We start from the raw sequence: 288,358 nt of genomic DNA on the forward strand, positions 1-288,358 counted from the left end.
TGTCTTGACCCAGGGGAGGGGTAGGTGAGACTGCAACAGGGTGACCTGCATCTGGAGCATAGGGGGTAGAAGTAGCCCCCTGGGTGTGAAGAGGCCTGGGCTGCTGCCATAAAAGAATGGATCCACATCTTGCTGAGTGTCTGAGGAGCCAGAGCCCCATTATCAAAGGAAGAAGGTGCACCTGGCAGGAAGACACCCATAACTGGTTTGGACAGTGCTCCTTGAACACAAAGACTTCAAAGACCTTTAGGGGTTAACTATGACAGCTGACAGCCCTGAACTTGGGACTGATCAAGACTGAAAAGGATTGAAACTACTTAGTGGTCAAGAGGAACCTCTGCCAAGGAGGAACAGCTGAAGAGACTGAAGAAAAGGTTGATGTGTGTTCTGGGGCTGGCCTGCAATTTGCTGATTTAACTAAGGAGATGCCAAGGGACTTTGCTGTGACCCCCTGCTTGAAAGGACTTTGCTGTGGGCTGTGTCCCGAAGTAACTTGTCTCCAAGGGCCAGAGGAGATCTGGCTCCCTGTTGTGGAAACTCAGGAACATCAAAGTTTCCAAGTGTGTCTCAGCGGCGCTGTGCGCGTGTGCTTTTTGCAGCCTAAGACCTTCGTAAGCATTCCCGGGATTGTGTGGCCCAAAGCCCAACTGAGTCTCAGCGATGCTTGGTGCGTGTGCGTGTGCGTGTGCAGCCTGAGACTGCAGTGGGGTCCATGGTGCTGCTTGGAAAGTGCCCCGTGACTGCAGTGCCCCCGCAGCGTGAATCATCGTCCAGGCTGCTGTGTAGCTGTTTGTGGCCTGAGCCGTCATCGGAACTGAGGCTGCAGATCAAGATCACCGCCGCCGGACTGAGCCGCAATGTGCTAAAGGATTTTGTAAAGCTAAGGAAGTTGTGAGGTAATCGTGATCATTGTTCGCAAGAGGAATCTGCCCAAGATCGTCAGCAATGGAGAAGGCAGTGCCGTAACCTGTCCGGCTACAGCGTCACCTTGTATCAGAGCTGCGTCGTCATCTGGAGCGCCCAGCAGGATGTCCGATGAGCGGGGAGAGAGAGAGGTAGGCAGCGCATCCCCCAGGTAAGGCTTCGACTCTGGTCGGGAGCCGCAAGCGTGTGGCCTGGGGAGCTGTGCAGGAGGAGTACAGGAGTGCTCCTGTCTCTCTCCGCTCCTCGAGCAGCTTGGACCTGCCCGGCAGCACCGGGGCTGCCTTCGGAGGTTTAGGACTGTTGTCTGTGGTTGGGGCCTAGTGGTGCCCGCGTTAATTGCGTCCATTGGCCTGGTATTATTCCTGCATTACAAACTGCCTTATTTCTAGCATTAAGGAGTGTATTATACTTGCATTATGAACTGCCTGATTACGTGCATTGAGGGTTGCATTATTCTTGCATTACGAACTGCATTAGTCTGACAATACGAATTGCATTATGCACTGCATAGCATTGCATTACGACTGCATTTTTCTTGAATTATTCTCGCATGACGGCTGCCATATTACTTGCATTAAGGAGTGAATTATACTTGCATTACGAACTGCCAGATTACGTGCATTGAGGATTGTATTATACTTGCATTCCGAACTGCCTGATTACATGTATTGAGGATTGAATGATTCTCGCATTACGAACTGCCTTATTACTTGCATTGAGGATTGCATTATTCTTGCATTACGAACTGCATTAGTCTGACAATACGAATTGCATTATGAACTGCATAGTATTGCATTAGGACTGCATTTGAACATCGTGAACTGCTCATTATTACTGCCAGAACCTACAAGTGTTTGTTGGCCTAATAACCGTCAAAGTGAAATATTATGAATACGCATATGTTGGATTATTATCCTTTGGTCTTACAGTATTTTTCTTCTTGATAAAGATATCGCTACTTTCGTACATCAGTGTGGTGTCCATATGTGGTGTTATCACTTTGTCACTGGGAGTGTGGTTGCAAATACTTTACACATTGCCTTGAAGATAAACCTGGCTGCTCGTGCCAAGCTTCCAGGGGGTGAGCAGGGGTTATCAAAAAGGGTGTCCCTTCTTTCCATGACTCGAAGCAAGGGTCCCTATTTGGACTAAAGCCACTGCCTCAGCCAATTAGAGAGTCCCAGTCTAACAGTTCCTTTTAACCCCTTGGGCGCGGCAACGATTCTGCGCCTGTGCGGCGCTTTTAATGAGTGGGCGGGTTCATGACGGCCCCCAGCCGTCATCAGCACACGCCCACTGCAGTGCATCACGGACGGGGGCCGTCATCAGCATAGAAGGGGTTAAAGGAAGCAATTCATACTTTCTCTTCCTTCTCTGTGCAATTAATTCACTGTCTGCACTGTCTTAAGCCCAGGCAGAAAGATAATTAATCGTGACACTTTCTGGATAGGAAATGCACTTCAGGTTTGATTAAATATGTTGAATGCTTTATGGAAAGGAAGCCCACTGTGATTAGAGAAGAACAAGCTGACGGCATCCATCTCCCAGCATGCTCTTCGCCCGTCCTCTTCTGTCCCAATTGGCTCTTTTGTGACAACGTCCTCCACAACAATAGCTCCTCATCACTCCGGGCTATTCATTTCTTTCTGAGACACACGGCCTGCTCGAGCTTGAAGTCTGTGCTTCTGTTCTTAATCTAGCCTCATTCAAAATACATTACAGAACAGACACCTGCTTGAGGTAATGGAAAAAATAAATTACAAAAGCTCTTATTTCAGCGATCGCTGTACTGCTAAACAGAATACCAATAGCTGTGTGTTCTGTGTTACTAGCAGAATCTAGAAATACATTTTAGAAAACCCTGCAAATAATGTTTAAATCACATTTGACACATAGATAGGCAATTGCCCTATTAATTCAGTAACTTGCATGTACATCGTGATACACATGATTTAATGCATAGTTTAAGAGTGTATCGTGCTCACTGAGGTTGCTGCACTTCTGAATATTTGCCAAGATGCAGCACCACATTCTACTGATGCACTGTAGATATCCATGATAACCCTCCGCCTTCCCCTGATCTCTTTGCCCTGTCTTCTTGCATTCTGACTTAGCAATGCTTAGACTGCAGCATTCTTTAAGTCACTGGTTCTTTCTGGAGACTGTTCCAGTTATCTCCTTTCTAATATCTTGATACCTGCCCCCCCACAAGTGCAGTCTCTTTCTTCTGTCTGCCGACCTTTCTGTGTGTCCTTCTTTAACTCTTGTCTCTTCTGAGGCAGATGTTGTCCAGTGTGCCCATTGCTAACAACGTTTCCAACAATGCTCTTTAAGGTCTTGGCTGGTGGTGTCCCCTGAATCCCAGTGCACGTGGTTTGGACCCACTGCAAGGAAAGTCTCTTGTGAGATTATCTGAAAACTGAGAGGACGAGGCTGCCCATTGGGTGGTTGGGAAATACGCATTTATTTGATTGGAAACAGGATGTCCCTTTTTCCCTTTCTTTCATTGCGGTGGGGATATTTAATCTGACAAATCAGTCGTACAATAATGAACAATAATAGATATGAACAGTGAATGAAATTATGGAAAGTATTTAATCTATACATGTGTGTGTTTTTATATATTTAAGTTGATTTTTTCAATTGTCTGAATCACTGCAAAATGAGCAGTTAAGGATATGAGCAAATGATAATTTGAAGAAGGGCGCGAGAAACCAAAAAAAATCAAATATGAAGCATCCTGGAGTATGAACTGAAGGACATTTTAGTGACTGTGCATTAACAAAAAGTGGTGAACACACACACAGGAAAGTGCAAGGGAAATTCAGAAAATAGAAGAAAAGGAACACATTTAAGGCAGATGCTGGGTGGGCTGTTTTTAAACACTCGTTTATTGAGTTAAAAAGTACATAAACCCAAGGCATCAGTATAAAATCGTAGACATTCGAACATGTGGGTGGATTAGTATACCAAGACACAATAGGAACACACAACAGTAGCCTCCATGAGTATGTTGTTATATCCTGTGAATAACATGCAAATGATAATGATCGGCTACCCACTGCTCGTTCAAGGCCGGACTGGGAACCCAAAGCAGCCCTGGCAATATTCTCAGACTAGCCCCTGAAGAAGAACTGCCTGGTCCCCTGCTTTTGTTACACGGGTCTGATTTTGCAGCCTCACTGCAAAACCGGACCGCAATAACAAAACCGTCCCCCACTGCTACAAAACCAGCCCCCCCCCCCTTCCAGCCTCCCGGGGAAACGCCTGATGCCCGGTAAGGCCAGTCCGGCCCTGCCAGTCATTAATCATGGCCATCATAGACTCCATACATCAGTTTGTGTAGAGCTATTCTTGGGGTGAGGTTCATCCCACAGCAGGGTACCCAACTCAGCTTCTAGTGTTTTTTAGGAACTTTTGAGGGGACCCTGAAGGATGTGTTCTGCAGATCATAGAGGAATTGGGGCAGTGCCATCATATTAAACCTGCCCGCTCTGGCCAGAAGTGAGAGTGTCAATGCACACCAATGGCGACGTCCTGCCTAAATCTGTCCAGAAGTGAGTATAGATTCCAGTCCTGAAACAACTCTGGTAGGTCACTTACTAATATGCCAGGATACTTGAATCCCTCTCATCATATAGGCATTGCACATTCAGGCAGTAATTTCAGATGTCTCCCGTCAAAGAGTATAATAGGGATTTTCTCCAATATATACTGCAGCCTGTATATTTGCCGAAGTTGCGCACTATCTGCATCAGTTTAGCTCTAGTTCGGTCGTGGCCAGTAACATAGAGCAGCACATCATCTAAGTAGATGTATGAAATATTTGGCAGTTACAAATCCAGCAATTAACTACATTTTGGGGATTGCTGCTGCTAAAATGTTTTGTATTATGTACTTAACCCATGTAATGAATAGTTAAAGTTTTACAGACTCTAAAAATGAGTTAGTTGTCAGAAGGCATTTGAAGACCTGAAGAAGGCCTTGTGCTCTGCTCACATTCTGCAAAGAAGTGATTACTCCAAAACCTTCATTGTCCAGACAGATGCTTCTGAGATGCTTCTGAGATAGGGGTAGGAGCTGTTCTATCACAACTTAATGCAGAGGGCCAGAAGGTCATCTCCTCAGGAGATGGATTCTCACTGGGAGTTTGGGAGGAGGATTATGCCTTAACCTTAACCTTCCTGCTCCTTCACTTAGGAGCCAGCAGGTCCATCTTTCCAGAATCCAGTGCTCAGTCAGTACTAAGCTGTTTGGCCTGAGCCCTGGTAACAGCAAATGCACTGGCAGAGATTCCCATCATCTCTGCATGTGTCCTCACGTCCTCTTCAGACCAAGCTGAAGTCTCCAAATCATTGCCTAACAGACAGTCTACAGGTAGGCCTGGGGAAACCACAACTCTTTTAGGGCCATTTACCCCTCCTCAACTGAGATTCACAACTGCGAAGGAGTGATCAGTCCTGACATTACTGGCGTTGGTCACTTGGTACAGTTGACCAAGTATGATTTGTTTAGGGGACCCACGTTTCTCTGTTACCATTGAGGCACTGGCCCTGTGCCCCTGTAAGCCACAGCTTCTTGACTATTGACCATAGGCTGATGTCTGTTTTTAACGTGAGACTTACAAGTAAGGTGGCAAGGTCCATGCCACTGTCACAGAAAAGGACAGCCTGAGTGGGTGTTCTGACTAGGCCAGAACCCACTTCAGAACCAAAGGCTATGGCTTAGGGGCTCTACTACCACGTGTACTGGTGATAGGGAGGCTAGTTGCCTTAGGGGCAGTGATAGTAGCTTCCTTGGTGTTGGCCTTAGGACAAGTGGCATCACTAGGTCTATGGCCTTTTTCCTTACACAGAGGAAGTGGAGGATTGGCACCCACCCCAGAGGCTGGTTTTTGGAGACCTTGTGAAGACTTTTTGTCTTTACCCTTCTCCCCACCCTTCTCTTCGGCTTTAGAAGAATCTTGCTTCTTCTGGTCACCACCACAATGAACTTTTTGTTTACCCTGGTGCAGACCCATTTGTCTGCCTTCTTTCCCAATTTTTGGGGAGAGGTCAGATCAGAGTCCACCAGGTACTGGCGCAGTTGCTGATTTTGACAATTATTAAGAATGTGCTCCCTCGTCAACAAATTGTACGATCCCTCATAGTCATACACCTTGCTTCCATGAAGCCAACCTCCCAGAGCCTTAATAGCACTGTGAATGAAATCTGCCCAGTCCTGGGTGTGTGCCTTCTGGGTGTCTCTGGACTTAACCCTGTATTGTTCAGTGGTTAAACCAACCCCATCTAGGAGGACACTCTTCAAGACTGAGTAATTATTCACACCTTCCTACCTAAAGGTGAGGAGTTTGTCTCTGCCTTTGTTAGCAAAGGAGAGCCACAGGATAGCTGCCCACTCCCCTTGGTGGGCCTTCTGAACTTTACAGGCCCTCTCCAAAGCAGTGATCTATTTATGGATATCATCCTTCTCCTTGCAAGGAAGGACTACCCTGCTTAGGTTGCTAGTATCAAAGGATGTTCTCCTGGCTCTATGTACACTAGTAAATGTAAATGCTGTAGTACTTGTATAGCGCCCAAATCACCCCACATGGGGTCTCTCCGGCGCTTGTACGAATACCGCTGTGGAACCCTTCCTGGCTTTTCCCTGTGAGGCGCCCACTCCTGGGCACCCCCAAAGTGCAGCCAGGCATCCTAGCGCTTTTGGGGCTGTTGTGGAGATTAAGCAAGCTATTGCCCAGAGTTGCAGAGTGGGACCCATGATTAGAATAGGCACCGAGGCGAGAATTATCAGGTCCTAGGGAATTGAACCCTGGTCCCGGGCCTGACCTCTGCATCAGGGTCTGCCGCTCTAACCATTGAGTCACACTTCTCCACTAGTGCTACCATCATGGGACTATAGTCCCAAATTCTTCTTAGCCCTCTGGACTTCCAGGGTCTCCTTATCAAGGGCCAACTGCTCTTGCTTGAGCTTGGCTCTCTCAAGTTTGAGTAGATGGTACTCCCTCTCCAAGGAGTCGTCCTTCTTGCTAGAAATGGAGGTCCCCGTGGAAGTGTCTGAGCTATTGTTATGGTCAGAGGAGAATCTTGACCTCCCCTGTACTCTTTGCACCCTGTTAACAACAAGATTGTACAGAGTTCCCCAAGGGCAAGGAAGGGATGGAAGGATAGTAATAATAATAATAATTATAACAACTCTCTCACTGGGAATGGTGTAGCTGGTATAGAACCATGACAGGGAGAAACGTAATCCCTTATCGGAACTTAGGATGCCTCACACAACTAAAAAGTTTGGACGACCGTTGTCATCCTACCTGATGGTTGTCTCGTGTCATCATTGGCCTCCTGCTCCAACGACAGGCTGGCGGTGCAATGCCTGACGGGTAGCACAAATGTGCTACTCTTTTGGTGGAGTTCTTTTGTTCCTGGCCAATGGGTGCATGTGTGTGAGGGACCTGCGAGATAAAGAAGTGAGCGTGAAAAAAGAGTTAAAAAAGGTCAGTGAAGTCCACTTTAATTGCTTTATTCATGTGGCTTACTGCCTTATTAAAATAGTGGAGCGAGGGGTACCGAGGCTGACAAAATTAGGTGGTTCGGCTCCGTTCAACCCTCACTTGTGATGTGGTCAACATGTTTCATGCCTCACGGCAATTCATCAGGACCTAAAGTGCTCATCGACTTGTGAAAGAAGTATTCAAATACAACCTGCGTGGTAGAAGTACCAGTGCAGTGAGATGTCTGTGTCCTGCGGGGGTTCACGCCCTGTGTGAGAGGGAGAGAAAGGAAGGACTCAGTATCACCTTGCAACCTAAAGGGATTCTAGGTCAAAACGCATGGCAGCAATTGGAGCAGTATGTATCCAATGATTCATGTAGACAGCCCATATTAAGGCACAGTGAGAGAGAATATATATTAATTCAATATGTTAAAAATCCGTGAATAATCACCGCGAAGGTCACGGGGGGGCATATAAAAATTAATGAAAAAAAGATTAAGGCTTGTCACATAATGTGTGTCACAGCTCGCCGGAAAAGGGAGCCATCAGCACTACACAAGGGGGGTGGAGGGGGGGGAAACAATCAGAGGGTATCAAAATACATAAGGTTGATTTCTTACCCCTTGGTCTGGGTGGTTGGTCCCCACGGACTGTCCTCGTGGGGCCTGAGCTGTGAGGTAAATACCTGTAAGACGAAAGTGGGGTAGAGGAATAGGGAGAGAGAGGGAAATGGGCAATATACCCATGGTTAATGCGTCCTCTAATTGTGAGGACCACAGGTGGTATCACCGTGGTGGGTCAGATTTCAACAACCGAGCTCATGGGGTCCGGCCGAGGGACCCCGGCGTCTCAAGGGACGTAATCTGGGCCGGACATGCCGCGGGTACAGTTGCCCCACCAGTCCAAATCAGGGGGCGGGCAGCCCGACCCTCGGGGCCGATCACAGTCAGTCTGCCCAGGGGGGTAAAACAAGGTGCCCCCGAGGAGATCACCGTCAGTGGCCCAGCGGAGGGGGCGGGCCCCACCCAAGTCCCAAAGGAGACTGCGAATGCGGCACCCCCGCAACAGCCAGGACCAGACCAGTCCGTGTGGGTAATTGCCGGGGCACCGGGGCCGGCCGACAAAGAGCGGCGCTGGAAATCTCGCCATCGCCGGCGGCTAGGGGATCCCCGTGAAAGAGAGCCCCGCCACTTACCTGGGAATGCTCAAGGCAACTGCCGGTAGCACCTACCCTCCCACGACGGCGAGTTCAAGTCGCAGGACAGCCGCTCGTCAGGTGGGGGTCTCTGTGGTGTCTAAGTACACGGCATCGAGGGCGCCATGTATGGGCGTGGCCAAGAGACGTCACTGGAGGTCCAGCCCGGTGCGTAGTGAAGGGCGAGGAAGGAATACGGCAAGGCGTCCATCAGGAGCGCCATAGTGGAGTGGGAAGGGGAGTACGCCCACTGGGGGGAGAGAGTATCTCCCTCGTCGCACGCCCATGTTACACATGTGGCCCCTTGTTATTTTTAGCGCCCACATCCCTCCTTGATCCCATTAGACGAGCAGTGGCAACACTAGCCCACATCACTACGTATGCCCCCCCCGGGGGCTGACATCTCCGCCCCCCCCCCACCCTTCTCCTTGAGTAATTTTCTTCTCCACCATGGCGCTCCCGCTGGACGCTATGTCTCAGTCCCCTTTCGCCCTGTACTACTCTCCTGACTAGAGTCAGGCACTCTACCGGCAGTTGCCTTGAGCATTCCCAGGTAAGTGGCGGGGCTCTCTTTCACGGGGATCCCCTAGCCGCCGGCGATGGCGAGATTTCCAGCGCCGCTCTTTGTCGGCCGGCCCCGGTGCCCCGGCAATTACCCACACGGACTGGTCTGGTCCTGGCTGTTGCGGGGGTGCCGCATTCGCAGTCTCCTTTGGGACTTGGGTGGGGCCCGCCCCCTCCGCTGGGCCACTGACGGTGATCTCCTCGGGGGCACCTTGTTTTACCCCCCTGGGCAGACTGACTGTGATCGGCCCCGAGGGTCGGGCTGCCCGCCCCCTGATTTGGACTGGTGGGGCAACTGTACCCGCGGCATGTCCGGCCCAGATTACGTCCCTTGAGACGCCGGGGTCCCTCGGCCGGACCCCATGAGCTCGGTTGTTGAAATCTGACCCACCACGGTGATACCACCTGTGGTCCTCACAATTAGAGGACGCATTAACCATGGGTATATTGCCCATTTCCCTCTCTCTCCCTATTCCTCTACCCCACTTTCCTCTTACAGGTATTTACCTCACAGCTCAGGCCCCACGAGGACAGTCCGTGGGGACCAACCACCCAGACCAAGGGGTAAGAAATCAACCTTATGTATTTTGATACCCTCTGATTGTTTCCCCCCCCTCCACCCCCCTTGTGTAGTGCTGATGGCTCCCTTTTCCGGCGAGCTGTGACACACATTGTGTGACAAGCCTTAATCTTTTTTTCATTAATTTTTATATGCCCCCCCGTGACCTTCGCGGTGATTTTTCACGGATTTTTAACCTATTGTCTTAATATATATTCTCTCTCACTGTGCCTTAATATGGGCTGTCTACATGAATCATTGGATACATACTGCTCCAATTGCTGCCATGCGTTTTGACCTAGAATCCCTTTAGGTTGCAAGGTGATACTGAGTCCTTCCTTTCTCTCCCTCTCACACAGGGCGTGAACCCCCGCAGGACACAGACATCTCACTGCACTGGTACTTCTACCACGCAGGTTGTATTTGAATACTTCTTTCACAAGTCGATGAGCACTTTAGGTCCTGATGAATTGCCGTGAGGCATGAAACATGTTGACCACATCACAAGTGAGGGTTGAACGGAGCCGAACCACCTAATTTTGTCAGCCTCGGTACCCCTCGCTCCACTATTTTAATAAGGCAGTAAGCCACATGAATAAAGCAATTAAAGTGGACTTCACTGACCTTTTTTAACTCTTTTTTCACGCTCACTTCTTTATCTCGCAGGTCCCTCACACACATGCACCCATTGGCCAGGAACAAAAGAACTCCACCAAAAGAGTAGCACATTTGTGCTACCCGTCAGGCATTGCACCGCCAGCCTGTCGTTGGAGCAGGAGGCCAATGATGACACGAGACAACCATCAGGTAGGATGACAACGGTCGTCCAAACTTTTTAGTTGTGTGAGGCATCCTAAGTTCCGATAAGGGATTACGTTTCTCCCTGTCATGGTTCTATACCAGCTACACCATTCCCAGTGAGAGAGTTGTTATAATTATTATTATTATTACTATCCTTCCATCCCTTCCTTGCCCTTGGGGAACTCTGTACAATCTTGTTGTTTACAGCCTCGTAGGACACGTACATTGGACCCCGGTAAATATTGTCCTCCCCTTGTCCCCCCTTGTTGTTAATACTCTTTGCACCCTCCCAAGAGGAATAAAGGGGGACCTATCTCTAGGGAATCCCTCTATACCATTTGTATTATTCCCTGTGGGATCAGAGTTCACAAGTGTGGAGTCATCAAACTCCTCCTGGTTATGCTCAGAATTAAGGTCACTAGGGGGAAACCCTCCTGGCCCCTCCCCACCCTCTTTGTCCTGCCCTTCTGACCTATCAGGATTCAGGAGGTCATCCTGCAGAAGCAGCTCTAAGAGTAAAAAACACAGTTGATGGACAGAATGTAGAACAATGTCATACATTCACCCCAGTACAAGGATCTGGGCCTAAATCCATCGTTAATTTGCACTCCACACCACCCTGGGTTAGACACTGGCTATATGCAAATCAGCTCTGACCCTGTGCCTCATGGGAACAGTCCAGTCCGAACTACCAAGCCATGTCTTTCCCAGACCGGAATCAAGCATCCAAGGACCAGTTTCTGGCTATCAGCCTTCATTCAGCCTGGATAGCTTGACTCCAGTGGTGTGGAGAGCCTGGGACTCACGTCTGAGCATACCCAGCCCACTCGGGGTGAAAATTGCAAAAAACACAGTTGATGGACAGAATGTAGAACAATGTCATACATTCACCCCAGTACAAGGATCTGGGCCTAAATCCATCGTTTTTTTGCACTCCACACCACCCTGGGTTAGACACTGGCTATATGCAAATCAGCTCTGACCCTGTGCCTCATGGGAACAGTCCAGTCCGAACTACCAAGCCATGTCTTTCCCAGACCGGAATCAAGCATCCAAGGACCAGTTTCTGGCTATCAGCCTTCATTCAGCCTGGATAGCTTGACTCCAGTGGTGTGGAGAGCCTGGGACTCACGTCTGAGCATACCCAGCCCACTCGGGATGAAAATTGCAAAAAACACAGTTGATGGACAGAATGTAGAACAATGTCATACATTCACCCCAGTACAAGGATCTGGGCCTAAATCCATCATTTTTTTGCACTCCACACCACCCTGGGTTAGACACTGGCTATATGCAAATCAGCTCTGACCCTGTGCCTCATGGGAACAGTCCAGTCCGAACTACCAAGCCATGTATTTCCCAGACCGGAATCAAGCATCCAAGGACCGGTTTCTGGCTATCAGCCTTCATTCAGCCTGGATAGCTTGACTCCAGTGGTGTGGAGAGCCTGGGACTCACGTCTGAGCATACCCAGCCCACTCGGGGTGATAATTGCAAAAAACACAGTTGATGGACAGAATGTAGAACAATGTCATACATTCACCCCAGTACAAGGATCTGGGTCTAAATCCATAGTTTTTTTGCACTCCACACCACCCTGGGTTAGACACTGGCTATATGCAAATTGACTCGGTGTGAGTGTTTGATTGGCTCAGATGCTCCGTCCATCACCACCCCCTTTTGTACCGCTTTGGCCGCCATAAGTGTGGCAGGGTATGCTCAGACGTGAGTCCCTTGCTCACTTTGCCACTGGATTCAAGCAAGCCGGGCTGAACACGGCTGGAATGCCAGAAACCGGTCCTCGGAAGCTTGTTTCCGGTCCAGGGAAGACATGGCTTGGCAGTTCGGGCTGGACCGTTCCCATGAGGCACAGGGTCAGACTGATTTGCATATAGCCATGTCTGAACTGGGGTGGCAGAGTGGGCTAAAGAACGGTGATGGATCAAACCCAGATCTTTTGACTCGGTGTGAGTGTTTGATTGGCTCAGATGCTCCGTCCATCACCACCCCCTTTTGTACAGCTCTAAGAGTAGCTTAGTGTTGGGGTTACTACCTGTCTTTTGACTTCTTAGAGGCACACAGGGTCCTCAGTTCCTGGAACTGAAGACCACTGTATCTAGAGGGTTGGGACCCACCGGGATCTACAATTAAAGACATAGTGACTAGGTGTAGTATGATGTTGCACCTACCTACCCCAATGAGAACTAAACTTCCAAAGATCGGAGAAAGTTATTTTATATGTGCCTAATGCTAGTGATGATTTTTCATCAAACCTCACCTAGATTAGCTGGTAAAACAGTGCAGGCTTAAATCCACCACTGCCACCAATGGCGGAGGCTGGCTTACTATATGCTCCCCACTTATTTAAGTGAAGCACCTTGCATTAATCCAGGCAATCCTTATGGTGATTTTAGTGATCTTAGACAACCATAGAAAGCTCTCTAGGTGGTATCTGTGAAGAGCAACCTTCAGACTTAGTCCAGAAGGAGTGTTAAGCAGCTTGTTTTACCAGAACTAATCATATAGTGTAGGTTAAACTAAAAAGAACCACACAGTGTAGTTATAAAAATAGGTATATTTATTATACACACTCTCCAACACATTGTATATCTCCTAACCAGAGATTTGCAACACAATACACACAATACTTCAATTGTAAACAGGTAAGTAAGCACAAATTCACAGTGGTCTCCAGGGGGAGGCCAAACCATATAGTAAAGAAGTGGAATGTGAACTGCGACCAAAGTCGGTACTTGGACCAAAAGACTAAGAAGAGCTGTGGACACAAGGAACCACCTGAGGTAAGTACCCAGGAACCCAACGGAGGCTGTGTGCAGAATGGAAACAAAGCTGTGTACTCAATGCATGTCAATGGGGAAGTCCTGGTTGTAGTTTTCAAGAAAGAGGACCCTTCCCAGTGGACCCTGAAGAAACCCAGTGGAAGACAGAAGGTTGGAGAGTCATGCCACCCATGGATACCCCAGGAATGATGCTATCTACACGAGGGAAGCTGGGTGCATAGGTGTGAAGTGACATCGGAAACCGCCGTAGACCACAATGGAGGACTTCAGGAAAGATGGCGCTGGCGGGGAAGGTGGAAGAGTCTGGTGGAATCCAAGGATGGATTCTTGAAGAAAAATATCTACAAGCAGAGGGGACAGAGTCTATGCCACTCGGAGGTGACCAGTAGGTACAGAAGAGCAATGACAACCAATGACTGAAGATGCAGGAGTGATGACGGTGACCTAGTCGTGGCAGTTGGCAGACCAGGTGATTCGGGGAAGACCAGGAGCTGTTCACGAACTGTCCCACGTTGGAAGTCGAGAACTAAAGGGTCAGTGTCTGGCGGGAGCACACTGAAGGCAAAGAAGACCCTCAAGAGGACCCACAGGCCAAAGGCACAGGAGTCGCAGAAGGACCTCGAGCTGCTCACTAAAGATGCAGGCCCACGGTGCAGAGGATGCAGCGAGGATGAAGATCTTGGTAGGAGGAGATGCTGGAGGCTGGAGCTGCTCAATACCTCTGAAGTACAGAGCCAACAAGCCTTGACAACAGCAAGTCGAGCAGTGCACAGGGGTTCTGTTCCAGCGGTTTCGACAACAGATAGTGGCCTCAAACCTGCTGAGAGGCTATGTCAGGCCTCGAGGGAGTTGCAGAACCACCACATGTGTTGCTGAGCCTTTCGGAGTCCATCTGGTGTCAGGAGCAGCAGACCGGTCAGCTTCATCGGGGTGTTTGCAGATGCAGGGGAGTAACTCCTTCACTCCAAGGGAGATTACTTCGGGTGTCCTTGATGCCCACAGGCCTAGAGAGGAACCTGGATGAAGCACAGACACAAACTTCAAAGTAGAATGGCATAACAGCAAGACCAGGAGCAGCAGGAGTCTTCCTTGGTGCAGTTTCGGTTCCAGGCAAAGTCCAAGGTGCCCAGACGGTCGAAGTTGAAGTGGTTTCGGGTCTGAATCTTGTCCCCCAACGAATCTGAAGAGCCACTCACAGGTAAGCCCTTAAGTACCATAAGGAAAGGGTTGGGATGATTCAAGTGTCCCTCCCAGAGGAGGGGCTGAACAGAGGGGAGGATACTCCCATGTCCTTTGTCCAGTTTCATGTCAGAGCGGGAGCCAGGGGGTCCCTGAACTGGCTCAAACTGAAGTATGCAAGGAGGGCACCAAATGTGCCCTACAAAGCAGTCTGTTGGGGCTGGCAAGCACCCCTACCCCAGCCTGAGACTGAGTCCTGTCTGAAAGGTGGTCACACCTCCCTGTGACAGGAAACCTATTGTTCTGCCTTACCCTGCTTGAGCTCAACTCAGCAGCAGGAGGGCAGAATCGTGTCTGTGGTCGGCAGCAGCACTAGCTTGCTGGCACACCCTGGAAGGCTGGTACCAGAAATACAGAGGGGCACCCTAGGGGAGATCCCAGTACATGGGATCCTACATCCAACACTGGAAATGGTGTTGTGGTAGGATTCCAACACGTTTGATACCAAAAATGACTGGCCGCACTTCCTAAGCCTGGAGAATCGACTCTGGGGTAGGTAGGGGTGCCCTCCTCATGCAGAGGCACCCTCATGCTTATAACCAAACACCCTGCTCTCAGGACTGAAGGGCCTGCCAATAGGGATGACTAATAGGTTTTAAGTGTAGTGACATCAGATATAAGGAAACTTTTATCTGTCGTACATGGTGCCAGCACCAACGTACACAGGCTGCAATGGCCGGTCTGTAGTCACAGTTTGAGTGGTCAGTCATGAGTAGCATAATACATGCTGCAACCCATGGGAGACCCCTGGTGTACCTATGCCCTAGGTACCTTAGTACCATATATTAGGGACTTACAATTGTACATCAGTAGTCAATTGTGAAGGTACCAAAGTACTCACCATTGTTAAATTTAGGGAGAGAACACAATGACTGGGGTCCTGTTATGCAGGATCCCAGTCAGACTAGTCATTAAACAGAATAACACCAGCAGAAAGTGGGGGTAACCATGAAAGCAGATCCTACTTTCCTACACTTACTCATTACATTCTACGTTTCATGCTCTGATATGGATGTATGACATTTCTATGTCTTATACTGGTAACGAGTAAAATGTCAGGGGCTACATAATACCCACAGTAATGTTGTCTTTCATGATGTATTATACCATAACAGTCGTTTCTTTATTGCACTCATTGTGATGTTTTGACAATTGCCTAATTGGCAAAGTAATTACTGGTTTATGTTGTTTTGGTCTGTGGCTTATGCATAACATACTTAATATTTGTATAACTTGGTGTGGAGTCTCTTTTGTGGTGTATTTATTGTGTTACTGGTGTAAATGTGTTGTGCAAATGCTCTACACATTGGCTCTGGGATAAACTGGACCGCTCGTGCCAAGCTACCAAGGGGGTGAGCGGGGGTTATCTTGGATGTGTAACTCCCTTATCCTGACTAGAGTGGTGGGATCTGCCTGGCCTAGGTGCATACCCTGATGAAAACAGAACAATTGATGGACAGAATGCAGAACAATTTCATACATTCACCCCAGAACAAAGATCTGGGCCTAAATCCATAGTTTTTTTGCTCCCCATGCCATTCCAGTTTGACCCCAGCCATATGCAAATCAGTCATGACCCTACGCCCATTGGGAACAGTCCATCCCAAACTGCCTGGCCAGTTCCTCCCTGGACTGGAAACAAGCATCCTAGGACCGGTTTCGAGGTTTCACCCCTCATCAGCCAGGATTGCATGACTCCAGTGGCATGGGAAGCACGAGAGCCACGTCTGGGCATACCTGTCCCACTCGAGGTGACAAATGTTAAAAGGAATAATTGATGAACTGAATGCAGAAAAATGTCATACATTCATACCAGTAAAGAGATCTGGGCCTAAGTCCATCGTTAGGTGCATACCCTAACCAACCCGAATCCCAAATTCTAAGAAGAAGCAATATGATAACTATAATGGCAAATCAATTAATACCAAAGCTTGTATCTGTTTAATGCAATACCTGCTGTGCATATATATTAACGGGGGCAGCATTTCCTCTGGTCTCCAGGGTGGACTGCGTCAAGAGTGTGGATAGGAAAATGATGTAAGGGTTTCACTAGATGATAAGGAAAGGGGGGTTTAAGAGAAAGGGGTGTTTGTAGAGGAAGATCAAGAGGAAATTATAGGTATGCAAGTTACCTTTTATAAGGTGCATGCTCAGGTTTTTATGATTATGGTGATGCCTTTACCAGTCTCATTATGCCACGCATATGATGATGTAAAAGTTTTTATTGAGAAATGATGAAAAATCTCCTAGCTAATTCTCTGATACTTGGTATGGCCTTATAGAGAACTCAAGGCAAGAGTATGTTTGCATTCTGCTCTCGATCTGACGTTACATAATTTGTGCTATTGAAAAGTCCTAGAAATGGTCTTGAGCATTCACTGAAGATATGCAATATATTACTCACAACATCCATCCACTAGCATGCTTGCAAGATATATTATATACAACATGAGGCTTGCAGCCAGCCCTTTGCTTAACATTCAGTGGCTCCATTGTCACTCTTATTTGCTGCCTTCTAATTGGCCAGCACATGCTGGCTTCATTTCCTCTTCTTTTAACTTGAGCACAGACCAAATACTGATTATTTCAGCTGGATTGCTGTCACTTCGCTGATGGTGCTGTGATGAATGTTCTACTTTTATCTATTCTTCTTCCCTATCATCCTTGTTGAACCTTTTATCGTTTGTAGCTATGCTTACTCTGCCACACACACTACAAAGAGGCCCTTTTCTCCTTTGAAAATTATGTTTATTGTGACAACAGATGTTATCGCCTTCCTAATTTATGTTTACTAAGGCATGTACATGGGCGCAATTACTTCCTTTATGTGTTAGGATTTTTTGCCATAGGTCATTGTTTTTCTTTTTTACACATGGGGAGATTAACTGATTTGCTCAGAATCAGAGGGGTTGTGCCGTGATCTAACAAGCACTGGCAATATCAATAGGTCTCACCTTTGAAACTATTGGCTCTGCAATTGCCTTTTGTTCAGGCTGTACAGCATGAGCATTGTCGACTTTGGCAATCATTTGTAGCCATGCTGTACAATAGTGTGGCTGATGTGCAGAATGACTAAAAGGAATAATAAAAAAGCATCTGCAATGCAATCTGTCTACTGATGAAGGGCTAAACCTAGAAACATGTGTCTAGAGATAACAGCACTACCTGTACCAACTTTGGTGAAGAACTATAGCAACTTTGAAAGAAAGAGTACTGCATTTACCAGGATGCAAGAAGGAGAACTGTGCTGGAATGAGAAGCAGTGTGCTCCCACCCCCTTGTGTTTGGAAGGCTCGCTTGAGCCAATGAGCTGACGAGCTCTCCTGGGATGCACCAGAATGCCTGTAGAGTAGTACTGTGACCTGTGAAGACTTGAGCACCATTTCAGCAACCCCTGAATACTTTTCACTGTTCTACATTACTTCTGCTCTCTACTGATGAAGGGCTAAACCCAGGAACACGTGGCTAGAGATAACAGCACTACCTGTACCAACTTTGTTGAAGAACTACATCAACTTTGAAAGTGATGCATACTGCATTTACCAGGTGTAACGGGGAGGACCCGTATCCGCCAGGCTTACCGGTTTCACCTCTTTCCAACCAGCACACAGGGGCCTGGAGAAACACGGACATCCTCGGAGACAAGGAGCCCGCAGAGAGTGGTGAGCCCTGTTTCTTTAACTGGGCGGAGTTGGATGAGGACTACGTCACAGGGTACGCCCCCGTATCCCAGGTAAAGGCAGCCCCAGAAAACACACAGGTGTGTGTTACACCCGGAGGCGACGGAGATGAGAGCGACGGAGAAGAGGACGAGTGCGGAAGTGAGGGAGAGGAGATCGGCGAAGAAGGAGGAGGAGAGGTGGGAGCAGAGCGGAGGAGGCGAAAGCGGACCAGAACAGAGGAAGGAGGCGGAGAGGAGACCGGAGCGGGAGAGAGACCATCGGAGGGAGGAGGCGGCGGCCGGAGAAGGAGAGCGGAGAGGCGGAATCGGAGGATCCAGAGGAGACGAACCCAACAAGCCAGGAGGCCAACAGGAAGGCGCATTGCCCCGCCACACTTCAAGGGAAGTGTGGCTACCAGAGGTACGATCAAGGTTTTCAAGTTGGGCGGTATTTAAGTGGGCCAAACCACCGTAAAAGCACCTCACACCTCCCGTGCACTACCATTCCTTCACCACCCAAACACAGCGGACCCTAGTTGATTCTTCGTGCACGTGTGTTCCCTCACTCCCTTCCCTGTGCCTTTTTGGCAGCACAACAAACTAAAACGGTGCTATCTTTTCTTTCTTTCGGAGCGACACAAAGGCTCGACATCGTGGAGGAAAAGGTCCCGACTACAAGTCCCAGAAGACACCGGGACAACCGCCGGACAGCTGTAGAGAAGCGACAGCTCAGACACACGGCGGAATCTGAAGGCCCCCTGCCCTACTACAGGAAAACGATACACAGGAAAAGGACCTTCAAATTAATAAAGCCTGCGTTACCCAAAGTCCCTGTGTCAGTAAGTCTGTTTGAAGGGAACGTGGTAGCGCCTACACCGACCCCAGCGAGTAGGGGCGAACCCGAGGTGTTACACCAGGATTTATTTTATTTATAAAGTTTTATATAGCGCAACTTGACCCACGAAGGTATCAGAGCACTTTACATTTAGGATTGTTGCGTTAAAAGTTACATCCGTTACAAGAGCATAGTAAGGTACAGTACACATAAACAATGTTGCAAGAGATCGTAGGAGGGTGTGGAGGAAGGAGTAATGCGGGGAGACGAGGTGGAACTGTGCCCAATGTCCGTCTGGGTCTCATTAGCTGACTAGCAGCTCCACCGGGCATCAGCCATGTTGCTCAGGTCTCAGCGTTCAGGAAAACTAGTTTTGAGTTTATTTGATTTGAGAAGTTTATACAGCGCTGGCTAGACCCGGATGTATCAGCGTGCTTAACCAGAGGATGGTTGCATTACAAGGTCATCTAAAAAGGTTTATATAGCGCTGGCTAGACCCGAAGGTATCAGAGCGCTATACCAGAGGAGCATTGCATTACAAGTTACATCAGTTACAATAGCGTAGTAAGGTACTGTAAATAAACAACGAGGTTAAGAGAATTTGTAGGAAAGGAGGGGAGGAAGGAGCCATAGCAGGGAGACGAGGAAGAACTGTGAATAATGGCTGGGTAGGTGACGGTCGAGAGGTAAACCAGGGCCAATCTCCTCATTAGCTGTCTAGCAACGCCAAGTTGCTCAGGTCTCAACCGTTTTGAATAGATACATAGGCTACAGTAACAGAGTCAAGTAATGGAAGAGCATGTCCCCACTAGTGGATAGAGGTAAAAGAAGGGGGTGGGGTGGAGGGAGTAATAACAAACCAGAGAAGGAGCTGGGGCTGCTGTTTAGGCCGATGGGGGATGTGTTCAAGGTCTGGTCGGAGTCCAGTGGTAGGGAAAACTGTGGCAGCCATCTTGGGTTTAGGCAAGGGATTCTAACCATGGAATTAGAAACAGCCGGTACCCATTTTAGACTTTTGCTCAAAATTTCTTGAGATATTTACCAGGATTGCAAGTCTCGATAGAGAAAGAGTTTGGAAAACTACTCACGATGCCATTGAAATGCCGTCATAGAAGATCAGAGTATAGTGGTCACAAGAGGCAGGCTTTGGCCAGGAAGGGGCAGTGAAGTGAAAGCTGCAGATTCAGGGAACTCTGGGTAAACAGAGGGGGAGAACCCCAGACTCAAGAGGTCTGTGTTATCGAACATCCATTCTGCCATTTAGAGGTACTCACTCCAATTGGGTGGCAATCACTGCTGGGCCGTCGAGATCGGGCCGGATAGCAGCTAGCACAGCATCAAGCAGGCTGCAGATCTGGGTCACATGTAAAGCGGTCCCCGCCGGGCAGCCGATCTCCGGGTCGTAAAATGGCGCCATAATTTAAATGGTGCACTTTACTCTCCAAGAGTTGGTTCAGGGTACGTTGGTTCCAGCGCAAAGTTTTTTACAGGGACAGGTTTCGGCCAGAAAGGGGGCAGCGAAATGAAAGCTGCAGAAGGCTCTCCGGACAACGGAGCAGCAAGCAGACTGGTAAGTGGTTCCGGATACCAGATGTCGAAGCGTCAGCGAACCGCAGCTCCTCTGCGGGAGAGAGGTGGGTACGGCAATGCTTGGAAACATAAAGAAATTGATTTACAGACCAGGTGCTGGTCGCAGGGCCCCGGCCATGTCCTCCAGGATGATGGATGAAGGCAGCATGGGATCCTCCACTAAGCACTTGAGGCTAGCAGGAGAGTTCCAACCGATGGCATCTGCACACCGGGCAAACCCCCAGCGCCATAGATCACAATTAATCGGAGCAGGCATGGGCCCAGAGAGCCGTCACCTTCAGTCAAGGGTTCGCCGCCGTGGCTTCTGTCCTTTTGCAGCCGATCATTCAGGGAGCAGGGCACGAGCCGAGCAGCGCTGGGGCGGTATCCATCCTCTAAGGCTGGTCAGCCAGAGAGCTCCGGGCAGCGTAGGAGCCGAGCACAGCTGCCGAGGTCGTCGATCAGGCTAAGTTGGCAGCCAAAATCCATTTTTGTGGGATCGTTCGAAAGAATCCACAGTCCAGTCCAAGGTGCAGGCGGATGGAAGACCGGTGAGGTGTTTTTTTACGGGGATAACTACAAGTTGGTAATCCCCAAGCCGGGAGCTCCTAGGGAGGCTCCTACCCAGGCGGCCATCTTGCAGCCATCCTGATGATGCAATGGGGGAACTGTGCTGGGATGAGGAGCAGTGTGCTCCAACCCCCTCCCCCCCACCCCACCCCCCCTTGTTTTTGAAAGACTCCCTTGAGCCAATGAGCTGATGAGCTCTCCTGGGATGCACCTGTGTGCCTGTGGAGTGGTACTGTGACCTATGAAGACTTGGGACTATGAAGACTTGGGAACCAATTCAGCAACCCCTGATGACTTTTCTCTGCTCTACATTACTTTTGCTCTCCACTGAAGAAGGGCTAAGCCCAGAAACACGTGTCTAGGGATAACAGCACTACCTGTACCAACTTTGGTGAAGAACTACAGCAAATTTTAAAGTGAGCGTACTGCATTTACCAGGATGCAATGGGGAGAACTGTGCTGGGATGAGAAGCTGTGTGCTCCCACCCCCTTGACTTTTTTAAATTAGGTTTAGCCACATTGCAAAGCATCCACACTGCTGTGAAGCATGGCTACAAAACACTAACAAAGCCAATTTATCTCATAGGCGAGACTTGTTGGCTTTGCTAGTGCTTGTTTGATATGGCTGAAAGGGTGACTACCATTTTTTTTGTAACACAATTTTTATTGTTTTGCTTGCATAAGGGGAAAAAGCCAAGGCATAACAATAGGACTAAAGTCCCCCTCACAGTCGCCAACCCATTGCCTGAAAGGGTGACTACCATGATGTTCAATTGGATATTTGACTATGATCTGGTAGTCTTTTTGTTTACCTGGCATCCCTGTGCTGCATTGTCTGTAGAGAGAAACGGACTCTTTTCCGTAAGAAAAATCCTGAATGGTTTACGAGTCAGTGAAGGAACTTGGCCACTAGTTAAAGGCCAATTGTTTGGAGAACAGTATTGTACACGAGGTCATCACTTTCACCTCATCGGGTAAAGTGCAATGTTAAATACAACGTGGGTTTTGGAATGTTGTTTTCAGTAGGGCAGAAAATGGGGTGTTTTCCGGAACAAAGAGAATGTTAAAGGCCGTAATTTCAATATAGCTGCTGTTCCTGCTTACCTGTGGGATATTGAGCAGCCACAGGTTTATTGCCTCAGAAAGGGAGAAGAGGCAGGCGAAGAATTGCAAAAATAGGGGAGACCCCGTCAAATGGTGTTGGATATCTTGTCCGCCTTATTGCAATTAGCGGAGGCTATAATGCACTTGTAATATTGTGAACATACCTGGTTTTAACAGAACTGTCTAAGTTTTATTGAAAAATGTAAGATGATTTGGCTTCGATAAAACGTGCATGCTGCATCGATGAAAAAAACAGTTTTGGATGTGTGTGGGGTGTATGCCTGTGCAATTAGAAAGGCAACAACAAACACCGGAAAAAGTTCCAAGCTTTGAACCTTAGTTGTGCAATCAGCCTTTCGGCAGGATTTGTTATGGTTAGTGACCAACTTCTTTTTTAAGCATTGATATTGTTAGAATTGTAAAGGCTCGGGAAATGATTTTAGCAGTTTCAGAATGAGAGTGGCAGCCCCAACCATTGATCCTGGCCATCGTGGAAGAGGTGGGATGGAAAGGTTTCTGTCCGCCTTTGAGACTGGGAAGTGGGTAGGTTCCGGCACACTGAGGGTACAGAGCAGATTTGGGACGTTGCAGACTTACCAATGATGAAGCAAGAACGTTTCTTAGCAGCTCCATGGACCATATTGCACATTGCCTATGGTCTCCAAAATGACTGGACTGCACATGTCGGGCTCTCTGTGCCATCTCAGTTCCTCGAAGCATCATCCATGTGGAGTTATTAGCTATCTGGGCCTTGTGCAGATCTTCTGACTTGACAAGGGTGCCATGCCCGCTCTCAGCATGGCAAGATATGTTGAGGCCCTATAACGCTTCAGAAGCGAAAGAGTCTTTGCACTCTTTGTGGAGGGCGAGTGATCCTGCCTATCTCTAAGAGCCCACACAGGGCTGGTGGGTCCGGCCACTTCCCCCCATCACGTGCAATGTGCATGCATTACTATCTTTTGGTACCTGGGCCAGAACATGTAGTCGGAGGACCGTGGGGGAGAGGCTGTAACACACGTCACCAACCTAATGGGATGGAGAAAGAGCACTGGCTGCAGGCCATGCCGCAAAGATCTGGTCTTGCACAGCAGAATGGAAAACCATGGAATGGTATGTCTCATGCCAACACTGGACTCACATCCACCATGTTTGTGGTGTGAGTTGGGCCATAGATTGCCCTACGACAAACGCACATACAAAGAGCTCAGGGGCATCCGATCGTCAAGCATGTAAATGGGTCTATGGAGAAACCCAATGTTCTCTGCATGAGTACTCTGAGAAGAAGAGACAGCTGGAGACCCCAGTGGTACCTCTACATGGAGAACATGCGAAGGAAAGCTAACAGGTGCCTGTACATCCAAGAAGCTGCAGGTGCATATGCTGTAAAGGGGAGACTATGGGAGGGTAGAGGGGAAGACAAGCAACTGGCATCCTATGACCCAATTCAAGGGCAATGCAGTGGGCTAAACATGTGCACAAGGCTTGGACCATCCTTGCTGCTACCCTAAGTGACATTAAAATGCACAATGCTTGACTGGAGTAGCCAATAGCTGCCATGTTTTTCTGATCCTGCTAAGTCTGATCCCCAGACGTGTTTGAATCTGAGGCATTTTGGTTATTTTTTTTTATGTAGCTTTTGTGGCGAAACTGTGAACATTGTCATTGGTTATAAAGTTCGTCAATGCTAAACTTTATAAATAAATAAATAAATAAATAAGGGTTCTCCAAAGTCGGCCCTGGAGCGCCAGATCCATGCCATATTTTTAACATAGCTACATTTATCTAAATGTGGATATGCTAAAAATCTGGCATGGATCCGGCTCTCCGGGACCGACCTTGGAAATCCCTGGCCTGTGCGCTCTCTCGTGAGCTCACCTATGCGCATGCTTGTATTTTTGGTGGGAGGGCACATGTGTGCATCCTGCCTTGACTCTCAGAGCCTGTTTCCACAGCCAGTGTAGTGCGATCTTTGCACTAAACCTAAACCTGGAGCACAATTTTCCTCTGACACTTGATGTTGTTGGCACCTGCTGCACCAGTGAAGAGCCCTGCACCATCGCCTCCCCCTGGTGCCTGGGAGCAGCCAGGGCTTTGTCACAGTGACTGGAATCAGCAGGGACTGAGGAGGGCTCTGAGAATTGGCTTGTAGGAGTATGAGGCAGTGAAATGGCCAGGTACAGGAACATGAAGCCCTTGGCACAGATCAACTGAACCAGGAGAAGAGGTGCCAGGGCCTGAAATCAGCTGAATATACTGCTGCCAGGGTGGTCTAAATTCCACTGCATTTTGAGTGCAGTGGCAACGCTGGTTCGGTATCAGCCTGCTGCCTCCAGCACGCAAGGGGCCACATTGTCAGTAGTCTTATGTCTCATTTTCCTCAAAGTCTGGGGATGGTTTCCAATATTAGAGGCAGCATGTTGTACTTATGATGAGTTTCTGCTATAATTTTCATGGTGGTCCCTAGCATGGCTCACTCTTCCAGACATGTATATATTACTATTTGAAGATGGTGAACCTACCTCTAGAGCAATGGAGTGCAGAATAAAGTACACAAGTCCTCAGGAACAATGGGGTATAATAATAGTCGTGGAGGCTTTGTTAGCTTCTATCATATTGAGAGAAGTGTTTTCTGAAAGTTGTTCCAGCAGTTTTTCTTTCCAGATTGCAGAGAGGGTGGGAGCAGTTCCACTGTTGATGAAGATGATGTTCCTGGTCTGGGTTGCATGGATGGAGAACACCTGCCTTCTGATTGTATCTCGCCTGGTGATGTTCTGACGCCTGGTGTGGCACACCTGCTATTCTAGATTAGGCGGTTGCCCCACCAGCATTTCAGGTTGTGTAGCTATCACACCTCAGTGGATCTGATCTCAGAGATAGCGTGGTTTCTACTGACATGAGGTCACTTCAAATAGAGGGGATTTCACGGCCTTAGGCTCAGAAGGAGATGGCTGTGTTTTTTTTGAGAATCATTGTTATAATCATCCTTTAACTAAAGGCCCCATTGCACATATAGATTAACTGCTTAGAGGGGCGGATGGAGGATGCGTCCATAAAGGGCATGGACAGGGTAGTGCTGTACCTAGGTAACAGGGTTGACCCGCATAATTAGTAGGGAGGATGTATTTTGTGTGTGTGTGTGTGTGCTCCTTTTGGTTGCCTTTGGTGGAACTGCTAAAATGGCTTTAGGGAGAGGAAAAATGCAGACTCCCCCTAGTGGTGGGAGGCCAGGATGACAAACTGGGAGGGGAGGGTGTGGCTTCTAGATTGCAGAGTAGATGTGTGCGGGTGGATGGATAGGTATCTGTCAACAACACAATGTTCTGGAAGTTGCGGAGAGAATCAGCTGAGGAGGACAGAAGTGCATGCATAAGAGAATGGAGCTCTGAAACCTGCTAGCCTGTTACCTGGACAAGGCAAATCCTAGTAATGGTACCCAAGGGTGGGGCAGGCTGCATTATCCAAAAGATGGTTCAGCGTGCACTAGGCCCAATCGATGCCAATGTCAGGTGCAGTCCCGGGGAGTCTAGTCCATCCCCATGCAGTGCCCCAGAATGACCCTTGCCAACACAGTGCGAGAGATTCCAGGAGGAGTGTAATGCGTGGCAGCCATGCAGAGTCACTGCGGTTGAGCACAACCTCGTGGGTGGGTGTCAGCAGGTCTGGAAGTTTTCACGAAAGGAGAAACTTAGGGAACAAGGTTATCCTTCTGATCCCATATCTCTTGGTTCTGACTAAGCCCTTCATTACAGTAGCAGAATTTCGTTTAGAGAAATACCTCAGGGTGATATTCCAGCATGTACAATGACAAGTGTCTTTTGGCCCAGAATTATTGGGTAAGCAAATTCTGTACCTGATAATTCCAGGTCCAGAGCCACAGGTATGAATTTACTGCTGCAGTGGCTTCGGGCTTGTTGGACTTGGCCCTTTTTGCAGGGTCATCCCTGAACTTTTTGCCTTCCTCTTGTATTTTTTATGACCTGTTGTTGGATGCTTTATAATTCTGGGCACTTTACCACTGCTGATCAGTGCTAAAGTGCATATGCTCTCCCTATTGTAAATTGATGTATGGGTTAGTGAATCCATGATTGACTAGTTTGGTTTACTTGTCAGACCCTAGTACAGTGCACTGCGCGTGCGCCGGGTTTGTAAATCAAATGCTGCTGGTGGGCTTGCAGCACTGGTTATGCCACCCACAGAAGCAGCCTGTAAAGTGTGTCTCAGGTCTGCCATTGCAGAGCCTATGTGCAGTCTGGTACTGCCATGTTGACTGGGTAAGTGCACCCTCTTGCCAGTCCCTAAACCTTCCCTTTTCTTCATATCAGACATCCCTATGGTAGGCCCAAGGGCAGGGTGCATTGTACGTATTAGGTAGGACATGCCCTGGTGTGTGTGGCATGCCCTAATACTGAATTACAGCAATTTTCGTTTTTCACTATTGCAAGGCTATCTGCTCCCCATAGGCCAGAATGGGCAGTTTGATTATTACATCTTATAATCCTAACTGACTCAGGGAACTAGGTAGAAATTCGAGTTTAGTATGCCTGAACTCAGAATGATAAAATACATCTTTCAGTGAAGTTGGTTTTAACATTCTGTGTTTGAAAATACCACTTTTAGAAAGTAGGTATTTTCTTGTCTAATCATCCAAGCCTGCTTCTGCTAGGTTGTGTATTCCTTGTCTGGAGTTTGAGTGACATGGGCTCCGGGATTCCAGAGACAGGTTGAGTCAGCACAGGGCTGAATAAAGAGATCTGCATGTATATGGGTGGGAGGAGTTGCAGCTGGGACCTGAGTAGGGCTGTACCTTCCCTCCACAATGCCGGCTCCACCTCCTGTGGTGCGTCTGATGTCCCTGCCCTGCACTGTGAAAGGAAAGAAGGAGTCATGAAAACAGAGTGCTCCAGGACTGACCAGAACTGGTTTGGAGTAGGCAAAGGCCTCTCTGCCTTCAGAGAATAAAGAGAAACTGTGTATAAATTGGGGGACCCAGACCCCAGAACTTTAGATCACTTTGGGAAAGAAGAAGAAACCTTTGCTGAGGAGCGGAACCAGAGAGACTGAGGAGAGACTATCTCTAAGCTGAAGTGCTGCTTGGGGGATTGGCCTGCAGCGGTTGCCTAACTGCCAAAGAGAGGAGAGATTAACTGTGTGTGTACTTTCATCAACTTGTGAAGGATCTCCAAGGGCTTGAGAAAGAGCTTGCCTCCTGCTGAAGTCTCAGGGACAACAGACTTCAACCACCAGCTCCCCAAGAGTTCTTTGGAAGTGCCTGCAGTTGTGTTGGGCTTTCTGAAGGACTGCGAGTCGCAAGGAGCTGGAAGCGCGACTCACGAGGAAGAAGCGCGTTGCCGCCACAGCCGTTGCATCACTGAACAAGGATGACGCAGCTTTAGCTGTCGCATTGCATCGCAGAAGCGTCTCGCATCACCGGAGAAGAATGTCGTAGCCGCTGCCGTAGCATCACTGAACAAGTATGACGCTGCTGTAGCTGTCGCATTGCATCGCAGAAGTGTCTTGCATTACTGGAGAAGAGTTCCGCAGCAGCTGTCATCGCATCACTGAACAAGGGTGCAGTTGTCGCATCGCCTCGTCGGAGCGTCCCGCATCACCGGAGGAGCGTGTTGCAGGGCCTGACGCGGCTCTGAAGAATCATTGAGTCACTGCACGGCTGTTGGGCATGCACGCATCGTATCGCATCCAGAAGAAGACGCCATCTTTGTTTTCATCGCACCGGCTCTTCATTGCATCACGGCATTGCGAGCCGCATCGCCACGGAAGAGCAGTAAGAACCGACGCATCACCGTCCCTGTGAGTAAGGGACCAACGCATCACCTTCCCTGCAACACTTTCATTGTATAGAGTTACGCATCCTAAGGTACATTGACTCAAAGTGTCGCATTCTAACATCTAAAGAGAACTAAGCTTATTCTACCCTTTTAAGTACAGTATTATGGATTTTTGTCGTTTGTGGTCTTGTGGTAGGTCTATATAAAGAATACTTATTTTGATACAAAACTTGTGTGGTGTCCATCTGTAGTGTTGTCACTTGATTACTGTATGTGTTCACAAATGCTTTACACAGTGCCTCTGAGATAAGCCTGTCTGCTCGTGCAAAGCTACCAAGGGGGTGAGCAGGGGTTATTTTGGGGTACCCCCTTACCCTGACTAGACACAAGGGTCCCTTTTTGTCACAGGTACCTACCTATGCCAACTAGAGACCCCCCAAATCTAACAGGGCCCATTCTGAAGAAACACCCCTTCAAGAGGAGTAGGGAAAGGGTCCTTGACACATGGGAGGTTAGATCAAAATCACTGTATAAACACAAGACAAAAGATCTTGCATGAAGATTATTAGCTCTTTTGTAGACAAGTCTGAGCAAAGGAACACTCACTCGGTTGATGAGTATAACCATTTATAAGTATGTTCTCTAGTCATTTCAGATATATTTCACGTAAATACCTTATTGTGTACATACTCAGAAAACTATGAAATTCAGGTCATTGCCTTTCATGCACGTGACCCATCGTCTGTGAAATCTACAAAATATCTAGATTCACATTATTATAGGCCAGTTTCATAATTGTCCATGAGAAAAAGGGGGGAGGAGAGGAAAGGGAGAGAGCTTTCCAGGGAATGTCTCAAAAGAAATAGTCTTTTGTTCTTCGAGAAACCGTCCCAACTGCTGATACACTCCCCAAAGAGGGCTAATGTACATACAATTCAGGAAGAGCAACACAAATTCATTTCTTATGTTAGGATAGGCATGATTTCCTGATCCAAAGTAGGAAAACTCATTATTTGCCTTTGGGGTAAATGTCGACGCATTTAAACCCTAAATCAATGGAGGGTTTCCTCAGGACTTGGAACCAGACATCTTCAATTTGGTGAATGGAATGCACAGCCTGAAAAAAACTGAATTCATGTGCAGTCTTGGAGACTTCAGATATAACTCGGTGGGACAAAGGAGATTCTTTGACAGTGCTTTGTTCGCACACGGGAGATGTTCTCTTTGAGGTGGAGGGAAATCATTTCTTTTTTAAGGTGCAGGCCACACGTTTCTTACCTTTCTAGATCTCGCTAAGGCAGTGCTTGTGCTGTCTCCTCGTGACATTCTGTATTCCGAATATGGGCTTGAAGCCATGCCCATTTTCTGGCTATGTACTTCATTGGCTCCTTTGAGTGTCTTTTTGAATTGCTTTTTTTCATTGGTTAATTTGTTTCTAAGTCCCTCCTTAGTACCTCCTCTACTCCTCTTGTAACCTCATTCTTACTCCTCTGAGTGTTGTATTTACTGTGACGGAGCACTACGTAATTGCGTTGTTGCTCTTGCAACTGGGCACGACACGTTCTCCCGCGGTGTACTTGGTGTTTCCTCACTGTAGTGCTGTTACGTTCTAGCTTATTCACGTACACGCACCCCTACATCCGCAGGCCAGGCGTGGCCTGCGGGGCTAAATAAAAGGGGGATGTGCGCTCGTGCACGTCACTTCCGACTGCAACGGAGTGTGTGCCTGGTTTGCTGCTCGTGCGCGTCCAGCCCCTGCGCACGTTGCTGGGGGATCTTCAGGCCCTCCCACGGCCACACACACCCCAACACTACATTGGCGACGAGCGGAGGGGGCCCAACCCTCGCCCGTACACCGGAGCTGTGTCGGAGCTGCCTGCTCCTGTCCGCGGTGCCTACCGCGTGGTCACTGGCTGGTGCACCTGCCTCTTCGGGGCCGGCGTGCTCCTTTTTCCCCCCCCTTCACTGGGGCCTGGATCTCCGTCCACCCTGCTGCCCCACGGGAGGAGAAGACGTCGCTGCTGCCTGCCGCCGCCTCGGCCGCTCTGCCGAGTGCGACAGATTGCCGGTTCTCACGCATCTCGCGTGGTCCGCGGTTCGCACCCTGCCGTGTCTCACGCATCTCGCGTGAGTCGCGGGAACCTCCCTGCCATATCTCACGCATCTCGCGTGCAATGTGTTTTCCAGCTTGCATTGCCCTGGAGGAGCCCATTTTGCGCCTGGTCTGGATGATTTCGATGGACAGGCGGGGTTTTGCCGTTGACCAGGAGGGAACACGGCCTTCACACCGCTGACTGCCCGCTGGATCTATGGTACCACTGAAGTAAGCCGCGCTGCTACCATGTGGGTGCCACAAAAAGGCGGGAAAGAGGGGTGGAACCCAGGAGAGACACGCAAGCTGCCGCGGCCCGTGAGGGGACAGAACAAGCTCCGAACATACTCTCTCCACCCATAGAGACTCATTCGTCATGGGGGACGGCGAACCACCAGCGCCCGTCATCAACATCCCGTTTCAGCACGCCGCAACCGGGGTGCTGCCACCCTTCAGTGAGGCGATAGACCCGTCCACGGCCTCGCCACAGGGGAAGATCTGGCTTGAGAGACTGGAAAACTACTTTGTGGTCACGAGGGAGACAGACAACGCCGTGAAAAGGTCGCTACTGCTTCACTACGCGGGGGATGAGATCTTTAGACTATTCAAACACCTCCCCAACACGGGTGCAGCTGACAGCTATGACACCGCTGTTGCCGCCCTCAACGGCCATTTCGACCCCCAGTTGAACGTGGACTTCGAGGTGTTCAAATTGGGGCAAGCACGCCAACGGGACGGGGAGTCAATGGACCAATTCCACACCCGCGTCAGGGAGCTAGCCAGCTCCACTGATGAGAACCAACCGAGGGCCATAAGAAGACAGATTATTCAAGGGTGCCGGGACAAGACACTGAGAGGACTAATCCTACGCAAGCCAGGGATCTCACTAGAAGACATCCTCATCCTGGCAAGATCCCATGAGCTCTCACACGTCAGAGCGACGGCCATGGAACAGGCCCTACACAAAGCCCCTATCAAGACTGAAACAATCAAGGTGGAACGCGCAGACGCCGTGCGACCCCGACCACGTGGCCCGATGCAAAAGGGATCCCGGAGAAACTCACCCCAAGCCCGATGTGGGTACTGCGGCCATGAACCACACGCAGCCAAGGACTGCCCGGCCCAGGGACAAACATGCGCGAGCTGTGGAATCCCAAACCACTTCGCGTCGGTCTGCCGCAGGAAAAACCAGCCCAAGAATCCCAAGAGGTAATGGACGCCCACCAAGGCCGTCCGCCAGCTGTCACTAGCCTATCCGCCCCTGGCGCAGGCAGAAAAACACTTACCCACTATATACGATGACTGAGACTCGGAGGATGAAGAGGCCTACGTCATCTCCTTCGCGCGGGAACTCAAGCGAAGACGACGGCCACAACCCACATGCGTGGTGCAAATGGGGCAAAACGAGGTGAAGGCGGTCATCGACACGGGCACCACCGTCAATGTCATGGGACTGCAACAATTCAACAAACTACGCCCTCGGCCTGAGGTACTACTATCCAAGACGAGAATTTTCGCCTATGGAGCGGACACACCGCTACCTCTCAAGGTAGCGATGCCTGTGCATCGACATGCGGCTGCCAAATGCAGCAATCCGGAGGGAGAGACATCTAACTCCCACAATGGACGACATAGTGGCCGACGTAAATGGATCAAAGTGGTTTTCCAAAATTGACCTCAATGCCGGATACCATCAGTTACCACTTGCAGAGGAGAGCCGATTCATCACCACCTTCAGTACTCATCTTGGCCTCCGACACTACAAACGCCTCAACTTCGGCATCTCCTCAGCGGCGGAGGTGTTCCAAAACACAATCAGGGAACTCCTATCTGGCTTGCCTGGGGTAATCAATGTCAGCGACGACATTTTGATCCACTCTGCCACCGCATCAGAGCACTACAAACACCTTAGGGATGTCCTGAAAAGACTGAGCACGCATGGAGCGACGCTCCACAGAGACAAATGTCAGTTTTTTCAACCCTCCATTGAGTTCTTTGGTTATGTGTTCAACCAGGAGGGAATTCAGATTGACCCCCAGGAAGTCCAAATCCATCAAGGACGCCCCAGCGCCACGGTCCCCGATGGAGGTGAGGAGCTTCCTCGGGATGGCCACCTACTGTGGCCGGTTCATACCGGGCTTAGCCACCCGAAGCGAACCTCTGCGAGCACTAACCAAAACGGATGTCACGTGGCAGTGGGGCCCGAAAGAAAATGAAGCATTCCAGGGGATCAAGGATGCCCTCCTGGAAAATGCAACACTATCGTATTTCGACCCTGCGAAACGCACCGAAGTGATCGTTGATGCCAGCCCGGTAGGTCTAGGAGCGGTCCTGACCCAAGAACACGAGCCTGGACAATGGACAGCGCTAGCATTCGCCAGCAAGGCCCTGACCCCAACCGAGACCAGGTACGCCCAAATAGAGCGAGAGGCCCTCGCCATCAAGTGGGCCTGTGGCCATTTTCACTTATACCTACAAGGTCACCCATTCGTCATGGTCACAGATCACCAGCCCCTAGTGCCCCTCTTCAAGGGAACTGCGCCGCACCCACCACCACGCATTGAAAGATGGGTGATTCAACTTCAATCGTATGGAATGGAGGTTGTATATCGCCCAGGGGCCAAAAATCCTGCTGATTACCTGTCGCGCCACCCCTTGCCACAGGAGCCGGCACCAACAGATGATGACTGCGAGGAGTACGCTCAATGGGTAGCTCTCACATCGTGTCCACAATGCCTGACGATTGCGGAAATCAAGGAAGCTGCCGCCGATGACAACATCTACACGAGGTCACTTCAAGCCGTTCAGGAAGGTTTCTGGGCCAACTTCCTACACCCACCCAGCTCCTGGACCGCCGCAGATAAAGAGGCTCTCACGAAGATCTGGCATGTCCGCCACGAGCTCAGCGCCACAAACGAAGGAGTCCTATTAAGAGGATCACGCCTGGTGATACCACAGAGCCTCAGGTACCGGGCCACGTAACTTGCCCATGGTGGCCACCAAGGCACAACAAAAATGAAGGCGCGCATGAGGGAGAAGGTGTGGTTTCCCGAACTAGAAACCATGGTGGAGGACTACGTGAAGAGCTGCATGTCCTGCCAACTGACAAGTGATCCTGAGAGGCCGGCTCCGATAATCACGGAAGACGCATGTACGACTCCATGGGCCAAGGTCAGCATAGATTTTGGGAGTTTCCCGGGGGAAGGACATACGTTGGTGGCCATCGATTCGTACTCCAAGTACCCGCTAGTTGAGAGAGTAATCTCCACGGCCTTCACACATGTAGGACCGGCACTAGAAAAGATATTCTCAATGTTCGGATACCCTGAGGAAATACGGAGCGACAACGGGCCGCCGTTCCAGGGAGCGGAATTTGCTACATTCCTTAAAGCCAGAGGCATCACACACTGACGCATCACACCCCAGTGGCCCCAGGCCAATGGGGAAGTAGAACGATTTATGCGGACCCTCAATAAGATGTTCCGGATAGCGGTGGTAGAGCAAGCCGACCCTGAACAGAGACTGCATGACTTCTTACGAGAATATCGGGGAACCCCTCACTGCACCACGCAGAGAAGCCCCTGGACCCTCATGTTCCAAGGACAACGCAGAGACCTCCTCCCCACTGCCCCGGAGAAGCTGCCGGGCCTGGACAACACAGACGATACTCAGGTACGGAGACGACAAAATAACCAGCGAGCGAGCCGACGCCGGAGAGCCACACCAAGGCAGCTGTGCCAGGGAGCTCAAGTAGTCATACGAAACAGACGCCCCGGAGGAAAGTTCCAGACTCCTTACGAACCAGGCCCCTGGACTGTCACGGCCACGAAAGGCACCATGGTCACTGCGAGGAAGGGAGAAGAGGAAGTATCGAGGAACACTTCCTGGTTTAAAGTGATATCCCCTGGGCCGAGACCAAGTCTAGAACCCGCAGACGAAGACAGTGAATCACCCGGAGCTATGACCCATGAGGTTGAAGGCAATCTATCAGCAGGGACACCGACGGAGGGATCTGAGCCGGAGTGTGGATCCCCAACCAGGTCAAATACCATCAGAGACACACCCCGCACCACAGAGCGCGGCAGAGGTAACATCCTGAAATACAACCTGCGGCCCAATCCACCACCAAGTCAGAAATTGAAAGACTATGCCTGTCTGCTGAGGCCCTGAAGCTGCCACCAAGGGACATGCAAGTACAGAGGCACCTCTTTTGAACTTTAAACCCAATTGTGCCAAAATGTTTAGACACTGTGAAATTTTATATAGTTGGATAGGGATGTAGTGCTGTTACGTTCTAGCTTATTCACGTACACGCACCCCTACATCCGCAGGCCAGGCGTGGCCTGCGGGGCTAAATAAAAGGGGGATGTGCGCTCGTGCACGTCACTTCCTAATGCAACGGAGTGTGTGCCTGGTTTGCTGCTCGTGCGCGTCCAGCCCCTGCGCACGCTGCAGGGGGATCTTCAGGCCCTCCCACGGCCACACACACCCCAACACTACACTCACTACGCTGCGCTCTCTTGTAGTTTAAACTTTAAATAATTACATGGTTTTGGATCCCACGCGGCTCGGCGCTGTGCTTCATGCTTCACATGTTTTTTTTGTTTCAATTAACTGCTCATGGTTTCAAAATGTCAGCTTTTTTTCCAGTAAGGGTTAACAGTCAGTCAAGACAGTCAGTCAAGAAGCTTTTATTCGATATGCAAGATATCTTATAAGCGTACACAAAATACAGTAAATACAAAACTAGAAAAGACATTATTTTAAAAAACAGTATTTAAATGTACCTTAAAAAGGGATAAAAAGACATATGATGTCAAGATAAATTAGCTAAAAATTAATTAAACCACAATTGACAATCTCTTGCATCGGATCAGCCAAGACTGCTTTAAAAATTTGGCTACACCACAAACAATGGGGGGGGAAGTGTCCGTCATTAGGATGCGCAGGGCTACTAGATAACTACTCGTGCCCATATTGCGACAAAGGGGTTTAAGCCAAAAACTCCTAGGGTTTACACATTCCTACTGCAAATCCACTTACAGCATTCAGCAGTTGCCAATCGGTTTGCCATTTTTAAATTTTGTTAGCTCATAATCATGTGTTTAATGATTTTTTTACTAGGCATGGACGCAAGACTTGAACCCTATTCCCCAGCTCCACAGTTGGCAGCATTAGATGTTGCGCCAAGCCCTCACTACAAATATTCCTCGGCATAAGTCAGTGTGTTTGGTTGGGAGCAGCGAGTTTCGTTTTTAGGTCTTGCCATGCGAGGGCTTCTTGGAATCGATACGGTTCCAGAAGTTATGTCTGAGCTCCACCCACAATTTTGATTGGTGTACGTCGTTTGTCGTCACTTATTGTTCTGAACAGACTTTTTTGATTGTCCAGGAGTCATTTAATTCCCTCTTGATTGCCACCCTGTCCGTTTTACGACACACCCAGCGGGATTGGATCTTTTACTGGCGGCGTGAGACTGTGGGTTTAATATTGACTTGCTGCACTTTTTAAACTATTGCATGTGATTGCGTGTGGAATGCATTCTACGTTATTTTGTTAATTAAACTATTGCATGCGTTTGCGTGTGGAATGCATGCCGTTGGAAGTATTTTTAGGGGATGTCCGTAACATTAGCATCCCGATGGCGGAATCAGCATAAAAGTAAAGCTTTTGTGGATGAGGGCTCGGAATAAAAGGTAAACTTTAGAGGATTATGCTTTTTTGATTGGTTTATTTATGTTTTTTTTGGTGATATCGGTTATGCTATTAAGGTGCGGTCTCATGCGTTTAGGATGCATTTTGTTTTTCTATGCTACTTGTTGCTATATCTTGCGTGTGGGATGCTTTTTCTTCATTTTATGCTACTTTGTTACTATGCGCTTGAGGTGCGGTTGATATTTTCTTTATCTAAAGAATGCGTGAATGTGCACATGCTGCTGCTGACATGCTGCTGCTGACATAACACTGCTGACACACTACTGCTTCAACGCCGCTGCTGAAACACCACTGCTGACACGGATGTATGATGTTACAACGCATGCTATTACAACGCATGCCTTTACGACGCAAGTTTTACAATGCAAGTCGTTACAACGACTTGCGTTGGGGGGCGCTGGATAGTGAATAGTTTAATTTACTATTCCAACTCCAGTCCTTGTGGATAGTAGGGAAGGTGTTGGAAACTATTCCCTATCCTAGAGCGCCCCCTAGCGCAAGTCGTTGTAAAAGTTGGGTCATAATGGTTGCATCGTAAAGGTACTTCGTTGTAACAGTTGCGTTGTAAAGGATGCTCCCCCTGCTGACACATCACTGCTGCTATACCACTGCTGACACACCACTGTGGCCTTACCGCTGCTGACACATCATTGCTGACACACCACTGCTGACACACCATTGCTGACACACCACTGCTGACAAGCCGCTGCTGACACCACTGCTGACACGCCACTGCTGACACCACTGCTGACACACTGCTGCTGACACCTCGCTGCTGACACACCACTACTGGCACACTGCTGCTGACACACTGCTGCTGACACGCCGCTGCTGACACACCGCTACTGACACACCACTGCTGACACATCGCTGCTCACATGCCGCTGCTGACACCACTGCTGACACACTGCTGCTGACACACCACTGTTGACACGCCACTGCTGACACACCACTGCTGACATGCCACTGCTGACACACTGCTGCTGACACATCGCTGCTGACACATTGCTGCTGACACACCACTGCTGACACATCGCTGCTGACATATCGCTGTTGACACACCACTGCTGACACATCCCTGCTGACACATCGCTGCTTACACATCACTGCTGATGCCGCTGCTGACACACCACTGCTGATACATACCTTACTGAAGAACTCACACGAGACGAGGCAGAGGGCAGCCTGAGCATTCTACAGCGCCAACAGCGGGTCTCACCGCCACCAACCGCGCCGCCGCCCCGGGACTATGTGTGCCGGCAGCCTTCGCGGCGGCGCGTTGCCCTGACGCGTCTCACGCGCCAGGAGGGGCCGATAAAGCTTTGAGCCCTCGGTGGAGCGGGGGGGAGACATACCTTACTGAAGAACTCACACGAGACGAGGCAGAGGGCAGCCTGAGCATTCTACAGCGCCAACAGCGCCAACAGCGGGTCTCACCGCCACCAACTGCGCCGCCGCCCCGGGACTACGTGTGCCGGCAGCCTTTGCGGCGGCGCGTTGCCCTGACGCGTCTCACGCACCAGGAGGGGCCGATAAAGCTTTGAGCCCTCGGTGGAGCGGGGGGGAGACATACCTTACTGAAGAACTCACACGAGACGAGGCAGAGGGCAGCCTGAGCATTCTACAGCGCCAACAGCGGGTCTCACCGCCACCAACCGCGCCGCCGCCCCGGGACTACGTGTGCCGGCAGCCTTTGCGGCGGCGCGTTGCCCTGACGCGTCTCACGCGCCAGGAGGGGCCGATAAAGCTTTGAGCCCTCGGTGGAGCGGGGGGAGACATACCTTACTGAAGAACTCACACGAGACGAGGCAGAGGGCAGCCTGAGCATTCTACAGCGCCAACAGCGCCAACAGCGGGTCTCACCACCACCAACCGGGCCGCCGCCCCGGGACTACGTGTGCCGGCAGCCTTTGCGGCGGCGCGTTGCCCTGACGCGTCTCACGCGCCTGGAGGGGCCGATAAAGCTTTGAGCCCTCAGCGTTGCGGGACGCGAGCGGGACGCCCGGGGCAAAGCCCGGGCAAAGGGCGGGCCCTCTACGGCCCTCCAAGGCCAAACAAGGCTTGGCTTGGCATACTCTCCAACGTCTACTCTTCTGTTCTTGGTTGTACAGAACCTTACGGTATCCCAGTCACTAGCAGCAGAAATGTCGACTTCTGTAGTTAATGATTATCCATCTAGGGTAGGTGTATCCATTTTGGGTCCATTAGATAAATATTTCACCAGAGCAATTACGGACGTCGATAGAGACATTGCACTAGCTGAGCGGCGTGCTGCTCGTCGTCTTTCCATCGAGCTATTAAAAAATACTGCAATTGTCTCTCTTACCCAGTATACCATTGTCTCACACATAGATCATGTCTCTATGGAAAATATAGGCGCTGATCTGTTTAACACTGAGAGTATTCCTTTAATATTTCAAGTTAGCTCGTCCCCAAAAAATGCCACTTTGTCAACATCTGTTGCCGCTCAGTTAGATCTACCTCCCCCTAGCAATCTAATTATTGATCTTATTGACCTTAATACCCCTACAACTCCAAAGGCGCTCGTACACCCCAGTCAAAGTCTTACCGGGTCACAAACAGGCTTGGGTGTTGATCAGCAAGTGCAATTACGCACTCTTCCTCCTGTGGATCCTAAATCATTAACTGTAAATAACCCTTCTAAAAAGAAACAGGTAGTTATCCGCTCACCTCCCAAAAAACGAAGGAGAAGAGGCTCAGGAAAAATACCCGGCCCCGCCCGTAATCTATTGCCTTCCAAAGACTCCCTTAGAAAAGAACTACTTAAAATTGCAGAAGGGGTCTCGACTACTTCCATTAATAAAAATCCTTCCCTTGTTCCACCATCCTTGATAGACTTTGTTGATGCGATGGAACACCTCCTGAAAGCTTTACTGCTACCCATAGTAGAGAGAGTCAAGAGAATAGGTGCCCAATTGGATATACTTACTGAAGGCCCTAAATTAAAAACTCCATTAAGAAAGGATGCAGCAAAATCAACTACCATAAAGGAGGTAGAAAAAATATCACATAAGGCTAAAATAACACCCGCAGTAAATACTACTACTGCGCAAACCCCTCTTGTTAAAAAGAAACCAGCAAACACTAAGGTTACCACCGTCTCAATGAAGAAGCCCCAAAACCCACAGTCACAGGCTTCTCAAATAAACTCACTTATGGAATCAGCCAGAATTGGGAATAAAAAGACCCTTCCCGTGATGAACAAGGATGGATTTAAATCAACAAGAGTCCCACGTGAAAGAAATGTGGATTTACCCCCAGCTGCTTCTAATAATGTCATCATTCTAACAGGGGTCCTACCTTTACCAACAGGATCCCTTGAAAATCATACTAGTCTAAAGAACAAAGTCATTTATTGGCTATGTAAAAACAGGCCATTGCCACCCCACATAAATGGTGACATTATCACTGTGCGACGAACAAACTGGGTTGGAGTGCGCCCAAAGGACATTGAGGGCGATATTGTAATTATTACTTTTAAAGACTCTAGAGTTATTCCGCACATTAGGGACTGGTTCTCTGACTACAATAGGGGGACGATTACACCTAAAGTTGTGAGTTACTTCTATCCTGAAGCCTTAATGCCCCGTAAAATATATCGCCCTAAACAGTGCTATGATAACTACCCTTTCCCCCAGCATCAAAGACCATCTTATAACCCCTATCCCTTCAGGCCAAGACCCATGGAAAACAGATTTGTTTCTTCTTTTCCACATGGCTTTGCCGGATATGGTCATTGCCCGCCACCTACAACATCTCAGTGGAACATCCCTTGTCACAATCAATATGCACCACTTTCTGGCCTGGACGACATTGAATGACTTTTTGCTCCTGATGATAGCTACGAGAAGGGGAATGTAGCTGGCACCACTTTTAATGTAGTACCTTCAAGTTGTATCGTCCCGTGTACTAAGTTAGATGATAAAGGGTCAGAAAGCCGAGTAGCTTTTTCGGACTCCTTAACTATATTACCTTGTGTAAATCAGTCAAATAATACAGTGTCACTTTATAACCATCCTGAGAATCGAGTCACATCCCCCGAAATCCAGATCCTTAGTTGGAATGTGGCTGGTATTACCACTAAAATAGCTTTACCACCTTGGCTTGATGTGGTCAGCTCTTTCTCAGTTTTATGCTTTCAGGAGACGTGGGTGCAAACCCCGGTACATCTTTTGGGCTTTCAAACCTTCCATTCACCGGCGTCAGAAAGTAAGCAAGGAAGAAATAGGGGGGGTTGTGTATATATGTTAATGTAGTTGGGGGTTTGAGGGTTCGGAAATATCTCCTCAGGGAGTATTATCAAATAATTGCCATTCAAATGGGCATATCACTGAACCTGTTAATAATTAATATCTATAACAACATGTCATTACAGGGTTTGGAGAGAGCATTAAATGAATTGTCCAACACTGTTGTGTCTATTAAAGAGCAGTGCGGGGGTGAATGGGTTATTGCTTTTATGGGCGATTTAAATTGTTATTCCTGTCAACATGCCTCAATGGGACTATGTGAGTTTTCTTCCACCCCTGATAATGAAACTTATGATACCCCAAATCACTTTATGCACTCTAAAACAGGGGAGGTATTAAATAATTTTTTTGCACATTTTAATTTAGCCTTTGCAAATGATTTATGTTTCCCACCGAAACCCTTCAAACCTTCCTTTCAGGGAAGAGGTACAAATTCCACCATTGATTTTGTACTTTTTTCCAAAACATATGCTTCCCTGATATCCTCTTGGGACACACTTGACCATTTATATGGTGACCATTATCCCTTAACTCTTTCTATCCTCCTACCATCTTCTACTACTCGCCATTATTCTCATCCTATAACTTATGAGCAACCAATCATATTGGGGGCGACAAATGGCTATACCCTAAAATGGGAAAAAATTGATCCCGCAAGCCTCCTTAAGAACCTCTTGCAGTTGAGGTGGGACGAGGTGCACATTTGTCTGTCCCCGATTGAACACCCCCAAAAAATCCTTAAAGCGTTTTTAAAAATTCAAGAAAGTCTAAAAAAGCTACTTACTCGTCAGTTCAAGCCAGGTCATTTTACTCCAAAAGGATGGTTTGATAAAGATTGCACGCGAGCTTTAAAAATTCTGAAGAAAGCCTTACAATCTACACCAAAGTCAACATTGGAGATTCGTCAGGCTAGATCTCGGTACCGCCTTGCCATAAAGAGTAGGAAAAAATCTTAGAAAGCGGAAGCTTGGCAGACACTGTTGTCAACTAGTGAAAGCCGTGATTCCTCAGCTTTTTGGAAATTAGTTAAAGCCCCACTTCCGTGGGTCAAAATGCCCGAGAGGAGGTTAGATCTGGCAATCGATGGAGATACTTGGGCTGCATAATTCCAACAGCTGTATAGCAAACCTAGTCTTTCTGACACATCTCCAGCGGATCCCACTCCTTCTTTCAATAGTACCATAATGGGCCTGAGAGAGGGATCTCCTAATATTGTTTTTCTATGTGAGGAGGTTACTCTCGCCATTAGAGAGAGCCCTTCTGGCAAGGCCCCCGGCCCAGACGCCATTCCAGTGGATGTCTTTAAGGCCAAAATAGACTTTTGGGCCCCGTTATTAACTTCTGCCTTGAACTGCGCAAATGCTTATGGTCAAATTCCAACTTGGGCAGAGGCCATTGTGGTACCCATATATAAAAAAGGAGATAGGCATGTACCCTCTTGTTACCGTCCTATCTCCTTGCTTGATGCGCTAATGAAAGTCGCGGGACGTATCATCTTAAAACGTATCCAAAGCTGGACAGAGGAGGCGGATTTACTTTCTAGATTTCAATATGGCTTTCGAACTGGTAGGGGCACAGTCGAACAGAGTCTGAATTTATACTTTCTAATGTCAAAATACGTGGAGGCTAAAAATGGTAACCTCTTTGTAACATTCATAGATTTGAGCTCTGCGTTCGACTGTGTCGACCATGACCAGTTATGGAGTGTCCTTAAGCAACTGGGGTTGAACTTATCCATCCTTAACGTTATCATGGACTTGTATAGAGATGCGGGGGCCAGGGTGCGGTATGGACAGAGAGGGGAATGCTCCCCTAGATTCACCATTGCTAGAGGTGTGAGGCAGGGGTGCATATTAGCCCCCCTGCTCTTCTCTCTTTACATAAACGCTGTCGGCGACCATATGCGGAGGGTTGAATGTGACTACCCTAAGGTGAAGGGTCATGCCGTCCCAATCTTGTTATATGCCGATGACGCGGCTATATTGTCTCAAACAAGGTTGGGGCTGCAAAGGGCTGTTATGAAATTTACTCACTTCATGCAAGAAAAGGGTCTGAAAGTAAATATCGGTAAGACCTTTTCCCTGGCTTGCAGTAAGGGTACCAAGAAAATCCGATGTCCGATATTTATTGAAGGACAAAAAATAGATACCGTAGAACAATTTCCTTATTTGGGTATCTATTTTCACAGAAAGGTGACCTGGCAGTCTGCTGTAAAAGCCAGGACGCTTGCCTTTACTAGAGCGACTGGGGCTCTGCGAGACTTTGCTAGCAAAATAGGGGGGAGACCTGTCAAACAGCTTATTACCATCTATAAAGCAAAATGTGTAGCAACGGCAATCTACGGGGCTGGCATCTGGGGAATTGATACTATAACATCTATCCAGAAAGTTGAAAACCAGTTCCTAAGGTACTTGCTAGGGATCCCGAAGTCAACATCTATTTATATGATCCATATAGAGCTGGGGCTACCGTTTATTTCTGACGTAATTAAGATTGAGCCCTTTCTCTTATGGCACAAGATTTGGACCACCACAGAGACAGCTTTTAATCGAGAAATAATTGTTGACTGCCAAAAACTAGATGGGGCTAAACATATAAAATGGTTGTCATACGTTAAAAGGTTTTGCTTTGAAATTGGTCGCCCAGAGTATTTCACTGACCCTCTGAGCTTGGAGCATATTACCCGGAAAGCTTTGAGAAAGCTCCTAATGGATCACCTAGAGGCTAAAAGATGGACTATTCAAAAATCTCATAAAACTGTCTTGGATTTTCAAAGGATTACCTTGTCCCAGGGTCTACAATTATACCTTCTTTCTGACATCACTTGCTTCTCAAGAATGCTCCTCTCTAGACTTAGACTGGGCTCCTTTTTTCGGCTTATTACTTTTCCCTCCTGCAATGACTGGTCCCGCAATTTGCCCCCTTGCCCATGCGATGACATTTCACCCCAATCCAATATCCATTTTATATTGTTTTGTAAATATTACCTAGTCCCTAGAAAATCCTTATTGAGACCATTATTGAAGACCTGGGGTCTGCGGTCTTGTAAAGATGCTTTTGACCGATTACAACAACTGGAGAACAGGGACGTGATATTTACTATGGGAAATTTTTTGAAATCGCTGCTAAAATTCAGAAATTCGTTAATTTAGGAATCTGTTACGATGGGACATATGGATTTGCATAATTATTTACCGTTCTTGTATCGTTTTTATGGAAAATGTAACCCCTCTGTTCCTTGAAACTCATGTTTCTTTTATGGATTTACATTTGCTTTTTAAACTTTTAATTATAAATTGATTAATGTAATGTACGCTTTTATGATATCCTTGTGATAATCGAATAAAGCTTATTTTGATTTGATTTGATTTGATACATCACTGCTGACCCCTTCTGTTCACACCACTGCTGACATGCCACAGTTGTGCACCTCACTGCTGACACATCACTGCTGACATGCCACTGCTGTGCACCTCACTGCTGACACACCACTGCTGACAGACCACTGCTGCTGACACACCACTGCTGCTGACACACCACTGCTGTGCACTTCACTGTTGACACACCATTGCTGACACACCACAGCTGTGCGCCCCAGTGATGAAGGCAGAATTGAATGCAGCCAAATTTGGAAGAGGTGGGCATGCACAGCACAGACTCACGTCATCTGAAGGAGTCAGGGCAAGGAGGAGTGTGCAAAAAAGCTGCCAGCACAGCTACGATAGGGGGAACATTAGACAGGTGCATGAAAGGATGAACGAAATTCATTTGATCCCAAAGCAGAGTCACATGGGCAGGGGATAAAAAGGTGGGTGCAACTAAAAGAAGTGGAGTAGGAGGAAGCAAGAGCTCTGATGTTTTGTTTTGTTTTGTTTGTTTTGTTTTTTATTGTTTTATAGAGAGCAAACTTGGCCCATAGGGTATCAGAGTGCTTTACAGGGGACCATAGCAGTGTACAATAGACAAGGAATCACAATAGTTTAGCGGACATGTATGAAACTGTTTACATATAATTAACTACAGATAAGGCCCCAGATTTCTTGAAGAGGTAGGTCGGTGTTCCGAAGGGAGGCGCTAGTCCGTATTTGGTCACGGTCTGTGTATTGGTCAAGGTCTGTGAATTGGCAGGAGGCAGCATTTAGGAGAGGAATTTACCCATAAGGAAGGTTTTGGCCTCCTTTTTGAAGCGTGCCAGAGAAGGGATTTTTCTGATGGCGGGCGGTAGAGAGTTCCATATTCTTGGAGTGGATCCAGAGAAAGCCCGGTTATACTTCGGGAACCGTGCAGGTTGGAAGTAAAGGTCTCTGGTGGAACGAGAGTTTCCGCTTCGGCCGAATACCACAAGTTTCTGTGCAAGGTAGGCAGGGGAGTTAGAGTATAAAGCTTTGTGTGTGATGCAAGCTAGTTTGAGTTGAATTCTGGCCTCGAGCGGGAGCCAGTTCAAAGCTTTCAGGTGTGGCGAGATATGGTCAAATTTTTTTGAGCTTGTAAGAAGTCTGGTGGCGGCATTAAGGCTGGCTTTTAGGGGTGCTAGGGAGATCTTGGGTAAGCCTGAGAGAGTGGAACAGCTGTATTCCAGTCTAGAGATCACTAGCGCTTGGACTGCGCTTTTTAGGTTGGTAGTGTCAAGGAAGGGTTTCAGTTTCCAGAGGTAGCTCAGGTGGAATCTGGCTGATTTGGCCATCGAGTTGATGTGGTCTCGCATGTTCAAATTGCAGTCAAGGGTTATTCCCAAAGATTTTGCTGAGTCCACAATGGTCGGTAGGCAATTTAAGGCCGAGGATCGATCTAGGAGGATTAAAAGGCATGTTTTCCCTTGGTCCTGGGCTTGGAGGGCATCGTCAACGATGTGGAGCATGGTCGTTTCAGTGCTGTGCCCAGGTTGGAAACCGGTTTGGAAATCATCGAGAGGGTGGAAGTTGTTGATGTGCTGACTTAGTTACTGTTGTACACACTTCTCCAATACGTTGGCTAGAAGGGGGATGTTGGAGATAGGTCTGAAATTTTCAGGGATGGCTGGATCCAGCGATGTTTTTTTCAAAATGGGGAGAACTTGGCCGTTTTTCAGAGCGTCAGGAATGGAACCCTGCTGGAGCGAGGCGTTAATTATTGCAGTCCAGCTAGGAATAATGGATTGGACGACAGCCGCTAGGCAGTTGAAGGGGAGCAGGTCGTTGAAATGGTTATTCGGGTTTAGGGACGATAAGATTTTAGAAACTGTGTCTTCGTCATGGAGGTTGAAGTCAGTCCAGAGTGCTTGATTTTTTGGTAAAGATTGTGGGGGCATCGCAGGAGGAGGGGGCGGCAGGCCAGGAAGGGATAGAGAGTATGTGGCACTAAGTTCATCTTCTAAGGCTGCGACTTTGTCCGCGAAGAAGGAGGAGAATTCCTCAGATGATATTAAAGCCTTAGGGGCTTCTTTCGAGGTTTTGACCAGTTTATCGGATTGGTGTTTGACCTGATCAAAGAACTTATGAGGTCTGTTCTTGGCGTTCTCAAGTTGATGTAAAGAAACAACTAGCTCCGTAGAGCAGATGGACGACAAGGGGTGCTACCAGGGGGACGAGGCTTTACAGAGCAGATGAAGGCTGCTCGGCCCTCACTAAGGATAGTCGCAGGTACAGGTGGAAGTGATGTTTGGCAAGGATTGTAGGGGGAGAGGACATGAGAGAGTTACACAAATGGAACAAGCATTGAAAATGCAATAGGTCTCGCCTTTGATTAAGTGAAAGCCATTTGCTTTGCTAATGGTATTTTATAGCAAAGCAAATTGCTTTAACCTAATGAAAGGTGAGACCTATTGCATTTTTAATGCTTGTTTTTCTTGTTTGTTTCACATGAAACCAACAAACCATTCAACAAGGTCTGTCCCAAGAAAAGACTATGGAATGTCCTTACCAAAGCTTGCACACTCCCAGACACATCTTCTCTGTGGCACCATGCCTACTAAGTTCGTAGGCGTGACTCGGATCCAAGCTCCACTGCATGCTCAAGCGCTCCTAATTCACGTTTATAGCTCCCTGAAGCACTCCCGATTCTAACTGGTGTTTCAAGTTCCTAAGTGCATCTCACTTGTGAGTCTTTAGTCACTGCTTACTTATCACATGCTCTCCAATTTCTGTGTTTACAGTCTCCTTGATAGCTCCAGGATTTCTATGGTACATACAGCTCCTCGAAAGCTCGGTAGGTCCATGTGTTTCTCTGTGCTACACAGGTGTTGTGCGTGCCATCGCAACGAGTGGTGCTCATTTTCAATGCTTACTGAATTCCAATATACTCTCCAGGGTCTCTGTTTACAGTTCTCTTAAAGCTTCCAGTTCTAGTATTTACAAAGAAAATAAGGACCAGCACTCTTGCCAGGTAAATCCACCCTCTGGATTTATTGCGATAAAGTTATTTGAACAAACACGTTTCGGTGTTAGCCTTCATCAATGTCGACCGACGCCGTTACTCTGGCAACATTTATCACATGTTTAATTCATTGTAATACTGGTCCTTATTTACATTGTAAGGAGCTCGATATTAAACGGTGCTGCCACCGCTGGACCGTGTGCACTAGTTCGTGAGTGCGGAGACCATGGCAGAGACATGGAGCAGGAGTATACGAGAGAGGAATCCGGACCGCAGCACAGCCACAAGGAGTGCCCCGAGGTGAAAAACTAGTCAAGGACTCAGCAGGGTAAGGAGACGTCGGTTGAAAGTTGATGCATGCAGCACAACAAGTTGGGAATCGAACAGGCATAATATCTTGATGCATAGTGAGGCGGCACGCCGCGAAGCGGCAACTGATATATTTAAAACACACCCAGGAGTGGGTATTCGAGGTGATGGCTTGACTCCCAGCATAGGACAACAGAGCCTGAGTAGTAAATACCAGCAGTTAGAGAGATTACATGAGCGCGAAATTAGGAAGTGGTGGGAGGCCACTTCCTTGCAGAACTATATCAATGTAAAATAGGGTACCCAGGGGGCCTTAGAATATATACGATCCCTGCGTATGAAAATCCGGACCCTGAGCTTCTAAATAAATGGGTAGAGTACACTGCAGGATTATCGCAGGGTATGCTGAAAATATTAGTAATATTTGCATGGAGGGACCGTGAGAACGCATTGATAGAAATTGAAGATCTGGAGAAGAACATATTGGAAACTACGGATAGCAGCAAACATCAGGAGGAAAAAGAAATAATAAATAAACAACTGAATATCTATAGGAAAAAGATACAAGAGAGAAAACAACAAAAATTCGAAAGGGATACCAGGGACTTTGAATTAGGCAGAATATTAACATTTGCCAGGAGGTATGATGCCCCGAGACAGGATCTGAAATTGAAGAAACGACCGGTGGGAGAACAACGATACACCTCGAAATCCGAGGTAACCAGCACGGAGCAATCAGAAGAAGGAGGTAGTAATACCAATTAGGGCACCTCACGTCAAAACCTTTTTCACGAGGAATTCAATTTAATCCGACAGACGTGGCTGGGGGGTGGGGAGGAGACCCCCAGAATTAAAAACCACAGAATCACGAGAAGGAGCGGCAGGAAGCACCACCGAAACTGGAACAAAGACCAGGAACAGGAGGGGCAGGAATACCAAACGTTGAAAGACAGCCTCACAATTGTAAATCTAATGGCAATAACATTAACCACAGCTGAAGAGTCAGTTTTAAAGCTAGGTTTATCATTTTGTCCGACAGAGAAGTTTGAATATACACAAACTCGTATTGATTTGTTCAAATATATCGGGAGGATAAATGTGTACAAAATCTTCAAGATGAGGAGTCCAGGGCTTATGTGATATGGGCAGCACAATAAACCCAGTCAAAATGTGGATTCTGGAGCACCAAAGAGCCAACGTGAGTGTAGACACTAATAAACCAGTTGCACAGCACTTTGCAAGTCACCACAATAGTAACAGGGCACTTTTACAATACTTTTGTCTCAATCATGTTCCTAAGAACGTAAGAGGGGGCCTGAAGCGACTAGAATCACGCTTTATAATTGATCTGCAGTCTAAATCTCCAGGAGGAGTTAACAGTGGAGAAGATGTAACAGTCCACTTATGAATTCAGATACAGGGAGGATACAGCCTACACCCAAGTATAGGATAGGACAGAACATTGTAAGTACACTGGATATAGGAACACACAGTCATCTAATTGAATAAAGAATAGCACTGACTCCAATGATGCTGATCAACTAACAGTAGGTGATTTGGATACCCTGGAACTTTTGGAGGAGTTAGGAGATGCAGGTGTAACATATGACTTGAGGGAGAAGGACAACTTGGATAGAACCGAAGATATTGGGGTGATACAGGTGGGTACCCTGAGTCTGTTTAAATCGGCCTCCAGGTTTTATCCACAGTCACCGGTGGATGTCTTAGACATCCTCTCTGACAATGTTAACAAAGATCTACTAGTATTGAGGTCCAAAAAAAAGAAAGAAAGACAATTGAATCTTACATATAATCAAAAGAAAGCAATTCAAGCTTTGAAGGATGACAAGTCGATTATAGTGAAACCATCTGACAAGGGTGGGAATATAGTTTTGCAGACAAGAAATAATTATTGCAGAGAGGCCCTTCGACACCTGGAAGACAAAGACAACTACACTCTAGCTAGTAAAATGGACTACATGTCAAGTATACAGTCATTTGAAATAATGATTCAGAAATGGTTTTGCAAAGGAATTTTATCTAAAGACGAGTTTAACTACCTACAGAATAAACATCTGAGGATCCCCACATTTTTCCACCTTCCAAAGATCCACAAGGACGGCACTAGTCCACCAGGTATGCCGATAGTCTCCTCAATAGGGGGCTTGACTGAGAATCTATCCAGATATGTGGATCATTTCTTATTTCCCCTAATGCGGCCAATTGTCATCATATAACTGTGACATGTAGGATTTCCTAAGACTAATCCAGGGGATCGAATTGGAACCAGACTTTGTAATGATGACCCCTGGTGTATCAAGTCTCTATACAAGCATCAGTCACACGGATGGACTGGAAGCAGTCAAGTATTTTTTAAAAGGACGTCCTCTGAGGTTCCTGGAACATAACGCCAGGCTAGTTGAATTTATTGCATTTTGCTTGAACAATAACACCTTTCTTTTCCAGGAGCAGAGGTACAAGCAGATACAGGGAACGGCAATGGGCACCTGCTTTGCCCCCAGTTAAGCAAACTTGTTTGTGGGCTGGTGGGAGAAGCAGGTGGCCTGGGCCGATAAAATGGACAAATGGGTGGAAAAAATTGTCTGTATATTTATGACCTCTTCATAATTTGGAGAGGGTCAATGGAATCGTCCAATCAATATATCTCCTGCCTCAACAATAATGAACTGTACTTGAAATTTACGGGGGAACTGAGCACCACACAGGTGAATTTCTTGGACTTAAGGGTATTTGTTAATGCAAATAGAATCAACACAGCCCTGTATAGAAAGAAAATGGCAGGGAATTCAGTCTTGCATGGGAAAAGCAGTCACCTGATGAATCTGATCCAGAGCATGCCATATAGGGAACTCCTGCAGATCAAGAGAAATAGCTCACGACAGGAGGATTACATGCAGGCAGCTCAAGAAAGCATTACGCTTCAGAGCAAGGGGGTACCCACAAAAAACATTAAGAATGGTAGAAAGAAAGGTAGCAGGAAACAACAGGAAAGAACTTTTGCAGAGGGACTGTGTACAGAAGAAAGGAGAAACAACTTAAAACAAGTTCAGAATGATCATGAGTTATTCAAACGCAGAGCAGGAGATCAGAAATATCCTACGTAGAAACTGGAGAATAATAAAGGCAGACACCACAATAGGGAGAGACATGCCATCAGAACCTAGAATTACATTCAGAAGATCATGGTCCATAAGAGATCATTTAGTGGAATGCCACCTAGCGGCCACAAAACCACAATCAGGCTTGAAAGACCTTTGTGGCTCTTTCCCGTAAGGGAATTGCAGGGCATGTGCGAACAGCAAAAAGGTCACCACTTACAGGATAAGCGATACTGATAAAGAGAAGATAACTAAATTCATGACGTGCAGTACCTCATATGTGGTCTACTGCCTGGTATGCCCATGTGACTTACGTTACGTGGGCAGCACAATAAATAAACCCAGTCAAAATGAGGATTCTGGAGCACCAAAGAGCCAACGTGAGTGTAGACAGTAATTACCCAGTTGCACAGGACTTTGCAAGTCACCACAATAGTAACAGGGCACTTTTACAATACTTTTGTCTTAATCACATTCCTAAGAACGTAAGAGGAGGCCTGAAGCGACTAGAATCACGCCTTATAATTGATCTGCAGTTTAAATCTCCAGGAGAAGTTAACAGTGAAGAAGATTTAGCAGTCCACTTATGAATTCAGATACAGTGAGGATACAGCCTACACCCAAGTATAGGATAGGACAGAACACTGTAAGAACACTGGATATAGGAACACACAGTCATCTAATTATTGCCCATCTGTGGGTTAGAGTCTTAACCTAGCATACAAATTAGAATGTGTGGTATTACGACAAATACTAAAGCAAAGGCCATGCACAAGATAGCCTATATAAGGCAGAATAATGTTGTAAGTGGGCAAGCCCATACAGGGTGGAATTGGTTAACCTATGAGGGCAGTAGTTCAGTGAGCTACAAACCTCAGTATTGATGTGGGGAGGAGCGGTGGAATTTGGCCACTGACTAATATCGAACAGAGTAATTTCCACACTGTAAATGTATGAAATTATTTGTAACATCTCATGCATAGGATCATGGAATATTATTGAATTTAATCGATTGAAGCGCACAACTAGAGCCAAGTTCATTGTTGTGAAACGCTCGGCATACGCGTTTCAGTCTTTTGACCTTCCTCAGTGCCAGTTCCACCAAACAGTGAATACACTTGGAGACCTGTTTAAATATGCGGAAGTTCTTTTCTGATTGGAGTGTGTAACTAGCCAATCTCCACAGCCTTCGGCTGTGCTGCTCGACGTGATCCATGCCAGGTTTTCATGTGCCCTCGCTGCAAGTCAAAATACAGTGAATTTGTGCTCATACACCAAGTGACACCCCAGTCCTGCTGGTTACGATGCACACACTCACCCCAGCCTCTTTCATGGAAGACAATAATGGCAAGTGCACTACTGTTGTCACCTTAACACAGCAACCTGCCGTGTCCTCTCTCCCCATCCTTTGATCTCATCCAGGTTAGTATCCTTGCCAGGTGGGGGTGCGACGCGCTGTAGTTTTACACACAGTCCAACAGGTTAGCAAGTTATGCGCGTAGCACCAGACCGAGAGGGCGTGTCGGTAACAGGTGCTTGCATTACCGGTGACACATAGATCCAGTCCCATTCCAGCTCAGAAATGGGCCGACACATGCTCAGTGACAGCTAGTAGATTTATTTACCAAAATTAAAAGCGCACAACGTGAGCCAAGTTCATTGTTGTGAAACGATCGGCATACACGTTTCAGTCTTTTGACCTTCCTCAGTGCCAGTTACACCAAACAGTGAATACACCTGGAGATCTGTTTAAATATGCCGAAGTTCTTTTCCGATTGGAGTGTGTAACTAGCCAATCTCGACGGCCTCCGGCTGCGCTGCTCGACAAAATCCATCCCGGGTTTTCATGTGCCCTCGCTGCGAGTCAAAATACAGTGATTTTGTGCTCATAAGCCAAGTGACGCCCCAGTCGTGCTGGTTACGATGCGCACACTCACCCCAGCCTCTTTCGGGGAGTGTCAGCCGCAACCCGTCTCTCCTTTCTGCCGGGTTGGAGGAGGCCCATTACAATACAAAATAATTAATCCAGCAGTCCTTGTGGGCGTGCTCTCTCCCTTCCAGAAGCAGGAGTTGTGTTTATACATGTGTGTCTATATATATATATATATATATATATATATATATATATATATATATATATATATATATATATATATATATATATATATATATATATATATATATTCACATTCACAAGGTTGCCCTATATCGAAGACGCACTCACAAGGCCATTGAGCTCAGCAGAGTTCCTTTATTCAAGGCAGCATTTTACATCAAGAATTCTTCTGTGCCTTATGCGTTTCAAACTGACTTGGTTCTTGATCACAGGCATCTGATGTGAGTCTGGCAGCACGATAGCACTTTCAACTCCTCTTCATTCTCATTAGTTAAGTGCCCTCTGGTGGGCGTCTCCAGTGCATGCTTATTCTCAGGAAATGCTGGAATTCGTAGTGCATATTTCAAACTACCCTCCAGTGGGTGTGCATCTGAAACAACAATTGCAGTCTTTTTTTTTTATATATATAGCTATATATATATAGCAAAGCAGCACTGGTGACTCAACGTCAGTAAGACGCCAGTAAGACTCGCACTCCAGAGAAACTGTCAAGATGTTGATTTATTTTGGCTGACGTGTTTCGACCAGGACGGTCTTTCTCGAAGCCAATATATATCTTTATATATCATCCAGCATTGCGGTTAGTCCGGCGCGCTTCCAGATCACTGGTGGTGGCGTAATGGCACTGCCACTAGAGCCTTTATAAACAACAATATCCTCACTCCACGTAAGAGTGGTCTGGAACTCGAAGACATAGAGGATGTAACTTTTATTAAGGCAACATAGGATCAGCATTATCTATGTCTATGAATGCTGGACCTTTGGACTGAGGATTTTGTTATGTGTGTGTACCTGACACTACGTAAACTATAAAAAAAAACTAACATACTCATTGGATGATGCCATCAGTAATGTCATCAATGATGTAATGAGTGATGTCATCAAATATGTCATAGAACATGTCTTGAGGGATGTAATAGGTGAGGTTATAAGCAGTGCATGGCGGGGCGCACGTTATAGTTAGCTCTGCTACCTATAACTGCTTAATTTCTGTGTTTTTCTTAGTACAGAACGTTAATGTTGTCACTGATGGCTCCCAGTAAGGTAAATAATCTTATTTAAGACTTTACTTGTAACTCAGAAAGCCTTAGACGGGATGGGCCCTGTTTATCTTAAACGCAGAATCTCGTTTTATGTCCCATCTAGAAATTTCGCTCTTCTAACCTCCCCTTGGCCAACACCGCTTGTATTTAAAAAGCCATGTCTGGGGGCAAGGCCCTTTCCTTCCTTGGTCCCTCTCTCTGGAATAAGCTACCCCTGTCCCTCAGAAGCATCAAGTCTACGCCCCTGGGGGAGGAGCCTAGCTCGCGGCCGTGATGGTCGCCTTTTAGCTCGGCTCCCGCAGCCCTCCATCCTGACTGCCTATCCTGTCTTTTATCCTGTCCCGGGACGGCACACTTTTGGGAAATTGGAAACATTACGGCTTGTTTGTACTTACCATCTGACCCCGGGGTCTTGACGTGCAGTGGCTCCGGAGTTCCGGCCTCCGAGGGATCGGGGCCGCTGCGAGACTTGGACCGGGACCTGGCCGGTGGGATCCGACGGCTCTCGGCCCCGGCCGAGAGCGAGAACCAGTGTTGGGAGCCGATGTGCGAAGATCCCGGCGATCCTGACCCGGACCTGTCCTGCTGGTCGCGTGGCAGACGTGGGTGAGAAGCCCCGGGACCTGATTCTGAGAGGGGGTCTCCCCCCGCCGCTGCTTTGTCCGGCGGCCCTGGTCATCGAGGCCCGGACTCCGCTTGTTTGGGGCACCGGTGCTGGTGCGGGCGGAGACCCGTTTTGGGCGGACATCCTTTTTGCATCGAGGCCGCCCTTGCTGGGACCCCCGGCGCTTTGTAAAGTCCTACATTTGAGAACTGTTATTTCCGGGGGTCCTCGTGGGCGGCGATTGGGCTGATTCACGAAATGGCGGCCGGCCCTCTGGATCGAGAGTCACCTTGTGGCGGCGGGCCCGAGTTGCCTGATTGTGTGGGGATCGGATCTGGTGGGCGTGAGCCGACAGTCGGAGATATCCTGGAAGCCCTCAGATCCCTGTACGCTTCCCTGGCCCTGGGCGTCTCGGTGGGTCCGCCACGATCCGCCGCCATTTTGGGCGGCCGTTTCTTCTTGTCGCCCTCTTGTTTCGATGCCTCCATTGCCTCACCCCCCTCGATTGACCTGAGTGTCTCCACCGCTGATCGAAGATCGTGTATTGTGCTGGTGACTTTGGGGCGCCCTGCTTCTCAAGGTTCGGACCCCGGGGACTCGGATGCTGTACTGCGACCCTGTTTGACATTGTTGCCTGGAATTATGGGTGGACTTCCTCCTGTGCCTACTTCGATGACTTTGCCTGTGTTTAAAAATGGGACCACCTCGCCCGCTCCAGTGGCGCAACTGAACTCCTGTTTCTCATGGCTCGTGCTTCGATTGTTGATGCATCGATACTTTCAGTTTGAACTATTGCTCACTTGTCGATCTATCTACTCCCCACGTAGCTATGCTAGTCTCCATTCCACTCGATTATTTGCTGATTTCGTATTTAGTATGTGGTTGTACATTGCCATGTGGTGGGTGGGGTTTGTCGCTCGGAAGGGTTGGGGGTGAAATGTACGACTTCTGCTTGATTCCCGGTATGCGATTTCGTTGCACACTTGTCTCTGATTGTAGAGGGGTGGGAGGTCCCCTTCTCCTAATATTTGGTGGCGCGTGATGGGGTGACATCCTGGTCCTTTTTTGATTGTACTTGTCCGGTTGGGCGGAGGGCTGTGGCCCATCGTTTGTATTATAGCTCTTCTGCTCCTCCCTCCTGTTTTCTTTCTCCGCTTTTGTGGTCTTTTTGTCTCGTTTTTCATTCTTTCTTCTTGCTATATTTCGGGTTCTGGTTTAGGGCGACAGGCACGCTGTTTGAAGGGTAGGCCGTAGCCTTCTACAGGGGTGCAGGGTGGGACGGGTGGGTTGGGTTCTATTTTTTGTTTGTCTTCTGGTTCTATGGCCCTTTTGTATATCTTTTTCGTGAGGCCGCGTCTGTCCCGACCTCCTATGGTGTGTTTCGGGTGGGGGTATGGCGTCGTTACTCCTCCTGCTACATTTTGGCTGTCTTTTCATCCGATTGCCATGCCCCACTTGGACCGTTACTCCTTTTGTCTCCTGTCCTCTCACCATGGGGTGCCGTGTCGGCGTGTCTTTTACCTTTCTTTTTTCATATTTCCTTATTCCCTTTTATTGTTTGGTTTTTCTTCCCTCCATTTTCCTTTCCCTTCCTCTTCCCCCCCCCCCCTGCCTAGTCCCCTTCCCTTTTTCCCTTCCTGCGTCCCAGAGGGTACTGTGACGGGCGGGTTTTCATGCATTGTCTTCCGATCCCACTGTTCTGGCTTGGTAGTGTCCCGGGTGGCGGGCGTGTTACGAGGATAACGCTCAGGGTTGACTGTATCTCGCATATCCTGATTTCTTGAATGCATTGTGTTGTCCCCCTGATATTTTGCCCCACGCCCCCTTCTTAATGTTGAGGTTGATTACGGGATATCGGATGCCTCCGTATTGCAATTGTGCCTGTCATATGTCCTCTCCCCTTATTGTAAAATTAAGCCTTTTTTACTCCTGTGTTTTAGCCCTTTAGTTTCTGTATTTTTTTTTCCCTATTGCGATTATACGGCCTCTGCTTTGTGTTGATTGATTATGTACTATTTGCCTGATGACTCCTGATTGTTTTGTACACTGCGGCCGGCCGGCTTGGTTGTGGGCCTCTATTTGTCTTCTTTTGATATCAATAAAGGTTTTAAAAAAAAAAAAAAAAAAAAAAAGTCTACGCCCCTGTTCCGGAAAAGTTTGAAAACTTGGCTTTTTTCCAGCCCTTAATCTCTCCCCCTCTTCAGCCCATGCTAACTTTTGGCATCCGGCGCCAGGACACTCCTTGGAGTAGCAGTTGCGCTTTACAAATACCCTCACATAGACATACATTCACCAAACTAAAATGTTTCTATAACCTTTGTTTTTTTTCAGTGAATTTCTTTTATATCTCCATCCATTCCATTGGCCTGTTGTTGTGTCAGTCACATTTTACTTCTGTCTACTATACAATACAGCATTGGGCAATTGGTCAGGATAGAGTTAGGCTTGGTAGTCATATATATCATCTGTGGTGTATCCACGTAGGGCAGGGGGAATTAAGCGTAGTTCTGGCCACTTATAAATACTGTACTAGTGCGAGGAGAGCAGTGGCATTAGGCACGGATCGGAGGTGGTAGGGAGGAGGGTGTGTGAGAAGTTGACCTGATGTATGATGTTCACTATTCTAGTGAGCACCTTGTATCAGTCCAAACAACCCTTATGGTGATTGGTTGTAAGTCAACCTTATAGACCAGCTATCCTAGGGGTAGCATGGACAAAAGCAGTCTTAGGCTAAACTCAAGAGGGCATGTGAAGCCAGCTGTTTTACCATATGCAATCCTTTAATATCAAATGAAAGGACACCACACAAGTTATATTTTATAAAATATATGTATTTATTACTAGAATAATCCCCTGTACTCTTTATGAGGACAGAAGCACAAGCGTTAAACAAAGAACTTCATATAACAGACAAAAGTTGCACAATTATGGATAGGCCCGGTGGCCACTAAAACCATATACTAAAATAGTGGTATAAGAACCACGTCACGAACAATGATAAGGCCTAGGGCCTTGGGAATCGCTGGGGATACACTGGACTAACAGCAGTTAGGACGGGGGCGGCCCACAGGATGCGGGTGCAGTGTCTAAAGCACATGCATGCACCAATAGAAGTCAATGGTGCGTAAAAGTTGCAAAGTTACTGTTTTGGACGACTTCCGACTGGACTAGAACTTAACCACGTTAAACTAGGACACTAGAGGTGTAAACCACTACGGGAGCACCGGAGTATTCTCGTTACCTCATCCACAGGAAGCGGGTGCATAGGTGCCAAAGTGTGTCGGGTTTCGTCGTGGAGTTCTATGGCGCCAGGAGGTGAAGATGCTGCAGGCGGCCAGGAGAGAAGAGTCCGGTTGGATCCAAGGGTGGATCGAAGATGTAGAGTACCTGTAAGCAGAGGGGACAGAGTCTGGGTCACTAGCCAGTGACCAGGAAGGAACCAGGCGATGTCAGGCACAATCAGGTAGTTGTCGTGAAGCTTGTCTCCGCTGCCACGTGGACGCGTGGGCATCGACAATGACCAGGAGTTGAACACGGACTGTCCCACAAAGGCTCTCGCTGTCGGCAGTGTCGACTTCCGGATTGGAGTCAACAGGCCTTGGCAAATGCAACCCACGCAGGAATCGAAGATGGCTTCTGGATCAGACCAGCAAGGTCTGATGGGCTGCTCCTTTTCAGGGGAGCCAGTCTGGAGCAACCAGACCAGCAGTGTAAATTTGAAGGATCGTCGTCACAGAGGCCACTAGCCAACGGGCAAGTGATCGGACAGACGCGTCGAGCAGGAAAATGCAAAAGGGCCCCACGCAGCACTCGGTGAGTGTGGAGAGATGACCTTCGGTGCAAAAGCTGCTCGGGCTGGGGCTTCTCAATCCCCAATGCACAGCTTCGAGGGTGCCTCGGGAGCTGCACGGGAAGCACTTTCCGGGCTTTCCAAGATGGCCGGTCCCACGTCTCACGTCGCCTCCATGGGTCTCAGCTTTGCTGGGGCTGTGGATCGGGCTGTTGGATGTCTGGGAATCCAGTTCTTGTTGATCTCTGTTGCTCGAGCTCCGGCGGGAGCTGCAACAAAGCAAACCGTTGAGCGCTTGATGGTGCCTGCTTGCACAGGGTGGTCACTCTTTGACCACAAGGGAGATTCTTCAGTCTTCTACGTCGAGTAGGAGGTCGAAGGGTCCAGAGTTCTGTTTCAAAGTTTCAGTCAGGATAATCTAATCTCTATGGACACAGCTCCTACTTTTATTCCAAATCAAGGGGCTGGATTACTTGCTAGGTCCCTCCTATGGGTGGGACCCAGGAAGAGGGTGGTTACACCCCTTTCCCTTTGTCCAGTTTCGCACCAGAGCTGGGGCTGGAGTGCCCCAGCACCGGTTTGAACCGGGCTATGCATGGGACACCTTGTGTGCCCCAGGCAGTGTCTAGTTTCACTCAGCCCTCCCTGCCTCAATCCACTATCTCCTGTCTGGGGTGGTGTAACACCTCCCTGTGACAGGAAACCTTTTGTCCAGGCCTCCCCTGCCGGTGTTTCAGTCAGCAGCAGGAGGCCAGACTCGTGTCTGTGGCAGCAACATCCATTTTGTGATGCTGAGGCTCTGGTTAGTTTTAACCGCGTTTACTGTTACCAACATGTCTTATCCCTCTAGAAGGGTGGAATGCTACCCCCGTCATGAGAACTGGCGAGGGGGTAGTATTCCAAAGCGTATGACACCTTACACGACATGTTTTGATAAAGCCAAACCAAAGATAGCATCTAACCGCGAGGATTATAATGCACTTAAGAGTATATGGTATGGCAATACCCTGGAACAGCTATAAGGACATGGTTCCAAAAGCTTCAGACAGGCTCAGCTCATGCTAGAGCACCATCTCACATAAAACCAAGCACTCTGCCTCCAGGATTGATAAGGTCTGCCATATGAGGGATTTATAGGTGTATATGTGTCCAGATATAGGTTTAGACATAGGTATACTATATCAAAGCAAGGGATGATTACACGACCTTGCCCCAGCTAAGTGATCAGCCAGTTGTGTCAGTTTGGATGGACAGCCAGGGGTGGCAAAAGATATGCTGCCGCCCCTGGTAGGCCTTGGATGCACCTATGCCCTGGGTACCTATAGTACACTGTACAGGGGCTCATAAGGTGACCCAATATCCTATTAGGTATGTACCTAAGGTACATGGAGTCCATTTTATAGAGAGAGCAGATAGCCTGGGACCCTGATTAGCAGGGTCCCAGGCCAACTAAGTCGAAAACGAGCTAAACACAAGGCAAAAAATCTGGGGTAACCATAGTCAGGTATCCACCCTCCTACAGGGTGGCAGTGAGGAGGGAGAATTGGGTAAAGTAAAGAAGAAAAAAAATGTTTACTTACCTCCTCGCCGCTCCTCGTCATCCCTCGTCGTCAACCCTCCACTCCGCAGGAAGCACACCTAGGCTCCCCTGACCAATCACAATGCTGCAATGCAGTGCTGTGGTTCGGTACTCAGCTGGTGAATGGGGGCCTGGGCACGTTCTCCACGCAGGCTGTAATGCAGCCTGTATGGAGAACATGCAAAGTGTGCATGACTGTTTGTGCACTTATGAGGGTGCCACTACTCCTCCCGTGCCCCGAGCATAGAGCAGACCCTCCCGACCCGCCAAGCCACAGGCGGAACGAATAAAATGATAATAATAACCAACAGCTATTATCATTTTATTTTTCTTTATTTCCACGGCCGAAAACAGTGGGGTGACGCTCCTCCGCCTTAGCGGAGGAGCCACCACTGGAGGAGAGAATGTAAGAACGGGTCTGGTGGTCAGAATCGAGGGGATGATGGATGTTTATAATGTATGCAACTGAAATTGTCCGATTGAAAACATCAGTTAAGAAGTAATGACGAGGGAGGTATCAAAACTGAAATTAGATTTGAAGAAGAGTGACTAGATACTCTCTAGATTGAAGGACCTGCCTCGTTTTAATATAAAAAAGACAGACTCTTGCCATGGGCTCTGGAATGCAAGAGAGAGACCCTCTCGTGAGTGTTGTGTGGAAGAGACGATACAAAAGGGGATGATGGACGGAGCGTTTGAGCAAATCAAACACTCACCCCCAGTCAACTGATCTGGGTTTAATCCATCACCATTATTTAGCTCACTCGGCCACCCCAGTTCAGACATGGCTATATGCAAATCAGTCTGACCCTGTACCTCATGGGAACAGTCCAGCCCGAACTGCCAAGCCATGTCTTCCCTGGACCGAAAACAAGCATCCTGGGACCCTCCAGGACCACCCCCTTTTGTACCGTGTGGAAGAGACAGCAGACCCTCCGCATGGACAAAAGGCTGGAAGTGATAGACTCTCACCATTGGTTCTATTACGGAAAAGGCAAACCACGAACATGAACTAAATTTGGTGATATTTTCATTATATTCTTTTAGGAGCGCTTGCTCTGAGTTGTTAGATTCATGACTGCTCAGTACCAAGGCAACCAAGACTTGGTTTCACCTCATCCCACTTTCTTCCACCATCTTTCTCTTCCTGTCTCTTTATTTCACTCTTGTAGGTTCATTTTCCTCTTCCTTTCTACCTTTGTCAATGTTTTCATATGACCCTGTTTCCCCTCCTTTTCTGCCTTTCTTTCTGTTGTTTTGGTGAAAATCTCATGATAAAAAATAAGCAATGGTGCCCAAAACTGACTGATGGTGCCAACCTGTGGGTACAAACTGCACAAGTTACGCACTGTGAGTTGATGTTGTGGTAAAAAGCCAGTGGTGTGTTTGCTGATGACGAATGAAGTGAGCAGCAGACATTGGTGCAATAGACTCAAAGGGCAGAGTGTTGCTGAAAGAGGAGGAAAAAGTAAAGGTGCATACAATTTGAGTTGTTGCATAGCACATTCCACATTTCGAAGCACTGTATCTAACAGGTGTTTTTAGTTCCATGATCCATTTCTCTACCTCAGAAAGAGAAGTAGTTGGGTCGGTCCTGTCCAGAATGAAGCCTGCAGGTTATTTCAATACACACCAGCAGCCAGTACACTTTCCCAAAGCTGTTAACAATTAACATACCCTAGACTCTTTCAGTTTCACTAGTTTGTTTGAAATAGCTTTTTTCTTTTTTTCAAGAAGGACGCACATGCTGAAAAATGTGATCTCTCTGTCAAATAGTACTACTTTCTGTAGAGCCCTACTTTGACTAGGGTAATTTAAAGGCTGCACTGTGGTGGCACTACGGTCCAGCAAACACTTTTCCGCGGGCATCTGCCTCATTATTAAGTGGCAAATCTGCAGGACACATCCGGTTTAATTCTGGGTTTTTGATGGAGATTGACGGGGCAGGAAGGCCAATAATGGGGGTGTGGCAGTTTACTGTGTGGACAAAAGCAGAACTCTGTTTACAGCCCCTACCACCCACCTTACAAGGGGAGTGTGAACTCTGCCACTCAGAAGCAGCATCCCCTGTAGGAAGGCCTCCGAGTCAATCCTTAAGGCCAGGATGGAAGGACGGGCGCACACCAAATACTGTATCTTCTGGGGCTGGCCCATTGTCTTTCTATATGTGACAATGGGCTGTCGGACAGTCTTTGCTAGGTTGGGGAAGAGCTGCTGCAGCCTCTCGAGTTTAGTGGAGCAGCAGAGTAGACCCAAATACTGTTGGAATCAAACGGCCCACATCAGGTCTCAGACACTGCTGGTCCTCAGGTACCGTCCTATGCAAGAACGAAATACATGTTTTATCCCAAGATGAGTCTCCTGGTTGAAGAACACTTTGGCCTTTCCTTGTAACTAGGTAGGTGGCATAGTGATCTGTGCCTCGGGCCATCTAGGTTCACCATGTAGGTCCGGTGGAGAAATCAATACTCGAATGATCGAGATGAGGTGAGAGATTTCATCAATTGGTAATTAGTATGAGTTAAAGTTGTGGCAGTAATTTAGTTGTGCATGCTCATGATGCTGACTTACGCTTTCTTTCTTAATGATGCTCATTTAGGTCACCTCTGGCTTTAGGCCAGTCAGTGGCACTGCAGATGCTCCACCCAAATGAAGTGACATTTTAGTGGATGCAAGTGGCGTTAGTAATTTCCGCCACTGCATTCCACAATGCCTCAGCTTTTGCTTCACATTACATATATTGTTCTCTGTGCCACCTTTATAAGGAGCCAGGCCTCTGCCCCTCTGTGGGCAAGTTCATGATTATCAAGGACCACTGGCTATTCTCTACCAGTTATTGCAAGTTCTGCACCCTACTGCCATGTGAACCTGCTATCCTATTCTTAGTACCAGCTCAGCGTATTAGTAGAAGCTTCTTTTGGGTAAGAACCTTTCTGGATGTCATCAATTGCATATTTCGTGAAATGACATGGGAAGACAAGCAAAATTATTAGCATCGGGCATTATAACCTTGCTCTCTGGCTCCCATTAATTTGTGGCTCCATTGTGAGTTGGTATTGTGTTAAGGAGGTGATTCATTGCAGTATTCCTATATTTACAGGTGTTCCACTAGATTTTGCAGTCTCCCACTTGCCATTCTCATCCTCTTCCCACCAGGTTGTTTGCCTCCTCAAAGACATTTTAGCATGGGACGGCGCTATGGAATAAGTGTGTTACACTCACTCAGATGTACCCCACTCCCTAATCACTGCTGCAACGTGGATCATATTATATAGCCACTGCACCAGTGCTTAATTCGTGAGAAAATAAGTGACAGGGCCCTCGTCAGGACGTCACTGCAGCTTGTTGCCAGTGACATTGCCTGTGCCAGTACTGCCAATGACAGTACAAACACAACTACTGAGCAACACACCCCTCCAGTGCGATAATTCAGACTAGTCAAGGCTCCCAAAGCTATAAGAATGGCTTTGAAGGTAGGTAATTAGCCATTTTTTAAGTGAATTGAACTAATAAACAGCTGTTGCTTTGCTAGTCTATACGAACAACGTCACCATGTGGCAGACTGTCATCAGTGCAGTGTTGACAATTAAGTGCCGAGCCCCGGAAACCACCGGCTCAAATTAAGCACTTTTTCATGGAATATGTGTGTCCCACAGGGTCGGATTGGTAAGGCGTGAACTCGGGCAATGGCCGAGGGGCCGATATCCGAGTTCCAGCTGTGGGCCGCTTTTTTGGGCAGCCTGGGCTGTGACTGTGCTGTTTGGATACCACCAGCCGCCCAGTGGGTGCCTGAGTGGCCTTTCTGAAGGAAGATAGGCCTCTGTTACTTCCGTTTTACCAGCGGGCAGAGGTGTCACTCCCTTTCTCTCGCTGGGCCGGCCCATTTATATATGCAGATTGAGCGTAGGAGGGGGCCTCAGGAGTGGTCTCACTTGTATTCATGTGTGTTCAACAGTGTGAACTAATCCATGCATTTTTTTATCTAAGTGAAGTTGAGAAAACATTCCCCTGTAAGCGACCTCCGCCCCCCTTCTTTTCATAAAACTATGCCGAAGCAGTGTTTTGCAGAAAGGCAATCCACAAATGTGGCAACGTTTTTTTGCGTGCCAGGACCTATTTTTGATCCCAATCCAACCCTGATGTCCCACATCCCCACACAGAACGGAGACTGTAAAACAGCATTGGCAAACTACTCTGATATTAATGTTGCATTTTATTATATTATATTTGGCATTTATGTAGCGCTGGCTACCCCTGACGAGGTGCTGAAGCACTGCTCAATTAAAAAAACATGTAGGAGGCAGGTCCACTCCAACCTAGCTCTTTGCTTAACTCCCTGTCTCTTTAGACAGAATGTCGAGACTGGACTCTTTAGTTTTATTTTGTTCATTAAATCCACCCAGCACATATTCTGTCACTAGGTGGGATATCATCTGACATCCGCCTCGTTCTTTAGACTTTCTCTGGCAATGATAAAAACAGAACGAATATCACAACCAGCAGAACTGCTCCTATTGGTGTCTGTTACGCGCACCAAAGCCCATATGTTTTCAATTATTGTGCCCAGACACGGGTGCGATAATTGAAAACATATGGCTAGCAGTGGCGCACACGCACCACTCGCTGGCGTTTTTTTTTTTTTTTTTTTTACGATAGCGATTTCAGTGCCGGTTGTCTGTGGAGAAACTGTGGGGCCGATATCCAATGTTTCGCCGCATGTTAACTCAAAGTTTCCCTCACTATTTCCTCATCAATTAGTTGAAAAAGGCGACATTTTTAGTTTAGTCGTGCACAGGATATGAATATGAGGAAGAAATGAAATTTGAAGCTGCATTTTTTCCTCACAAGTATCGCACGCTTTACATAAAATGTGGAAGTACAAACGATGGTTTTGATCAGAGAAAACCACTGCGGGTCGATGGCAAAACAGCTTCAGCAATGGTCACAGTTCCTTTTGCAAAGCCCCATGCCATCTGGAAAGGAAATGCACATAGGGACCACTCTGAGGAAATCCCCTTACTACAGTGAAAACCACTTTTCGACATGCTACGCCAGAAATGATCTTCAAGCCGGGTTTTTCAAACGTGATACGTGAAAGTATTCGGGCGTCTCACAGTTTTGATAAGTATTAAAGCTGGCTGCTGTCTTTGAGATACTTTGAATCCTAACCCGAGGAAGTGTCAGCAGAAGTAGCCATGTGCAAGAACTGCTCCTGTTCCCAGAAGACGTGCGTTGCTCACCTCGAGGGGCTACAGAAAGTTTAAGCATCTTTCCTTCACACTCAGACCTCCACAACTTTAGCTTTGTCCTCAGCAGTCCGACTTATCTGACCAACAAATCACCGCCGGGGAGGAGTGTACCTTGTGTGCCCAGCAAACAGAAGTGGCGACGAGACGAGCAATGATCTCAGAGTGGCTGCATGGCCGTGTGCCTGCGCGGCCATGCGGGTGAGTGACTGAAGCGGCTGAAACAGCTACCACGGCTATCGGGTGCTGAGTGTCGCCAGGTCTGCGTGGTCAGCAGGTTCGCAGATCTGCGGGTTTGCGAAAGCCAGAAGCCGTGTCACAGAGTCAACGAAGGCTGAGGGACTGCACGCAGAATTTCGAAGCCACCTATGATTCATACCTCACTTGCGAAATAGGAGAGAATGACGGAAATGGATGGGTGAGGCTAGAGACGCAGCACCTACCGGCTGAACGGAAGTGGCCGGCATTAAGCCAATGTGGCCTGTATGCCGTTGAGGGCCTCCACCGTTCAGTTCCCGCTCTGCTTCCCTTCACCAGCACCGGCTATACCCCTGCTCACATCAGTGCACAAGGGGCAGAGCGGGGGCAAAAAGGAGCTGGAATAAGGCGGCCTGAGAGCTGAAGTTAACCAAGTTTCCTGCTCACTCCATTTGTCTGACCAGCCTGATTTTCTCGATCTGACCTCAGTCGTCCAGTCTATCAAAAGACCCTGAAAGAAAACAGAAGGACGGCAGGTCGGCCTCTTCTTTGTTCCAGTCAGCCAAGGCACACAGGTATAAGCAGGGGTATTGTAGGGCACAAGTGTGGCTGCCATAGCTGGTGGCCCGCAGCCCGGCCAGGGCTGGTTTAGTACTTTAATTGTGTTGGCTGGCTTCTGTCTGCAGCCACATCTGCCTCTGTCCACAGAAGACTTTTAGAAGCTCCTTAACAAAGGAGTTTTATTTCCTCATTAATCAAACCGGTGTCCCAAACAGTCTTACCTAAAAGGAATGCAAACATTCCCCTGCTCTGTTCAGAGAAAGAAAACACAGAAACACTTTTATAATGGTAAGTAATTTCAAACTATGCCAGAGCAGGAACCTGGGAGCAGTTCAGTGGGTTTATGTGAAAAGGATTGTGTGGAATCTGGGTATATAAATAGTCGTCAGTTCATCTGACCTCCTTAGAATGCGCTGTATTTTATTTAATGCGGATTTGTGCCCCTGTATGCCCCAAAACCCTTGTTATATCAATAGCTTTCGAAGCGCACTGAAGACAGGGGAATATATTCATAATTATGTTTTTTATTGTATTTGTTTCTTATTTCAGCAGGCCATGGTTATTCTGTTAGGAGTATGACAGATATTTTCATAAAACATGTTTATTTATTTCAAACGAGACCTCATTTCTATGAAATAGCGTGGAGAGTGGGGGAAGTGTTGCATGGTAACTGATTGGTCAATTACCTAAACACGCTGGGAGACACCGGTTCAGAGTGATTTTGTGGCGTCTTCAATATGCTGATGGTGCAAGGAGGAATTTTCCTGCAGTCGCTTTTCTTCCAAATTTTCCAAAGAAGTCTGTCTGTCTGGGTTTTATGTTGATGTAAGCGCGGCATTAGGGCGTTACCCATTAACCCCATTGTTTCACCATTTTAGTTATTTACTTAGCGCCAACTCTACCCGAAGGCATTGCAGTGCTTTACATGATCACCAGTTATATTATACAGGGACACATTCATTTTATTTTTCTCACAGGGATATCAGGATGCTGTGCCCATGCTAAGACTCCGACTGGTTCCTAGTTCCAAAGTCGGTTGCGCTGCCATTATGTCACATGGACTTTTTTTTTTATTATGAAACAAATTATTCCAGGAATCCTTAGAACTACGAATGGGCACTGACACGCACAAGAAAGCCATTCAATCATGAGCACACTCCAAGCCCATTTCATGTATTTTAACAATAGCTCTATGACAACAAACAGCTCAAGTTGTGAATGTGCAAGACCTAATAAACGATCTAGACCAACATTGGAAAAGAACCAAAACACAGCGTCAAATGGGCACATTAATGCAAGAGCATCATCCAAAGAATTTGACAAGTCCAGTTTTTTGTGTGAATTTTAGTGCATGCCAGAGAGATTTACAATGCAATAGGTCTCGCATTTTCTAGAGTTTATGCTATTGGCATTGTAAATGCCAATGCCTTTTATTTATTTGTTTAAAAAACCAACACATTAATAAAAGGCAGTGTAATCTATACTGCCAATAGCTCAAACTCTAGTAAATGCGAGACCTATTGCATTGCAAATGCTTGTTCTTGTAAGCGATGCCTAAAACAAAACCAACTACTAACCATAAAAGTGGGGCGAGGATGTGGCGTAATGGCTAGAGCTTTCGAATTCAGAGCTGAGGAATCAGGTTTGATAATCTTCTCATGAATGAATGTGTCCTTAACTGGTGCTCATGGAAAACACTGGTCTTGATGATTAAGTGTTGGTGCTGAGCACGGTAAACCACCGGCTCAAATTAAGACCTGCACTGCACCTCAGCTTCGCCTTAGAGGGCCGGATTGGGGTCATTAAGGATTTATTAATTTGCTAACTTGTTTCAGAGCAAGTTAGGTTGACCTACCAAGCTTTTATATATCAGTTGCAAATAGGCCGTTCTCGCCAACAGGTTTCTCATGGCTTTTCTGCAGGACAAATGGAAGAAGCTATTATTGGTTTATGAACCAACGGGCATATATTGAGTTATTCCAAAGAAATCACAAGTAAATTAGAAGAGCACTTTTCTTGACTCCACAGGCTGCGGTCCTCCACTGGGACGGACACCAGCCAATCAGAGGTAACAGTTTCAATAAGGTAATATCTTGACACAGATATAAGGTCATTCAGTGGTAACACTGGGGAAGGCGTTAATGGAACAAATAAAACACTAACTAGTGGACCAAGCACACCCCTTCAGCACCCGGCGGTAAAGGCAGTAAAGGCGGTAAAGGCTGAATTGTTAAGGGCCCGGGTTCTAGATTCTCTATTCGACAGACTGTTCATTCAAATTTAGTATAGCAATGTTGAGTTTAGTTTTCATTTCAAAGAACAGTTCTATGGAAGTAGAGATGCTGATTTTAATCAGTTTATTGAAAGGTGCATGAAGAGCAACCACTGGGGAATGGGCAAGTGTTCTGAAAAAAAACCTCCTTTGTTCCAAAGCTACATATGCAGGTATGTTAAACTCAAAGCAGCAGTCCTTGCCTTCAACACGGCAAGGACTGCTGCTTTGGGATCAGGGGTCCCAAACCTTTGACTTCTGGGGACCCCTACTGAAATCTACTGAATCATTATTCGAATCTGGGGACCCCTGAGTCATTACTGTAAGCCATAAACCCCGAGCTAAGCAATGTTGATGATCTGAACCGCAAAACAATACACATAAATACAGAAAAAAGCATTCATCAAACAAATACACAAATGACACATTTTATTTAAATAGAAAATGCATATAAATGCGTGCATCCTTTGCAGTTTGTGCAGCCCAAGAAGAAGGGGTATGGTGGGCCTGAAATGCGTCGGCATTTAAATTTAATGTGGAGCATGAAGGCAAGATGACATGTTATGCTGGAGAGCAGAAGCACTGTTGTGTGCTCTCAGAATGCTCAGGGTATTCTTGTTGAATCATACTTTACGCGGCGGCCCGGCCGTGCTGAGAGGCACCATCACCAACGGGAAGCAGAACATCACATTCCGAAGGTAGAGACTCGAGTCTCCAACTTTGAAAGACTCATCAGTGCAGCGCTTCATATTTTAATACATCGCGCAAGAATGCAAAGCAGCCTATTTAAGGTTTAATGGAAAGCAAGAATAACAAACTGACATCGGAGCTTACTGAAAGGGGAGATAGTTACATGCACTAGGGACTTCAAACCCCATAATTCTCCAGGGGCATTGCACTTAGTCAACGCCCACTGAGGGGCTTGTATTAATGAATAAAAACCGGAAATGAAATAGTGCTTGGCCTCCACTTTTACCCTTACTTTATCAGTACCCCAGAATCAGTTCTTCGAGGTTATTTTTTGCCCAAATATTCCTCTGGGGGACAGTTCCATTGATTTACAACAGAGTCAGTAAATCAAGGCCATTACACTACAAGTATTTACTCATAGGCAGGACCACTGGAATAACGCTATATTGTGGCCGCCGTGTTCTCGGAGAATATACATATTTTCCACACTTGCCGCATGAATCAGATCTTCTGTATCAGTTGCAAACATTGATTCTAGCTTGGATGGATCAAAGGAGGCTGTAAAAACCATCAGCCATTGTCCCCCGGGGGGACAGGCGCTTGGCAAAGATTAACTGTCACCATTTCGTTGCTGACGGTTGTATTTGGGTGTTATAGTGCGGCTAATGAGGAGAAATGTTTGCCCAGACAGTATTACTGTTGTAAAATGACAAAAATAGCAAAATATTGCAACAGAATGTTCCCTATTACAATGCATCATTGCACTTCTTCTGTGTCTGATTATGTTTGTACCTCTCCAGTCCCTGCAGCACCTGTTCTGACCTGGGTCTCAGGCTCTACAACAGCTCTGCTGACCTGGTTCTCTGGCACTACAGCAGCTCTGCTGACCTGGTTCTCTGGCTCTACAGCAGCTCTACTGACCTGGGTCTCAGGCTGTACAACGGCTCTGCTGACCCGATTCTCTGGCTCTACAATGGGCTTGCTGACCTGGTTCTCTGGCACTACAGCAGCTCGGCTGACCTAGTTCTCTGGCTCTACAGCAGCTCTGCTGACCTGGTTCTCTGGCACTACAGCAGCTCGGCTGACCTAGTTCTCTGGCACTACAGCAGCTCGGCTGACCTAGTTCTCTGGCACTACAGCAGCTCGGCTGACCTAGTTCTCTGGCTCTACAGCAGCTCTGCTGACCTAGTTCTCTGGCTCTACAGCAGCTCTGCTGACCTGGGTCTTAGGCTGTACAACGGCTCTGCTGACCGGATTCTCTGGCTCTACAATGGCCCTGCTGACCTGGTTCTCTGGCTCTACAGCAGCTTGGCTGACCTAGTTCTCTGGCTCTACAGCAGCTCTGCTGACCTGGGTCTTAGGCTGTACAACGGCTCTGCTGGCCTGCTTCTCTGGCTCCACAGCAGCTTGACAGTGGCCTAGCTAGAGCTTGTGGCACCCGGGGCTAGCCCTCAGATTGCCGCCCCTGGCATCCGTAGCCCTGTGATTGTGTGAGCTTAAGTCTCGGACTCGAATTTTGAATCTCACCTCACTGTCAAATTTTGGGCACAAATGCTTCTCACATGTATCATTGGAATGCTAGTTTTACTTTGGTCTATTAACTACTGCAAGTAGTTGTTAACTATCTGAACTTGCATTTGCAGAGGGCAGAGCACAGCACCCCGGGGCCACGACACTCGCTTAATTATACTGGTGTGATTGTTTAAAATACATTCAAACATATTTGTCATCCTGCCTGACTGTGAGTTCTATGGGTGTCTCACAGGCTCTCCCGAGGCTTGCCCAGCAGTCATGCTATCACGCAAATGCTCACTGTGGTGGCCGGAGTCCGTGAGTCAGCTGACTCTTAAGAATTTATGGTATAGGCCTGAGGCAATTGAGATTTGTGTTAGGGCCTCTCACACCCTCTTATAGTCTGGGCCCAGATCCCATGTGGGACAGAGAGAGCAGCATGTAGTTTAGTGATTCTTCTCTCCTTGTTTATTATTTGAGCTCTCTCCAAACAGCCACAATGCCACATGTTCACAGACAGGTACTCTCATCAGCATGCGTTGTGACTGTCACTGGAGACAGACTACTTTTGCACTTACCTGTGTGAATCTTGATCTGAGGGTGGGGTTTTGGATTTAGGGGTCTTTCAACACCTGCTGTGCTGCAGGCTTTAAACAGCAATGCAGGGTGGACTTAATACCAGATTGAAGACCAAGCTGCTTATGTGCTATGGACAGAAATAAAAAAATCAATATTTGCTTGAAGTGTCGTCTGGCGTATTTATACTTGTTGCGTAACTTGCCACTCGCTGTGCGACACTAGAAATATTTATGCCAGGACATCAAGGCAGGCTCTGGTGATGCTCATGCCACTACAACTCTGAATGCCTCATGTGCACCCAGCAATACCCCTACTACATTAGTGGGGTCTAGTAAATATCTGTGTTCTCTACTAAACTGTTGTCTTGTATTGTCAGTGGCTCTTATTGCACAGCTTCGCTCCAGCGGTTCTACAGCCTAACCGCAGGTCCTTGCTCTTTTTGGTGTTAATTCTTAGCGGAGCCATGTGACCTGCTTTCTAGAGGCCCATAGCTGTCATTTTAATTATAGTCAGCTGCAGCAGGCGTTTGCAGCAGTTTTATATCTTTTAAGAGTTTTCCGTTGCTCAAATGGGTCTAATTTCTGATATTTATGTTTCCTCATCTTCATTGCTTGATTTTTGCTCACAAGAAAAATGTCAAATGTCACTCATAACCACACTGAAATTATGAACATGTCACACATAGCAGTCTGAAACCTTGGCAGCTATGGGTTGCACGTGTCATGATGTCATTTGCGGACTGCCTAACTTGGTTAGTCCCTCCCACTTCTTTTTATAGGACTTGTGCCCACAGCCCTGCCACTCACTAAAGATCCTTTCCTCCCCTCTTGACAACCGTTAAGCTCTTACCTTCCTCAGGCTCCAGTAAGCCACAGTGGTGGCAGGGTCTCTACCGAAGGGGTTGGTTCTGCTGCAGTCTGCAGCAAATCGCCCAGAACTGCCACTCACTGGCCCAGACTCGACTCATAACTGCCAAGATTTCAGATTGCTATGTGTGACATTTTCATAATTTTATTGAAATTATGAGTGACATTTCAATGACTATGAGTGATACTTTCTCCCGAGCAAAATCAAGCAATGAAGACGAGGGAGACATATAAATACCAGAAATTACTCCCATTTGAGCAAAGAGAAACTCTAACAACTGCAAAGCACCAGAAAGGAAGGGAACTTAGATGCACCAGCAGCGGTGGAGAGAGGCAGCGCCACATCTTACGAACATGGTACTAAGGGGCAAATTCAGATGCTGAAATGTTGCATTAACCCCTTGGGTGCGGCCGCGATTCTGCGCCTGTGCGGCAGAATCGCGGGTGGGCGGGTTTATGACGGCCCCCAGCCGTCATCAGCACACGAGCCCGTGATGCATGACGGCTGGGGGCGTCATCAGCATCGAAGGGGTTAAACAAACATTGCTAATGCCTCGCTCCGCCATTCTGAAAATGCAGGGATGCACTGTATTCACAAGAATGCGGTGCACCCCTGTATTTCCCCTGGCGCTGGTGCTAAATCTAGCTGCCTAGCGCCAACGCAGGCAAACTTGACCATAGTGCAATGGTGTCTACCTACATTGGTGGGAATGTCTGTTTATGTGCAGGAAGGTGTTCCTTCCTGCACATCAACAAATCGTGATTTGTAACTTCATTATGCAGCACACATAGGAGTTGCAAATTGTCATTTTTTTAAAATGATTCATAGTGTTTTGCTGTTTTTATGTGTGCTGCACAATGCATTGTGAAATGGGGTATAATTAACTAGGTGGCTTTAAGCCAAGTTCAGTGGTTTAATGCCGCCTCGTAAATAAGACGAAGGGTTTATCGCCACAGGAATGTCGGAAAAAGAGATGTTCCTGGCGATAAGGGCTTTAAAATATGCCCCTATGTTCCTCTCTCCCTTTGATGCAGTGTTCGTTACGTCAAAAATTTGACATTTTTCCCCTTTGTACATGTTTCTGTCCCGGAAAACGTTTAATCTTGCAACTGTGTACTTGCCCAGATACCTCCCTGCTGCCAAAGCCCTGACTGCCTTATTGCTATGCCATTCTCAGTGCTACATCAACTCACAGGTGCGTTCTGCACCCCCACCACCTACCACCGTCCCCTCCCATCCCCTCACCTTGCCTTCCAAGATCTCTCCATCAGTCGTTATTTCTCGTAGTGCTCTCGGAGCGGCAAGCGCTAAAATTGTTCAATGAAATCAACAATGCTAATTTAACATTCACAGCCCTAAAGTACAGCAAGCCTGCACCTTGGGAGTCCCCTTTTAAAACAAGCTGCAGGTTGAAATTCGCCTCAAATTTGTTTTTCACTAACCCTGTTTATCAATGAAGCCCTGCAGTGTTGCACTGGGAGGAGAATAGACCCAGGCCTGAAAAAATAAAGTTGCCCCAATAGTGTATCAGAAAGATAAAAAAGTCTCTCATGTATGCAAATTGGGACACTTTTAAAGTTGTAAAAACACGCTATGTGTTTTGCAAGATATGGAAGACTGCAACTATTTGTGCTTTCTGAGGCCCATGTTTATGCTACTATCAGGAAAATCAACAGTAAAAAACGGCCCATAAGACAATAAAACAGGACACAAACATAAAAAGACAGCCCACACACTGACCAATCAGACCAGACCATTGAGCACTGACAGATTGCCCTATAGGAAGGGCCACTTAAATTATGCTATTGTGCGGCTGCAGCAACTTTCCATAATTTTAGATTTGCCATGTTTGCCACACAGTCCATCATCTTCCACATAATCTGCAGATTTTAACAAAATTTGTTTCTAGCTTAAATGATTCAAAGGCTACTAAAAATGTTGCAGCGTAGTGAAAAGTCCTTGACAAAGCAGGATTGGCCGCCTTCCTATTGCTTATTGCGATATTTGGGTACTAAACTGGTACTAATGAAGTGCAACCAACGCCTAGACAGTGTTACCAATTGCAAAAACAAAAGAAGTAATGACGTAATACTATTACAAAATGTGCCGCATAAAGCTTCATAATTTTCCTTGTCTTGCCGCAGAATTTACTCAACCGTGCCGCATAATTTGGCCCTCTCCTGCCACACAATTTCAGTGACCCTGCCTATAGGCCAGTCCGATCCTGCAGCTATGAAATATTGACTCAAGTTCTGCTTCGGGTAAAATTGTGTGACCCCCAGCATACCCTTAATCAATATGCTGGTGGTAAATTACAAAATTGGCACTGTAGCCAACTGAGCACATTATACCTGATTGAGTACACTAAACTAAAAACCCGTTGAACAGCACTTGGGCTTAATGCTTGAAAATGGAATACAGAAGAATAGGCCCTCGCAGACTCAGAGTAGCTGCATGGTACTGACTACTGAGAAGTGTCAGTACTCTCTAATTACTACTGCAACTCTGCCGAGAAGTGCAGGTACTCTCACTTGGATAGAAAGCCCCGAGGGCACTCGGTACCTGCTCACTTAAAGCACTGCTTGTGCAGGTACCCTGACTTTCCCCTTACTGTGGGTGTCTGCCTCACTGACTGCACATCCTGTAGGCGTCTGCCCCTCACCCAGGACAGAACCTTCCCAGCTTCCTCCACAACCCTCCTCCCCCTCAGCGCAAGTGCCGCTCTTGAGACAGGATACTTTTCCTTCACCTTCCCAGAGCACTAGTCCAGATTTTTCACCCCACTCTCAACAGGCTGGTGGCACTTACTTGGGCAGAGTCCAGAGGAGTGTGGCGGTGGCGCTCCAAGAATTGCTTGACACACCGTCTCTCAAGCCAAGGCAGTGGCTGCAAGCTCAATTAGGCCACTACTGCGCGCTGTCACGGTGACAATTCGGGTTTGCCGGCCGACTCATATAAACATTTACCCTCCAGACTGCAAAGGTGCAAGCAAGGCTGGCTGCAGGAAAGTTCAGGCCGTGAATCACAGCGGGCAGCGCCAATTTGAGTTTGCCGCCCACCTCCAGTGATAGTTGTGCTGACGACCGCGCTCACGAGAGGTGAGCGTGTGACGCGTCACTGCTGCCATGCTGAGCTACATTTCAGCGCCAGGGCTGGCCAATTATGCCCAGGGCCGTCATTGGTGGCACTTTCGCGCACTACAAGATTGACGGCCCTGGGACTGGAACCACAAACGGGTACGTAGGTCACACTCACTCGCTTAACAAGTGTGCTTGCTGTTCACACGGCGGCGGCGCGGCACTGGCGGCGGCCTTTATAATTTATTTGGGTACTCGGACACTACTGTTGTAACTGACAGTAGTGTCAGCGAGTGTCCAAATAAATTATAAGGACCGCCACGGCCACCATTGCCGCGGGGCCGCCGCAGCCCCCAAATAGTGCCGCCTGGGTCGCACCGCCCCCACTGCCCCCTCCCCCCCTAGCTACACCAGTGCAGCTCTGTTGACCTGGTTCTCTGGCTCAACAGCAGCTCTACTGACCTGGTTCTCTGGCTCTACAGCAGCTCTGCTGACCTTGTTCTCTGTCTCTAGAGCTGCCCTGGTTCTCTGGCTCTACAACAGCTCTGCTGACCTGGTTCTTTGGCTCTACAGCAGCTCTGCTGACCTGGTTCTCTGGCTCTACAGCAACTCTGCTGGCCTGGTTTTCTGGCTCTAGAGCGGCTCTGCTGACCTGGTTCTCTGGCTCTACAGCAACTCTGCTGGCCTGGTTTTCTGGCTCTAGAGCGGCTCTGCTGACATGGTTCTCAGGCTCTACAGCCACGCGCTAAAACCCCAAATACAAATACCAGAAAAGCTGTCGCCATTGTGAAAAAAATATAGTGCTTACCGACTAATGAAGGAGACAGTGTAATGCCACAAGTAAAAGCTCCAGTCCTGATGGGCGGTCCCAAAAGGACTTGATCGCACTCTCTTAGGCTAAGAGAGTGTCTCCATCATGCACTCTGTGTCTAGTACAATCATTCGTCCTTGGGTAAAAATCACTCAAATCATAGTGGTATGAATATCCTTAGTTCTTTATTATCATAATTGGTTATTCAATGATCAATTTTGTTAGTTTCAACTTTCTAGATGCTCTGAATTATTAATTCCTTCAAAGTGCCCAAAGCATTTCCGGCATACAGGCCCTTCATCAGGGGATAATGTACTATGGGTAAAAGGAAACTGGGTGTTAGCGTAAGGTACATAATGTGAACATGATCAAAAAATGGTACAACGGTACAAGGTGAATGTAGTACGATTGTCGTGGTGCTTCACAGGTCAGTGCAAAGATGCCAACGATAGAGGAGCGGCCTGTGTCCAATGGTTCATGTGAAGACCCCGCAATACGATGCGAGAAGTGGCGGAAGGTGTTAGTGAGCATTCAATGTGCATTCTCGGTCGTCTGAGGGATGTAGGACTAGGGGGTGTGGCTCTGTCCTGGATGGAGAGCTTTCTTTCAGGCCGCTCTCAAGAAGTCAGGGTGGGCTCCCACAAATCCATCTCTAGGGAGCTCACCAAGGGAGTGCCACAGGGCTCATGCCTAAGCCCAACATTATTCAATGTGTACGTGGCCCCCCTGGCTGACTTAGTAAGATCCTTTGGGTTCACCCCGGTGTCGTATGCCGACGACACCCAACTTCTGTTCCCTTTTAAGACCTTCACGCCTGCACTAAAAAAATCGTTTGCAGATGGAATGAGGGCAGTGTCAGAGTGGATGGCTAAGAACTGCCTACAGTGTAATGTAGGAAAAACGGAAGTAATGTTGTTCGGGGAGGCAACGACACTATGGTCCCCCGAATGGTGGCCTTTGGAACTGGGACCTGTTCCCAGTCCTAAACAGACCGTTAAAAACTTGGGAGTGCTATTAGATCAAGCACTAACATTGAAAGATCATGTAAACCAAGTGGCCGGCACCTGTTTTCGTGCCATTGGACTGCTGAGAAGGGTTTTTCCATACTTACCTGACAGTCATAGGAAGACACTGGTCCAGGCGTTAGTCATCAGTAGATTAGACTATTGCAATGGTCTTCTCTTATCAGCTAATGAAGAACAGCTTAAGAAATTGCAAATAGTCCAAAATACTGCGGCGAGGCTAGTCCTCAACGTTCCACCTAGGACTCCCTCCCGCCCTCTGCTGACTAAACTCCACTGGCTCCCAGTGCGGCAACGCATTAAGTTCAAAATCCTATGCACTATTCACAAATGTCTGTCAGGTACGGGGCCCAAGTACCTGACAAAAGCTTTCTCACCTTATGTTCCTGGACGTTCCTTACGCTCCAGCAATCTACAGCTAATACAGGTACCCAGAATTAAAAAATCCAGGCAGGGAGGTCGCGCCCTTGCCCACACTGGACCTGTTCTCTGGAACTTACTGCCTCAGACACTGAAACAAATCACTAACCACCTAACCTTCCGAAAATCCCTCAAAACTCATTTATTCATAAATATCCAATCCACATAATCAAAGTCGAACTATCCTTCTGACCACGGATCAGCACAAGTTGCATTCTTACACTGGCAAAAGCGCGGAGATACCCCTTCGGGGGTCGAATCAGGCGCTATATAAGAATATAAAATAAAAATAAATAAAAATTGTAAATCGTGTCTTACTCGACGGTAATTGGGTGAATTTTTTTTAATAAAAAAATGTATTGTTTTTACAGAATACAAGCACCAGTGACACAACAATGAATAGCACCAATAGTGATGCAATACCGTTAAAGAACACAGACATTGCTTTTAAAACCCCACCCTACAGCAGTGAATACAAACATCTTGTATAAAGAACAGGCTACTCCACGGCACCCAGCCATTTGCCCCATACCCTCCAGTATTTCTTAGGACACCCCGTGTCTCATACATGGGTTTTTCTTGTGCTGCGCAGCAATCCACCCCCCTTTTCCATTTCTCAGAATTTGGTGGTGTAGGAAGTTTCCAGGAGGCGGCTATGTCCCATTTGGCCACAACCATGGCTGTGTTGTAAAGTAACTTCTCGTTTCTGGACCCGTCTAGTCCATCTGTAATCCCGAGAAGGGAGTGACGTGCGTCATGCGGAACCTCCCACCCCAGGACCTCGGTTAGCTCACTTTCGATCTCTCCCCAGAACTGCGCCACTCCAGGGCATGCCCACACCATGTGGAAGAAGTCGGATGGGTCCTGACCGCATCTCATACACGAGGCGGATGGGGAGAAGCCGGCTCAATATAGGCGCTGCGGGGTTAGGTAGGCCGTGTGTAAGTAGTATAATTGGATCAAGCAAAGATTAGCGGATGTGTTGAGCATCTTGGGTGACATGAGGGCATCTCGCCAGTCCTCCTCGTACAGGGGACCCACCCACTCCTCCCACTGGCCCCTGAGTTGGTCTAGTGAGGTCGGGGTGTTGTTGAGCAGCGTCCTGTAGATGCGGGAAATACCCCTCTTCCCGAAGTCGCCTAGCAAGGTCTGTGCCTCGGGGGGGACTCTATTCAGAGATCTTGGTATCATCCGGTATATGTACATGGAGGGCATGTCGCAGTTGTAGATATTTGTAAAATTGTGATGGGTGCAGGGAGTATCTGGACTGGAGGTCTTTAAAGGAGCGCATGTGGCCGCTGGCCCACACATCGCCGAGCTGAGAGATCCCAATAAGATCTCACGTTCGGAACCCCTGTAACCCACTGACCTCCCTGAGCCAAGTACCATGCCATAAAGGTGTGTGGTGAGTGAGTTTGTGTGTCCTCTTGGTATGTCATAGAGCTGCCCGCCAGGCTAGGAGCACGAAGTGCGTGACGTCAGGCAGGGAGGACGGAATAGATTTCCCATACATTAGGGATTGGATTTTGGGCAGGCCGAGCTCACTAAGCTCAAGCCTATAGACTGGGTCAGACCAACCCCCGTTGAACCAGTTATGTATGCTCAATAGATGGGTTGCCAAGTAGTAGAGGTATAAATGTGTCATTACCATGCCCCCGTCGAATGATGGAATCTGACAGGTACACTTAACGCCATCCGGGCCCTCCCTCCCCCCCAGAGGAATTTAGTAGCCATAGTGTCTAGCTCCCGAAAACACGCCCGTGGAAAACAAAAGGGGGTGTTTTGGAGGACGTAAAGAAATCTGGGTAAAATCATCATTTTAAACAAGGCGGCCATCCCCAAGGGGTTCAAGGGCAGTGTCTGCCATCTGTGGAGATCCGCCTTAGCTTTCTTCACGAGCGGGGTGGTGTTAAGGGACCATTCCAATTGCGGGAGGAGAGCGGCCCAGATTCCAAGGTATTTAAAAGACTGACGCCAAAGCGGTATCGTGGACTGCCTGTCGTAACATTCTCTGGAGAGATGGAACGGGACCAGGACCGACTTATTGGAATTTATTCGGAGGCTGGAGGTTTGTCCAAAAGAACGCAGGATCTGGAGACAACGAGGACCTGACTGGGCAGGATTGGTTAAGAAGAGCAGGACATCATCTGCATAAAGAGCGATCTTGTCCGCTTCAGGGTTGGGCCACTCCCATCCCCAGATGAGACTCTCAGACCGAATAAAGGCCGCTAGAGGCTCCATCGCCAAGGCGAAGAGAAGGGGTGAGAGGGGGCATCCCTGCCTCGTTCTCCTTTGAATGGAGAAGGCGTCAGAAAGAACCCCATTGACCAAGACGCGCGTTTGAGGCCGGGTGTACAGAACCCCAACCAGCTGACGGAAGAGAGGGCCGAAGCCCAGCACCGCCAGCACATCGTTCAAGTACGTCCAATCCACAACGTCGAACGCCTTCTCAAAATCGATAAGAAGGAGTGCCAAGTAAGGGGAAAGCACTTGGCGGTGAGGCAGGGCCAGGTGCAGCCATCGGAGACCATGTCTGGTGCCCCGCTGGGTCATGAACCACATTGGTCCGGGTGGACTAACGTGGTAAGGTGGGGCTTCAGCCGTTGGGCAAGAATTGCAGCGTACAATTTAACGTCTGTGTTGATAAGGGAGATGGGACTATAGTCAGCACAGTGTGGAGATGGCTGTTGTGTCTTCGGGATGACTACGATGGTGGCCATGTCTGTCTCGGGCGGGAAGGAGCCTTTCTCCAAGGCCACAGCATACGGGTCAGTGAGGCACAAGGGCCTCGCGGTATGCTGCAAAGTATTCCTGGGGGAGGCCGTCTGGGCCAGGAGTCTTACCCGACGAGGTGTAAGCAATAGCCTCATTAATCTCGTCGTGCGAGATTGGGCGGTCAAGATCGGCTTGAGCAGTAGAGTCCAGTTGAGGGAGGTGGGTACTCATCGCATCCACGAGCTTGAAAAGCGACCACACCGGGGTCTGTTTGGCATAAAGTCGACGATAGAAGGTGGCAAATGCGCCTGTCATAGCCACCGGGGACCGTTGTGTCGACCCATCCTGATCTAGCATCTCTGGAATAATGTAGTTTGCTCTAGGATATGTGGCAAGCCTATGTGGGATTGTGCCGTTTTTGTCACCCCAGCCATAAACTCTGCCCACAGAAGATCTCCACAGGAGCTTGGCTGCCTCTAGCGAGAGTTGCTTGATTTCATTTCGAACGCTCGTGAGGCGCCGCTCTTGAGCCGTGTCGCCATCCGTGGAGGGGGAGTGCTCAAGGCATAGAGCCTGCTCCTCCAGTGAAGTGATCTGCAACAATCGGGCCTGCCGCTGCCATTGGATGTGGACTTTGGCAAATCCACGAATAGTAGCCTTGCCCGCCTCCCAAAGGGTACCCGGGGAAGGGACCTACCCCTCATTGGTGATGTAGTATTGCTCCAGCTCCAGTCCTACCGCCTTCTTGAATTCCTTGTCCTGAAGAAACCAGGAGTTCAGCCGCCACATTGGACAGGACTAGGGGGGAGGAGTCCCTGTATTAAGGAGCAGCGGGGAATGGTCAGAGATACCTCTCTGGAGTATGCGGACATCTTGGATTGTGGTGCAGTCCGTAGACAGAACAAAAATTGCATCTATACTCGGCTGTGTGTGGTGTGCGGCGGAGGTGTGTGTGAACTGTTTAGCGTGTGGATGCCAGATTCTTCATGCATCGCAGAGGCCAAGGGATTCTGCCCAGTTTGTTAACTGTTTCGCTTGCGCCAGCCTTGAAATAGATGGAGGGCCTGTTGTGTCAAGAAGCGGGCTGGAGACCGCATTAAAGTCGCCCCCAATAATGGTGGACCCCAGGGGGAGGGTGGGCAGCAGGGTGGGCAGCAGAGTGGTGGATTGTTTTAGAGTCGTGGCAAGCATCGAGGGGGGTGAGTACATGGACACAAAGTTAAGGGGGTGCCCCCAAGTGTACCGCAAATGATCACGAACGTGTACTGTGGGTCATGAATAACTTGTGTAAGCACAAAGGGGTGGGAGCGCTTCAGTATTATGGCCACGCCACGAGAACCCGAGTGCCAAACCCTATCGTAGCTGTACCGCTCTAGAAAGGGGCAATGATTACCCATCAGGTGCGTCTCTTGAAGCAGAAGCACTTCTATATTAAGGCGCTGTGCGTAGCGCAATACGCCCATTCGTTTGTGGGGGTCTAGTAGGCCATTAACGTTCCAGGATCAAATATGGAGGGCTGCCTTCGGAGATGGTGTGTCAGTCATGGGTGCTGAAGGTCGTTACAGTGGCTCATCGGACCCTGGAGAGCCGACGGCAAATGCGGGGCCTGGAGCAGATGTGACGGCGCGCTGGTGGGAAGGACCTAAGGTATTGGACCCATGTAGAAGGGGATCCATGTGTTGTGTCGGTGTTGGTGCAACAAAACAGCAAAAAACAATAATAAACCTTGGGAGAAAACATTCCCAGCACCCAACAACAACAAAAAAAAAACCAGTTCCAAATCCCACCCCCTTCCCCCTCCCCCACCCTATACTTCGAGAACGGAAGCATCAGTTGACCCCCCAACTAGTTAGACCAAACTAAAAAGCTTGGGAATGGGAAAGCGTGGAGGACCCCTCCTCATGACAGGATGTACATACACAAGTCCTTTGGGAAGAAAAACAATAACACTATAAGTCCAGGTGCAGTCTCTGGCTGCGGAGCCAAGCCCGGCAGGCAGAGAAAGTTCAAGCAGGGTCTCTCAGGAGCGTTGGGCTATGGGAAAGATCTATATCTGGGAGGTCCAGTAATGAGGGCCTGGGCGAAGCACCACCACGATCCAGGTGGCCGGATGAGCCAGATAGCCTCCCGGCCGAGGATTCATCGGAGAGCAATATTGGCTGTCGAGAAGGGCCCAACGGAGAGTCTGACCGGGCTCGTCATTGACCACAGCGTCTGTGGGAGTGGTGGCGCTGAGGACAGGGGGCGGAAGGCGCGGGCGGACGGGCCCGCCATTCATCTCCCCAGGCAGTAGATTCCGGTCCTTGAGTCGCAGAGGGCATTCCTCCGTTGCCCAAGCCCAGGCCTCAGTAGGAGTGTCGAAGAACAGAGTTTTGTTAGCAAACATCACCTGCATGTGTGCCGGAAAGAGGAGCCTATATTGGACTTTGAGTGCTCTCACTTTTTGTTTGACGACACCGAATGAGCGGCGCTGTCCCTGGACCTCACAGGTGTAATCCGGGAAGATTATGATCGCGTGGTTGTCATAATGGAGCCGTTGCTGTTTGCGGGCGTCAGCCAGGATAGTGTCCCGGTCCTTAAAGTTGAGGACCCGCATGATGATCGGTCGGGGGCCGCACCCGGTGGTGGTTTGGGGGCGAAAGAACGGTGGGCTCGCTCAATCGCGAACCATGGGGAGAGAGATCCCTCCGAGACCCACGACCGCAACCACCTCTCCAGGAAGTCCACCATACGGCCCTGCTCCGCCCCCTCCGGGAAACCAACCAGGCAAAGGTTGTTGCGCCGAGACCTGTTTTCCGCATCTTCGGCCCGGCGGTGTAGTTCCTGGGTGTGCGACTGGAGACGGGCTACTTGCCCCTTGAGTTGCTGGACATCGTCCTCCACGGCGGAAATTTAAGTTTCAGTCTCTTTGATCCGGGCCGTGGCATTTCGGAGGTCCTGACGGATGAGGGTCCTGTCCACTCGCACCTCCTCGATCTTGCCCTCCACCGAGGATTGCGAGGAGTGGATGGCCTGTAGGATCGTGGACAAGTCCGCGGGCAGCGGAGGATCGCCCATGGTGCCCCCGGATGCCCCCACATCCGCGGTGGTGAAACGGTCCATTTTGGTTTGAGTGGCAGTGTTCTTGGGTGGTTTGTCTGTTCTGCCCATGATGTCACTCCACAGGACCGGGGACACCAAGAATTTCCACAGGAGGGTCTTGCAGCAGGGGCCCAGCAGTCCTCCCCGGATTGGCCGAGATCAGATAAGGGGGGGTAACCAGAGCTAGCGAGGAAGCCCACCTAGGCCCGTCGCCACTCAATGTGCGCAGCAGGTATCGCTTCTTAGGCAGGATGGCTCTCCCGCACCAAATGAAGAGGGGGGGAGAGACCGCTGGACCAGGACCGCAAGGAGGCCCTCAGACTACCCCATGCGTCATGTGGGCTTAGCTGCGAACAGGGGATCGGAGGGACCGGCAAGAGAGGCACTCCCACGGTCCTGCGCCGCTCGAGGCCTGCGGCTGAAACTGCCCCAACGAATTTCGTTGCGCGCACTGCATCGAATTTGGGGATACAGTGCACGCAACGAAATTCGTTTTATTTATTTAAATGTTTACTTACCTATAAAGCTCCGTAATCCATAGATTACTACCCCCCACCCTGCCCCTCCCTCTCCCCACGTCAGCGCCCTGCAGGTACACCCAATACCGACTGCGGCTGCCCTCTGCCGCTGGGCCTCACCTGCTGATGGTCCGCTACGCCTCCGGATCCGGGCAGCAGAGTCGCCTCACAGCATATCAGGTGGGAGATGATGTCGTCCTCCAGCCCCCGCTGTCCGATATGACAGCCGGGACCACAGCCAGGGGGGGGGGGGCTGAGCGCCGCCACAGGTTCAAGCAGCCAGGCCGCTGCACACCAGATCTGCTCTCTCCAGGTAAGTACCGGGAAAAAACAAAACACGAATTTCGTTACCCGCGCTGCATCGTCAAATGTGATGCAGCCCAGGTAACAAAATTTGTTTTATTTTTTTTTTTCGGTACTTACCTGACATCGTCCATATCCCACCTTTTAAAGTACTCACTAGTCCCGGGTGCACCTATATGAAACACGGTGCACAGCACACATGAGGAATGCGGTCGGGTGCTATCCCGAGTTTTGTCTTTTATCAACAGCGGTAAATTGCATAATTTGTGATTTCACAAGGTCTAAGAAATTCCCTTTAACCGTGTTTTGGCTGCTCGTGTACCATGCGTGAGCCACAATACGATTTTGAGACTATAAATGAAAGGAGTCCATCCTCTTTTATGTACAGTTTGTTTTTAATGGTCTGACAACGAGTATTTACAATTGTACTGTCCGTGTGGTGGTGTGTCCCTTGTCATTTTCTTGTATTTTCCATATGTGCACTCCAGATTGATGTTTACAATCGTGTGGGCCAAATTATTTTTGAAGAAACCTCACTGCGGGAGGATTACGTTGAAGCCCATTTCCCTCTACAGCCTGTATGAGTCACGATAGCTGTTAGAGGGTAAATACCGTAGATGGTGTGATTTAAATTTGACTTGGAATTAAGGCAGTCTGGGTCTTTTTTAATAATGTATGTTGTATTGTTTTCTTCTATTTGACAGTCGTTACAGAACAAAGTGTCCAACAGTGGTGCGGTGACAAGGTGTGTTGCCCTGATGAATCTGCCGTTACTTTTGAGGCAGAGAAACGTGTTGGGGATAGGTAATGGTATGCAAGGTTAGCTACCAGCCTTTTTAATTCGACAGTCCACGCCTAAATAATAGGAATACATTGGTTGCGAATAGGTGTGCCTGTTGATTTTAATCACACTGTATTGTCACCACCAGTGCCAAAGGGCTCTGCTTTAGTGCACTTTCACTTCGTTTGGTTTTGTTTGGACCCCTTTTTTTGTTTTTGAATTGAATGACGACCAGTGATGAGAAAAGGGGCCCAGTCTGGTGAAAACTCACCAGTTACCCCGAGGGTGGTGTTCCCGTGAGGTGTCATTCTTTTCGTCACATAATTTTTTGACAGATGATTTTCCTGCTTAATTTGCTTTAACACCTTTGAAATATTTTTGGGATTAGCACTGTATAGACTGAATTTTCAGTCACTGTGTGGTGTTCTGTCCGACAGTCAATAGATGTTAACCAATATACCAAACCTTCTTCCCGTTTTTTATATAAAAAATAAAGTTTTTCCAATAGTTTTAAGTGTTGGATGCATTGCAGTAGATACCAATGTAAATACGATAGATATGAGGGTAATGCCAAGGCAAACACTGATACGAGATTGATCTGTTGCATGGCACACCGACACGATTTGCGTCCATAAGACAGGGTTTTACTGTTATTAATGTCGTTTGAGTGGAGGGCAACCCTGTTCTTTTCCCTCTAAGCTCCTTTTTGTGATAGACCTAAGGGCCAGTACCTTAACACGGGCAATTCACAAACAAAAGTAGCCACTCAAATCTATCTCACCTTCAGAGCATAAAGGGACAGCAATGTAAATGAAGGAATTGTTTAACACAAATAGTCTCTCTGTCAGGTCAGACACTTCAACTCTGTGCAATGGCTTGAGCCAGTCTGCTCTCATAAACCCAGCTTCCGCAGGGGTGCCCTGTGCCCCCAGCACAGCAGATCACTATGCCGCCGCTGAATGAACTGTCCTCAGTTTGATCCTTTGAGACCCCATTAGGATCAAGGATCTGGGTGACCAGTTTCACATTTCATGAGGAAGGTCAATAACATGGCGTGCGGGGGATCGATTCTGGAGGTACAGATGCCAGCCACAACAACTGTAATCAGTGTGTGCCAAGACAACATGAGTTGTGCTTACTGTACACAGCAGTAACATACTAGTGAATCAACGGCAAGCAAGGGTGCTTGGCGAATAAAACAAGAATTAATTCAGGTCATATCAGGTTACAAGTAAAGGTGGGGGCCTCAGCACTGGCGGTTGCCACGCCTAAAACTTGATGGTGTTACAGGTTGATCCAATGGACTTTGGTGCAAAATGCAACCACAAAAAAGAGCTCATAGGAGTCCTCATGCCAATACCCCGAGAGTACTTACGGCAGGGCCACTTGGATGAAAGTGATGGCACCCTGTTATTCCCAAGGGCAATTGTAAACCTGAGAAACTGGGGGCTTGCCTGGCAACGTTCCGCGTCTGCTCATGTGCTGCTTTCCACATGTGGGATGAACCCCGAAAGGTTTAGTACCAGATGTGTGTATTCCTGGTCCTTATTAGCTAATCAGGTGGGCAGCCAGCTTAGGTCACATCATCACTGGCTGCCCTTGCATTACTCGTAAGTTACACCATTCCTCTACCAAATAAATCTACAACTTAACTTGCTCTAAACAAAACTGCTGTGGTCTCAGTCATTCATGTGTGGACTTTTCCTTTGCATGCATTAATTTAGTGTATTTGCGTGCCTGTTCATGGGATATCTGTGCCATGTGTTTGTGTGCAAATGATTAATTAGAAAATGTAAAGGCTGATTGGGAGAAAGTATACGATTTAATTAATTGAGTCAGTTGAAGCTTCACAGTGACAAAGGTGTTTTACCAGCTGAGTCCTGGACTGCTTCCTTTTAAAGGGCGCTTACACATAATGTTTGATCTAGGTACAGTATTTGCATTACTTGTATACTTTAAAAGAAACAGTTTTATCTTAAGCACTCATTTGCACTATTGCAGCAGACTATCTTGTTTTGTGTGCAACATAATTGTTTATGGTCTTCAACCTCTGCCTGGAACACCTGTATCATTTCGCGGGGGTAGAGCGGGGAGGCAAGGCAGAAAACAGAAAAAATCTTGCAATCACATGTCCCTCCTGTGCCAATTATGTGGAGGGAGTGCGGATACAGAGCAGGCCTCGTCGCCAAAGAATAGGAGAGTGAGAGAGACAATCTCTTTGTCTGGATGTGGGGGGCAGAGCTGGCCCGGTGATCACCTGCATGGAACATTAGCTTGATGGGGGAGGGAGGTGCACAGAGCAGGCCTCGTCGCCTGTGCCTCATTGCGGAGGGGAGTGGGGGCAAGTCTCTACGCTGCCAGGAACTGGCTGGGTTTGGTCCTGGGCTGGAATGCAGGTCTCTCCGCCCATGTCTGCTGCACACAGCTCGTGAAAGGTAAAGCAAACAGAGGGGAGGAACAGAGGGAGGGAACGAGTGAGGGCGCGGGGAGCCAGCCAGAAGACACGCAGGAGCCACACCGGCTACCACGCGCCCTGAAGAGCCAGCAGGTAAGAAGGCGCTGGAGCTCCGGGGGCGTCACCCTCTGGCAGTGGCACTCTTTGGGATATCCCCGCAACCTTTTGTTCCTCCGTACACTCACTGACTGCACTTCATGTCCCATCGTCTTCATAGTCTTTCTATCCCACAGTTGTTCTCCCTCCCTCGCTTACTTTTCTTCACTCGGCTCGCCTGTCCTCCATTCACCTTGTGGTCACTGTCCCAAGCAGTCTCCCCCGCCGTAACCTTTCTGTTCCCCTCTTTTCACGCACTTATCTTCTCCCACTTTCTTTACCTCTTCATCTCCCTTATAGCACACTTTGCCCCTTCTGTCTCGTCTCTCTTTCTCTTCTATCTCTCCCCCGCGCTTTCCTGCACCCTCCCTTCTCTCTCCTGCTTCAATCCTGTTCCTCTAGTTCTTGTCTTAACACGCTTTCCTTCCTGCGCGGCTGTAAAAACAAGCGTGGCTCGTGCAGCTGCAGGTTGCACTGTATTCTGCGCGAGCTCACTCCTGCAGGCTGCGTTCCACGCCTCGATGTGAGGGAGGGTTGTGCTCCAGACCTCGGTGTGACGGAGGTGTATGTGGCCAGGCTAGCCATGAAGTAATAACGCAGCCCCCTACTGCGGCGATGTGGGGGGACCCAAGGTCTGTGAATATCTGTGAGACACTCACTACATTATCGGGGAGGAAGGCGTGGGGGCATCATTTTGCAATACGTCACTTTGTGAATTGTGTGATGAGCAGAGTTGTGGTCCAATTGTGTTTTTGTCGTTTCACCTGGCATAAAGCAAAAGGAGTGAGGGAGGGGTGGGAACCTTACTTACACCACCCTATGGAGAAAGGTGCGTGTATGCAGTAAGGCCTACGTGGGAATCGGCTTAGGGTCATGCGTATAGGCTGCTCATATGATGTAGCTTTGCACATGCATGCAGCGCAGTGCTCTTGCACACAGTGAAAAGAGGAGGTGACCGAGCAAGAGCAGGCTCCAGCCCAAACGCGGGCCCGGACCTGGGACCCAACTAGAGGACGAGCCACAGCACGTGCATCTGGGTACTTACTAGCCCCTTTCTTCTCACTCAAATAAAACGAAAATTCTGCAAAGTAGAGGTGTGGTAACAACAGTGTGACGAACTTGCCTCTTTTTTCTAAGCAAAGTTGAGCTAATTCATTAGCAATTCGAAGCAGATGCTTCTATGTTAGTGACACTGTCAATTGTGGGCCTCTGGTCCTACATTCCGTGGACGGTCAACCCTCAGTTAAGTTAAACAAGCCCTTGGAAATCGATGCCTACTGCAAACTTTACTGGCTACCATCAACTCTGGCTCCCGCTTGATTCCCTCCCACCTTCGAAACTTAGATTGTTAGATGAGGCTGCCCTCACAGTAGTTCTGGATCTCCTTAATTCTTCCTTGATCCCAGGGTTGGTACCTCAGATATGGAAGTATGCCTTGGTACAACCCCTGCTCAAGAAGAATGACCTTGACCCTCAATGCTGGTCAAACGTTTGGCCTATTTCGCTTCTCCCTGTTTTCTCCAAAATTTTGGAAATACTTGTTAACACCCACCTCTCTTCCTTTGTTACTGCTTATAACTTGCTGCATCCATCTCAGTCTGGGTTTTGGGCCAGCCACAGTACCGAATCCGCCCTACTTGGAGTCACAGAACTCCTGAGGCAAGAACTCGATTCTGGTGGGACAGCCGCCGTTATCCTCTTGGATTTAAGTGCGGCTTTCAATACGGACTCACATGCCATTCTTCTGGATAGATTGGAGGCTTCAGGCATTGCTGGCATTGCCTTGAAGTGGCTACCTTCTTTTCTGAAAGATCAAACATTTCAGGTCTTGCCAACAAACAACACCTCTAGGACCCTAACACTGACCAAAGGTGTCCCGCAGGGATTTATACTAAGCCCTCTGCTTTTTAACATTTACCTCTGCCCCTTGATGGATGTGATTGAAGAGTCTGGTCTCACCGTATTTTCGTACGCGGATGACTCAGATTATCTTCTCACTATCAGATGCTCAAAATAAAGATCCTTCCCCTCTTAGGCAAGGCCTGTCCAATGTCACCCTCTGGATAAACAGAAATGCCCTAAACTTAATGGCAATAAAACTGAAGTCCCGATCCTGGGAAATAATGAACTTTGGGGAGCCAACCACTGGCCTGTCATACTGAGGCCTTTACCTGCGCTGATTGATAAGGTTAAGAATTTCGGCTTTATCATTGATAAGAATCTCTCCCTGAAGCCGCAGGTTTCCTAGCTCACAGTCTCTTGCTTTTTTATTCTGAAATGGCTCAAGAAAATCCTTTTACTGATTTCTCTAAGTACCCGGAGACCAGTGCTACAGGCCTTGGTAATGGGAATATACTGCATCTGGGTGCTGATAAAGCCTTGATTCATCGCTTGCAGATCATCCAGAACGCACCCCCCTCCTCCTTTTCCGGCTACCGAGATTTGCTTCCGTCTCTCCCTTGCTCAACAAATTTAATTGGCTGAAGGTTGACAAACTGATTAAATTCAAGGCCTTATGTTATGTTTTGAACTAGACTCGGTCTCACCCCTTCTTATATCTAAGATCTGGTGTCTCCGTATGTCACTTCCCGACTGCTGGGATCAGCTAACCTCACACTGTTTACCATGCCTAGGTTTCGTAGAGCCTGTATTAAGGGGTGCTCCTTCTCCGTTTTAGGACCAAAACTCTGGAACTCTCTTCCGGCAGTCTCAGGAACTGTAACTCATTGCTTACTTTCTGTAAGAACCAAAAAACCATGCTCCTTAACTGTCCTGACTGAGCCCTTTGTCCCCTGATTATGAGGCTGTGCCTCTTGCTTAATCAATGCTTACTGTCCACCTCTAGCACCAGGAGACCCTTTTGGGTAGCTGTGCGTTCTGTAAGCTTCTTAAATAAATAAGTAAAATAATACAGTAGAAACGCGGATAACATCTGAACTGACCATTTTGCTCCGTCCGCAGATCATGCAGATTTCATTAAATGCAACCTAGAAAGGGAAGGTATGTGAAGCAGGCAGCAGCCATTTGCACTTCCTGGTGACATGCTGTCACATGCAAGCTGCTCAATGACACTTTCTTTGAAGTTACATACTTTGTTAGTGTAGTTAGTCTATATTGAGAGTGTAGCTTCTTCTGAAATAATGTATGGAAAATCAAGGAAGGTCCGATTCATGTGTTAAAGTAGTTTTCTCCATTCAATTCATATGAATTCATTTTATGTATGGCAATATAAATGCATTAAAAAAAATCCTTGCAGTTTGTTTTGGAATCTAGCATACTAATTTTGAACATAATCTTCCTTGATGGTATCACACTTGGGTGCCAGGTAGAATAATAGTACGCTTGTATATTTTGCGAGTCAATTTAATTACATCTAGTGTAATAATTAGGCCCCTGCAAAACAATTATACACAAAGTATTCTCATTTACTGTAAAGATAGGCACACGGCTTCTTCTGTGGCTGGATTGTAGGATTTGAGACTGGACTCCTGAGCTGAAATCTTGGCTTGCACTTTAGGTCAAAAAAGAAGGAATACGTTTTTTTGTTCAACTTTTATGCGGCCTTGCATATTTTTAATATTGTCTATTGTTTGATTAATATGATGGGTTTGTTTATAGTTCGGTTTGCGATTTGGCTCTTAGGGCCAAGTCCAGCCTACAGCTTAGCTGTGGGTCGGCGCTGCGTATGAATGTGATGACATGCTTTCCTCTAGGGTCAAAGGAGAGAGAGGGATAGCAGCTGCACATACCACCTTTCTTACCCCCCTTTGGGTAAATTGTTCCAGCTTCAGATGAGTAATATCCGGAGTCCTCTTCCATCCATGCCCTCCAAGGAGTGGTAAATGCTTCTACTTCTTCTTTGTGTAGCCCTTCATGGTTTGAAAAGAGCTGTGTCTCCACTGCCTCTTCGACTTCCAGGTGGTCTTTGATGTTTGTTCTCGGAAACTTTTACCTTGTCACCAGCTCGTTCTTTTCAGGAAGGCCTTAAAAACCCAGCAAACTGGACATGACCACACAAGTAAATGCCGTCACTGTATCCTGCTTCCACACCCTGAATATGATCTTCAAATGGCTAAAAAGAAACACAAGGAAAACGGTCATTCACATCCTAGTCACTAGTTAGTTGGACTATGGAAATACCCTCAATGCAGGCATCACATATCAACTCGTTCGAAGGCTACAAATCATCCATAACTTGGCAGCCAGACTCATCTTGAGCCTCCCACATAGAACTCACACCACACCCAAGACTTCCAAAACACAAACACACCCAATTCAAACTCATCACACACATATTCAAGACACTGCCAACTTAAGCCCCACCTACCTGAACAGTCGCATCTCCATCCACCAACCACCCAGACATCTCAGCTCTGCAGGATTCCTACTTGCACACATCCCATGTATACAGAGAACCAGATCAGGAGGACGGGCTTTCCCTTACATCAGTCCTAAAGTGAGGAACAACCTCCCACTCCACATCAGAGTCTCCGCCTCTCTTCTTGAATTCCGTAAGAAGCTAAAAAGGGCTAGGCACACACACCTACTCAGCACCAGGATACCTTTGTGTGTGATAGTGCGCGTTACAAATACACATAACATAATCCCTATTTTAATTTTCGACATTTTAATACCTCCTCCTCCTAAAGACTACATATTGATTAGTAGATAGTTTCAGATACTCAGACTGCGAGGTAGGGTTAATGACGATTAAAGGTTTTTCTTAGGCCTCCATTTCAAACTAAGTTTCATGTTTTTTTAAATCTAGCCATGACAGTGAACTTCTTTCATCAGAGAATACATACTGCTGCACTTGGAAGGTGGTGGAAGTGAACTCAATTTAACTTTACTGGGTCTCCAGTGTTTTCCTTTCCCTCACTTGGGAGTCCCTCCATTCCTCTGAATTTCTCTTGGACTCCCCATCACCCTAGGTCGCCTGGAGCTCATCCCCAGCAATGGCTGGGTTCCTGGTCCTTGCTTCATCTGTTTGGGCTTCCTTCTCTTGTCTTCATTGTCCTCTGTGCTCACCTCTTCTCTGCATTCCATTGTGCTCTTCCTTGTACTGCCTCTGTTGTCGTGGGCTCCATTCTCCCCTTGTATTCCATTGTCCCTCCTCCTCCTCTCCCATACATTCCCCTTGGATGTCATTCTCTCGCCGTGTCTTTCCAGGGACTTCTACCCTCTGTTTTCACAGGTTTTTTTCCTTGTCTCCTCGGTATATATATTTAAATCCCGATTTTTAGTATTACGATGATTCACTTTAATTCACTGAGCACCTAACATTATTCTCTGGGGATCTTTTTAGCTATTAAACCAAATTAGGGCAACCAAATTAGGGTAACCAATTGCTAATGCTGGTTGAGATGGTTCTGTTAACAATATAGTAGTTTCAGTACTGTAGTACTTGGCCATATCACACTGCTTGTCATTAATAATAATTGTTAATATCACAGCACATCATTATGATTGTTGATTTTGGAGTAGCCATCAGTATTGCTGTACTTGTCTGCAGTATTCTTCAATTCAGCAGTAATCGTTTATTTCACAGTATTTCTTTGTATCGTCGTACTCATCTACAGCACTGTTCTCTACCATACTGCAATAGTCTTCTCTATCACCTGTTTTGCAATATTAGTCAATTTCATAGTACTGGTGTGTATTGCAGTGCTCATCTTTATTGCAGTGCTTTTTAATATTGCACTACTCGCTCACTTCTTGGTGCCCAGTCGATATTGTACCAGAATATTATTGCCAGCAAAATGTTTTTAGCCCTTATCCAGCCAATCACATTGTTTAAAACATTGAAACTGCGATTGACAGGATTGACTTGTGAGTTTAAACGCCAGATATATACAAAAGTTTTTAAAGCCTTTAAATCCTGCCTGCACCTTTTTTAAACATGAATAATTTCAAGAACTAGTGAACGGGTTTACCCCAAATCACAAAAAGGCACACTTGTGGTGTATAGCGGTTCATTGATCTTAGATCTATCTTTAAACAAAAGTTTCTACGGTAGCTAAAATGGAAAATCATGCACTCTCCTGCAACCCTAACTTTTTTCATGTGAACACATTTTATGCTTATTTGGTATACACAACTGTCAGTGGGCAGGATGGTAAACCAGCAGCAACAGCAATAATCTGTGGTGAAGAACCACCTTGTATTATAGCGGCATAGTCAGACTTGTGCGAGCAAGTCAGCCCATACTCCTGCCCAAACCATCTCTGCTGGACTTCCACTTCTGAAAAAAAACTCCAGCAGCTCATTAGATACATTTATCCGTGGACCCAGTCCAGGCTTGGGTGGGAAACAGCATTTACAACGCTGTCATTGCATTGCGCTACCATTACAACGCGGTCATTACAACGAATTCCACTGGGGGGCGCTCAGGTATTGGAAATACATTCCAATACCTTCTCTACTGTTGCGCAAACTGGATTAGGAATAGTAATTAATCCTATCCCAAAGTGCAGCACGCCCCCTAGTGCAAGTCGTTGTAATGACTTGCGATGTAAATGCATCGCGTACTAACAATTCAGTCGTAACAAACGCGTTGTAATAGTATGCGATGTTATAGCATATGTTGTAACATGCTATAGTCTAAATATGCAGGCTGCAGTATAAATTGGAGAAAATCCCTATTATACCCATTGATGGGAGACACTTTAAAATTACCACCTGACTGTGCAATGCCTATAGTGCGAGAGGGATTTAAGTATCAGGGGATATATGTGAGTGACCTACCAAAGGCGCTTCTGGCCTGAAATCTATACTCCCTTTGGGATAGATTTAGGTAGGATGTTCGCCATTGGTGTGGATTGACACTTTAGCTTTTGTCCAGAGCGACCAAGTTTAATAAGATATATAATAACATAGAGAATGATCCTTGAGGAATTATTTATTATTTTGCAAATCTTTCTTATTTTTTAATTGTCACTAACGTGAACTCATGAATTAACTAGACGCGAAAACACAGAATTTTATACCAAAAGAGATTTCATTTTTCTTATATTAAACTCCATTTATAAACAAATCAACAATCATCATGAGAGACACAATTCATTGTTCGGGTATATTTTCCAAGGCAACACAAAGTACTACTGTAAAAGGTTTTTTGTATATGCAGTAGTATCAAACACACCATTTGTACATATGTACGAGCAATACATTTAGGTAGTCATACAATAATGATGTATATTATTCAAACTGATTATATTCTTTATGATGACATCTTGAAGCCACAAATGGTGTAGCAGCGTCGACGTTTCGGTCTCTTACAGTTATTTCACCGAGACCATCCTCAGGACAATTTGTTGTTGCACTCACACTCTAATAAAACATATAATAATGCCATTATACACACTTCCTAGTACATCATATTTCACGTCTATATCCAGATCGTCTGCTCACATTACACTACCCATTATTAAAAACCAGTGGAACACCAAATCCTTAACCAATGAACACATGCACACCCCAAGTGCACAAAAACCAATTTAGGATACTACTCACTTCACTTTAGTACAGCGCTGTCGTTTTCAATCCTTTAGGGAAACAGTCTACCGTTATACCTCAGTGTACTACTATATACACCCAACTAAAGACTAAAAACATACCAAAACACCAAAACTGTGAGTATTTTCAACCCATGCTCACATCCATGAGCTTACCTTCATTAAAAACAAACAGAACAGAGGTCTCCGTTACAGTTCGCTCAACTTTTCAACAAGTGTCTTCTTTATCTAAAAAGTCAAAGCAGAACAACAGACTATACTCCACCATTGGTTAAACAAGCCAAAGATATTGCATTTTTTAGCAGGAAAAAACGTGTTTACCCTCTAGATACTCGTATATAGGTATATAAAAAGAATTTTTATTCAAGTATATAGAACGGTACAACGACCAACACTTAATACTTACTTTTAATCAGAATCGCTCCTGAGGCGGAAGCCGGGAGCTAGGCTCTAGCACTTCTTTAAAATCATTGTTAATTGCCAATTTTGCACATTGCTTTTTGCACCACGCTCCTATGCTCTACATATAGATTTTAAAAACGAACCTATTTTAAAACTGTTCATTTCCTTCCTAAATTTCGCTCTCTGTATTTTATTGTACCTGCTACTGCTGGGGGGTGCAAGACAGCGCGTGTTACGTTCACCGAGGGCCGAGCTAAGGCATCACTCGGACTGACACAGCCCACCTGGAGGGCGACGAGTGTGGCCGCCATCTTTGGGGTAGGGTACGGTTGGCGCTCTAGCGGTCGGGCGAATTAAGGCCCGATCGCTATAAATCTGGTGAGCCCTAAGAAACCGGGAATACTTACTTTTAATCAGAATCGCTCCTGAGGCGGAAGCCGGGAGCTAGGCTCTAGCACTTCTTTAAAATCATTGTTAATTGCCAATTTTGCACATTGCTTTTTGCACCACGCTCCTATGCTCTACATATAGATTTTAAAAACGAACCTATTTTAAAACTGTTCATTTCCTTCCTAAATTTCGCTCTCTGTATTTTATTGTACCTGCTACTGCTGGGGGGTGCAAGACAGCGCGTGTTACGTTCACCGAGGGCCGAGCTAAGGCATCACTCGGACTGACACAGCCCACCTGGAGGGCGACGAGTGTGGCCGCCATCTTTGGGGTAGGGTACGGTTGGCGCTCTAGCGGTCGGGCGAATTAAGGCCCGATCGCTATAAAATGAATCCCTTCTTCCGTCCGCGGAGCGGGCGGGCGCAGCGGGCGGGCGCAGCGGGCGCGCCGATGGCGCGCCGGAGGCGCGCCAGAGGCAAGCCCGTCTGGGCCCGTCCGGGCTCGACCAGGGCCCGTTATTATGCCCGTGGATCTCCCTGTACCCTCGGCCTACTCTAGTGAGCAACTCTGTGCGCTGCAATACTCCCTGAATCAGTGCGCTCATCTTCCGGGGGGAATTGCGCCCCTACTTACTCGTTGTTACCTTTGCCCCGATTCTTCACCTAAAGCCACCATTGGCAAAAAGGCGGGTAAAATCTTGAAGATGGCACTGCTAAATTGCAGATCCTTGCCCAAACATGCGCTTGAGATCAATATGCTGATTGAAGAAAGTTGCCTGGACTTGCTCTTCCTTACAGAGACATGGCTATCCCCCCACTCAGAGTTTGACATCATCTCTGCCCTTCCCACAGGCTTCCTTGCCCGAAACCTGAACAGAAGCGAAGGAATAGGAGGAGGTCTCGCAATAATCTATAGGGATTCATTGACATGTAGATTAGAGAACGGAGGCGTCTCAGACGCAGAGAGCGCTTGCTTCAGTATTCAACTAACCCCCGCACAATCCCTCTCTGGAATCCTGATCTACCGCCCCCCGGGCAGTATCAAGCACTTTGTTGACTCTCTACTAGAAGTTACCCTGGCTGCGGCTGCCCGGGCCTCCAACTTTCTGGTACTCGGAGACCTAAATCTTCATTTCGATGACCCCAACGATAAAGTAGCCGCAGAGCTTAGGTCAAATCTCAAATCATTCGAACTTAATCTCCTTAATGAGGAAGCTACTCATAACAAAGGTCACTTGTTAGACCCTGTTTTTTCTAACAACACTCAGTTCCTAGTTACTTCACCTTTGCCCATACCTTGGTCTGATCACTTTGTAGTTCCCTTTTCCTGGGAACTCCGTTTGGAAGTGACTGGCGCCCCGCCCCCACGCATTCTCCAAAGAGCTTGGCCGAAACTCTCAGTGGAAAAATTAAAATCGGCACTGGAGAACTCTGCTCCTGAACCAGAATCTGATGTTCTGCTCGCTGATCAGAATTTTCAGAATTGGCTCAATAGCTCCCTGAACATGGTTTTGCCCCAAACTAAGGTGACAAAAAAGAGTAGTACTTTTAAATCCCCTTGGTATACCTCAGCACTGAGAAATCTTAAAAAAGCCTGTAAAAAGGCAGAACCTACCTGGAGGAGGGACTGGGCCCTTAGCAGTAAAACCTCCTACCAGGCTGCCCTGAGACTCTACAAAGACGCACTACAAACGACCAAGGCCTCCTTCTTTGAAGAGAAAATTAAACAGGCAGCCAACTCCTCAAGGGAAACTTTCAAAATACTCGCTCAACTGACCAAAATTCCAGCGCCGATCATTCCACAAAACGATTCCACATCTAGATGTGACCTGTTAGCAAACTTTTTTGATCAAAAAATACAGAAAATATTAGACAGTCTCCCCTCAACAGGCACTCCCCTGGCTTCTGACCCCCCCCCTCCTTCCACCTCTGGCCCTTTACTTAAGACATTTTCGTGCATCTCCAGGGAAGACTTCTGCACAACACTTTCCAATATCAAAAGCGGCTCGCCCTCTGATCCAGCCCCCATGCACGTTCTTAAGCAAATCATGGATACCATCGCCCCCCTTGCTACTGATCTCCTGAATACCTCTTTCACTACCGGTATTGTCCCCCCAAGCTGGAAACAGGCAAAAATCAGAGCCCTCCTTAAAAAACCAGGACTTGATCCCGCCGACCTGGCAAATTTCCGCCCTATTTCATTGTTACCTGGATTGGGCAAAATCGCAGAAAAGTGGGTGAATCGGCAGCTCTCCGGATTCTTGGAGAGTAATGACTTGCTGGGTAATTCCCAAACGGGATTTCGCCCTGGGCAGGGCACAGACACTGCCCTCATAGTGGTTGCCGAAGAGGCTAGGTGCATCTTAGATTCAGGGGGATCAGCAGCTCTGATCCTCCTGGATCTGAGCGCCGCGTTCGATACCGTAGACCACCCCACCTTGGTCCACCGTCTCTCCAAACTAGGCATCGTAGGGTCCGCCCTCAAGTGGCTGAAATCATTTCTCGACAACCGGTCCTTCAGGATCTGGGAGAACGGTACCACGTCGAAGCCTTTTCCTCTTCAATGTGGGGTTCCTCAGGGATCTTCCCTGAGCCCCACATTGTTCAATGTTTATATGGCTCCGTTGGAGGACTTAGTAGCCCCATTCGGGATTAAATCCATCAGCTATGCTGACGACACCCAACTTGTCGTCTCTTTGACTCAACAAGGGGGATGCTCGGACAATCTCTCGAGCTGCCTCTCGGCAATTTTCTCTTGGATGACTGACTCCAAGTTGAAACTTAATGGAGCCAAAACGGAGATTATTCTCCTAGGCCACCATTTCACATCTTTGCCTTCTGAGCTCTGGCCCCCCTGCATGGGTGATCTGCCACCAGCAAAGGAGAAAATCAAAAGCCTCGGGGTCTGGTTCGAACCCCAATTAACTTTCAAGACCCACGCCCAGAAAGTCGCAGGCATCGGTTTCGGCCTGTTGCGGTTAGTGCGGAAAGTGCTCCCCCTTCTGCCTTTCCAATCTAGGAAGCTCCTAATTCAAGGTCTTATACTATCTAGACTGGATTATGGTAATGCTCTCCTTCTGGCTGCACCTAAAAAGACAATTAACTCCTTGCAGCGGGTCCAGAACGCTGCAGCAAGAACGCTCATGGGGGCACCCAGAAGGGCCTCGGCCAAACCGCTTTTGAGATCCCTGCACTGGCTCCCCATCCAGGAACGAATTGTATTTAAGACCCTTTGCATTACTCACAGGACATTGCAAGGCAAAGGCCCTCCTGCCCTAAGAAAGCTTATTAGCCCCTATAAACCGCCAAGGACCCTCCGCTCCGAGGGGGAGAACCTGCTCTCCATCCCTAGAGTGAGAAAAGCCCGGACTGGAGGACGCCGGTTCTCCCTAAATGCAGCAAAACATTGGAACACTCTCCCTAGGGAAATCCGGATGGAATCCTCCTATCCCAAATTCAGAAAATCTCTCAAAACTTTTCTCTTTCCTATTGCAGAATAATCCTATTCCCCTCCCTCCCTCTTTAGGGCTTTTCTGTTTTTCAGTTAAGTTAGCGCTGGGACGCTCAAGGGCATCCATGCGCTTTATAAATCTAATTTCATTTCATTTCATTTCATTTCAACAGTCACATGATATTTCTCGTAATTCTCTACACTTTTCAAACAGATTCTCATAAGGTCGCTAGGGTTTGCCATTCTACATATAGATTCAATCCTTTTTCCTACGTCTTTCCCGCCGATATCCATTTGTTTTCTTTTAATGTGAGCAGACGATCCACATTTTGTCTACGTCTAGAACTCTTTACAACTTCCAAAACAAACCATTTCATGTCTTTAGGACCATGTGATTTTGTTATATAATGTTCAACAAGAGGTGCAGTTAGAATTTTACATTTATTACGTGACTGATGTTGCATAATCCTCTTCTTCACTTCCTGTGTTGTTTTTCCTATATAATATAGGGAATGAGGACATTGTATGCAGTATATGATGTTACGAGTCAAACAATTTGAGTGATGATGGAACACCCATTCCCTTTCATTTAAAATGCACGATTTTGTCACTGATGTGGTTTCACAGGCTACACAGTGTCCACAGGGGTAATGGCCCACCACCGGTGTCAAACCCCACTGTCTCTGTATTGTGTTTGGTCTAGGTTTGTTATAAGCACTAACAAGATGGTCTCTCAAATTTCTTGCTCTCTTAAAAGCAAAACGTGGGTAACCCATTTGTGGTTCAACCTTTTGGATCAGATGCCAGTTTTTTGTTATAATCTTTTTGATCCGATTTGATTCCGTACCAAACGTGGTTACACATGTAATTGAGTCAGAATCCCTCTCTTTTTGTTCTTTTGTCTCCAAAAGTGCCATTCTAAAATAATACCAGGCCCATTTTAACGCCCGCTTGACCAGTATATATGGGTAATGTCTTGACACTAATTTGGTTTGTAAAACCTTCGCCTCTTTAAAGTAATCCTCCCTTTTGGTACAATTACGTTTTATACGTAAAAATTGACCAAAAGGGAGATTGTCCCGTAGATTGCGTGGGTGATGGCTTGTATACTTTAAAAGTGTATTTCTAGAGGTAGGTTTTGTGTATAGATTTACTGCCAAAGTCTGTGAGATCCAAAAAACGAATGGGCTGGTTATTGTGTTCTATTGTGAACTGAAGATTGTCGTTTTGTTCATTAAGCCACTTATGGAATTCAAGTAGTTGGATGGTAGAGCCCTTCCATACCAGACAGATATCATCTATGTAACGTAGATATTTCTTTATGTGTATCTCGAAGGGATTGTTGTTAAAAATCACTTTGTTCTCAAAGTCTGCAACAAAGAGGTTAGCTACATCAGGGGCAAAAATTGCACCCATTGCCACCCCCTTTATTTGACCATAGAAGTCGTCATTAAAAATGAAATAGTTTTGTTCAAGTGCGATTTTAGCACACTTGACTATAAAATCACCAGGAACCTGCAATGGACGTGGTCGTTTGTCTAGAACCTCTTCCAGGACTACCAGAGTTTCAGTTTGAGGTATACTTGTGTATAGGCTCTGTATGTCCATTGTTACAAGAATGTTGTTTTCTTGATTAAATGGTTCTCCCTCCAGACTTCTGATAACACTCTTTTGTATATGATTTAGTTAATGGAACTAAAGGTTTGATGGAATAATCCACGTATTCAGCCAATGGTTGTAGAATAGACTCACAACCCGCCACAATTGGTCTTCTGGGGGGGGGTGCTGTTCGTTCTTATGGATTTTTGGGAGCGTATAGAACGCCGGAATTGAGAAGTCTTTTTTATTCAGATACTCAAATTCTTTGTGGCTCAACCATAACCCATCACGGCCTTCCATGGTTAAGTTCAAGATTTCACTTCTGATCCTCTCAGTGGGGTCTTTAGATAATTTAATATAGTGCGATGTATTACCAAGTTGTCTCAAGGCTTCAGCATCATACTCATTTTTATCTTGTACAATAATACTTCCCCCCTTATCTGCGGGTTTTATAAGTATGTCATCCCGCCTGGCTAGGTTTTTTAAGGTCTGGTGTTGTTCTTTCGTGAAATTGTACTTCACATATCTCTTTTTCTCTATAAAGAGTTGATCAACCTCCATGAGTACAATGTTCTCAAATGTAATCAGTTCCTTGGGCATAAGGTTAGTGGCAGGGTAAAAAGTAGATGGACACCGAAGGCCTGTGGTACTCTGTGTTGTAGTCACTGGCTACTTATCAAAGAAATATTTAAGACTTATTGTCCTAAAAAATCTAAAAAGTTCCATTTGCATGGTAAATTGGTCATTCCTATTAGTAGGTACAAACGATAGTCCATAGCTTAAGAGTTCTACCTCTTTAGTACTTAATTCATGGCTAGATAGATTAAAAATAGGCACTACCTCCAAAGCGGGATTATTAAGTACTATTGTTACATCCATATTGGGCCTTACTGTTGCATCTACCATTCGAAATAGCTGTTTCTCGTTTGTCGGAACCCGGGGGTGTATTGGTTCCTGTACCACCCTCGCCGGGCATTCCGAGCCCGTCCCCTCTGGGGTGGTTGGCCTCTCACTAAAAAGGTCCCTGTCCTCTGCCAAACCTTTGATTGGGAATATTACCCTAACCTATACTGTCGTCAGAACTAGACGAAGCTGTATCTGAGAAAGTCGTGTGTTTTGGTACCCAATTGGACTGTCCTTGTCCTTGATGGAAAAAATCTTTTTTCAAATAGGGGTATGTGCGTACCTTAGTGTAATTTTTTTAATCTTTTTTGAGTTTTTCAGTCTTTTTTATGATATTGTCCCTTTGGAAGTCAGATATTACAGTTTCTAATTTCTTAAGGAACTCTTGTGCATCCGTGACAGAAGGATCTTCCTGGATTTACCACCTGACTGTGCAATGCCTATAGTGCGAGAGGGATTTAAGTATCAGGGCATATATGTGAGTGACCTACCAGAGGCGCTTCTGGCCTGAAATCTATACTCCCTTTGGGATAGATTTAGGTAGGATGTTCGCCATTGGTGTGCATTGACACTTTCGCTTTTGTCCAGAGCGACCAAGTTTAATAAGATGGCACTACCCGATTCCTCTATAATCTACAGTACACAGCCTTCAGAGTTACTTAAAAAACACTCGAAGCTGAGTTGCACACACTGCTGCGGGATGCACCCCACCCCAAGATTAGCTCTACACTAACTAATGTGTGAAGTTTATGATGTAGAATTGCCTTACCAGACATCTACAAGTAATACTACACAGCCCACTTGGCCACAATTAATGAAGTAAAAGTGTTATCATACACTGCATTTACTATAATTCATCCGGGCAAACTGAGTGCTGGGATGTAAGGCAGTGTGCGCCCACCCTCCTCCTGTTTGAAAAGGCTCCCTTGAGTAGGGTGACTAACATGCATAGGTGCAAATTCAGGATGGTGAGTGCAAAAATTCAGGACAAAGGGACTAAATTCAGGACAAAAATTCAGGACAAAACTTCGGGACATAAGGTACGTTTTACAGCCACGTCAGAGGTAGTCGCGCAATAGTGTATAAGTAAGTAAATAAACAACCACCTAAGTAAGAGGCAAAATAAGTTTATATTAGGTTGAGACAATCGTGCACTTCATGGTTTTTCAGCAAGCTTGCTACCTTAGACGATTCAAAATTCGCATCTCGCTCCAGCAGGTACATTAGTCACCAGACAATGGTGAACCACACCTGAATACAAGTGAGGCCGCTTTTATTGTTGATTGAAAACTACTGGATACACAAGGAACTTTGCAGTGCCAGCCCCCGTAACAAAACCACCCTCCCCCCTTTCCAGGCTCCCAGGGAAACACCCGATGCCAGGTCCTGCCAGTTCAGCCTTGCTACCACCCTCCAATGGCGCCCCTCATCTTCACATAGACCCTCTCTCATGTGTATTTAATTTCTTTTATAGTTCTACTCATCCCAAGTATGTAGGGCAGGGTGTCGGAGTGTGTTACATCACACACACATTATATAGAGACAATAACTCATATTAACGTGAAAGTCAATGTATAGGAAATGTACTTAAGATAATGGCTGCTACAAGGTGTAATCATTCTTTCATCCATCATTCAGTCTTTCACCATTCATTCTGTCCTTCCGTCTGTGTGCCCATCTATATCCCCACATATTCAACCATTTGCAAACCTATCCACCACATATCCTTTCATCCATAATTTCACTCATCCACCCCTCCATCCACCCTTTCACTCATCCATCCATTATTCATCTATCCACCCTTTCACCCCATTCATCTGTACAGTCATCCATCCACTCTTCCACCCATCCATCTATTCACTCACCCATCCAGCCATTTACCCTTTTACCCATCCAGCCATCCATTCACTTACTCATCCATCCCCCCAGTCACTTATCTTTCCACCCATTCACGCTTTGTCATTCATCCTCCCTTTCGCTCTCCATCTCCCTTTCACTTATCCATCCATCTATCCACCCACCCATCCATCTACTCATCCATTCATGAATCCATCCATTGATCATATTACTCATCCATCCTTTCACTCATCCATCCATCCACTCATCCATCTATCCGTTCTCTCATCCATCCACCCTTTCACTTATCAATTCATCAATCCATCCATCCTTTCACTCATCCATCCACCCATTCACTCACCCAACATCTACCCTTTCACTCATCCATCCATCCTTTCACACACCCATCCACCCATTTACCCATCCATCTACCCTTTTACCCATACATCCATCTATTTACCTTTTCTCTCATCCATACTTCCACTCTTTCACTCATCCATCCTTTCTTTCATTAACTATCCATTCACCCTTTCATCCATTCATCATTTCAGTAATCCATCCAGCCATTCACATATTCCTTCACTTATTTACTCGCCCACCTTTTCACATTATGAGCTGAGCCTTTGTCTGCAGAGTTGCAGACAGAAGAGGCCCATCAAGAACTTCACCTCGCTGTAGTTCCTAAAGCAAGGGGTCTGTGGGGGAGAGTTCACTATGCCCCTGCACATAGACAATCTGAAAACTAGAAGTCATGCATGATGCATAGTGCCAGGATGTGAGGTGACTGTGACATGGTGTTGTTTCCAGGGCTTTAAGTGGTGTAAAAAAACTGGGGGGTCTCTTCAAAGGGGGCGTTTGATGTAATTAAGAGCGTGGTTTAAAAAACCTAGACTAAAAATCTGCGCTTAGCATAGTGTTCCGCCCGACTGGTATTATGTTATTTCTGTCATTCCATCCAGATATATAATACAGCAAGTATCATTACACCAACAACAAGCCAGGACTATTGGCTTTGTCAATGGTTGTTAGTTCCTTAAAATAAAAAAGCAGCAACGTTGTTGAATATAATATTGAAAATACTTCAGTTCTAAAATGACAAGACAGTGAAAGAATGATAACCCGTTCTTTTTAACTTGTTTTATAGGCTTCTTTAAATAAACTGTTCTCTAACATTGCAGCATGGGCGTTTTACCTTTTATCTAACAGAATGCTCTGGCCTACACCGGGGCAGGAGGAGGCCCCCACATGCTTTAACACCCCAGATTGCCCCATTGACATTCTGTGTGTGGCAATCAGCCCCACACAGAATGACAAAGGGCGAGTGGGGCTGCTCTAGTGGTCAGAGGAGTATGGGGCGGCCCAATCAGGGGGCTGAGGCCTCTCACAGGGGAGCATTGCTGCTCCCTGTGATGGCCAAAATTACAGACAAAAGATGTCCGTAAAAGGGATCCTCGCGGACAACGGACGTGAGGTCCCAATTACGGACGGTCGTGAAATTTACGGACGGTTGGTCACCCTACCCTTGAGCTAATGAGCTGATGAGCTCCGTTTGATGCTTCTGTGCCCCACGAGTGGTACAGAGACCTGAGAAGACTTTGGGAAGCATTTCCAGCACCCCCAAAAAGAATGTGTTGCTCTCCACTGAAGAAGCACAATTATCCTGAAACACGTGTCTAGAGATACACAGCAATGACTGCTCCAACAAGGGTGAAAAACTAAAGCCTGACACTGAATTAAGTGTTATCATGCACTGCATTTACTATGAAGCATCGGGGCAAACTATGTTGCTGGGATGTGAGGCAGTGTGCGCCCATCCTCCTCCTGCTATATTCGCTTGGGTTAGGGCTCTCAGAAGAACAGAATGTGTGACTGCAAACATTCTGGATGAAGTAGGCTAGCAAGTCCATAGCAACAGTGGCCATACACTGGTGGTGCTAGATCTATCTGCTACTTTCAGCACTGTTGGCTACACACTGAGGGCCTGATTCACAAAGGGCCCTTGCACTCGTGGTAGAGGCCCTGCAGTCGTGGGGGAGTCTCCACACTCAGGCTGGAATCTTCACTATGAGAATTCTCATTGCAGAGATTCCGCACGAGTGCTGGGACTCCGCAGTGACTCCGGGCTCCAGGGCCTCCTCCATGAGTGCAGAGACTCCCCTGTGACTCTAGGGCCTCTGCCACAAGTTTGGAGGCCCTCTGTAAATCAGGATCTCCACCATTAGAATTCTCATGGCAGAGATTCCGCCCAAGTGCTGGAACTCCACCATGACTCCAGGGCCTCCTCCACGAGTGCAGAGACTCCCCTGTGATTCTAGGGCCTCCGCCACTAGTGTGGATGCACTTTGTAAATCAGGATCTCCACCATGAGAATTCTCGTTGCAGAGATTCTGCCAGAGTACTGGGACTCCGCCGTGACTCCGGGGCCTCCGCCACAAGTGTAGAGACTCACCTGTGACTCTAGGGTCTCCGCCACAAGTGGGGAGGCCGCCTAAGCCACGAGTGCGGAGGCCACCTCTGCCACGAGTGCGGAGGCCCTTTGTGAATCAGGATCTCCACTTTGAGAATTCTCATTGCGGAGATTCCGCCGAAAGCAGGGAGTCCGCCGTGACTCCACGAGTGCGCAGGCCCTCTGTGAATCAGGGCCTGACTCTAGAAAGCATTCAGTTCTCTGTGATGTACAGTAAAATACGTCAAATGTCAAATCATCTTAATGCTTCTTTTCAAACCAGTTCGACAGACGTGATATTTGAAGTTGGTAGTAGTTGATGTTTGGATTAGAGATTCCCAAATTTAAAGGGTCTACTTTATTTTGAATCCATGGTGTTAGTGTCCGTTCTGTGAGTGACCCACCTACCTACTTTTGACTTGCAGTGTAACTGGCATTCAAGCCTGTAAAACTCACTCGGGATAATATTTGCATGACGTAGTAATGACCCACAATGAATTAAGAGTGTAACATACTATTTAATGGCAAATAAGTTATGGTAACAAGAGTATTTATAGGATATATTTTTCTAGTATACAAAATATGATTAAGTAGGTATTCAGCCAATGTTTGTTTTTGTGTTTGTTTTTCTCTGGCTAATCAGACCAATTAATTAATTTAATGTAATATCTTCATTACAAGTCCTGTTGTTATCATTAAAAGAAAGCGAAGAACTGCAGTTACCAGTCTGTTACAATGCCTCGCTGGTTTTAGACAATTTGCAAGCATCCCTCACATAGCTTTTTGTGTGTTTCCGATATACTGCCAAGCACTGCTTCCCATAACACAATAACCACACCTTGGTGGTCATTACGCATGACATGGAAACGCTTCCCACATAAGAATAAAATAAAGACGATGTCCACCAGAGAGAAACACGCACCAGCTCTATTCATATAGACAATCGCTGGCATGTGGAGTATCCCTGGGTGCTGTACTTCCTCCACTCTTCAGTGTGTTTCTTGTACTATCGATCCATGTCTTTGGGATCACCTTCTTCAGCTGTCCAGGTGAGACACAGATGTTGTTCAAATGAGCAGCTAAATATGCATGAGATGGCGCTCGTACACACGGCCTATTACCTATCTACGCCTGGTTGTGTAACACACATCTATAGGTTAGTCCAACCAAAGTGGAAATCTTGATTGTGTTGACCCTAGGTGTGAGTTCTAGGCTGAAGCTCTGAGGTTTTCCCCTTGAAGTCACTGACTAAACTATTTTCCACTGTAAGATTCCCACGCCAAGAACAGGCAAGTTCATCTCTTGTTTTGTCTAAGGTAAACTATTCAAATAGTAGTTACTTGGCCTAATGTAAATACTAAGCATGGGCGGATTTTGCGGATCCACGATTCACGAATTTGCGGATTCACGGATCGTGGATCCGCAAAATCCGCGGATTTTGCGGATCGGCGGATTTGGGGGCGGGGCTTCCTCGAGTGTGTGGGCGGGGCCAAACGGACGGGGCTTCCATGCGAGCGCACATGCCTCTTGTGCATACAAAAGGTCAGAGACCGATCAGAGCAGCAGATTAAGAGACAGAAGCCCCTGGTCACAGGAACAGCACGGGGATTGCGCTCGTGAAAGTCAAAGATGCAAATGCCTCTGGCCAGCATCACAGCGGATTTTCGATGGTATATTTGGGAAGAAGGCACATCTGCCCAGCCTCCCAACGCTCACGATTTTTTTTGGGCTGATGAATGAGTCACTGCATTTGCGCTTCAACTAGTTCCAGCGACCAAGTGTGTGTTACTATGCAATCGCGCCGAAGTGCGCAGGGGTCCCTTGAGTGAAATGTCCATCATAGTGGGTAAATGGCGGGAAGACGGTGCACACCTCGAGTGTGTGGGCGGGGCCAAACGGACGGGGCTTCCATGCGAGCGCACATGCCTCTTGTGTGTATAAAAGGTCAGAGACCAGCATCACAGCGGATTTTCGATGGTATATTTGGGAACAAGGCACACCTGCCCAGCCTCCACAACGCTCACGATTATTTTTTGGCTGATGAATGAGTCACTGAATTTAAGCTGCAACTAGGGCACATGCGTTATTGATATCTGCAAGTGTTTCCTGTTGAGGTTTATTTTTTCTGCCAGGACCGTCGTGCCAGAATGAACCCTGCCCTTCAGACACCATGTAAATAATTTACGATGGCGCCGGCAAGCTGCCAGCGCCATCCTGCAAAAGTTACTTAATTAGCTTCAACAGGAAGCTCCAACTGATAAAATAAAGCAGGCGCTCGAGCCCCTGCTTTATCTTATCTGTTAGAGCTTCTTGTCGAAGCTAATTAAGTAACCATTTGAGGATGGCGCTGGCAGCTTGCCGGCGCCATCGTAAATTATGCAGGCTTGAACTTTTGACCGCAAAATCCGCTCCGATCGCGGATTGCGGATTCTCGGTAAATTCGCGAGAGTTCGCGGATCGCGGATTTACCGAAAATCCGCAAAATCCGCGATCGGAGCGGATTTTGCGCTCATGCTTAGTAAATACCTCCTGCTTCTCTTGCAGCAGCTACAGAACATCTCTGCAAGATTGCTTATGAGATTCAATTGAAGGAGCTGTTTCCCCTGAAATTCACTTGTGCCACTGGTTACAATTATCTTTAAGGACATAAGCATGGAGCGCAAATGGAGATCATTGTATTCTCAAGAGGACAAAATTGGTTATCGAGCAGCAATTTATCGTAAACTACTCATCGGAGCTAAAAGAGATTTTTTTACTGAACGCACTGCCAGCGCTAAGAACTCTTCCAGAGAGGTTTTTAAGGTTGTGAAGTTCTTCACTAACCCAACAGCACCCAGGCACTCTATTCCCCCTTCACAGGAGTTTTGCAATAAGATTTCGGAATTTTTTTAGGAGAAAATATCTCAGATTTACGCGTCTTTTCCAGTAGCACATGCTCACCTAGGAGAGGGCACACCTAGCAGCCCTAGTTACACCCAGTCAGTGTTCTCGGATTTTGCAACTATCTCTTCAGAGGCTTCCTTGGGGGAACTCCAGAAATGTAAGTCCGGGTCACCTGGCGATCCCTGGCCAGCAAAACAATATCGTGCCCTGGCTGAGTTACTCAACCCCTCCCTGAACGCTATCTGGAAGTCCTCGCTTAGACAGGGGATCTTTCCATCAGCCTGAAAACCTGCGTTTCTTCTTCCCATTGTAAAGAAAGCCAATGCTGACCCTGCAGTCTCCTGTAATTATAGTCCCAGTTCCCTCTTGCCTGCCCCCACCAAAGTATTAGAGAAGCTAGCTTATCAGCAGCTAGCAGCTTTCATTGACTAATGGTGTACTGCCCAAATCCCAGTCCACATTCCGCCCTGGCTTCAGTACAGAATCAGCTCTGATTGAGATGGTAGATGCCATTCGTTGGGCGGTGGATGGTGGCTCTGCGGTCACGTTGGTGCTTCTCGACCTATGAGGAGCGTTTGATATGGTGTCCCATTCCTTCTTACTGGATCGCCTTAAGCGTATTGGCATCCAGGGGACAGCGCTAGACTGGATCGCGTCTTACCTACATGGCCGAGAACAACAGGTCTCGATCCATCCTTTCACATCCCCCGCGAAACCATTAAAATGGGGGGTACTGCAGGGATCGGCCTGGAGCCTGCTACTTTTCTACATCTAATTGACACCACGCACGGAGTTCATCGCCGATACTGGGATCAAGGTGATATCCTACGCCGACGACACTGTCCTTCAGTGGAGTGTCGGCATTTCCTTTGACTCTCTGAAAGATTGCCTAAAGAGCATTTCTGCCTGGATGAGCATTAACTTCTTAAAACTTAATGCTGACAAAACGGAGGTCCCGTTCTTTAATCAAGCTGTAGCAACCTCCACAGCGCTATGGTGGCCAGCTGATTTAGCATTTCCCCCACACCTACTGACTCAGTTAAGAATTTAGGAGTCAGGTGGGACAAAGACCTGTCCCTTGCTACCCATGTCCAACAGGTATCCGTGGCCTGCTTTGGGAAAACAAAAAATCATTAGAAAATGTATTGACTTCTTGCCTGAGTCAGCACGCCAAACCGTTGTTCATGCATTAATCACCTCCCATCTTGATTATGCTAACGGTCTCTACATGGGTCTGTCAATTGGTCTGATCCGTAGGCTCCAGATGGTGCAGAATTCAGTAGCCAGACTGATCTGCAAGGTCCCTCTTTGCAAAGGTATTTCTCCTTACCTGAGACAGCTGCCTTGGCTACCTGTGGCCAAGCGCATCGAATTTAAGTCCCTTACGTTTGCCTTTCCGGCATATCAAGGTAGGGGGCCCAACTACTTGAGGAAGAGACTTTGTCCTTACCAGCAGGACAGATCTCTTAGGTCTAACCACAAACGATACCTTACTAGTCCCCGGTTCGCAAAGGTCAGAACGGGGGGGAAGGACATTCGGGGTGGGGACCACTAAATGCTGGAATGACCTACCTGCTCACGTACGCGCATTGCAGTCCAAACCGGAATTCAGAAAGGCCTTGAAAACCTGGCTCTTTAGTCGCAATGACTAAATGTACACTTCCTCTGCTGCGTTCATATTAGCGCCGGGACACCCCATCCGGGGTGGCTGCACGCTCTATAAATATATTATTATTATTATTATTATTATTATTATTATTATTTAAGTACTAAATGTCCAATGCTCGTCTGGTGGACATTTAAACCCAAAGACCCCTGACTACACATGTGCCTTAAACTACCTATTCCGCGTAGAAGAGGCTCACTCTCCATGCTACACACTAAAGCCTGGATCGCATTGCCATAGACCTCAAGAACGGAGAAGCAAATGTACATCTGTGAGAAATTTCCCAAAACCCTGTAGTTCCCAACTCCACCATGGATTGATCTCCACTGTGCTAGATCCAGTATCAGAACCCTGCATCCATTCAGCGCCAGGAGGCCACTACACTTTACTAAAACCATAACTGTTGATACGAATCTGCAGCACAATATATGCCAATATCACAACTCCTGCAGGCAGGAAGCGGGACCTCAATGGTAAACACAATGCACAACACCCTACAGCATGTGAGAAGTCACATTCCAAAGTGACCATCCACCTGGGAACCACAGCAACACCTGAGCATGTAAGAGATGCAAGGAGAAAGCGGCTGTAACCGACACACATATAGGTGGCTATAAAAGTGGTACCAGGGTGGATCACACTGAATTTTACACAGGTGAACTTGTAGGCCTCACCCCAAGTGTCTGAAACAGGCTGGCCCCTGTCTTTTTCCAAAACAGCTGCCACCCAATAGTCAGTCTGTGAGATTACTTCCTGGGGTGAAAAGGTGGTCTTTTTGGGTGCTCTTCGACCTGGTGGCAAATGAGAGTTTGCATCTGGAGATGATCTTATGAGTTCAGAGATCGCCAGGGAAAGAGGTTGCAAACGGAGGCTCTGGAGGGGAAAAAGCAGAATGTTGCCGGGCAGGTATTAGTGTCCTTATTCTTGTCCCTTTCATAACTCGTGGGCTTCTGAATACGATAGCGCTTGTTAATATCACATCACCTGCACTCAACAGGATAATGGGACCTGTTTATATCACAGCACGTGTTACAGTAACACAACTCGGTAATATTACAATGCTCCTAGGTGCCTCGGGCCTCATCAGCAGCTGTGCATGGTAACAGAATCGTTCTTTGTCCCTTGTATTATAGCATTCGTCAGTGTTAGAACGTTTTGATATGGAGCACTGGAATCACAGTGCCTCGTAATATTTCAGTACCCCTCGTAACCGCACTACCCGAGTCTGTATTTTAGTAGTGACAATTACTTTTCAGAGCACGGTACTCGTCAGACCATTCCTCTCCACGGCAGGCGGACTGGGAACCAAAACCGGCTCTGGCAAAGTGCTCGGCCGGCCCTCTGGTGGGGATGTTGGCGGTGCGACCGAGCTCTCTGCCGGGGCCGGTTTTCAGCCGATTTTGTTACAGGGTCGATTTTGCAGATATGCTGCAAAAAAGGCCCTGTAACAAAAACGGCCCCCAGGGGCCCAAAACCGGCCCCCGCACTTGCGGCGCACCGGGGGATTGCCCGGTGCTCACAACGGCCAGTCCGGCCCTCCACGGCCTCTCTCTGGCACGAATAATCACCCAGTGAGCGATGATTCATCTGTATATCATCCATAACCAATCGATTTACACTTTCTTCTGACACGTGACTAATATGTAGCTTTAGCCTTTGATTCTGGTTCTATCCATAATATAAATATGCAAATATATTTAAATATGTGGTCATGGAAAGTCAGATCCACTCAGACATTGAAATATTGCCTTCAGTCCAAGTCAACACTTGAGAAACTCCTTGAAACACGAGCCACCTCTTGTCTGCCTAGTATTTTCCTTGTTCAGCGTTTAATTAAATACTCTTTTGGAGTAGGTAACCATATGACTAAGCAACTGCTTACTTAGAAGCATACAAACGTCTGTCTGTTTGTTTCCACTACCTAAAGGGGCCATCCATTGAATGACGTCATGATATGCCTCAACCCAACCTAGAAGTCAAACAAAGGAACATTCTAGAATGCTTATTGGTGGTCATTTTAGTGATGTAGGACTGGGTAAGGAGAACTGTTCTCTTCTTTTAACTGGGTGGGCCCATTAGTTCTTGAATTGTGATTTGGTTTACTGCAAGCTTGGTCTTTATCCTGCAAATTCTGTTTTCTTTTTTTTTTAACTCATTTACCTATTTTTTTCATGTGTGTAATGACTGTTTGAGATATAAAATTGTGGGGATCTCTGACACCCACGGGGCTTTGTTTGTGCTTATATAAAACTCCCAGCATAAATTAGATCACACCCAAAAGAAGAGAAAATTGGGCACATTCTAGCCCAATTTACCATATTTACAAGAAAGTCTTCCCCTAAGGTAGATGTGGGAGTATATGTGTAGTCCCCACAACGCCATCCTATTTGACTTGACCCAGTCAAGAGTGTAATGCAGGCTGCTGCAGCGCAGCCCTACGCCCCCTCATTTCAGGGGCTCCCCAACCCTTCAGAGAGCCACACTCAGCCCAAGGCTAATGAATATCTGTGAGATATGGGAGACTAAGGGACCCGTTATCACATTCTGAGGGGGCCCCATCATTGTGTTACACCACTGGAACCAGTGGCGATAGAAGTAGGACTGCTGCAGCACCCCAGACATCTGTGATGGAGTTCAGATGGAGAATTAAAAATGAAGACGTGTGCACTCAAGTACAAACTGTCTCATTTGACCAACTGCTGCTACTTTTTATGAAATAGAGCTGTGTTTACTTTGCCTTTCTCTTACTGCATTTTTGGGGTATGTTCTAATTTTAAGTAGTGGCATTCTTGCTGTGGTATAGAATGGCACAGCATTCCGGATGTTTGCTAACACATCTATAAAGATGTAATTGGTTTACAAAGTAAAGTACAAATAGCTCAACATTTGTGCATATCAGCAGCATAGAAAGAGCAATCAAGGCACTTAAGCCAAATGATGGCGATGGCCAGCACCCCCACTCTAAAAATGACCCCAGAACCACTGACTTAACCCTCTGGGACTTCAGAGATCTCTTGGGTGCTTTGGAAGAATATTGTAGGGGTAATGGCCTGAAGAAAAGTGCATCCAAAACAAAAGCGCTGGTATTGGGGGGCATGAACCAGCAGAGTGTTTAGCATGTTAACTCACCTTAAGGACGTGTCCATGTACATGCATCAGAGCATCGTATTTGATGGAAAGCGTAAGTGGAGTTTATGTCTATAGGGCTTTGGTTCATCAATTGGCTTCATTGGCTCTGGAACATTCTGCAATTGTCTTGAGAAACTATCAATCTCATCTTGGAACAACCAGTTAGAGGATTTTATTATCATCGTCTTTTTATTGGTTGTATCCTTTCATGGGGTTTGAACATTACCTGGGGGACATTTCCCACAAATTGCGGCACATATAGTAAACATAAGATTTTCGTATGGTACATATGAGTATGGGTTTATGAATGAATATAGTAGTTGCAAAGCGCTCGATCACTCAACAGGAGCATCCTGACTCTAGCCAATCAACACCAATAGTAAAAGGGTAAATTGTAATTTGTATTTATATTTACTAAGCGCGACATTCATACCAAGGGACATCACAGCGCTAGGAGAGCGTTATCCTGATTTGGGGAAGGCGATTGTGATCAGTTTAAAGGGTGAGGCTTCAGCCAGGATGGCAGTAGGTAGCTTTGGCTATGCTCTAGGGAAAATCGATGTTTTTAATTTCTTCTGAAAGGGAAAATATTAATCCGTTAGGCAAAGATCTAATGGAAGTTTGTTCCAGTGAATGGCTGCTAGTTTAGAAAAGGATCGACCTCCTGATCTGACCCACTTGGTCCGTTTGATCTTGGCCAGGGCATGATGGCAAGATCTCAGGTTTCGTGGGGGAGTATAGAATTTTATTTTATCTTGCAAATGCGGGAGCCACCCTTATGTAGCTCCCTCTGTGCGTAACACAGGAGCTTGAACTTTCGAGTCTATTCCTTTTCCGTGTAAGACATGCAGCTGGTGGTTGTGAGATATAGTATCAAAAGTCGACGTTGGGTCTAGAAGGATCAATGCAGCAGCTTTACCTTGTTCCATCAAGGATCTAATGTTGTCTGATACGGAAAGTAAGGTGGCTTCTGTATTGTTGGCAGCTCTAAAACCGGTCTGAGAGGGATCTAAAAGTCTAAAAATTGACCAGTTGTTTATTGACTAGTCTCTCTAGTACTTTAGACGGGTATGGTAGTTGAGAGATTGGTCGGTAATTTGCAGGGTCATAGATTTCCAAGCCTGCTTTCGTTAACAGTGGAAATACAACGTTCATATAGCAGGGAAAGAAACAGATTTATTGAAGATATGGGTAACATGTGGGCTTAAGACCAACACAAGTTGTGAGCAGATAAAGTGAGGGCAGGGGTCAAGCGGGGATCGTCTTTTATCCTCGGTCACGGCTCTTGCAACCTGTTCTTCCGAGAAAGGGGCCACATTGCTTAAGTAAGCATGTGCTTTAGGGTGGGGGTGCTAAGGTTTCCCAATCTGTATTGTTAGCAGTGGGCTGGTTATTGAAGGAGGAGTATATTTTGGAGACTTTATCAGTAAAGAATTTGTTAATTAGCTCACAAATCAATTGTAGGAGTCATGGTATGGGAATAGTCAGTCCTTAATTTGAGCTCGAGCTTTCCGGTGCTGAGCACCGGTACTTAATTGGTTTCCGGTGCTCGGCACCGGCACCTAAATTGTCAACACCACACTTAGGGCAGTCTGCCACAAGGTGGCGATGCTCATTTAATTTAGAGATGAGCAGTATGACAGTTGTTTAGGAAAACAATATACATGAAAAAATTAATAATACCTGCCTCCCGAGCCATTCCTTTAGCTTTGAGTACCTGGAATAATCTAAACTGTCGCATTTGGCAGCAATGACAGGGGCGATTGGTGGTGCAAGCTGCAGTGGCCTCCTGGTCAGAGCCCTGGTACTTAATATTATACATATTAAGCGCTGGGAATAGTACTAGTTGGTTTACAGCGTTCTCTCACTATTTTATATAGTTCTTTAGAGGAATTACAGTTATCTTCTATTTGTTTTGCATAGTAGTGTTTTTTGCGCTTTTTAGGGCATTGTAGTAGCTTTTCAGCTCCCCTTTATAGATCTGTCTATCATTGCTGTCCTTGGATAGTCTCCACTTATGTTCCAGAGATTTACATCTCCTTTTTAATAGTTTCAGTTCTTATGAATACCATTTCTCTGATTGTGTTTTCCTGCTACTTTAGGGGTGCACTGATCCAGTGTGTTAGTCTCATTGTGCAAGCGTTCCGCCTCTGCCTGGGCAGAGAGTGTTCTGGCGATGCTTGGGTCGCATGGGGAGAAATAGGAAGCAAACAAATCGGGGGTGATAAGATTCCATGTTCTTTTTAACGTTGTTGGTGGTGTGGTAACGTGGGTTGGCTTGAATGGCAGGTTGAAGGAGAAGGAAATTAAGGAGTGGTCACTCCAAGACAGAGGTGTAACTTTGGAAACGTTAATAGTCTCATTGTTGGAGAACAAAAGGTCTAGTGTGTGTCCAGCCATGTGGGTTGGCCCTTTGATCTATTGTTTTGGTTGCAGTATCTGCATATCATTTTCCAAGTGTTTGACCCCGGGATCCATAGAATTTTCAACATGAACATTGAAATCGCCAATAGCTAGGAAGTGTTTGTGTTTTAGGCAGGGAGGGAATATTTGGGACAATAATTTGGTGCTGAAATCTGGCTTGTAACCAGGGGTATTGTAGATTACTGCTCCCCGAGTAGTTTGTGTTCACCATTGGACACTGTAAACGCGAAGATCTCATGGTCACCCACTTGGGCACTGACTTGGCAACACAGGTAAAGCTGTCTTTGAATAGGACAGCTATGCCCCTGCCCTTCCGTCCCTTTCTATCCTGTTTTAATAACTAATATCCAGCCGGTAGGGCGGTGGCAATGTTGGGGAGTTATTATCATCTAATAATAGCCTGACTAGTGAAGCCAGCACAGAGAAAAGAACAGGGATGTGTTGTATTGCTTTACATATGACGTATCCCTGCGCTTTTCTAATTACACAGATCAGCGCAGCTTGTGGCCCTGTGCTGCATAATTTTCTAGTAAATATACCCCTTAGTGTGGTACATAGGAGCATATTTACAAGATAATTACGCAGTACGGCGCTGCAAGCCATCTTGCTGCGCCAAACTGCATTATTAGGACAGTGTTGGGATGCGTCGTATTTACAATAAAATGCATCCCTTTGGTTTTCTGTGCTCTGGCGCACAATAGGCTGACTAGCGCCAACGCAGGCACCCTTGAACCATGAATCAAGGGTGCCTATGTTGCAATGATGACTGTTTTTGTGCAGAAAGGGACACCTTCCTGCACAAAAACAATCATTGATGGTGTTTTCCTCCTTCTATATGTGCTGCTTTCTGCAGCTCCCAGAGTAAAAAGAGAGGAGAAATAAAGGCATTTTTCCTAGTTGTGCCACTTTCATGCCTCCCCTGGGGAGGCGTTGGAATCTGACTTTGTAAGTCTGGGGATGCGTCAGAATCCATGGGTGTAGCGTGGGAACACGCACAACAACGCCCATGGGACGCCCCTTTCTCGCAGACTAATACGTAAAAGGGGGCCATATATACAAGGCCGTAAAAAGTCACGCATGATGACTTTGTGTGGCCTTGTAAATATAGGCCAGTACACTGCGCCACCGCAGCATTAAAAAAAAATGTATGCTCCGTCGTCACAAGTAAATAACAACCAAAGTGCTAATACTGAGTTCTACTCCAGACCAAACTTTATTCACCAGGCTAACAAGCAATAAATTATTAACCGTGTATTGGATTTAATCCATCAATATTTATTTATTTTTAGAAAATGCTGAACAAAACACAATACAGTACAAAATGTATTTATAAATATGTGAAACACACCTAAAAGTTGTTTTAGGAGACAGACGTGTACGACAAAAATGAACATAAAATTCACACAATATCTTGCATAACCTGACTCAGCTCGTCTTCATATCAAACTCTCACAACCACACGTTTACAGAAACCAAAACAAACATTAAACACCAATGGGGGAAAAAAGAAGAAAGGGGGAGAATGTCAATGTCTCAATCCAGGGGCTTGTAAATATGCCTGCTTTATTTATAGTTTTTCCTTTAGAGCTATTTCTCCCTTTGATTACTTCGGGCACTATGTGGCTAGAGTCTGTGAGGTAAAAGAACTCAATCTTTGAAGGGATGGTACTGAGTCAATGTTCTTCCATTGCTACCCCCGGAGTGTGGTCCTCAGTTGAAAGCACGTTTGAACTGTTCAGCTTTTAGGCTCTTCCAGAGACGGTGTAGTTTGATTCTCCCTCTGGTCTTGGAATCTTCCTCTGCCTTGTGGTGAAAGCCTCGGTCTGCCTTGGTCCAGGATATGAACCACAGAATCATGGGTGTCAATTCACCAAAGTGCCAGGGATAGGGGGAGTGACATAGCGACGTTTTTGACCTCTTATATCACAGGGGGGACCCCTTGTCCAGTCCTTATACCTTGTTATGAGGCTAGAAGAGCAAGGAGCTGCCATCAAAGCCCCTGAGACCGGAGGTGGCCAGGCAAGGCCAGGGGGGGTAACAGAGGCTGACCCAGATCCCCTCCACCCCCATGGCTTTCCCGAATCGACATTCACGCACGGAGAGTGTGTGTCTGCCTGTCTGTCTCTATTCCTCCCTCTCTGAGGTTTTAAGCCCGAGTCCGCCTCCCTCTGCGGTTTCAACCTTGGAATCCGCCCACCTTTTGTCTGTTGTTTAACTGTTGGAGTCTGTCTCTGGCGCTGTGGTTTTTGCCTTGGAACACGTTCTCGTTGTGTCTGGGGTGTTAGCCCAGGAATGCGCCCCTCTCTGCGTCTCTTAGAGAACCTTTGTAGTCTGTTCGCCCACCCACCCCCTCCTTCTGTCTTTAGTGAATCGTGACTTTGAAGCCAATATACCTGTCTCCCTGAAAGTTCACTCCTGAAGTCTTTTCTTGTTTGGTGTTATTAATAATAAGTCTGCGTCGAACCTCCCCGGGGTCTGGGTCCTGCCTCAGTGGTTGCAGCCCTGAAGCTCTGCGTTTGTGACATTAGCCTTGTAATCTCTTTCTCGTCCTCTGCGTCTCAGTGTGCAGTTACTCTCTCTTTCTCTCTCTCGTTTCTTTCGCCTTGCAGCCAGTCACTGTCCTTTGAATGTCAACTGGGAAGTCAAAATGCACGTCTGTGCCACAAAACAGACCTGGGATATTTTGTTCTTTTGTAACCCTGCGTCTGCCTGTGTGTGTTTACCGAGGAGCAGGGCTTTAAGTAGGATGAAAAACTGGGGGGGGGTCCCTCAAACGGGCGTGGTCACTGTAACTATTGGCATGGCTTAAAAACACGTTAAGTAAAAATCTGTGTTTAGCATTTTGCCGCTTCTGTCATTGCATCCAGATAAATAATACTGCAAGTAACATTACACCTACAACAAACAAGGAATCTTGGCTTTGTCAGTGCGTGTTAGTTGCATAAGTTAAATAAGCAATAACTACGTCTTCGTTGTATAGAATATACCCGTTTCAGCACCTGCTTTTTAGAAATACCGCTGCTGAGCACCGGCAGGACCCGGCCCACTTAAAGCCCTGCTGAGCAGCCTTTCTTTGTTTCTAAGTCTTTCTTGCCTAGTGACCTTGGAGTCGGCATGTCTGGTTTCGCGTTTCAGCCCATTGTTGTTGTCTGCTTGTCTCGCCTCCCCCGGGGCCCGCTTCTTATCTCACGGGGACAGGTTATCACTGGAAAGAGTCTCGGCCTCTTCTCTCGTGGTTGTCCTTCCTTCTCTGATTTCCGCGGATTTCGCTTTCCTAATCCGATACCCTTTCTTCTATTTTTGTGTTCAGTAGTTTTGACGGGTATTTATTTTACACTACGCAGTATGCTGACACCAAGTCCCTTCTAAGCGCTGTATTTCTGTGTTTTTCACACAAGGGCTTGCGCGCGCTCTCGAACAGGAGTGTTTCGACCGAAAGCAGGCTTGGAGGCCCGTAGCAGGCGCTCAGCAGTGCGCAGAGCTCACACACAGGCCTCACTTCCACGACACGTGGACCGGATGGTGTCTTAGCGACGTGCCAGAGACGTGTACGGTGTCACAGGTTTACGACTTATCTCACAAACAGTGCATTGCGTAACTAGGCGATACTTGCTCATCGTGCAGTGGCTTTAATGCACGACTTCCGGTGTGATGCTGGTGTAGCAGCATTCTGCACCCTGTATATGCATCGGCAGTATGGCTCTTTACCCGGAAGTCTTGTTGAACAGTGCAGCTTTGGGACAGTTTGTCCTATTAAGTAACAGAGTTGGCACTCACAGTGGATCACAGAACAGCACATCATAGGCCCATGACAGAAGGGTGACTTTCAGCCATTGTTTGTTTTTGATTTTCTCAACCAATCGCCAGCTGACTTACCACTGTGCGTGTGATGGTTCAGAATTTTATTGTTTTGGAATTACATTATATAGCGCTTACTACAGCTGACAAGGCATTGAAGCACTTTACACCGGGCAGCACGTTGCTCTGGAACCCAAGGTTAGTGTTTTTCCATTGTTTATTGTTGGCTACTGGGTTTAGTCTTGTGCTCTAAGGAAACCATTCCATGGATTTTCTCCAACTTCTATGTGGTAAATTCAATTAATATGCGTTAGGTGTGATATTTAATGGGAGGCAAATTCATGCAAATAACTGGCAGTATTAATAGATGAGCGACAGGAGATTATGAATGTATTGTTAGGCTGTGGAGATATGTATGACCCTTAAAGGGGAAATTGTGACTTTTGAAATGAGGTGTGGGCAATTTGCAGAAATACTATAATAGAGATTAAGCAAACATACAAGTGATTTAGAGTAGGCTGTGCTCGGAGAGGAGGCGCAAAGAGAGGAGGCACGCAGAGGATGGAAAGTAAGAAGAGATTGATTTGAAAGGAAAAAGAAAGGCAACAGGCTGAAGTTTTAAGTCAAGGTCAGTTTTTATGGGAAGACAGAGGAGGCTTTTTTGAGACGTCATGCAGTCTGAGGATGCAAAACTGTAGACAGAGACCGCGTTGTTTGCATGTGAGATAGTAATATATTAGGTACTATTGAAAATCTCAACAGTCAGGCAAACAGTCTGTCTCCTAAAAGGCTAAAGCTAGGCCGATGATTTTGCACAAACCCGATCAGTACAAGAGCTGGAAGCATAACATAACTGGAGCATGCATATCTAAATATCGAGAGGTATAGGCGGCGCCTAAAGGCAGCAGCCACTTCATGATCATAGCAGCATGAGAGGGTATAAGGGGTAAATAAAGCAAAGAGGGAAAGGGGGATTCTGTAAACCCTCGAGCGGCCATCTTCTGATGTTCACTCTTAAAGTTTGCTGACAGTATTAATTAGAAAGGCGAAATGTGTGTTATTTAACCGACTGACTCTGCCCCTACACTACACCTAAGCCTGTTGCGTTGTCAAGTGTGGTGCTCTTCACTGTGTATAACTACTCGTTGTTACACACCTTCCACAAAATTGTTCTTTTAATCATGTCCAGTTTTTTTTCCACTTCATTTCTTTTTTGTTTGTTCCCTATCTCCTTATTTGGCCCCCTTCATCGTTTCTTACTCTCTTCACTTCATTGCCTTTTGTTGTTCCCCTTTTGCCATTTTCTTTCCTTTTACCCCCTTTTATTTACCTGTAGGGTCGCTTTCATCCCTTTTAAATCCTTCCCTTTCTCCTCTCATCTTCTTTGTGTCTCCATACCCCCGCTTCTCATCCTCGTTTCGTCTTTCTCATTGCCTTCTATTAATTGTTACTCTATCCTATCATTCTTCTTCCCTCTCTTTTATTTCTATGCTTTCTCGCTCCTTGAGTCCTCCATTCTCTCTCCTTAGCTGTTTCATCTCACCTGCTTCCCGTTTATCCCCTTTTCACCATGCACTCTCTTTACTTCTCACTTTTCTCTCCAGTTTATTTCCCCCCTCTTTCGTTTTCCTTCTTATCTTCGCACCTCTATTGTTTTGCTACCTTTTCTCTCCCTTGTCCCTCTGTTACTATCACTCCCCGCTTCTATTGTCTCCTACTTCCTTTGCTTCCTCTTTCTTTTCCCTCTTCCCTCTTGTTTACTTGCTTGTCCTTCTGTGTTTCAACCCCCCCCCTCTTCCGGGATATGTGCTTCCTTTCTTCCCTGTTCCCTGGCCTCGCATCTCCCAGCAGGATGGCCCGCGGTGGGAGTGCAGGATGGGGCGGTGGCATCCCCTAGAAGGAGGTGCATCCAGTAGCAGCGCTGCCCCCCCGCAGCTGGGGGTACAGTAAGGAGAGGGCGGGGTGCACCCCTGGCAGGGACAGCGTGCGGGGGGGGGCGTCCTCCCCCAGCCTGTGTGTGTACTTGTGGGAGGTTGTCTCTCCGGGAGGCGCGTCGCATCCTCGGTTGCCATGGGGACGGCCGCCTCCGGCAGCCTGCGATAGGCGGAGGGCGGGGCGGGGGCAGGCTGGGGGCCGGCCCGGGGCGGCGCGAGCCTGTCTGGACTCGGCTCAGCAGGTTCTCCTTCTTTTGTCTGCTTCTGCACCCCGGGTCTCGGCGGAGAGCGCGTGCTGCCCCGTCCGTGGCTGGGGGGCCCCGGCTGCTGCGACCCCCAGAGGTGAGTGAGGGTTAGACCGCTCAGTCCCCGCGGGGATGAGAGTACTGCCCGAGGAGAGTCCGCCGCCCATGAATGCTCCCACTGCTCTTTGTTTCGGTGTGACAGATAGCTCGGGTTCATGCGCCTGCTGCCGAGCGCGTGAACAGAGAGACGCAGATAGAGTGTGTGTGTGTCCGTGTATGTGGCAGGTCATAGGTGCGACCCCGGATGGTCCCATACAACTTTTTGACAACAAGAAATATGTTTCGTCATATGTTAGCACGTCTGGTGTGCTGTTTATGTTGTTCTCTTCGTTCTTTATGTTGTATCTAACTGCTGCATGACAAACAGGGTACTCTCGCCAGGCAGTAGTATACAGAGGTGCCATGGGGGTGTTGTTTGCCCTGAGGGCGTGGTTGGTTCTTTCCTGAACAACATGTGATGAAGAACATGGACTCTCCACGGCTCCGGTAGCTGTTTGATCTTGGGCTCGCAAGTTTCACCCAGTGACCTTGAAGGGGAGTGGGGGTCGAGGGGGCAGGTGGGGCACCCAAGCCCCTCTCCCCAGGCGTGTGACCTCTGTCATATACAGTTACAGTGCACATCACCAGGCGCCTCCCCCACCCCCCTGGACTCTTGTATCTGCCTGGGCCTAGCTCTGTGTGCGATAACAGGGTCCTAGTCCTGTACGTCGCACCTGCGGACCACCCTTACTGTGCCCTCTGACCCCACCCGTGTGTGGTAATGGACCTCGCCTTCTACGTAATAATGGGCCTTTCCCGTGTAAGAGTCATTCTTACCTGCGTACTCTGACCTCAGCCCCCTAGTATAAGGTGCCAGTACTTCCTGCTTCCTCTCTCCCCCCCCCCCAAGGATGACAGCTGCCCCCAGTCATGAACCCGGTACAAAAGGGGGTGGTGATGCACGGAGCATCTGAACCAATCAAACACTCACACCCAGTCAAAAGATCTGGGTTTAATCCATCACCGTTCTTTAGCCCACTCTGCCACCCCAGTTCAGACATGGCTATAGGCAAATCAGTCTGACGCTGTGCCTCATGGGAACAGTCCAGCCCGAACAGCCAAGCCATGCCTTCCCTGGACCGGAAACAAGCTTCCGAGGACCGGTTTCTGGCATTACAGCCGTCTTCAGCCTGGCTTGCTTGAATCCAGTGGCAAAGTGAGCAAGCACCCTTCTAATTAGAACCGCTCCGAAGTTACTAGATTGTAGCGCTAGTCCTTAGTGCACCTCTGACACTAGGTCCTGAGATGTGGGTCCGTATGCTACCTGCGCCCCCTGGCCTCAGCTCCCTTATAATTGTGCCCAGCCTCCCCTGCGCCCTCTGACCCCCGCCTCCTTATGCTAGTGCCCAGGCCTTCCTGCCTCCCCTGCACTCTTCCCTCTGGGATGGTGGGTTTGTCCTTCCTGTACTCTCCGACCCCTGCTGTCTTTGCATGTTGGGCTAGTCTTTTCGGTGCCCTCTGACCCCAGCCCCCTCTGGATGGCCTTCCAATCCTATCATGCGCCCTATGTCGCCACCCCACTTGGGTTATTTATTAATTGGTGATTTTTTTCAGTAGACTCGTGCCGCGTGTGAGCTGCTTCGGTTAGTGAGCCGCCCTAACCTTGCTCTGACACACCATCTGCGCCCTTGTGATATTTATTTTGTGAATTCTTTCTTGGACTTGGCTTGAAAGCCCTTTCAGTTACTGGACTAGGCCTTCCTGTGCCCTTTGACCCGTCGCCAGACCTCCCTTGTGAGAGTAGGCCATTTCTACAAGGTGCCATCTGAACTACCCGCCCTGCCATTGTTAAACATATCACTGTTCCAGCTCTCCAGGAGACGCTGAACGGCTCTACACTCTCCCCCTCAAACATAGTGCGCCAGCCGGCGAACCCTCTATCATGAGGACCCCTGACCCGCCCGAGAAGGGGAGAACCATTCTTCCTAAACCAGCCTCGCATGTGCTGGAATAAAAGCTGCCCCCTCCCCCCCAGCTCTGGGATATCACATAACATCAAAATAGAGCTTTTACGTTTACAGTATGCATATGCGATATTTCTATGTTACTGTCTTTGTACGCGTGACATTTGCATGTCTCATGTGTGACACTTTGAAGGACACTCGATCGCAAGCAGCTGAAAAAAGAAGCCGGGTGCTGAGCATAACCTTTAATTCTTGTTTTATTTTTGTAACAAAGGATCTTCAGAGCTCTCAACACTGAGCAGTACACCTACAAGTACCAGAACGCATAGGAAGAAAAATGATTAGATTAACTACTCACACCTAATTTAGGATTATCTTGAATCACCACAGTTGTCCCAGTTTAGATAGCAGCCTACTTTGCGCTTTGTGGCTTAGTTCACAGCCAGGTAGGAAACCTCATTACTGTCACTTTCCAGGACTGGGCTTGTGTGTGACGACCTAATGCATTCTGGGTATTGTAGTCTTGGGTATTGTCAGTGGGCCTATTTTATCCAACACTTGATAGCCGTTATTTTAGTGTGAGTAGCACGGGACTAGAAACCGAGATTTCAGGGCTGGTCAGGATTCTGTGGTGTATCTGGGTGGATACATCTTTGAGTGAACATCAAAAAATAACCTGTTTTTGTATAGTGCTTCATAACGAGTATCTCCAGTTTCTAAGCACTTCAAAAAAGGATCACTGGTAACCTAATGTTAGGACTCACTTTACTGACTTCAAAAAGATGGAAGGCTGAACTGGTGTTGCTAGAATATGGACTGGCAACTTGTTGAGCACTGCGAATCATGTTTATCGTAGGAAGCCATCTTGCTGCAAACAAGGCTTTCCCTGTATCAGGACTATATTTGGATCTAGAGACAGCTGAAAAATGGTATTGTCTGGTTTTCTGTGCCGAAAGATCACACATCTTTAAAGAGAATTCATGCACATCAACAATACTCGCATTTCAATTATTGTGTTACATTTCGAGTTGGGACAGATGCAGCTATTTTTAGGTCTTGCCTGAGAGCGCGTGCTGTCCTTTCAAAAATTGTTACCTTACCCTGCGTTTAATACTCGTTCATTTCTTACCACTGATTTGCTTCATTGTTACACACATTTGTTTGCTTCTGTTTGTTCATCGACTATCAGCATCTCTTCATTTGGCCCAAGTACTTGTGTCCTTCAACTGCTTGTGCTTTCGGAGCTACTTCTTTTTGTTGAAGCACCTCATGAGAGTGCATGTGTTTTCAGGCTGTCTCCCTCATGTGCTTCGGCCCCTCTACCCTCACTCCCAGGTCCCTATTTCTTACCTGTGTGCTTTTGCCACCCCTACCATGTTGATGCCCAGGGCCGGACTGGGAACCAAAACCGGCCCTGGCAAAGTGCTCGGCCGGCCCCCCCTCCTTCCCATGTGGGAGGAGGGGGATGCCACCGAGCTCTTTACCAGGTCCGCTTTTCCGCCGAATTTGTTACAGGGCCGATTTTGCAGCTATGCTGCAAAAACGTCCCTGTAACAAAAACGGCCCCCTTGGGCCCAAAAACGGCCCCCACCCTTGCGGCCGACCGGGGGATTGCCCTTCCAGAGCAGGGCTGCAACATCATTTTGTGGGCGCTAATGCATATTTAAAGCTTGCACACACCTACAAAATTACATGGCACAGCAGTCGTACATTGTGATTTTTCTTTTTTAAATATTTCCTTCAAGCTGTACAGTTTCAACATTAATGCTGTATAACCGCAAGGAAAGACATTGACTGATCTCTATTGGCTTTGTCAAAGTTTGTTTCCTGGGCCTTAAAGATAACCAGTGATCTTTCCTTGACATCACCTGAGAGAAAGAACAGATGATAGATGGAATGCTGAACTAATCAAACATTCACCCCTTAGTCACAGATCTTGGTTAAATCCATCTTTTCTTTGCTCACCACACCATTACAGTTTGGACCCAGCAATATGCAAATCAGTCTAGACCCTGCTCCGCATGGGAAGCTCGAACTGCCAAGACAGGTCTTCCCTGATCCGGAAACAAGCCCACTGGGACCAGCTTCGTGGTTTCACCCCTCATCAGGCAGGCTAGCTTGAATCCGGTGGTATAGCTAGCACAGGACCCATGTCGGGGCATACCCTTCTCACTTAGGGCGTCAAATTAAAAAAGAACAGATGATGGACAGAATGTTGACTAAATCAAAAATTCACCTCCAGTCACGGATCTGGATTAAATCCATAGTTTTTTGCTTGCCACACCATTCCAGTTTGAACCCATCCATATGCAAATCAGTCTTGACCCTGGTCCCCATGGATACAGTCCAGCCTGAAAAGCCTTGCCAGGTCCTCCTTGGACAAGAAACAAGCATCCTGGGACCAGTTTCGGGGTAGCGTGGTCGTCAAAAAAACCAGATGGATTAAACCTAGATCTGTGACTGGGGGTGAATGTTTGATTTGTTCTGCCTTCTGTCAATCATTTGGTCTTTTTGCATTTGCTGCTCTATTTGGGAAGCGTATGCCGAGACATGGTTCCGATGCTCACAGTGCGCTGGATTCAAGCGAGCCTGGCTGATGAGGGGTGTTACCCCGAAAACAGTCCAATGCTTGTGTCCGGTGCAGGGAGGACCTGGCTTGGTAGATCGGGCTGGACTGTTCCCATGGGAAACAGGGTCAAGACTGGTTTGCATATGGCTGGTCCATACTGGGGTGCCATGGTGGGCAAAAAAAAGATGGATTAAATCCAGATCTGTGACTGGCTGTGAATGTTTGATTGGTTCTACATTCTGGCCATCATTTGTTCTTTTTGATTAGCAGGCACTGGCAGCACCCAAATGGCGATTAACAGAGTCCATGAGCACAATATGGAATAACTAGTTAGTGGCATTGCACAAATCAATGCCTCTGAGGGGACCGCCCCTGCAGAATAGCGAGAGGTGTCCTGCTGATTCCCCCCAGCCTACCATAGATCAAGGTGTCCATTTTCCTTGGGCGGAAGGAGGTCCCCTGAGCAGGGTTGTCGCTAGGCGTGGGCAGCTGCCAGGGCCTTTTACTCAGCCCACCAACATGGGGCCACACACCAGTTCAGCACACAGTCCTAATGTAGCCCTTCTGATTCAAGTGAAAGAAAGGCATCTCTTTGCAATTGGGCCCATGAAAGGGATGGGAGGGGGCCCTCCTTGGGCCTCTTAGGGATGGTGTCCCAGTTGCAAGGAGACGCATTTTGCAGGTTTGTCCTGCAATTAGGCCTCCTGCCCGGTTGCCCATTCGGAGACACTGCGGGATGGCCATTTTCCAGCACTTTAGAGCGCCACACAGGTTTAACTCTCAGCTTCCAAGCAATTCTCACACCTTCTGCCCAAAATGGGCTGTAAAGAGATGCTTGTAGGTGGCTGAGAGGAGAAGCTGCAGCCCAGGAGAAGTCTGAACAAAGTAGATTCTGGAGCCCTAAATATGTCACATATGCAAATTAGAGGGGCCTCGCACATTCCCTTTCGGCCCAGGGATCACGTGACGCGGGTCCCCCTATTAGCTATCCTCTGTGACAAAGAGAATGTTTTACCCATTCACAAGAACAAGAGATTTCATCTTACTAGTACCCCCATCATGACAGCACCACATCTCTGCTACACACAAAGTACTCCCCTGATTGTGTATCCCAGAAACCCAGATATCCGCAGCCACTAAATCTGAGATACTGAAGGTGGAATGTCTCTATGTGAAGCTAAGATCGTACTTCACCTTAGGGCGAGGAAGAAGGCAACTCCTTTTATTTTATATTCCCTCACACACCCTAGTGGTGTCATGCTTCATCATCGGGACACCCTAACGCCTAGAAGCCAGGGTGGGCTCGACCGTGTTTCAGGGAGCGCTTGGAATATGTTTTGGGCCAGAGGGGGATAAAGATTAAAACTCCTGTCAGATCCCGGTTTCCCTTTATTCTTGGATCTGACTGGGATATTAAAAAGATTATGGGATATTATGGTCCTAACACCCTACTGCCAACATGTTTCAGTCCACAGATGCCCCATGAAGGGTGCTGGACTTTCTTCAGGGCACAGACTTACACCCCCTGGAAGGTCATTAGAGGTATGGGGATTTCCCTACACTCGAACTAATAAGGCAGATAGCTGCTCCTTATATAAAATATGTCATCACTCCATCCCAATTCGGGAGACGCTCCACTTCACGCTGGACCTCAATCAGTAGGGTAGCTCGTAGTCAGACAGCCATCAAGGGTCCTGCCCTGCTGATCGACCTACTCGTTTTGGTTCCCAGCTGCTTGGAGCACCACATCTCCCCATAAAGAAGTTAATTATGCATGATGCGGCACATTTATCTCCCCATAAAGAAGTTAATTATGCATAATGCGGCCTCATTATTTTGTCCTTTTTACACGTTGCCGAAAAGGGGGGACCTCATTAGTACCACTTTGACCCCCAAATATAGCAGCAAGATAACCAGTCAACCTTTGCGAATGGACGTCCACGGGGCAACATGTGTTACCATTTTGTAACTTTTTATCCATTTAGGCTAGAAATTGCTTTTGTTAATATCTGCAGATTGTGCAGCAGATGATGGATTGTGTCAAATGCTGAAAACCCACAATTATGCAGAAAACAGAGTGGCCTCCCTCAAAATTGCATAATTCCAGTGGCCTTGAATACAGGGCAATAAATAAACATCTCTCCCCTGCATGAATGTAAACCGTAGAAAGTGCTCACCTCCCCCTTCCATATTGTAGCCCATGCAATGCCATCTGGTACACATCCGGATAGAGTGAGATCAGAATCAGTGTAGATTAAGAAGGAGTGGATAGAGTGCAATGAGAACTGGTTCTGGTCTCGAAGTAGTGGACAGAGTGCAGTGGAACCAATGCAGATCTGGAAGAATTGGATAGAGTGTGATTATTACCAGTTCAGCTCTGGAGGGAGTGGGTCGATTGCAACAGAATCAGTGCAGATTCAGAAGGAATGGATAGAGTGCAATGCAACCTGATGATGAAGGAGTGGGTAGAGTGCAATGCAACCAGTGCTGATGATGGAGTGGGTAGAGTGCAATGCAACCAGTGCTGATGATGAAGTGAAGGAGTGGGTAGAGTGCAAAGGCACCAGTGCTGAACTGGAAGGAGTAGGTAGGGGTCTCCTTGCAGACCTACAACTGGTGGACCCACAGCCATTGGAAAAAGAGGATTGCACAACGTCACCTACTCTACTGCTGCTGAGCTGGGATTAGATATCCTTAACCTCTGCTTGTATTCACTAACAGGACCTCCACCCTAACCCAGGGCGGGGAAGGGAGCCGAGCATGATAATGTAAATGTGTTTTTCAGCGTGGATCTATTTATTGCCTGTGCTCTTCGTGAGATTGTGCAACAGGCACCAAGCTGCAGAACCAGTGCTGCAGGAAAGTAACCACTTTTGTTTGATGCCAAACGAACGCACCGCTTGATGCTTGGCACTTCTAGGAATCTCGGAACAGCAGACCCAGGTCTCCACTAATCACCTGTATGTTGATTGATAATGTGGAGATAGCGAATGTGAGCACAATCACTCTTGAAGTGTCATGCTCCAATAAGTATTGGTGCAAATGAACTAGAAGGGTGCAAGAATTCTATCCCATAGTCTCCTATTTACTGACACCATTGACAAACAATTGGTCAAAATCATATACAAGTAATACATTTGCTTAATGCTCCTCTTGAATTGAATACCTTGAAGATTCAATTGAATTGAATTGACTTGAAGGTGATCAGGGACCGAAAATGGGGCACATAAAAATATATTGATTGCGTAGGATCACATAGTTTGCTCACGGGAGAGCTAGGAGCTGGGCCATGTTACCTGGCTGCAAACTGAATAGTACAATTCAGCCACTAGACAGGGGCCTTCTTCTTTCTCATATTTAACACCTCAGGACAACACTTTGTGTTCAATTCTCTCAGGAGCCTTATTTAGTACGGTCTTCAACGCAGAAACAAATATCACATGGTGAGTCAAGTTTACCCTATGCAAGAAGTTCCTGTAGGAAAGACACAAGGCGTTCAAGTTCTACTTCATGCACATTGTATGTTAGTCATTCTCCATACTACAAGCAAGCACAGGAGTATATAGGGCGCTTTACTGTGCTGGTAAAACCAATGTCTTCCCTGATCAAAAACTAATGTACAAGAGGCCTGTCACTGTGCCCCAAATGACGGCAATTAAACCAGCAAACCAAAGGCTACTGACATCCCTCGGAGTTTGATCTGGGTTTCATGTCTTGAGAAAGATACATGCAAGTCGGCTGCAGAGAGACTTAACTTTTAGTTCTGTATATCTCACATGTGGCTTCGTTCCCTGGTATCCTTTATTTGGCAGCTTTTTTCGCGTTAGAAAGTGTATAATGGAGATAGTGTACCGGGCTTGGGGTGATGGGCTGCCTGGTCTTCTGACTAGCTCGACTGCCCCCAAGGGACTAGGAGCTTTGCTTGCCTCACCCAGCAATAAAGTGCCCAGTGCAAATCCAAGTTAACACTAATGTGCAATTTTATGTCGGGAACGAATCCCAAAATAAATTGATTTCACGGCAAGGCCAGGAGTTTAGCAATTACCTAACTGGCCACAGACCTACCAACCCACTCGGCCCGGCTCCAGTCTTCCAGGAATGTCGTGCCATTGCCGGATACTCGCCCGGGCTATTGTATCTTGTACCCGTGACGAACAGTACGTGGGTACATGTGTGGGCACAGGATAAAGCTATGCGAACCTTTCATTGGTCCTGCAAGGAACAGGAAGCATCATCCACTTTAGGAGAAGTGTCACACCGAATGGAACAGTAAGTGCAGGCTGTACCTATGGAAGTAAATACACCGAGAGTACTGGACGTAAAAGGCTCACGCGGTCTGGAAACGCGTGGGCAGGTTTTGCATGCTGCGGCTTTTGTGGCATCATCTGGGGATCGTACGGTGGTTAAAGATGTCCTCTCTTGTTTATCCAGTGACGTTTCTAGACGTAAACTGCTTGTAGGTCGCACTGTCCTCCGGACTCTTTCGGTCCCAGCTTTCTGTGCTTCTTCTGCTGCCATTGAAAACACTTCCGCATTCTGTGGCTGTCGCTACAGCGTGAGCCTCGCCGGGATGTGCTTAAGCAAGAAGGAATGTCACTGCCTCTATTTGTGAATTTACTATTTTGTGTGAGTCTATTTTATAAAATGTAAAGTATGACAACGCAGTCCTAGGGACACATACTGTGGACCAGTTTCCAGTTCAACAACAAGGCCCTCTCCCCACAACCGGGAAGTACCCCCTCCTTGAGGGAGCTCTGACTGTGGGTAGAAACGTGTTGCTGTTGGTTTCGGCCCTGTGCGTCTCTGGCAGATGAGGATTTCTGTTTTGTTCTATACATTAAAACAAAAGGACACATTTAGTTTTGTTGCTCTGGCCTCTCTGGGCCCAGGGCTGGCGCCCACGTGACAGGTACTGTAGGGATTGTACATATTAGCACACGAGCTGTGTCACGAGCACTCAGCTGTGTCTGGCGGCTCGTGACACAGACGTGATCATGGGGACGTAGTGTTGTGTTTTGAACATGTAGAATGCAAAACAGTTAATGTAGAATTTGTGAATGTCATTACTGACTTGGACTTAATGGCGGAAGGATCAGAATAAACCTTGCTTACAAATTACAATCTTCCGTGTGAATTCCTGACTTCCCTACACTGGCGACGGGCGGGATTTGTACCTGCATAAGAAACCTCGGAGGAATAGAAGAATTTCGGAAGAATAGAAGAATTTCAACCAATTTCAAATTTAACTTCTTTGAATTCACCAGCGCTATCTACGAACAGTACTGGAATACTAACATTAAGGGAAGCGGAAAAGGAAGATTTACTTTTAATTCCAGAGAAGCGGAAACCAAAATCATTCTATAACAAAGAAACTGCGGTGGAATTACTCACAATTCACCGGCGTCTTTTGAAAACTGACTCCAACCACCAGACATCACACACGCGCAAGAGCTCGCGCATGACTGTCTATCACCGCTGATCACGTGAACAGTGAGGTCATCGCGCAACGCCACAAACAGAAAAGACGGATTCACGGAAACTGTTTTCCAAAATAAGGACCCGATCTACACACTCTGGATTTTAAAGGCACAGCGCGCAAATAATAAACGATCATTTCACACCACTTCAAAAGACATCGCATTGAAGATCTCATCTAATACAAGGTTTTCAGTGACACGCACACTGCGTGTCTCACAAATTAAAAATTGATAACTTTGATAATTATTAATTTAAAACATTTAAGTCATATTTTCTTCTTAATGAGCCTGCATTAACCTATATTCAATGTACATATAACTTATATAGCATTAAGCCTATAATTGTGTGTTAAAATTAACTTATAGATAGTGTAATTAACATGTCAGGCATTGTACCTCCACCCTCATTTTTATCATCACCTGGTGAACCACCCATGGCTTGGGAAATTTGGGAACCGGTTTTCTTAGCCTATGTTGAAGTATTAGAAGAAGGGGAGTGTGAGCCAGAAAGAAAACTATCACTTCTCAAACACTGCTTGGGCGGCATAGCTTTGAAAGAATTCAAAACATTGCCAGCTTTAGTGAACCCAGGGAATATCAATGTATATGAATATGCCTCTTTACAACTAAGTCTAAGGTATGGAAAGAAAAAGAATGTAGTCATGGAAAGGTTTATATTTTATTCTCGCAAACAACGAAATGATGAACCAGTAGAGGATTTTGTATCAGCCTTAAGATCATTAGCTGTCACATGTGATTTCGAACACATATCATATGAACAAGTGTTAAGAGACCAGATTTTAATGCGAACTAACAACAAAAAAGTACAGGAACGTCTTTGGACAACGTCTGATATGTCACTTAATAATGCTATAGACATTGCTAAATCTATAGAACATTCAGAAAAATTTGTCAAAGAGATCAGAGGCAATGATAAAAGTGATGTTTTTAACATAACTAAAGATGTAGATAGATGTAAGAAAAGTTTTTATCAAAGGAGTGAATATAATTCTAGGGGTGATAACAAATACAAGAATCAGAAATATGAAAGAAAAACTTCCAAACTGCTATGCTTTAGATGCGGCAGTGATAATCACTTAGCAGATTATAAGAATTGTCCTGCTTTAGGGAAAATATGTTTAAAGTGCAACAAAAAAGGCCATTTCACAAAATGCTGCAGATCAGCACAAGGAAAAATGAACTGTATAAATGAATCCTATGATGATTACCAATCAGATAATGAAGAAAAGTTTCAAGTCAATACAGTTATCAACGCATGTGGGGACGAAGATTGCAAAAAATTCCCATCATGCACCATAAACATTGATAAAGTGAGTTTAGAAATATTCGTAGACTCATGCGCATGGTATACAATAATTTCCTTAAATGTATTTAAAGACAAATTTCCAAACAGAAAATTACAAGAATCTGATGTCTCCCCTGGTGGATACACGGGCCACAAAATTGACTTAATTGGTTACTTCATAGCAAACATACAATTCGCCAACCGACACATAACAGGAAAAATCTATGTGTCAAGATCTGGATTGTCACTCCTAAGTTGGCCACACCAGTACGAATTAGGGATGAAAATTGATCCCAGAGCCGATCCACCTGTATACGTTGAACAAATATTAAGTGTTCCGAATGTCACTGAGAACAGTCCAATAATAGTAGAGGAATTACGTAATTCTTTTCCTACAGTTTTTAGTGGTAAATTAGGCCAGTATAAGGGATTTGAACACACCATCAAATTAAAAGAAAACACCATTCCCGTGAGACATAGAGTAAGGAATGTCCCATTATCATACAGAATCAAACTTAAGGAAATGTTAAAAGATCTCTGTACAAAAAAACATTATTGAACCTATAGAGTCATCACCTTGGGTTTCCCCCATTGTGATTTCGGTTAAGTCCAATGGGGAACTCAGATTATGCATTGACCTCCGCAGCGTCAATGCAGCAATTTGGGTTGATTCACATCCCTTACCCAATCTACATGAGATGGTCTCGACACTGGCTGGGGCTCAAGTATTCTCATGTGTTGATCTAGCCAGTGCATACCATCAAGTTGTTTTGGCTGATGAATCCAAAAACATAACGGCATTTATCACACCTGAAGGATTATACAGGTTTTGTCGCATGCCTTTTGGTTTAGCGAGTGCAGCCTCAGTGTTCCAAAGATTAATGAGAGATACTTTAGAAGGTTTAAGCGGGGCCATAGCATTTCAAGATGACATATTAGTATATGGTAAAGATGACACTGAACATGACAACAATTTAAAATGTGTGATTGCTGCATTAGCAAACAAAGGATTAACACTACGCATTGACAAATGCAAATTTAAACAAAAAGAAGTAGAGTACCTTGGACATACTATAAGTAGAGAAGGAATCAAACCAAAAAAAAATCACATCAAGAGCATCATAAATGCTCCTATACCTACTTCAAAAGAACAACTTGTAGCATTTTTAGGCCTTATCGAATTTTATGCCAAATTTATACCGAATTTTTCAGTAAAAGTTGATCCATTCAGGTGCCTACTAAAGAAAAACGTAAAATATAACTGGACTGAAGAAATGACAAAGGCTTTTCAAAATTTAAAAATGTTTATTATAAAAGCACCATGTCTCAAACCTTTTGTAATTGGAATGAAATGTATCATCATGGTAGATGCTAGTTCTTCTGGTTTAGGTGGAGTACTCATCCAGAAAGACAATGAAAGAGAATGGGTTGTTGCATATGCATCTAGAGCTCTGAGAGATGCAGAAAAGAATTATTCTGTAATAGAGAGAGAGTTACTAGCGTGTGTTTGGGGAGCTGAACACTTTAGACCTTTTTTGTGGGGTACAAAATTTTTGATAAAGACTGATCACAAACCTTTAGTGTATCTCATGGCTCCAGGTGGAGGCAGAACCATGTCAGCACGTCTGGCAAGATTAGCATCAAGATTACAATCTTTTCAATACACCATTGAATATGTTCAAGGAAAGGCGAATATGCATGCCGATTGCATGTCCAGATTGATTTCTGATTCAGGGACACATGCAAAAATTGAGGAAGAAGAATGTGAAGTGGCTTTTACTTTTCATGACATTAACCTAGTATGTGGTGAACAAATAGCATTAAAGGAAAAGGATTGGATGGAAGAGATGAATAAGGATTTAGAATTGTGCAGTGTTAAAAAGTACCTTATTCATGGCTGGCCAGAACAGAGGAAGTTAACAGGGAATTTGATGGGTTTTTATAAAATTCAAGAAGAACTTGCAATAGAAAATGAATTAATTCTTCGTGGCGATAAAATTGTTCCACCTTTTTCTATTAGGAACTCTATTCTTAAGATTACCCATGAGGGACATTTGGGGATATCATTCACCAGAAGGCGTTTGAAGGAGTCATTTTGGTGGCCAGGCATTGACTCATGTGTAGAACAATTTGTACGTTCATGTTCTTATTGCTCAAATAGTGACAAGACAGCAGTCGCTTTACGCCCTGAACCATGTCCTGTTGAATTACCTTCAGGGCCCTGGCGAAAACTTGGAATAGATATAATAGGACCTTTTAATTGTTTACCTAGACAAGAAGCTTTTGGCATAGTACTTATAGACTATTTTTCTAAATGGCCAGAGGTCAAAATGGTAAGGGAGGTCACTTCATGTCAAATAATAGAATTCCTAGATGAAATTTTTTGCAGGGAAGGTATTCCTCAGGAGATTGTGACTGACAATGGGCCGCAGTTAGTGAGCACAGAAATAGAACAATTTTTTGTTAAGTGCGGTATCATCCATAGGAAAATTGCTGTTTTCCATCCAGAAGCCAATGGCCAGGTTGAGAGATTCAACCGTGTAATTAAGGAAGCTATACAACTCTCTATCAAGGGCAATTTGAATTGGAGAAATGCATTACAATCCATGTTGTTAGCTTATAGGACATCACCCAATTCAGTAACTTTAGTCACACCTTTTGAGCTACTAAGAGGAAGGAAGCCTAGTACAAAATTAGTTCCATGGTGGTTAAAAGGAAATTTAGCTGGTACTGAAAATTGTATGAAAGTAGATTTTGAAGCAGTTAAAAACAGAGTTCAATTGTATAAAGACAAAATGAAACATAATATGGTCAAGAGAATTGGTTCTACATCTTGTTACTCCATTAAAGTGGGTGATTATGTCCGTGTAAAAAGGAAGGAAGGTGTAAATAAAGGTTTACCAAATTGGTCAAATCCAAAGAAGGTTATCGAAGTCTTCAGAAATGCGGTCAGGGTGGATGGAGGTTCTGTGTGGAACTTAAGCAGAATTTCATTGTTTAAAGGTCCCACTCAAATTGTAAATGAAGATGACAGCAATATTTTTTTTGATGTGGGGAAACAAAATGACAATGTGGAACAACCACATGAAGAAAACAGCACCAATAATACCAGAACAACACGTTATCATCGTTTGCCAGTTAGATTTAATGACTTTGTGATGAACTAGAAAATTTAAATTGTGTTTTTTTTTATAAAGGGGGAAGGTGTGTAGGGATTGTACATATTAGCACACGAGCTGTGTCACGAGCACTCAGCTGTGTCTGGCGGCTCGTGACACAGACGTGATCATGGGGACGTAGTGTTGTGTTTTGAACATGTAGAATGCAAAACAGTTAATGTAGAATTTGTGAATGTCATTACTGACTTGGACTTAATGGCGGAAGGATCAGAATAAACCTTGCTTACAAATTACAATCTTCCGTGTGAATTCCTGACTTCCCTACAGGTACACTTTGTGGTACGGTGTGATAGTTGCTCGTCTGTTTGCTGCGAGCTCAGTCGGCTCCACGCGTGGCCCTGGATGAGAGCAGGGGCCAGGAAGAAAGAGGGGCAGGCGGCAGTAAACGGAAAGGTGTGAGGGCTTGAGAGATGCTTCAGGAAGAAGAACGCGAGAATACAGACTTGTAATACAAGCAATATTGATAAAAGTGAGCGAGAGTCGTGTCAAGCTACCTTCGGACTCTCTTCGGCACTCTTTCACCCCCACCTCCAGGCCTGTGAAGCTCTCTCTCTCTCCTCCCTGTCTCCCTCCCTCCCTCCCTCTCTATTTTTTTTAGGATTTAGGAATAAGTAATAGGAAGGCTGGGTGAAGGTGGCTGCCTGGGGCCCCTTCTCATTTCTCAATGGCTGGGTGGAGTGGCCTGGGAGCAGTACGATTATGGGGTCTGGGCTCAACTCTCTCTGTGGTGCCAAGGTCAGGGATTTCCTGCTCTTTCTTGAGATGCAGCGGTAATTGTGCACATAGATCCTTTCTCCCCCTCTCTTCCTCCTTTTCTCTCTCCCCAGTAACCTTCCTGATGGCCTAGCCATTGTGCTTCATCGCAGTTTCCAGTGGCTGGTACAGAAGGCGGTCAGCGAGCCAGAGATGTGTGAATGCTGTCATTGTTGTGTAGCATTTCTGTACCACTTCCCTGCCATTGGTGGGACTCCACCGTGCTTTTTTGGTTGGTTAAGTAACTAATTCATTTGCTGTGTGTGCTTGATAGCAGTACTTTATTTGGAAAATAAACACGTGCTGTTGTTCAGAAGCCCGCAGTGCTGTCGAAGGTACCCCCGCCCCTGCCTCTTTTTCTGCTTTTGCAGGTTTTTTTCATCCCTGCATTTTGCCTTTGCCACAGTTTTCCCATTTTTGTCTTCCTCCTTATCGTTTCCTTTTGTTTTGTTCTCTCTCTTGCCCGGTTCAAAGTTTGTTGAGGAAAAATAAGTGCCGGTCCTCAAAAACGAGTGCCTGTAGGCCCCACCTGTAACCACCGGCTCAAATTAATCACAGCTTGGGAAGAAGGTGTTTTTTGAGGAATCACCCTTGAGTGGAGTCTTTGGATCTCACGCACAAGACCTGGAGATGTGCTGCAGTCATGATGCAGCAGCACGTGTCGGCGCCTTATGTATGGAGCAGTATGCGAAAAGAGCGTAGGGATAGTTTTGCGGGCTGTGTATACAAACTTGTGGTCTGTAACATGTACTAATCAGGATTTTGGAATAGCCAGTCTTAAGTGCCTTTCTGAATTCGAGGTGGCTGTTGATAGGCCTTGTTTTTAGGACCCTTTGCCGGAGCTTGCACGTCTGAACAAAGGAGGAGCTTCTTCCAATGCATGTTTTTGAGGGGGACAATGACCAGGAGTGGGGCCATTTTGGGTCTGAGGTTCTGCTTTGCTGGTACAATTTAAGACACTCCATTGGCTTCCAGTTAGGAAGCGGGTGATTTTCAAGGCGCTATGTATGGCACACGGGACTCTCCCCCAGCAAGGTCCTGGGTATTTGAGAGACACCTTTAACTGGTATGTGCCAGTCAGAGAGCTTAGACTCGCAGCACTGAGAAGGGTGATCATCCCCACGTTTCAGAAGGCTAGATGGGGCGGCTGCGCGTGTTCTGTGGCTGCGGCCAGGTTATGGAACATGCCCTCTAGACATATTGTGAGTTTGTGTTCTTGCGTTTCATAAGCACTCAAACCATGGTTCTTTTCTGATTCTTTGTGATGCAGCTTCCCTTTGTTTGTTTCTGACCAGTATTAGTGTTTTGATGCCTGGTGGCTTTATGCGCTTTATAAATATGAAATACAAATACAAGTTTTCACGGAGAGAAGGCTTGGCGTCCTTGGTCACACCAGTATTTTTAATCTCCTTTGTTGTGGGTGGTGTCAGTCCTAGTTCTGAAGGCAGAGAGAGGGTTGTAATGCTACATTGCCCAGCAAATGAACATTTTCATTTTTGCTGAGTTACGCTCAAAGTGATTTTTTTTAGCCTCCATTAGTTGACTGCCAACAATGCAACCTCTAGGCCTGAGGTCTGTTGGTTTTTCAAGTTTTAAGATGATCCGGGTCTCATCAGCATAGTTAACGCAGGTGAGATTGAAGGAGCTGACTAGGTCAGGGAGTGGGTCAGGAATACACTAAAGCGGAGGAGGGGGAGATATTGATTCTTGAGTAACACCTACCTTAGAGGTGATGGCGCCGAGCAGAAAGGTGTAAATGTGAGGTAGTACTTCATCCTGTCGCGGACAGTACCTTCGCTTTCCCTCTCGTTTAGTCTTTGTACCAGTGGCTGGTGGTCCACCGTGCTGAATGCTGGAGGTGGGTCTAGCAGTAGTACAGCAGTGACTCGATTCAATGGAGTTCGGAAGGTTATCCCAGGTGGAGGTTATTGCTGATTCCATGCTCCTTTCTGGCCTGAGTGCCATATGTCAGAGAGGGATTTGTGGTGTTCAATGAAGATGGAGATCTGGGAGAAGACTCACTCTTCCATTAGCTCACCTGGGATTTGACTGTTACACATTGGGCTTTAATTTGTCAGGTCCAGGTGATCAATACTGTGCTTTTTTAGGATGAGTTTAATGCACGACTACTAGAATTAAGCCATTTCACAGCTGCTCCGCATAGGTGTGGATGTGACGCACTGACCACTTAGTCCATCATTTTCTTCACAATTCGTAGATTTTAACAAAATAAAATGTTTTTAGCTCAAAAAGATCAAAAAATTTTAAAACGCTGCCACACGTGCCTCTGTGCAGTAGCAGACCCTTTCTTATGCAGTGGCAAATCACCTTTCAGTTTTTCATTGATGTATTTAGGTGTTAAACTGACAACAATGAAGAGAATGTTTTGCCTATTCACAGGGCTACTGGAATTATGCAGCAGTAGATGGGCAAATTATGTGACAGGTTTGACTAAATTATTCACCATGAAAGGGAAAATTATGCGGCATAATGTTGCACATTTTGTGATAGCATTATTTTATTTTTTTTGCCTCTTTTACACTTGTTAACACTCTCTGTGCTCAGGTTGCACCCCATTGGTACAAGTTTAACACCCAAATAGGATGTATGAAGGTACAACGCGGGTTTTACACGCAGTACCATTACAACAAGGGTTTTACAACGCAAGTCGTTACCACGACTTGCGCTGTGGGGTGCTGGACTTAGGAATAGTAAGATTTACTATTCCAACACCAGCCTACGTACAGTAGGGAAGGTGTTGGATAGTAAATATACTATTCCTTAGTCTAGAGCGCCCTCCAGCGCAAGTTGTGGTAACGACTTGCGTTGTAAAACCCTTGTTGTAATGGCACTGCGGTGTAAAACCCGCGTTGTAATGGATGTTCCGCCCCAAATATAGCAACAAGCAACAGAAAGGTGCCAGTCAAACTTTGCAGAGGGCCTTTCACAGCGCGGCAACATGTACCGCTGCCTTTTTAGTAACATTTGAACCGTTTGAGCTAGAAACAATTCTTTTTGTTAAAATTTGCAGACTATGAAGCAGATGATGGATTATGTGCAAATGCAGCAAATCCCTGAATATGTGAAATATGCCGCGACAGCACAATCACATAATTCCAGTGGCGCTGCATATACGGTGTTTAAATGTCTAAAAAATGTGAGGACTGAAGTAATACTGTCACAAATTGTTATGCATTCACTGCACTATTTTCCATTTCTTTCCACATGATTTAGTCTACCTCCTCATTTGACACGAATGAGTGAACGATTGCTTTGGTTTGTAAGACAGCAGAGGTTACTTGATCAATGCTTTCCTATATTTTGAAAGGGCAAAGATATGAGGATAGTCCTGCTATGTTTATAGATGTGATCAGGTCATTTGTTTATTATATTGTGAGCAGGTTGAAGGAGCGCGTTGGAGGTTGCACTCGAATGGAAGCTTGATTGTGTGATATTTATACTGAAAGGCTTGTAATGCCACATTTTAGGACAAAGTAAGTTTCAAGATTGCCAGCTTCTTGATGAGGTGGTCAGTCAGAGAGTGTCATTGCTTCTAGGTGAGTTCTGCATCCATTGATGTGCAGGCATGACTATGGAATTTTTAAGAGTACATGTGAAGAGATTATTGGATATTTTACACATAACGGATTCTGCACTGCCTGGACTGTAGATGAATGCTATCATTCTCGTTTTATGTTTCCATCCATTGTTGTTGACCTCCGTTCTTTCCATTTAGTTTTACATCAGAGTTAGACCAGCTCGCTTGCTGGTTATTAGGTCAATGTACAGCTGTTTTGGTGGGGACCACGGCATGGAGGGTCTTTGTCTGCTGTAGGTGGAATTGCTTCGAGGCCACTGCTGGGTTCAGTGATTGGGTTTGCAGTAGCTTTTCACAGCAAGATGTTAAGTCAAGAGTCTTTTGGCTCCTAGAAGTAGTACATGAAGTAGTACCTGTTGGCAGACTAGTTGTCCCGGCGAAGTAAAGTTTTTTTTTTACAGAGTCTTATATAGCGCAAACTTGACCCAAATCGGGTATCAGAGCGCTTTACATAGCACCAGTTGCAGTACATGAGGACAAATTCATCATTTTTGTTAGGCACCGGGAGATTAAGTGATTTGCCCCGTTATGTGTCTCCTTCTCTCCCGCTTCCATGGAACAATGACGACGCCCCCTGGGCGGATACCAAATCTGTTTGTACCTACCGCGGAGACCGAGCAACCTTGGCCGATGCCGGGTGGAGCTGTCCTATGCAGCTATAGAGGAGTCTGGCCCCTTGGCCGTCACCTACCCAGCCGGTCATCTGACATTGTTTTCCTCCTCTCCTTGTTCGTGTCACCTTCACTCCTCCTCCCTCTGTGATTCTTTGATTCAAACGGTTGTAACTATGTAACCTGTAACTCGCTGATTCAACTGATATAACTATGTATCCTGTAACTTGCTGATCCTCATGTAAAGCGCTCTGATACCTCCGGGTCTAGCCAGCGCTATATAAAACTTTGCAAATAAAATAAATAAATAAAATAAATTAGACTTACTGGTGCTAAAATAGCGTCGAGCCTGTCAAAGCAAATCTGCTCAAACCCCAATTGAAGTCTGGAGTGGTTTATTGACAAAAGAAAAATGTAAGAGGAGGTTAAGCCTGCCAGAAGTTCACTTAGACAGGTTAGATCAAAGAAAACTCATTAGACAAAGACATGGCTCACTTGTCCACCACTCAAATGAATCTCATATTTCCTTATACTGATTCGCCAAAAATCCTTTTTGGGTTCCATAGTAGCATGCTACTTGCTGAAAAGCACTTCGATGCCTCGTTAGGGGTAGTAAGCACTATATAAATGCAATTACATTTGTAGGATTTCACAAACAGGTATGCTATGAGGGCATGTGGTTACAACCAAACAAACAAAGTGTGCAGGTTTCTGAGACTCATTAGACAGGAGGAAGGCGAGCTTCAGTTGAAACATGAATGTAACTATTTAAGGCTGAGCAAGCTGACCAACACTGTCTCATTTTAGGAGAAGCTCAAAACGTCGGTCTGCATTTGCTAGCATGAGCGGAAAAACATGGGTGAAGCGAGTTACCGGTCTGCTCATAAGATCATAGTTTCACAGGAGTGTGGCCTGCTTCACGTGTGGGCGCGGTGACCAGTTGATGCAAGTGAGGAGGTGTGATGAGGTGCTGGTTAGTCAACCCAGGATTAGGTGGTCAGTAGTAATCTCTGATATTGACCCCAAAAGTGCACCATCCAGAGCTGGATTGTCTAAGGATGGTTGATACACAGAGGACGAGAAAGTGGAAGCGGGTGAGCAACATTTCAGATTCTGGGATTCAGCATTGCTCTGTGTGTGACATTGATATGGTCATTTTTAAGTCTTCATTAGCCCAGTACTACTCTTTTTCAGTGTTTATTGCTGTACTGGGCCAGGTACCTGGCAAAAATAACCTCGTGCACAGTAACCTCGTGCAGAACATGACAGAGATGGGGGCCAGTCCGCACAGAAGTCATGGAGTGGGGCTGACTTGTAGATGGTAGCGCTGAAATGTACTATCACGGGGCAGGAACAAAGTGCTGTTTATCCCTCCGACTGGAAAGGTGGTGAGTGTTCAACCACTGAGGTCTGTAGCGCAAAGTCAGCTGTAGAGTGAGCACAAGAGGGAAAAGATTGATATTCAAAGAAAAGAGGGAGTAGGAGAGGCTGAAGGAGTGTAATGTCATGTCAGCATTTAGATCAGGATATTATGTCATGAGCTTATGGTAATTCAATTTATAATGCGCATGGATCACCTTGGAAGGGGTATCTCGGCACAGCTCAGAACATAAACAGGCAGGCCAGACTCTTAGGCCGCAAACAGCTCTTGAGAAATTTCCTGAATTTAAAATGATCAGTGCATTAATGTGAGTGAAGTGGGAGCTTATTCCAATAAAAAGGGGCTAAGTAGGAAAAGGATCTTCCACCTGAGTGAGACTTTCTTATCCGGGGACTGTAAACAAGGCTTTGTCACTGGATCTTAGAGCGGTCTCCGTGGCCGATAAGGCAAAAGCTCTGAAGACAGGTTGCTCGGGCCTCTGCCACCTAAGGACTTGTGTGTCAGACAGGAAATTAAAAAAATTATTATTTTGTGGATTTCATCCAATGAAGAGAGTGCAAAAGAGAAGAAGTTGACTTGGGTGGAAGATTGGTAATAAGCCTGGCTGCCGTGTTCTGAACCACCTGCATGTTCTGAACCACCTGCAGTTTATTCATTAATGTCTCATTGGTGGAAGCTAATAAGGCATTATATTAACCGAAGCAGCTGATAACCAATGCTTGAACTAAAGTCTTCATCGTATAGTGTGGAAGGACAGTGAGAACTCTCCATAACAAGCGCAAGATATGAAAACAAGTCCCTCTGGTGTCATTTTAGGACTCGGTGAGGTCCTGCCAGCACACTGGCTGCTAACAGCCAGCAAGGAGACCTCCCCGGGCGATGGTTGAGGCCATGTGGCAGTACCCAGGCTGCTACCACATAGCTCGTGTCGTCCTGGGGCGATAACCAGCCCGTGTGCCAACACCATTGCCAATGCCTACGTGAGACAGGCCGGGTGCCATTTGAGGGTGGTGAGTGATACTTTGAGCCAGCTCCCTGATGATGGCAGGTAGACTGAGTATTGTCTTAGGCAGTGCGTGGGGTGGCAATCCAGGATCTGCCTATGCCAGAGGGACATGTACTGTACTGTAATTTAAATTATTTTTGTATAGCGCAGTGCATGAAGGCGTAAAGGCGCTTTTGCTGCCAAAGATTGGTGACATGGCATGAGGAGAAAGAAGACAAAACCATTTATTAAAAAGCCATGTTTTCAGGGCTTTCCTAAGCGCACGAAGTTCTGTACACTTCTTCAGATAGAGAGGGCGGGAGCCCTCGGTGATTGATGCTTTGGACCGGGGCTCCCTCTGTGGACAACTAGTCAGGTTGTTGTTTTAGACACTGGCTGGGTGAGGTGAGGCAGCACCCCCACTGATGTGACGTTACTTAGGTGTCATTCGAGGCCTCTTTAGTGACCACCACTAGAGGCTGAGTGAGGGCATGCGCTCTTCTTTAGGGGCCGCCACTAGAGGCTGAGTGAGGGCCCGCGCTCTTCTTTAGGAGCCGCCATTAGCACTTGTGGCTGAGTGAGGTACAGCGCTCTTCTTTAGTGACAGTCAGTAGAGGCTGAGTGAGGGCCCGCTCTCTTCTTTAGGGGCCGCCATTAGCACTTGTGGCTGAGTGAGGGCCTGCGCTCTTCTTTAGAGGCCGCCATTAGCACTTGTGGCTGAGTGAGGTACCGCGCTCTTCTTTAGTGACAGTCAGTAGAGGCTGAGTGAAGCCAGCGCTCTTCTTTAGTGGCAGTCAGTAGAGGCTGAGTGAGGGCCCGCGCTCTTCTTTAGGGGCCGCCATTAGCTCTAGAGGCTGAGTGAGGGCCCACACTGTCCTTTAGTGACCCCACTTGTGGCTGCGTGAGGGCCCACGCTCTTCTTTAGTGACAGTAAGTAGAGGCTGAGTGAGGGCCTGCGCTCCTCTTTAGTGACAGTCAGTAGAGGCTGAGTGAGGGCCCACGCTCTTTTTTAGTGATCCCACTTGTGGCTGAGTGAGGGCCCGCGCTCCTCTTTAGGGGCCGTCATTAGCACTTGTGGCTAAGTGAGGGCCCGCGCTTTTCTTCAGTGACCGTCAGTAGAGGCTGAGTGAGGGCCCACGCTCTTCTTTAGGGGCCACCACTAGAGGCTGAGTGAGGGCCCATTCTTCTTTAGGGGCCGCCATTAGCACTTGTGGCTGAGTGAGGGCCCGCGCTCTTTTTTAGTGACAGTCAGTAGAGGCTGAGTGAGGGCCCACGCTCTTCTTTAGGGGCCACCACTAGAGGCTGAGTGAGGGCCCACTCTTCTTTAGGGGCCGCCATTAGCACTTGTGGCTGAGTGAGGGCCCGCGCTCTTTTTTAGTGACCCCACTTGTGGCTGAGTGAGGGCCCGCGCTCTTCTTTAGTGACAATCAGTAGAGGCTGAGTTAGGGCCCGCGCTCTTCTTTAGGGGCCGTCATTAGCACTTGTGGGTGAGTGAGGGCCCGCGCTTTTCTTTAGTGACAGTCAGTAGAGACTGAGTGAGGGCCCGCGCTCTTCTTTAGTGATAGTCACTAGAGGCTGAGTGAGGGCCCATGCTCTTCTTTAGGGGCCCCCATTAGCTCTAGAGGCTGAGTGAGGGCCCACACTGTCCTTTAGTAACCCACTTGTGGCTGAGTGAGGGCCCACGCTCTTCTTTAGAGACAGTCAGTAGAGGCTGAGTGAGGGCCCGTGCTCTTCTTTAGTGACAGTCAGTAGAGGCTGAGTGAGGGCCCGTGCTCTTCTTTAGTGACAGTCAGTAGAGGCTGAGTGAGGGCCCATGCTCTTCTTTAGGGGCCCCCATTAGCTCTAGAGGCTGAGTGAGGGCCCACACTGTCCTTTAGTAACCCACTTGTGGCTGAGTGAGGGCCCGTGCTCTTCTTTAGTGACAGTCAGTAGAGGCTGAGTGAGGGCCCGTGCTCTTCTTTAGTGACAGTCAGTAGAGGCTGAGTGAGGGCCCGTGCTCTTCTTTAGTGACAGTCAGTAGAGGCTGAGTGAGGGCCTGCGCTCTTCTTTAGTGACCCCACTTGTGGCTGAGTGAGGGCCCGCTCTCTTCTTTAGGGGCCGTCATTAGCACTTGTGGCTGAGTGAGGGCCCGCGCTTTTCTTTAGTGACAGTCAGTAGATGCGGAGTGAGGGCCCGCGCTCTTTTTAAGTGACAGTCAGTAGAGGCTGAGTGAGGGCCCGCGCTCTGCTTTAGGGGCCGCCATTAGCTCTAGAGGCTGAGTGAGGTCCCACACTGTCCTTTAGTAACCCCACTTGTGGCTGAGTGAGGGCCACGCTCTTCTTTAGTGACAGTCAGTAGAGGCTGAGTGAGGGCCCGCGCTCTTCTTTAGGGGCAGTCAGTAGAGGCTGAGTGAGGGCCCGCGCTCTTCTTTAGTGACAGTCAGTAGAGGCTGAGTGAGGGCCTGCGCTCTTCTTTAGTGACAGTCAGTAGAGGCTGAGTGAGGACCCGGGCTCTTCTTTAGTGACAGTCAGTAGAGGCTGAGTGAGGGCTCCACTCTCTTTTTTAGTGACAGTCAGTAAAGGGTGGGTGAGGGCCCGCGCTCTTCTTAGTGACAGTCAGTAGAGGCTGAGAGAGGGCCCGCGCTCTTCTTTAGGGGCCGTCATTAGCACTTGTGGCTGAGTGAGGGCCCGCGCTTTTCTTTAGTGACAGTCAGTAGACGATGAGTGAGGGCCCGCGCTCTTGTTTAGTGACAGTCAGTAGACGCGGAGTGAGGGCCACGCTCTTCTTTAGTGACAGTCAGTAGAGGCTCAGTGAGGGCCTGCGCTCTTCTTTAGTGACAGTCAGTAGAGGCTGAGTGAGGGCCCGCGCTCTTCTTTAGTGACAGTCAGTTGAAGCTGAATGAAGACCCGCGCTCTTCTTTAGGGGCCGCCATTAGCACTTGTGGCTGAGTGAGGGCCTGCACTCTTCTTTAGTGACAGTCAGTAGAGGATGAGTGAGGGCCCGCGCTCTTGTTTAGTGACAGTCAGTAGAGGATGAGTAAGGGCCCGCGATCTTCTTTAGGGGCCGCCATTAGCACTAGACTAGTGAGGGCCCACACTGTCCTTTAGTGACCCCACTTGTGGCTGAGTGAGGGCCTGCACTCTTCTTTAGTGACAGTCAGTAGAGGATGAGTGAGGGCCCGCGCTCTTGTTTAGTGACAGTCAGTAGAGGATGAGTAAGGGCCCGCGATCTTCTTTAGGGGCCGCCATTAGCACTAGACTAGTGAGGGCCCACACTGTCCTTTAGTGACCCCACTTGTGGCTGAGTGAGGGCCTGCACTCTTCTTTAGTGACAGTCAGTAGAGGCTGAGTGAGGGCCCGCGCTCTTCTTTAGTGACAGTCAGTTGAAGCTGAATGAAGACCCGCGCTCTTCTTTAGGGGCCGCCATTAGCACTTGTGGCTGAGTGAGGGCCTGCACTCTTCTTTAGTGACCCCACTTGTGGCTCAGTGAGGGCCCGCACTCTTCTTTAGTGACCCCACTTGTGGCTGAGTGAGGGCCTGCACTCTTCTTTAGTGACAGTCAGTAGAGGATGAGTGAGGGCCCGCGCTCTTGTTTAGTGACAGTCAGTAGAGGATGAGTAAGGGCCCGCGATCTTCTTTAGGGGCCGCCATTAGCACTAGACTAGTGAGGGCCCACACTGTCCTTTAGTGACCCCACTTGTGGCTGAGTGAGGGCCTGCACTCTTCTTTAGTGACAGTCAGTAAAGGCTGAGTGAGGGCCCGCACTCTTCTTTAGTGACAGTCAGTAAAGGCTGGGTGAGGGCCCGCGCTCTTCTTAGTGACAGCCAGTAAAGGCTGGGTGAGGGCCCGCGCTCTTCTTAGTGACAGCCAGTAGAGGCTGAGGCTGGGTGAGGGACCCCGTCCCTGCGGTGCTCGTGCTGCGAGGGTGGGGTGTCCTCTCAGCGCTGGGAGAGGCCGTGGCACAGCCGGCGTTTGAGCGTGCCCTGCCCTGCCCACGCCCGCCCAGTGCGGGTTGCGACATGTTGGGTGGGTGCTCCGAACAGCGAGGTCAGCCGGGAGCGTGTGCAGAGCGGCGGCCGATGCCTTGGGCCGCATCGTGTCTCCCCGCCTCTCATCCGGATGTAAACCTCCCCGATACAGGGTCTGACAGAAATCTCACCACTCAAGAAGCAACAGAGTGGCCAGCCCACCTCTTGGCTCAACCAAGTCACTCCCGCGCTTTCTTGGTTAGTGGCCCATCCAGGAAAGGGTCTCATTTACTTGAAGTAACGAGGTGGGCGATTGGCTCAGACGGACAGGTAACTCGCAATGGTAGTAAGAAAGCTGGTGTACACTGTCAATCAGAGGGCAGAAAACTGAGCGGGCCCTTTCCTGTCTTGGAGCACAGGTGCATCTGCGGAGCAGCTGTGAGGCACACCCGCCAACGATCATCACTCGAAAGACGTGTTTTGCACGTAGTTGAAATTAATCAGCGTTTCCGGGAACAATGACCTTGAGTATGAACGTTACTGTATCTTGAGAAGCAGGGAGTGCTTAAGGGTGTGGGGGGGGGGGGGAGGTGGGGAGGGTGGAGGGGGTCCTGTTGCAAGGAAAACACCTATTTTACGGCATAGTGGTGGGAGGGAGGCTGAGAGAGTCGTAGCAAAAGACATTAAAAAAGAGAGAAGGGGAGAAAAATGAGTGCAAGAGAGATGAGTAAAGTGAAAGATTATTTTAAAGGCTTAGCATTAGTATGTTGTGCAAGAGACATTATTTTCTGCTTTGTAACCAGTGCAAAAAATTAAACAAAAAAAAACAAGCACCCTTAAAGGCAATAATAGACCTAGCTTGGATTTTGCAGCCTGAATAAAAATGAAAAACTTCTGCAGTGAAAAAAAAAACAAATCATAAAAGATTGCTTTCTGTGTACAATGAACCTATTAGATAAAGTACTTTAATGGGAGGGTTCTGTGTGCTTTTGATTTTTTTTTTTTTAAAGTTTTATTCACATTTTGACATTTTAATACAGTACATACCTTCCCCCACTAGCAGACCAAGGTCAAGAAACATAATTCGATTGCACCACCTAAAGTATATACGTTAAAGAAGTAGAATTCCACAGCAAATTAGATCATATATAGACTCACAAAATTTGATAACACAAAAAAAAGGGAAAAAAAACAAAAGGAAAAGAAAAGAATGAAGATAGAGATTCACACATCAGCTTTCTCCTTAGGGATATTCCCTTAAATATATTTCTCTTAGCTGTAGGCTTCTATCCAGAGTAGCAATGGTTCCTAAATCATCATCCCTTTTTTTTTTTAATCCCTTATTTTTATATATGGTCACCTCCACGCTGCATATGGCGAGTAATCTAGCCCTCCATTGTGTGAAAGATGGCGGATGAGGGTCCAGCCATGCGGTGGCTATACACAATTTAAGAGCCGCCATAGCTACAAAAATCAGCCCCTGTTGGTATATTGGGCGCTCAGTTGCAGCCACTCCTAAGATCATTTCTTCAGTGGAAATAGTGATTCCTAACTGGAATATATCCGAAATGAAATTGGATACTTCTGTCCTAAGGTTGGTAAGTGCTGAGCACGTGGCGAACATGTGAATATCGTTAGCTGCCACTAATGAACAGCATGGACAAGCAGTTCCAGAGTCACTGGCCCATTTGCCCATTTTATATGGAGTGTAGTAAAGGGCAAAAAATGTTTTGTAGAATTGTGCTTGCAGTTTTATTGACATTAGCGATGTTTGTGCAAGCTCTAGCGCACGATCCGGTGTTGTTTGCTGTACGGATAGGTTAGCCTGCCACCTAGCAAGATGTTTGTCTAGATCATCCGGGAGAGTACTATTAAACTCCTTATAGATTTCCCCAATTCTAGGGGTAGTTTCCGAACATATTTTATCTATTGCTGCGATATTTAGGAAATTACTGCACCCCCCCATTTTCTTTAACCCCTTCGATGCTAATGACGAGACCTTAGCTCGTCATGAGTTACGTTACGCCTGTCGTACGCTCATGACGAGCTAAGCTCGTCATGATACGCGGGTTTTCGCAAAAGTCAGCGCACAGCGGGAAAACCAGCAGCGCGCATGGGGTTAACAAAAAAATTCATAACCTCTAAGTACTTAAAAAAAATCCATATTACTGACATTATAATCATTTCGAAGCTCTGAAAAACTTTTCAGTCGATTTACGATATAGAAGCAACCTACTTGGGTAATTCCTGCCCTAACCCACCTAGACATACAACCATCATGAAAAATCTCTGGGAGATCAGAGTTGCCGCTAATTGGAGTATAGCACGAGGAACGTCCCAACCCTAGGAGTTTACAGATATTGGTCCAAACTTTCCAAATTCCCAAAATAGTCTTGCGTTTAGTGTCCTTAAAAAATTGTCGTTAATATGTCGCCATAAGCACCCTTTGCTTCTATCTCCTTGAACCATTTCCTGAGGGGTCGGGATCGCAAGATTACTAGAATCGATAGCTATCAGATTTGTACAATATTTGGCCACTGTTGCCCAATAGTAGATCCTGAAGTTTGGCATTGCTACCCCCCCTCTTTCTTTTGGTAGCATAATCCATTTTAGTGCCCTTCGTGGTTTCTTAAATCCCCAAATAAATCTAGAAAACAGAGATTCGATGTTTTTAAAATAATACGGGGGAAACTCAAGACAAATTGTTCTGTATAAAAATTTAGGTAGGATCAGCATTTTAATCAAATTGCACCTGCCGCCAATAGTCAAGTGTAAATTATCTAATCTAATTAAATCTTTTCTGGTGCGCCCTATTAATGGATCAAGATTTATCTGTACAATTTTGTCTATCTTGGCGCTTATATTGACACCTAGATAAGTAGCGTGTTCCACAACTCTTAACGTCCTCCATCTCTACTTTGTCATTTATAACTATTTGAGTTTTCCCCGTATTCAGTTTATAACCGGACGTTTTGCCGAATCGTGCTGCTTCCTCCTCAGCAATCTTGATAGCCTCTTTGGGGTTGGTGGTAACTAGAGCAATATCGTCAGCGAAAGCTAGGACTTTGGTTTCATAGTTATTAATCATAATAGATGGCACGCAAGGATGGCTATCAAGTTTTCGTATAAATTGATCGATGTATATCGTAAATAAGAGAGGCGAGCAGGGACACCCCTGCCTAGTTCCCCTCGTGATCATGAAACTCTCAGACATTCTCCCGTTTATCACGACGCTGGCACTTGGATTGACATAAAGTCCTTGGATAGCTTTAATAAATCCCTTAGTTATTCCCCGATCTGACATTGCTGCCCACAAAAACTTCCAGGAGACCCTATCGAATGCCTTTTCTGCATCCAGAAGAATAAGGGCCATAGGGTCTCCTGTAGTTTCTGCAAAATCAAATGAAGAGATAACTCTCTGTATATGGTCACTTGTTGATCTGCCGGGGATAAATCCGTGTTGTCGGACTGATACCATTTTCTGGATTATAGGTGCCAATCGCCCTGCAAGGAGTTTGGAGTAGATCTTTGAGTCTCCATTAATCAAAGTTATCGGGCGATACAAACCCATTTCCAAGGGATTTTTATTTTTCTTCAGGAAGATCATGATCTTTGCTAGTGACCAAGACGTTGGTGGGTTTCCTCCCTGAAGTATGGACTTAAAAAGTTGTAACATAATAGTTTTCATTTGTTCTGCAAACTCAAGAAAAAACTGTGTAGGGATCCCATCTGTGTGCTTTTGAGATGTAAAACAGTCCCTACACTTAGTAATGCAAACAATTTAGAGCAAGTGGTATGGTCCACCACACAGCCAATAATAGCATGAGGCGGGAAATGCTCCAGGGTGCACAGTCATTGTCCACTCTATATATATTTTAAAGAATTGTGACCGTAGGTCTTCCACACAGCTGCACTGTCAAGTCAGTTCTCTTAAAAGACCAGAGTGAGCTCTGAATACTGACATTTCATCCTGCAGTGTCTAAGAACAGACCGGGCAGGGTGCAGAGTGGACAGACCATGCTCCGGACTGGGTTTCAGGTGATAAGGTCCGGGTGACAGTGCGGACACGTGGTGTGATCCTGAGGGATTGTTCTGCTGCATTAATCCCTGGATTGTCGGATCTGGTGTTGAGTTCTGGAACCGTGGGATAGCTCGGCTGTCTGTTTCCTCCTCGTGTAACGTCTGAGACCCCTAAGGTATCGCTATGCTATGTGAGGCCTGCACTTGTAGGTTCTGTGTAGAATGAGAGATAGCTGTGCTTTCGGAGGCTTAACCCTGTATGGCTGTGGTTCCCAAACTGTGCGCCGCCGCGGACACGATGTGGGAAACTGAAGCTGACAATATAGTGTAAAATAAACAGTATGAGTACGGGAATATGCCGGCCCTGCTTTTGACCTGCGAACCTGCCTTCAGTCAGGGTCGGATTTAGAAGGTGGGTGATTCGCTGGTGCCAGATGTAGGATGTTGTTTTTCAGGGATGGGCCAGGCTCTCCACTTAGCACAAACTCGTGGCCGGCCATTGTCATTCTATATAGAACGACAATGATCGGCTGAGCAGGCACAGCATGCAGGCAGTCTCCTCCAATCCTAGGCTAAGGGCCCAGCAGGGAGGCTCTGCTTCTGAACAGGAGCGTTCACAACCCCTATGCCAAAGGCAAGTGCTGGGGCAATAGAAGGAGCTCTTCTTTAACCAGGTGATGCCTCTTTCTTATGCCCCCACCACAAATACACGTGAAAGCAAACCTCTTGCTTTCCTGTATATTGCCGAATTGCCACTTATTTAATGGAAGTACATTGCCAACAGATGCTCTGAGCAACGTGTGATCTGTACCTTAAGGCTACTGCAGTCTAGCCTTTTAATTGCTTTAGTGCAGCAAGAGGCCCCCAAGAATGTGTTTCAAATTTATAAAGCAGATAAAATGTTTGATCGTATACTCCTTTTTGGAGAAAAAAAACGCTTTCAGACCAAACAAATAAACTGAAAGTGTTTATACCCTGCAGCTTAATAGTTACGAAATCACTCAGATGTAAGGTCTTTCTGCTATGCAGCGACCTCTTTTGTTTCATTAGTGCTATGTTATGTTGGCAGGGTTGGACTGGCCGATAGGGCAATCTGCTGTTTGTGGGCCAGTTTATTGTTCTGATGACCTGTTCTTCTTTGATGATTTCCCTGATATTACAAAAACATTGCTTGTAGCAAGCGCACATGTATGCGGTCTGCCGTACCCAGGGGACACTAGAATTATGTGATTTTTAAATAATTATGCATTTGCCACATAATCCATCATCTGTTGCATAATCTGCAGATATATAGTGGAAAAAAGCTTGTAGCTCAAATGGTTCAAAAATAAAAACGCAGCTGCACATTTGCAGCGTTGTGGAAGGCCCTCTGCAAAAGTTAACTGGTCACTTTTCTGTTGCATATTGCTGCATTTGGACATTAAACTGGTACTAATGAGGTGCAACCAATACTCATGCAGTAATAAAAAGTGTAAGATTGACTAAATAATAATACTATTACAAAATGTGCCACATTACTCTGCATAATTTGCTTTTTCTTGACACATAATTTACTGAACTCTGCTACGTAATTTGCTACCCCAACTCACTTTACTCTAACTTGACTTTCGGAAGATGACCGGAAGTACTCCCGAGGTCGGACTCACCCCCCCCCTACACTCCCCTCCCCCCCGACCCGCCCACTGGTAAAAAAAAACAAGCATTGGAAATGCAATAGGTCTCGCAGCATTAGAGTTAGTGCTTTTAGAATTGTTTATGGGTTTTTTGTAAATCTTTAGCCTTGGCCTTGCGTGTGTATCAATGCAGCTTTAGCAGGCAAAAGGCAAAATGCACGTTCTAGGCCCCGAGTGGCTACACTGAATAATCCTTCTAATCACAAACTAACTAAAAATTACTCGAGTGCCTGCTCTCCACTTTTTTTAAGTTGCCTACAGTGTTCAAATTAAATACCTACTCGATAACATATAACAATGTCTAATGCACCACACAATTCATCTAACACCCTGCCAGTAATATTCGGTTTCTGTGCGTGTCAGATAACTAATCTCCCTTTATTCACTGTTGAAGTATTCTGAAACGTTCTCCTGGCATCTAGAGTACACGGGTTTCTTTCCTCTAGTATTTGTAATTTAGAAAAAAAATGCTGTTAAAGCAATGCAACGACTTAAAGACTGTTGTAGAGTGTAGTAGATTTGTTCAAAGACATAGTCCACAATTCAACGACCATCCTTCACATTACAGATATCAAAAAACATTGGTATAGTGGTGCTGTCAAGCACTTCAAAAGTGAAGTACGGCTGTTCTTCTACCAAAGATACATCCATCTTTTGTAGTTATAAATGTTTCCTGTTCAAACTGGTCAATTATGTTTTAAAACAAATTGATTTCCAGTGTTCCAAATGACCTCAAAAATAGGGACATGGTTTCCCGCCTACTGTATTCCTCCCTGGGGGCTTTTGGACACTGGAGTGCAAACAGTGGTGGTTGAGTACAATCGCTACTGAAAGCTGGGGAAAACCGGGGCCTTAGACGTCTGCAGCAGCGAAGTGCCCCTTTTGCGCACTACGCAGCCTGGCAGCAGTGGGGGCAGACGGACGGCAAAACTGGATGTGGCGACTGGCTGTGATAACTCAGGGCGGTTAGTCTCCAGTGTGAAAGTATGGATGGTGATAGTTGCTTAGGCTGGAGGGATGAGGCTGGGCATGCACGAAGGAGAACGTCTAGCGGAGAGCTATGGCTTAATCGGGATGTGCCTGGGAGTGAGACGGAGAAACAACTCTGGGGCATTATTGCGTTTTGTGTGACCGGTAGTAAAGTAAAGTCCACATTTGTAAAGCGCACAATCACCCGTAAGGGTCTCTAGGCGCTGGGGGCCGTCAGGAAGATTAAGCGAGCTATTGGGGCCACACCTCTCCCGTAAGAGAAAGGAGAAATCTGGATGATTTGCTGAGTCTGGGAATTGAAGCATTTTGAAATAGGTGCCTTTGTGGTGAGTTAAGGCCCGGATGCATGTTGCCTGATAAGTATGGAAGATAAACATAGGAACAAGGACGATTTTTAAAAGCACAAGGGGAAAGCACAGCGCAAAGGCAACAACACTTCATCTATGCTGGAGCCAGAGCTCACTCATGGAGAAACAAGACGGAGGGAAGAGAGGGGAGGGGGGAGGAGAAATGCGACACGGCGGGAAGGGGCAGGCAGGATGACTCAGGGGAGGGGGCGGAGCGGGGCAGAGCGGCATGTGGGTGTGAAGAAGCCGGGCCTTTGAAGTGAAGCTAAGCTTCACTTCAAAGGTGTCGGAGGAATGCGGGCGGCTGTGCACGCGCTTTTAAGCTCAATGCACATGCGCATTGAGCTTAAAAGTCACGGGCACTGCAAGGAATCGCCACGATTCCTTGCAGTGTGGATAAAGAGTGGATAACTCGCAATACTCTCGCCTTGCTCGATGCGCATGCGCATCGACAGGCGAGACCTAAAAAATGGTGGGGAGCCACGGCCAACTGCCAATTAGTCCAAGGGAACCACAGGTCAGGGAACCACTGCTGTATGGTCTCGAGGCTAACTCTACTTTCTTAAGCCAACACCTGCAATCTTTTTGTAACTTGAGAGGTTGTTCTCCAATCTGAAGTCAAAGCCTTTGAGGTCTGTTATATGCGCGATAGCTCTAATGTCTTACGCAAACTCTATCCTGTGTCTATGCGATAGCTCCGCCGTCTGGAACGTGAGCTTGTAGTTTCCGTGTCAGGAGGGATAGCTTTACTCTGAAGACTGGGCCTGTGAACGTTGTCTAACTTAAGCCGTAGCTCTGTTATCTGAGGCCCGAGCTGTGTTGCTTGTCACCTGATGGGTAGTTCTGCTGTGTGAGGCCTGTGTATTTAATTTCTGTGCAACCTGGGGGATAGCTCTGCTGTGTGAGGCCTGGGTTTTTAACGTCTGTGTAACCTGAGCGATAGCCTTCCTCTTTAAGGCCTGAGTCTTTAATTTATGTGTAGATCTCTGGAATGGCAGGTGCTGTAAGTTTTGTTTCCAGAGAAATAGCACTGCTGTCTGAAATTAGAGCCTATGTGCCCTGCTGAACGCTTAGGATGCATATGTTATCGGGCTTAAGCATGTAAACGCGGTCTCGCTCTATTCCATCTGTTCTTTAGATGGCAGGACCCCCTTAATGATTGTGCCGTAACCAATACGATTCTTTTGATGTAACACCTCCGTGTGTTCTCCAGACGAGCGCACCATGCCCCGGCTACAGACCCAGGTCTCGTGTCGGCATTGCAATGCAGAGCCCTGGGCAGAGGGCACGGTTTCAAAGATACTGACCCCATGCACTGCACGGGCATCACCGACCCTTCCAGTGGAGGACACCTCGTCCTGAGCAGTACCTAACTCTTCAGGGGGGCCCTTGGTGAGCCCAAGGCCGCTGGTTATCTTTGAGAAATGGGAGACTTGTATTCTGCGGGGAGGGGTGGATAAGGGGCTTCATTTTCCTTTACGCACTGCACCCAGATATGGGTTTATGGCTCTGCGTGACGTGAAAATACCAGGGCCTGCCTGGCACTGCCTTGGGCACAGAGCAGAGAGCACGATGTCCAAGTCAACTCAGCGGGGCTAATGTTTTGGGGCAGCGTGGCCCCGCAGATAGCACTGGAAAACTGACGCGCCCTGCTCGGATTGCACAATACCGGCAATTCCCGGTGTGTCTCAGAGCGCACCGAGCGTCTGCAGCGGAGCTGGGAGCTGTGTTTACCGACGTCAATCATTCGAAGAATGCAATGTGTACATAGTTTAAAGGCAGTGCTTCCTGGAGCTTCGACCGTGAGTGTGGGCATTGTTGAACCCACTGCAGAGATCAGCGAGGGCAGCTGCTGCTCCAGGAAGTGTGTAGTAATTATTGAAGAGATGGCTCGGGCGCTTCCCAGAATGCAGTGCTTTGAGCATTCTGGGCCACACAGGGCACGAACTTGAGAGAAAGACGAGCCATGACTTTCAGGAAACCGCAGGAGTCTCCGAAGTCCTGCTGGGACCCAATCACAGGCTTCAAGACGTCCTCCTGGAAATCCTTTGTGAATGAAAAATTGTCTAGCAGACGCGACAAAGAATTTTCAATTCTATTAAGGACACGGAGGCGAGGATTATGCTTCTCTTTACTTTACTGACAGATACAGCAGCCAATAAAAACTTTAAACTGGCATGACCCCGGAAGGACAACCCCCTCCAACAGTCTGCACCAATCAGTCTCAAGTCCCTTGTATAACTGTCCATACACATAATACGACCTCCTCTTTCTTTGCGAATACATCATCCGTCCAACGTGACCGGAGGCCAACATGGCAACTTATCGCATCCAACGTCGAGGAAAGCAACCGCTGCATAACTGCAAACAATCCAGATCATAGTCAGGTCGATTCACGTCTGCTTCTGTTGATCACCTGAAACAAGAATATATGTGGTAATGGCTATTCCTCAAACTGGAAATACAAACAAGCCATCATAAACATTCGGGTGGGTACAGTACATCATAAAATCATTCAATAATGCAGGACATGACAAGTCTGCAAGCCCGGGTGGGATAATCCTCGCCTCCGTGTCCTTAATAGAATTGAAAATTCTTTGTCGCGTCTGCTAGACAATTTTTCATTCTATGTCAGTCCACGGAGGCTCAGATTATGCTAGTTTAAAGTTTCTCCACCACCACTGAGGCTACATCCACAATAGGCTTATGATAAAATGTCTTGAATGTGGATTCAGAAGACCAATCCGCCGCAGTCATAATATCCTGAAGCCGAGAACCAGCCCCAAATGACTTAGATGCCATAGCACCCCTCACAGAATGAGCTCCAAATTTAGAGGTATCAATACCGGCAAGGTCCAACAACCAGGTAACCCACCTGGCCAGAGTCGCACAAGCGACTGGGCGGAAAGGCCTCTGCAAGGAAATTAACAATTGACCAAAACCAGTCCTAAACTCTCTAGTACAATCCTCATAAACTTTCAGACATTGAACAACACACAATTTACTGTGATGAGGAAAAGCAGGATAAGCAATACATTTGGTATGCGTTTTAGTACGTTTAGAAATCGTAAAAGAAACTCCCGAGGGAGTGAATACTCTACCTGCCAAATCCAAGGCGCGAATATCCGATACTCGCCTGCACGAGATCAAACAGAGCAAAAGTGTAAGCTTCGCCGAGAGCTGCTTGCGAGACAGCCCCTCATTAGCTGGCCAGGACGCCAAAAAACGAAGTACCACAGACACGTCCCAAAGCTCAGTGTACCGTGGTTGAGGAGGATTCACTAGGCGAATCCCCCTAACTACTTTACAAACCAAGGGATGCTCCCCCACCGGCTTGCCCTCAACATGCGGATGTCCCGCCGAAATAGCCGACCTGAAATTATTCACCGACCTGTAAGCCATACCTGACCGCGCCAATTCAGAGAGAAAATTCACTATCACAGTGATATCGGATCCCATGGGATCACCCTGTCGTTCAGCACACCAACCGACCCACCGTCTCCAAGCTGACTCATATCGCTTGTGAGTGGAAGGTGCCCATGCCTGAGATAGGAAAAAAATAGCGTCTTGCGAAACTCCCGGCACTTGCCAACGGCGCCGGAAAGTCTCCATGCCATAAGAGACAACTGCTCCTGAAGGACAAGCGGATGGTAAAGACCCACCGGGTCCGTCAGAAGATCCGGGAACGACGAGATCCGCACCGGCGATGCACAGGCGAGACTCATCGCTTCCGGGAACCATGCTTGCGCCTTCCAGCACGGGGAGATCAATATCATCTCCGCCTTCTGCCTCCGAACTTGAGCCAGAACCCTCGGGATCATAATGAACGGAGGAAACGCATATAGAATGCCCGTCGTCCATGATTGAAGAAAGGCGTCCGAGCTGATCGCCAACGGATCCGGCCGCCAACTGTAAAACTGGGGCACTTGTCTGTTGAGCCGCGAGGCAAACAGATCCACCACACACGGACCCCATTTGCGATCCAGTGCTCTGAAGATCCGGGGGTGCAACCTCCAATCGCTGGCATCTCTCAAGTAACGAGAGTTCCAATCCGCCGTCACATTGGCGGATCCCGGTATATACTCCGCCGTCACCGAGATTTGATGGGCCAGGCAATAATGCCAAAAGTCCTTGGCTATCTCCGCAAGGAGACGCGACCTGGTGCCTCCCAGGCGATTTATATAGCGTACCGCGGACACATTGTCCATGCGGAGGAGAATACAGCACGAAACTCCCTGAGGGGACAGAGTGCGGATCGCAAAAGAACCCGCCAGGAGTTCCAGACAGTTGATGTGGAGACTCAACTCCTCGCGGGACCAACGGCCCCCGGTCTCCACTGAGCCGCAACGGGCTCCCCAGCCCCACCGGCTGGCATCCGACTCTATTACCACTTCCGGGGTGGCCGCGAAAATGGCCCTGCCGTTCCACGCATCCATATGCTCCAACCACCAGTTTATCTCCGTACGTGCTTCCGCAGAAAGAGAAATCTGTTGGGCATAGGTCAGGCCCTTGCGCAAGTGCAAGGCCTTCAAACGCTGCAGGGCCCTGTAATGCAAAGGGCCCGGAAAGATCGCCTGGATCGAAGAAGCCAGAAGCCCTACCAGGCGTGCCAACGTCCTCAAGGAGATTGTCGGAGAGGCAAGCGCTCTCCTCAACTCCTTCCTCACCGCCACCCTCTTCTTGAGGGGCAAGAGTAATTGAGCTTTCACCGAGTCCACCTGGAAACCCAGGAATTCCATCACCTGAGAAGGCTGCAAGATCGACTTCTGAACGTTCAGGAGGAAACCCAAGTCCTGAAGGAGGTGGATCGTCCACGACAGATGGAGCGACACCATCTCCGGTGACTGACCTAAGATCAAGATATCGTCGAGGTAAATAATGAGGCGAACACCCCGTTCCCTCAACCTCTGCACGATGGGTTTCATCAGTTTGGTGAAACACCAAGGGGCGGACGACAGTCCAAAGGGCATGGCGGAAAATTCGAACCACCGATCGCGCCACTGAAACTGCAGGAACCGCCTGTGCGGAGGATAGACGGCCACTGCTAAATAGGCGTCCTTTAAATCCAGACGCACCATCCAATCCTGCTCCAATAGTATATCTCTCAGGAGGTGTATCCCCTCCATTTTGAAGTGTCGATAAACGACCCAGCCATTGAACTCCTTGAGGTTCAACACCAGTCGATACCCTTGGTCCTTCTTCGGGACCACAAAGACGGTGCTGACGAAGCCTAGCTCGTGTGGGGATGATTCCACAATCGCCCCCTTCTGGAGCAAGGAGCATATCTCTGCGTCGATGAAACTCTGCTCTGTTTGGGAAAAACACAGTGGGCCTGGTCTCCGCCGCTGCATCGGGGAGGCATAAAATTCTATGTGGAAACCCTGTACCGTTTGCAAAACCCAAGGGTCGTTCGTGAGCTGGCGCCACCTGTGGAGAAAAAGTGACAGTCTGCCCCCCACCATATGCTCTGATGGACATAGAAGTCGTACCTGAATAGGAGTAGTCTCCTGAGTTCGCCTGTTGTCCACGATAGTTTCCTCTTTGCCCCTTGCCACGACCTCCTCTATCACGGGAGGGATAGAAGTTGGGACGGCGATTACCTCTGCCTCTCTGCTCTGCTCCACGTGAGGTCTGTGCATAACCTCGGCCGGACCCTCGACCTCTTGGGCGTCCGGCCCTATCAAAAACACCACCATGGAGAACCCTCTTGATGTTGGACTGGGCCTTGTCCAATGCGGAGAAGGTGGCAACATATTTGCCCATCTCCCTGACAAATTTGTCTCCGAATAGCATACCATTAGCTAAGACACCAGGTTCGGAAGGGGCCATCTCCGCCAGCTGGGAGTCAAGTCTCATAAGAAAAGAGCGCCTCCGCTCCGTAGACACGGCCACATTTGCATTACCTAAAAAGCACATGGCACGCTGTGCCCATTCCAGAACCTCCGACACATCCAGCGGCACATTCCTATCTTTGGCTATCACTGCCGCGTCCAGAATCTTCGTTAGGGGACCGGTGACATCCAACATTTTGTCTTGTACACCTCTCCATGCTCTATCCAGCCCCTTCTTTGGATCCTTCGCAAACTTGCGCATAAACGCCGCCATTGTGGGATCCAAATCCGGTGTGTCAGCCACCTTCCCTGTCAAGGATGGCCTGGGGCATTCGGAGCGCAATGTGGCCCTCACTCCATTATCGAAACCCTGACGCAGGTTGTTGCTCACATATTGTGCCACCTCAGGACACGGTATCCACTCAGTGGACCGAGGGTGCACAATATTGTTCGGATTAAACAGAAGATTCTTGGGTACCTGACCATCGTCCGTCTTTTGGGTGTGCCTCACCTTTCTAGATCTCTTCCTGGGGGCCACTGATTCCACCTCCGAATCAGATGAATCCGGCGGAGTCGGGGAAGAGTCCCCAGACGTGTCATTCGCCATTGAGCCATGGTCCTTCAGGACATTCCTGGCCATTCGGGCCAACACCTGGGCCGAGGACTGAGAAGAGGTACCGCCCTTCCCGGCAGATTTGAACTTTCTCTTTCCGTAATTTTTAAGGGGCTTAGCAAAAGGCTTAAGAGCCTGGACTAGTGCAGTCTTCACTGACCCTTGGACGTGGGAATCCAGGGCCTCTACCAAATTCTCCTCCAAATGTTCCTCTTGTGGCTCATAGTCTACATATTCATCATATTCTGCCCACTGGTTATCCTCCTCGGCGTAGTACGCCATAGCTCAGATGCAGGGAGGTGTGGAGGAGCTTCAAGGGGGGGAGTAGCCCAGGGGAGCCTCCAACACACACACAAAGTCCAACAATCAAGATCACTCCAGGCAATGAGGCTGAATACTAGGTGGAAGGAGACCCCTAATATGCACACTGTAAGCTCCCCTAGAGCAGTGCTCTAATGCGGATGCGCTCCGTGCAGCGTTCTACTGAGGCCAGGATTGATGCAGTCTAACAGCGCGATGCGTGAGGAGCCGGTAAAGTGAAAAACGAAAGTCGGCTCCTCGCGCATGCGCAGTGCGTGTGGGGGCCGGGCTCGACTGCCTCCTGCGCGCGAGCGTCTCGCGTCTGCCTCCTCCTGCTCCACCGCCCCCTACCGGCACATCGTCAGTCGCGCTACGCGCTGCCACTGAAAAACGCCCGCGCGGGCAAAAACGAAGAAAAAACGGCAATTAACACAAAGGCACCAAAAAACACCTCAACCCCGAGCGGAGGTCCGCTCAGCACATACTATCACTGACGCGCGCGCGCGCCGTCTACAACCACCGCCCTTACACACATTACCCCCTAGAAAGAAGTAAAATAGAAGGGCACTTAACTCGCTGCTGCAGCAGCAAAGAAAGAGGAGGTCGTATTATGTGTATGGACAGTTATACAAGGGACTTGAGACTGATTGGTGCAGACTGTTGGAGGGGGTTGTCCTTCCGGGGTCATGCCAGTTTAAAGTTTTTATTGGCTGCTGTATCTGTCAGTAAAGTAAAGAGAAGCATAATCTGAGCCTCCGTGGACTGACATAGAATCCGTTCCGATGTCACTCCCCATCACTGCCTCACTTACATTCAAATCTGCATGTGAGCCAGCCCATTTACAAGTGCAGAAAACACTTCTGGGAATTAGAAAACTGCTTTGGAATTCGTAGCTAAGGGCATTTGCACATGCATACGTCTGATTTACATATGCAGCTTGCTCCATGAGCGCCCCGTGGTGTAGGCGTTCTCTATTGAAGCCCATAGTGGTTTCTCTCCCCGTGCTTACATTTGACCTGCAATAATCCTGGCCTCCTGAGTCAATGCTGTTTAATATATGTTTACGTAAATGGTAACGTCTTGTACATTTGTATACAGCGCCTCTGAAAAGGTGGCCATACCATCATCACTTGGTCTACTACAGGCCATTTCAGTAAAAATGCTTATTTCCTATGGCTTGTTTTTTTTTACATAGTGCCGCAAACTACAGTTTTGTTGCCTCTAAGCGCTTTAAACAAATGGGCTTAGTATTATTCAGTTTAATCGTACTCCATGTATTGACCGTAAAATGACGGAAAGCCCAGTTGACTTTTCCTGTATGTGATCTGTTAAGACATCCAGGTTACTGGGAAGTATTTTAACTCCCTGAGCCATTTTGCGGGTGACACCACTGCGCTGCTTTTCACCAACGCTGACAATCGAAGATGCCTTTCTAACATGTTTCAAAGCCACTCGCCACGAAATGCAGTTAAAAGAAGCAATACTCACGCCTGAAAATTGGTGCCCAGAGTTTATAATAAATCAATTAATTTTAAACGTATATTTCAAAAGGAAGTCTTGTGTTTGCAAGTCAGTGTATACCATTTTCAATCTAAGCATGTACGTTTTGTGGACTTGTCTGTCTGGGTTTTCAACAGAGCAGGGCTAGGGGTCAAATGAGGTCAGAATGTGTACTCAAGGGTAGGGATTATGGGAGGGAGGTGGGGGTGACCTTTGGAATCGCTCCTTCGAGTACACACTATAAACTCAAACAAACCAGATTCCTGTTTCGTGACATGGGCGTTATCATGCAGCCTCTCTGTGTAAGGCCGGAAGCCTGGTTCTGGGACAGTAAATGGCACCTGAGACTTCAGAGTGAAGGGTGTGCTTCACCTACCTACCATGGAGGTGGGAGGGTGGTCCATTTATGAGAGATGACCATAGGTCAACCAGGTGCTAAAAAGCTCGTGTTGCAGAATTCACTGTATGCTGCCTAACTGAACCAAAGGCTGAAAAGCATCAGCACGACTGCCTCGCCCTGGTGTGGATGAAACCAGATCCTCCGTGATGCTGCAGAGTCACCCTGGGAGCTATGGAGCTCCTCTACCAGCCGGTACCCAAGTGCCCACAAATCCTGTGACCGGAGTCTGGCAACTCTGACACTGGCCCCTATCATCACACCTGTATGAAGATATTCACCTAGCTCAATCTGATAGTTGTCAGGTAGGGACAAGTAGAAGGGATAAAAAAACCTTGAGGAGTTGACCCAATGCACTGCCCCAGAAGCACCAAATGGGCATCAACAGCAGGTGCACCTGGGCAAGTACTGTGCAGAACGCCGTCATCGGTCTGCCTCGTCCAAAGCCATTGAGTTGAATCCTTCGAGTTTGTTCACGCCCCCTGCCAAGGACTCTTATGGTCCTGGCCACGGTCAGTTCCTCGAGTCCCACTCAGAGCAGATCAAGACTGATGAACCCTGCCCTTGCTCTAAAGGTCAGTCAGCTCCTAATATCCCATCAGCATGGCTTTGTTGAAGACCAATGCTTGTTGTCCCAGTGATACAAGATGTGAAGCTCCGACATCTGTGTGCCGCAGAGCTCATTCTTCAGTCCCACTGAATACAAAGAACTGGTCCTGGGTGATCAGTTCCTCTCTAGTTTAGTGGTCACTGGCAGAAAGCAGAGGAATTCAAAGGTTGTGCCAAGCTCAAGATCCATACATCTGATCAGGCAGTAACAGGCACATCTTCTAGGGCATTTGCACAAAGCAGGGGATGGGAGCAGGCACAAAGTGTTCAAAGGAGCGTACGTTTTAGGAGCGGGAGTTCAGACTTCATGAGTGGGGCCACAGATGGAGTCAAAAATATACACTTCGGTAGTGATGGTCGAGACATCTGAGCAGAGGTAGCTCAGTGTTTGGCAGGTCTGACAATGGAGTATCTCAGTCAAATCTACCCTGGTCCCTTCTTTGTTATGTGAGAACTTTGGCTTTGCAAGATAACTGTATGGATTCCCTAATCCTTCCAAGCTGGGCTACAGGGCATGCAAGGGAAAATCTGCATGAAGTCTGTCATATCAACAAAGGCAACTTGGAGGGGTATAGGCTGGGAATATCGATTCCCGAATATCAATAGGATAGAATATCGTTCCAACAATGTCAAGGACAAGTATCCAGGATTGCGATTCCAGGTCTGATGTGGGTGTTTCTGGGGCCACCTTTGGCTACAAGTCGGGCTATCCAGGATACGCCTCTAAGATGTACCTGGGTATACCAAGGTTTATAGAACCTGAAGTGGGCACCATATGCAAGATGCACACTACAGGCTTTTGGCATTCCTGAGCCCGGTGCAGAGGACTTTATCCAAGAGAAAAACTTCAGGGCACATTTGGACGATGCCACTGAGCCTGTCACTGCCTTGGGTAGAGGGCAGAGTATCCAGCATTTACTGGGCCTGGAAGCCATCCCCACCCCAGCATAGGCCCTCATGTGCAGGCTCCAGGGTTTATTTGGAGATTCCAGAGCCTGGAGCAGCTTGCAAAATGTTCTGGGTTCTGTCTTCTAGCCTTGTTCGATCATTGCTCTGTCTGCTAACTTCTGTAGTAGATTTAAACATATCCAGGATACCGCCTGCATGCTCACCTTATGCTTCAATAACCCAAGGCTTCTTAATTCATAGAAGACCTGCTGTACTGTGGTTTAGACAGGCAATCCCTCTTCAGCAAGTGCTTGTTCAGTTTCATCCCTGCCTCTCATTTGAACATTTCTCAACTAGTTCATCCAGAACGAGCGAGGGTCCTTGACACATTGCATTGCAGCATCTTCTTTTTCCTGGCTCATACACGTGGAGACCTCCCCTCAAAATCAAGCGTGGACCCTGCCCCTGTGGCGCGTCAGCATGTTGTACAGAAAAACAAAGAAAGGGCATAGAAAAGGGACTGTATGACCACACGGGGCATCGAAAGAACCACTATGGTCCAGCCAGTGTGCTTTGCTGTGGTAACCGGGGTCCCTCGGTCTTCAGATCTCCACTGGAACCTTTCTGGCACACCCGATGTGAGAACGTGGACCTGTTTCGACTGCAGGATCCCAGGCACCGTGGTTGAAGTGGGTGGAATCAGCAGGGCACGGCGTGCCCCTCCTTTTTCAATGTAATAGTATCTGTTCCTCACTTCCCTATCCATTTTACTTTGAAAATGCCTCCTAGAACAGCAGAAATAGCCAAGGCCAAAAGATAAAGGCTCGGAGGTTCCGGGAGGGGCGGGGTATGCAGAAAAGGAAAAGGACTGTCTCTTTCTTCTTCTCCAGAAAAGACCAGGACAATGTCCACTTCTCGTGCTCTGCCGCTGTCTTGCTCCTCCTCACTTGCTGAATGAAAGCCCTGACTTCAAGATAGGGATCTTACCCTCTTTTTCCTCTCATTTCCTTCATCCCGTCCCCCATGAAATGGATCCACAAGAGAAAGAAACACTTTTGCTGGAAATGTAGTCAGATGATGCAGCAGATAGTGTATCATGTGGCAAATATGGCAGAGCCATAATTATATGGACAACATTTGCAAACTAGGATATTTTGCCCTTCATCTTTGAACTGCTTTTGTGGGAAAAAGGAGACGTGCTGAGGACTGAAACTGCACCGCACAGAGACGAATGGGTTTTGATTCCACTTTTAAGTGTATTTGGGTCATTCTGTGGTTGGAAACATATACCACTTTGTGAATGTATTTTAATTTCAATAACTCCGATTAAACATTAAATAACCATGTGTATCCATTTGTTGGATTAAATAATGTAATAAGCTGTACCTGGTCAGTGAAATTCCAAACAAATACTAAACATTGTGATGTTTGGCTCTTTCTGGCCACACCCCTGACTCCACCCATCGACCCAATCCTTAGGTTATTCCCGCAGTCTGATTTTCCATCCACTGTTCCCCTACTTTTTTCCCCCACTTCGACCTCTGCGGCCAGGCGAGATGTCTCGCTCTTCTGCTGCTGAAGATCTGGTACGTTAAGAAGAGGCCACTTGGAAGTTAAGACTTGAGCTTAAACTATCCATTGAGCGGCATCGGAATAAAGTTTTCATTATTTATTTTGTGTGGGTATTTACAGAGCACGATCATGGCCTCAAGGAAGCCTGTTTCTCAGTGTGTTCTTGGTGGTTCATTGTCTTTGGAGTGTGGTGAGAGGGTGTGTTTTGCTAGCGCCGCCAGAGGCTTTGATCTTGCTTGCCAAATAGCATGGTTTCATCACTGGGAAGACTTTGTGGATTAGACAACCAGCTTTGAAGTTGATGGAAGACGAAGCCAGTTCCATTTCTTCAGAGCGTGGGTGGCATCTTCTGGTTTCTCGTGGTTGTTGATCTGATGGGCCGCTCTGTACAGAACACACTTGAGGCCAGGTAGCAGGGCGTTAACCCTGTTGATGTGCCATGGTGGAAGGCCCTCGTGGTGAACTTTTGTGGGAAGGAAGACTTCATTTCGTCACGCCGCCTGAGGTGTTTTTCTGAAATCTATGTAAAAGCATAGAAATTTGACTCTGGTTGAGGGACTGGAAGATCCATGCCGCAGAGACATGCCTGGACCAGACATTGCAGGGAGCTGCCAGTGACTGGAAGAAGTGTGGTAGGGTTGCGTTTAAGGTAGATGTCCTGTAGCTGTGGCTGAATAATTTCAGGCTTGATATGGACCAGTGGCGAGGAACATTTTCAGTTAAAGTTGTGTTTCGTTGCTCTCTTCGTGAACTTTGGTGTCTCCTGGTGAAGTAACTTTTGAGTTGCTCCAGGTTAATACTCCACGTTGATTATAACTTAAGCGGCCCTGATTGAGCCTTGTGTAATGCCTATGTGACAGGGAGAAGTGGAGACTAGGGTAAGTCTATTTGCACACTTAAGAGGGACATATTCACAAAGGTAAATTTACATGTGTATATTTACTCACATGTAAATTTACTCTTGTATATAAGTGTAAGGTTTTTTTTTCACTAGTCAACATTTCAGAGTGTAGACTTACACCGAAGTGCAGACTTACATGTCTCCATCCCCTCAGTTCAGAGGGTGTCGACATCTAGGATAGAATTAATGAGTGTAAAGTTATTACTAATAACTTTTCACTCTTAGGCGGTGATCTTCACCATCGGGGCGACTACCTCTCTGTTGGAAAGTATAAAAAAATGTAATACAATTTTTCAATTCTTTAAAATTATCAACATTTTTTAAATGTAAACTGATGTAAAATAAATATTATTAACAGAAATAATAAAATAAAAGGTTACATCACATTAGCTCATCAAATTACATGTTTATTAAATAAATATAGGAAATATATATAATTTTTTTATCCATTTTTTTAACTCACCAGCATCTTAATAGTTAATCAGTATGTATTACATTCAATTAATAGGTATATCAGTTTGTATTAATTTACAATAATTCAAAATTTTTATTTACAAGTTTCATTTTATTTTTAGATAAATCAGTTATTTGTTTTTAAAATTATAGAATATTTATATTTTAAATTGGGATACCTTTTTAACAGCAACATTTAATTTCTTCCATATTATTGCCTATTGGGAGTCATTTTATGTCCCTAACTCCATTATTTTCTGTCAAAATGAGCTGCAGATCCTGAGGAAGGCCATGTGTGTTACAATGTTAAGTATCAATGGGGTAACCCGAAAGGCTACCTGACCCTGGTCAAAACTGCAGTACAGTAAACAATTAGTCACAGTAGCAACAATTTGAAAATAGGAAAGAAATAGTGGCATTCACAACACCAAATTTGCAAATCTGCAATACATGCAGTTTATTTTGAACGCATCAATGACTTGTTATGGACAACAGAATTGTCTATACATGTGAGACAAAATTCTTTTCGCAACAATGGTGCTGGTGGGGGGAGGGGAATAGGGGTGTTCAAGATCAACTTGAGAAAGTGAGGGTAATGGATAAGGGCGAGGTAATGTGCCATGTATATATTATATTTACATAGGCAAACCTGTCCAGCCTATAACAGGCCAAATACTAAAGTAGATAAACAGAGCACTGTAAAGACACTGATAATACATTTCAGTCGTCAGAGCTTGAATTGAAGTGGGCAATAGTCAACGTTTCGACTCCTTTTGAAGTTCAAGGTAGTTCAATCCTTAGTGTGGGGTCTTCATCAGGACAGACTAAGAGAGCACCCAATCTAGCATCAGCAAGTAGAATCAGGCTGTGAAATCGAGGTGGGCAGGCTCCATGAAGCTCTCGCTAAGGGAGCGGTCATTAGTACACGCACAACCGTCCGCGGTTTATAAGTGGGTAAGCAGATCCCACGGAATCGCAAAATTCAGCCTGCCATCTCAAATCCGGAGACTTTAGTATTTGGCCTGTTATAGACTGGACAGGTTTCACTATGTAAATGTAATGTATATATGGCACATTATCTCTCCCTTATCTATTACCTTCACTTACTCATGTTGATCCTGAACACTCCTATTCCCCTTCCCCCAGCAGAGCACCATTGTTGCAAAAATAATTTAGTCTCGCATGTATAGACAATTGTGTTGTCCATAACAAGTGACTGATGTTTTCAAAATAAACTGCATGTATTGCAGATTTGCAAATTTGGTGTTGTGAATGCCACTATTTCTTTGCTACTTTTAAATTGTTGCTACAGTGACTGCTTGTTTACTGTACTGCATGTGTTGTACAAGGCCTATTACAAGGTGGAGCTGGACTGCAGTTAATCTGGTTTGGGCAGTGTTATGGCTTGTTTAACTCTAGAGGTCTAGTTTGTGAATAGGAAAAGGCTTACTCTTTTGTTAATTGATCGTTATATTTGCATGTCTCTTCCTAAACTCGTCCGTACACCCCACCCACTTAGGAGTAAGTATTTTCCCCAGCCCCTCCCACATGTATTCTCAAAACATATACCTGCATGTACAGAGACCTCTGCATAGAAAAGCCAGGAGTGGCTGTGGATTCTGCCAGTTCGTTTGTGAATAGCATGTTGTAGTACGAGTGTTTACTACTGTAATAATTCTACATATACTGCGAAATGCAGTTTGTTTATCTGGCCCATGGATTTATCCGAGTAGAAGGAAATGAAACTGGTCTGGTTGCTTAGTGGACTAATGTTTCCGCTGTATGGGCCTATATTCGACCTCATGGTCACAGGTTCGAATCCAGGTGAGTCCATTCAACCTTTCATTCTGCTGAGGTCGATAAAATGAGTACAGTTCAGTTGGGTAACAATAAATATCTATTATTCAGCCCCAACATACTCTTCTGGGTAAACGTGCGCTTTACAAATGCACATATATGTATGCAGAACTCCGTCCCTTTGGTATCCCTGCTCTGGAAGCAGTGAAGTAGTAGTGCCCGGTGGTGGACGGTGCTGAAGGCCACTGACATGATGGAACAGCAGTCACATACACATAGGCTTCCTATGCCTGGCTGGTGCCTGCTCGCTGGGGTTTCACTGGAAATTCGAGTGTAGTTTCTAATGCTGGAATGTCACAGCTCGCTCTTGGCACACAGCCCTGCCCTTGTTTCCTCCCACCTGTCTGTTTTCCACGGAGTGAATGCTTCAGGGTAGTTCAATCTGTTATCTGACCCATAGGGGCCCATCACTCTACCTCGTACATATGGTTCCTGAAACGTTTTACCTTCTACTGAATACACTTTTGTGTACTTTGTAACTGGTATACTTGGGAACCTGCTCACTGGTAATCGCACCCAGAGCCAATGCGAGGAATTCTGCTGCTTATTCGTCCCATAAGCACACACCCTCTAGGTTAGAAACAGTCCGTCCAGTAAAGGTAGAAAGGGCCTTTACCAGTCTGCAGTGTCTACATAAGCGTACGTTACGCTTTGTTCCTCACTGTGCACCGATATACAGTTAATGTACAGAGGTAAACTATGTATAAATGTTTAAAGTTCACGAAGGTACTATATGTTTGCAGTGTCTGGCGGAGGAACACCCTACCCATATGTTCAGGCAACATTGACTCTTTCCCATGTGTTGTTACTGTCTTCAGTTCCTCATGTAACACTGTGACTGTTCAAGTGATGTGTCCTAAATGAGTTTGGTGACAGTCTTCACGCTACACATACTTCTCATTGTAAATTGCACCTGGCCCTTCCTGTCTCTGAGTGTGACTCACACCTGCCCTACCTGTCCTTCTCTTGCAGGGCTGGTCCTTCAGTGACTGTGTGTGTCCAGCAGGCTGAGCTGTGAGAGAGAGACTGCTCCGAGGACCTTGCTGGACTCTGGGTTCTGCCCGCTGCCCTGCGGGTTGGTTTCGAGGAGGCTCTGCGGACTGCACTGAGCTCTGTGCACCCTGGCAGGTGCACATTCAGCCACGATGGTTTTCCAAGCTGTGGGAAAGCTGCTAGGCTACAAAAAACAGTAAGTCCACTAATACCTTCTCTTCGGTCAATTTCCCCCTCTGACGCATAGTCTGTCTTCTATGTTGATGCGCTGAGACCAATCCCGGGCTGTCCCCTCGTCCCTCCATCAAACGCACACTCCTCCCCTATGTTGATGCGCTGAGACCAATCCCTGGCTCTCCCCTTGTCCTCTCCCACCACGCACACTCCTCCCCTATGTTGATGCGCTGAGACCTTTCCCGGGCTGTCCCCTCGCCCCTCTCCATCAAACGCACATGCTCCCCTCTCCCGCCACGCTCACTCCTCCCCTATGTTGATGCGCTGAGACCAATCCAGGGCTGTCCCCTTGTCCCTCTCCCGCCACGCTCACTCCTCCCCTATGTTGATGTGTTGAGACCAATCCCGGGCTGTCCCCTTGTCCCTCTCCCGCCACACACACACTCCTCCCCTATGTTGATGCGCTGAGACCAATCCAGGGCTGTCCCCTTGTCCCTCTCCCGCCACGCACACACTCTTACCCTATGTTGATGTGCTGAGACCAATCCAGGACTGTCCCCTTGTCCCTCTCCCGCCACGCTCACTCCTCCCCTATGTTGATGCGCTGAGACCAATCCCGGGCTGTCCCCTCGTCCCTCTCCATCAAACGCTCACTCCTCCCCTATGTTGATGCGCTGAGACCAATCCAGGGCTGTCCCCTTGTCCCTCTCCCGCCACGCTCACTCCTCCCCTATGTTGATGTGTTGAGACCAATCCCGGGCTGTCCCCTTGTCCCTCTCCCGCCACACACACACTCCTCCCCTATGTTGATGCGCTGAGACCAATCCTGGGCTGTCCCCTTGTCCCTCTCCCGCCACGCACACACTCTTCCCCTATGTTGATGTGCTGAGACCAATCCAGGACTGTCCCCTTGTCCCTCTCCCGCCACGCTCACTCCTCCCCTATGTTGATGCGCTGAGACCAATCCAGGGCTGTCCACTTGTCCCTCTCCATCAAACGCACACTGCTCCCCTATGTTGATGCGCTGAGACCAATCCAGGGCTGTCCCCTTGTCCCTCTCCCGCCACGCTCACTCCTCCCCTATGTTGATGCGCTGAGACCAATCCAGGGCTGTCCACTTGTCCCTCTCCATCAAACGCACACTGCTCCCCTATGTTGATGCGCTGAGACCAATCCAGGGCTGTCCCCTTGTCCCTCTCCCGCCACGCTCACTCCTCCTCTATGTTGATGCACTGAGACCAATCCAGGGCTGTCCCCTTGTCCCGCTTCCTCTCCCGCCACACACACTCCTCCCCTATGTTGATGCGCTGAGACCAATCCCGGGCTGTCCCCTCGTCCCTCTCCATCAAACGCACACTGCTCCCCTATGTTGATGCGCTGAGACCAATCCAGGGCTGTCACCTCGTCCCTCTCCCGCCACACACACACTCCTCCCCTATGTTGATTCGCTGAGACCAATCCAGGGCTGTCTCCTTTACCCCTCTGCCGCCACGCTCACTCCTCCCCTATATTGATGCGCTGAGACCAATCCCGGGCTGTCCCCTTCTCCCGCCACGCACACTCCTCCCCTATGTAGATGCGCTGAGACCAATCCCAGGCTGTCCCCTTCTCCCGCCACGCACACTCCTCCCCTAAGTTGATGCGCTGAGACTGATACCGGGCTGTCCCCTTCTCCCGCCACGCACACTCCTCCCCTATGTTGATGTGCTGAGCCCAATCCAGGGCTGTCCCCTCGTCCCTCTCCCGCCACCACAATCCGCCCCTATGTTGATGTCTGGATTTTTCTTCCTCTCCCAGCAGCGGGAAGCCTGTGAAGGACAAGCGGAAGCTAGCCACCGAGGCAGACAAGCCCTACCTGGATCCACGATATGTCTCCGCACGCATTGTTGACACAGACATATTGATGCTGGTGGCGCTGCCCAAGGGAGTGAACGTGGATGAATGGCTGGCAAGCAATGGTAAGTTCTGCTCTTGCAGCAGTAGGAATAGGACTTCACTGGCTCAATGGGAATACTACTGTTTAGCGTGTCTTTGGGATCTCGGGTACCTGTTTTGAGTTTTTCGGGTTTTATTATGATGTTGGGCTAAGAGTTGTAGATGGGATAGGCTCTGCCATGGCAGCGTGTTGTAGGTAGGAATGTTAACATGTGGAGCAGCAGGTGATCATCATTGCACACCCATCTGCCCGCTTCATGGGGGCGCATGCTGTCGCTGCGCCTTGTTCTTCCAATGGTGGAAGAACAAGGTGCAGCGAAGGTGCAGCGACAGCACGCGCCCCCACCATGCTGTGTCACTTTTAGCTCGTGGGTTTCAAAAAGTGCAGAAATTCCATGAATTTTCAAAAACACAGTCCTTCTTTTTCCACGAATCCCTGATGCAGGTGTCCATGCACCTTCACATAAGACTGATTTTCAGGTGGACCAGAGTTCTGTGCCGTATGAGGCTTCATCCTGTAAATGGCCACTTGAGCACCAAGTCCTGTATATCATCTTTAGTGTGGTGCTCTGCATGCCTGCTCTGAGCATTGCATGTGTCCCCAGTCCCCACGTGCCAAGCTCTGTATGTCACTTCACAGCCAAGTCATCCGATTACCATGAAATGGGTCCAACGACAACTTCTTGCCTGCTGCATAGTCAAATAGTGAGCGCCCAGAGCCAAGCCTGGTATGTCCTGTCGGGTGTTGGGTCCTGTTTGCGCTGCATTCTATCACCCTTCGTGTTTGCCTCACACCCTCACATATGACCTGTGTATATCTGATTCTAGAATGGGCTGGAAGCTGGTTATGCAATCCCTCTGTGGATTTCTCCAGGAAGCTGATGTCACCAGCCGTTCTTGGCCGGACTCCAGCTGCCAGCATCCTGTAAGCACTTTGTGCCAAGCGTCTCACCGTCGTGCCCTTTCCCGCGCAAAGCTGCCAGCATTCCACGCTCTCTGGCATGGCGGCGGCGTGACGGGTGCACCAGGACAGCGCCGCGGTGACGCCCCGTGCGCTTCTGGGTAATTCAGTGGTGACTGTTGCACGCACATGCGCGCAACGCCCATAGAGATCAAAGGGCTTCAGCCACCCCCGTCGTGTGTGTCAGCCCGGGCTGAGACAAAAGCTTCCCGGGCAAAAACACGCCGTTTTTGGTCTCACGTCCGTCTTATTGGAGCCGCACCCGAGTACTTCACAGGTCTTTAAAAGACCATTTACTTGTTAACGAGGCGTCGATATTTGTTCACCCCTTCTTAGATCCCCTGCATCTCCGCTCTGCCTATTGCTGGAAGAATTAGTCTGCACAAGCTCCCAGCTTCATTCCACAACATGTGGAGGTGATGTAAGAAGACGAGCCCGTGAGAGTCACTGGTAACGAACCTGCTGGGAGCCGGCACTCCCCCATGGTGGTGGGGGAGGTGAGGGAGTGACACACCGACAGAGATGCAGTGTGACCGCATGCCACAAGTCAGTATGAGGACCTAACCCCAGCCTTTCCGGGGTTCTGGAGAACCGTGGCTGGCCTCCAGGAATCCCCTGCCAGGCAGACCTGCCTCCTTCCCCATCCACCAACGCCGGGCGCCTTTGGGTCAGGAGAGGCCGCTGCTGCAGTCATCTGCGCAAAAAGGCCTGACGTCTTATGGGGTAAATACCCTAAATGCATCGTCTAGGAGGCTGCCAGGCTGCAGAGTATAATATCCACGCAAAGAGGGTGGGAGGGGCGTCCTTGCTTCCTGCCCAGTCAGTCCTAGGTCTCTTTGGAGGCAGACACGGCGACCTGGTGCTGGCAGCCTTTTCAAGAATGCTGAGCAGCGCCTCGAAGGACAGCTGAGACCGGGAGAGAGGCATCCCTGGCGATCAGAAATAGAACTGAGGACCCACGCCACACAAGAGTACCGCAGGGGGTATTCCCCCCTGGGGAAGACCACCTAGGAGCTAAAAAAAATACCACATACAGGAAGGAAAAGAAGGTCACCGGTATGACCGTGTTACCGGCTCAGAGGCACATAAAATATCAAACAAAATCTCCTCTATGTATTAGAATTCAGAGGCTTAGATGCCTCTCTGAAGGTGAATAAGGAATTTCATGAGTGTCAGAGCATTCGGGAAATGATACTAGAGCCTCCAACCCCCGCCTTCTTGGAGTTCCATCTATCCTGGCTGCGGAAGATTTGGGCTCCAGCGTCTAGAATTTAATGACTGCACTGCTACCCTCACAAGCCTCAATAGTGAGAAGTGGTGGTACAGATGTCTCCTAGGAACATAGATAAACTATAGGATTCTTTAAAATCCACTTATTCCCAGACCATAGTAGATAAACACCACTCAGAAGGAGTTAACTGCAAAAAATTAAAAGAGATGCTGACACTGGAGCGAGAGGCCGCCTTCTGATACCCAAGCGGATTCCTTATAAAATACACAGGCACGACGTATGTATTCACGCAGGCCACTGTTGTCCAGATCTTTATGGACAAAGTAAAAAACAAGAAGAGTACCCCACGAGAATAAGCAGTGTAAGGACCACCGTGCTACGGAGGCAATGTAAACCACCTAAAGGTACCTACCGGAGATCTGCCACTAAGTTACAAGGCTGGTTCAAGGGGAGGCATGGCATGTATCCCAGGAGTGTTCTGTGTCACCCACACAGATTCTACTGCTATCTCTTCTGAAAAAGGACTCAATATTCAAATCATAATATCTTAGCCAAGGGTGTTGAAGGAACTCTGAAAAGACTAAGATCATTATATTCGGTGAGTTAAAACCTAGATGGGACAATCTTTGGTGGCCAGCAGAGATGGGCGAAGCGCCTAAACCTGTGCAAAAGGCAAAACATTTAGGTGTATGGATTGACAACAAGCTAGCACTATCACATCAGACCAACGCTATTGTCACCGCCTCCCATTTTCTGATAAAAAAACGTAATCATGTCTTAGATCCCCACCGACTCTAGAAGGTTCTACTTGGGCAGGCGTAAGCATTTTCTTAAAAAAAACAAGTAAAAACTCAAGTCCATTCAAAATACTGCTGCTCGGATGCTGGGAAACATTTCCAAATATGATTCCGTCTCCAAGGAAATTCGCCGACTCCACTGGCTTCCAGTGGCCAAACAAATTGAGTTTAAAGCCCTCTGCTTAGCATTCAAGGCTTTGAATAATACAGGACCGTTCTCACTTAAAAAACGATTTGTCTGGTACCAACCGGCCACACAGTTGCGGTCCTCAGGAACAAGACTGATGAAAGTACGCAGAATACGCACCACGGGTTGGGGCGGCCGGAGTCTTTCTTATGGTTCAGCAAAGCTGTGGAACATGCTTCCAGTCGAGCTTAGAGGAGCGGCCTCTCTGACCATCTTTAGGGGAAATGTTAAAAACTTGGCTGTTCCAGAACTGAGTAACTGGTAGGAATTGCGCAAGTTAATAGCGCCAAGACACCCCCGGGTATTCGTACGCTTAATAAGTCCCATTAACATTAACAGGAGCTTTAGTTTGGCAGTATCTCCTTCATCATGGATGTCCATGATGGAAGTCTGGGCATCTGAAAATGCTGCTGGCTTCACACCCTGATTGCCTGGAAGTGACATTGCTGTTGCAAAGTATCCACTGTCTTTCTTTGAGAAGGAAAGGGATGTCGGATATTGGTCCATACTTGTTTGGGCCCTTTCCATCAAAGCTTAAATATTATTTAGCGTTCCTGCTGTAATCCTTCTAAATATTAAAGATTTTGTCCGGTATGAGATTCTGAAGAGTGTCATACCCACTTCCATGAGTCATTAGTAGCTCAACTTGGATGGCAGGAGACTGTCAAGATATTCTATGTTTAAAAAATCTCTCAGTTATTTGACATTTCCGTATTAGCTGAGACAGCTTTTACCATTCCCTCTAGCATCTCTTAATTTAAATTAATTATGCCTTTGTGCATGTTCTTTTTTTATTTATTGTTTTCACAAGTATGAGGTATTCATCAGTCTGGTCTTTCCTACACTTTTCCCCACTGTTTTAGCACTTCTTTCCTCTCAATCGGTGCTTTTGAGAAACAGTTCTTGTTTTTGTAAGTGTTTGTAATTGCCTTTCAGTTGTTAATTACATTATTGTTACTGGCAATGGCCTCTTGTATCGGCATCAAGAAACAACGTTTCTAAAATGTGACCCTTATTATGTGTAGGTGGGCACGATATCTGATGAACCCCTAAGTCCTGAAGCAGTTCACCATCAATGTTAGGATCTAGTGGGGATGGTAATTGGCTTCATCAACAAATGTTCTAAAGATTATTTAAAAAAAAAAAAAAAAACGTTTTTTAAGAGTTTATAAAGCATCAACTAGAACCGAAGATATCAGGTGAGCGCTTTACATGAGCACCAGTTTTGTTACAGCTGAACACATTCATTTTTTGGTAGGCACGGGGAGATTAAGTGATTTGCCCAGAATCACAGGATCTTGAGCTTCCTTTTGTTTCCAGATTCTTATTACTCAAGCATGGATTAAGTGTAGATGTCTGTTTAACGCAGCCCTTCCACCGTTTCAATGGCTCTCTCCACATTAAATATGGTGTAATGTTCATGGATGGCAACACGCAAACAAGGGCTGGAGGCCTTGCAGAACGGGCTGTTGAATGATACAAATAGCATCAAATCCTTCCTCCTGAAAGAAGCACTGTAGTTCATTTGTGTATGCGCTTCTGGATCTAGAATTGACTCATTTCAAGTTAGCAGACAATTGTATTTTGTTTCTTAAATATCTGGAAGATTTCTCACAGGACTGCAATGCACACTATTTACTCACCAGTGCTTAATTTGTAAAAAGAAAATAAGCGCCTTAATCAGGAGGCCTCTGCAGTCTACACCACCCATTGTCAGTACCAAGGCAGCTGCTAACATCACACTCCTACAAGTGTGACAATCCAGACTATTCTAGGCCCCTACAGCTACAAGATTAGCATGGGCGGCAGGTAATATTCATTTTTTTGCGTATATTGAATTAGTAAACAACTGTTGTTATCCTCACTCTAAATCAGACAAACAGCCCACCAGGTGGCAGACTGTCCTAAGTGCCGTTGCTGCCAACTAAGGGCCTGTGCCGAGCACCGGAAACCAGCATCTGAAATTAAGCACTGTTACTAACCATTCAAGGCAGGCAAATTTATTTTTCGGTCAAGCTTACTAGACAGTGCATGCAATGTTTTTTGCAAGGCAATTGTGGCTTACCAAGGACGTAGACGGGCTTGGACTCTGCCCACTGAATACCACTGTTTGACTTTCCTTGTCAGTTTCATTTGCCTGCTTCTTATTCGTGTCCCAGCTTCTCAACCTTGTGTTTGCCCATCCCATGGAGCATTGCCTCTTTACCATGTCTCTTTTCAATGTCTGTTGTCTGCCTGGTGTCTGTACTTGATTTTAGGGAACTGCTTTTTCCTTTTTGTGTAAGCACTCGCAGAGAGTGCATGCGTTTTCAAGCCGTCTCCATAGTGTACTTTTCCCCGCACTTGTGTTGCTGGCGGTCTCCTGTGCTTCACCCGCCCCATCCCTGTTGCATCTTCCCATGTCATACTCTGTTGCATCCACCCTCCCCTGTTTTTTTCCATATCCCCCTGCCCTCCCTATTGTTGCTTCTGTGTCTCCTCCCAACCCCTTGTTGCTCCCAAGTCCCCCGCCCTTCTCCTTGTTGCAAGCCCATTGCTACTTCCAACCACCCTGCTACTTTGCCCCCCTCATTACCTCATCGTCACTCCCTCGCTTCCCTTCCTTACGCAATGAGGCATCCCTGCCTCACCAGACACCCATACCCACGTGATTTATCATGTGGGGACTATAAGAAGCCCCCAGCCCTCACACACCTCCTGTTTTTTTCTTGTCTCACCTGAGACGCGCGTTCCACGCGCTGTCCGTTTGCGGAGCTGCGGTCAATCTGCTTTTTGCTTCAGGGGGCTTCGCTCTCACTTTCTGCTGCCTGCTGGGTCTGGCGGTGCCTGGAGTGCGCGAGCCTTTCCTCACCGCGTCTCGGAGTAGCGGTGCACTCTTCGGCGGCTGGGCGGACGGGGTCCGGGTGACGGAGTCACCGGCCCTGAGTGGCTGGGGCTGTGTTTCTGGTTCGGGAGGCCGGAATGGGAGACAGCTGCTGTCGGGAGGGCTGGTGATCCTCGGCTGGCTATTTCTGGTGCCTCGTTACAGTAAGGGCCTCGTGTGAGGTCGTTTTTATTTTTATTTTTTGTTTTCTGGTTGGTTTTTCCTTTCTTGCGTCTCCTTCATTGGTTTCCTCCCGGTTTTTCATACCTATTGGTCGTTTTCTGGGCTGCTCCCTATTTAATGCTTGTCACTGCTGTGCTTCCAACTGTCGATTTCATTATGGCTAAGCGGACTTCCAAGCGCTTACGTGTTTTGTCCTCCTCTTCTGAGGATGAAATGGTTATCCCGGCTCGCCGGACTTGGTCCCAGGGTCCAAAGTATTCTTCGCCCTCCTGTCTGCTTCTGAGGTGCAGGCCATGATTGAAGCTGCTGTGGCTCGCGCTCTGGAAAGCAGGGTTCCTGCGAAGCACATGTCTTCTTGTGCTGCGGTGGGTCCGGTGAACTCTCCCTCTGAGGACTCTTCTTCTTCGGACACTGCCAGGCCTTCTACCTCTTCAGGGAAGTTTGTGCGTAGGGAAGAGGTTCCTGGCATTCTCCAACACATTAGGGAGAACTTGGGGTTTTCGCCATTCTCTGCTCCCATGGGGTCGGATGACATCTTTCCACAGTATGTTAAACCTCAGGTGCTCACTATGGGCGGGAGACTGTTGTCTTTCCTGGAGGCTTGGCGGCTGGATGTAAGGGATCTCTGAGCATTGACTATTATCAGGAGAGGTTTTCTTATCGACTTTGTCGCCATTCCGTCCGGCTGGGGCACCATCCGCACTCCTATCCCCAGGTCTCCGGCCAAGCGGGAGGCTCTTCTGGAGGGGGTTCAGGATCTTCTGTCGAAGAAGGCAATCATTCTGGTCCCTCTGGCGCAGCGGGGTCAGGGGTGTTATTCCATTTTGTTTCTGGTCCAGAAGGTGTCAGGGGGATTCCGGCCGGTTCTGGACCTCAAGAGGGTGAATGGTTGGGTTTGGACCGTTCACTTCAAGATGATGACCTTGCAGTCCATCATTCCGTTGGTGGGGGTCCGGGACTTCATGACGTCTATCGATTTGCAGGACGCCTACCTTCATGTTCCAGTGGCTCAGGCTCATCAGCAGTTTCTACGTTTTGCGGTTGGCGACTCCGACTTCCAGTTTGCGGTTTTGCCATTCGGGCTGAAGTCCGCTCCTCGGGTCTTCACCAAGCTTTTGGCTCCGTTGGTGGCCCTGGTCCACTGTCAGGGGGTATTTCTTCATCCTTATCTGGACGATTGGTTAATTCATGCTCCCTCGTTCCGGTTGGCTCTCAGTCACGCGGAGGTGGTCCTGGCCGTTTTGAGGGAGCACGGCTTTCTTATCAATGTGGGAAAGTCATTCCTTGTTCCGTCCCAAGATCGTCTCTTCATTGGGGCTCGGTTTCGGACAGATTTGGGGGTTGTCACTCTGCCCGAGGCTCGGGTGGACAAGATTCATTCTCACATCCTGTCTCTTCTCTCCGGCCCGGTTCAGGTGGCAGCTCGTTGGCTCCAGGTTCAGGGGGTTATGGCGGCCACGGTTTTTCTGGTTCCGTGGGCCAGGTTTCATTTGCTCACTCGGATGGCTCATGTTCTGGCACATTGGTCTCCCCATTGACTCCCCCTCTCTTCTCCTATCCCGGTATCCCCTCAGATCAGGATGGCTCTGTGTTGGTGGCTGGTTCGGGGTCATCTGCTGAAGGGTGTCTCTCTCTCTCTCTCCTCTGGCTACGGTTGTGGTTACCACGGATGCCAGCCTCTCTGGGTGGGGAGTCTGGTTGGGGGTTCATCGGTCCAGGGGCTTCTGGTCCCCCTCTCAGAGCAGGATGTCGTCGAACTGGAGGGAGTTGGAGGCAGTCCGTTTGGCTCTGTTGGCCTTCTCCCGGTTTCTGCAGGGTTCCGTTGTTCTGGTCAAGACAGACAACGTCACTGCCATGGCTTACATGAAGAGGCAGGGGGGGGACCAGGTCCTCCTCTCTGGCTCTAGTGGCGACCCGGTTGTTTATTTGGGCGGAATCTCATCTTTTGGCGCTCTCGGCGATCCATATTCAGGGGGTGTCCAATTCCCTTGCAGATGCCCTCAGCAGGGCCATTCCGTCCTCTGTGGATTTCTGCCTCCGTCGGGAGTTGTTTGTGGATCTGACGATACGTTGGGGTGTTCCGGTGGTGGACCTCTTTGCGAGTGTGGACGATGCCATGGTGGCCCGGTTTGTCTTCCGCAGTTGGGAGGGGTCGGCCTGGGCGGTGGATGCTCTCTCCTGCCCTTGGCCCCGCGGGCTTCTGTATGCCTTTCCTTCTTTACCACTTCTTCTCCGCTTCCTGCTCTGGGTCCGCTCCTTGGTGGCTTCTGTGATTCTGGTGGCTCCGGCTTGGCCTCGGGCCTCCTGGTTTCCTCTCCTGGTGGAGATGAGGTCGGAGGTGGAGTGGTTGCTGCCTCTGTCTCCACCCCTTTTGATCTTTCCGGTGTTGCAACAGGATGTTCTGGCCCGGATGCGCTTGGGGGCTTGGAGGTTGAACGCTTAGGTCTGCTGCGTCAAGGGGTTCCGGCTGGCTTGACCTCTACTCTGCAGGCGGCTAGGCGTGCGTCGACCAACAAGTCTTACCTGCGGCACTGGCGTTCCTTCAGTCGGTGGTGTCTTGTCAAGGGTTTGGACCCTACTTCCTCTTCTTTGTTTGAGGTGATGCTGTATCTCCAGGATGGTGCTGCCTTGGGCTTGGAGGTTTCTTCCCTTCGTTTACAATGGGCTGCGATTAAGGCGTATAGAAGCTCTTGGGGCAATCTCTCGGATTCTGGAGGTTGGTTGGTCGCCTTTTTAAAGGGTTGGGTAATGTTCTTCCTGCCCCTCTGCGGCATTTTCCCACCTGGGATCTGTCTCTTGTCTTGGACGCTTTGATGTCCCCTCCCTTTGAGCCCTTACTTTCTGTGGATCTGCGCCTTTTGTCCTTCTAAACTTTCTTTTTGGTGGCCATTTCCTCTGCTCGCCGCCTGGGTGAACTGGGTGCTCTTTCTTCCAAACACCCTTTTTGTCAGATTTTTGAAGACCGGATCGTGTTGCGGCCGATTCTTTCCTTTCGTCCTAAGGTGGATTCTGAGTTCCACAGGGATCAGGAGTTGGTCCTTCCTTCCTTTTTTGATTCTCCGTCCTCGGAGTCTGAGGTGCGGCTGCACTCTTTGGATGTTCGGAGGGCTCTTCTGGTCTACTTGGAGCGGGTCGCTCCTTTCCGTCTCACGGATTCCCTTTTTGTTAATTTTGGGCCTGTGAATCGGGGATTGTATCCTTCTAATCCTTCCTTGAGTCGTTGGGTTCGGTCTCTGATTTCTTTGGTGTAGAAGGAGGCGGGGCACCTTTCTCCTTTGGGGTTCAGGGTTGTTCCACTCGGTCCATGGCTGCGTCCTGTGCGGAGGTCCAAGGGGCTTCCATTTCTGAGATTTGCCGGGCTGCCACCTGGGCTTCACCGTTGACCTTTGCCTCTCATTACAGGATTGGCCAGGAGGTTGACTGTGCTGATGTCTTTGGTCACAGGGTTCTTTCCACTATGGTTCCTGAATAGTGGTTTTTCCTAGTTTGCTGTGTTTTTTAATAAACCTGTTTTTGCATACCTTCTTTGGTTGTCCTGTTTGGCTTTGTACATCTCATTGCGTAAGGAAGGGAAGCGAGGGAGGGACGATGAGGTAATGCCTCAATTACTTACCGGTAATTGCATTACTCTGAGTCCTACTCCCTCGCTTCCCTTACTTACATCCCTCCCCCCCTCCCTGATGGTCCAGGCCAACCTTTTGGTATGGTTTCGGTCTATGTGGTATTACAGGAGGTGTGTGGGGGCTGGGGGCTTCTTATAGTCCCCACGTGATAAATCACTTGGGTATGGGTGTCTGGTGAGGCAGGGATGCCTCATTGCGTAAGTAAGGGAAGCGAGGGAGTAGGACTCCGAGTAATGCAATTACTGGTAAGTAATTGAGGCATTACTTCTGCTGTTCCTATCCACTTGAAAAACAAATAAAAACTGCTCTTTTGCATGTTTGGTTTTTAGTTGCTGATCTGTCTCGGATCTTTAACAAAAACAAAAAAAATATGTAGCTGCATCATTTTGTGGGCATGCAGGTGCATAGTAGGCATGTCTACAAAATGACACAAAAAGCGGCATTAAAAGTTTTTCATGTTTTACTTAAGCCACGCTGCACAGCATCAAGATGTGATACAGGCGGTGCAGAACAGATTCAGACGTGGGGGTGCGAGAAGAATGACACATTTTCACTGAAGGATCCTTTAAGACTTCAGTGCTCATGACATTTTCACTGAGGGATCCTTCAAGACTTCAGTGCTCATGACAATTTCACTGAGGGATCCTTCAAGACTTCGGTACTCATGCTTATTGGTTTTTGCTGTACTGTAATTTGGTTAAAAAACATGCAGCTGAGTCTGAATTTGATGAGGGTTCCTTGTATCTGAATTTGCTGAAAACGTCTTTTAAATCCCATGTGGATGAGACTTGGATCTGCATTTGATGAAAGTTTGTGCAGAGCATGAAACTGATTTAAAAACCCTTTGGTGTTTCTAAGAGTGAAGCCTCTTTTCTTATTTGAAGATGTGATAATAAAGGCTTCTCCTCTGCTTCCTTGCAGCCTCTGCTTTCTATAACCACGTGAGCCTGCTGTACGGCGCCATCTCGGAGTACTGCACGGCGCCCAACTGCCCCACCATGACTGCCTGGACCACGTAAGTCAACACTGTGGAGGAAAACTGACCCTTGGTATGTCCAGTGGTGGGGATGTGGAAGCTACATGGTAGAGGGGTGAAGAGTGAGAGCAGGGTCCTCAAGGAGGAGGAAAGAGGAGAGAGTGCAGGAACGTGTGGACACCGACAGTGGGCGAAGAGAGGGAAAAGGGTAACACCCAGGGCGCGAGAAGTCATCCGGGCACACATGCCAACGGTCCGGAACCTCAAAAATAATGGGGTTGCCCTGTGTCCCTCAAGAACCTAAGCATAGTCTAACACAACATTCAGGAATAGTCAAAGGTGACTTTTTGAGCCATAGGAGGAAGCAGTGAATGTTTCTGACATTGGAATGATATAGAGCAGAGGGGGACAAGTGACAAAAAAGTTAAAAGATGGCAGAATTTTAAGCTAAACACCAAGTTCTACTCCTAAAAATGAAGAGTTGGTGTGTAAGTGTTGATGTGTTCATATCCCAGATAAAACCCGAGTGTAATCTGCTGAGGGAGACGGAAAAACTGGACAGGCTAATGAAGCTTGAAGACCTGGAGAGCTGCATACCCCAGCGCACAGGGGCTCCAGAGCGCCTTGTTTACAGCCTCTACGCACGCAGCACATGTTGACAAAGGGTTGCTATGAAACCTGCGTAAACACAAGCAGCCAAGCGAGGCCTGATGGGTTATAATTAGCCCCAAAGGCACCTGCTCGGGACTGCCTGAGATCATAGCTTAGCCACAATCTCAGTGACCGAGAGCATGCTGGGAAAAGAAACGAACGGTGGCCTCATAGACCAGGAGCATGCTGGGATAGATCAGGAGCATGCTGGGATTGGAGCCCAGCCACAGCTTCATACACCGAAAGAATGGTGGGATCCGAGCTGAACCGTTGCCTCACAGCCCGAGGCCATGCTGGGGTCGGCGGGAAAAAGTCTCTTAAACGGAGAGCATAATGGCATCTTAATTTAGAAACGGCTTCATACACCGAGAGCTAGGTCGCTGGAATGGTGCAACAGGGGAATCACAAATTATGCATCAGGGTTAGCTAAAATATGTGGCAAGAAAAGGCAAATTATGTGGCATAATGCAATACATTACAATACATTTTGTGGCAGTATATCACTATTTTGTCACCTCATTAGTATCATTTTAACACCTAAATACAACAACCAGCCAAAGAAAGGTGACGTGATAAAGGGCCTGCTGCTCTGTGAAAAGTGTGGCAGCGTTAAAAATAACTTTTGATCCGTTTCAGCTAGAAGTAAAACTTTTTGGGTAAAATCTGCAAACTATGTAGAAGATGATGGATTTTGTGACAAATCCATAATAGTGCAGAAAGCGACGAATCGCATCATGCCAGTGTTCCTGACTGAGAGGCTGCTGGGATCCGGAATTAAACAGAACCGCTTAGGCCAAGAGCATGCTTGGATCAGAGATGAACCACAGCTGCATAAGTGAATAGTATAATAATCAGAGCTCTTTGTCTCATAAAAGACGAACATGCTGGAGTCAGTGCTGACCCGATGCCTCATAAACGGAGAGCATAGGGCTATAGGTGCCCGGCATAGCCTCATTATGGAAGGATGGGCTACGGTCAACAGAGCCATCATCTCACAGACTAAGAGTAAAGTTTGGCCATAGCCGCAGGGAGATCCAACAGCCTCATGTGTGGAGCATGTGCTTGGATCAGAATTGATGGACAGCTCTAGACATAGATCAGGCTAGCATCATATTCCCATGATCGGCCTCATGAACCGAGCGCATGCTGGTGGAAGGACTCGTGTTGACTTCTGAGTGTCCCGGAGGCGCAATAAACAGAGGATTCTAGGAGCCAAGTGCTCGGTTTAGAGTGTTCTCTGGCTTCTGTGTCCCTGGCTGCACATGGCATATCTAGAGCATCCCTCAAGGTGCATTACAGAGCTCATGAGGACACATGAAGATTCTTGATTTTGTGAGCACAACACTCAGGTGCCGCTAACCTACACATGCTAGGGCTCATGGGTGTGCTCAAACTGAACCCACATGGACGTACATCAAACGCCGTGGTGTCTTTCCTGACATTAACAAAGGACATGTGTCTCTCTTTCTACAGTCAGTTCCAGTGGACAGACGAGAAGGGCAGGAAGCGAAAGTGTTCCGCACCACAGTATGCAGATTACGCGGCAACCATTGTCCAGAAACTGCTGACGGACGAGGAGCTGGTGCCAACCAAGCACTGTAAGTAACTGGCAATGTGGAGGGGTGAATGGTAACAATCAGGGACACTGGGTGGCCAACATGCATGAGCAAGGCACGGAGCCCATGCATTGATCAAAGGGCGGAGCACATGCATGAGCAAGGGTGGGGGGGGACACTGAATGACTGGCACCTTGAGGGATTGGGGGTGGGTTGAGCAAGAGGGAAGAAATGTGTAGCACCAGCACTTGAGTGACCGAGGCATGTTGGGAGTGTTTTGAGTGACAGTCGCCTAGATGCGCTAGATGGACATGGTGAGTGACCAGCAGCTAGCGAAGGGGCAGCGTTGTGAGTGACTCAATGAGGCACGGTGTGCCTGAATGGGGCACTAAAAGACTGGGCGTTAGCAGTGTGGGCGGGGCTCCACAAGTGATAGAGGGAATACTAGGCTCTGTGAGGGACTGGCAGTATTGCCCAATGGGTCACTGAACTATATCATCATTCGGCGTACAACAATTTATCAACGAATAAAGAAGCAAAATATTCTTCTTTAATTCCAAACCATGTGAAAACCTGTTCTCTGTGCCACCTCCTACATGCATTGTCCATGCAGGAGAAAATAGACTTTTGCTGGGAAATTATATTCAATGAAAAAGGACTAAATATGCTTTTGACATGCCCGCTGTTTTTCAACTCTATGAATTTAAGTGCAAGAAACAATGGGACTATAGGGCCAGATGCAGTAATATCTGCCTGCAAAATACCGGTCACAATTTGCACTGATAGGTCGGTTCTTAAAAATCTGGATCGTTGTGAGTCGCAATCCGCCTACCTCATAAATATTATTGAGGTACATTGCAAATTGCAACTCTACGAAGGAAGTTCGTCACAGGGATGGCAGCCTGCTAGGGACAGTACATCATCATGCCTGTGATTGTCTTCCAAGAAACGAAACTTTTTTCAAAATGCAGTCTGTTTTCTTTAAAAGAAGTGGGACTTCATTTAAAGAAGAGTTTAGTTTTGTCTGTTCAAGAGTTGTCAGTGGTCCCGGTAAATATCAATGTTTTGCTTCCTGGTTTTGTTCTATAAATGTTGATATATAAGATACCGATACAGTATTTGAAAATGATGGCTACAACATGCCCCTTCCAGATAAGAATTGGTATCCATACGGAATCCTTTTTGGGTTTCGCCTGCCGAAGGCTGCTGCGCAGCCTTTCAGCGCAGGTGAAATCCTATGTCCCCAATAAGCACTTCGGGAACGTCCCCCGGCTCTCATTGGCTAGCTCCATAAATGGAGGCTAGCCATTGAGTGCCGGATCTGTCCGTCAAGGCCGGACCAGATTCGGGGGCGTTCCCGAGATTTTTTCCCAGGGCGGAGTTACGTTTTTTCCTGTTCCCTCCCCTTTCCCGCCGTCCGTGTCCTCTCCCGCCCCCCTCCCATCGTCCGTGTCCTCTCCCGCCGTCCGTGTCCTCTCCCGCCCCCCTCCCGCCGTCCGTGTCCTCTCCCGCCCCCCTCCCGTCGTCCGTGTCCCCTCCCGTCGTCCGTGTTCTCTCCCGCCCCCCTCCCGTCGTCCGTGTTCTCTCCCGCCCCCCTCCCGTTCGTGCAACGTGGAACTCGAAAAATACTGCTCGGATTGTTGCAGAAGTACTGCACTGTTTGCGTGCACTCGCCAAACAGAGGATTCTACAGGCATACTGCACACCTATCCACACACTCAAAATATAAACTGGTTAATAGTTTGGCAAAGCAGCGAAATTCCTGTTTCACAATACCTTTAATAAAAATGTCATGAAAACAGAAAACGGACGTGCTTTTACTGGTTTGCTGCACCCGTCGCAGTAAGAAGACTGCGCATTTTCATATGTAACTAATGAAGTTATGACCTGTTAGTTACCCCTAGTCCGGCAAACGCTGGCCATAAAAAAAACAAGATCAATGTTCACCCGTGGGCTCCCGCTGATCTGTGACGCTCCGGCTGGCTTGGCAGCAACGCCCTTTGCACCGGAACTGGCTCTGACGCCGGCCCGGAAATGCCCTGGCTTGTGGTGACGTGTGCTGTCAGAGTTGCAGTCTAAGCTGCCGCCACGAAGTGGAAAGGAGGAGGTGGAGCGGGGAAGTTCAGCACCGGGAGAGCAGCATGGAGGCGCTGTACCACCAGACCAACAAGTGAGGGCGGGGCAAGATTGTACCTGTAACTGCCCCTGGCGTGGATTTGCTGCTGTACTAGGGGGGTGTGGGAACGAGCTAGGGGTGTTGAAAGAGCGGCAGTGCTTAGAGCACTTTACCATGAGTGAAAGGGGTGATGAAAGTAAACGGGGAGAAAGAGGCTATGCTATTGGGATGATAGAGTCGGTGGGCATCTGAGCCAGTGAGCCTAAGGTGATGTAATGGGTAGGGTCTGTATGCGTTGTGGTTCCTTGCATGGCAGCTGTCTGTACTCAACAGAGGGTCAACATGTTGATTTTTCTTTGTTTACTTTGTCGCGTATGCAAACTGTTATTTTTATTTGTTTTCTGTCTCCCGTGTCCTTTTCAAGTTAAAGCAAGTTATTGGGTAAATAGAGTTTCTTTCCTATTGTCTCAAACCTCGTTTATGTGAGGTCACAACAGTTGGCGCGAATTGTAAGGGAGTCAAGACGTGATGGCAATATGTAGCTAAAGTATTAGAGAACCGGAGTAGGTTGGTTCATAGGGAAGATGTGAGTATATGTATTATATCTACATGGATGTGGGTCTAGATTATTGTGGCCGACTTACCATTATAATTTTTCAGGACACCTTGTTCTCCTGGTGTGACGCTTTGCGCTTGCAGAACATATGAGGATGCGTGGGAACTATATATTAAGTTGTGAAGTGTATTTTGCGGTTTTATTTTATTTCCCTACAACATCGAAATCAGTTCGCATTATGATATAATTCAAGTCACTTTAAAACTACCTTGATCAAAAATTGACTGCTCGTTATTGTCACTTTTGAGAAACAAATTTACAAAATGAACAACCCTGTTATTCAAATGGAGCAAAATAGTCTTAAGCCTTCAAAAAGCAATGATAAATAACAGTATCCACCATGGATGCTGCCCAATCACCACCTATTGCCACAACACACAAAGAAAAGGCCTCACAATCTACTCTTGTCTTTTTCCCATTATATGAAAATATTGGAAGGAGCTTAGACACCGACTCGTTATGGGTTGCGAGTGCTATTAAAAAAAAAACAACCCTTGCAGAGACCAGTTACTACTGGATAGACAAGTCATTGGGTGGATAACCAACAACACTAAATATGGTGTACTGCATGGGTATTTACAAACATTTTACCGGGGGCCGCAATGTTTGGTCTTTGGTGTGACCGAGGCCACACTGATGCCAGCGGGGGAGGGGGTTGTAAAGTGAGTGTAGGGGAAGCAAAGCATGTGTATATATACTGGCTGTACTCAGTTGCGAAATGTGCAACCAGAAAACCTGGGATAAATCTCTGCTTCTCTACTTGACCAAATTGTGTGACCATGGGCAATTGCTTTATTTCAATTCCCTCCTTTTTCTTTATTATCACATATAAGAGGGCCTCGAAATATATGATTTCAGGATACGTGCAGCACAAAACCATCTCCTGTGCTTGGATGTAATCACTAATGGCATTATAGGAGGAAGGGGGCCGTGGAAAGCATGAATGTTCCTAAATTCATGATTGAAAACCATCACTTAAAAAAAAAATCTATTGCTGAATGCACTGCTATAATTTGATTTACTACGGTGAAATGGTTCTACAGGTCAATGAAATACACTTTTTGACATTTTCAAAAGACTATCGTATTTTTACATGTTTGCTGTCTTTATTAATGAAGGTGTTCCTAAAGTTAAGGGCCTAGTTACTTCCTTTTGTTTAACTGCAAATAACCTTAAAATAAGTGCTTGCTGTAAATTATTTTTTTATAATGTTAGTGTTGAGTCGCGCAAACAGCAGCCCAGTGCTGCTGCTGCTGCTCAGGGGGCCGTGTGTAACGAACGGTCAGGAGGGCCGCATGCTGCCCCGGGCCGTACTTTGAGTATCACATCTCTAGGGGCATCATTTCCTTTGTCATGCCTGCAGACTTTTATGATGGCACATGATTTGAGGAATGCCTATCTCCACATTCCAGTCTGGTTTCTCTGATTGGCGATTCAGGAGGTTTGCTAATTTGTCCTTGCATTTTCAGTCCTTTGGTATGAAATCTGCCCTAGGGTGTTCACCAATCCGCTTGCCCCGGTAGGGAAATTTCTGCGCAGCCATGGTTGATCTATTCTCTATCGGGAAGTCCGGTTGGAGACGACCCTACATCTGCTTGCTTGTGTTATACTTGTTGAAGGGCCCGGCCAATGCCTTACGTCCAGGGTTTTGCTTCTAATGCCTGTCCGAGATAGTTAAAAGATGGTGTGATGACCTGTCCCTGGCTAGAGGGCCTTCTATTTTCTGTTGCCAGTTTCTCTGCTTGTTTTTTAGGTTTTGCCTGCAAGTGCGCACGTAGTGCGCATGCGCTAGCAAAACCTCTTGAGTTCTATATCTGATCGATGACCCGCCTCTGTCTTTCATTGGCGAGCTCCATAAATGGAGGCTAGCCATTGGGAGACAGAGGCTGTCAATCGCGCTTTCTCGGGGAAAACGCGATTTGGGGGCGTTTCTCAGGCTTTTTTTAAGCCCCGCCCCTTTGTCCCGGGCGACGCATCCCCGGGCCGCGCTATGATTGGCTGGCCGGCCCGGGACCTGACTTGTTCTCACCATGCCCCCCTAGCGAGGGTATTTTGCCTCGTGCATGTTTTCCTGTCACTGTCAGGCTGGTTTGTGTCAATCAATTTGCCTCTGTCTGTTTCTGTCACTTTGCTTTACCTGTCACCGAGCTTGTCATCGTGTTATTTTTGTTAATGTGTGCATTTTTGCTCGGAGCTGAACCTGTATGTCACTGTGCGTGTGTCATAGTGTTTATTGTTGCTTTTGTTTGTCCCTTGCTGTGCCTGCTACAACGTGTGCCTTTGTCACGGCCTCTATGCTTGATTGGACGTGTATGTGTTTTGTTTTTTTTACTTGCCGTGTGTGCATCAAGGTCTCCTGTGTGTCTCTCAATGCATTCGTCTCTTTGGTTTTCCTCCTTCACTGTGTACCTATCCCCGTATGTGCCCTATATCTCCGAGGTTTTCTGTTTTTCCTTTTCCCTGTCGTTGTGCATGTATGCCACGGTGCGTTCCTCAACATGGAGGAGTAGATTGCTCACTGTCACTTTGTGTGTGTGTCTCGGTCGCTGCGTGGGCCTGTCACCGTGTTGGCGCCTGTATGTCAACGCACGTCTCTACATGCCTGCTTCGGTGCGTCTGCATGTGTCACTGAATCAGTGCGCCCCTCTGTGGCTGCGTGTCTGCGCCTGTCAGTGTGTGCGCGTGCGGTGAGCGCGCGCCTCCCCTCCCCTGCGCCGCTGGTGCTCCTTTGGGGTCACGTGGCCTCGCTGCTGACGTCAATGGCGGGGGATCCAGCCCTGCCCGCTTCCTTTGGAAGGAGGGTTTGGAGGATGGGCGGGCTCCGGGCCGGGCGCAGGGGAGAGTGACCTCAGGCCAGCGGGTGGAGCACGGGGCGCTAATAGTGCAGTGCTGCTGGGACCCTGCAGTGTGCAGCGCGCGACCAACATGGAAACTATCCATCATAGCCAGGGCTTTAAGTGGGATGAAAAAACTGGGGGTGGTCTCTCAAAGGGGCGTGGCTGTTGTAATTAGGGCGTGGCTTAAAAACAGGTAAATTAAAAACCTGTGCTTAGCATAGTGTGCTGCCCGACTTGTATTTTGATGTTTCATTCATATGCATCCAGGTATATGATAGAACAATTAACATCATCCCTACAAAAAGCCAGGGCTATTGACTTTGTCAATGGTTGTTAGTTGGCTAAGATAAATAAGCAGCAACTATGGCTTGTATATATCATTGAAAAAGCTTTGACTTAAAGCACTGGTGATAATGTTGCTGCTCCTGAGTTTCAAAAAGAGAAGGGAAATCCAGAGAGAAAATGACTCTCTTTAAAGGATTTCCATTCCCCTACAATGCTCACCTGGCATGACGTCATGCCCTAACTTCTCCAGGAGTGATAAGTGAGCAGTGTGAGCACAGGATGTGCCTGTTGTCACTGCAGTTCGGGATAAAGAGGACCGCCTGTGCCAGGGCACAAAACAGAGCCCGATAGGAACCCGTTTCGAGGCCCCCTTTGAAACAAGCATTTACAATGCAACGGTTTCGCCTTTGGAAAAGTTCGAGCTATTGGCAATGTAAATGACAATGCCATTTATTTATCTGTTTTCAAAACCAACACATAAATACAAATTTTGTCATTTACAATGCCAATAGCTCAAACTTTTCCAAAGGCGAAACCGTTGCATTGTAAATGCTTGTTTAGGAGTTGCAAACATTTCTGTTTCCAAAAAAGGGATTAGTACATAAGAAAAACCATTATAACTGTAGCAAATTGGGAATTAGAGTGTTTGCGATAGTTAAAATGCTTACTATATCTGGCCCCTATTTCCCATGGGAGGTGTTGAGGGAGAACATAGCTTCCATGGAAATACAGTTTTCATGAAAAGAAAAATGAAATAAGATGATATTTTCCAACTCTCCCTAACTTTCATACTTTTCAAATATAAAAACGGTTATAAACAAAAGTCTAGTTTTCTTTATGTGAATGCATGTGTTTTGGGTGGTAGATTAAAATGATAACTCCTTTACAGAATAAATACCTCTAACTCCCCAATGGGATACATTTACATACCATTAGAAAAAATATTTGTACTCATGACAAATAAGATGCTGGACCATGTAAGTGAGAAAGGCAGAAGACAAGCAAAAGTCTTGGGGCCAGATGTAGGTGGCCCAATACCGGTCTGTAACGGCCGAAATGACCGAATTTCGGCCGTTACCGACCGGTATTGGGTTTTTGAGATGTAGGATGGCATTTTTCAAGGATTCGATATTTTACCGTATCGGTAATTTAAGTATTCTGTAAAATACCGAATTCTTAACATACCGATTCGGTAAATTACCGAATCCAGGATGTAGGAAGCACTCAAGTTAGTGCATTCCTCAGTTAAGAATTCGTTATTTACCACTAACTAGAAGTTGGTGGTAAATAATGAAAACCTTTGAAAAAGCATTTTTCTTGCTTTTCCAACAGTGCCATGTTGCAGACATACATATCCTTAGGGCATGTATGTCTGCAACATTTGCACCCATGCACAATTGAGGGGTGCAACAAGGTGTCAAAGTGACACCCTGCCACCCTTCAATGTTTCCCCCAATTACCAAATTTATTAAACTTTTAACCCCTCACATCCTTCACTTGGGAGTTGGGAGGGCTCCATATGAATCAGAAGTGCTTCAAGATGGAAACACATTCCTACAACTGGTTTCTTTAGAAGTATGAATTCTCTTCTAGATTCGCTTGCTGGAGATCGATTTAGTGAGTTATACTAACTCTGCCTATGTCGTTACCTACATAAACACTGAAGAACCCAATAAGGCACAGCATGTGAACCTAGAACAGATTTCAGCCGGAAATCTTCTATTTCCCTCATCTTGCAGAATGTTTTTATTCACTGCTGGTGGTGAGTCTTGATTTAGCACAGAGCTCTTCAAACTGGGTGGCAGGTCCCTCTAGGAGGGCTTCACTTCTGATTCATATGGAGCCCTCCCAACTCCAAAGTGAAGGATGTGAGGGGTTAAAAGTTTAATAAAATAAAAAAATACAAAATAATATTAGAGGGCATTGTGGGATTACAGTTGTCATACTGCCTATGCCTGTGTCAACACCAGGGGTAGGCGGAACTCGCGGAGATTTACTCAGCGGAGTTCCCCCAAAACTTTGCGAGACTCCGCGCAGGTCAGCAAGTGGCTGAGTTGTGGCACGTCGCTCTGCTTGCACTGATTTTTAGCGCAGGGAGCTTATCTCCCGCTGTACAATCAGAGGGCACTGCTTCTTTCTACTGCTGAAGTAGATTTTCTACTTGAGCAGCTGCTTTCTCGCCGTGAGTGGCAGCTTTCTCAACGCGAACAGTAGCAACCTGCCGCGACCACCTGCGTTGAGAAATTTAGTCAGGAGGTGGTTTAGAACTTGACTTTCTCGCTCGCCAACTTACAGTTGGCAAGCCACGCGTGAGAAAAAACTCTGCTACGCAGCAGTTGGCAGAGTTTTTCCGAAATGCCGTGCTCCAAGCTGAGCGGGCGAAACTGCAAATTCCACCGGAGGAGCAGAGTGTACTTCCCACTCCTAGTCAACACCAATCTAGGAGCAGAAACAGTTTGTAAATAGCCAAATCCGGAGCCAACCACTAAATGGCGGACTAATGCACAGCATGTGAATCGGGAAGAGCTTCAAGCTGCAAAACCATTCTTACAGTTCAGTAGCTGATTTCCTTCGAACAATCTTCCTAATCAGTTTGGTAGCAAGGCACCTGTCTAGAAAACTTGGCATCCTAAGGCTGTTATTATGAGTGGCCTCTTAATTTCGATTACTAGCCACTTTGAAATTATAAGATCCATTGGAACACTGTGTATCTGTTCATTTCTGCATCAAAATTTTGGCAGTCGGTGACCAAATCCGCATGCCCCTTAATCTTTTCTTAGGCCCTTTGTTTTTATAAATTGCGACTTCCAGGCTACAAGTGGCTAATAGTCTAGACCTCCATTGTTGAAATGCCGGTGGATCAGGATCTAACCATGCTGAGGCAATAGTAAGTCGAAGTATAGCCATGGCCACAAATATTAAGCCCTGAGTGTTTGTCTGCAATTCACGATTTGCTACCCCCAGCATGATTTCCTCCGTTGAGATTTCAATTCTTCTTTGACAAACCTCTGATAGAAATTCAGAGATGTCGTTAATCAGCTTAGTCAGCGTATTACATGTGGCAAAAATATGTATTTGTGGATTCAGAGACAAACATGATTGTATTTTGTGTATATAGTATTATCTTCATCTTTATTTCCCTGTACCCTTATGGTAAAGTATATCATACAGGATTAATTTCTGTTGTATGTATGTAATATTCTAGTTCGAGGCATGTGGGCTGCTGAATTCATATCTATAGCATAGATCGCCGCCTAGTGTTGGGTCCGGATGATTGCACATTGTTGTCCTGGAAGAGTCTTCGAAGTATCACGAGATAGGTGGCTCCTCCCCTGGACTACAGTGCGCATGGGCATCGACTCCATCCTCCCATTGTTTTTTTCCGCCATTGGGTTCGGATGTACTTTCGTTATCTCCAGTTCGGAATCAACATAAACTTTTTCGTGGCCAAAAGGCCTTTTTCGAACCGTCGGTATTGTTTGCGTTCGGTGCCCAGTTCTGTTCCGACTCGCTTCCCGAGTTGGACATCCAGGGAGTCGCGTGACTCTTCGGTGATCGAGGCCCAGTCAACGCAGCAAGACCTTCGACGACACAACATGGAACGGAGCCCGTTCAAGAAGTGTCCCGTGTGCGGATCAAAGTACCCACACATCGACGTCCACCCGGTGTGCAACAAGCGCCTGTCGCCGGACCACGATGAAGCCAACTGTATGGCTTGTTCACGGTTTCGTTCGAAGATGATTCGGCTTCGGCGCGTGGCGCGCATGGAGGCCCGGCAGTCGGCCCCGGCACCGGTGGACATCTTCGACAGCGAGGAAGCAGACGAACACGAAGTTCAGATGCAGATTTCACCTCCAGCGGAGGAAATCGACTACGACTATCAAGTGGATGTCGAAGGCCTAGACGTAGAAGAAGTCGTCGAGGTAGGAGTTATGCCCCGTTCGAACAATTACAAAGGCTCAGGTCGAGGGATCGCCACTCGGCCTTACCCAAGACCTTCTACCAGAATCCACGGCCTGCCTCCAGGCCCGGCTACGGACACTTCGGCGGAGCCGCCATTGTCGAAAACGAAACCGAAAGTGAAACCTTCGGTGTCGACACAACCGAAAGTGGTTGAAACGCCATTGAAACCGAAGACGTCTGCTCCCCTGTCGACACCCTCGTCTTCCGAGGTGTCGGGACAACCCAGGCCGAAGAAAGCTGTCGACCCGGTGAAGTCGGGCACGAACGTCCAGCCAAAGTTGACCAAGGGCGTCGAGCAGAAGTCCAAAAAGGCCGTCGAGCCACAGTCAAGCACGGGCCTCGAGCCGAAGTCCAAGAAGGGCGTCGAGCCGGAGCCAAGCAAGGGCGTCGAGCCGAAGTCCAAGAAGGGCGTCGAGCCGAAGGCCAGCAAGGGCGTCGAGCCGAAAACTGGGGCCCCAAAAACGGTTGCCCAGGCCGCCGACCCGATACAGTCGGCGTCGACGTCTGCTGTCGCGGAAGGGGGGCGTAGCACGCCTAAGAAGGATGCTCCTAAGCCTCGGCCGGAACAGCCCAAGTCATCGAAGCTCGAGTCTTCACACGTGGGTGGACCGAAATCGTCTGTCATGTCGACGAAGCCGTCCGCTTCCTTTAAGAAGCAGGTCTCGGACTCCCTGAAACGTATCAGGGACAAGGCTTCAGCGGAAGACCCCAAGACACCTTCCGCCCCGAAGCAGTCAGTCCCCACGTTAAAGTCATCGACGCCAATCCTCTTCACGTTGGCACCGAAGGCCTTCGCACCACGGTCGGTGCCCGAAGCGAACTTGCAGGGTTCTGCGGGGTCGAAGCCTGCTCACCCGGCTGGGGGCTTAAAGCATCGACCACCATTGGTGGAGTAGCAGTCGGAGCGTTTCATCGATGCCGACACCGGGAAGCTTACGCTTTACAAAAGGAAGATTACGGCGACAAAGCCTTCGGAGTCATACACTATTCCTCTAAAGCGCAAGAAGCCTGCTTCGGATTCACCGGTCTTGGTCGAACCACTGGCTCCTCGGACTCCAAGAATTGCCACACCCTCACCAACTTATTCAGATGTGGAGGATGCTGGGGATGAGGACGAGGAATACAACTTTCCTGCCAACACAGATCCTGATGAACAACAGGACTCATGGGTAGAGGCAGGAGACAAGGGGATCAGCAACCCACCCTTGACCCTCAGGTCTACAACGTCAAGACCGCTCCCACTGAGGATTCTGCGGCATTCAATGCCTTGATCGAGAGGACGGCAAAAAACCACGACGTTGAGCTGCATGCTGACCCTGTGGAGGTGGACTTCCTCTTTGACACTTTTTCAACAGCTGAAAAGACTGTGAAGACTCTCCCGATGCTAAAGGGGGTCCTGAAACATGCTGCGGACATCTTTAAGGAACCCACGCGGTCAAGGGTAGTCAACCCTAGAATTGAAAAAAAATACCGACCGGCACCTGGCGATCCAACCTACATCAAGGGCCAGTTGCCATTGGACTCCCTGGTCGTTTCTAATGCCCGCAAAAGGGCGAATTCGCAGACCACTGGTGAAGCTCCTCCCCCGGACAAAGAATCCAAAGTGCTGGACGTATCAGGAAAGAGGGTAGCAGCTCAGGCGGCCAATATCTGGCGTATTTCTAACACGCAGGCACTCTTGGCTCGGTACGACAGGGCACACTACGACACACTACAGTCCCTGTTGCAACATCTCCCAGACCAATATAAAGAGGCAGCGGAAATGCTTATCCAGGAAGGGAAGCTCATCTCCAACGCTTCCATTAAGTGTGCACTAGACGTTGCGGACACTGCAGCCAGGGCAATTAACACCAGTGTGATGTTGAGACGTCAGGCATGGCTCAGAATCTCCGGGTTTAAGCCTGAGATCCAAACTACCATCCTCAACCAGCCGGTAAACCCCGACAGATTATTTGGTCCTGAGGTGGATACCACCTTGGAAAAAATAAAGAAGGATACCGAGACTGCTAAGTCCATGGGAGCTCTCCAGTCCCAACAGTTATGGGGGAGCACTTTTCATCGCTCAGGCAATAGAGGTGTTTCCAGAGGCCAGATGTCCCAGCAAACACAATTCAATAAAGGTGGGGCGCAAACCTCTTACCCCAAGCAAAGTAGAGGAGGTTATCGGGGCAACAACGCAAAGGGCAGAGGCAGGGGCAACAACAACTCCTGTTCCTCCGCCTCCAACAAACAGTGACGCCCTGTCACTGCCCCCGACCATTCCACACCTGTCGGGGGGAGACTCCAGCAGTTCCTGCCAGTCTGTAAATCCATCACCACAGACAGGTGGGTCAGGAAACTTATCCAGTTCGGTTATTGTTTGGAGCTCACATCCACTCCACCCAACATACCACCAAAACACCGTCCTATGTCCACAGAGCATTTGCACTTATTGCAGCAGGAGGTTCTTGCCATGCTGCAAAAAGGCGCTATAGAGCTCGTGCCAGTGGAGGAAGAAGGCACAGGAGTGTACTCCCTGTACTTCTTAATCCCGAAGAAGGACGGGTCCCTCCGGCCTATTCTGGACCTCCGGCCCCTAAACCAGTACATTCTCTCAGAACACTTCCACATGCTGACGCTGCAGCAAGTTCTTCCGTTACTCAATCAGGGAGACTTCCTCGCAACCTTGGACCTCAAGGATGCTTACTTCCACATTCCACTCTATCCATCACACAAAAAATACCTCAGATTCACCAATCAGAATCGGCATTATCAATGCAAGGTCCTTCCTTTCGGAGTGACCACGGCCCCCAGAGTGTTCACCAAATGTCTGGCGACAGTGGCGGCGCACCTCAGGAGACAGAACGTACATGTCTACCCTTATCTGGACGACTGGCTGGTTCAGGCAAAGTCAGCCCAGCAGTGCGCCGCCGACATGTCCCACACCATTCACATTCTTCACGGTCAGGGCTTCTCACTAAACTATCCAAAGTCGGACCTTCACCCGGCCCATGTGCAGCAGTATCTGGGCGCGACGATAGATACCCTGGCGGCCACGGCTCAGCCGACTTCAGTAAGGATCAACAACATCCAGTCGCTAATCCAAAAGTTCAGACCGCAACACTCGCTTCCTGCGAGAGTGTTCATGCAGTTGATAGGCATGATGGCCTCCTGCATCTTCATAGTCCTGCACGCGAGGTTACATATGCGTCCGCTCCAAGAATGCTTGGCGCATCAGTGGACTCAGGCTCAGGGACAGTTGAACGACCTAGTGTTGGTGACTGGTCGGGCATACAACTCTCTGCATTGGTGGAATCCACACAACCTTTGCAAGGGCCGACCTTTCCAGGAGCCTGTGCCACAGATTATCCTGACGACGGACGCATCTTTCCAGGGATGGGGAGCTCATGTACTCCACTACACGGTGCAGGGACTATGGACAACGCAGCAAGAGAAGATGCACATCAACTACCTAGAACTGATGGCAATCTTCATGGCGCTGAAGGCATTCAAAGTACATCTGTGCAACAAGGTTGTGTTGATCCGGACGGACAACATGACGGCCATGTACTACATCCAAAAGCAGGGAGGTACACACTCTCCACAGTTGTCTCATCTGGCTCAGAGCATGTGGAAGTGGGCCATTCAGAGGAACATCTTCCTCATGGCGGAACACCTCCCGGGCAAGGACAATCAAATGGCGGACCTGCTCAGCAGGTACAGCCACCAAATGCACGAGTGGGAGATACATCCATCAGTACTCCACCCGTACTTCCAACAGTGGGGTCATCCAGAGATAGACCTGTTCGCCACAAGGGAAAACGCAAAATGCCAAAGCTTTGCCGTCAGGTTCCCTCACCCACAGTCGCAGGCAAATGCGATATGGATGAACTGGTCAGGCAGATTTGCGTACGCTTTTCCCCCAGCACCTCTCATACCGCTGGTGGCAAGAAAGCTGATGCAACACTCGATGACACTCATCCTGGTTGCTCCAACGTGGGCACGCCAGCCATGGTACACCACGTTTCTAGAACTCTCCGTGGTACCACATCAACGGCTGCACCTCACGCCCAGGCTTTTGACGCAGAACCGTGGCGACATTCAGCATCCAGATCCGCAACAGCTCAATCTGGCGATCTGGCTCCTGAGGTCTTAGAGTTTGGCTACCTTGACTTGCCTCCTGAATGCATGGATATCATTCGGGAGGCGAGAAAGCCCACCACTAGAGCCTGCTATGCAGCAAAATGGAAGCGGTTTGTCATTTACTGTACTGAACACCACATCAACCCGCTTGATGCATCCATTCCCAACATCATATGTTATTTGTTGCATCTTTACAAATGCAATCTTGCATATGCTTCCATTCGGATACACTTATCCGCCATAGCGGCTGATCTCCAAAACAGGCAGCATCTCTCCGTTTTCAGGGTGCCTGCCATTAAAGCCTTCCTAGAAGGGCTGAAGCGGGTCATCCCTCCCAGGACCCCGCCAGCTCCTGTATGGAACCTCAATGTGGTCCTCACCAGGTTGATGGGCCCACCTTTTGAGCCTCTACATTCATGTGAGATTCAGTTCTTAACGTGGAAAGTGGCTTTTCTCATTGCTATTACGTCTCTACGACGTGTTAGTGAGCTGCAGGCGCTCACTGTACAAGAGCCATTCATACAGATTCACTCAAACAGGGTGGTGCTGCGCACTAACCCTAAATTTCTTCCTAAAGTGGTTTCGCAGTTCCATGTCAATCAGACCATTGAACTGCCCGCGTTCTTTCAAAACCCAGAGACAGTGGCCGAAAGAATGCTCCACACTCTTGATGTCAAACGAGCTTTGATGTACTACATCGATAGGACCAAAGACTTTAGGAAAACACAACAACTCTTTGTTGCCTTTTCAGCCCAGCACAAAGGCAACCCCATTTCCAAAGCAGGTATAGCCAGGTGGATCGTTAAGTGCATTCAGATTTGCTATCACAAGGCTAAGCGCACTTTGACGGTCCCTCCCAGAGCCCACTCCACTCGCAAGTTGGGGGCCTCTATGGCTTTCCTTGGTAATATCCCTTTGGAAGATATTTGTAGAGCAGCCACATGGTCTACACCACACACATTTACTAAACATTACTGTGTAGATGTGCACGCCAAGCAGCAGGCAGCTGTAGGGCAGGCTGTTCTTAAAACACTTTTTCAGACTTCTGCAGCTGGCACAGGCGGCCGCCGTTAATGGAGGGACTGCTATGTATTCTATGCTATAGATATGAATTCAGCAGCCCACATGCCTTGAACTGAATATGCTACTTACCAGTATGCATCTGTTCTTGGCCTGTAGCGGCTGCAGACTTTTTTACACTTACTCTTAGCATGGCCATCGCTTACGCTGTTACACTCCATCTTTGCCACAATGGCTAAAAACAATCTGAGGATGGAGTCGATGCCCATGCGCACTGTAGTCCAGGGGAGGAGCCACCTATTTCGTGATACTTCGAAGACTCTTCCAGGACAACAATGTGCAATCATCCGGACCCAACACTAGGCGGCGATCTATGCTATAGATATGAATGTCAGCAGCCCTACATGCCAAGAACAGATGCATACTGGTAAGTAGCATATTCATTTCTTTATTTTTTGATCGTGTTCTTGGTCAGGGAAAGGGGGGTGGGGAGGGTGGGAATGTATTTTTTAATGTAAAAATTGTCAATAAAAAGATTTAAAAAAAAAAAATTGGCAGTCAAAAGCAGCTGAAATTTCCATGTAAAAAAACTGAAAATTGAGAGATCTGTCATGTTGTTTCTAATCCCCTGGTAAACTCTTATTCTTTAAGGACTCTTTAGGCCCCACTTGTATTCCTCCATTAAGTCTGGTCCTCTAGATCTACTGATACCCATGGACAAGTAACTCTGGGAGACTAAAGTTACCCGGAAGATTACTGGGCCATTCATAATGAATGCAGACCTTACTGAACGTGAAAGCAATCTGCCGATGCTTCATTTAATAAGAATAGTTAAATTATGCTTATTCTAGAATTCAGAAAAAAATATATATAATGAATACGAAAGGCAGCTCCTCAAAAGATTAATAACCTGAACAGGTGTAAACTATTTTGGCCAGGAGGTTTAAATGTCCTTACGCAAAATGTTGTAAATTGATAGAAAAATACTGTAATATAAATTTAATTTCTGAGAAACCAATTAATAGAAACTTCAATTAGTGTTGAAGCAAATTAATAGAAATATAGTTTGATAAAAAATAATGGTACCGCCACATTCCATAAATAGTTAACATAATTTTATGTTACTAAAAAAAAGAAAAAAGCGTTGAAAAACAAATTCTAGCCCCCTTATCGAAATTAAAGCTGAAAAAAAGAGGAAAGGAGATAATGGCAGAGGGAAGTAGGTTAGAAAAGGGTTAAGAGAATGGAGAATGGCAGTACAGAATGGGGACCCCATAAAAAAAGAAAAAGGCGAAGCATGGGGAGGAAGAAACTGTAGAAAGAGAAAAAATGGGTGAAAAAGAGAGAGTAAAGTGGTGTCCATCCCAAAATAATAATAATAAATATGGAGGGAGAGGAGCAAGTGGATAAGGCGAGAAAAAGAAAATGAAAGTGGTACCGAGATAGAAGTGGGATTTGGTGGGTAATCACCCCCCTTAGCTGCCCTTCCCCCTGTGCCAAATATGATTTTTATTTTTTTATTAGGCTTTTTCTTTATTAAGGCTTGGTACAAAACATAGAGATCAACTTGTAAAAAAGCAGACCCATAGCACCAACAACAGAAGTGAAAATGGCGGCATGACAATACATTTTAGCAAATCCAAGGCAAGTACATGCCTTGAAAAATCCTAAAAATTTTACTAGACCTGCAGGTCTAGTGATTTAATCTACTCAACCAATTTATAATGCTCTTTACCCATAAGCTGGTTTCAAATTACGTGATCTTGGCAAGTATTTTAATTCCCTGAGATGCCATTTTCCTGTTTATCACACATAAGAGCACCTTCAAATACGCAAGTTCAGCAGTTACAGAAAACTCTTGTTTGATTTAATAGACTAAACTTTTGCTCCATATATAATACAAATCTAGCCACATATAGGATACACACGACCGTTGGCTTGCCTCTGATCATTAACCGCTTTGTCTTCTGTACGGAGGCAGAAATGTTTCTCAAATCATGTTGAAAAACTTTTAACCCTTTAAGTGCACCCGTCGGCCAACGGCCGTCGCGGGCACTACCTTGGTAGTGCTGCGCCCGCGCGTTGGCCGACACGGCCCCGCCCTCTTAATGGAACGCCCCACATGGTGGTGGAATTGCCGCCGCGATTAAGGCATTAATAAATCCTAAAGTAACAGCACACTGTAATTTGCAATCCGCAGATTTTACATTGAAATGCCCATAGAATTTCACACTGATATGTGGTTTTAAAACTATATTGTGTACAATGTTTGGTAATCGAGTTTTTGCAAATATTTGTCATTTGCACATCACCAAGTAAAGTGTTCTGATTTGTTTTGCTCCTATGTAAATCTTGTTTGCATCACACTTCGGAATTACAAAAAAAAGTTCTTTCATAATTCCTGATATATTTTGCAAAAATACCTGTCTATTCATTTACAAGCTGTTTACATTTTGTGTAGGAAAAAAACTGACATTTTGCATTTTGTTTTAAAATTGTCAGATAACTCACTTGACAAAAATCACTAACTATAATAAGGGGAAAAAAAATAAACACAATTTTCCAGGAACAGATAAGCAACAATTATTAAAAAGACAAATTGACATTTGATCTCTTTCCTTGAACAGACAGCATGTGTCAAGACAAAAACAAGATTTAAAGGCGTCTTTATTGCTAATTCACTCTTTGAGTGAACAGAACACCTGTTCCTTCCAGCTTAAGTAAACTAGCCAACACCAACGAGTAAGTGCTAAAAATAGCTCGACCTGATAACATCTCACTCGCCATTGCGAGTGGATTTTTTTCGAAGCCTGAAGTATATGCATTAAGTTCTATGACAGTATATATTAATCCCACCAACCGATACCTTTCCACAATTGATAACCTCAGTGTCTTTTTAGGTTTCGCCCTGGCCGTTGCAACTGCGTAGCAGTTGCTCCGCCCAGGGCGAAATCTTATGATCCTACATATGGGGCTATGGTTCCGCCTCTGTCTTCCATTGGCTAGCTCCATAAATGGAGGCTAGCCATTGGAAGACATTGTTGTCCGTCACTCTTTCCCCCGTCAGGACGCGAATCGGGGGCGTTCCCGTCTCTTTTTTTAAGCCCGCCCCTTTTGTTAATGAAAACAGATGGCGAGTCTCAGAGTGTCTTGCTCACGCTGTCTGCACGGGCCAGTCGGCTCTCTGATTGGTTGGCAACTACCAAATATGCTTTGTGATTGGTGGACCTTGTCAGCCAATCATAGAGCCTACTGGCGTGTACAGCCACAGCACAAGCGCTCCTTTGTGCGGCAAGTGTCGGCTGAGCGCCTGGCCCCGCCTTGCTCTGTTTCTAGCGGCCTCACGTGTGGGATCTCTTCGAGCCAGTGGGCAGCACATGCACATATTCCAAGACCGCCTTTCTCCGGAATGTCCGGGAAGCTTCCGCCTTCCGTCGGTCTGAAAGTAAGATTCAGGAAGGCTGCAGGGCCCGAGAGCAGTGAATGACAAGATATCTGCTTTAACCTTGGCTGGCGCCGCGTTCCTCTCCGCAGCCTCATTCCCGGTCTCCTCATGGCCCATCAGAGCGCCTAGCCTGCATACCTTCCACCTCTCTGGGACGGTGATGTTCAGCACGGGCCAGTCGGCTCTCTGATTGGTTGGCAACTACCAAATATGCTTTGTGATTGGTGGACCTTGTCAGCCAATCAGAGAGCCTACTGGCGTGTACAGGGAGCGCCGCCGCTGCCACAGCACAAGCGCTCCTTTGTGCGGCAAGTGTTGGCAGAGCGCCTGGCCCGCCTTGCTCTGTTTCTAGCGTTAACGTTAGCGTTCAAGACGTTAATTAACTAAAATGTTTTATGCAGTCACAAGGGAGCAATAGTTCTCAGATTGCTAGGGTTTCGCTGCGAGCCATAGAGGAATTATGTGAGCGTTCTGTGCACATACCTCTACCTTTGTGCCACTTGCACTCAAGCCCTACCATGCAGCGGTTCAGTTGTTCCTCAGCCGGAGAGTTGACTTTGGACCCTTATAAGTTGCCCTTTTTTCAACTGTCAATCTTACAGCCAGTACAAGGACGTGCGGCTATATAACTGCAGGGTAGAATAACTGTACATACAACATGCAAATTGATAAATTGACCTGGAGAATAAAACTGACTGGGCATGTGTAATAGCGACTATTAATGTATGTTGCAGTTGTACATAGTGAGCTAGACCTGATGGGCGTTGGATCGCTTGGCATAAGAACAGTTACAATACTAAAGCACGTTTTACATGTTTCTGCAGATATTGCAGACAGGTTTCAAGTTTAAATCAAGCTGAATTTATTACTTTCAGGTACTTCGTATATAAGTTTCCATGTCGTCTCTTTTGATTTTTTTGGGTGGACGGACCACTTCAGGGTTGAAAATTTAGGCCAATAACACATTGTAAGATGCTGTTTAGAGTTAAATGTGCCTGTGTTTTAATTTCTTTATTGAACCAAACTGGTCAGATATCTGAGCTTGTCTCGGGAAAGTTTGTTTATAACCGAGGACGATGCAAAACAAGCGATACACCAGACAACTTATGCTGCTGTGTCCTTCATGAAGTTAGTCATTCATTCCATCTGACGCTGATAAGGGAATGGTTTACACTTAGACAGACACAGAAGGACAAGCCGGGGGAAAAAATAACATCATTGTGTTTTTTTCCAGCAGGATTTCTACATCCTGTATTGCTGAGAGCAGCATTCTTTACTGCAGCTGCCTTAAGGTTGCTTATAGAAAAGAAAAGTAGGATACGAACTAGACCCCAAAAACTTTTAAGAGCAATGTAGTAGTGAGAAAAAATGTTCTTCGCAAATATGTGCCGAAATTCTGGCTCTCCAAAGCAGCGTGCAATAGAATGTCTGAATCCATGTGGTAAATCATACTTTAATGCCCTCTCTGTGGGGGACTTATACCCATGTGTCTGTATTTCTTGATGAATTATTTCTACCACAAATTAGGTATATTGGATTGTTGGCACTGTGATAACATTGTCAAATGCAACAGTAGTGAGCATGATTGGTGAATGAAACAATACATTTACATTACATTTAGGCAATTGCTGATTTTGTGGGCAAAATAATATCAGGTGCGCTTTAAGCAAGACCCATAGCTGTGGAGCGGTGCCTAGGGTATTTTGAAACTGAACACATTGGCCTTCAGTTCTCTCTTGAAAGTGAGAAGGAATAGTAAACTAAATAAATCTTTGGGGAAGGTGTTCCAGTGGAAGACTGGTATTAATTTGGTGTGTCCGAGTTTTGAATGTGTACTGCAGCTATATAAATTATATTTGCTGTTCCAAGTGCTCAACATACGGGTTGTAGCAAGATGGGTGTTGGGTTGGGTTAGCAACCGTTTTCAATATATCAAATGTATCTAAGTGCTCGTGAAATGTGTTGTTATCGTTCTACCTTTAATACAGTGCTTAGAAACAAAACGTGTAAGGTATCGTCCATTTGCGAGAGATTAAGCTATTGGCATTCTAAATGACAATGCCATTAATTTATCTGTTTTCAAAACCAACACATAAATAAAAAAAATTGTCATTTACAATGCCAATAGCTTTAAGTTTTACAAAGGCGAAACCGTTGCATTGTAAATGCTTGTTTTCTGGTTCTTTCCTCTGTATACTTATATCCGACCACTTAGCCAGTCCACTTCAGGTCTCTTCTGCTCAGTCCAGCTGCAGCAGTTAACAGTGGAACAGGGCCCACATGTCCCTGGGGCGGGATGCCTCAGGGAGGAGCTCATAGTATGTATAGTTGTTTGTTGCAATATACCATGTCCGACAGGACTACCAATTTAACAAATTCCCTCAGGATAGGGTCATGGTTGATATGTAGTCCCCTGGCATACAAGGTTATGTCATCCGCTCACATTGAGATGAATAAGGGCCTGTTTTGTAATCTCAGTGCAGAGTTGGTGTGGTGTTATCACAGCTTAGCAGCCAGGGGATTCCACTGTCTGGTTTCCCTCTCTATTTCAGTTGGTGGTCATCACATATTCTACACTATTTCCAACTCCATTCTCACCCATTTGCTACAAAACAATCTAATGAAGGAGTGATACTCCTGCGCATTGTTATCAAATTAAGGAGTCACATAGCCTTGTGACTCAAAAATAATTCTTTGAAGAGAAACAACTTTTAATCCTCTGAGCCCAACACTAGGTGGCGGACATATGAAAAGCATGTCAATCTACAGCACTACATGCCAAGAACAGATGCTTACAGGGTAAGTAACATAAACCTTGTCCACCGAAAGCTCTTTTGACCCCTCCCCCCCCCAGCCAAATGTATGGCCCAGCTTGTGCATTCCTGAACCATTCGGGTCTGTAACTCACAGTACACAAACCTACTGGGGTTTTAGCTGTGTCGCTCAAAACAGGGAATCACAGAAATTTCATCTGGCCTTACAAACTTCAATCTGCATAAATTGTTGTTTCAGGCAGTAATTGTGCCATACAAATACCCTGTTACAACATATATGCCAATCAAAATGATTGAACAGTAAATCGACCAATGGAGATGCTTAACACCTGAGAAATATATCTGAAAGACATCCCTCATCTTCTTTTATGAAGAGTAGCATAGAAGAAGTGAGAAGAAAACCTAAACAAAATATCATCTTATTCAAAATTCAATTAGCAATTGCTACAGAGGTTTTTCACCTTTGTAAATAACAAGTATGACTGTAATATCTGCATGGGTTTGTGTGTGTTTGTGCGCTCAGGATCACGTGCATTGAAGTTGGTACCTAGGTCAGAGAACATAACATACACATTCTCACCGTAGCAGCAGGTGACTTCCGGTTTACTGTTGCATAGTCTCATGCCTCTCTCTTCTTTCCGCAGGTCAAGAGTTCCCAAAAACCTTCCGGCCTGCCATCCAAAAGGTGTTCCGCCTGCTCTTCCACCTCCTCGGACACATATACGCTTCTCACTTCAAAGCTGTTGTGAAGCTGGAGCTGCACCCACACATCAACACCCTCTACCTTCACCTCCTGCTCTTCTGCGCGGAGTTCCACCTGTTGGACTCCAAGGAGATGGCTCTAAGTGAGGAGCTCACCACCGCCCTGATCCGCTCAAGTCCGCAGCCAAGGAACTCTGGGGTTCAGCCACGGAAGGCCTGAGGCAGCTGAGTCTAGTAGCCCAGATGACAATGGGGAGCATTTTTCCTTTTCTTCTTCTGTATTGAGAATGAATATTTTCAGTCCTACCTTTCGGGTTGGACTTGGATGGCATGCCACGTTTCAAAGGAAGCTGACGGAAAATGAATCTGGGTGGAGCAGCCTGCAGCTAATTTCTTTGCACTATTTCACCTTTCTAGCAGCAGAACATGACCAAGATGCTAGCTTTGAACATTTGAAGCCCTAAAATCAGCATGCTTTTCTCTGAAAAACCTTGCCATGCTGGAATATGTGGATACAGGTTCATTCTCAAGTTTGTGGCACTTTGGAAAGTTTGTGGCACATTGGATAGGTCCCTGGCACCAGAAAGAATGGAGTCCATTTTGTGGAAGAACCTATGATCTTCTGAGACCATTGGCTGTCATTTATCTTAGAGTCTGTGCCATGCTGGAATACGTGGACATGACTTTATATGAGAATCCGTGGTACTCTAGACCTCATGGGCACAAGCTGATACGGAATATAATCCTGTTCACAAACCAGCGCAAATGGCTTTTAATGGGAAACATGACAAGTCTACAATCATTGATCCTCACTTGGAAACTAAATTGGTGAGACACTGAAATTTGAAGGGAAAGTGATATCAGAGAAGACATGGCACTCAGAAATTTGGGTCCAGTCGAATCAGAGTATCGGTGCCACGCTGGAATTCGTGGGCATTCCAGTATTTGAATCTGTGTCGTACTGACATTCAGTGACAGTGGTTGAGGTAGCATTCTATTGCACACTGGAATCAGAACTGTTGCTTGCAAGTCGATAACATAGTAGTGACCACGTGCAAATAAGAAAAGTTTGTAGTTCCTGAATGTGGCTAGTGAGAGGTTCTGTGGCATCAGTCTATTTAGAAGAATTTGGAGGTTTGCAGGATCCTGAGCCTCACAGATGTGATGTGTCAGGGACTCACTCGTCCATGTTTACTTACCACAATGGAAACTGTGTGGGACATTACTCGTGCCACGTAAACAGATGTAGACATGAAACAGAAAGAACGTGGAACTAGAGATTTCAGTAGTAAATCTCTATGACCCCAGAGGAAAATGCTGCCAATTTGCACAAGTGACAGATTGTATTTCTAGTGTTTGCTTTTTTACATTTTATATACATTTTTTATGTCTTGGTTTATATGTGGATGGGGGTGATTGCAGCATCACTGAAGGGGTGTGGCCGGGTAGGTGGTTTGCATTCATAGCAGAGCTGCCCATGGTTCATGCACGGCTGTCGGCTGGCACGCACTGAGCATGAATTGGAGGGATGCAAAATGGGGTGGGTACCAGGCTTGCTTGCGTAATGGGCAGTAAATAGTAATCAGATCTTTAGATGTTCCCAAAATAAATGAGTGGCAGAAAAAAGGCATGACAAATGGCGGACTAGGACTATGAAATATGACAGGCCTCTGTGTGCTGTTACTTCCAGTCCCTCTACTTGTCCAGTATATGGTAATTCCCAGAAACCTCCTCAGCATTTCTAGTGCAATGAGAAACTCACTTTTAGAGTAGTTAGAGTGACAGCAGCTAGGAGCAGAAAGGCTAGGTCAGTCAGTCAGCCACTGTGTTGGGTCAGAGGAGCTGAGAAGCCAGGCCTGGCAGTTAATGCAACCATAATCAAATCCTGCCGTGATGATCCACGCCCCCGCTACAGGGGGCACTGACATCCACCTACCTAGAGGGGAGGGATTTGTTTATAATTGTTTCTTTAGCTGCATCCTGGGGCATGTCGCCCTGCCTTTGGCCCACTTTGTCTAGATCGCTTCCTCTCTTCAAAGCCATGCTAGACTGACAGGCGGTTACACCAGTGAGGACCATAGACCCTTGAGGCTCCAATGACACAGCCTATGTCCGAAAAGGAGGACTTGCGGCCTCAGACACCCCATTTTAATGGTTAGGTGACCTCTGGCCTGAAATAGTCAATGTTTGTGGTGCTGAGGCTTCTTAGTGTGAGGCTGGCCATTGTGGAGTATGAGAAGGCCTCTTGGACTGAGACTGCCATTCTTATGGTGAGGAGAGGCATCTTGGCCTGAGACTGCCATACACCAAGAGCTCGACGAGTTAATTTCTAAAATGCTTGTTTTGCGCTTAAAAAAGAATCTATTTGTAACTTATTCTTTTTTTCAGTAAAAAGTATAACCCTGAGTTTTGAGATGTGTCTATCTGGTGTTGTTTAATTGTGTTGTGTTCTATAAATGTTTTACGTGGCATCCTAAGGTTTGAAAGTGCTGTGATAAACAGAGATCTGATGTGGGATTGTAATTTATTTTCTGAAGAAAGTGTACACCAGTGCATGTCAAAGATACAAAGACAGATTGGTTTACATTGAAGTTGCACAGATAGAGAAACAACTCCTGCCAGGTCCATTTCATTGACATCATTGGACAAGGAGAAGTAGAAACAAGCATTAGAAATGCAATAGTTCTTGCATTTTTTTGAGTTAGACCTATTGGCATAGCTCAACAGATACCAGACAGAAATTGCCACTTTGCAGGTGCCGAACAGAGCATTGCTCGTGAAACGGACTGAAAGCCTAAAACAATGTTGATAGCCTACAACATAAAAAGGCAGACAGGATGACCAGGAGGAACCGGGGACTTATTAGGATGGCCAATGCAAGCAAACAATGAGTGAAATCGCTTGGACGTGACCCAAGCACGCAAAGGCAGTAGAATCAGACCCATTGCACCAGTATAAACCCTGTATTTCTAAATGGCACAACAACGAACAAATGGCAATTAATGGGCATGCCAAAAGCCGATAGAGGAGATAACAACAGGTCTTGCAGACAGCGCTAGCGCGCTCCCTAGCCTCGACCTGAAAATGGTTTGAAGCTTGCAGCTCAAGTTTCTTTCACAAGAAAAGTGTTAAAGTGCCATAGATCACATGGTGCACTGTACAAAGAAGTGATGAGTTGTATAAGAAACCAGTGCAGTGCTGTTAGGCTACAGGACATTGAGGCAAATTTCCTTAGATCCAGAATTGTTCTAGCAGTCGTGAAGTTTGGTGGTAAAGTTTCTTGGTGCTACCAAACATACAAATAGTAATCAAGGCAGGAGAGAGTGCGCCTGGGCTTAATGATGGAAGGAATATGATCAAAAAGAAGTAACAACATTGACCAACATTGACTTGGAAACTAAATTGGTGGGACACTGAAATTTGAAGGGAAAGTGATATCAGAGAAGACATGGTATATGAGAAAGGGTTGACCCAATATTAGTCAAAGGGACCTGGGTAGTTGAGCGTTAAAGATAAAGGGGTCCCAGACTTGAAAAGAAATTAGAATCATAGAAAGTTCAACTCAATATTGAGGAGATTACGGATCAAGATGGCAGCAGTAGTGAGCTCTGAAACCGAGCTCCTGGCTTCACTGAAAATATCCTAAATAGAGCCCCCCTAGCGCTGCCCAACACCAGGAATCGCGACCGAAGCATAAGACGGATAAGTGCAGCCTGTCCCGCCTTAGGAAAGCAGAGTCCCGCCGCCCGATCTCGCTCTACTTTGATCGGCGCCCCTCTGCCCTCCTTGCGACCCCAGGACACTCACCCGCTTGATGTAGATCACCGCCGGATCCAGCATCCCAGCATCAGCGCCCTCACCAGGAACAAAGAATACCTCAAGCCCGCCCAACGGTTCAAGACTTCAATCCCCCCACCGGAGCTCCGTGATTCTCGCCTCCGTTAATCCCCGAGCCTGTCTCCAAAATGGCGGCTAATAAGGACGTCGCCTGACCGGAGCTTACACCGGAGCCGCTTTCTTTCACCCTGCAAGCTCATGGACGGCTATGTGGGCGCCAAGTCACAGCCCTGATCGTCATGAAAAGCCAACAATCCCTTCAACGAAGCTGCATGCTCTTCTCCGCCTCAGACCTCACGCCTGTCTCCAAAATGGCGGACAAATAAGACGCCGCCTGACTCGTACCTACACCGGAGTCGCCTTTCATAACTAACAAGGTAACAACCACCGCGTGGGCAGCCCCATCCACCTTTTATTGTAACAAAAAGTCTCCTCACCGGCTCCTTTTGCTGCCCACCGCTGCCTGTCTCCAAAATGGCGGACAAAGAAGACGCCGCCTGACTCGAATCTCCATCGGAGTCGTCCCTTCCACCTAATAAGGTAACGACCACTACGTGGGCGCCAAGCTACAGCCCTATCTACCTTTTAGTGTAATAAAAAGTCCCCTCATCGGCTCCCTTTGCTGCCCACCGCCGCCGACCCTGTGCCTGACCTCAAAATGGCGGCCAAACAGGACCTCGCAGTGAGTTATTGGCTGCTAAACTCGTGAGGGGCGTTTAACAGGGGGACATCGGAACGTCCTCTCATACTATCTACAACTACTTGCCCGCAAATCGACTAAGGAGGACCTGAGACTTAAAAGCTTTACCTTTACGCCAGACAGGGTGCATCTCCCTCAGAAAGATCATGGCTGTTAGAGCTTACTAACAGCAACCTTAGAACTGCGTCAGATCAGATCCCGCAGAGAGCTGCCTGTTGGTATGCATGTCTGAGAGGCATTCTGCTTGTCCTCTCCTGACCAGAGTCTCCATCACACAACACTCTCAAGACGCCAGTTTACAAAAGTCCAACTGCCAATTGAGACTGATTACCTGCGACCAGAGTCTCCATCACACAACACTCTCAAGGCGCCAGTTTACAAAAGTCCAACTGCCAATTGAGACTGATTACCTGCAAACTCCTAAGCAGTACCACCTGGGTTTTAAGACCCCCTCCATCGGCCTGGAGCCTCACCCTCATCACTCTACGGGAACTCCACGGTTCGCCACACTGGGCCACCTAAGCTCCAAGCTTCTCATCGCAACCTATCCAGTCTCTCCCACCCTCTACTATCCTCACGATGGCCCGGGACCAACCTCTCTCTCCTCCTCCAGTCCCACCCGCCCACCTCAAACCTCACAGTCGGAACTCCTTCACCATCATCTTCCCCACCCTCCTCTCTTCAAAGCTTCGACGCACTTTCAAGCAGAAACTCATCCGCAAACATAAAGAAACCCTAATCATTGACATTTACCACTCGTCCTCCATAGGACCGATGAAGATGGACCTAATATTCCACACCGAAAGACCCGAATTTTGGGTCTCCACAATCAGAACGCGGATGTTCATCGCCAAAACCACCTCCACTCCCCATAGCTGCAATTAACTAAGATTCTTCCGTTCAGATCAGTTGGCAGGGGCTATACAACCGTGACTATCTTCACCAATGGCACAGTCCTCATACAAGCCAACAATGATAACTTGGAAGCTTTTGACTCCTTATTTCCCTCTCTCAAGTCAGCGCCCCCTACCCCGCCGCACCTCGCATCAACACCCTCACCGTCCACTCCCTCTACTGTCAGAGAAGACCGCGACACGCCCCTTCTTGTCCCACACACAGCCCGCCAGGCCCCCCCACCCCCGCCATATCTCACCACCCACGCCCACCCTTCCACCACCAACAGGAAACCCAACTCTCACCCCCTACCCCCCCCTTACCACCTCACCCCCCACATCTACAGCCCACCTCCTAGGACAAGCACCTCCCTGTCAACAGGCAGTCCTCAGCCAACGAGCCTCCCCTCTAATCTCCCCCCAACTCTCAAACCTCCCCGGCCCATCCTATCCTCCTCCCGACCCTCGCCCCTTCTCTCTCATGTCCAATCTCCCACCCAGCCCTCTTCCCACACCTCCCCCTCCCTCTACCCCGATCTCCCAACCCACTCTCCCGAACTACATCACGCTCGGCCCCACTGCAGCTGCCCACAACCCCCCCATTGATTCCATAACTAAGCGGCTCACAGCCCTGGAAAAGCAGGTCGACACCATCACCCAAGGCCTAATAGAAACCCTCCTCAACCTCGGTATAACCTGTAATCCCCCCAAACACCCTCCCCGAACGCCCCTCCTCGCCAACGCCAACATCACCCAGGGGCCCACAGTAGCCCTCAATGCTCATCCGATCGACCCCTATCCCAAGGGCCTGATTCCCAGTCCCAAAAAATCTGAATTCTCCCGAGCCCCATGCACCAGGCCCCTGACCACAATCTCATCTCACACCCTAGCAGGCTCAAAACACCTGACCTCCAGACCGCTCAGATCAGAAGCTTCTATGTCAGACAGAGAAGCAGCATTACTAGCCACCACCAACGACTCTCCCATCTCAGTCTCACCTAAATCTAAAATCCAAGTAATCACTGGCTACCGGAAAGATCAACCCACTCTCAAACGACAAAGATTACCAGTCCCCACCGCTATACCTAGAGAGGCTAAAGACAAAACCATCAGCTTCCAGGAGAAAATCACCAACTGCCTCCTAATCAACTGCAGATCGGCCTCATTACATGCAACGGACATAGCCGAAGCCATCCTCACACACGACATTGACGTTGCGTTCCTGACTGAGACCTGGCTAAACAAGACATCTCCCCCCTGCCTAGACATGCTGGTTCCACCTGGCTTCTCCCTCATCTCCAAAGACAGGATAGAACAACGAGGAGGTGGGGTTGCTATCATCCACAAGGACAGCTGGAACATCACAGAAACCTCCTCCTTTGAATACGACTCATTTGAATGTCTATCCGCTGTTATCAAAACCAAAGACAATGACTCTCTACTATGCCATCTACTCTATCACCCCCCGGGTAGAAACAACGAGTTTGAAGACCAGCTATCCAACCTGATTGCCCAAGACGCTCTCAGCGATTCCAAAAACCTAATTCTTGGTGACCTGAATCTCCGTTGGAATGAATCCCATAACCCTCTAATCAGATCGCTATCCAGCCTCCTCGCCGACAACAACCTTACTCAACATTGTACTGAGGAGACACACTACAAAGGAGCCACACTGGACGCCATCATTGCACAAAAGAATTCAATCACCATCAACCACATACTTCCCGTTGACTGGTCAGATCATCATATGATCCTATTTCACATCAATCACCCCATCATCCCGCTTAAACCTCCCCAAGAGCCCCCCAAATGGTCGAGAAACCTCTCCCAAGTACCCCTAGACATTCTAGAAGGTCAGCTAAGTTCACTTCTTCCTGACAACTCTCCACACCTTTCGACCAACGATCTCATTGAACACTACAACTCTGAGCTAGTCTCCATTCTCGATAACCTAGCTCCCCTAAAGCTCAAAAGAAGCCGTGCCACCCCTTCTAGAACCTGGTTCAATGCGGACCTCAACGCAGAAAGAGGAACCCTGAGAGCCAAAGAAAGAAAGTGGAGTAACAATCCAACAGCCATCCTTCGCCTACAACTAAAAACAGCCCGCAAGAAGTATAACAATCATATCAAAAACAAGAAATCCAGCTTCTTCCGAGAGGCACTAGCCAATTCCAAAAACAGACCTAAGGAACTCTACAACATAATCAGACATCAAACATCCAAGCCTCTGCCCTCACCCCTGCAGGCATCCAAAGAACTATGCGACAACTTCGCCAGCTTCTTCAACGACAAGGTCTTAAAAATCGAACTATCTCTAGACATCAGCAACGCGGCCATCCCTCAAGCCCTCCCTTCCGGCCCCTCTCCCCCCCCCTTTGGCTAAGCTTTCGTCACGTGCAGGAAACTGAGATAATCTCGCTGATCTCGACCTCCAAACCATCAGCTCACATCTCAGACCCTATTCCTCCCTCACTAATCAAAAAAATGAAGCTCACCTTAGCACCTATTTGGGGCAAAATCATAAACAGCTCCCTACAAAGCGGAGTGGTCCCCGACTGTCTAAAAATGGGACAAGTCACCCCTTTGCTGAAAAAACCCGGTCTTGACTCTACTGACTTGAACAATTTCAGACCGATATCTAAGGATGGCCTTTTCCGAAGGCATGAAAGCTGTGGCTACATGGATGGCACGGAATTATCTGCAATGTAATGTCACCAAGACCGAAATTCTGCTTTTTGGGTAGGCAAAATCCCTGTGGACACCAGATTGGTGGCCTTGTGAACTTGGCTTGATGCCTGAGCCAAAGCTAGCTGTAAAAAACTTAGGGGTACGCCTTGATTGTGCACTCTCCTTTAAACAACATGGAAACTGGGTGGTTGGCCAATGCTTTCATGTCATTGGACTTCTACGTAAAGTTTTTCCAATTTTACCTGACTCTACTAGAAAAACATTGGTGCAGGCATTGATAATGGGCCGCCTTGATTACTGTAACGGACTGCTGTTATCAGCTAATGAGGGTGTGCTTGCAAAACTTCAGGTGATACAAAATACTGCAGCAAGGCTAGTATTGAATGCCCCACCTAGAACTCCATCTAAACCCCTTTTGAACAAATTACATTGGCTTCCGGTCCGTAACAGGATCCACTTCAAGATATGTTGTTTGATCCACAAGAGCCTATACGGAGGAGGCCCTCCCTATTGGAAAAATAAATTCGTTCCATACGATCCGACCCGAACCTTGAGGTCCAGTAATCAATTTTTACTGAGAGTTCCAACGATAAAGAAGGTTAGACAAGGTGGTCATGCTTTATCGGTGGTCGGACCCACTTGGTGGAATAAGCTTCCCCTTGATCTCAGACAATGCCCAGAACACCTAAAGTTCAGAAAAAGGCTGAAAACATTTCTATTTCAGACCTAGTCTGTGTTTTCTTGGATGCCCGATGAATTATACACCTAACTGTTGCCCTGCTTCTTTTCTCCTATTGTTTTCCTTCTGTGCGCAGAGATACTCTATTAGAGTCGATTCTAGCGCGTTATAAACCCATAAATAAATAAAAATAAATAAATAAATAACCTCCCTCTACTCGCCAAAACACTCGAACGCTGCGTTCTCCTGTAATTGACTCATCATCTGGATAACATCAATCTACTGGACCCCCTCCAATACGGCTTCAGACAAGGCCGCAGCACAGAAACCGCGATGCTGAACATCATAGACGACATTCACGGTTCTCTTGACGCTGACAAGTGCTGCCTCCTCATACTCCTTGATCTATCCGCAGCTTTCGACACGGTGGACCATAAGCTCCTCATCAAGACTCTGCAAGCAAGAGCTGGCCTCGGCGAGGTAGTTCTTGATTGGTTTTCTTCCTTTCTACACAACCGCTCGCAAATAATAAAAATGAAGAATTTCACCTCCGAAACCCAGCAAGTCAACAAGGGCGTCCCCCAAGGATCAGTACTTTCTCCTCAGCTTTTCAATATCTATATGGAACCACTCGCCAAACTACTCAGGAATGCCAATATCCTCTTCCACCTCTATGCGGATGACACGCAGATCTACCTGGAAACCTCTTCACTTAACGACATCCACAGGCTAAATGCTGTCTTAAACGATGTGCAAGATTGGCTGACAAAAAAACACCTGAAACTCAATCCCGACCAGACCGAAACTCTCCTCATCTCAAACAAAGAAGACAATCCTCAAATCATTGAGTGGCTGAAGTCGATCGATGCTCTTAAAGGTTCTCTCACTCCTGCTGATTCCGTCAAATCTCTGGGTTTTACCCTAGACCCCAAACTAACCTTGACAAACCACATTAAGAACTCGGCAAAAAGTGCTTTCTTTAACCTCAGACTGCTGAACAAAATCAATCCTTTCATTCCAAACAAGGACCTTAAACTAGCCACGCAATCTCTAGTTCTATCTAGACTGGACTATGGGAACTCAATCCTTACAGGTATCCCCAAATCGCACTTGGCTCCATTAAAAACAACACTACACGCGGCAGCAAGAATGATCACAGGATGCAAAAAATTTGACCACATCTCCCCAGCACTCAAAGAACTTGAATGGCTCCCGGTGGAAATGCGTAGCACCTTCAGAACGGCCTGCCTAACCCACAAGGCCCTCCACACCGGAAAACCAGAATACTTGGCAAACAAGCTCACAAAAGCAGGCCAAAGTAGAAATTTGAGAAGCTCTAACTCCCTGTTGCTCATCCTACCTAAAACCAGAAAGTAGAAAACTGCGGACTGCTCCTTCACTGGAAATGCCCCCAAAATATGGAACTCTATCCCCCTGCATATCAGAACCATCCCGTCCTATGCGGAATTCAAGAACCAACTCAAATCCTTGTTCCTCATCCGTTCCCTTGGTCCTAGGTAACTAGGATCACCCACAGATCTATGTGTTATCTCTGTATCCTACTACCAAAAAGTTCTACTGTTACGAACTTTTCCTCCTCCAACACTGTCTTTGAGGATCGCCTTTATTTGTTACGTGTCTTTTTGTTCACCTTGTCATTCCTTTCACTGTAAAGCGCTCTGCTACCTTCGGGTCTTGTTAGCGCTATAGAAAACTTCTAAATAAATAAATAAAAAACTCTAAATTAATCAATGTACAAGAAATGAATTTCAATAGTATGGTTGTTTTTATTCACAACATACCGAAACCTACAATTGGTTATTACAGTGTGAATCTAAAACAGTAATTGAATTATTGTACCATAATTGTGCCCACGCGCGCAACAGGGAAAAGGGAGTGGGGAAGTGCTGGTGTTGTGAAGGAGATTAGTGATTAGTGCAGGAAAACTTCATTGGTCAAGAAACAAATAGAATTGCATTTCATTCTATATACAATCACAAATTATTTCAAGTGGCTCCCCCTCCAGGGGCCACAGTAAGCTGCTTTAACAAGTCAGAGAGGGTTAAAGGAAAACAGTCTTCTATTATAGCTGAATTAATCCTGCTTTGGACAGAAGCTGGTATCGTGGTAGGTATTGTCTACGTTTCGATCCTTGGGATAGTAGGGACAGTTCCCCTTACGAAGCGGGTCTTTTGTGATATTTGTGATATTTTTTGTGATATTTGTGAGGTTATTTGTAGAGCGCGACGTTCGCTCCGGAGGGAGCATCTTGGCGCTAAAGAACCTGAGTGGCCAATCCTGCGGTTGAAGAAGGGATTAGATGGCCGCTTTAGAGTGGTCATCGGAGAGGTTGAAAATCCAGGTCTTTAAGAGCTTTCTGAAGGGTTTTTCCAGCGTTTGTTGTCTGAGAGTTTTGGGCAGGTTGTTCCATGCTTTCGTGGCCAAAGAGCTTAAGGTTTTGCCACCCTTAGTCTTAAGGTTATATTTGGCCGGGATGATAAGATTATCAAGAGACGAGCGTAGGGAACGACTAGGGGTGTAGTGGGGAAAGCGGCTGGAGAGGTATTTCGGACCGGTTTTGCTGAAGGCACGAAAGGCAGTGATCAGAATTTTAAAAAGAATTCTCTTATGGAGAGGCAGCCAGTGTAGTGAACGGAGGGCGGCGGAGATAGAGGATCTGCGCGGTAGCCTAAGTACTAGTCGTGCGGCGGAGTGAAGCACACTTTGAAGTTTTGATAGTGTGTTCTTTTTTGCCCCTGCAAGAAGGCCGTTGCAGTAATCTAGGCGGGAAATTATAAGCGCTACTGCAACGGTTTTCCTGGCATCGATAGGAAGGAAGTTGAAGAATTTTCTGAGCGATTTGATTATTCCAAAGCATTTTCCAGCTACCGTTCTAGCGTGTAGGTCAAAGGAGAGGTCCGAGTCGAAGATAACGCCGAGATTTCTGGCGGATGTAACAGTCTGGGGGGGGATAGCTGAATCGTCTGGCCACCAGAGGGCTGGGTTGAAGGAGACGTTTCTTCCAATTGGAAGGATCTCAGTTTTGTTGGAATTGCATTTTAAGTGGTTGCGATCCATCCAGCGGAAGATTTCAGTTAGACAGAATTTGAGGTTGAGCTCGGCGTCGGTGGAATTGTCATCTAGTGGCACGATGAGCTGTGTGTCATCGGCGTACGAGGTGACTGGTATGCCGAAGGAATCGATCAGGGACAAGAGGGGAATGAGATAAATATTAAAAAGAAGGGGACTCAGGATGGACCCCTGCGGTACACCTGATGAGACCATCTTCTCTTTCGAGTGAAAGGGACCTAGGGCGACAGTTTGTGAACGGTCGGTAAGGAAAGACTTAATCCAGGCTAAGACAGTGTCGGTGACGCCAATGTCCCTCAGTCTACTGATGAGGATGGAGTGGGATATGGTATCAAACGCCGCCGTTAAGTCAAGGAGGATGAGAATAGAATTTTTCCTCTGATCTTGTAACAGTCTGATAGTGTCTGATAGCTCTATTAGTGCAGTTTCAGTCGAGTGTTTTGGACGGAAGCCCGATTGTTTAGGGTGTAGAATGTTGTTTTCTTCCAAGTGGCGTTTTAACTCTCTGTAGACTAGTTGCTCCGTTATTTTTCCCAGAGCAGGGAGTAGTGAAATTGGGCGGAGGTTGGACAGGTCTGTCGGGGACTTGTTGGCCTTTTTCATTAGGGGTTTAACAATTCCCCTCTTCCAGCGACTGGGGACATGTCCTGTGAGGAGTGAAGAATTGACTATTTTGTTTATCGTCGGGTTCAATACCTCAATTAGTTGGTGAAGTATTTTCGGGGGACAGGGATCCGAAGGGGAACCGGATTTGCAGGCCAAGATAATTTCTTTGGTTTGCGCTAATGTGGCCGGAGGGAAGCATCTAAGAATGCCGACACTCGATTCCGGGAGGGAGGGAACAAGGGAGGCATCCGGGATAGGAAAGTTGTTTAGGATGGAAGCAATTTTATCATCAAAGTAGTCAGAGATTTGGTCACAGAGGTCTTGAGAAGGAGGTATTTCCGGTAGGAGTGCTTTGGGCTGAGTGAATGATTTTACTATTTTAAACAGCGTCTTTTGTTTTTGGCTGGCGTCTTTAATGGCATTAACGTAAAAGGTTTTTTTGGCTGATTTAATTTTTGAGAGATACGTTTTCCTAATAAAAATATAGGAAAGGCGATTGACCTCATCGTAATTCTTACGCCATTTACGTTCTGCCTTCTTACAAAGTAGATGAGCGGTAGCTAGGTCAGGAGTGAACCAGGGGGCATTAGTTTTGGTTTTTTGTTGGGAGGAATAGGGACGCTTGGGGGGATTCTAGACTTAATTTCCTGAGAGATCCAGTTGTGGAAGTGGTCAGCGTCGATTTCGACGTTTCCCGATAAAATGGGGGATTGAGCAGGCATAAGGGGTTTGAGACTAATGTTTTCTTGGACCCTTTTCCAGTTAATGGAGTTAGTAAGGTGGGGGTTGGATTTATTGCCAGGGGGCAAATTCTCTGTTTTAATGTGGAATGGGATCAACGAGTGATCGGACCAGATCTGTGGCAGAGGGGGAAGGGTGGTTAAGGAAGGGAAGTTAGAGCACACACCATCAAGGGTATGACCAAGAGAGTGCGTCGGAAGAGTGACGAGCTGCTGGATGTTGAACATATCCAGAGTTTGGGAGAAATTGATGGATTGTGCATCGGTTTTGGATTCAAGATGTAAATTGAAATCGCCGAGTAGAGTGAAGTGCGAGTATTTTAGAGAGAAGTATCCCAAGGAGTCACATAATGAGTCAAGAAACTCAGTAGCATTGCCGGGTGGGCGATAGATAAGGCCGCCTGAGAAGGAGGTGTGTTCATTCAATTTAATTGAAAAACCTAACCCTTCTGTTTTTTTCAATGGTTCTAAATTGAAAGTATGACAGGAGAAGATGCTCTTAAGTATAATGGCGACCCCACCGCCTCTCCCCTTAGCTCTATCTTGTCTAAAAAGCGAGTAGCCTTGGGGTAGGGCAATGGCAATATCGGGGTTGCTATCTTCCGTTAACCAAGTTTCGGTTATCATTAAGCAGTCAAGATCGTCGTTAATGATGAGATCGTGGATATCTTGATTGTGCTTGCACATAGATCGTGCATTAATAAGGCCTCCTTTGAATGGAGGCTGGGAAGTCTTGGGGGGTGGTAGAGCGGCTAGAGTGAAGTCTAAGTTAGTAAAGGTCCAGCGGCAGCGCTTGCAGCTGATTGAGCCGGTTAGTGTGGCTGGGTCAAGTATGCAGGGACAGTGCTTGGAGCCCTGTAGTTGGTAGAGTTCGCTTGCCTGGTAGCGGATGTAGGAGGAAGAATGTAAAGAGTCTCCTGCGCCTGTCGCGGTCTTGGCGCAGACGGGCTTGCCTTAGGCGCGCCTTCGGCGCGCAATCGTCGCGCCCGCTGCGCTCGTCCGCTGCGCGTCCGTTGTACACACATAATTTATGCTGCTTCCGGTGAGGAGCGGGGGGGCGTGGCCTCGAAGGGGGCGTGGCCTCCGTTCTCAGCGCGCGGCGCTGGCGCCAAACAAGGATCTGGGGCGGTCAAAATGCAGCGCTAACTCGGCTGCTAAGGACCACAGGGAGTTCCAGCAATTGAAGGTATGTAAGTTTAAAAGTACAAGTTTAAAAGTACAAGTTATTAGGTAGTGACACAAGAGTTAAAAAAGAATTCCACAAGCACACAGCCTCGCTCCCGGCATTCCGCCTCAGGAGCACACCACACAGTTACCTGGCGCCTTCAATCGGTGCCCTTAAATACAGTGTGAGGAGCGGGGGGGCGTGGCCTCGAAGGGGGCGTGGCCTCCGTTCTCAGCGCGCGGCGCTGGCGCCAAACAAGGATCTGGGGCGGTCAAAATGCAGCGCTAACTCGGCTGCTAAGGACCACAGGGAGTTCCAGCAATTGAAGGTATGTAAGTTTAAAAGTACAAGTTTAAAAGTACAAGTTATTAGGTAGTGACACAAGAGTTAAAAAAGAATTCCACAAGCACACAGCCTCGCTCCCGGCTTTCCGCCTCAGGAGCACACCACACAGTTACCTGGCGCCTTCAATCGGTGCCTTAAATACAGTGTGAGGAGCGGGGGGGGCGTGGCCTCGAAGGGGGCGTGGCCTCCGTTCTCAGCGCGCGGCGCTGGCGCCAAACAAGGATCTGGGGCGGTCAAAATGCAGCGCTAACTCGGCTGCTAAGGACCACAGGGAGTTCCAGCAATTGAAGGTATGTAAGTTTAAAAGTACAAGTTTAAAAGTACAAGTTATTAGGTAGTGACACAAGAGTTAAAAAAGAATTCCACAAGCACACAGCCTCGCTCCCGGCTTTCCGCCTCAGGAGCACACCACACAGTTACCTGGCGCCTTCAATCGGTGCCTTAAATACAGTGTGAGGAGCGGGGGGGCGTGGCCTCGAAGGGGGCGTGGCCTCCGTTCTCAGCGCGCGGCGCTGTCGCCAAACAAGGATCTGGGGCGGTCAAAATGCAGCGCTAACTCGGCTGCTAAGGACCACAGGGAGTTCCAGCAATTGAAGGTATGTAAGTTTAAAAGTACAAGTTTAAAAGTACAAGTTATTAGGTAGTGACACAAGAGTTAAAAAAGAATTCCACAAGCACACAGCCTCGCTCCCGGCTTTCCGCCTCAGGAGCACACCACACAGTTACCTGGCGCCTTCAATCGGTGCCCTTAAATACAGTGTGAGGAGCGGGGGGGCGTGGCCTCGAAGGGGGCGTGGCCTCCGTTCTCAGCGCGCGGCGCTGGCGCCAAACAAGGATCTGGGGCGGTCAAAATGCAGCGCTAACTCGGCTGCTAAGGACCACAGGGAGTTCCAGCAATTGAAGGTATGTAAGTTTAAAAGTACAAGTTTAAAAGTACAAGTTATTAGGTAGTGACACAAGAGTTAAAAAGGAATTCCACAGGACGAGGGATGGGGGTGGGCAGGGGTCCTAAAAGCGATTAAAAAACAGGATTTAGGTGGGGGGGTTTGGATGATCCCCATATAAACTCGAGAGTGAACGCCCCATCAGGCTTGATTGTGGAATTATGGTGCACAGAGGATTATTTAAACAAAAATTACATTATACTGTCACATAGGGGATGGATAAGTTACATGAGAGGGCCATGAAATCATTCAATGGTTGGGCACATAAGTTAAATCAGATCCTCAAAAACGGTGTTGTAAAGAAACTTTGGTGTTTGAAAATATTCTTGGTGTTCAAAAATAACTCAACTAGGAGGTACAGGAGTCAGGGGGGTTTAATTTCATAGAATTGGTTTACCTTGAAATCAATCCATGGGCCGGACAACAAAGTAATTAAACGGCAGGTTCTGCAATACAAAAGCATCATTTGTAACCACCGTGTAAATGGCGTAGGATAGGTCTATGGGCTTAAGGATGTTAACCTAGGCTCACCTCGCGTTCAGTGGAGCCGGCAACGTCAGTGAAAAAGGAAGCCTCACAAGGTTTCGGGTCTTCCGGCTGATACTGTAAGGAAAATGAGCATCGTGTCGGTTCCATGGAAAACGCGGGACTATTTTGCTAAACTTTGAAGGACTACGACAGGGTCGCTCACCTTCAGATCAATTATCGATGCAATCGCTGGGGGGGGGGCAGTGCGTCGCCAGAGTTCCTCTCAGGATGGCAGCATTACTGGCTTGACACGCGTGTGCGTTACAATGTAACCAAGACGCAATGGTTACATTGAGTTATTTGGAATAGGATTACAACCCGGTCTCTGTGGTGGAATACATACAATTTGTATGTATGATGTGATGCACAGAAGCACTGCATGTAAGTAACGTATTGGCAAAGTGCTTAAATACTGTTGGCAGAGTTTGGTCTTAAAAACTGCAAAAATTATGTTGTCATTGTGCTACCATGTGAACGTTATTTGTGCAGTTTTTACTTGCTGGCCGTGTTTGCTGTCAGCAAATAACCTATGCCCAACCATTGTCAAGAGTTACCAGCCGCCACTGGAAACCTGTTGGATTTTTTCTGAGAAAACAGATCAAGGAGCCTGAATGACATGTTTGCATGACACAGACTCAAGGGATAGCTTTTGGCGGCCCCCGTGCCACCAATTTTCTGGTGATTTATTTTCTTACAAGAGATATGCTATGTTCTTGTGTTGGCAGACAAGTGGTAGAGACACAAAGAAATGTGTGTAGTCTGCAAATGATTTGCTGAGACCAGTTTGGATATAATTCTAACCCATCTCCACTTGTCTCGCTTTCGAGTAGTAATATTATCAGTAACATCTGGTGTTTTCTACTCTACTCTGCGCTGCCTTTACCCATATAGATTTTAGCAGATCTAAAACCCCGTGATTTACAATGGTTCTTTTGAATAAAAAGAAAACATCATCTCACTACGGCATAATTTAGTTAGATTTAACAGAAACAATTGCTACTCTTCCTTTGGGACATTGTATATTGCTCTTTAAGCAATATAGGAGTTTTCTGTGACAATCTTCTAATATATGTAGTTTTCAGGGGGACCTTACATATTAAATTATCTATTACAATCCATTCCATAGCTTGAGTAATTCTTAGTTTGAGGTTGGGCTGTGGCCATTCAAACGTTAAAATGAGCGTGCTATGAGGATCATTTGTTTACACAGACGCAGAGAGAGGAGGTAAGTGAAATGCGAGGTTTGAATGTGGGGCTATTGGCATAAAGACTGATGCGGGCTAACACTTGTAGCGACAACTTTGGCAGAATGTGTTGAGATATCCTGTTGTCATTGAGATAAGAACCTGGGCCATGTTGGTGGTGTTATCTGTTGATAGTTATGATACAGAACGTAGTTAAAGGTAACTCCAAGTTTATTTCATGAAAAGGAGAGCGGTACAAGCGTCCATATTAAGCCCGACTCAGGTCTCAACTGTCCCGTTACTAATGTTCATATTCTTATCATCAACATTCCTATTCCACTAATCTGGCATTCTCTCCACACGCTCGTAACAACCTCATGTGTAGAGACAATGTCCAAAACACAACAGATGTTTGACACTACAACGCATGCTTTTACCACGCATGCTGTTACAACGCAGTTTTTACAACGCATGCTGTTACAACGCATAGCGCTTTGGGGTGCTGGATAGTGAATAGTTTAATTTACTATTCCAACTCCAGTCCCCGTGGATAGTAGGGAAGGTGTTGGATGGTAAATTAAATCTATTCCCTATCCTAGAGCGCCCCCCAGTGCAATGCGTTGTAATGGTTTTCGTTGTAAAACCTGCGTTGTAATAGCACTGCGTTGTAAAAGTTTTGTTGTAAAGGATGTTTCCCAAACACAACACATCTCATCCTTTTATACAATGGCAATAAATGCAAGATACAATAAGCGTGGTATCACATAATAAACAAAAAGTGCTCCCGCAGATGTACCAGCGTGTGAAACTTTCACTTCAGTATTCCTTCCAGGTTCTTTATGTACACCTAGTGGCCTTCAACACCAGTTTTACTTTTTTGGAGCATGGATCTTTCGGAACTCCCTCGAACATACAAGTGTGCAAGGATGAATGCCCTGATCACTATGGCATTATGAGCTTTATTAAAAAAAAAAGACACCTTTCTGAAGATCCTCAGAAGGTAAAGCAAGCTTTCTGACGAATGCATCTGCCAGTGAAATGATACGGGTGCCATTTGCTTTAGATTTTAAATACCTCTACGTTCCTCATCCTGGTCAGTCATTACATTTTGAGGTGGATTCACCTCCCAGACAGTAAAAAGAATGCAGTGGAATTATAAAATGAAGCACCACCCACCCTCCTGAGTGCTATATATACGTTATTTCCTGCCTCCGGATGGGAGGATAACTCAGGACTTTGGATACATGAATATTCCTGTGTTATTATTTTGGGAGAGTTATCCATTGCCTGCTGGGCTTCCAGGTGATTCCTCCTGCGTCATGGGACTTCTGACCTTACCGCACAGGTGGCAGTGACAGTTCATTATGCAGGGATCTTTTCTTTCCCATTGGCAGGATTCGGAGGGAAGCGGTCCGCTATCACACATGGGTGGTGTTCTGGGAGTCCACACATGCGTGTACTTTTGTTTTCTAAGGGCGAGGCTATGCGTCTCAGTTACAGGCTGTTTATTAAAGAGGAAACATGCAGTCATAGGAGTAGAAGTGTAAGCACCACCCTAGTCTCCCAAAAGTTGGGAATTGAGAGGTAAAAATATCTGTTTTCACTTTGTGAATCTTGTAAAAAAAAAAAAAAGATAACTTTTTCGAAATTTCGTGGGCAGTTTTGTAAAAATCGCGGCATTTTTACAAAACTGCCGATTTCGCAATTTTTTGGGAAATCGCAAAATCCTGGAGGGTCTGGTTAATAGTATTATGCGAATAGATTTCTGAAGTCTGACACGCACTATGGCATGGCCTAGCGACTGTGATTCACACTTGACTACCATCATTCAGGGTTTCACTGATTGCTCAAAGTTACGGGGGGTGGGCAGGGGAGGGGAGGGAGAGAAATTCTTTTGAGATGGACACATTAAGGACACATGTTTGTTTTCATGTACAACAATTTGCTAATATAAATATGCATTTAAAACGGAGTATTTTGACAGGGCTAAGAAATGATGAAAAAGGAAAAATATAGATATACACAAAACGGTTCAATCAGGGTGAGGAAAGTTCTAAGGTTATTTCTTGTATATTTTTTGGGGAACGCAACCTGTATTCTTGTTCAAAAAATGGGGGAAACCACCAATAAAACATTTAAATGAATAAGCTAAGCAGCCTTATAGTTGTATCGGTTAATATCTGTGGGTTGAATGACTTGTTAAAAAGACAAAAAGTTGCACAGGGTTTGCGCTCTTATGGGGCAAACATTGTTTGCCTCCAGGAAACCCATATCGAAGGATCGCAAAACACATTTTGAAGTGACTGGGATATAAAGTCATAGGGGGGGCAACACAAGGTGTTGAGATCAATGGGGGGGGGACCATGGTTGAAAATATATATCCTCTTAGATCTATCCATGTGACGTCCGATCCTCTGGGAAGATGGGTGATAGCAGAGTGCTGTTTACACCCAAACTTTTCCTTAACTCTATGCTCCATCTTCAGAAGTAACACTGACGACCCTGGGGTAATTAATTGGATCACTGGTGAACTTGCCCACTGGCCCCCACCATTTATTGTTTGTGGTGACCAAAATATTAATTTACCTTGTAGTTGGAAAGCTATTGATCAATGGTTTTATGCCGGCAGGAAACCCAAAGTATACCACGCAACATTAAACTTAATGTGGACTCATGGGCTTAGTGATGTGTGGGCTAGCTTAAACCCTACCTTGCCGGGTTATACCTACTTTTCTGTCCTGGATCGCTCCTTGGCTGGGCTAGATTATTTTTTGGTTTCATCCTCTCTGCTTTGTGATTGCGTTATCGATATTACCCCGCGTTAAATGTCGGTTCACAATCCACTTATTCTAAACATTGGGGGCTCGGAAACAGAAGGGGGATCCCGAACTGGAGTTTCGAGAAAGATCTAGGCCACCGAACACATATGCAAGCATGGATTCAAGAATTTCTCGAAATAAACATACGGCCAGCCTCAATTATGACGGTATGGGATACATTAAAGGCTGGAGTCAGAGGAGAGACCCTTAAGTTCTCAATAAATAAAAATAAGAAAGAAAAAATATAAATATCCGAAATCCAGGATAAGCTAAAAAAAAAAGCAGAGGAAAATCTAATGCAAGCAGTTCATATAGGGGCGGAACAGAACTTGCCCAACTTGAAGTGACAATTCTCAAGGCCAAAATTGGATTGGTCTTTTCGGGAAAGATAGCAGCTAAGTGGGCTTTAACTCAGGAAAAAACCTATGAGTGTTGTGATCTCATTGGCCATCACTTGGGTCTTAGAACTAGACAGCAGGTCACAGCCAACAAAATACTCTCGATTCAACTTCAAACTGGAGAGGAGACTAATGACCCGACAAAAATGCAAAGAGCATTTCAAGAGTTTTACTCAAATCTTTACTCAGAAGAGAATAATAACGTAATTCATTTCAGAGAGGAAGAGATCACTAAGGGCCAGATGTAGGTAATTTCATTTTACCGATTCTAAAATACCGACTCATACCAAATCGGTATTTCAGAATCGGAAAATGAGATGTAGGTAAAAAAATCAGTAAAAATTACCGATTCGGAATCACTCGGAATCTGAAATCTATTTTCCGAATCGGTATTTTCCGAATTGGTAAATTCCGATTCGGTAAAACCCATTCATTCCAATGGGCCTCATGGCCCATAGGAATGAATGTGTTTTACCGATTCGGAATTTACCGATTCGGTAAATACCGAATCGGTAAATACCGATTCGGTAAATACCGATTCGGTAAATACCGATTCGGAATTTTGAAACTGACAAACATGTGAGCCGGTGAACCAATCAGTAACACCAACCACACCCAAGACCAAAGGTACAGTGGAATCAACCAATCCGAATCAAGCACCCCTCCCCAGTATCTGGGAGTGGCCACACCCATGCAGGTGCAGAAACCAACAGTCAGGAGAGCAGGAGGACAGACTGAGGAGCAGGCTTCCCTGAGCTTACCTGAACAGCACCATGGAGAGTCAGGATGGACAGAGGGATGCAGCAGAGTGCAGAAGAAAAATGAAATTCAGCCCTGAAGAACTGCAGGTGCTTGTTCCAGAGGGTGTGCCCTGGGCACCACTCCCAAGCCAACAGACCATGCCCGCAACCTGGGCTTCATCCTGGACTGCTCCCTCTCGATGACCAGACAAGTCAACGCCGTCTCCTCATCATGCTTCAACACCCTACGCATGCTCCGCAAGATCTTCCGATGGATCCCGACCGAAACCAGGAAGACGGTCACCCAGGCACTCGTCACCAGCCGACTGGACTACGGAAACACCCTCTACGCCGGAACCACAGCCAAGCTACAGAAAAGACTCCAACGCATCCAGAACGCCTCCGCCCGACTCATCCTGGACATCCCCCAACGCAGCCACATCTCCGGCCACCTGAGGGACCTGCACTGGCTTCCCGTCAGCAAGAGGATCACGTTCAGGCTCCTCACCCACGCACACAAGTCTCTCCACGACCTGGGCCCCAAGTACCTCAACGACCGCCTGACCTTCTACATGCCCACCCGCCAGCTATGCTCTACAAGCCTCGCCCTCGCCGCCGTACCACACATCCGAAGAGCCACCGCCGGAGGTAGATCCTTCTCCTACCTGGCGGCCAAGACATGGAATTCCCTCCCCATCCACCTTCGGCTGACCCAGGACCACCTCGCCTTCAGGAGACTACTCTAGACCTGGCTGTTCGAGCAATAGCAGACCCCTTCCCCCAAGCGCCTCGAGACCCTTCCGGGTGAGTAGTGCGCTATACAAATGTTATGATTGATTGATTGATTGATTACAGCAAAATATTTGGGAAACAATCACTGCATGTTGCAGAGTCTATCAAGCGCACTACCTGGATTGATATTCAAGCAAAGGTAAATGCCATTGGTGTCACCCACCGTGAAATTGATGATTTAAAAAAAAGGTGGTATGACCTTCGCATAATTACCAAAAAGAAACTAGCTGCCCACCGAAAAGAAGCTGCAGCAACAGGGGGAGGCAGAAACTGAGCTCCACGACTCACCGACATTGAGGAGCTGGTGGAATCCACCCTTGAGCCTGAATGCATCCATGGCATTGGGAACGCTGACAGCTCCGCAAGAGCTGTAAAGAAACCAGGTAAGATGCATGTACATCATCATTAACCCATTTACCTATTCCCCTTCCCCACTCTGTGTACCTACATCACACTCCAGAACAGGTATCACTAATGCCAAGCAATGCATTATGGGAGACGTAGTCATAGGTAGATACCTCTATGCAGTCAGCATACCATACAGCAAGGGATGCAACACACTACTGGCATAAGCAAATGAGGGACAGGCAAATGTGTGATAGTAGTGTGATTTAATCAAGAGACACAGGTGAACTACTCCACTGACACAATGTCCATGTCTGTCCACAGGAGAGTCATTGCGCAGCACAGCAATGGATAGGGAGAAGAGGAGAGAAGAAGCTGGTCCCAGCACAGTACAAGGAGGGAAGGACACAGAGCAGGCAGCCAAGAAACCTTAGGATACAACCACACCACAGCCTCAGTCTCCTCTTTTGTTTGGGAGTCAGGAGTCAGGAGCAGCTGCACAGTCTCGTGTGGAAGTGCGGCAGCAGACAAAAGCTTTGAACCGATTTGCGACTGCAACCTCCCTGCTGTGCAGTCAGTAGCGATGCAGGATGCTATTGTTCAGTGCTGCACCAATTTATCTGTGGGGATGGGCAGAGGTCACTCTGCCATGGAGCTCATGCTCGCACAACAGACAGCCACTCGAGGTGACGCATGTGTGGCTGAAAGTGAGGAATCCACCAGCAGGAGTGGCGCAAGCACTCCTGTCCCAGAAATACGCAGGAGCGGCAGGCGTCATTCGACAGAGACAGGCCACACCGAAAGCCATGACACACAGCCACATCAGTCCCACCCTGTAATCCGTGGACGTAAACATTGACTATGCCCTCCACCCACAGGACAGGTCACGGTGGTGTTAACTGTGACCACTCAGTCATGGACATTGATATTTCGTGTAACCATTGTGTGGTATCATTGCACTTGCGTAGTGAAAATTAAACTACGTACATCATAATCTTTGCCTGTCTGTGTCTCATTACTCACTCCGAAATATTGCTGTGTGACCTCTGCCCGTCTCAGTCTTCCATCTGTAGCTGGTGCTGCTACTGTAGCATGGGGCTCTGCCTGTCTGTGTCATCATCAATGTCCTCATGATGTGTGATCTCCACCTCTGTGCCTTCCTTGGTGGCGAGATTGTGTAACATGGCACAGGTCGTAATGATTTTGCAGCACAGGATTGGAGTGTACTGGCGTGCCCCTCCACTCTTGTGGAGGCAGCGAAACCTGCTCTTGAGGAGTCCAAATGTGCACTCCACAACGTTGCGTGTGGATCTGTGAGCCACATTGTACCGCCTTTCACTCCTGGTGGATGGGTTGAGGTAGGGGGTGAGCACAAAGGACCGCAGGGCATATGCACTGTCGCCTAGGGGAGAGAAAGATTGACATTAGTTGCATGTACATGATACATTAATCTACTGTGAGTGTCAGGGTGTGTCAATGTCATTTACCTAGCAGGTATCCGTTTCCAAATTCTCCAGCAACTAGGCGTGTGTATATCCCACTATTCTGGAATATGTACGAATCATGGGTACTCCCAGGGAATTTCGCAACGATGTCTGTCATGATGTTGCCAGCGTTGCATATGACCTATACATTGATGGAGTGCTTTGACTTCTGGTTCCTGTATATGTGTTCTGTGGCTGCAGGTGGACAGAGTGGTACGTTGGTGCCATCTATGCAGCCTATCACGTGAGGGAAGTGTGCCAGTTGATAGAAATCAGTCTTGGTCTTTCCAAGTTCCGCAGGTGTTTCAGGGAATGAAATATAATGCTCCATCCTCTGCATCATGGCGTCAAGGAACCTCCTGAAGAAGCGGGACAGGCAGCTCTGGGACACACCACCCACTGCAGCTATCACACTCTGGTAGCTCCCAGAGGCAAGCAGGTGTAAGCTACACAGCACCTGCACATGGGGTGGGATGGCGTGGGCCCTGGGTGATGGGTGCTCCAGGACTGGGTGTAGGTCCCTGATCAGGTCCTGGATGGTTTGGGGATGTAGCCTGTACCTCTGGAGTATTTCAGGCTCTGTCAGTTGGAAAAGTGTTATCCTCTGCCTGTACACTTGTTCCTCCCTTTGCCATTCCCTCTCTTCTGCTGCCTGTAGTCTTTGCCGCCTTGCAATGACATAGAAAGCCGCCATTCTGCTCACACTGTTGCATTTGGGACTCTTTTTATGGCCTTCACATGTAGATCCTTTTTATGTTTTTATTAAAGAGACTGTGAACGTTCAATTTTAGTGTGGAAATTAACTATTCACCATCTCTGCGGTTGATTGGCCCATCCGTGTGGGAGTGAGAGTGAATGAATGCCTAGATTGATAGGGTGTGGTATTATAGTGAATTCTTATGAAAGTGTTTATCCAGGGATTTTCTCTGACTGAGCTTCACCTGGTTACCACCTGCATTCAATCCATGCTGAATACCGACTCATAAATACCGAATTTCCGTAAATTCGGTATTTTTCGGGTTTCCTACATCTCCATGCCCATTATTTTACAGTTTCTTATTTACCGATTCGGTAAATAAGAATTCGGTAAATATGAATTTGGAAAATTCCGCATCGGTAAAAAACCGACTCATATTTACCGAGTCGAAATTATACCGACTCTTATTTACCGAGTCGGAATTATACCGACTCATGTTTTCCGATTCGGTATAAAATAGGCTCCTACATCTCATTTCATGGATACCGGTCGGTAATGGCCGAAATTACCGATTTTTGGCCGTTACCGACCGGTATTGGCCGACCTACATCTAGCCCCAAATATCTAGATACAATCACTCAATCCCAACTTAACCCGGAAACCCGTGACCAACTTGAGGCCCCCCGACCTGAGAGGACATTGCTGAGGCTTTTGCAGCCTGCCAGATGGGAAGGCCGCAGGGGTCAATTGCATCCCTGTTGAGTTTTATAAAATCTTTGCTCCCCAAATAAAGACCACTTTTACTTCCTTGGTAGTTTCTATTTTTGACGGGGCCTCTCCACCTGCCTCCTGGTCTAACGCGAAAATCGCTATTTTTCCTACGAAAGACAAATCACCATTAGAAATGGGATCGTATAGAACGATCACTCTCATTAACTCTGATTCGAAGATTTTGTCTAAAATTTTTGCAGTTAGACTCCCTTCAATAATTGAATACCTAGTATCACAAAGACATCATGGGTTTATTCCCAAAAAGGGCACTACCGAGCACATACGACGGACCATCACCTTATTCGACACAGCTCAGGTAACTGGGGGCCCGATGTCATTAATTTTACTAGACGCTGAGAAAGCGTTTAATCGGGTCTCCTGGTAGTTTCTCTGGGGTACAATCACAAAAAAGGGAACTACTGGTCTGTAAGAAAAGGTGAGATAAGGCACAATCAGAATCTATAACGTCACCCTAAACTGTTATTAGTTTGAAAAGAATCCCATCTGCCCACCAAATGGCAGAGCTTCATCATCTGGGATTGGTAAGTTTGGAACTCAGTAGGACAGCTCTCCTTGTCAAATCAAGAGCTGTACCATTCCATAATACCAGTGATGGATCAAGCCATAGATGTTTTAGAAAACGGTGGTGCTGAAAAACAAATATTGCAGTGATTAAGAGTATAGTGAAACTAGAAAGTGCTATTAAAATTGACTACTATGGTAACAAAGACAACTTTTATTATGTGCTTACCACAGTGTCAAGGTTAAAAACAGAGTGGATAGTTTGACATAATAACTATCTTCAGGTAATTAAACTGGTCTACATGTTTCAGCCATTCTAGGTAATATTAACCACTGGCTTTCTTCAGGACTTGAGATTACACTACTGCAAAATACGACGCAAAAAAATGTGTGGTGAAAAATAATTAAATAAAATGGTTGGTGTGATACATCCTACCATATTCTGTGACTCCGAAATGTAGGATGGTTTTCACAGGAAACAAGTGTTCTTTCCCATTATATTAACCTTCGGCTTAAGTTAAGCCATAGGTACCGACGGACAGAGTGGGGCCTCATCACCTGAGCAGTTGCCAGGAGAGGTGAGGATTACTCCCAGGATATAATGGGAAAGAACACTTGTTTCCTGTGAAAACCGTTACAGAAAAACGGGGTATACCCATGTAAGTCGCTGGGACCTGGGTTGACAGTGGTACAGTAAAAGGGGACCCAGAACAATATATTTAGTCACAGAAATATATATACATATGACTGTAGTTACTTGAGGCAAACATTAAAGAAGGAACACTGTTGTTTATTCACAATGTTCTTGAAAAACAATCATTTCATCATATTGTATTCAAAAAACACATTTGTGCCCCGGAAAAGGCGTGGGGGAAGGGCGAAACAAAAGGGTGCAGAAGTTGTGTGCAAAAAGTCAAGGAAAGAGGTAAAAAGTAGACACGTGCATCAATCATATATTACACAGTGCTATAGAACTTGTAAACTGACTCTAGTTCAGCCAGAATGAACAGTACAATGTAATACAGTACATACTCTACGATTTTCAGAAATTCATAAAACCATGCTAACAACGCCTAAGTGGTTATTCAACCAATTATGCGCAAGCTGGTCAGGGGGGAAAAAAAGTAGACTGTTCGACCCCGTGTGTGTACTAGGTATCGGTAGACCTTAGGCTGGGGTCTTCATCAGGACTGGGGAAGTGTAGTGGGGCAGAGTTACCTAAAGAAAATAGTACGAACATAATAATTAAGGATGGGCAAAAAATGGCCACCAACCACAACATAAGGGGAACTAAATACTGCTATTACCATGGGATAATGAAATTCAGTCCGGGCCGTCCGGCTCCAGAATGATGAGCAGAAGAATCTGTGAAGGAAGAGGAGGCTGGGTAAGCTCACCATTGTTTAAATTGAAATGCCGTCTAGGATCACGGATAAACCATGCTGGCACTCACTTGTAAAATGTCTAAATCAGCCCTCTATCTTGGGGATGTCAATCAATCGCCAATCAATCCGCATGTGCCCGGAAAGAACGCTCAGCCCCATGGTTTAGTGGCGAGCTAAGGAAAACAAAGGCGGAGTGTAGGCGAGCTGAAAAAGCCTGGAGGGTGTCTTATGACAATCGGGCTAGGGAATTGTTCTTGGGAAAAAGGCGCCTTCATCACCGGCTGATTAAAAAGTCTAAGGCAGCCTACTACGCAGGACAAATCTCGGGGGCGGAAAATTCGGCCAAAGAACTCTTCGGCATCTACAAGTCACTAACTACTGTAAATTCATCTACTGATCCGGAGAGCTGCTCTACGGAGTCGTGTGACCGCATTGCCGAATATTTCTCTACTAAAGTCGAGAAGATCTACTCGACTTTCCCGAATCCGCCGACAGGGGTTGACTCTGAGGTAGCATGGGTGGACACAGAGATGGCAGGGCACCTTACGAACTTTCGCACCCCGTCTTCTGAGGAACTAGTAGGGGTGTGTCGCTCTGTTAAATCAGGGTCCCCGTGGGACCCGGTGTCACCCAAACGTTTGGCGGACAGCCTGGAAGTACTGGAGCCTTATATAAGGCATGTCCTGGACACCTCTTTTGGATCGGGAAAGTTGCCTGAGGGGTGGAAACAGGCGGTGGTGCTCCCGCTCCGGAAGAAAGCCCACATAGGTTTCGAGGTATTAGAAAATCTGAGGCCCATCTCCCTCCTGCCTTTTCTGTCCAAAGTGGCGGAAAAGGTGGTTAATACCCAAATTATGAAGCATGTGGAAGAGACGGGTTTGCTCCACGCGACGCAGTTTGGCTTCAGGCCACGCCACTCCACCGAGTCCGCCCTCCTTATGGCTACGGAACATCTGAGAGAGGGTGTGGATGCAGGCAAAACTATGGCCCTGATCCTGCTGGACCTCAGCGCGGCGTTCGACACTGTAGCACATAACATCTTGCTACAGTGTCTGAACAGAGGCGGCATTTCGGGCACCGCGCTGAGATGGATCCGGGACTTCCTCAAGGGGAGAAGCTTCCGAGTAAGGCAAGGAGACTGCTATTCTAAGGGGGTTCCTTTGGGCCAAGGCGTGCCTCAGGGCTCGTCATTGAGCCCGACCCTCTTTAATATGTATGTCGCGCCTGTTGCTTCGATTGTGGAGAGCCATGGTCTTCAGCTGGTTTCGTACGCCGACGATACGCAGCTGGTGATCTCCCTATCGCACGCGCCCTGTCTTGCTGCCGATGGCTTCCGGTCGTGCATGAAAGAGCTTGCCGATTGGATGGCTATCAACTGCTTGAAGCTTAATGGCGGCAAGACAGAGGTGCTGGTGGTGGGGAGAGCCCAGTCTGCGTGGTCGTCGGCGTGGTGGCCACCCTGTCTAGGACCAACTCCAACCCCTTGCCTTGAAGCACGCAATCTGGGGGTATGGTTTGACGCGGGCCTCACGTTTGGCCCACAGATCAACCGGGTGGTGGGAGTTTGTTTCGGGATTTTGAAGAAACTCAGAAAGGTCTTGGACCTACTCCCGATCGGTGCCCGTCAAACCCTGGTTCATGCTCTGGTGACAGCTAGGTCAGACTATGGAAACCTGCTGTACCTAGGGGCTCCAGAAAAAAGCATGGATCGCCTGCAAGTGCTGCAGAATGCAGCAGCACGTTTGATTCTTAGGCTGCCCAGAAGGGCGCCTTCGAAGGCGGCCCTCCAGAAGTTACACTGGCTCCCTGTGAGGAGAAGAGTGGAATACAAAGCCCTCTGCACCTGTCACCGAATTTTGAATGGTAGGGCACCCGACCCGCTGAACAAACTTATTGAAGTGTACCAACCTGCACGTGCACTCAGATCTGCAGGGGTTGGTTTTTTGAGGATCCCCAGAGTTAAGAGAGCCCGCATGGGAGGTAGGTCCTTTAGATGCCTAGCGGCAAATAATTGGAACAAACTACCAGCGGACCTGCGCCTGGAACCGGAGGAAACGAGGTTCCGAGCAAAATTAAAAACATTTCTGTATACCATATAACTGTCTGCCCAGTCTTTTGTGCTCCTTGCACGCTGCCTCTCTCACTGTTTTTAGCGCGTGGACACGCCGGTGTGCGTAACGCAGCGCTTTACAAATGTCCCTAATAATAATAATAATAATCGTCAAATGCATTCAAAACACCGCCGTGAAGGTCAGCATGCAAGCTTCCGAAAAGGTCAGCTAAATCTGGAGTGATACACTTATGAGGAATATCGTAAAACCAATTGTAGTTGCAAAAGCAACATCAATTAAAGAGCTTCCACAACACTGGAGGGATGGGTGAAGCTAGAACGTACCTTCGGCTTTGGCGCAACCGCTCTGTGTGCGAGGTCCGAGTTTATCTAGGTCACGTTGACATGCTCACGCGAAATGCGTAAAACGCCATGGTGGAAAGACTCGGCTGTGTATGTATGTGTCCAAAGTTCACTAAATGATTTATTAAAAAGTGAACTTAGGGGGTCAGAATTAATGGGATTGTCATCTCGAAACATGTCTTAAAAAAGTTGATAAAGACAGACTCAGTGTGTGTACGATGAAACCAGCTGGGCCCTGGAGAGCCCGAGTAGGGCCATACGTTATGGGAAAAGAATCTAATCCCTGATCATAACTCTCGAAAACGGGGGTGTAGGTCAACCGCTGCAATTACAAATGTCAGTTACAGAAGCGACAGCATGAGCTTTAAATCATCATTGCTATCTTAAGCAAGGCAATAATGAAATCAGCCGGCACCGGTACTGGTGCTGTACTTGTATCAAGGGCAGTTCTTGACACCTCCAGGGCATTAAGTTGTGGAATACTTGTGTACATGGACACAATGTCGCAGGTGACCAATAGCTGTTTCGTTGGGTCAAAAGGCTGTCCCTCTACCATGTTGATGGTTTGCATAGTATCGCGTAGATAGGTTCTAGTGTTCTCGCAATGGGTTTTAAAAAAAGGTCAATATATTTACATAGGGGTTCAAGCATTGACCCACATCCGGAGACGATCGGACGTCAGGACAAATGTTATTCTATTCAAATCATTTGTATTATGTAGTATTGGCAACTCATGCAGATTCATTGTTTATCCTTCGCGCAATCCACCTTCACCCTCATGTTGGAGAGGTGCGTGGTACTACATAACCCTTGATTGTAACTATGGATCTGTTTTAAAGCGTAACTACCTTGATGCATTCCATTTTACCCTGTCTGCTGGCGTGTTACAGGGGATTTAAAGCTCATGCTGTCGCTTCTGTAACTGACATTTGTAATTGCAGCGGTTGACCTACACCCCATTTTCGAGAGTTATGATCAGGGATTAGATTCTTTTCCCATGACGTATGGCTCTACTCGGGCTCTCCAGGGCCCAGCTGGTTTCATCGTACACACTGTCTTTATCAACATTTTTAAGACATGTTTCGAGATGACAATCCCATTAATTCTGACCCCCTAGTTCACTTTTTAATAAATCATTTAGTGAACTTTGGACACATACACACACAGCCGAGTCTTTCCACCATGGTGTTTTACGCATTTCGCATGAGCGCGTCAACGTGACCTAGATAAACGCGGACCTCGCACACAGAGCGGTTGCTTCCTGACCACGAGGATCCCGCGTCTACGCCAGCGGCTTTGGCAGCCGAAGGTACGTTCTAGCTTCACCCATCCCTCCAGTGTTGTGGAAGCTCTTTTATTGATGTTGCTTTTGCAACTACAATTGGTTTTACGATATTCCTCATACGTGTATCACTACAGATTTAGCTGACCTTTTCGGCAGCTTGCATGCTGACCTTCACGGCGGCGTTTTGAATGCATTTGACAATTGATTGACATCCCCAAGATAGAGGGCTGATTTGGACATTTTACAAGTAAGTGCCAGCATGGTTTATCCGTGATCCTAGACGGTTTTCCATTTAAACAATGGTGAGCTTACCCAGCCTCCTCTTCCTTCACAGATTCTTCTGCTCATCATTCTGGAGCCGGACGGCCCGGACTGAATTTCATTATCCCATGGTAATAGCAGTATTTAGTTCCCCTTATGTTGTGGTTGGTGGCCATTCTTTGCCCATCCTTTTCTTTTTTTTGTGAACATTTTTATTGTTTTTCCACACAGCAAAATACTGAATTAGCATGTCACTATCAAGCAGCGTCCCCGCTTCCCCAACCTCACATCTCCTCCTTTTCGTCACATAGCAATGTCCCAACATCATAATACGAATGTTCTTTTCATAGCAGGTTGCCTCGCAACTCCACCCACCCCCATAATTACATTCAGCATGTCCACCTACAGCAAGCTAACAAGGATAGGCTCGTGCCCCCTCAGAGACCTCCGTCTAAACCATGATAGCGTCTCCATTTACTCCATACTCTCCGGAATTTCTAGGGCATCCTCTCGCTTTGTATGTGACCCTTTCAGCCGCCATGTACATGTCGAGACCCCTCCTCCACTCCTCTTGCTGGGGTGTATCAGGTGCCCCCCATTTCCTTGCTAAGTCCCTTTTGGCCACTACTAGGGCTAACACTAGAAAGATTAGCAGTGGGCGGGCCAGGTCTACATCATTAGTCATTCCCAAGAGGATGAGCTTCGGGTCTAATGGAATGTCTATCTCCAACACTTCACGTAGTTCTGCGGTAATCTCCACCCAATACGCCTGGATCTTTGGGCAGGACCATATTATATGTAGAAAACCCCCGTCATCATGTCCGCAGCGCAGGCAGCTAGGATCGGTCACTCTCCACTTTTTAAAAAGCCGTATCCTATCATAATACACCCTATGTACGACTTGTGCCAGTTGATCTGGTATCCAGACTTAGTGCCATATTGTGCCAGTTCATCAAACAGCGCTGGTAACGTGTTCTCTGGGTGTGTGACATATAGCAGAACATCATCTGCATACAATGATAGTTTCTCGCTCTGTGTAACCGCCGGTCCCATCTGGAACCCTGTTATCCTCTCATTTTGTCTTACAGCGCAGGCTAACACCTCGATAGTCAAGGCAAAGAGCAGGGGCGATAGGGGACACCCTTGACGAGTTCCCCGTTGGATGGGAAAGGCCCTTGACATCGCCCTGTTAACCCTTACCCGGGCACTAGGGCCCACGTAGAGTACACTGATTTTGCGCCTGTATTTGGGTCCGAAGCCCATTCGTTCTAGCACTCCCTCCAGGAAAGGCCAATGGACAGCATCAAATGCCTTTTCTGCGTCTAAAGACAAGAACCAGTGCGGCTTTGGTCTGTTTTCCACCTCACGGAGCAAATTATTTGTTCTCCGCAGATTGAATCTAGTCGCCCTTTCCGGGATGAACCCCGTCTGGTCTTGATGGATCAACCCTGGGTGACCTTTCTCAGACGAAGGGCCAGTATCGTGGCATAAATCTTCGCTTCCACGTTCAATAATGAAATGGGGCGATATGACGTGCAGTCCTCCGCCGGTTTCCCTGATTTATGGATTGGGACAATCGTGGCCTGCCTGATGTCCGGCGGGATCTGTCCCTCCTCCTCCGCATCTCGGAAGAGGCCCTGTAAGTGTCGGGTCAGGAGGTCAGCCATCTTCTTGAAAAACTCCGCCGGGAATCCATTGGGGCCCGGGGCTTTTCCCACTTGAAGTTTAGACAGCACCACCCTGACTTCCTCCTCGGTGACATCGGACTCAAGGTCCATTCGTTCAGTGTCTTCGAGAGTTGGGAGGGTGAAGGCTGACATGTATTGCAATGCCTCCAGTTTGGATCCCAAATCATGAGCCTGGTATAGGGTTTCATAGTAGTCGGCAAATGCGTCAGCTCTCTTTGCATCAGTCGATACCCATTCGGCATAACCCACTCGTAGCCTATCTACCCAACGTTCATTTCTCTCTTTCCTGCTAAGCCATGCCAAAAGTTTGCCAGTTTTATCTCCCACATCATATATGCGGTGGAGAGTGGCCAGTGCTTGCGTCTTAGCCTCCCCTGTCACTAGTTGCCTGTATTGGGCCTGTGTATCTGTAAGGCGTCGTTGGGTCCCTATATCCCTTTTGCGTAGGTGTTCGGCCTCTAACTGCAATATTAATGCTTCCAAGGTCTGGATCTCTGACTGTCTCTTTTTCCGAGCCTCCGCCAGTCTACAGTGAGCTCTATCTCTGAGCACTACTTTAAGCGCCTCCCACAACACCACCCGGGAGTCCACGGTCCCCACGTTTTCTGCTAGGTACACCTTCACGTCGGCTCTCAGCCCCTTTATAATGTCCGGGTCCTGCAAGTCCCAAGCTGAGAGTCTAAGGATTGTGGGGCCTTCTGTCTTTCGCCTACCAATCTGTACTGTCAGAGGTGAGTGATCAGATATCCCTCGGGCATGGTATTCTGCTGAGTCTGTTACTTGTAGCACCTTTCCCGCCATGAAGATGTAATCAAGGCGGGAGTAGACTTTGTGCGCTCCCGAGAAGAAGGAGTATGCCTGTATGTCTGGGTGTAGCCAGCGCCACACATCCAGAAGGCCCAGTGTCATCATAGATTTGGCTAGTGGGGTCACAGTGTGGGGTCTGTCTCGGTCTCCTGTCCTGTCAGCAGCCGTACACATTACGTCATTGAAGTCTCCCCCAATGATTTGAGTCGTGTCTGAGGTGTTGAGGATGATGTCTGACACTCCCTTCAACGTTGCCGCTTGTAGTTTAGGTGGAGCATAAGCTGAGATAAGTGTATATTCTCTCCGTCCCCATGTCCCTCTTACTCCTACGTAGGTACCCTGGCAGTCACTCCATACTTGCGCCACTTTCATTGGGGGATGTTTTTTAATCAGTATTGCTACCCCTCTGGAGCCCGATGAAAACCCTGCGTGTGCCAAAACCTTATACTGACCCCTCGCCAGGAATGCGCACTGAGTGCCTTGCAGGTGCGTTTCTTGAAGGAATATCACGTCTGCCCCAGATCGTTTGACATAATTATTAACTAGGCCTTGCTTTATCTTGCAACCTCAGCCGTTTACATTCCATGTCAACACCTTAACGCCCCCCCTATGTCCGGTATCTCCTTCAGGACTCCTCATAATCACAGTGAGGGTGAGTGAGTAAGGGCCCAGACATCCTGTGGGGACGGCCGACGCGTGCGGCAGACCGTCGTCCGGTAGAGTGTGTTAATTATCATCGAAGAACAACTGACTGATTGCGACGAAGGGTGGTGCTCTATGCTCGTGTCTCCCTGACAAGTGAATGCATTTTTCGTGTTGCTAAACCTCCTCCCCCTCCCCCCAGCTTTCCCCAACGCCCTCCCCCTCCCCCGTGTGCTGTCCTCTACATGTCTAAACCAATTCAAAAACATTCCCCAATACTCCCCCTCTCCCCCCAGCCCACCTTCCTCCCCCAACAGGCCCACCTTCTACCACCCTGTGCGATAGGCCTTATTATCAGGAAAAGGTCTGTCGTCCTCCCAATTATCTCCCTCCCCTGTAGATCTACCCCAACTTGTTAATCACACAATGGCCAAAGCGGCCAGGTATTCCAAAGTTCACAGCGTCGAGTATAAGTTCTCTATAGGAAGGATATATAACAAGAAAAACAACAATCAAAAAGAAACAGTTTTGAACCAAGAAATAGGGGTGCGTGTGAGTCACTTACGTACTTCTATACGGTCTAGCCGAGATCATGTTCATCCATCATCCTGTCAAGTCAAGTGCCACGGGGAACAGTCTCGCCTGGCGTCACTGGTCCATCTATGGCAGGCCCATTTTCTAGTTCTCGGATGCCCATTAACAGCGGGTGGAGCGATTGGTCCTCCCCATCCTCAGGCCCGGACATTCTCCTCCCGTTTCACTCTCCAGCTCCGTGTGCTCCTCTATCGCAAGAGCGCTGAACCTAGATCCCGATGGGCCGTCGAGCCGTGGGGAGCCAGAGTCTCTCCCCTTTATAGGGGATCTATTCTGTGATGGATATGGCGTCATTTGTGTCCTCCTTAGTCCCCGTGACCTATGTCTCCTTTGTGGCTGCACTCGCTCCCATAGATCTCCAACTACTGGGTCTGTCCTTTGCGCGGTCGTCTCATTCCCCTCTCTCCTGCGAAGGGGTGGGCGTTCCTCCAACCATTGCCATGCATCATCCGGATGAACGAAAAAGTACATTTTGTCCTTATATATGACCCTTAGCTTCGCCGGGAAGAGGAGCATGTATTGTATCTTCAATTCTCTGAGTTTGGCCTTTACTGTGTCAAAGGAGCGCCGAGCTTTCTGTACCTCCTGGCTGTAGTCGGGGAAAATCATTATTTGCGCGTTCTCGAGTCTAATCTCTCCCAGTTTCCTGGCTTCTCGGAGAATCAAATCTCTGTCAGCAAAGTTCAGAACCTCGCGATGACCGGTCTTGGCCGCCCCCCTGCCGGCGGCTTGGCCATAAGCGCTCGATGTGCCCTTTCAATGATGAAGCAATTGGAGAAGCGCGCCCGAGGTAGGGTCTCCATCAGCCACGTGCGGAGAAACGCCGCCATATCGGTCCCTTCGATACCTTCTCTGAAACCCACAAAACGGAGTTTATTCCGCCTCGCCCTATTTTCTGCATCGTCCACCTTCCACAGGAGCTGTTTGTGGGCCGCCTGTAAGTCTTTAACGTCTTTCCGAAGGCCGTGTATGACCTCCTCCGCCTCCCCCAGCCGCGCCTCCGCCATGGTGACCCTCTCCGTAAGATTTCTGAAGTCCTGCCGCAGTAGGTTAACCTCTACCCCTACCTCCCAGATCTTCACCTCGAGGGCCGCTCTAGATGCCTGGATGTCTGCTCTGGAGGCCTGTATCGCACCCATCAAAAGAGCTGTGTCCGAGCTCGATCCAGTCGCGTCTCCACCACCATTTGGATGCGCCACTGCGAATTTGTCTATGAGGCCTTGCTTCTGAGCCTTCGCCACCGCCTCCTTCTTCCCCATGGCGGACTGACTTCTCTGTCGCGGGTGGGGGAGGGCCGGATCAAAGGAGCGAGTTTGTGTCCGAAGGCCACTTCTGCCCTCCACCGTGCTCACGGAGCGGGGGCCCAGCAGGGCGCCCGGGGGAGAACGAGTCACAAAGAAGCACCCCGATAGATGAGGGCCTCAAACCGCGGCTATCTTTTCCACGACGCGGTGGACCGGGATAGCCGTGTAGATGGAACAACCGGCAAGGTCAAGTCCGGAGGGGTATCTCTCGTCCCAGTGGGGGGGCACAGCCGATGGGTCACGCCGTCCGTGGCTATGGGGCAGCAGTGTTCACCCGCTCCCACGCCCTCACCCTGCCTGGACCAGCCCTCTGGATATTATGGGCACTGGGCAGAGGGAACGGGACTTGGAGCCATATAAAAGAACCCCCTCACCGCGCGCCTCCGAACCTGTCCTCTCCCTCCGATCTCCGATCCGCAGCAGGTTCAGCCTCCCCCCCTCAGGGGTGCGCCGCGGCCCCGGGCGCCTGCGGACCGGTGCGTCCTCCACTCCGCGGGTGTAGTCGCGGCCTCACCGTCGCGGGTCGCAGTGGGTCCTTCCGCCTCTGCCCACACGCCGAGCCTCGTCTGGAGTCCGAACCTGGGGTACCTCCTCCTCCAGGCCTCAGCGCCGTTCGGGGGAAGGGGCAGGCGGTTGTCTCAGCACTCCGGTGTTGGCCTCCGTAGATTCCGGACAGGTCCCGGTGTGACAAAGGAGAGCTCCGGAGCAATTGCCAAGCCCAGAGACGGTCAGTGCCACAGGACCGTGTCTCCACAGCCCCTCAGGCGGCGTCCAGACCCGGGCACCGGGTCAATCGGCGATCCGATGCGGCCGCCGCCATCTTGAATCTGGCCCCGGCTCTGGAGCCGATCGCTGTTTTCGGTGATTTCTGTGTTCTCGAGGCTCCGGAGTAGTGGCAGAGGTAGTCGCTGGGATCAGCTAGGCATCCGTCACAGTTTGTGGCATTTTAAAAGTCGATAGATGCAGTTATCGATGTCGGATTAATTTGGCTAGCCGGAGCTGGCTCAGAGTGCGACTCACTCGGCCATGTTGCTAGCCACGCCCCCCATTCTTTGCCCATCCTTAATCATTATGTTCGTACTATTTTCTTTAGGTAACTCTGCCCCACTACACTTCCCCAGGCCTGATGAAGACCCCAGCCTAAGGTCTACGGATACCTAGTACACACACAGGGTCGAAACGGCGACTTTTTTTTCCCCCTGACCAGTTTGCGCATAATTGTTTGAATAACCACGTAGGCGTTATTAGCATGGTTTTATGAATTTCTGAAAATCGTAGAGTATGTACCGTATTACATTGCACTGTTCATTCTGGCTGAACTAGAGTCAGTTTACAAGTTCTATAGCACTGTGTAATATATGATTGATGCATGTGTCTACTTTTTAACTCTTTCCTTGACTTTTTGCACACAACTTCTGCACCCTTTTGTTTCGCCCTTCCCCCACGCCTTTTCCGGGGCACAAATGTGTTTTTTGAATACAATATGATAGAATGAATGTTTTTCAAGAACATTGTGAATAAACAACGGTGTTCCTTCTTTCATTTTTGCCTCAAGTAACTACGGTCATATGTATATATATTTCTGTGACTAAATATATCGTTCTGGGACCCCCTTTTACTGTACTCCCGTGAAAACCATCCTACATTTCGGAGTCACAGAATATGGTAGGATGTATCACACCAACCATTTTATTTAATTATTTTTCACCACACAGTGTTTTGCTTCGTATTTTGCAGTAGTGTAATCTCAAGTCCTGAAGAAAGCTAGTGGTTAATATTACCTAGAATGGCTGAAACATGTAGACCAGTTTAACCACCTGAAGATAGTTATTATGTCAAACTATCCACACTCTGTTTTTAACCTTGACGCTGTGGTAAGCACATAATAAAAGTTGTCTTTGTTACCATGGTAATCAATTTTAATAGCACTTTCTAGTTTCGTTATACCCTTAATCACTGCAATATTTGTTTTTCAGCACCACCGTTTTCTAAAACATCTATGGCTTGATCCATCACTGGTATTATGGAATGGTACAGCTCTTGATTTGACAAGGAGAGCTGTCCTACTGAGTACCAAACTTACCAATCCCAGATGATAAAGCTCTGCCATTTGGTGGGCTGATGGGATTCTTTTCAAACTAATAACAGTCCAGGGTGACGTTATAGATTCTGATTGTGCCTTATCTCACCTTTTCTTACAGACCAATAGTTCCCTTTTTTGTGATTGTATACTGTAGGATGGGGACAGGATACTACTTGGTCTATAAAAATTGTTCCCTTGGACCCCCTTCTTAACTGGGTTGTATTGTAGTTTCTCTGGGGTGTCATGAGAAGGATGTGCTTTGGTCCAAAGAAAATCAAAGCTATTCAAGCCCAAAAGCTTAACTCTACAGCTAGGGTATTGATAAATGGGAGATTAACCGAACAGTTTGAAATTACAAGGGGCATCAGACAAGGATGCTCCTGCTCCCCATTGCTTTTTGCCCTATATATAGATCCTTTGATTAAAAAGACAGAAACAATTCAGCAATCCAGGCAATGGGTAGATCTGGAGGGGACCCTAAAATTATGGCTTATGCCGATGACCTGGCAGTGGTAACCCCGGATCCTGAGAGTGCCATTTTAGCCTTGGAGTTGGAGGCCCTAGAGTTCGGGAAAATCTCGGGGTACGCACTTAACACAAACAAAAACCCAGATTATCTTAAACAATTAAATTAATTGGGTGGATAGGCGGGTTGTTCCTAAGGCAAAATATCTAGGGGTAACTGTGGTTGCAAACACTGACGAGATCGTAGCAGAAAATCTAATCTCATTGGCAGGAGATACAAAGAGAGCGCTGCCACTGGATTAACAACTTGCATCTGACCATAGTGGGGCGTTGCAGCGTCATTAGGATGACTTACTTCCCTAAGTTACTTTATTTCTTTCGGGCCATTCCTTTAGAGTTCAATAAAACTATGCTACAGCGGTTTCAACAAATTTTTACACAATTTGTTTGGGCGTATTCTCAGCCTAGACGAGCACTTAAACAACTTTCTCTTCCCAGGGAGAGGGGTGGATGGGCACTTCCCAACATAACATTATATTATTGGGCCTTGGTCCTACAGTATAGTAGGGAATTGTTAGACGAGCATTCCTTTTTTCCCCACCACTGAGTCCCCGTCACCCTTCCAACTACTATTAGGGGAGGAGGCTTGTGGCTGTCTTTTGCAACAAACATCTTTTGGATACTACAAACGAGTTAGATTTAAAACTCTGATAAGTGTCTTTAAAGTCTTCTCCAATATACGTAAGATCTATGGGCTAGGCAGACTGAACTACTATACCCCCATTAACTTAAATTCCAACTTGCCTGCTATTTTTGGGAGATCTTACCTCCTAGATTGGTTTAAAGTTGGAATATTAAAACTGGGTGACTCATTCGCCATTGATGGAATTAAATCATTTGTTGATCTAAAAAATCTATACGGTCTGCGGGATCAAGACACTTTTAAATACATTGCTATCAGTGATTTCTTGTCTCGAAAAGCTGGTGGACCTGCAAGGTTTGCGAAAATAGACCTCAATGATAAATTGAAGGCTCCTGTCCTTCCTCGAATAGGTCTTATCTACTCCATTCTGAATAGTCATACGCCTGATGATCTCCCCAAAGTAGCAGACAAATGGCAATCAAAGCTGGAGGTTCCCCACAGCATTTTTTATAGCGCTTTGAGGTCTGCCAAGAGCGATTTACTCTCTGCTAAACTTCAGGCGCAATTCTTTAAAACTGTGTTTTTTTGTACATCACACCTAGTAAAGTCGCCAAATGGGGAACAGGCAGGGGGACGCTGCGTCCTAGATGTTCTGAATATAGTGCAGATTCAGTACACATGTTCGCTTCTTGCCAAAAATTCACCCCACTTCTTGCTAAAATACAGGATTGTCTAGGGAAAGTTATCACTCACATCGAGCTAACTCCCATGACTTTTTTATTAGGGACCCAAGAGAAGGTCAGTAGAAGGAAGGGTGGGGCATTCATCTTTGTGGCCATGACAGTGTTTCTAATCTGCATAGCTTCTGCATGGGAGGATGCAGATCCTCCTCTGTTCTCTCATTGGCCAAAATCCAGTATCATAACTGTGCGCATGGTATGAGCGTGGCTAAAAGAAAACTGTGAATCTAGCAAAACACTGAAGAGTCCCAGTAAGTCCTGAGGTCCTAATGAAGGTAGATAAGCATTATACGCAGCGATGGCAACCAGCTGAAACATGTTAACCCATGGATGTAGGAGACACTAGACCTCCATGGACATCCTGTCTTGTTTTAACCTGTCCTTTGGTGTCCCAGGAATAAATAATTGAGAATATAAAGGGTCAATTGGAGGCATTTTTACTTTTTTCCAGGTCCTAAGATCGTGATGCGTCAAAGTGCTCCCCACAAAAGTAAGGTATTGGACATGTGTATTTTATTACGTATTGGGGTACCAGTGGATGTCATGAAGCCCCTTTGTGACCATAATTGCCCACTCCATATCGCCTGTGTCAGTGTAAATCATCACACTCAGTTCACTGGCAGATAACATGCTCTTGTCAAGGCAATCAGTTCTGCTACTTGTGCTGAAATTACATCAGACAACTATGGTGCTTCAACAACTTAAGAAATGGAACGGACTGCAAAAGCTGCTCTCTGTATTCCTTGATGGTCTCTCAGACATGAACCATTCACAAACAAAGATAGATCAGCCATTTCAAGAGGAATATCTTTGATATCTGGTCTTGGTTTGGCACTTAACTCTGTTACATTGATGCAATCAGGATCTTCATCATCTTTGTCTTTATTTGGAATCAGTAGCAGCGTTATTGGATTTAAGGTTTTTCACTTTCTAACTGAAATATTTTCAGCTGTCTGCATTGTTTATTCATACTTTGTAAGGTGTCTGTTTGTCAGATGCTATTTTAAGTTTTTGCATGAGTCAGCAAAATCTCATCTGTGTAAAAGACTAACAAAAAAAGTGTATGACTCATAAAAATCATGTCACTCTGCTCCATTGCCATGCAAACAGCCACTCCGGACCTCAAACAATCAAAAAGAGCTGCAACTATTGAATCTAATGAGGCAGAGAGGTAAGCGACAGGCTGCTTTACTTCATTATGCTTTAGAGTGAGAACAGATAAAGCACAATCTTCTTTTTCATGACAGTAAAGCAAATATCTCTTATCATAATTAGGTATTCCTAGAGCAGGTGTGCTACAAAGATTCCCTTTGAGTTCAAGGATGCCCTTTATGCATTCATCATGAAATGGCATCGGATCTTCCACATCGCTGCGAGTAAGACTTAGTAAAGACTTTGCAATCAGGGAAAAATTAAGAATCCAATGACAGCAGTAGCCAACCATTCCCAAAAACATCCTCACATCGCTCAGGGTATTGGGAGGATTTTATTTCAAAATTGCAGAAAGGCTATCTTTGGACACTTTTCTTGCCCCTTTTCAATATGTTGGGCAAGAAAAAAATCACTTCTTTCTTATAGTATTGCAACCTTGTAGGTGAAACCTTATGACCATGATCAGCAAGATGGCTTAATAGTGCAACTGTATCCAACTTGCAGTCTTCCTTTGTCTTTGATACCACCAGAGAATCATCTATGTATTGCACTAACACTGAGTTTTGCAACGTGACTCTTTTCTTGATTCACATGCTATGCATTACTCCGCTATCTAGTGGTTGGGCCCAGAAAAGTCTCCTTGAAGTCTCTTTCCCTCCCCCTGTAGTTGTTGACCACCATTTGAGTTTAAACCCCTCTTTGTGTGATCTCGCCCCAAAATTCTTTGACACAGTCTCCATCTTTAGATTCTTTTTTCTACTATTGGGTCTGGAAGTCTAAGGGAGCGCTCCGTAATTGAGGAAGAAGGAATTTCAAGAAGAAAACAGTTTTTTCTACAGAAAATCACCACCGAGGCAAGAGGATTGGCGGCGACTGACTGAATGAAGAGAGCATCGAGAGAACACCGTACAGTACAGAGGAACATTTAGTCGAGAAGACCGATGTATCAAGACCATGTGGTTGGAGAATGAGAAAGGGGCATGGAGCATACCCCCTTTAAATTCTGTCCCAAGTGCCATCAGAAGTACACACAGAAGGTCTCACACAAGGTCTGCAATCTCTACCTCCCTATAGCCACAGTGCAGAGGACTGCACAGTGTGTGCAGAGTTCCTGCCCAAGACTCAGGACAAGGTAGAAGCAGATGTGGGCACACTGCGTGATGGCATCACCACAGAGAAAGCCGGACTCCCTACAAGACATGGACCTCTCAAGCGACAACAACTTCCTGGAAACAAAGGCGGGTCAAGGGGGAAAGCCGGAGATCAATAAGAGCCAAACCGGCAAGAGCCACAGGAAAGTGGCGGGGGAGGAACATAGACTAACGGTAACTCCCTCAAACAGATAATAAACATCTGTTATTTAGTGCCAAGATACCCCGTTTGGGGTGAACGTGCACGTTACGAATATACATGTTATGTTATAAACAGTTGAGTTGGAGACCTCTGATTCTAAGAAACCGGCAATGACGCCAAATTAGTTTACACCGGAGGGCAGAGTGAAGCCTTAGGAGCTACAAGGGTCATGGTAAAGGGACACAGATGGAGGCAAACCCTCCAAACCGGCTTCAACCTCGAGAAAGGATCAGAGGCATAGGAGTGAGACGGCGAAAGCCAGCGCCACGCTGTCCGCAAAGACGAGAGCCATGTCGTAGTCGAAGAGCCACTTGGCAGCGATGCCGAAAACCATAGAGGCACTTGACCTCGACATCAAAAAGTTCTTCAACATTGATGAAGTGGAGCTCAACAAACAAAGTAAATTGCTCAAGGTAAAGAGGAAAAGAAAGTGTCTTGAGGCCAAACTCAAAGCCCTAACTAAAAATGTAATTACAGATGACTGCAAGACATTCATGAAGACTCATCAGACTAAGGGGTGTAGTCTTATCTAGCAAAACCATCACCATCAGACAACATCACTGCATACAACGCAGTAGTAAAGAGGTCTATAAGCACCTTTGGAGTGCAACTGGGAGAAGAACAAAGCAAGTTTCCTCCTGAAGACACTGTTACTGGAGCAAACCTCTTTCTTCCAACGCTTCCAAGCATGCTAGACCAGGGCAAAGAGGCATTTAAAGAGCCAGCTGTAGCTAAGGCAATAACCCTGAGGGTAGAGAAGTACTGCTTCTTATCAAGAGACCCCAATTACATCAGGGGAATCCAGCCGCGGTCCGTGCAGGTAACAGCGGTCGGGCCACGTGGGGGGGATTTCGAAGGACAAGGCAGAGGGAAAATTAATTATTTATTTATTTTTCCTTCGGCATCGCCCCTTGAAATCCCCTCCACCCGGCCCCACCGCTGTTACCTTGATGGACCGCGACTGGGGGAATCATGCCAGCAGACTTCCTCATCGTGTCACCAGCACGGAAAAGAGCCAGTACACCCATGATTACAGGAACACCTCTGGACAGGGAGAGCAAGAGAATAGACAAGGTGGGGACAAAAATGGAAAGGTCAGCAGCAACACAGTTGTGGATAGCCAACTCAAACGTCCTATTAAAGAGTTATTATCACCAATAGTGGGACGAGATGGAGGAACTAATGGATCATCTCCCAGAGAATTCAAAAAGAGAGTAGAAGGGCAAGACAATTGTCAACACATTCCTGTAATCTGCCCTGGATGTGACAGACACTGCTGGTAGACAGCCCTACTTGGCCACATCCTTGTGCAGACACACTTGGCTGAGGATCTTAGGATTTAAGCAAGAGGTCCAGTCAGCCTTCATCAATGTGCCTTTCACAAGAGACAGCCTTTTTGGAGTGGCGGTAGATGGAGCCATGAAAAACGACAACGAGACCGGCAAAGTGTGCCCTAGAACCTCAGCAAAAGGAACTGTGCAATCACACACTTTCCACACAGGCTTCATCAAACGGTGACGTGAACTCACCACTGTCCCTCAATGGCAGTACTGCTCAAGCTCCAGCCAGTCTTTTTGAAGCCATGGAAGAGGCGGAACCCCGAATGGGGGAAACCACACCACAAAGAGACTGCCCATCAGGAACCCTCCTTCACCAGTCACCAGTAAAAGGAAGAATCTGAGGTTTCTTACAAAATGTGAGAGAATTTCTAAAAATCCTAAAATACTACGATTGCATAGAGTTAAAAAAGTCACCTCCTATGATACAACCAAGGCTAAAGAAGATAAAGAAAGACAAACAACATCAACTACAATAGGAAGTACAAAAGTTGCTAAGCGAAGAAGCTATAGAATTAGTTCTCCAGAAAAAAAGACTCAAAGGGGTTTACTCAAACTGCTTCCTGTAATCGAAACCAGACAAACCATTAGGACCAATAGTGGACCTGAGGTCATTAACCAAGTTCATAAAAACCCAAAAATTCAAGATGACAGTGCTACAGGAGGTCATTCCCCTGATTAAGGTACGTATCTACATGGCAACCATAGACCTCAAGGAGGCCTACCTGCACATACCAGAAAACAAATATCACAGACAATATCTCAGATATGTAGTGAACAAGACACTACTAATTCATGCTGTTACCGTTCAGGATAAAATCAGCACCACATATGTTCACAAAATACTTAACGACAGTAGCAGCGCTTCTAAGGCGTCAGGAATACATGTCTGGCCATACTTAGACGACTAGTATCAACAAGGTGATAAAGACCTGACACACACTAGGTTTCTCCATCAACTACGAAACATCATCTCAGATTCCAGACTAGAAGAAAACATTCCTGTGGGCAATCTTGCATTCCCAGACAGCCAATGCAAGATTAGTGGACAAAAGGAGCTAAGCAATCACATAGCAGAGTTGCTATAACCAGAAGGGGCAACATCTGACGATGAAAGCAGTGGGGAAAATGATGGGCATGATGGTTTCCTGCATTCCCATGCTAAGACTGCACAAGACCAATAGAAGAATGGGTCCAACAGTAATGGTCACAATCAACCGGGACGATCTAATGATTATTACAGACAAGGTGCCGAATGAGAAACAATGGTGGAACCACAAACCACTAACAGTGGAGAAATCATTCAAACCATCAACTCCCTCTGTAACTATCACAGCAGATGCATCACACGTGGGATGGGGAGCTCACATGGGCAATCTGAACCTCAGAGTGTCTGGCACTCCAAAGAAGCAGTGCAGCACATAAATGTGCTCTAGCTGAAAACATTTTTTCTGGCAATAAAGGCCTTCCAGGACGGTCTTAAATCAAATGGACAATGCTACGTCAATGCATTACTTGAACAAACAAGGCGGGACAAGATCCCCTACCTGCTCTCAACCCTGACTCAGGATATATGGAGATGGGCAATAGCAAAGAAGGTATCAAAAGTAGCAATACACATACCAGAAAAAGAAAACACCGACGCGGACAGGCAAGCAGAACGGCAAACACTACACACGAGTGGGAACGAAAACAAGAAATGTCAAGACAGCTTCCAGATCTGGGAGGCTCCACAAGTAGACCTTTTCTCAACACATAATAATGCAAAATTCCAAAACCTTGCATCCAGGTTCTACCTCCCAGAGTCACAGGGGAATGCCCTGTCAATAAGTTGGTCAGGGAGTTTTGCTTAAGCCATTCCAATGACACCGAAGGTAATCCAAAAGTGCAGACAGGAAAAACTCAACTGAATGGGTTCAGCAAACATGGTTCTCAGAGCTCATGGAAATATACCAAGGCCAGTACATCCCACACCCAGCACACCAGGACCTCTAAACGATACTGGAGGGACAAGTGTGGCACCCAGAACCAAACACCCTCAATCTGACAGCATGGCTCCCGAGGTCTTGAAAATGGAACACCTCAAGATGCCAAGAAGGGTAATGGAGATTCTAAATGAAGCAAGACGTCCTACAACAAGAAAATGATACAGCAACAAATGGAAGAGATCCCAGTTATGGTATAACAGGCCTGGAAAAAACAGAGACTGGACACATATGTCACAGTTTTTAGTTATCTGACAAATTTACTAGACAGACAGCTCCTCCTATGCCTCTACCAAAGGTCACTTGACAGCCATTGTGGTGTACACAAGAGGCAAATTGGGTAGAAGTTTCTTCACCACACTAATAATAAAATGCTTCCTAGGAAGAGTGAAGAAAGTAGCACTTCTAAGAAGCATGCGAATGCCTCCATGGAACTTGAATGTGGTGCTCATCCAGCTGATGACATAACCTTTGAACCAATGCGAAATGCACAGCTGAGGTTTCTAACCCTCAAAACTGCCTTTCTCATTGTTATCAAATCACTAAGGAGAGTAAGTGAGATACAAACACTCACTACCCAAGAGCCATACCTATGGAGACATAGGGAAAAGATGGTTATAAAACAAACTCAAGATTTGTTCCAAAGGTGGTATAAAAATTCCATGTTAACCAAGCAACCCGCCTACCAGTCTTTTTTCAACAACCTGAAATGCAGGCGGAGAGAGCATTGCACACATTAGATATACAAAGGGCAATTATGTACTATTTGAAGAGAATAAAGGACATCAGTAAAGGAGAACAGTTATTTGTATAGTTCACACGCAAGGAAAGGACTCCCAATCACCAAGGGAACAATTGCAAAGTGGCTAGTACAAACTATAATTTATTGTCACAAGTTAGGGGGAGTAACCCGGAAAAATAAGCCAAAAATACATTCAACATGGAAAAAAAGAGCAACACTCCCCTTCTATCTAAATAGATCCTGAAGATGCAAATCTTCAGAAACTAGCCAGACAGATAGCATTAGAGGCTAAACTCCTGGCTTTAGAAAACAAAAGAATTGAGATGGGCCTAGAACCTATCTCTGGTGGCAGCATAATTATAAATAGGGAAGATGGTTTTGACCCTAAAATCCCCAAAATACTCAGAGGTGATGATATCACCAAATGGTTTAGAGCGTTTGAGAGGCCCTGTAAAATGGGACAGCCAAAAAAACAGTATTGGGGCTCTGTTCTTTTAAAGCTGTTCTCAGGAAAGTGTAGGGATAGGCTCCTGACACTGAATGAGGCAGGTGCTGAGTCCTATGACCTCATGAAGGACACCCTGATTGAGGGCTTTGGATTCACCACTGAGGAATACAGGATCAGGTTCAGGGAGAATCAGAAAACCCTGAGTCAGTCTTGAGTTGATTTTCTAGACTTTTCAGTAACACCCTAGGTGGTTGGTTAAAAGGTAGCAATGTGAGGGTTATCATGGGCTTTATAATTTGATTATGAAAGAACATCTTTTAAGTAATTATGTTCATGAAAAGTTGCATCAGTACCTGGTGGACCACAGGCCAGTCTCTCCTCAAGACTTGGAGAATAAGGCTGATCATTAGGTAAAAACAAGAGTGCCCAAAACTAGGCACAGTGGGGGTGACCAAAAGAAAGAGGCCAAAAAGTCCCCCACCAACAGTAGAAGGTAGACAACTCTGAAGACAAATATACAAGTAATGAGTCCTCTGTAAGCCCCAAAAAATCTGCTCAGGAGGGAGAGCTCCAAGACACCTCACAAAACAAAGGTGGATACCAGGGTAAGAACTGGGACCCCAAGAAGGCTTGGTGCCTTAACTGTTAACAGACTGGTCACCCTTCCAATCCTAAAACAAACCCACCAGTGAAACTACAGAGGTTGCCAGTGTAGCCTGTGTGGGTGATTCCTCAGATGAGGAAGTCCTCCTAGCCTTTAACTGGAAAGTGGGCCCAAAAGGTGAGTTGGAGATTCCAGAGGGAAGTAGACACTTCCACCACCCACTGGTGAATGGAATCCCAGCCAGTGCCATTCACACTGTTGTGCGTGACAGGTTGATACTCTTAAACCAGTATATCCCAGGTGAGACTAAAAGAGTAAGGGCTATCCCAGGGGAGGTTACTGTTAGGCCTGTGGCTTAAGTGCCCTTAGAAATAGCTGGTTTCCTTGGTTGGAGAAGGGTGTTAGTCAGCAAAGACCTCCCCATTGACTGCCTCCTTGGAAATGACCACACACAGGTTGCTCTGAACAAAAGTGAGATACTGGTCCAGTGCCAGTCCTCACCCATTCTGGAAGTGCAGACCCTGCAGTTAGTGCAAGTAGGTCTCAAAAGAAGAAAAGCAGAAGTGTAGGAAAGATGGCCAACTGTTAGCCAAAGTTCCAATAAGTCCTGACTAGCCAGGTGGCTGTTAAGCCTGAGATGGTGGCTTTTCAGCTAACAGAAGAGATAGTGGTAGGAGGGTGTTTGCTACAGGATGTAGTAACCCCACCACTCCAAAACAGCAGACAAGCAACCTAAACCCAAAGAAGCCGGTATGTTAGCCCCTTCACCTGTCAGTGAATAGCTAAAGGTGTGGTTCTGGGCATTGACATCTGTCCGTGGCCTCCGCTGGGTGTTAGCCTTTATGGCTGCACTGTCCTTGGCATGGTGGCCTGACCCCATGTAAAATAGCAAGCTAGGCTCCACTGATCCTGTTGGTCATAGTGGGGTTACTCAAGTTGTGGGTAACCTCTTTGGGTAAGCTGGGGGTTGTCCGTGCTAAGATAGGGTTAGCAGAGATGGACACCTCTGATGCCAAAACAAAATGATTGGATGAGGACTCTAAAGAAAACAAGCATTGGCATAGCCAATAGGTCTCGCTTTTATTTATTATTTATTTATGTGACTTATAAAGCGCACTGTCACCTTGCCGGCATCCTGGCGCTGGAGGCTCAAAAGGGGGCGGGACGTAATTGGAGGAGCAGAATGGGGTACACAAGTTAGAGTTGTTTAGGAAACAGCCAGGTTTTGACCTTTTTCCTAAAGGGGAGAAGCCCCTTGGTTTGCCTTATCTCCCACGGGAGTAGATTCCAAAGCTTGGCCGCGGCCACCTCAAAAGATCTACCCCCTGATCTGACCTTTCTGATTCTGGGCACCCTCACCAGCCTCGCCGCTGAAGAGCCAAGCAGTCTGGTTGGTGTATACCAAGCAAATTTCGGTTGTAAGGGAAGAGGGCCTAATCCATGGAGGGCCTTGAAGACGAGGCATAAAGCTTTAAATTGGATCCTCTGTCTTAAAGGGAGCCAGTGCAGTTTTGCCAAAGCAGCTGGCCCATGTGCTCTCCTAGGAAGCCCCAAAACCAATCTGGCTGCCACTGATTGCATTCTTTGGAGTCTATCCAGCAAAAAGCCAGGGGACTCCAACAGTAGGGCATTACAATAGTCCAACCTGCTAAGGATCGTGCATCTTACCACTTGTGCACGTGCCTGGAAAGGTAAGAGTGGGAGAATATTCCGCAGAGACCGCAGGATAGCAAAACAACAGGCGGTCGTTTTCTTTACATGTGTTTCCATACTAAGCTTCTGGTCAAGCATAACCCCTAGGTTATGGACTGAGTCCACTGGCCGCATTTTAGTCGCTGTCTCTGGAGGCCAAAAATTATCAGGAAGCGGACGGGGGATCTTGTTACCAGCGCTAAAAAGCACCTCCGTCTTCCCGGCATTAAACTGCAGCGAGTTGTTTTTTAGCCACCATTACGTGTCCCGTGGGCAGTTATGGAATACCTCCAGAGGTGTCGATTCATCTCCCTCAAAAGAAAGGACCATCTGAGTATCATCAGAGCCTGCGTGGAGAACATGTCCAAGCCCCCATGCCCTGGTTGAGCGTCAAACCAGGATACTCAAAACCAATCACAACGCTGCATTGCAGCATTGTGATTGATCAGTGGGACCTGTGCTTCCGGTTCCTCGAGGAGAGCAGGAGCAGGGACGCAGGACTCCGCGGTAAGGTGAGTACATTTTTTTCACTTTATTTACTATGCGCATCCTCATGCAATCTCGCACCCCCCGCTCCCGCCCCGAGAGCCATGCCGGCCCCCATGGCGAGCTACACCTTGGAGACCCCTGCTTAATCCCTATCTAACACCTATTTATATGTTATCAGTAACCCTGGTCGGAGCTGGCGGAGTTGCTGTACGCGGAGTTTCACGGAGTTGGACAAAAACTCAGTGGAACTCCAATCCGCGCCTCCATCCCCCTAATTAAATATATCTGTTTTTACAATAAATAAGATATAAATAAATACACTTACCTTATACACAGCATCTCCGGGCTGCCCTCCTCGCGGCGGTCTTTGCAAACCCCTACATCATACGTATGTCGTGGTAGGACTGCACGCGCATGCATATTTGCTATGCTAGAATGCAGTCCATAAATATTTTCTAGGCGTACTATTTCTTGTCCTACTTCTGTAAATTCTTGGGAATTCACAAAAGCAGCATAGCTACACTTAATGCAAGGACATTCATCAGGGGTGCACTTTTGAGACTTTCTTTAATAATTGGGCCCCTAATTTGGTCTGGCCTTGACCTTTTGCATTTATTAAAATTCCGTCTTTCCCTCTGTATCGGCTGGCTTCACTGTGAGGGATAGCATTCTGCTCTTTTCCAAGGAGCGTATCTGCACACAAAGTAGTTGTGCTCAGTGCCAGTAACCACAGTGGCAGTGTGTGCTTTTTGAGCCTAAAATTTTATTTTGCTTTTGCCAATGTTTGTTATAATGGTGAGGGCCCGGTAGCTCCCACACCAATTAAGTTTTACAAAAACCATGCCAAAACAAGTAACACATTGACAAAACTAAAAAGTTGACCACCAATTTTAGATCCACTAGCGTTGCCAATGCTTGTTTGTTTTTGTTTCCCATAATATCTTTAAAACTGGTTACACAAATGTTTCCATTATGAATATGTTTGGGAAATACTAGCATGCATCAACACATGTTACTAAATGATGCTGCAAATAAATGGTACCTGAAATTTTATATTAGTTTGGAGAAATGTTTTTTTCCCTGCTTTAATTTTTTATGAACATTTTATTTTGAAAGCAAAGAATCATCAATCTTGCTTACAAGCTTCTGCAAATATTTGCCGCAAATCAGAGAGCATTCTGGGGGAATTATACATAGCCTCATATTGCTAAACTTTGAAAACGAGTGTACACATTTTTATACTGGAACCACAGTCATTAGTGCAGTCAGAGCTTACAACATTTACTTAGATCGGTCACCCTAATAATTAAGGCTTTCAATTAATTAACTGTACATACAAGTTTGAACAGCATTAACATATGGACAAAAATATTACCATAACTGCTGACAGTGCCCTTTCCTGATTCATATTGTGGTACTGCAGACTGACAGTCAAAGGGTTTGTGCTGCAGGCGGTTGGGCCTACTTGTTCCAAGGACAAAATACACATGAAAACGTGTTGCCCTTGACCCCAAAAAATATGTCCTGGGCATCGGGCTATAGGAATTCCACATCCCTGCCAAATCATACCTTCGGATTTCCATTTCGGCCATTAACTTTTTGAAGGTTTTTTTTTGCCAAAAAGGGGAGCTAAGGAGTAATTTTCTTCTTTCTTTGAAAAGTTGGGTTCAAAATTGTAATGTTACTCTAGAAGTGCTAGTGATAGTGGGTACAGAAAATAATTATTTCAATAAGATCTGGGAGATGAGGGATTCCACCAGCTCAACCCAATTTGGAAACGTTGGAATTTGCTCTGAATAAGTAATCAGAGCCGAGCCTGCATGTAGGGAAAGATAAATGATATGAGTAAAAATCAGTAAATGTCATTGCCCCATAGTCCTTAACACATTTCAGTTTAGATACAATTGTTTTTTTTTTGTTGTGGCTCCATAAAAATGTAAATTAAGACTACTCAATACTTTTAAAAAAAATTGTACATCTCCGGAGTGCAGTTGCTGAGGGAGCAAGAGGAAGATTTCTCTTACCTTAAGGAATGGGTTAGTGCTAAAGAGACTTTAATAATTACATAGTTGTTTTTGATTTGTCAATGTAACCTACCACAATCATACCATGCTGGATTTGCAGTTATTAGTTGTTATGCATGAATTGTGTATTAAAAAAAACCTTCGTTTGGAGGGTTCATGGGCAATTTTCCATTTTGGTCCCAAAACTCTGTCCAATTATTTTGAGACTTCCTTTTCCTCTCTTAGAAAGCTGGCAGGTCTCTTTATGAGTTAGACACTTTAAATTTTTCTTTTAGTTGCTTAAATAAGGATTTTGCTATGGTTTGTGATTCTGTAATTCTGTATCTTTGCCTTCATGGCACATTTATGCATTCCTCTTTGTCATTTTTGTTAACAATTCTGTAATAGTTCTATCTTCCCTATTGTGATCTTGAACTCAGTTATTAGGTGATCCTAAGTTTTATTCAGATTTATACTCTGCTAAATTGTTTTATTGATGAGGAGTGTAGTCTCTCACCGATAGATCAACAAGAGATTTCGGCGTTGAACTGCCCAAGGTAAAAATCGGGGTATAGAAAATATTGGGGTTCCTATGATTATTGGGATTCAGGTTCCACACATTTTGATAGCAGTATATAGATAATATAAGAGCACCTCCTCTTTAGGGCTCCCCGAAAGGTTTTGCAATATTTTGAGCTCCTAATGCCTAGATTGAAGAAAAGAAAAGTTTTGGAAATATGCCAACTCTTTGATGTTGTCTACTCCTCCTGAACGAATTTAGGGCATAATTACTAGTCAAACTTGTGGTGGCAGTCCAGACCCCGCCGCGCTGGCTGCACGACCGCCCCATTACGACTTAGGCAGTCGAACCGCCATGGGACCGATGACACCGCCAGCGGTCCTGAGTACGCAATGTGCTTGCAGGACTACAAGTTACGAGCATATACGATTCCCCCGCTATGAAAACCGTGGCAGAGAGGAAACAAAGGGGGCCCCTGGTGCCTCAGGCCATGTGGATGCACCCCTGTGAGCATGAACACCAGTTCCTGCCTGGCATGGACTTAACAGTCCAAGCCGAGCACAAACTGTTGTTGCCGTTCCCATTGCAATGCCTTTTTTTAGAGGCATCTCCATGGGAACGCCAATAAAACGCCAGTCAAACAGGAGGAAACTCCTAATCTGGTGGGCAACCCGACCATGGCTTTGGGGCAGCAGGAGCGTGGCAGTGGCGTACCACCCCCTCCCAGTTTGCTAAAAGTCGTAATCGGGACCTTAGAGTGTAAGCATGAATGGGGAGAAATTGAGTATGTTAAAGTGTTGGAAGTATGACCTTGTAATGATGGTTCTCTGTTTCTGTGCTGAGTTGCTTGGATATATGATGATCGTAGGTTCAATTGATGATTGATTACTGTGTTGATGTATTATTCATATTTGTGATCCCATTTGAAGATTTTTTTGTTATTGGATAGAAATAGGTTCACTACCGGATTCATTAAAAAACCAAGATCTCGAGATAGTGATTATTTTGTGTTGTGTGGAGCGTGGCGCTGCTTGCACATTTATAAAGACACTAAATTAATAATTTCCTTTCCAGGTTTGAAAGTTTAATTTTAGATATTGTGCTTTCCCTGAGTGCATGGTTAGAGTACATTGACTTGGAGGTAGATTTCTGCAAGTCATAGTTTACCTAGCGAGAACACTTTCAGGTTGTTATGTTATTCATTCATTCTCAGCTATGATTTCTTATACTGTTAGTGTTTGAGTTTCTGTAGTTGGAGATTGAGCTGTTCTACTTAATATGCAGATTTTATTTCCTTTCTAGGGTAAACAGACAAAAAATATTGATTTAATTAGTTTAATGAGATTTTACTGTTCACAAAGAAGTTACACTGTGATTGGGTACTCAGCCAGAGAACTGCGCTGTACTCTGATTGGTTGATTGTTGGCATGGTACTGCTGTGATACTTTTACATTTGACAGAGCTGCAATGCTATTGGTTGTTTGCTAAGTTTGTTAATAGTGATTTATTGTGATTTTGGAGTTGTTAAGGTGTAAAACATGGGAGGAGCATTCACAAAACCCAAACCTAAAAATTATATACCTAGAGAGAGTCAGAACTTGCTGAGTGAAGAAACACGAGCATATGAAATGATGGTAGAAGTATTATACCTGCACCTGGATCTCTGAATGGACTAAATACACAGCACATGAGGAAGCTTTACAATTTTCAATTGAGGGCATTTTTAATATTAAAAAGATAGATTTTCTGAGACAAACCATGTATGGTATGAGACAAGTGCCTAGAACCACACATTTTGAGGTGCCTAATAAATGAAACCGCATGGCAACTGAAAAGGACATGGAAAATAAAGACATCACTATAAAGAAGTCATTTAGATGTTGGCTAGAAAGTATGCTGGATCATCAAGAGAAAGGCTGGAGAGAAGACATGATTGGATGTGTAAAAACCTTTCCTGCTATAGTTACTGGAAAAATGATAATGAAAAAAACAAGAAAGAAAATGAAGAGTTAGATCCTGATGATGACAAGTTTATAAGTGAGTTGTTGAGTTTTAAACCTCCTCCACATACAGATAGATCAATGGAAGCAACCTAGACTGCCATAGAGTTTATAGGGATGGAGGGGGAGATACAGTGATAGTACAAACTCCTCCTGGAGTCGTACCACGTGCCCCAGGTACACTGGGAACCCCTACTACAAGTGGTTGCGGGGTACTAGAGGCTCAGAGACAGGTTACTATTCCCGAGAGAACAGTGGTAGTAGAGCCACCACCTAAACAAAATTGCATTGGAATTCTAAAAAAAATATTATTGACATTACGCTGATTAAATGAGGGATTTGATAAAAGAAGCAGCTAAATATGCTTCTGAAGCACATAGGAAACTGTAAATGAAAAATGGAAATGAACCCCTTGCGTGCTGCCGTCGGCCGTTGGCCGACAGCAGCACTACCTCCCTAGTGCTGCCGACGGCCAACGGCCAAGGCAGCCCTGCCCACTCTTCAGAACGCCCGCACCGCGGCAGAAAAACCGCCGCGGTTAAGACGTTAAAATGATAAAACACCATGTGATATATGATGAGATCAAGAAAATGGGCCTGATAATTTACATTGAAGACTGAATTAAGAAAACAGGGGATTGGAATGATTTGAAGAAACATTGAGAAAAATGGAACAAAGGGACTGTTAAAAAAAAGAAAATTAAAGCGATTGAGGGAAAACCAGGAAATATTGCAAGTGATTCAGAACTAGGGACAAAGTCAGTGACAGAATTCCCTTTAAGGGAAGTACATGGAGGGAAGTTGGTGCATGTCCCATGGACAGGGGCTGATTTATGTGCTTTTATACATAACCTTCTGAAATTGTGAGAGTACCTAGCAAAGTGGCATAATGAAATCCATAAGTTAATACACATTTCCCTGACATTATGGACTGATTTAAATATATTGTTTGATATTGTAGTTCCTGGAGTTTTGTGCTTGGAAGGTAAGGCTGTTGTTATATGGTTGACACAAAAACCAGTTAGACTTGGTTCCAATAGTTCACCACCTACAGTGATAGCAAACAAATACAAGACTGTAATCAAGTATTTGAAAAAGCTTATTCCTGAAGAGGATATAAATTGGGAGAAAATATTGAGAACCACACAGGAACCTAAAGAATCAGTGCATTCCTATTATGAAAGGTTAATCTGGGTCTATAAGAAATATAGGAGAATCAAAAACCCAGAGAAGGACTGAGGCTTTGTTTCTGCTTTTGTGAATGGATTAAGATCATAAATTAGTTATTATTTCCAACAGAGTGAATTGTGTTGGTCGACAAAGGGCATTGATGAGACCTTGATGTTGGCAAAAAATAGTATAAATTATTTTGAGAAAAACCAAAAAAAAGTTAAAAGAGAAGTTGATGATTGCCCAGACAAAATGGTTTGAAAAAGAGTTGCAGAATCAAATGGGTTCACATATGAATTTTGTGCAAACGAGAATAAATCAAGAGATGCAAGGTGTTAGAGGAGATTGAATGAATGTAAAGATTGAGATACTGAAAAAGAATACAGCGTGTCATTATTGAGAGAGGTTCGGACACATCTTCTCCCCCTTGGGTGTCCACGGCCATGTTCTAAACAAGGTTGGGGGTAGAAAGGTTGTGGTGGTGGCGCAAACTGTGCAGCTGGATGTTGGAAATGTGGCATTGGATATGCCCATAGTCCTGGGGGCCGCCATTGTGGCTGTTGATTAGGGTTGGAGTACATATGTCTCCTGCCTCTTCCTCTTCTCCTGTTTAGTTTCTGTCTTACCGATTCCGAGTCGACAGAGCCAGAAACTTGGTCAGTTGATGATTGTCCTGATCCCGGAGATGAATAGCTCGATGTGAATTCACGTCCCCGTTGATTGAATTCAGGGTTTTTTAATTTGTCTGCCGAGTAGGGGTTGACTTTCTCCATAGAGAAATGGGCCAGGTCTTTCTGGAATTGTTCATCTTGGATGCCAATAGCCTTTCTTTGGGTTCTTTGTTTGTGTTGTTGGTCTCCTCAAGATTCTTTTTGTATACGCTAAGAGAGATGGTGGTTTTAATCTGCCCTTCAAGTAGTTGGATCTCGATAAGTATTGCATCAGCAATTCTTTTTGCAGCGCTAATGATCAGGATAAGCCAGTCCCTTGTTCAGCGCCACGCTATCAAGAACCTGTCCTCCCTGAAAGGTTTGTCCTCCAAGAATAATCTCGGGGCATTGGTGACTATGAAGCTATTTGGGGCACAATTGCCTCTGAGGTACTCGGTCATAATGGCTCCTTGTGTAAGAATCTGTGTATGTGCCCACTTAAGGGTCAGAAGTTTGTTCCAGTCATCTGATTGTATGATCGTTTATGAGATCGGTGTGTCTAGTAAGCTAGGGGCATTGAGAATGTCTTGCACCATGCAGTCATCAAAGGCCAGACCCGTGAAGTCTGCCATAGTGGTAGGGAAAGGGTACAAATACCCGAGAAAAACTAGGAAGATAAGAGTCCACTGTACAGAACACGTGCACCACACCACGTGGACAAATGGTCCAAGGAAAAGAGGAAAGGCCTACAACCTAGGCTGTACAAAAATATACACACACAGGAGGCCACAGGAGATTTAACGACCAACATTGGAGCGACTTCCCTATACAGAAAACTGGCAGCCACCCATGGTCAGCCGATCCGGGCGGCAAGGGATAGGTCTACACGGAGTCTACACGGGAGCTCACAACTACATGTTGGATGACAGAACCCATTGTATATCCCGCTGGATACTGTTGTTGTCTTTACACAAAACCAATTAGGTAGATACAGCTCAACACAGGTATACTACAGGAAACAGGCTTTTATGTTAATGAATCCACTTGAATGTGTACACAACATTAGATACTAGTGAGATCACACTGACGTAGACAGTCGTAACCTTAGATATATTCTTCATCTTGAGGTCCTGAAGAATCGCTAGTCACTGCACATAAGCGAGAAACATGTCGACCAATTGGAGCACAAACTGAATCGTGATTTGTAATTGGAAGCATAACTTTCCAGCGAATACCGGTCAGTCTTATTTTTAATTAGAGCAGGAGACCCCCAGAATAAACCCGTTCCTGGTACTCCTAGCTTTATTTTAACTCACACCAACACGTCTACGCTTTCCTGGCCCCACACCCGCACTTCACCTAACGGCAGTTGGATAGACGATCTCCGCCAAAGAGCCCCTCTTTGAGGTGCCGCCCGTTGGGTATTGCACCGCCGACCCAACGAGGAGCAGCCCAGATGATGAAGCATGACACCTGAAAGGGTGTGTGAGGGCATTACATCCAACAAAATGGATGACCACCTGTAGGACTCCACTAGACCCTACAACATCCTCCACACAACAGTGACACATACGTTCCTTAAACTCGAGGAACAGCCCAGCCTTCTTTGTTCTCATTCCCTAGTGAGTTACCATCTGGGGAAACTGCAGGAAACCCTTATCTTCAAAAAGGTCACCTATACGTTTACAGTTTGCTTCTTGCCATTTCAAATAGGCGTTCCCTATGAGAGCCGGGGGGAAGTCTGGGTTCCCAATGAAAGGGGTCAAGGGTGATATAGCCGAGGACAACTGACACTTCTCCTGGGCCCTGTCCCACACCTTCATAGTGGCGCGCAGGACCAGGGAGATGTACATGCACTGCGGGCAGTGACGCCAACGGAGCCAGGGGACCTTCCAAATGTGGATCCCTGCCACACCCCTATCAATGAAGCACCAATGTTTTTCCGACTCTAGTTGACACCATTATATCATCCAGCGCAATTGCACCTCCTCATAAGTAGCGCCCGAGATGTGGGACACCGAGGCCCCCTTCGTCCTGCCTCAATATGTGAGGTGAGGAGCCATGTGCGGTTTCTTCCCCCCCAAATTAAGCTGTTGATGAGTTGCTGCATTTGAGCCAGCATCGTAGGTGGTAGACATTGGGGGAGCGTCTGCATAATGTAAAGCAGATGGGGTAGGATCGTCATTTTGACTGCAGCTATCTTGCCCAGCCATGAGCGGGTATGTTTCTTCTAACTGTTCAGTTCGTGGCGAACCTTGGCCAGTGCCTCCGAATAGCTCACCTGGGCAGTCTTTGCGGTGGTTGAGAGAACCTGGAGCCCCAAGTAGGTGATATCGCTAGTAGCCCAAGAGAATGGAAAGTGCAGAGATAATTGGTGTTGGTCTGCCGCTGGCAGCATGCGGCTCAAAGCGTGAGTCTTTTTCAAGTTGATTTTAAGCCCTAACGCCGCACTAAAGGCATCGACCTTCTCCAGCATAGGGGGAAGAGATAGCAACGGGCGGGTTAAGAAAAGAGCATGTTAACGGTGTACAGTGAGATCTTGTGCTCTCTATCTCCCATCCGGATCCCAGTGATCGTAGGGAGTTGGCGGACCCGTTCGGCAAAAGGCTCCATATAGAGCGCGTAGAGGAGGGGGGAAAGGAGACACCCTTGCCTCGTGCAGCGTTCGACCCGGTAGGGACGAGAGACCACCCCATTGACCCAAATGTGGGCCTGGGGACCGTGATACATGCAGTTCACCCATTTCCGGTAATTCTCCCCGAGCCCAAATCAGCAGAGGACCTGTTGCAGGTAAGGCCAATGGACCCGGTCAAATGCCGAAAAGGTCCATGAAATCCTGTCGGTCTGCTTTTTGAGTCTGGATGCCTAATGGTTTCGCATCCTGACCTGCATCTTTACACTCTTAATGTTGATATTTGGGATTTCAATTATATGATTTAAAAAGCATCGTTTGTAGTGTATTGTTTAGAATAATAGGAAAGTCACTTGAAATTGTATAAGCAGACTCAGTACCTCACCAACTGGTTTTTTGAGCCTCCAGTTTGTGCTGAGTACATTGTTTGAATGTTGGAATGTAAGAGGTTTGACTGTGATATGTTTGAAGAATTATGAGTGATGGTATGTATGAGGTTTTTATCCCACTTTTTGGGTCCTTTTCTTGATTGTTCTAATATATAATCGCTTCTTTTGAACTACTGCATTAATTAAAAAAATGTGTATAAAACAAAACAAAAAATCAAAATAAATAGCTATTCATTAGCATCTATTTGTATTGAATTGTGATCTTTACATTGGTGATTGATTTGTTTGGGAATCAAGCATCAGTATTGGCAGTCTTTCTTTTGTTGTTTAGTTATTTGGCTCAGCCTTACTGATTAGAGCCGGCTCTAATTGTTAATAGTTGTCCAGTAAGTGGCATAGTCGTTGAGTCCCATCCCTGCAGTTGGGGTCTGGGATAAAACCAGATTGGTCTGGGCCCACCAGGCCTTGCATATGGGGGGCGAGTCGGGATGCCAAAATACTGGTGAAGATCTTCAGGTCCACATTAAGTAGTGAAATAGGGCGGTAGAGGCACACTCTTGAGGATCCTTTCCCGATTTGGGAATAACCACTACCTCTACCATGGACATCGATGGGGTAAGTTTACCCAGATGTGCTAAAGGTGTTAAACAGTCGTGCCAAGAAGGGGAAGAGGTCCGACGTGAACATTTTATAAAAAATGGACCGGGAAGCGGTCCTTGCCAGGGGCCCCACCAACTGAAAGTCCCTGGATTGCCTGCAGAACTTTATCAGGACTGATGTTGGCGTCCAGACCGGCCGCAGCAGAGTCCAGAAGTCGGGTCACTGGCACCGCTTGCATGTATTCCTCGGCCGCAGTAGGGTCCATGCTCTCAGCGGAATAAAGAGCCTTATAAAAGGCCTCAAATTCAGATGCTATGTCCCCATCTGCACGCAGGATCTCACCCCACTCATTTGTGACAAGCAAAATTGACAAGCTCTTGTCATGGCCCAGCTAAAACAATGGGTTGAGGTGCCCACTCACTCAGGTGGTCACGTCCTCGATCTGGTTTGCACTAATTTCGATATTGACATGGCCCGCCCTGAGATAGTGACGTGGTCAGACCACATGTTGATCAGGTTTGCCTGGACTCTGACCCGCCCAGCCGTAAACAGCCCCCCAGCTGCCCATACACAGAAAATTAATGCAGACATCTTGTCAGATTATTTAGCCACCTCCCGCCCTGCCCTTCCTTTGGAAATTGAGTCAGCCGTCAGCTCATTCAATTCCTGGATAGAACTAGGGACTGCTGCATCTATAAAAACTAGTCGAGTTTGCAGACTACGCTCCACCCCTTCCAAGCCCTGGTTCTCCCACTCCCTCCGTGATCTTAAATCAGGCTGTAAAAAACTTGAACGGATCTGGAGACAAGCATATCTCCCTGAGGCAAAGAAGGAACTGAGGGTGGCGCAAAAAAAGTACTATGCAGCTATTAGATCTGCCAAAAGCCACTACTTTGCAGGGCGAATCAATAAAGCCAACAATAACAGCAAGGAAATATTTAGTATTGTAAAAAACTTTGTTTCACCCTGTGCGGCTCAACCTCTACTGACCTCCTCGGAGAAATGGTGTGAAGAACTCTCTGTGTTCTTTGTTGACAAAATCACCAAAATTCAGGATGACTTGCGCACTGTCTGCAATAGCCTTCCATATTTACTGGCCACTCCCTCCCCCTTGATGCCGGTTCGCACTGAGCAGTTTGTTAACTTTGCCCCGGTAGAAAAAATGGATATTGTTGAAATCCTTGCGGCCTTAAAATCTGGCTCTCCCTCTGACCCTTGTCCTGCTAGAGTCTTTGCGGGACTTGCAGAAACAGTCGGTAATGAGGTGACTCATATTATTAACCGTTCTTTTCTTACTGCAACTGTCCCGGCCTGTTGGAAGCAAGCAAAATTGCTCCCACTTTTAAAAAAAAATGGTTTAGATCCCGCTGTCCCTGCCAATTTCCGGCCTATATCATTGTTGCCAGCTCTTGCTAAAATATGTGAAAAGGTCGCCTTTACACAACTAGAGAAATTTGTTGAAACCTCCCAGGCACTCCATCCAGCGCAATCAGGCTTTAGAGCAGCCTACAGTACGGAGACTGCTCTAGTTGAAATATCCGAGGCTATTCGGGAATGTTTGGACGGAGGTGGCAGAGCGGCTCTGATTTTATTGGACCTCTCTGCCACCTTCGATACGGTTCCACATTCCCTTCTGCTCACCAGACTAGCGGCCATAGGTATCACAGGCCCTGCACTGGTTTGGTTGACATCGTTTTTAGAAAATAGAACGCAACAAGTCTGGATGCCGCCCTTTGCTTCCTCCCTCAAGAAACTTACAACTGGCGTCCCTCAGGGATCCACCCTCAGCCCCCTGATTTTTAACATTTACCTCACCCCTCTTATCTATCTTGCAGAACAGTTAGGAGCGAAAACAATGGCCTATGCCGACGACACCCAACTTCTGTTCACATGGCCAAAAAATAACCTGGATACGTCGGCAGCCCAATCCTGTCTATCATCTGTTTTTCGTTGGTTAGCCCTCGCCCAGCTAAAATGCAACGAAAGCAAATCAGAGATTCTGTTGTATGGTTCTTTCCCAGACAACTTTAGTGATCTTCTCTGGCCTGCCGATCTGCCATGTCCTAAATCTATCGGCGGCCCTGCTAAAAATTTAGGAGTCTGGTTCAATAATGACCTGAAATTTGAGGATCATTTAAAAAAACTCACAGGGGTTTGCTTTTCTACACTTAAAACGCTACGTAGATTTTTTCCCCTCCTTCCGAGAGAGGCCAAGGAGACTGTCATTCGCGCCTTATATTATCTAGATTAGATTATGCGAATGGTCTTTTTTGTGGTTTACCAGCTTATCTTATACATCGCCTCCAGGTCCTTCAAAATGCCGCTGTGCGACTGTTTCACTTACCCAAAAGCTCCAGTGTCCGCCTCTCTCTTCGTGCCCTCCACTGGCTCCCAGTCGCTCACAGGATTTTGTTCAAAATCCTTGTCCTCTCTTACCGCGCTGTCCATCAAACCGGTCCAGTTTATCTGAGAAAAAGATTTTCCCTTTATGTTCCTAACCGACCCTTAAGGTCGGCTAATCTGTGCCAAATGACGGTACCTAAATTCAAATACAGCAGACTTGGTGGCCAATCCATCTCAGTCAGAGCTGCGAGAGCTTGGAACACTCTTCCTCTCCACCTGAAAACAGCCCCAACCATCTCTGTTTTTAAGAAAGGATTGAAGACCCACCTTTTCAACATCATTGTGTAGGGCTCTCTATGTTTTCTGGAATCTCTCTGCTCTGCCCTCTCTCCCATCCGCGCCAGCATACTATTTTCTTAGTAATTGTGCGCGTTATAAAAGCTTTTATAATAATAATAATTTGTGAGTTCCGCGACCCAACGTCTCTGCATCTTGGCCCGCAGGGTGTGTGCCAGGAGTTTCCCCGCCTTGTTCCCTCCTTCGTAGTAGCGCTGCTTAGTGTGGAGCAAGGCGTAATCAGCGCGGTCGAGATTTAACGCCCGTAGTTGTTTCCTCGCCTGCGTAGGTAGGTGCCGGATTTGGACCGCCCCGTACTGCGATGCACCCCCTCCAGCTCCCTAATTTGGTCCTCCAAATCCCACTCTTAGCCTTACAGTCCTTATTCAGGCCCGCCGCAATGGCAGCGTCTGTGGAGGACAAGGCGTCCCAAAGCATGTCGACCCCCACCGAGCATACGTCGTTTACTTCCAGGTAGGTCTTGATAGCACCTTGCAGCTCAATGATATTGGAGTTATATGTGAGCAGTTTTCGATTTAAACGCCGTGACCTCTGCCGTGATGAACCGCCAGGGAGAAGTAACGTCAAGACGACCGGGGAATGATCCTAGAGCGCCGCCACCCCAATTGATAAATCGCGGTAGACGCCGTGACCCTGGGTGAAGTCCAAAAAAGATCAATGTGGGCGTACGCTTGATGGGCCTTGGAAAAGAAGGTGTACTCCCATGATGTCGGAAAGCAGTGGTGCCAGGCGTCTATGAGACCAGCTCCTCCAATCTCTAAAGCATCATATCGGAGATTGAGCCCGAGTGTCCGACCCTAAGCGTCGAACTGTCCAGATCCGCCACAGGGACCAAGTTAAAATTGCCCCCGATTACGAAATCCTCTTCCAGAGACTCCAAAATTAAACTTATTGTATCTTGTAAAAAAGGCCTCCTACCGCTCATTGGGGCTACAGACCGAGGCTATCGTATGCACTCGCTCTCCCAGCAACACCTGCAAGGCCAGAAGGCGCCCAGAAACTTCTGCGTGAGTTCCCACAACTTTCCCCTAAAAGTGTGTGGCCAATAGGATTGCCACTCCAGCCTTCTTCCCTGGCCCGATGAAAAATATTGTCTATCGAACCATTTAGATTTAAGTCGCTTTCAGTCCACCCGCATGAGGTGGATCTCCTGTAGGAGGCAGATATCGCAATTACCAACTTTCAACAAAGGCAAGAAGCACGCGCCGCTTTGCTGGCGAGTTAAAGCCCTGCATATTGAAGCTCATAATGACTACTTTAAGTCGTGTCATGTGGTTGTGTGAGGGGGCTCAGTTGCGCACTGATCTTGCCTGTCTCGGTTGAAACCAGCAGCAGTGGGGCATCTGCTATCCCCTTCCCATGCCCCGCCATTGGGCTCTCACACCGACATACCCCACTTCCGCAGCGACGCCTCGTAGTATCCATCTAGCATAATAGTGCAGACCCAATGTCTGTATGGGAGGCAGGCCCAGGGCATCGAGCCAAGCATCCAGTGCACCACGAGGTGGAAGAGCAAATAAAACACACAGGCAGCACATTCCCAGGGTGCACGGCAGACTGATCCTCTTCCCCAGGGTTGCTCCCTCCTCTCCGTCCCCTCCCGCCCCCCCACGGCCACCAGAGTCGATGATTCACCCTACCTGTCTGTGGGACGGCAGCAGATCCCTCTATCTGTAGGAGGATTTCAGATCTCTCGTGGGTAGAGAAGAGAGAAAGGAGGAAAGAAAGAAAAAGAAGATAACGAGAAAGAAGATGGAGAGCATAAGGAGACCTAAATGTCGTCATCCAACTGTAACAAATCTCACCGACGTGCTTGGGTCCATGAGTCCAACAGTCGGTCATCACCATTCCGAGGGTGGGGCTCCCCCCAAGACTGAAATCTCAAACCGCTGGTCTCGGACCATTCTTCCTGTCACCTGATCTCAGGACAGCAACTGTGAGGATTGTTCACCAGCTTGGTCAGCAGTACCCTCCCGGTCCTGCAATTGTCGCAACAGAGCTTCACCTTCCGTCCGGCGCTCCTCCTCCTCCTCCAGAGGCTTCGTCTGGGTACCCCTCCTAGGGCCCCATCTCCTGCCTGATCTCCATGGCCATCCTGAAACTGGATCTTCCTTCATCACATCAGAGTCTTCATCCACCGTCAGGGCGCTCCCAAGGACGATCTTCGCCTCCTGCAAATTCCGCACCTCATGGGTTTCTTTGTTCCGGGCGACGGACAGTCAGAACGGATGCCCCCATCTGTACCGTATGCCCTGCTCGTGGAGGAAGGTCGTGGCTGGTCATAGCTCTTTACGTCTCTGAAGGGTGAGGGGTGAGAGGTCCTGGTACACCACCACCTAGAGACCCTCAAAATCCACTGTCAGACAGTCACGTGTTGCGGCCATAATAACCTCCTTCTGCCTATAGGAATGTAGGCAGGTCAGGATGTCTTGTGGTTGGACCTCCTGATCTCGCAGTTCTAGAGCCATGTGCTTAAAGAGGCGAAAAACCCAGTCTACTAGCTTGCCGTCCGCTTGAAGTGGCACGCCTTTGATGCAAATTTTGAAGTGCCGCAAACGGTTTTCCAGGTCTTCCAACTTGAAAAATAGCTCCTCATTCTGCTCTCGGAGGGTGATTAGATCCCTCACCTGTTCAGAGAGCTCTTCCTCTCGCCTGTCCCCATTGCGCTCCAGGGTGTCCACTCTATTGCCCACCTCGTCGAGATCCGCTCCGAGCTGCTTAATATCGGAAGCCATTTCTTGTCGCAGTTTAGTGAAGTCGTCCCACAGCGCACTAAAAAGCTGTTCCATGAATTCTTTCATGACTGGCTCAACAGCGTGGCCTGTGACTAAGTCCGTCGTTGCATCGCCAGGGTGTGACTCATGGGGATCAGTGCCGAGCCCCCCCAGCCTTCTTCCAGCTCGGTTTCTGAAGTAGGTCCTTAATGGAGAATTCCTTACCCGTGACGTCCTTCTTGGTTCATTGGGAGGCCATGGCTGAGGTCAATGAGGCACAGGGCGTGGAGGCCCACCCCTGTTGATTCACAGATGGGGGACCAGTGCTCCTACAGCTGCTGCCGGATCCAGTCGCTAGGGGTGTCGCTGACTCTCATTGAGGGTGATTCCCCTGTCCCGGGGCACCTCCAAGCGATCTCCGTGCTCTCTACCCATGAACTGGGCGCAGTTGCAGGACTTCGAGGGGCCACTGAAAGCTGCTAGGGGACTTTTCCACCTCACGTCGCCCGTTGTGGCTGGTGTGAGGGCTCCATGTGTCTGAGGCCCCAGAGAACTAAGGCACGCATTGCAGGGCCGGTTTCATGCAGGGTCCCTTAGGCCATCGCACTGCACCTCCCTCTGTAACCTCTGGGACTCCTCAATATCAGCTATGTGGAGCTGCGGTCACACCTGTCACGTGGGCCCCCACTGCTCCAGTTGTTACTGCCGAGCGAGGCCCCGACGCCGAGCCCAACCTCGAGGGGCCCCGCTTCACTGTATCGTTTGCGTTGACGTTGGGGCCACTAGATGAGTCAGTCCGTGGAGATAGGGCCTCCCCTTCTGCCCAGTCCGCACCTCATCTGCAGGGCCTGTTACATGCAGGGCCCTTTTATGCCGCACACCACGCCTCCCTTCGCCTCTGCCATATCTTCTTAACGAGGCCTGCACACGGCGACTACCTCGCTGGTCCTACGGCTCTGTACTGAACAAGGGGGTGCAAGATGTGCCGTTCCCGGGGGAAGGGGTCACCCGCTCTGCCTACGCCACACCCTCATCCTCCGGGGCTGTCCTCAGGCATTACCCCCTCTCTGGCGCTGCCGCCTGGAATCGAAATCCGGTGCCAACTCTACGTGGGGGCACCCCCGGCTGGGCTTCCTTGTGGCTCCGCAGTCTGTTGCAGCAGCCAAAAGCGCGGGTACCGTACCCTTCCCCCTCCGATGGGCGCCTTGCTGCGGCCTCCACGTTACTGCCACCGCTGGGCTCACGGAGATGCGGCAGCCTCTCCGCACCGGAGTCCGCACTTATCGTCGGGTGCGCGGGGTCCGCTCGTGTTCCGGACGTGCTGAGACCGCTTTCTTATGTGTTACAGGTCTCAAGGCTGCAGATGGATGCACTTTATCGGCCTCTGTGAGCGTAACCCCTGAAAGACGGTGCTACTCCACCACCATCTGGGCCACGCCCCCTCTGGGATTCCCTTTTAAAGGATGAATTCCCTCACCGGAGAATCCCCTTTGAAATCAACAGGGCTCCCGAAGCCAAAAGAGCACCCTGCACCCAGCTCCCCCTGTGCCACTGCTTGTGCACTTTGTATGCTAACTCAGATCCCTCTTTGCCCTGAGCCTAACACCAGGAGTTTTGTGCCCACAACTTTTTGGCCTTGTCGTGAGCAGCCACCAACCGGAGGCCCCCTATCCCCCTTTGGATAACATTGGGCCTCAGCACTCTTCCCCCGGCCACCCTAGTGCCGCTGAGGGTGTCTGAGAGTGCATCCTCGACCCTGGGGGAACCCTGGTTCTAACCCCAGAAACCCAACTCCCACAAAAGAATACTTACCTGTAAACCAATAACTTTATTTCTTCCCATAGGATTGAATTGACTGCTTTTATTTGAAAATTCTTTTAAGTGTGGAGTTGTTTTGTATGAAACCTTGAAACCCTGCATATGTGTAAAAGTGAATTACTTACTTTTTGTCTAGGAAATGTTGCAGAGTGATGTCTAGGCATATCACACTGATTAGCAAAAGTATTCCAAGAAGTAACGTGTACTGTAATCTACAAAGTAACTGTAAAGTAATTCTGACTATTGACTTACCTGTGAATCAACCACCTGCATTTGAATCTGCATTCAACTGTAATTTATTGCATAAGTATTGCAAATTATTATTTCACTTACCTGCACCAGGCTTGGCTAGGTTCTAGAAATAAAATAACAAAATAATATTTTTATACAAATAAATGGGTCTGAGTTCAGTCTTTCAATGTGTTTGCCTGAGTTTGTACAATAAAGGATTACCACTACCCACTGATAAAGCCATACTGTTCACCCAAACTACCACAAATAGAGAGTAAAGTGTTATCTACTCTTGCCTCTGCCTACCTTTGGGGTTCCACTGGACTCTGTTCACACTATACCTTACTTTGGTATGATAAATACCTTTTGTATAATATATACAGAGCCCTACATGGCATTCATTGCAGAGACATGCACAAAGACAGAAGTCCAGTATGTGTGTATCACTTGGCAGGTCCGGGCTAGATGCGCGAACTCAGCACCGGGGCATGGCATTTGACACATAGATCAGATCTAGTAGGGTTAAATTTGGCAATATCCAAGGGTGAATTAATTTAAAATGTAATCATTTGTGTCTGTAGTTGATTGAAATGCTCTTGATTTGTGAACAGCAGTCTGTCCATATTTTATGCATGAAGGGGACACCCAGCTTTTCCGCCCATACCCCCGAACCCTACAGGTGGTATCAGGTTCGAGTGAGATGCAACTACGATATAGTCGTGAGACTAGTTGATCACCACCTCCATCAGTTGCAACAAGAGTCAAGGTAGGAAAATCCTCATGGAGCAGAGGGAAGGTCGGAAGCAAAGAACGTAATGTGTTATGGAGTCTCCGGATAATGAAACAGTCCATGAAGGGTAAGTCATTTTTTTTTTAAATATATTTTTATTGCAGAAGTATAGACAAAATCACGCAATAGTCCAACCATTACACTGGTGGCATCCCCTCTGGCAACATGACAGGAGTATAGTACACAGCCAATTAGCCCACATCCCGGAGGCTGGGCGGCGCTTCAAATTGTCAATCTCCGGTAGATACCCCAGTGCGTGCCCTGTTCGGGCGACAGGTCAGTAACGTCTTGTAATCTGCTTTTACCCCCCAACACCCGTTCCCCTCCCTGCATCTACAAGCCCCAGGCTGCACATTCATACGCTCCCAGCAAGTCCTGTCCATCTCTTCCCCGGGCCTGCTAGGTCTAATAAACTGCTTTGCTGTGCTGAGCCACCAACCCCTTAAACATCCCCCCCCCCCCCACAACTGCTGCTAATGCGGGCACCCACAACCTTCAGAGCACCTACGTACATCACCCATCAGGATCCACACATAAACATTCGATCCCCATGGAATTCCGTCTTACCTCTACTCTTCTTCCACATCGTCAGTCATATAGTCCCGCAATGCCTGCACCACTAGCTCCCAGGACCTCGCCATCTCCAGACATTTTTCATTGCCAGACCTAGTTGCCTGACGCATCCTGATCACACCCTCGCAGCCTGCCCACTTCAGCAGCTCATTCCTCCATCTCCTCACTGATGGGCCTTCCTTGGACTTCCAGTGCCACGTAATTTCACGTTGTGCCAGCATGATCCCTAAATCAATAAATTTGCTCGTTAATTTAGTCTTCTTAGTGTGTGGGAACCAGAGGAGCAGGCATGCTGCCATATCAAAATCTACCTCCCTGTCCGTAACAGTATTCAGGAGTTCCCCAACTTCCGGCCAGTACTCCCCCAACTTCGGGCATTCCCATAGCAGGTGATCTAGATCTGCCCCCGGTGCCATGCATCTCGGGCACCCGGCGTCAAGCACCTGGAAGTGCCGTCTCAACCTGTCCGGAGTCAAGTACGCCCTGTGCACAATGAAAAAATGCACCTGCTGAAATCTCGCGTTCCTCGTTCCCTTCCATGTCCGATGCAATACCTGGCTCCATATGGTGTCAGGTATGGGTTTACCTATGCTGACCTCCCAGCGCGACTTTAGCGCCGACAAGGGAACCAGTCCCTCATTCAACATTCTGGTATGCAGGCAGGTCACAGCTTTGACGGTGCCCGCGGCCATTACCACATACTGGCATGCCATGGTCACCTCCGGTTCTGTCAGCCCTCTCCCCCAATAGTGCTGCATCGCTGCTACCACTGCTGCGTGCAGTAGGAATGTACCGTCAGGCAATCCGAATTGCTCCTGTAACGTCTGGAACGGGACTAACGTCCCTTCTACATAGAGGTCTCCAACCATCTGCAGGCCCAGCTCCTCCCACGTCAGCAATTGGGACCAATCGCCCCCGTGCGGTAGCGCTGTCAACATTCCCAGCGGTAGCTCCGGCGCATATGGCCGGTCTTTCCTCGCCCTCTTCAGGCTCCTATTCCAACACAGTTGCAGCGTTCTTTCCTCTATCGTAAGACACGTTGCATCCAGTTTCTGTTGCAGTATGATATAGGACAAGACATGTCTCTGGATGCCAAGCCCCCGGTCGTGATCAGGACCCCGGAATTCCCTGGCTACATTCTGTGTTAAAACCTGAAGTTGCGCTGCCAGATAATATAACTCAAAGTCGGGGACGGCCATCCCCCCCTCGGCCCTGGGCCTTGTCAGAGTGGTCAACGCCACCCTGCGCCGTCCGTGGCCCCAAAGGAAGCCGGTCACCAAAGTCTTCAACCCACTAAAGACCCTCTGCAGAATCCACACCGGCAATGTTCGAAAATAATAGAGTAGCCGCGGGAGTGCTACCATCTTTAAGAGAGCCACCCGACCCAGCACGGAGAGAAGTCCATGCAACCCTTCAGTGCACGAATACAGCGCTCCACGTTCCCCTCTAAGAGGTCCGCTGCCTCATGGTAAATGCGCACCCCCAAGTAGGTGAAACAGGAGGGTTCCCAGGCCTCCTGTCTTGTAAGCCGCGGACAGAGCGTAGCCTTGCGCAATGGGAATACACAGGTCTTGGACCAATTCACTCTGAGGCCTGACAGCCTCCCGAATCTACTCAGCATGTCAACCGCACCTTCCAGAGCTCGCCCAGGATCCACCAGGTACAGCAACAGATCATCTGCATAAAATGATATGTAGTGCGAGACTCAGGTCCTTGCACTATCCCGTCATACACGGTGCCCGATCGTGCCTGAGCTGCCAGCGGCTCCATCGCCAGAGCAAATAGCAAAGGAGACAGCGAGCATCCCTGTCGCATTCCTCTACAGACCGGATAGGCCGTAGACACAATAGGACCCAGCCGTACTCGCGCCGTCGCCGACGAATAGAGCACCTTCGCCCAACTCCGGAACCCCTCCCCGACTCCAAATTTCATCAGTACTCCATCCAGGTACTCCCATTCTAGGGTATCAAACGCTTTTTCAATATCTACTGCCAGCACCACAGGATCCCGGGCCGATGTATCAGCACCAGCAATGACTCGGACCAGACGACGAATATTCATCGAGGTACTCCTGGTCGGGATGAAGCCCGCCTGATCCCTATGCACCAGGGTGGTCATCTGCGGCAGGAGCCTGGTAGCCAGGATGCGACTCAAGATCTTGTAGTCCACCGTTAACATAGACAACGGGCGATAAGAGGTCACGTCCAACGCATCCCTACCCGGCTTCAACAGCGGCACTACCAGTGCCTCCCTCATGGACTCAGGTAGCCACCCCATCTGTTTCGCCTCCGTGTATACCGTCAACAGTCTAGGTGCCAATATATCCACGAATTTGGCGTAGAACTCAATCGGTAACCCATCCACACCCGGAGTTTTGTTTCTAGCCATGTGTTTAATCGCTCCCCTTATCTCTGCCAAAGTTATAGGGCCTCCCAGATCCTTCGCATCCTCAGTATCCATTACCGGTAGAGGGATCGGCACCAGGTATTCACCTATCTCCGAGGCCTCCGCCTCCAAGTGGCATTCATAGAGTCCTGTGTAGTAAGACCTGAAGCGTTCTAATACTGCAGATTGAGAATAAACTACTTCTCCATCCTCGCGTCGTATACTCATAATCGGGCACCCCCTGAGTTCCGAGTCAGCCAGCTTGGCAAGGAGCGTGCCCACTTTGTCCCGCTCATCATGCACCTTGACAGCATACAACTTATAATCATAGCACCGCAGTCTTTCCGTCTCAGTCGCCACCACCTCTTTAGCCTGCAGCAATCGCTCCTGTAACTCCGATCGCTCGGGTCTGCGCTGTTCCAACCCTCTCAATGCCTCTTCCGCTTTCGCAAGGTCATTCAAAACAGTCTTTCTCACATTCGAGAACCTACCCATGCACACCCCTCTGATCACCACTTTCATCGCATCCCATTCAATCGATCTGGTTGAGGCTGAGCCTCCATTGTCCGAAAAATAGCAGTCAATGCCCTGACGAATCGTGTCACTAAATACTGGGTCTTCCAGCGTGTCCGGACGCAGTCGCCACGATGGGACATGAAGGGTAAGTCATGTAGGTGAGGTTCAGGAGTATGCTGCACAACATGGCTGCCCGGGAATAGATCCCTCAGGGTGGATAGGTGATATTGGCGGAACACTCATTGTACGAGCCTTTCTCCTGCCAGCGGGATCCAGGGGTTATCAGGAAGTGGGAGAGTAGGGGAATAAGGAGGACCCCACCCAGCAGCTGCCACAATTTACGCCATGCCCAACAAGACGTGGACACAGTCTGGATATCCTTGGCATCAAGCAAGATTCCCTTCGGTAAGATTGAACTGTGTGGAAGATCACCCAGCTGAGACCGCTCTAGTCTCAGTTATGGGAAGCAAGCATCCGCATGGTACCAGCGATAGGAGTACTGGCATTGGGCAACCAGATAGTACAAGTAGAAGTCGGGAACCCCAAATCCTCTGTGCCCATAAGGGAGAGTGAGAGTGTTGCAGTGGATGCATGGGAGACCACCAGCCCACACGAGACGCAGGAGGAGACTATGCAGGGAGCAGAAAAACGTGTGGGGTAGTGGGATAGAAAAATTCAGAAATAAGTATAAAAAGCAAGAGTATGACAATTTTCATGATGGATTCACGACCAGCAATGGACTAAGGCGGCTTGATTCAGCGCTCAACCTCGGAATCACGTTTGTTCACTGCCGGTCCATAGTTTAGTTGTAGAACTTGGTCCCTGTCCTTATGGAGCCATATACCCAAGTATTTAATACGGTCCACTGCCCAGGTAAATGAGTAGTCAGCCTGCATCGGCTGTGCTGCATCAGTCAATGAGAACAGTTCTGATTTGGCCCAGTTCATTTGGAGCCCAGACAAGTTGCCAAAACGGACGGCCTCCTGTACCAAGGGGGACAAGTTTTTTGACAGATGACGAATAAAAAGCAAAATGTCGTCCTCGAATAGGGAGAGCAAGAGCAGTCCATGGTAACTCAAGATGGCCGACTGGAAGGAGCTTACAGAAAGAGCTCCAAGCGCTGGGGATCGCCTTCGAGCTATTATCCCTGTTTAGCGGCAGTCTACCTCGCCATCAACATGAACCTTTTGCCCAAGAGTAACCGTATACTACATCCACTCTTAGTCGCACGTCCACTCTTACTTCACTTACCCTCACAAGGATCCTGGTTTGGAAGGGCGACCCTGCCGAAATCTTTGATGCTGTTTTGCCTGTCGGTGGAGACGACCCGTGGCAGGTGCTGGCCTCCTCCCCCCTCCCCCTCCCCCGATCATCGCTCTCTGCACACGCCTGGCTGGTCCCGATGACTGACCCGAAGCGTGGCTGGATACGATGCCTGAATGTAGAGGGCAGTGCTTCGTCTTCTTCCTGGTTCCTGGACGCTCTGCTCGGCTCCCAATGAGCATCAGAGCGTGGTCACGGAGCCGCACATTGGAGCCGGGGACTCGCCACGGACGACGGAGCGGCTTCCCCCCTTTGGCTCCCTGCGGTCTTTCGCGCTCTCTATGAGCTGCGGAGAGAACTGGCGGGGCGGCTCACGGACACCACGCACGTCGGAGCGGCTTCCCCTACCTTGGGTGGCACCCGGCTTCCAGCGGTCCATCAGAACTAGATCGGACCGACTCGCCTTGGACCCGGTGATTCCCCCCCCTCCCAGACCGGAGCGTCGAGTGGGGGTCGGACTGCTCGCCTTGGCCCCAGCACTGCACCCCACATCAGTGTCGGCTGCAGCAGAGCCTTGGTCCCGGCGATTTCCCCCCCCACCCAGACCGGAGCGTCGAACGGGGGTCGGACTGCTCGCCTGGGCCCCAGCGCTCCACCCCACATCAGTGTCGGCTGCGGCGGAGCCTTGGACCCGGCGATTTCTCCCCCCCCCCCCCAGACCGGAGTGTCGAGCGGGGGTCAGACTGCTCGCCTCGGCCCCAGCGCTCCACCCCACATCAGTGTCGGCTGCGGCGGAGCCGCCGCGGAGTCCTGTGCTGGAGCTTGGCTGTTTGCTTCGGGCTTGGGTCCTCGGTGTGTCGGCAGCGCTCAACAGCGCCTGGAGGAAGTGGCATCCTGCTGGCGCCCAGGAGGGCGCAATGCCATCCCAACACGGTCCCATCTAGCTCTGCCTTGCCTCCAACAATCGTCGGCGAGGCCAGCGGACGGGATCCACACAACAAGGAGACTCTTCCTGATTGTTGGCGCGACCCCGCCCCCTCCTGTGTAACGCGGATAATACGTCTTTTGTCTATTGTTAAAGGGGCGACTGGCACAGGAGTAATGGAGTCAGAAGCTTTAAGAAGTGCTTTTAAAGAGGGCTTTATTTTTCTGCTGGTTATTCTTTCTCTTGCAAAGGCTGCAGGGTCCGTCTTGTTATACTTCGGGGACGCCAGACTGAGAAATGTCCAGTACCAGGTGGAACGCTCCGGTCAGTCCGAACCCAAAAGCAAGAAAGAAACACAAGGGCAGAAATTAGGAGGTTTGTCCGGGACTTGCTAATGCGAGGGACCGGGGAGTGAGGGAAACCGAGTGCACAAGTGTTATTCACAGATGACTCTACTGTGCTCAAGTGCTCGTGATAGGGGAAAGGGTGTGCGGAGACTGTACAGGTACTTTACACTATTTACAGGCGGGATTCAGCAAGGCAGACTGGTTACTCAGACCCACCCAACCCGCAACTTTGCCCGTACCTGTTTGTGCCACGCTCCTCCCATGGGAGCGTGGCGGGGCGGCTCGTGTGGACGTTGGCCTCCTGGCGTGATGTTACTGCCTCGGTAGTCTGGAGCCTGGTCCGTCCCGTCCTCTTCCTCCGCTCTCTTCGGTCACTCGATTCTCCTTCTGTCGCACTCTCCGTCTTCTTCCTCCTGGGAAACGCCGTCCGTCCATTTCCTGGTTCCTCCTACTTTTGACGAACCTGCCGCGATGACGCTCATGAGGGGAGGAGTCTCGTCCTCCGGGAGTCCCCAGTTAAAGGTACCATGTCTGTTTTCCTCTTCGTGTCTCCATAGGGACTCTGTGTCTTCTTGCCACTCGTTGGTGAGATAAGAGTTGTCCTGCTGATGAGAGGAGACAGAAGCGGGTGAGAGGGGTGTAGCTGACCACCAGTCTGTGATTGTGTCCGGTTCCTTCGTTGACCGTCTGTCCCTGCTACATCTATCAAGGATGCCCCTTCTCAAAGGAACAGAAGTAAGAGGGTAAACATCGTGTTTTTGCCCCCTGGCTTTATTGAAAACAAGGTCCATCATACCTCAAAGGCGCTAATCAATCAATTCAAGTGAATCTGCTCCAGACACAGCCTCAGACATTTACCTAGGATTGAGGTATTTGTTACTTAGCGCTATGCTCTTTGTTTGTCAGCTTACTGTCTCTTTCTAGCAAATCACTAGCGAATTAGTGTTTTTCTCTCCCCCTAAAACGGCCGTGGGCTAACTTTTTCCTCTTTATAGGTAACTAACAGAGGTCTAACTAGTATCCACATCTAAGATCTCAGCCATCTTAGCCGGCCTAACTTCTCCCCTTGTAAGGAAACTAACAGAGGACTACCTAATTCTCCTTTCTTAGAAGTCCGCCATCTTAGCCTGCCTAACCTCTCCCATTGCAAGGAAACTAACAGAGGACTACCTAGTATTCCTTTCTAAGAAGTCAGCCATCTTAGCCTGACTTACTTTTCCACTTGTAACGAAACTAATAGAAGATTCACTTATATTTGCTTCTAAAAAATCATCCTCTTAGCCCGACTCACCCTCAGTTCACTAGCCTCGGGACACCCTAACCCTTAATCGATTTCCGTCCCCCTCCCTCATTATTCATTTTTTAGACTGCCCAATCTTCCATCTCTCTATCTGCTTCCAGAATTAGGCCAGCTCTGCCTGACCTACCCTCACTGCTCTAGCCTCTGGACACCTTAACCCAGTATCGACCTACTTCACCCCACCTTCTCTCAGACCACCCAAACCTCCATCACATCACTTGCCTCATATTAGTCAATCACCCTAGCCTGCTTTATCCTCCTCTTTGCCCTAGCCTCTGGGCACCTTAACTTTCACTCGACTTTCTTCCTCCTCCCTCACTCTTCTGTCCCCCCACACTCCCATCTCTTCGTCTACCCTCCCTTTGCTCCCCCCTCCTCTCCCTTCTCTATCTTTCCAATAGTCGCCCTCAGCACATCCCTCACATTTCTTGTCATCCTCTTCCCTACTCCCCGTATCCCCCGAGCCCATTAGGAACTATTCTCATCCGCTGTATCTAACCTTTTGGCCTCTGGTCTTTTGCTTCCCTCTTTCCCTCCTCCCCCTTACCCTCTCACAGGACCCCTCCCGGCCCCTGCACCCCAAAGTCTCTTTGGTGCTTCCTCACTTCGCCTACCTGCCCACTCATGTCAAGGAACTCACAGGCACTCACACACACAACGTCATCTATCCCTTGGCCTCTCAAACAAATAGGCCAAACGGTTCAAACACAACTTCATCAAATCACACCCTGAAACCCACTTCGCTGATCCCTACTTCTCACCACGCAACGGACACTCAACCATCGACATCATCTTCCACACAAAACGGAGAGCACAATGGAGGAAAGTACTCCTAGCCACTTTTCCTATTTCCTCCACAAGAAAATCGGCACACGGTCTAGCTATTTATATTGCCCCTTCCCAACTCTTTCATGCTACACCAACAATCACTATCTATAACAACGGTACCATCCTCATACAAGCCACTGGCCGTAATTTAAACCTCCTAGATAACATCTTCCCCATCATTAAAGAACAAGTGGACAAACTGCAAACTGCTTCACTACCCACCTACAACAACACCATTAGGGATGATACAGCCCTATCCCTCCCTCCTGTCCCTCCCTCCCGTCCATCTCAGGCTTCTGATTCTTCTGATTCATCTGCTTCCAGGACCCCCAGCTACACGGACATCCACCCCCACTTATACACCTAGCAACACCACACCGAAATAGCTCACGCTTCCCCTGCCCATCATGGCCGAGACCACTCTTGCACCTCACATTTCTACGGATACCACTCTAGGCCTGACCATAGCTCCCCACCCCTCCTCCCCGCTGTCCCCCACCTCATCATCTCTCCCCCAACCCAGTCACACCTCACAACACCACAACAAACATCGACTCCCCACAGCTCAACCTATACCCCTCCAACTCTACCGTTTCTACTTACTTACCCCCATTAGCAATGGAACCCTCTACGGGAACCACTATAGCTCACCCTCCTTCCCCAACTCGCAATATCACACCTTTCAAGGACTCGGCACGCGCCAACCAGTCCACCACAGCTCAGTCCCCTGCACGCCACTGCCCACCCCTCGACTTCTCAGACACCAGTCCACCCTCTGAACAACCAATGCCTCCTTCCACACCTCTCACTCCTGCCCACCGACATGGCAAACCCTCTATTCAGCCATTTACATCACTATCCCTACCACACACACACAGCTTCACAGTCGAAGCACGCACCCCGGTACCAGCACATACACCTAACCAGCCGACACCCCAGACACACACACTCATCGCATCTACCCCCCCATCATAACCACAGCAGACACTAGATTGGATGAGATCATGTCCACACTTCATCTAATCAAAGAAGACCTCCACGCTTTTAAAGTCATGCTCTCGAGTCATCAATGGCTCCCAAGACCCTACAGAACCAACATTCCTAACAAGTCCCCCTCACATCCCCACTGCACCACCAAACACATTGCTCCCAGGTGGATATCAGTACACTCCTGTAACCTACCCTCCCGCCCATCGCGTACCAACAACCATCTCTCCGAGACCGATCTTCTCTCTCTCCTGCTCTCCTACGAACCAGTCATTACGACCCCCGATCCTCTCACACACATGCCCATCCCCTATATCCTCGCAAACCCTCACAGGCCCTCAACTCACAACAACAGAGGAATCATCGTCAATAATCTCTGTAAAGTCCCACTCATCCAGGAACACACATCTTCCCCCGCCACCCCCGTCTTAAATGCACACTCCTGAATTGCAGATCGGCATCGAAACACGCCACTGACATAGCCGACCTCATTACCTCGACTAACCTTGACCTCATAATTCTCACTGAAACATGGCTTACAGAATCTTCCTCGCCCCGCATCGACATTTTGGTTCCCCCTAACATGACATTATCAGACTAGACAGGTTGGGAGGCAAGATTGGAGGTGGTATTGCATGCATACACCGGAGCAACATCACCGTAAACAGAGCCATACCCTCGTTACTCCTTTCCTATGAATACATCAGCCTCGACATCAACAGTAATGGTAAACCTGTCTGCTCGCTCCACATCATCTATCACCCACCTGGCTACAACCTCTTATTCACTGAACACCTCATGGACCTGATCACATCACTCACCGGTCGACAAAACACACACATTTTCCTGGGTGACTTTAACCTCCACTGGAATGACCCTAACGACACAGTGGTCAACAGCCTCAAAAACTTCCTCAGCGCCTTAGACCTCAACCAACTGTGTAACAGCCCGACACACAATAAAGGTGCAATCTTAGACTTAATAATCTCTAAGAATGATTCCACCCATCTGGAATCGATCCTCCCTTGTGATTGGTCTGACCATCACATCATCACCTTCTTCATCAATGAAACAATCAAACTGAACTCGGCCCAAGCTACAAAACCTAAGGTATGAAAGAGACTGGAAAAAGCTCAACACAAACGCGTTACCCACCTCTAGCCAGAATCTACTTCTACCCCCTGCTGGAACTTCCAACGTAATGGACCTCACCAACCACTACCTAAACTCCATGACCTAGATAATTAACGAATTTGCTCCCCTGCAACTAAAGAGAGTCTCCACGAAAGACTCTAAACCCTGGTTCAACATTCTCCTTAACGAGGACAGACGTTCTCTCAGAACTGCCGAATGCAACTGGAGATCAGTACCATTCGCCAAGCTCCTCTTGACTCCAAAAAGAAAGAGAAATGCTTATTTTTGAGGTCAAATGCACTAAAGCAGACTTCTTCAGCCAACAACTTGACCAGGCTGGAAATCGACCAAAAAAACGTATCGAATTAATCAAAACGCAATCTAAGGCCTCAACGGCCACAAGAACTAACTCACCCTCAACCATCATGTGAGGATTTTTCTAACCACTTTAACCTAAAGACTGAGAACATCAAGAAAGATCTCCTCAATTACCTAATCTCTCACTCTTGCCCCCTCACCAAAACCTCCCTCCTACCCCCAAACGCTTCTCAACAAATCCCATCAAAGTTTACCCTAAAAAACAACGCAACATGGTCATACTTTTACACCTATTCTGAAGAAGCTATAGGCAAATTTTTCAGAACCCTGAAGCCTTCCAATCACCTCACTGACCCTCTCCCCGCAAATGCTGTGAAAGATCTTACACCTATGCTACCACCCCTCTGGACCAAGATCATCAACAGTTCACTTCAACAAGGCTGCATCCCTGACTCCCTAAAGGTAGGGCAGGAGTCTCCCATCCTTAAGAAACCCACAGCTGACCCCACGGACCTAAACAACTACCGCCCTATCTCCAATATTCCCACCCTGGCCAAACTTCTGGAACAATGTGTTCATCACCAATTGACAAAACATATCGATCACTTCAACCTCCTAAATAAACACCAATCTGGCTTCCGTGCAAATCACAGCACGGAATCAGCAATGACACACATCATTGATGATGCACTTCAACTACTTGATCAAAACGAAGCATGCCTCCTCATCCTACTAGACCTCTCCTCAGCGTTCGACACGGTCAAACACGAACACTTGATAGATCTGTTGAAACACAGAATGGGTCTCTCAGGATCAGTGCTCAATTGGTTTACCTCTTTTCTGCATATCCGGACTCAAAAATTCAAGGTCAACAACACCCTGTCCAAACCAGTTCCTGTTATGCTAGGAGTCCCTCAAGGTTCCTCGTTATCCCCTACACTCTTCAACCTATTCATGGAACCACTCACCGATCTGTTACAAACATCCAACGTGCAATTCCACATGTATGCCGACGATACCCAACTCTACCTCAAGATCAACACCTTGGACAACATTAGTTTGCTTAACAATACTCTTAAGACCACCCAACCATGGCTGGCAGTGAATCACCTCAAACTGAATGCTTTAAAACTGAATTCCTCCTTATTGCCCCACCCGCTAATGTCCCCACAATGCTTAATTTGATCAAACACCTCACACCACTCGATGTTCAACCAACCATTGTGGATTCGGCGAAATCACTGCGTATAACTCTGGACTGTAATCTCAATATGCAGAAGCATATTAGTAATACAACGAAGGGAGCAAACTTTCAGATCAATACACTAAGGAAGCTGAAGCCCTCCACCGCTTCCTTCAAACTGGAAGTAAAAGGCATCCTTATGGCAAAATTTACGTAAACATAGCTTCACATGACTGTGAGAACTCCTACTCCATTCATCCTACCTATCATCCTAATCAATTTTTGCCACTACCATGATCTGCATCTTTCGCCCTTGCTGTGCACCTCACTGCTTTGCTTTTTATCCTACCTATCAACCTACTCAATTTTTGCCACTCCCATGATCTGCATCTTTCACCCTTGCTGTGCACCTCACTGCTTGGCTTTTTATATGTACAGTCTGTTCCATTTATTTGACGTTTTCATCATCAATGTATTACCATCGCCCTTCAGACCGACCGGTCTGGTTCTGCACCTTATCTGATTTGCCCTTCTATCTGTGATTGTCTTTGCTGCCATTCATTATAGTCCTGTTTATCCTTAACGTTTGATTTGTCTTTTTGTTTATTAAGCTTTCTGATGTTATTCTTATGGTCCTGCTTAATTTTATTGTTTGATATGCCTATACACATTTAATGTAAAGCTCTCTGATACCCTCAAGGGTCTTGTTCGCGCTATATAAAACTTTCAAATAAATAAATAAATAAGTTGAAGACCGTGATGCAAATGGCTGTCCTGCATGTAGTGGACCAGTGAATCCATGGCGATGATGAAAAGGTCGGGGTAAGGGGTTCATCTCTGCCTGGTTCCCCTCGTGATATGGAACTTCACAGAGAGTAAACCATTGACATGGTGGCGAGCCACAGGGTTAGTATACGAAAGCATTATCATGGAGATGAAAAATGGAGGAACACCCAGTTTATCGACGACCGCAGTTAGGAAGGGCCACTCATGGGAGTCCAGTTTTTTCTCTGCATCCAACAGGGCCGCTATTGCAGTGGTAGCTGGTGAGTTCTCGTTAAGGATGCCAAAGATGGTGCGGAGATTGAGGGCGTCGATTGATGTGGGACAAAGCCTGATAGCACAAGTGAGATCATGTGTTCCATTAAGAGGGACAGCCTAGTGGCGAGGACCTTGGCAAGGATTTTATTGTCAAGGTTCAAGAGTAGTAGGAGCAGAAGAGGGGGTCCTTTGTGGTTTCAGCAGGAGAACAGGAATGGCCTCGCGTAAGGATGGGGGCAGGGTGCCAGTGACCAAGGATTCACTATACAACGCCAGAAGGTGGGGAGCCAGTATGAGCTTAAAGAACTTTTATTAGGCTCCCGTCAAGCCATCTGATTCAGGAGCCTTTGAGGCAGCCATCAAAAGTGTCAATGGTAAGTCCAATTTTTTCAAAGGTGATAGACTCAGCTAGAAATTTGCATTGGCCGTTCTTCACCCAGACCATCACCACCTCCTCGACTTAGGACGATATTGCAGAAGAAAGATCAGAGACATGTGAGGAGTATGCACTCCGGAAATACTGATGGAGTTTTGCCACTACACCCTCACAATGAGACACCTGTTGTCCAGATTCCGAGC

The 288,358-nt window shown here is 47.3% G+C and overlaps 1 protein-coding gene across 2 annotated transcripts; it reads left to right on the forward strand.

Annotated features, from left to right (window-relative positions):
* Window positions 1-86,237: 86,237 nt before the first annotated feature.
* On the forward strand, window positions 86,238-209,097 carry LOC144770564 (MOB kinase activator 2-like). 2 transcript variants are annotated; one of them, XM_078655182.1, is made up of 6 exons: window positions 86,238-86,293; window positions 169,647-169,863; window positions 171,639-171,799; window positions 182,543-182,636; window positions 184,722-184,846; window positions 206,627-209,097. In XM_078655182.1, the coding sequence occupies exons 2-6, from the start codon at window positions 169,820-169,822 to the stop codon at window positions 206,902-206,904; spliced, it is 702 nt and encodes a 233-aa protein (XP_078511308.1). In that variant the 5' UTR covers window positions 86,238-86,293; window positions 169,647-169,819; the 3' UTR covers window positions 206,905-209,097. The 2 variants fall into 2 exon arrangements, with proteins under 2 accessions (XP_078511308.1, XP_078511307.1); XM_078655181.1 differs by lacking the exon at window positions 86,238-86,293 and adding an exon at window positions 120,902-121,012.
* Window positions 209,098-288,358: the final 79,261 nt, after the last annotated feature.

Source organism: Lissotriton helveticus, chromosome 7 (genome assembly GCF_964261635.1).
Source record: "Lissotriton helveticus chromosome 7, aLisHel1.1, whole genome shotgun sequence".
In the NCBI taxonomy this organism is placed as follows: domain Eukaryota; kingdom Metazoa; phylum Chordata; class Amphibia; order Caudata; family Salamandridae; genus Lissotriton; species Lissotriton helveticus.

Bases quoted from the DNA above. Each gene is read 5' to 3' on its own strand.
- LOC144770564 (XM_078655182.1), top strand. From the start codon at position 169,820: ATGGTTTTCCAAGCTGTGGGAAAGCTGCTAGGCTACAAAAAACA. The intron at 169,864-171,638 runs GTAAGTCCACTA...TTCCTCTCCCAG, and splicing joins CTGCTAGGCTACAAAAAACA to CAGCGGGAAGCCTGTGAAGG. The intron at 184,847-206,626 runs GTAAGTAACTGG...TTCTTTCCGCAG, and splicing joins GCTGGTGCCAACCAAGCACT to GTCAAGAGTTCCCAAAAACC.